The 264363-nt window shown below is 35.5% G+C and overlaps 4 protein-coding genes across 5 annotated transcripts; 1 reads left to right on the top strand and 3 right to left on the bottom strand.

The window, feature by feature from the left end:
- Nucleotides 1–3948: 3948 nt before the first annotated feature.
- On the bottom strand, nt 3949–4819 carry TSHB (thyroid stimulating hormone subunit beta). The gene is made up of 2 exons (XM_063107122.1): nt 4658–4819; nt 3949–4203 (listed from the first exon to the last, which is right to left on the bottom strand). Exons 1-2 carry the CDS (start codon nt 4817–4819, stop codon nt 3949–3951), a joined length of 417 nt encoding a protein of 138 aa, XP_062963192.1.
- A 58119-nt stretch (nt 4820–62938) lies between these two features.
- Nucleotides 62939–189613, bottom strand: SYCP1 (synaptonemal complex protein 1). Of its 2 annotated transcripts, XM_063106387.1 has the most exons (31): nt 189506–189613; nt 188461–188545; nt 188251–188294; nt 188021–188077; nt 186757–186921; nt 185707–185774; nt 184721–184794; nt 178539–178597; nt 177084–177153; nt 176412–176485; nt 174089–174197; nt 157565–157659; nt 156676–156860; nt 155382–155449; nt 149337–149398; nt 140059–140163; nt 139000–139103; nt 137278–137395; nt 136396–136466; nt 126644–126725; nt 121107–121169; nt 120881–120943; nt 104749–104865; nt 104225–104335; nt 102815–102907; nt 102217–102291; nt 90870–90929; nt 87492–87671; nt 71829–71969; nt 63177–63263; nt 62939–63076 (listed from the first exon to the last, which is right to left on the bottom strand). In XM_063106387.1, the coding sequence occupies exons 1-31, from the start codon at nt 189611–189613 to the stop codon at nt 62939–62941; spliced, it is 2931 nt and encodes a 976-aa protein (XP_062962457.1). The 2 variants fall into 2 exon arrangements, with proteins under 2 accessions (XP_062962457.1, XP_062962458.1); XM_063106388.1 differs by lacking the exon at nt 102217–102291.
- A 4090-nt stretch (nt 189614–193703) lies between these two features.
- LOC134384241 (bile acid receptor-like) lies at nt 193704–210336 on the bottom strand. The gene is made up of 9 exons (XM_063105815.1): nt 210273–210336; nt 208489–208854; nt 206715–206855; nt 198385–198530; nt 198132–198236; nt 197891–197990; nt 197110–197223; nt 196289–196402; nt 193704–193951 (listed from the first exon to the last, which is right to left on the bottom strand). The coding sequence occupies exons 1-9, from the start codon at nt 210334–210336 to the stop codon at nt 193704–193706; spliced, it is 1398 nt and encodes a 465-aa protein (XP_062961885.1).
- Nucleotides 210337–246928: 36592 nt separating this feature from the next.
- Nucleotides 246929–252221, top strand: SIKE1 (suppressor of IKBKE 1). The gene is made up of 5 exons (XM_063104727.1): nt 246929–247138; nt 247374–247479; nt 248547–248689; nt 249875–249988; nt 251733–252221. Exons 1-5 carry the CDS (start codon nt 246980–246982, stop codon nt 251832–251834), a joined length of 624 nt encoding a protein of 207 aa, XP_062960797.1. The 5' UTR covers nt 246929–246979; the 3' UTR covers nt 251835–252221.
- The last annotated feature ends 12142 nt before the right edge of the window (nt 252222–264363 follow it).

Here is a 264363-nt window from a genome sequence, read left to right as displayed (position 1 = left end):
GCCTGCTAAAGACCACAGCGTAGATTTTGATTCATCTTGGAGAAGAAGGGTAGAAAGAAAAGGCATAAAAAAAGAAGGAAATATTGATTTCATCCTCATTTGGACTGATTATAAATGCCATGAATGTATTACATTGTGAATCCAGATATGTGAACTTCAATAGGCACACTAGGGGAGCAAAGAGATGAGAGCCTGTCAGGACTGAAAGGTGTCCTGTGTATTGGATCATTAGAAAGTCATTGCTGACCTACTGACAACAGTTTCAAGGGAGAATAGGAGTGGAAGCCAAACTGTAGAGGATGAGAAAAGAATGTGAAGTGAGGAAGTAGATGGTTTAGGGTAGTGGCCTTTTTCATGAAGAACCTGGAATAAGAACTCAAGGAGAGAGGGGACAAATAATTAGATGGTTGCACAGGGTCAAGAGGGGGCTGTTTGCTTGGTTTTACTTTTGCTTTTTTTTCCCCCCAAAGGATGGGAAGAGATTGAAAGATGCTTCATACTGAGGAGGGGGAGTCAAGAAAGAGGAAGCAAGAGAAGATACAAGAGGGAACAGCAGGGTCCTGGAGGAGATGGGAGATGGAATCAGAAGCATCTTCTGAAACTAGTGAGAAAGATGCTGAATCAGTTACACTTTTCAGTTGCAAATGTCAGAAACCCAACTCTAGCTAGTTAAGCAGAAAAGAAAAGTTATGGTTTCTTTAAGGGGTGAAGCCAGCTTCAGGTTAGGCTCAAATGATATCAATAGGTCTTTCCGTCTCAGCCTCTCTTGCTCTCTCCTGGGTTGGCTTTATTCTCAGGCTGGCTGTTTCCAAGAAATGCCAGAAATGGCCAGCAGTGGCTCCAGGTTCACCTTCTATCATCTGAGGAATGCCAATAGGCCAAGCACTCTTCTTTCCAATAGTTACAATAACAGCTCTGGGACTGACTCCTACCGGAAGAGATTGGGTCACGTGCCCATCCCTTAACCAGTCAGGTTTGGTTGAGCCTGAGCACCATACCCACCCCCATCAGCCCCACGTAAACCACCTGAACTAAATGTGGGGATGAGGAGAACCCCCAAAGGAAAATCCACCTTGAAGAAGGGACATGGATGCTGATAGGTCTGCAACAAAACCAGCGCCACTTTAGACCAGCCCAAGTACAAAATGGCGCCGCCCACCTCCTCCCCTCCCCTCCCCCCTGCCCTTTACAGAAGCCTCCTGACTTAAACAGAAACCCCTTTTGCTTCCGCAAGGATGCAGCTTCTACAACTCCCGTCCACATTAGCATAATGACCCTCCTGATGGTATCACCCAGCCCTTGGCACCAACATACCAATATAAGCTCTACCACCCCCATGCCTGGTGCTGTCTGCCATTTTCAGGGTAGCCCCAGGCTGCCTGACACTGTGAGCACAGCCCGGCAAGTTTCTTTCTTTAACAAAGCTTGAACCCTTCCGGCATCTGGGCTCACTTTCTTTCAGATGCTAAGCAGGCAGAAACAGCAGGTGCAAGGAGGGAAGCAGAAGTAGAGAAAGTGAGGCAGAGTTGTCTTAAAAGATAAGTAGGAATGAACTGAGAGAGATGAGAGGGTAGGGAAGAACCCAACATTGCACAATAGGATTAGAGTGGAAGTTACCTTGATAAAGAAAATTTATTACACTGAGACTTGGACTTGCTGCTCTTTTAAAAAAATAAAAGGCAATTTTTTATATAAAGGAGAGCTTTTATTACTAGAATTTTCTTTTATATTTCACAGTTAAATGAGGAATAAGAGAGACTTCTTTTTTCCTCTGCCAAGAACTAACTCTTCAAACTTTAGGTTGAATTTAAAGATCGCTTCAGAAGATGTTCTGGTTTCCATCTTTCTCCCATTACACAGGCAATGGTTTTTTGCCTTTCCATTTCTGAGCTCTCTATCCATTCTTCCTCTCTTAAACCCAAAAAACACCAAGACCCTCCAAAACAGCATTTTCATATGCTCAAGTTTCTGGATCCAGTTGAGGCAAATTGTTGGTCATCACAATCCCTAAGCTCTTTTCTAAGGATACTCTGTCTTAGACAACTCCACTCTCAAGAATAGTTTAATATAATTCATAGGTGCATCTATTCCAGATGGATTCCTTCAGTAGGAGAAAACAAGTTGTCTCTGATGCTTCTACTCTAGAGTTCTGTGGCCCATGATGTTACAGGCCCACCACACATGTCCAGGCCTAGCCTTCTCCCTGTAAGTTGAGGAAGCCCATTTAAGTAATTTCTGTTGATCTGAATCTCTCAGCCTTTCCACAGTTCAAGTCCTCGAAAAAAAATTTTTTCAGAATCCACAAAAGTCATTTGTGACTAATGCCAGTTAGGTCTGAGCATTAGACATTTTACTCATTAATCAAAAATTTATGTTTGAGAGGCTGGCCCATGGCTCACTTGGGAGAGTGTGGTGCTGATAACACCAAGTCAAGGGTTAACATCCCCTTATTGGTCATCTTTTTAAAGAAAAAAAAAATCTATGTTTGATACAAAATTTTGTTTTTTTAATAGCTTGGTAGCTGGCCAGGATGGGGATCCGAGACACATAGCTTTAAGTGTTATGCAGCTTTAAGTGTCCATATTTCCAAGTGATCTGAGAACCCAAACTCCATATTAATATTTGGAGACCATGCAAATATCAACTTCAAATAAGATAAATATAATGTGGGTTCCTGACTCTTTTGTATGTAAATGCACAACTCTTCCCTCCCTATTGGCAAACCACAGGCTTTGTACTAATCCATCTGCATGTGCTCATCAGTCTACCTCCCACACCCCACCTTCACCCGGGTACTGTCAGCATGTGGGCATTTACAAGATGCCCAGCTGAATTTAACCAGGGGCTGTGGGATACAGAAAAGCTAACTGGCTCTGCTGAAAACTGATTTTCACCGTGATAGTGGCTGTAAGAATGGAGAGTAATAGACAAGTAAAGGATAAATAGTATTTTTGAGGTCAAGTCTGCAGGGCACTAGGTAGGTCTGTCTTACTCAAGCATCTGTTGAACCCAAACTGTCATAAAAGAGTATCTAAGAAAGGAAAAGAAAAATAGCCTCTTACCAAGTACATTTACCAGAAAACAATGTTTCAATATTGCTAAGGTTTAGATCAGAATTTAGGATGTTTTTACCTTACTAAATCCCTTAGCACTCTCCGCCTGCCTCTAAAACCTTTCATAATCCTACTAGGTTTTCAAGACACAAAGAGTCAACACAGCACAAGTCGCTTTTGATATAAATGCTGGAAATTATCTCCTGTTACTTGAAGGACTACGAAGGATTTAGACTTCTACATGTAAAATGATCACAGCCTCTTTTCTAGGCTCTGTAAATTGACCTTCTAGGCTTTGTACATTAATCTTTTGGGGTATAACTTTCATAGGTCAGTTGGCCCACCAGAGTAATTAAATTAAAAAGAATAGTTCCTATACTCTTTACTGAGTTTTGGTAGTTTTATCCAGTGCACTTGAGTGCTAAGACTAAGTATTATATTGCAGATTCTACGTATTCCTTACTCTCCACCTGCTTCTAGCCTGTGGAAGTACCCTGATGCCATGTGTTTCTTCAGCTTCTGATCACATTACCTTCTCTCCATAACTGTATAATGATCCCACATTCACTTTCTACGTCAAGACAAACCTCCCAGCCCAGCCCTCGTTAGGAGAGCCTGCTCAAGGCTGGCTTTCATTAGCATGTCATGTTCCTGTTCTCCATTTTACCTCCATTCTGTCCTTTCATGTGAACCACCCCTCATATGAGCTTGAAAGTCTCTTTCTTTCACCTTTTCTTCTAAGACCCCCTTAAGCTCTCCAGTGCCTGTGTGAGTATGAGGATGGATGAAGCAGTACTCAAATGTACACAAGGTATTGTGAAACATAATGATATCTTATTTGTTTTATTCCAGGTAAGCACATTTAACCAAATTGCAAATCATATTGCTATTAAAGTTAGACAGAAAATCCCACCAGATAGGACTTCTGAGGTTTGGTACAATAGTTTGTCTTGATGGCCTCCTGTGTACAGTCACTATAGTCAGTATTACACTTGCCACACTTACAGCTTATAGCAACAGGATAGGAGAAATAAGGAGCAACATGGTGTGGGCATCCTGGTATTTCTACAGTCCTATAGATGAAGTCTCTATATGTACAAACATCCTGAGACAAAGCATATTTGGGAAGAAACAGCTTGCCATTGATATCCTGAGGAAAGAACAGAAAAGAGAGCATTATGTGATAAGAATTTAGGAAACATATAGATAATTAAAATAGACAAAAATCAACTTAATATTCCTTTGCCACAAATATAACTGGGGGAGGATTCTTTAGTCGCATTCCCCAATACCAATTTAACAGAAACATACTGAATCCTACAGAGTCAAAAGTGACACCCTCTTCTTTTTTATCCTGGATCATGGAAACAAAATAAGGTTTAAATGAATTTGGGACATAAACCATTATAAAATTATCTGTACCCACTGTGCTGAATAGATCCACATAATATTAATATTGTAACCTGTGCACTCTACTTCTAAGGAGCCAATAATTAGATTTGGGAAATGAGGCTGTGATTTACCTCATTTCCTTTCTAGATAGGAATGGACTGCTTCAAGCTTTATATAACTTGAAGCGAAAAGAAGCAAGATGAACTACATACCCGTGTCATACAATATCCAGCACAGATGGTGGTGTTGACGGTGAGGCAATAAGCACACTCTCTCCTTTCGATGTGCATTGTATACTCAGTTGGAACACAAAAAGACATTGCCTGCCCACATGCAAGGCCAAAAAGCATGGACATCAGGAAGGTAGCAGTCATGCTAAATCAAAGATAAAATTAAAGAACCTATTACATGTATCTTTTCAGGACATTCACAAGGAACATTTGGAAAGAGCTTACAAACACACACACACACACACACACACACACACACACACACAAACAGAGCCAATAATAACAACTATCATTTATTAAATACCTCTTTATCATAGGCCCTGTATTAGGTGTTTTTACATATTTAATACTCTCAATAACCTTCCAGTATTCACTTAGATGTGGTTATGATCCATAGTGAAGGGGCCCACATAGTGGAGGTCCTGCTTACAAGCGCCACTACTATGTTCCACTGGGCAGTGACATGGCAAGCCTAAAACACCACAACAGAAAAATGGCAGAGATGTATACATCAACTATATGTAAAATAATTCATTTAGTGGAATAATAATCCAATTACATGCCTTTACTGTTACAAGAAGTGAGTTAACGGTTATGCTTCAGGAAGGGCTTTCCCAGAACTGTAGTTTTCTAAAGACTTTGGTCAATAGACTAAAAGGCCAATCAACTATTTATTCATAATCAGAAAGGGCAAAGAAACAAAACAAAAAAAAGCATACCAAACTTCAGTAACACCTAATGCTTATAGTCTTGCATATAATTCTACCCATTGGCTATCAAGGAAGACATCATGAAGCTAAAGAAAGATCAGAAAAGGTCAACTAAAATTACCACTGGTGTTAAGGGGCTGTCTCAGAAATCTACAAACCCCCTCTTCTGAACCTTTAGGATATTCCTTTAAGGTTGAAAGAAGCAGAGTTGGAACAAATAAAAGATTATTTTACACAGAAGATATGTGGAACTCATTATATCAAAAAGATTACAGAGGCAAAAAATATAGGTTGACACAATGACAATAATACAATCAAGGATGACAGATCCGTTATGGGTTAGCTGTGCACATTCATTAATTTTTAGCTGAATGTAAGACAACAAAGGGTCCACAGTGCCTCAGGCAAAAGCAGAACATGCACCTAATAGAGCCTGTCTAATGGAGAACTTGTTTTATATCAATTGGACATCGTAATGATATGGATAATGTTATGACTTATAATTATTTTAGTTATGCCACTGCAAGAGGGTAATCAAATTTCAGACTTTTGGATGTAAGTTGATCACCTAAAAGATTAAGAAGATTTTTTCATCTCACAAATCTTGTACAGATAGCTAGGTATGTTTGGATTCTTTTTCCTTCTCAAGTATCATTGTCAGTAAAGAAAGTGTTGTTATCTATGAACACAAACTTGTTTGTTTGTTCTATTAAATAAATTATAATCCTCTAAACATTTTTATCCAATCATCAAAAAGTATTAACACTTCCTCAAATCTGTCAATCATATCCCAACAGAATCTTTAAGCTGCATATTCTAAAGCTTCCCTTAAGCGAAACCCTATAGACTCAGCCTCAGTTAACCAGAATTTTGTCTTCAATCAACTTATAAGAAAAAATGAAAACCACATTACACAGGTCACCAGGGATTTATTTTAAGTGTCACCTTCCAGAGATTACTGGTCATTCCAATTCCAAACAATTTCCTATTCCTAGAATGAGAATTGCAGATAAATTGGATAAACATATATTGAGCATCTGAGCCAGACATTAATGGACACAACATGGATAAGATATGATCCTTGACCTAAAGAGCTGACAGTCTGGTGGGGGAGTTAAGTACGAACACAAAAAAATTTACAGATTATTCTAAGTGCTCTGAAAAACTCCAAATTATGACTCTGAGACCCACAATTATCAAAGATTTCCTTATGCTTACTTTACTAACTTCTGGATAGAAGAGGAAGTAAATTAACTCATTTTAGGAAGACTTTTTAGTATTAAAGGTTAAAATAAGAAGGGTTTTCTGGTGATCTCTTAAAATAAAATTTTGCATATTCAGCATTCCTTAGAGGTTTTTTGGTATTTGAATTAGGGATCAAAAACATAATTTCTTATTCATGGAGTCTGATTTTCTCAAGTGTTTCTCAAATGTGAGATACCTCTGTGGTGTTGAGTTGGTTCTGTTATTTTAGAGCCTAGAGGATCCTCTGCAGGATCTTAAAATATTAACTAGGTAAATTATGTAAAATACTTACTCACCATGACCATGTAGTTCTTGCCTAACTAACTAGACAGCCGGCTACTGTGTTTTTGCCATAGGAAATAATTAACTTCACACATTTTAACTTCTAGCTCTATGATTCTGTATAGATGTGTAGTGACCTAGTGATGAGAATATTGGTCTAGATAATAAGGGACAGAACTCTCCCGTGGATCTGTGAGAAATTGACTAAAATATTTAATCTGTCTGGGCCTTATTTCCCCACTTGCAAAACAGAAAGAGACAAATACACCTGACCCTTTTTAAAATGTAGGATAAAAAATTGCTTTGGAACTTTTTCCCATTATTTCCATATTCACTATGGACACTCCACTTTTTTTAAGTTCTTCTTATAAATATACAATTTTAAACTAACAAAAGTAAAAAATTAAAAGTACTGAATTACCAGCCACAGTAACTATTCAACTTTGTAGATGTAAAGAAAATAGGAACTATTCTTTCTCCTTTACTTCATTATTGAAAATAGTAAAACTTCACTCACAGAATCTTTCTGGACCTCAATTTCTTCATCTATAAGAGGAAGGCTTAGAACCAGAAGATGATCATGAAAGTCTTTGCAGCACAAGTAATCTATGATTCTATGTGATAATTAGTGTCAGATCCCTTATCTAAGAATTATCAATCTAGAATTCTACTTTCAGATTTAATTGCAGTTGTGTGTAACTGAAATTTTAATAACTTTATGCCTTCATTTTTCCGTATGCCTCTTCATAAAATAATAAAAAAGAATAAAACAATATATGTTAAGCATTTGGAACTCTACATAAGAAAAATTATATAACTATATAACACTATATAAATCAGTGTTAGTTAGTACCTTCCTTTATCATCTGCCACAATTCTTTCTTATTGTCACCCAGGTTCTCATCTCTGCAACTTAATTGCCTCTTCTGAAATTATCATATAATTTATTGAGCACCTAAACACAGAAGGCATGATTTCAGGCAGGCTCTAAATAATGACAGATGCCTCCTTCAGTGGCATGACTATTTATGTCCCATTTCAATGTTTTTCCTTATTGCAAGATATGTTCTTTACTTCACCCCTTTCTCCACCTTTTCTCTCTTCTTTTGCTGTCATTGCTTTCATTCTTAATAAGCACATTTTTCTCTGCTCTGCCAATTTCCTTCACCAACTTTTCTCTCCAAATCCCTTACTATACTAAGAAAAGAATCAATTGCCCATCTTATAAGCAATCTTTGAACTTCACTAAAGCAGTGCGTTTTTCTAGAGAGAAAAATGTACATAAGACAAGTGTGTGTGTTGGACACTACCCAAGGGGGTTTATCTATTAAATAACTAAAAAGACCTTGTAATACAGAGTACGTTACCCCTGTAGGTACTGAAAACTGAAATTACTCTAAGATTTCCCAGATGTATATTTTCATCAAAGATGACCATTAGTAATTGAGAAGACAATATACAGATTATTCACTTAATAAAGACATTTAATCAAAATGTAAACAGGAGAAAGCTATGTACATCGATCCTCCTTAATCAGAGGATGGATCAGTTGTTTCTCTCTAAGTCAATAGAATTTCTTCTTATCCTTATATATATAATTCACTCACCTTCACCCACTACTGAACAATTTGGAGCAATAATTTAAAATTTTATAGCCTATTAAAGCGCATTATCTCTCAGCATTGGCCATTTGTTAAAAAATGCTAAAATGGTGAAAATGAAAGAAAATTAGAATAAGAACATTTCATGTCACAAAACCTTCTCAGTATAGACACCTACCTTACTTCGCATTGGTGAGCTGATGCTGTGATGATCCAGACTAAAGCTCCTGGTTCATTTTATACTCTTCAGGGTAATCCACTGCTGATCTTCTTGTTTATATAATTGCATTTGAATTACTGCTTTGTTATCTAAAAATCATCTATTGAAAATTCATACTTAACCCCAAATAAAACGTGTTTAGATAAACAGGTTCACAATATCTTCTACTGGAAACTGTGACATTATTGAAGCATGTATTCTCCTCTCTATTTCAAAATAAAATTACTCAGTAGACACAGAATGGGAAAAAGCAAATTAAAAAAAAATAAAAAACCCTTAACATCATCTAAGTCAGTCTTGGGAATGAAAAATTTATGTGGGGTTTGAGTGCTCCAAATTTTACCTAAATGCTCATGTAGATATATGTAAAATTATCCCTTACCTGCAAAGCAAAGGCAACTTCTTCATGGAAATCCAGGACAAATGGCACATATGTTGCTCATATTCATGTGCAGAACAATGAAAATAGACCCGTACTTCTCACCATATACCAAAATCTACTCAACATGAATTAAAGACTCAAATATAAGAACTGAAACTACAACACATTTAGAAGAAAACATAGGGGAACACTTTGGGATGCAGGACTGGGCAAAGACTTTATGAACAAGACCCCAAATGCACAAGCAACAAAAGAAAAAATAAACAAATGGAATTATATCAAACTAAAAAGCTTCTGCACAGCAAAAGAAAAAATCAAGAGTGAAAAGACAACCTACATAATAGGAGAGAATATTTACAAACTACACATCTGAAAGGGGGTTGATATCCATATTACACAAGAAACTCAAACAATTTAAAAGTTAAAAAAAAAAACAAAAAACAAATAATCTGATTGAAAAATAGGAAAAGGAACTGAATAGACATTTCTCAAAAGAAGACATAGAAATGGCCAACAGGTATATAAAAAAATGATCAACATCACTAATCATCAGGAAAATGCAAATGAAAACCACGCTGAGATAGTATCTTACCCCAGTTAAATTGGCTATTATTAAAAAGACAGAATAAAAAATGCTAGAGAGGATGCACAGAAAGGGGAACCCCCCTACACTGTTGGTGGGATGGCAAATTAGTGCAGCCATTATGGAAAACAGTATGGAGGTTTCTCAAAAAACTACAGACAGAACTATCATATGATCCAGCAATCTCACTAGTGGGTATATACCCAAAGGAATAGAAATCATCATGTTGAAGGAATACCTGTACCGTCATGCTTATCACAGCCCTATTTACAATAGCCAAGATATGGAACCAACTAAAATGTCCATTGACACATGACTGAATAAGGAAAATATGGTGTATATATACAATGGAATATTACTAAGCCATAAAAAAGAGTGAAATTCTGACATTCACAGCAGCATAAATGAGCTTGGAGAAAATTATGTTAACTGAAATAAGCCAGGCAGAGAAAGAGAAATACCATATGTCCTCGCTTACAAGTGGTAGAAAATAAATAAATAAATAAGAAGGAAGGAAGAGATGAAACAAATGATAATCACAATAATATGTTGAACTTTCAGAAGGATAGAACAGATATGTGGTTACTAGAGGTGGGAAAGGGGGAGAAAAAGGGGGTTTAGTGAGAAATTGGTTATTGAATACAAAGAATAATTATATTTTGCAATGATTAATATGCTAATTATCCTGATTCCATCCTCACACATTGTACACAGGTATTGATATTCAACTCAGTACCTCACAAATACATATAATCCATTATTTTCAATTTAACAATGAAACAGATTACAAAAAAAATTAATTCAAAATATTTTGGTAGCTTAAAAAATGATATTAAGTAAAATTTACATGTGTGAAACAATTGATGCTCAAGTAACATGGCCAAATCTGGCAGGATTTCAAACTGATTTGAGATCAAATTCTGGCTCTGCCATTTACTAGCTATATGGCATTAGTATGCTCGAGCTCTCTTTAATTCAGTTTCCTCACCTATTAAAAGGTAATATTAATGTTTTTATATAGCACTTAGCACAGTACCTGGCACATAATAAGTACTCAATAAATGATATCTAATTTATAATAATTCAACATATTTATTTAACAATTATTTAATCACAGTGCCTAGTATGTAGTAGGCAGTCAATATATTTTTTAAATTCATAAATGGCTGAGGGAGTGCCAATAATTATTGAATTTTTGGAATCAATGTATACTTTTCTCCGTTTCCCTAGATATAACTCAATTTTATTCCTTTCAACTCATTTTCCTCACCATAACTAAAGTAATATGCTAAAAATACAATGAGAATTTCTCATTGCCCTCAGAAATAAAAGTATAAACTCCTTAGTATCATTTTCAAAGCCCCTCACAATGTTTTAACTCTCCAGTTTCATCTTTCCCCATCTCCTACCCCTCCCCGTATCTTCCCACACCTTTTCTTTACTTTCTGTTTTTAGCCAAACTGAACTAAGTTCCTCAAATTAGTCACATTCTTCTTGCCTCCAGGCCTTTACATATGCCATTTCCTCGGTCTGGAACACCCATTCCATGCCTCATCTCACCTCCTACTCATCTTTTATGGCTTACCTGAGAAAGCATGCATTCTGAAAAGCCTTCTCTGATTCCCCAAGGCATTCCTCATAGTTAGTGGTTTTAAATGAATTAGAGAAAATATATAGAACACCTGGTATATGGTAGCTGCTCAATAAACTGACATCCTCATTTGTCTTTACTTATCCTAGTCTTTATTGTTAACGTTAAAGAAAAAAATGAAGCCTGGTATAGGTGAGTCTTCCTGGAGGATGATGGTGAGATCAAGGCAGAGTCTGGGATATGTTAAAAAGAAAAGCTTTAAAAAAATTAAATTTAACAGAGTTCAACTGAGCAATGAATGATTCCCGAATTGGGAAGCCCTTGCAACCAGAAGAGGTTCAGAGAGCTCCCCTCTGCAACATGGGCAGGCAGTATTAATGGACATAAAGCAGAAATGAGTTACAGAAACAGCTTGATTGGTTACAGCTCAGCATTTGACTTATTTGAACAGTTGGCCACCTGTGATTGACCGAAGCTTGGCTGCTGTGATTGGCTGAGACTCAGCTATTTGTTACAAAAGTATACTCCTAAATTAGGCTTTCAGTTAGTTTACATACTAAGATAGGTTGTAGTTCCTTATGGAGGGACTCGCAGTACAGAGGTATCCTCAAGCCAAATTTAGTCTAACTTAACATCTGTATCAGGGATAGCCATTCCAGGGGCCCCTAAGTCATGGGAATGTGAGTTACTATGCAGTAATAAGGGAACCCTGAAAACAGAAAAAGTAGAAATGAGTGTGCCAAACTTAACCTGCTTCGAGTGATTCTAAGCAAGATGCTAACACAAGAGTATAGTAACGGGAATGTTAGATGTTTGTTTCTATTGGAACTAGTGCCTCTGTTCTATAAAGCACTGATTCAGGAACTCAAGTTTCTACTGGATTTATATAGATATCCCTGGGAGATATATACATAAAATAAGTAACTGATGTACACTTGGCCTGTTACCAGAAGAATTATAATACCATACATTTGGGTAGTAATTTTCTTTTTAAAGGGGCCCTCGTGTATATCATCTCATACTGTTAAAAGAATACAGGCATACTGAACTTGTCCTTCTGACCCAGATTTATTCTCCCACCTACAATAACTATAAAACAAGACAAAATATACAAAATATTGGTTCTACACACATTGGACATCAGGAAACAAAAGAAGTTATCCCAAAGAGATGGAAAACAAACAAGGGAGCTCCACCTTACTGTCTGGAAAAAATTTCTGGGCCATGGTGAAAGGACGGATACCAAGGCAGGGCAAGAAGTGTCGCCAAATTGAGGCGATGGGCCTGGGAGTCCATAGATCCCGAGGCTGCTAGAGTTCATAGGGAACAACACTGAAGAGGAGAGAGCCGAACAGAGAGAGAATTCTGAAGAGGATATTTTGGAATATTCAGCTGAAAACTGATAAACTCATGCACATGAGGAAACTAGCTGCAGCTGGGGAAAGAAACACTTTAAAGAGAACAGTCATGGACTCACACAGGCATAGGACCTATTCCAACCTGCAATTGTGAAAAATCTAATTCATGGGAAGTCAGGTAGTATACTCAAAAGGGTTTTGCTTCAATTGTGGGGACAAATTAGCCCTAGATTAAATGCTGTTCTGACCTTACCTCACAAAGCTTAAAAGCAGTACCCAAAAGGATCAACTATTTCCAAGTAACATAATTGAGTCACATAACAAAGCTAAGCCATATTCATAGGAATACAGCAATATCCAGCATCAAACAAGCAATAATCCACATTATGTAGCATTCAGTGAAAAATCTCCAGGCATGCAAAGAAGCAGGAAAATACAGTTCATAATGAGGAGAAAATTAATCAATTTAAACTGACTCAGGGTACAGATAACAGAATTAGTAGACAAGGACAATAAAACATGTATTATAACTAATCTCCATATATTCTAGTAGCTAGAGGAAAGATTAATCATGTAGAGATATGCAGATATAAAAGTCCCAAATTGATCTTCTAAAGATGAAAAGAACAATGTCTGTGAAAAAACCATATATATATAGTTATATACATATATTTATAGTTATATATATTATATATATATATTTATAGTTTTACATGTATATATATACACGTGTGTGTGTGTGTGTGTGTATACTGGAATGGGTTGTTTAGATTGAATGCATTAGCTAATGCACAGGAAAAGATTAGTGGAAATGAAGACAGCAATACAAAATACTCTAAATGAACTACACAGACAAAAATGACTGAGAAAAGATCGACAGAGCATCAGTAAGTTTTGAAACAACTTCAAAATCCCAAATATATATGTAATTGGAATCCTCAAAGTAGGAGAGTACAGAAAAATATGTTTGAATGTATACTGGCCAAAAATTTCACAAACATTACGAAAACTATAAATCAGATCCAAAAATTCCAATGAACCTCAAGAATAAGAAACATGAATAGAACAAAACAGGGAAAGATTATAATCAAATTGCTTAAAACCAGTAATAAAGAGAAAATCTTAAAAGCAGTCAGAGAAAAACACACATAATGTACAGAAAAGCAAAGATAAGTTTGAGAGCAGATTTTTAGTGGGAACAATCAAATGCAAGCCAGAAGACAGTGGACTGCCATCTTTAAAATACTTAAAGAAAAAATTGCCAACTTAGAATTTTTAACCCAGCAAAATATCTTTTAAAATGAAGGGAAAATATTGACTTTTACAGATATGCACAATTTTAAAGTATTTATCACCAGTAGACCTGTACTATAAGCAAAAGAAATCTGGATCAACATAAAGGAATAAAGAGCACTGGAAATGGTGATTATATGGGTAAATATGTCGGTATATATAAGGTTTTTAAATTATTATTTAAATTTCTTCAGAAGATAATTGAATTTTCAAAGAAAAATAACATGGAGTTCATGATATATGAAGTAAATCATACAACAAGAATAGCTCAAAGGACAAGAGAGGAGATATGGAAGTATGCTGTTATAAGGTTCTTATATTCTACATAAAATAATATAATATCACCTGAAAGTAGACTATTATTAAGTTAAAGATGTATAAACATGTCATACTTAAAGCAACTATTAAAATAACACACAAAAAGTTATAACTAGCAAGCCAACAAAGAAGATAAAATGGAATTATAAAACATGCTCATTCCAAAAAAAGTCAGAAAAAAATGAGAAAAACAAAAAAGATGGGTCAAAGAGAAAACAAATACCAAAATGGTAGATTTAAACCCGGCCATATCAGGTCTGGCTGGTTAGCTCAACTAGTTAGAGCATGGTGTTAAAACACCAAGGGCAGGCCGACCAGCGCGGCAACGCTCCCGCCGCGGGTTCGGATCCTATATAGGAATGACCCGTGCACTCACTGGCTGAGTGCCGGTCACGAAAAAAAAAAAAAAAAACACCAAGGGCAAGTATTTGGATCCCCATACTGGCCAGTTGAGGTATCTAAACCCAGCCATATCAATAGTCTCATTAAATTTAAATAGTTTGTGGTGGGTGGAATTCTAAGAGAGCCCTCAATACTCCTCTCTTCTGGTGTGCTCACCTGTATAATCGCCTCCCCTTGATCATGGGTGGGCCCTTTAAAAAGAAGTTCTAGAGTCAGAGACAGAAGAAGTCACAGAGATTCAAAGCTACAGCAGATGTTCTCCTGTTGAGCCTGAAGGAGCAAACTGCTATGTTGAGGAGAGGGCAAGGTGGCGAGGACCTGAGTGTGGTTTTTAGGAGCTGAGAGTTGTCCCTGACAATAGCAAGGAAAAAAAAAAAAAAAAACAGTTATACAGCCACAAGGAACTGAATTCTGCCAACAACCTGACGGAACTTGAAGTGGATCTTCCCATAGGCAAGCCTCCAGATGAGAGTTCAGCTTGGCGGCAACTTGATTTTAGTCTTGTGAAACTCTGAGCAGAGAATCCAGTTAAAATGCACCAGATCACTGACCTATGGAAACTGTGGGATTATAAACTTATGTTGTTTTAAAACACTAAGTTTGTGGTGTTTTGTTACTCAGCAAACTAATAGAAGTTATAAACACACCAATTAAAAGGCAAAGAAGGTCTGAGTGGAGAAAAAAAAATAGACCAATTAAATGCTGCCTATAGGAAACCCACTTTAAACATGAAAGCATAAATAGATTAAAAGTTAAAAGGATGGAAAATCATATACCATACTAACACTAATTAAAAGAAAGCTAGAATGGCTATATTAATACAAGACAAAGTAGACTTCAGAGCAAAGAATATTACCAGTCTTAAAAAGGATTATTTCAATGTGATAAAGGAGTCAATACATCAAGAAGACATAGCAATTCTAAACATTTATTACCTAATAACAAAGTTTCAAGTTATATGAAGCAATCACTGATAAAACTTCAAGGAAAAATAGAAAAATTCACTATTACATTTGGAGATTTTAATGCCCCTTTCTCAATATTCAGTAGAACAAGTAGACAGAAAATCATTAAAGATATACAATACAAGGGCACATCAAAAAGGTCATAGAAAGACTTGTATTATCTTTCAATTCTATTATTCTATGAACTTTTTGAAGTACCCTCATAAAAGATTTTAATAACACCATCAAACATTTCCTAATTGACATTTATAGAACATTCTACCCCAAAACAATACAATACACATTCTTTTCTTTTATTTTAACTTCTCAATATACATTGTAGTTGATTTTCATGTCCCTTTACCTATTCCTCTTTCCCTTCTTCCTCCCCTTTCCTTCCCCCCAACTACATTGTATCTGTTCATTTGTCTTAACAAGTTCAAGGAATGGTTGTGATTGTTGTGTCTTCTTCCCCCCTACCATTTATTTGTTTGTACATTTATTTATTTATTTATAGCTCCCACAAATAAATGAGAACATGTGGTATTTCTCTTTCTGTGCCTGACTTGTTTCACTTAGTATTTCTCTAAGTCCATCCATGTTGTTGCAAATGGTAGTATTTCATTCTTTTTTATAGCAGAGTAGTATTCCATTGTGTACATATAACACAGTGTCCTTATCCACTAATCTGATGATGGACATTTGGGCTGGTTCCAACTCTTGGCTATTATAAATAGAGCTGCAATAAACATGGGAGTACAGGTGTCCCTTCAGCATGATGATTTCCATTCCTCTGGGTATACTCCCAGCACTGGAATAGATCTATCTGTAATTGTTGGAGGAACCTCCATACCATTTTCCATAAAGGCTGCACCATTTTGCAGTCCCACCAACAGTGTATGAGAGTTGCTTTTTCTCTGCAACCTCTCAAGCACCTATCCATTCTCAGTCTTTTGGATATTAGCCATCCTGACTGGAGTGAGATGGTATCTCAAAGTGGTTTTGATTTGCATTTCTTGGATGCTGAGTGATGTTGAGCATTTTTTCATGTGTCTGTTGGCCATTTGTATATCTTCCTTTGAAAAATGCCTATTCAGCTCCTTAGCCCATTTTTTAATTGGGTTGTTTGGTTTTTTGCTGTAAAGTTGTTTGAGTTCCTTGTATATTCTGGATATTAATCCTTTGTCAGATGTATATTTTGCAAACATTTTCTCCCACTCTGTTGGTTGTCTTTTCACTCTGTTGATCATTCCTTTTGCTGTGCAGAAACTTTTTAGCTTGTTATACTCCCATTTGTTTATTTTTTCTTTGGTTGCCTGTGCTTTGGGGGTCATATTCATGAAGTCTGTACCCACTTCTACTTCCTGGAGTGTTTCCCCTATGTTTTCTTTAAGGAATTTTATTGTTTCAGGATGTATATTTAATTCTTTAATCCATTTTGGTATATGGTGAGAGGTACGGGTCTATTTTCATTCTCCTACATATGAATATCCAGTTTTCTAAGCACCATTTGCTGAAGAGGCAATCTCTTCCCCAGTGTGTAGACTTGGTGCCTTTGTCAAAGATTCTTTCTAAAAGGATTCAAGTCATATAAAATATTCTTTCTGACAAAAATGTAACTAAATTAGAAATTAATAAAAATTTACCAGGAATAGCCTCAAATATTTAGAAACTAAGTAACACCTTCTGGATGACCTATATGAGTTGAAAAATACATTACAGGGTAAAATTCGAAGGTATTTTGAACTAAGCGAAAATTAAAACACAACACATAAAAATTTGTGGTATGCAAGTAAAGGCAGTACTTAGAGGAAAATTTATAGCACTAAATGCCTATATTAGAAGCAAAAGATATAAGGTGAGAGAAAGTAATAAAGGGCATCAAAATTGGAAAGCAGAAAGATAAACTACCCCTATTTGCAGATGACATAATCATATATGTAGAAAACCCTAAAGACTCCACGAAAAAATTACTAGAATAACAGTTCAGTATAGTGATAGGATACAAAATCAACACACAAAAATCAATGACCTTTCTATATGCCAATAACAAAATATCTGAAAAAGAAATCAAGAAAGTTATCCCATTCACAATTACTACCAAAAAATGAAATACTTAGGAGTAAATTTAACCAAGCATGTGAAAGATCTCTACAATAAAAACTATAAAACATTGGTGAAAAAATTGAAGAGGATAGAAATAAATGGAAAGATATCCTATGTTCATTGGTTGGAAGAATTGATGTCATCAAAATGTCCACATTACCCAAAGAAATCTACATATTCAATGCAATCCCTATCAAAATAGCAATGATGTTCTTCATAAAAATAGAAAAAGTGATCTTAAAATTCATATGGAACCACAAAAGACCCCATATAGATAAAGCAATTTTGAACAAAAATAACAAAGTTGGAGGCATCACAATACCAGACTTCAAAATATGCTACATAAAGCTATAGTAACCAAAAGAGCATGGTACTGGCATAAAAATAGAAAAATAGACCAGTGGAACAGAATAGAGAGCCCAGAAACAAACCCACACAATTGCATCCAATTGATTTTTAACAAAGGTGCCCAAAATATACACTGGGGAAAGGATGTCACTTCAATAAATGGTGCTGGGAAAACTTGATATCCACATGCAGAAGATTGAAACTAGACTCCTATCTCTCACTGTACACAAAAACCAACTCAAAATGGAGTATCTAAACTTAAAACCCCAAACTATGAAAGTACTAGAAGAAAACATAGGAAAAATGCTACGTGAATTTGAACTGGGCAGCACTTTTTTAATAAGACTACCAAATCAGGCAACTAAAGCAAAAATACACAAATGGGACTACATCACACTATAAAGCCTCAGCACAGCAGGGGACACTATCAACAAAGTGAAGAGACAACCTACAAAATGGGAGAAAGTGTTTGCAAACTACACATCAGACAAAGGGCTAATATCCAGAACACATAAGGGACTCAAACAACTCAACAACAAAAAAAAAAAACCAATTAAAAAATGCGCAAAGGACCTGAATAGACATCTCTCGAAAGAAGACATAAAAATGGCCAACAGTACTTTTAAAAATGCTCAACATCACTAATCATCAAGGAAATGGAAATTACAACCACACTGAAATATCGCCTCAGCCCCAATGAGAATGGCTATTATCAACAATATAGAAAATAACAAATGCTGATGAGGATGCGGGGAAAAAAGTGAATCCTCCTATGTTATTGATGGGAATGTAAATTGGTACCGCCATTGTGAAAAACAGTATGGAGGGTTCTAGTGAACTGAAATAGATCTACCTTATGACCCAAGCTATCCCGCTACTGGGTATATATGCAAATGATAGGAAATCAATATATCAGAAAGATACCTACACTCCCATGTTCATCTCAATGCTGTTCACAATAGCTAAGAAATGAAATCAAGTGTCTGTCTATGGACAAATGGATAAAAACATTGCGGTATATATACAAAACTGAACGCTACCCAGCTATTTTTTAATAAATGATATTCTGTCATTTGCAGTTATGTGGTTGGAACTGGAAACCATCATATTAAGTGAAGTAAGTCAGGCACAGAAAGACAAATACCACATGGTCTCACTCATATGTGGAATCTAAAAAAAAAAAAAAAAAAAAAAAAGTGGTTCTCATAGAGTACAGAACAGAATAATGGCTACCAGAGGCTAGGAGGGGTGTGGGATGGGAGGGAGAAAGGGTGAACACAAAGTACAAAGCTATGCTATCTACTCTAAGTGAATCATTGTGCAGTATATGCATGTATTGAAACAATACAGTGTACCTTCATGCAAATAAATATAGATAAAATTGTGAAAAAAAAATAAAACACATACACAAAGACAAGCGGCCAACAGGCACATGAAAAAATGCTCAACATCACTAATCATCAGGGAAATGCAAATTAAATCCACAGTGAGATATCATCTCACTCCAGTTAGAATGGCTATTATAAAAAAGGCAAAACATAAATGCTGGCAACGATGCAGAGAAAAAGGAAACTTCACAGATTGTTAGTGGGAATGTAAATTGGTACAGCCATTATGTAAAACAGTATGGAGGTTCGTCACAAAACTAAAAATAGAACTACCTAGAGATTAATCCATGGATACAAAGTTACAGGTAGATAGGAAGAATAAACGGAGTTTCAAGATGGCGGTGGCTGCGGTGGTTGGTGTGGAGTAGCTGAGGTGGAAAAGGCGGCCACTGGGCCTCAGGCAGCCGGGAAACTTGTGGACCTTCCTCGTGCCATCTCTTAAGGGAGGACCGCTGCTGGTGGCCGGTCGTGGGGGGTGACCGCCACTTTGCCCCCGGCAGGAGAGGCTGCCTCATTTACAGGCAACAGCTTTGAAGTGTGGAGCGGGAAAAGAACTGTTTCTTAGCTGCAAAAGCGAGTCTCGAAACAGGGAACACGGCGCCAGGGCTGCTGTGGATGCAGACAGGATCCCGGAGGCCGGGGCCACGCTGAAGGCGGCCAGCGGCCCTATTCAGGATTCGAGGTTTCAGGCCGGCATTAAAGAAGATTCCTGGGAGTGACCGAGCCGCACCGCGACAGAACAGCCTGAGGCGGCAGCGGCTGAGAACAGGGAAGGCGACAAACCAGAGGCAGAGAGTGAGCGCCCGACCTGGCAAAACCCTGTGAGTGACCCCTGGCGCAGCTCTGTTCAGGGGGATTATGCCCACCAGGCTCCCGCCTGCATCACCAGGCCACTCACCACCCCGGGGATGCCTCCATTTTCCCAGGTGTGGGCAGCTCCGCCCGGCTCGGCCATCACTGAGCTTTCCCACTTGCTTGGCCCGGCGTGGGGCTTTCCGGAGCCTGTGGGCAGGCCTCCCCTCCCACTCCCTCCGCGGTTCTCTGGCAGGGCTGGTGGCGGGGGGTGTCCCTGGCCAGTGTCAGGAGGGCAAGGAAGTACAGGTGGGCTGACTCTCACTCCACCACACCCTGGACTCCGGCCCCCAGTAAACTTCCTGTTACTGGGAGGCAGATACCATCTCTGCAGCCACCAGTTCGGAAAAAAGCCTAACCAATTTCTGGTTGGGAATAGTGTGGTAGGAGAGTTCCCAGGTCCACTTGAACCTGCCGGAGAGCAGGCTGCAGGTGGGCGCTAGATTCGGTCTATGCCGGGGGGATACAAAGGTGAACAAGCCCCGAGAAAGATCTACACAGTGCTACAAAGGCACCCAGAGAGACCGGTCGTCTGTGCCTAGGAGAAACCTGGTAGACTTCCTGGGCGAGGCAGTGCCGAGCAGGGTCTTGAAGGCCCAGCTGATAGACGAGGGTTGCAGAAGACACGCCCCAGCCCAGCACAGTGCACACAGAGTGGGGAGACATGCGACCTGGGAGGTGGAGACTCGACAGAAAACACACACCTGGTGGAGTCGCCACTGCACGATCCAACAGCCTGGGCCAGAGCACACGGAACGGGGAGAAGTCCTGCACAGGAAGTGAAAGCACAACAGAGATCACACACCCTGTGGTATGTGATCCACCAGCCCAGCAGAGTACAAGCTGACCAGAAAGGTGGCTCCCCGGAGAAGCCGAAGACCCAAGGCAACCACACACACAAGGCACTAGAGGCCAATTGAGCAGTCATGGAGGGAGCCATACGAAATTGGCAACCACAGCAACATCCTAGTTAGTCATTAGTCTCAAACCGGTGGACTGTGAAACCCCCTGCCACAATGAATAAACATAAAAAAAAAGATACCAGAAATACAAAAAATCAAGAAAGTACACCACCAAAAGTTAATAAATCTCAAACTCTAGATCCTATAGAACAAGAAGCCACTGAAATAACTGACAAGGAATTTCGAGTGATAATTCTAAGGAAACTGAATGAGATACAAGAAAACTCAGCTAGACATCATGATGAAATGAGGAAAAGTATACAGGATCTGAAAGAGGAAATGTACAAGGAAATCAATGTCCTGAAAAAAAATGTAGCAGAACCTGCTGAGCTGAAGAAGTTATTCAGCGAAATAAAAAACACAACGGAGAGTTTAACCAGTAGGCTTGTTGAAGTTGAAGAGAGAACCTCTGAACTTGAATATGGGCTGTTTGAAATAACACAAGCAGACAAAAAGAAAGAAAAAAGAATCAAGGGCATCGAAGAAAATCTGAGAGAGATATCAGACAACTCAAGCACTCAAATATCCGAGTCATGGGTATTCCAGAAGGGGAGGAAAATGGAGATTCCATTGAAAACATATTCAACAAAATAGTGGCAGAAAATTTCCCAGGTATAGGAAAAATCACAGATCTTCAGATCCAGGAAGCTCAACGATCTCCAAACGTATTCAACCCAAAAAAGGCCTTCTCCAAGACATGTCACAGTCAAATTGGCAAAACTCAGAGACAAAGAGAGAATCTTAAAAGCTGCAAGAGAGAAGCATCAAATCACCTATAAGGGAGCCCCAATCAGGCTAACATCAGACTTCTCATCACAAACCCTAAAAGCTAGAAAGGAATGGGATGATATTTTCAAAATACTAAACGACAAAGATTGCCAGCCAAGAATACTCTACCCTGCAAGGCTATCCTTTTGAAATGAGGGGCAAATAGTATATTTCTCAGACAAACAAAAACTGCGGGAGTTCACTACCACATGACCACCCTTACAAGAAATCCTCAAGGGAGTACTGGGTTTGGTTCCTGAAAAATAACAACCACTGCCATAAAAAACCAAGAAAAATCAATACCCACTAGTATAATAAAAATGGCATTCATGAAGAGAAAACAAGCAAACAAAAATGCTATCTACAACCTAAGGAACCAACAAACACAGAAACCAAACAGTAAATCAGAAAGCAAGGAACAAAAGACACCTAAGACAACCAAACAACCAATAAAATGCTAGGAATAAATCAACACCTTTCAATAACAACTCTTAATGTAAAAGGCTTAAATTCCCCAATTAAAAGACACAGACTGGCTGACTGGATCAAAAAGGAGGACCCAACTATATGCTGCCGACAAGAGACCCACCTCACCCATAAAGATTCACACAGACTAAGAGTGAAAGGATGGAAAAAGATTTACCATGCAAACAGAGAAGAAAAACGAGCTGGAGTGGCTATTCTTATATCTGACAAAATAGACTTTAAACTAAAAACCATAAAAAGAGACAATGAGGGACACTACTTAATGATAAAAGGACTGATCCATCAAGAAGACATAACAATCATAAATATATACGCACCCAATGTTGGAGCAGCCAGATTTATAAAACAAACTCTATTAGACCTAAAGAAGGAAATAGACACTAATACCATAATAGTAGGGGACCTGAACACCCCACTGTCAATATTAGACAGATCATCTAGGCAAAGAATCAGTAGAGAAACACAAGATCTAAACAAGACTCTAGACCAATTGGAATTGGCAGATATCTACAGAACATTCCATCCAACAACCTCAGAATATTCATTCTTCTCATCAGCACATGGATCATTCTCCAGGATAGATCACATATTAGGTCACAAATCAAGTCTCAATAAATTCAAAAAATTTTGAATTATCCCATGTATCTTCTCAGACCACAATGGATTAAAACTAGAAATTAATAACAAACGAAACTCTGGAAACTATACAAACACATGGAAATTAAACAGCATTCTACTTAATGACATATGGGTCCAAAAAGAAATCAAGCAGGAAAGTAAAAAATTTATTGAAACTAATGAAAACAATGATACATCATACCAAAACTTGTGGGATACTGCAAAAGCATTATTGTGGGGGAAATTTATCGCATTAAATGCTCACTTCAGAAGAATGGAAAGATTGCAAGTGAACAACCTAACACTTCACCTTAAAGAACTAGAAAAACAAGAACAATCCAAACCTAAATTTAGCAGACAGTAAGAAATCACTAAGATCAGAGCAGAACTGAATGAAATTGAAACCCAAAAAACAATTCAAAAGATCAATGAATCAAAAAGTTGGTTTTTTGAAAAGATAAATAAAATTGACAAACCATTAGCATGGCTAACAAAAAAAAGAAGAGAGAAGACTCAAATAACAAAAATTAGAAATGAAAAAGGCGATATTACAACTGATTCATCTGAAATACAAGGAATCATTCGAAACTACTATAAACAACTATACACCATCAAATTTGAAAATCTGGAGGAAATGGATAAATTTCTGGACACACACAAGCTCCCAAAACTGAACCATGAAGATGTAGAAAATTTGAACAGACCAATAACAATAAAGGAGATTGAAGCTGTTATCAGAAGGCTCCCAACAAAGAAAAGCCCAGGACCAGATGGATTCACAGCAGAATTTTACCAAACATTCAAAGAGGAATTGACACCGATTCTTTACAAACTATTCCAAAAGATTGAAACGGACGCAAATCTCCCAAACTCATTCTATGAAGCAAACATCATCCTGATACCAAAACCAGGTAAAGATATAACTGAAAAAGAAAACTACAGGCCGATATCCTTGATGAATATAGATGCAAAAATCTTCACTAAAATACTAGCAAACAGAATACAGCAACACATAAGAAAAATTATTCATCACGATCAAGTGGGATTCATCCCAGGGATGCAAGGTTGGTTCAACATACGCAAATCAATAAATGTGATACACCATATTAATAAACTCAAACACAAGGACCATATGATCATCTCTATAGATGCTGAAAAAGCATTTGATAAAGTTCAGCACTCATTCATGACAAAGACCCTCTATAAGTTAGGTATAGAGGGAAAGTATCTCAACATAATTAAAGCCATATATGCCAAACCCACTGCCAATATCATCCTGAATGGGGAAAAGCTGAAAGCTTTTCCTTTAAGAACAGGAAGTAGACAAGGATGCCCACTCTCACCACTCCTATTCAACATAGTGTTGGAAGTACTAGCCAGAGCAATCAGAGAAGAGAAGGTAATAAAGGGCATCCAGATTGGAAAAGATGAAGTCAAACTGTCCCTGTTTGCAGATGGCATGATCCTTTATATCGAACAGCCTAAAACCTCTACAAAAAAACTGTTGCAATTGATAAATGATTTCAGCACAGTAGCAGGATACAAAATCAACACACAAAAATCAGTAGCATTTCTTTTCTCCAATAGTGAACATTCAGAATGAGAAATCAAGAAAGCCTGCCCATTTACAATAGCCACCAAAAAATAAAATACTTAGGAATTGAGTTAACCAAGGAGGTGAAAAATCTCTATAATGAGAACTGCAAACCACTGCTGAGAGAAATTAGAGAGGATACAAGAAGATGGAAAGATATCCCATGCTCTTGGATTGGAAGAATCAACATAGTGAAAATGTCCATACTACCCAAAGTGATATACAAATTCAATGCAATCCCCATCAAAATTCCAAAGACATTTTTCTCAGAAATGGAAAAAACTATCCAGACATTTATATGGAACAATAAAAGACCACGCATAGCCAAAGCAATGCTGAGCAAACAAAATAAAGCTGGAGGCATAACACTACCTGACTTTAAGCTATACTACAAATCTATAATAACCAAAACAGTATGGTACTGGCATAAAAATAGACACACTGACCAATGGAATAGAATAGAGAATCCAGAAATCAACCCACACACTTACTGCCATCTGATCTTTGACAAAGGCACCAAGCCTATTCACTGGGGAAGGGAGTGCCTCTTCAGCAAATGGTGCTGGGATAACTGGATATCCATATGCAGGAGAATGAAACTAGATCCATACCTCTCACCGTATACTAAAATCAACTCAAAATGGATTAAGGATTTAAATATACACCCTGAAACAATAAAACTTCTTAAAGAAAACATAGGAGAAACACTTCAGGAAATAGGACTGGGCACAGACTTCATGAATATGACCCCAAAAGCACGGGCAACCAAAGGAAAAATAAACAAATGGGATTATATCAAACTAAAAAGCTTCTGCACAGCAAAAGAAACAATTAACAGAGTGAAAAGACAACCAACAGAGTGGGAGAAAATATTTGCAAAATATACATCTGACAAAGGATTAATATCCAGAATATATAAGGAACTCAAACAACTTTAGAAGAAGAAAACAAGCAACCCAATTAAAAAATGGGCAAAAGAGCTAAGCAGACATTTCTCTAAGGAAGATATACACATGGCCAACAGACGTATGGAAAAAATGCTCAACATCACTCAGCATCCGGGAAATGCAAATCAAAACCACATTGAGATACCATCTAACCCCAGTTAGGATAGCTAAAATCCAAAAGACCCTGAACGATAAGTGCTGGCGAGGTTGCGGAGAAAAAGGAACTCTCATACATTGTTGGTGGGACTGCAAAATGGTGCAGCCTCTATGGAAAATGGTATGGAGGTTCCTCAAACAATTGCAGATAGATCTACCATACGACCCAGCTATCCCACTGTTGGGAATATACCCAGAGGAATGGAAATCATCAAGTCGAAGGTATACCTGTCCCCCAATGTTCATTGCAGCACTCTTTACAATAGCCAAGAGTTGGAACCAGCCCAAATGTCCATCATCAGATGAGTGGATACGGAAAATGTGGTACATCTACACAATGGAATACTACTCAGCTATAAAAACGAATGAAATACTGCCATTTGCAACAACGTGGATGGACCTTGAGAGAATTATATTAAGTGAAACAAGTCAGGCACAGAAAGAGAAATACCACATGTTCTCACTTATTGGTGGGAGCTAAAAATTAATATATAAATTCACACACACACACACACACACACACACAAAAAAAAAAAAAAACCGGGGGGGGGGAGAAGATATAACAACCACAACTACTTGAAGTTGATACGACAAGCAAACAGAAAGGACATTGTTGGGGGGGAGGGGAGAGGGAGAAGGGAGGGAGGTTTTGGTGATGGGGAGCAATAATCAGCCACAATGTATATCGACAAAATAAAACTTAAAAAAAATAATAATAAAATAAAATAAAATAATAAAAAGATAGGAAGAATAAGTTCTGGCATTCTAGGCTGACTAGAGCTAATGATATTATGTTGTATATTTCTAAATAGCTACAGAAGAAGATCTTGAACATAATCACCACAAAAAAAGATAAATGTTTATGTGATGGATATGATATCTACCCTAAGTGAATCATCGTGCAATATATGAATATATTGAAACAACACTCTGTATCCCACAAATATGTACAACTAAAAATAAATTTTTAAAAAACTAAAAAAAAGGTAATGAACTTGTAGACAGAACATATAAAGAACTCTCCAAACTCAATAGGAAAAAAAGACCCAATTTTTAAAATGAACAGAAGATTGGAACAGACATTTCCACTAAAGTGTACAGACAAAAAGTAAATAAATGAAAAATATTCATCTTTAGGCTTAAGGACATGCAAATTAAGAACTCAATGATATAACACTGCACACTTCTCATAATGCCTAAAATTTTTAAATTGATAATCCTGAGTGTTAGCAAGGATTTGGAGCAACTGAAATTCTCACACACTGCTGATGGTAATATAAACCAGCTTGTCAGACAGTTTCTTAAAAAGTTGAACATACGTCTACTTTATGACCCAGCCATTCCACTCCTAAGTATTTGCCCAAGAGAAATAAAAGATATAAGTCCATACATGGATTTGTACACATTCATAGCATCTCTATTTGTAACGCCCCAAACTGGAAACAACCCAAATGTTCATCCACAGATGATAAACAAATTATGGCATATACATACAGTACAATGGAATATTTGTCAGCAATAAATAGGAATAAACTATTGATACAGCAGTGACATAGATGAATCTCAAAAAATAATTATGCCAGGTGAAAAAGCCAAACCAAAAAAAAAAAAAAAGTACATGCCATATGATTCTGTTTATATAAAATTCTAGAAAATACAAATTAGTCATAAAATAGAAAGCAGATTAGTGATTGCCTGGGGATGGGAAAAGAGAGGAAAGGCAGGAAAGAGATTATAAAGGGGCAGAGAAAACTTTTAGGGTTGAAGAATATGTTCATTATCATGACTTTAATGATGATTTTACAAGACACATATTTGTGAAAGTCTATCAAATTACACATTTTAAATATATGCAGCATTAGGTATTAAATTATGTACCCTTGGAAATTCATATATTAAAGTCCTAACCCTTAGTATGTCAGAATGTGACCTTACTTGGCAATAGGGTCATTGCAGATGTAATTAAGATAAAGTCATATTGGAGTAGAGTATGCCCCAATCCAATATGATTGGTGTTATAAAAATTGGAAATTTGGACACAGGCACATGAACAGGGAGAATGCTGTATGAAGACTGGAGTTATGCTGCCACAATCAAGTACTACCAGAAGCTAGAGAGACCTGGAGTATATCCTTCACCAGCACCTTCTAAGGGAGTGGGGCCCTGCAGACACCTTGATCTTGGACTTCTGGCCTCTAGAACCGTCAGACAGTATTCATACATTGTTTTAAGCCATTTGGTTTGTGGTACTTTGTCATAGCAGCTCTAGGAAACTAATACATGCAGTTTATTTTATGTCAATCACACTTCAACAAAGTTGTTAAAAAATAATCTGGTAGGTAGAAATAATCTGTGCCTACTTCTCTGACTTCATGTCATCTCTCTTTCTCCTTTTTTTGCTCTCTATTTTCCTTGGAATATTCCAAACAGGGCTTTTGCATTTGCTGTTTGTTCCTTATGAAGAGCTCTTTCACCAAATCTTTGACTAGCTTCCTCCTTACCATCTCAGCTTAAAAATTACTCTTCCTTGGCCACCAAATCTAATGTAGCTCACTGCCCCTGTCACTTTTTATCCCATTATCTCACATTTTCTTAATAGCACGTATCTGTATCATCAGAGTCCAAATCATCCTATGCCATATATTAGGTGTTCAATAGATACTTATTAATTGCATAAATAAATAAAAAATACAGATGCTATTCCCAGAGTTTATAATTAGATCCACGGAGAAGTTAGTAAATGTTCTGATGTTCTATAGATAGTTACAGGCAAAGCATGGCTAAAATCCGAGATTCTTGACATCCTTTTTAATTAAAATTTTAACTTATTTTCAAAGGAAAAAAATGCTACCCAAACTCTTCAATTAGCTAAACAGAGGAAAGCCAATGAAATATGAGTCAGCTTTACTAACATTTTCCCCTCCCCAAAGAGTAGGTACTTTTCTAGTTTCTAATATGCTCTATTTTCATAAAATTCTAAAATCATTGGCAACAATTTTGTTTTTTTAAATTAGCTTATGCATCTGAAGTCTGAATTATCTGTGAGAGTGACATTAAAATGTTCTGCCATTTGAAACAAAATCTGTTTGTTTACTTAATTCCTTTAGATGTTTTCTCTTAAAAAATACAGATAAGGGATGGCCCTTTGGCTCACTTGGGAGAGTGTGGCGCTGGTAGTGCCAAGGCCGCAGGTTCGGATCCTATATAGAGATGGCCGGTGCGCTCACTGGCTATGCGTGGTGCGGACCACACCGTGCCGAGGGTTGCAATCCCCTTACCAGTCAAAAAAAAAAAAAAAAATACAGATAATTGATAGCAGATAGAGCTGGCTCTAATGTGCATATTGATCATTTTATTATCTTAAAACTCCCAAGTGGAGACACAAATTGACTTACTATGTAAGAACATTATGTCAATTTGCTACTGTCTTTTGGAAACAGATTAAAGCCCTTAATATGCCAGATTTACATGAATTTATGCAAGCTCTTTTCCATCTACTTCAAAATATTTCTTGAAATTAAGGTCATATATAAATGTTAACAGAAATTGCTTACATCTTCTGTAATAAAATTTGTAGCATTATAAAATCAGACCAGTATCAAATTTTCCTTTCCTGTATATCAAAATTAGTCCCGCTATCCCTTGGGAATAATATCTTTTATGCTACTTATGTTACTTTATATAACCTCTTGATAATTAGACATTATTTCTCTGGCTGAATAATATAAGAAGTATTAATTGTACTCACAATAACAGGTGTAACCCCTTAGCAATTAACCAACAATAAGCTATTAATCTCCAGAAAAATTATTGTAACTTTTCTCATCTTTGTTTAGTACACCCTTTATTTTAAAAGGCATTCACAGTATTGTTATATGCAAATATAAATAAAATATTTAGTTAGCAAATTAATCAGTAGTGAGTAAGAAATAAAAAACTCATAATGCAGTCAACTTCCTTCACCATGGTGAGTGAGTGCTGGGGATTGAATTTGTGTCCCCCAAAGTCCATGTATTAGAAACAACCCCCACTGGGACAGTGTTAAGAGGGTGGGAAATCCAATTACAGTAATTCAAAGGTGGGGCCTCAAATGGGTGATTAGATTGTGAGGACCATGCCCCAGTAAATGGAATAAGTTGATGGTTTAATGGTGGTCATGGTCATGGTTGAGGGTGTTAAAAGGAGACAGCATGAGGAGGTCTCTCTGCTCCTCCATTCTGCCATATGATACCCTGAGTCACTGTAGTCACCACCAGGACAAGGCTCTCACCAAATGTGTTTCTGGACTTTGCACTTGCCAGCCTCCAAAACTGCAAGCAACACACATTGTTTCTTTACAAACTACCCAGCTTTGGGTATTTTGTTATAATCAACAGAAACAGACTAAATCAGTGAGTTTGTCCCAGTGTTTAGAATTATCTTCCATTGAGAATGATGGTAATCTGGGAATCCATTAACTCATTTACCCAATAAATCTTTATGTGATCTCTCTACCTTATACAAGACACTGCTCTCAAGGAACTCATTTATACCAATAATCCTCCCCACCCACACTATCCTCACACATCTATAAGATAGCAGTCCAGACTTCTCCATGAGCTCCAGACCCATACATGCTACTGCCTACAAAACATCTATAACTGGATGTTCCAAAGGCACTTCAAACTCAGTGATCACCTTGAATCCCCAGGAGCAAGTTATGTGCCTCCTTCTCATGCCAGCATATCACTCTCTGGGCTTGCTCTCAAGAGAAGGCAGGAGAACAGAGATAAGCCAGTTCTTCTTGCCCAAAATATCAATTAGGTTTAGTGAACTTCCCCATGGGTGAAGTAAGTAAAAGAAGAGAGAGAGACCCAAAGTGTGTTTAGGGAAAATCCTCCTCAAGGAAACCAGGAGCACAGAAAAGGTCTTCCTTGCTTGGCACAAGAGGAAGCCTCCTAGTCTCTGCTCAAGCACTGCTTGCAATTATTCTCATTGGTCAGTTCCAGACTATTCAACCCCTCCCAAAAGCCACACGTATCATTTCTACTTTTACCCATCAAGGATTAACTGCTATAGGAATTGTCCTCCTACTGCAAGCAATTAGAAAACAGGACAAAATATATGAAACAACTGTTTGTAGACATTGGACAATAGGCAGCACAATACAGATAATGAAAGAAAGGAAAACAATAAGTTAAGCCCTAAAATTGTCCCAGCTCACTGCCTGGAGGCAGTTTCTAGGCCACAGCATATAGAGGAGGAACCAAACAGAGATGATGGTCTTGCTGAGTTGAGAAGTCAGATATAGGATACAAACTCAGGGAGGCTGAAGTGACTGTAATTTTTAGAACACAGTAATGGAAGAAGCTGCCTAGAAAGAAAATTTGGAGATCTAAAAGTTTTCAGTGAGTCTTTGCCTGAGAACTAATCTGTGTATGATGAGGTTGAAACTGTGAAGCCAAGGAAAGAATCACTGGAAGAGGAGGAGGCCAAACAACTCCTGGAGCTTACGTAGGTCTGAAAATAGTTTATGCTCCCATAAGCCAGGGTGGAGAGATATCATAATACCTGGAGCATTGGGTAGAGTTCTCAGAAAAATCATGCCTTAGTAATGAAGATAAATTATTCCTAGAGTTAAAACTGATCTGAATTTTCCTGAACAAAGATTAAAAAGGGGCTTTCAAAAGGGTCAAGCTGACTGGAATATAAATGTGCTGAAGTAATATAAATGTGTGCCACAACAAAGGTAGTACTCTTTAAGGAAATACAACAAAATCTAGCACACTTCTGAAAATGTAAAATTCACAATGTCTAGCATCTAATGAAAAATTACTAGGCATGCAAAGAAACAGAAAAAATATGGCGCATAGCAGAAGAAAATCAATAAATAGAAACAGATGGAAAAATGACAAAAATAATGGAATTCACAGACAAGAACCTGAAAATATCTTTTATAAAGATTTTAATAAGCTTACCTTGGATTGAATGTCCCCCCCAAACTTAATTACCACTGTAACTGCTGACAGTGGGAAATCCTATTACGGTAATTGAAATGTGGGGCCTTGAAGAGGTGATTAGATTGTAGGACCATACCATAGTTAATGGGTTAAAAATGGTGGTCAGGGGCATGTTTCTGAGGGCTTTAAAAGTAGAGCACACAAGAGGTTAGTCTCTCTCTGCTCTACCATTTTCTGCCAAGTGAGACCTCTAGGTCACTGTTGCCACCACCAAGACCCTCACCAGATGGACTTCTTAGCCTCTGACACTGTCAGCAATAAATTTCATTTTTATAAATTACATAGTTCCATGTATTTTGTTTTAACAACATAAATGAACAAATACAATGCTCTAGACTCTAGATGAAAATATAAACTGGAGAAGAGAAATGGCAGATATAATAATAGACCCAAATAGAACTTCTAGAGATGATAAATATCTCAAATGGAAATTTAAAAATTCATTAGAACAACAAATTAGATACTTTAGAAGAAAATATCAGTAAACTTGAAGACATAGCAATAGAAACTGTGGTAGCCAGCCTCCAACATGGCTTCCTGGTAGTTATGTCATCATATATTACCTTTCCATTGTGTAATACTGGGGTTTTATATGTCTGTGTAATCTGAAGCCTGTAGCAAGATTGAAGGTATGTGACTCCTGAGGCTAAATCATAAAAGACATTTCTGTTCATCTTGCTCACCTGGATCACTTGCTGTGAGAGAAGCCAGCCATCAGATCATAAAGCCACTCAAGAGACACTAACTATGGAGCAGTCCACATGGCAAGGAACAGAGACTTCCTGCCAACAATCAGAGCCAACTTATCAATGTGAGTGAGCCATCTTGGAATAAGTTGTTAAGGAGCAACAAATAGTTAATCCAGAAACAATCCAAAATGACGAACACAGGGAAAAAAGATTTTTTAAGAAAGAGCCTTAGTGAAACAATATTAAACAGAATAAAATATAAATATTTGGAATCCACAACTAAGAGGCAAAAATTGGAGGAAAGGGGAAAAAATTGGGAAAATGAGGAAATATGTCTGAAATATTTCAAAATTTGATGACTATAAAAACACAAATCCTAGAAGTTCAACAAAACCCAAGTAAAATGAACATTTGAAAAACTAATCCTAATGAAATAATGAAACTGCTCAAAGTTAGTGGTTAAGAAAATCTTAAAGGCAAGCACAGAAAAAGGACACATTAAGTATAGAGAAACAGAGGTAAGAGTTACAGAAGACTTATCATTAGAAACTATGCAAGCCAGAATTCAGTGGAAAAACATATTCAAAGTGCTGCTGACAGAAAAAAATCTGTCAATGTATAATTCTCTTCCCAGAAAAAGTATCTTTTTTAAATGAAAGCAAAATAAATACTTTTTCAGATAAAAATAAAGCTGAGGGAATTCATCACCAGCAGATTTGTACTACAACAAATATTAAAGGAGGTTTTTTGGGCAAAAGGAAAGTAACAACAGAAGAAAATTTGGTACTACCAAATGGAGAGAAAAGTAAATAAGATATTTATCATTTTTAATATCTGTAAAAGACAACTGAAGTGAATGAATCCAGACACAAAGATTATATATTGTATGATTTCATTTATATGAAATATATGGAACAGGTAAATGCATAGAAACAAAAATCATACTCATGGTTACTAAAGGTTGGGTAGAGCAGGGAATGGAGAATAGCAGCTTAATGGGAACACCATTTCCTTTCGGAGTGATAAAGATGTTTTGGAACTAGATAAACGTGGTGATTGCACAACATTGTGAATGTACTAAATGCCACTGAATTGTTTACTTTAAAATGGTTACTTTGGGGGCTGATTAGCTCAGCTGGTTAGAGCAAGATGTTCTAACACCAAGGTCAAGAGCTCAGATTCCTGTACTAGCAAGCCACCAAACAATTTGATTAACTAATTAATTAATTAAATGGTTACTTATATTATGTAAAATTTACCTTAGTTTTTGAAAAAAAGACAATTGACAAATTAAAGTAAAACTAATAACAATGTATTGTGGGCTTTTAATACATATACAAGTAAATTGTATATCAAGGATAGAACAAAGAATAGGAATGAGAAGTAGAAATATATTTCTGTAAGGTTCTCACACTGTCTGGTTCAAATCAATGGTGGTAAGTAATAAGAGGAGCCAGGCAAGGGGTTCGAGGTAAGCTTTAATGGAAGTGCTCTCAGGCGAGGTTCCACAGCCTGCAAGGGAGTGAGGCTGGGGAAGTCGCACCCAGGGTGGATACAAGCAGGTATTTATAGGGGATGGCTGTTGGTGGTTTTTTGCCCATATATGGTAAGGAATTGAGCAGGGTTCAGTTTCCAGTTCCCGCCTTCCAGGGATGGAGGGGGAGGGGAGGCGGTGGAGTTTAAAAAGATGGAGGGGAGGGGTGGAGTTAACAAGATAGAGGCTCCATTGCTACTTTGTTGCCACTTTCCAGTCCTCCTGATCTCCCCAGCCCAACACACACTGTATGTGAAGTGATATATTTTTTGAAGGTAAACTATGATAAGTTAAACATACATATTGTAAGTACTAGAAGAAATGCTAAAAACAAAAGTATAGCTAAAAAGCCTACAGTACCAAGAGAATGAGAAGACAAGACACAGACTGAGAAAAAAATATTTTCAAAAGACATATCTGATATAGGACTGTTATCCAAAATATACAAATAACTATTAAAACTCAACAATAAGAAAATGAATTACTTAATTAAAAAATAAGCAAAAGACTTGAACAGACACTTCACCAAAGAAGATATACAAATGGCAAATCAAAGAAAACATACACATGGCAAAGAAGCATATGAAAATATGGTGAACATATGTCATTATGGAATTGAAAATTAAAACAACAATGAGACACCACCATGTACTTATTAGGATGATCAAAATCTAAAACACTGACACTACCAAGTGCTGACATGGATATGGAGCAACAGGAATACTCATTCACTGCTGGTGGCAATGCAAAATGGTATGGCCATTTTGGAAGACAGTTTGGCAGTTTTTTACAGCATAGACATACTCTTACAATACAAACAATCATACTCCTTGGTATTTACCTAAAGGTGTTTAAAACATGTCCACACAAAAACCTGCCCACAGATGCTTAAAGAAGCTTTATTCATAATTGCCAAGACTTGAAAGCAACCAAAATATCCTTCAGCAGCTGAATAAATAAACTGTGGTACATTCAGATACTAAAATATTATCTGTTGCTAAAATAAATGAGCTGTCAAGACATGAAAGGCTTGGAGGAAACTTAAATGCACATTACCAAGCAAAAGAAGCCAATCTAAGAAGGCTACATAATGTGTGATTCTAACTGTGTGACATTCTGGAAAGGGCAAAACTATGAAAACAATAAAAGGAAGAGTGGCTGTCAGGGCTTGGAGAAGGAAGACATACATAAGCAGAGCACAGAGGATTTTAAGGGCCCTGAAACTACTCTGTATGATACTGTAGTGGTGGATACATGTCATTATACATTTCTACAACCCCATAGAATGTACAACACCTACAGTGAACTATTGAATTATATAGACTTTGGATAATAATAATATGTCAATGTAATTTCATCAATTGGTGTGGATGCTGATAGTAGAAGAGATAGGGGTTGTGGGAAAATTATATTGGGAATCTCTGTGCCTTCTGTTCAATTTTGCTATAAACCTACACTGCTCTAAAAAAGGCCAATGATGAAAATAAAATGGTATCATGACTAAATAATCCAAAAAAGGGGGGGAAAGAATGTGGTTCCAGGAAAAAGAGCCAACTAGAAGGAGACATTGTTCCTCTCTCCTACAAAGATGCGGAATGCATTCTAGGTAAAGCTGCACTTGCATGAGAAAAATGAAAGCAGGGAGCATGAACACATTGTGGGAGCAGTGGAGACACTGGTGAGTGCAGAAACCCAGAACAGTCACAAAGAAGATGGAAAAATTCTCAGACACCACCACCCCATCCACCAACCCAGATCAGAGTTTCTGACTGTAGAAAGGTGAGCAGTCCAGTGACCTTACCCACAAGGGGGTCTACACACACTTGTGACCATGCACTTGGTGTCAGGAACTGCTGAGGATGTGTGTGGCTGTGTTGGCCTGCGGAGGGACACATGCATAGCCACCCTCTCTCCATGAGTCCCAGACTGCTGTGGTGAGCTTGGAACTGGAAACAGTCCCAACACCCTCAATTTGGTTTGGCTCTGTGCCCTGGGAACAGATGGCCAGTGCAACGAGGGTGCCATCCTCAGAATGGAGGGGGTCAGTGCACACACCCTCCAGACCCAGAAAGCAGCTTAGTCAGCTCTGGTGTGCATGGGCAGTGACCCCATCTACATTGGCAGGACACCCATGCAATACTTATAACCAGGAGGAGTGGGGAAGAACCCACATGCCTCTCTCAGGGGTGGCCCCTGCAGCCATGTGCCTGGTGCTGGGAACTCCTGGCAGCACACATGACTGAATTGACCCAGAGAGGGACAAACACTAAACTGCCCCCACACCCCAAACCCCAGGCTTCTGCAGTGGTTGTAGGCTTGAGATCAGCCCCAACACCCAAGACCACCTCACTCTGGCTCCAGTAGTGGTTTCACTCCCCTGTGGCAACATCATAGCACTGGGCTGCCCACACCTGAGTCCATGTGGCATCCTGTGCCCTGGGAACAGGTGGTCTAGAGCAGTGAAGGTGCCACTCTCAGGATGGAAGGGATCACCACATAGTTTATAGATTCGGTCACCTATACAGGAGTCCCCATCAGATGAACAGCAGATTTCTCAGCAGAAACATCACAGATGAGGAGAAAATGGAATGATATATTCAAAGTACTAAAAGAAAAAGCTGTCAGCCAAGAATACTATACCCAGCAAGGCTATCCTTCAGAAAAGAAGGAGAAATAGTGTATTTCCTAGACAATCAAAAACTGTGGGAGGGGCCAGCCCTGTGGCTCACTCGGAAGAGTGTGGCACTGGGAGTGCCGAGGCAACAGGTTCGGATCCTATATAGAGGTGGCCGGTGTGCTCACTGGCTGAGCATGGTGCAGGCAGCACCAAGGCAAGGGCTGTGATCCCCTTACTGGTCAAAAAAAAAAAAAAAAAAAAAACTGTGAGCATTCATGACCACACAAACAGTTCTACAAGAAATCCCCAAGGGAATCCTGCATCTGAAATCCACAAAATTATGATCACAACCAGGAATACACAAGAAAGAAGAAAACTCACTGGTAAAGCAGATATGGAATCAAGAACGAGAAAGAAACTATACCTTACCACTTCAAAAAACCAACAAAACACCAAAGATGTAAAAGGAGAAAGAATGTAACAGAAGATATTTAAACATCCAAGTGAAAATTAATAATATGCCAGGAGTAAAACAATACCTTTCAATAAAACCCTAAATGTAAATGGATAGGACTCCCCACTCAAAAAACACAGACTGGCTGAATGGATTAAACAACTAGACCCAACTATATGCTGCCTACAAGAAATTCACTTCACCTGTAAAGACTCATACAGACTAATAGTGAAAGGATGGAAAAAGATATATCACTCAAATGGAAATCAAAAACAAGCAGGAGTAGCTATTCTTATGTCATATAAAATAGACGTTAAACCAAAAACTATGAAAAGAGATAAAGAAGATCATTATATAAATAAAGGGATCTATCCAGCAAGAGGATATAACAATCATAAATTACACACCTAACATTGGAGCATCCATATATATATATAAAGCAAACATTATTAGACCTAAACAGAGAAACCGAGCTTAATACAATAATAGTTGGGGACCTAAACACCCCGCTCACAGTATTCAACAGATATCTAGGCAACAAATCAACAGAGAAATACAGGATTTGAACTTTACTTTAGACCAATTGGACTTGGCGGACATCTACAGAACATTTCATCCAACAACTACAGAATATACATTTTTCTCATAAGCACATGGGACATTTTCCAGGATAGACCACATGTTAGGTCACAGATCAAGACCCAGCAAATTTTTAAAAATTTAAATCATTTCAAGTATCTTTTCAGACCATAATGGATTAAAACTAGAAATCAATAACAAGCAAAACTCTGGAAACTATACAAATACATGGGAATTTTTTAAATTAATGTTATTCTTTTTATATTCTATGATGTTGTTGCAGAGCCATTGGGAGGGAGGGAGAGGGGGAGAGGGGAAGAAAGTGGGATGGAAGAAGGAGGAGAGGTGGGATCGAGGCCTGTAGCATCCCCCTCATTCCCATAGGGGAGACCAGGGGGCTTCCAGTGGTGGCTTGGTCAGTGCCTGGCTGGGTGCAGATGTCAGGGGGGTGTGGCAAAAGCCCTTGTCCCCCACCTCCCCAGATCAGGAACCTGGGGCCCTTCTTGCTGTGCTCAATGGTCATCACTGGGCTGGTTGCAGGTGTTGGGAACACCTGGTCGAGGCCCAAAGCCCCCTACCACCCAGGTTTGAGAGAGCCCGGGGTTCTTCCTGAAGCAACTCAGTGGTCATTGCTGGGCTGGTTTCAGGTTTTGGGGGCATGGCCGAGGCCCGAGGCCCCCCACTGCCCCTGCTCCATAGAGCCTGGGGTGCTTCCTGCAGCCGCTCAGTGGTTATCGCTGGGCTGGTTGCAGGTGTTGGGGGAGTGTGGCAAAGGCCCAAGGCTCCCACCTTTGGGACTGGTTGCAGGTGTTAGGGGGCATTACTGAGGCCCCCTTTCTGGCTTGGTTACCCAGGGAACTTCCAGTCCTTCTAGGTGTTACAGGTGTTCTTTGGTGAAATGAGACCTTTACTACTTAATATCAAACTCTGTTTCTGGTTGTGGGTACTTTGTTTTTTCTTCCAGTTCTGTGTTGGATTATTTGCTGTTCTCACCACTTAAACTCTGCACTGGAACTAATTTATTGTCTTATGTTCACATCTAAAATGGGGGAACTTCCTGTGGGGACTAGTAATTGAGCTGTGTGGTTGAGCTAAATTGCTGCTTTGTGGCTGATTCCCTGGGGAAGGCTTTTTTTGCAGCTCAGGTTTTAATGATTGATTCTATAGATACTTCAAGGTCTAGTGAAATCTGGTGCACCTGGGTTGTGTACAAACCCTGGTCTGGGCCTGAGTCTTTTCATCAAACTGCTCCCCATGCAATTCTATATTCCTGATCAGTCTCCACTGAGTGGTTCTATGCTGATTGGGGGGCAGATCAGCTGTCCTTGCTGTGCCCCAGTGTTCCCCCGGTGGGCCCATCTCCCCCACTTCCCATGCTCCAAACACTTCCCATGGGATGGGCCATGCTCTGGTCCCTTGCAATGACTCACTGGCCTCTGAGTGGCTCCTTTTTTTCAGTTGTTGTGACTCCTCACTCCTATGTGGGCCCATGGGAACCCTATTAGTGATCTTGCTGGCCTGGGGGCCACCAAGTCCCTCTTCTCCCCTGCTGCCTCCAAGCAACTTCATCCAAAGGGCACAGCTGTGGCTTTTGCCAGCTCCTGCTCTGTGAACTCACCAGCTCCAAGCTGGAAGTGGCTGGGATTCAAAATGGTCACAGTGGTTTTTTCTTTCTCTCATTGTGGCTTCTCCCACCTTCATGCACTCTGTAGGTCTCTCCTCCTCTTCCCCTGATCTCTAGTGGCCCCAGCTTGGCTGTAGTTGCTTTTTACTAGTTGTAAATTGGTTGATTTGGAGGAGGGAGAGAGTGATGCTAGGGACTGTCTATTCTGCCATCTTCACCAGAAGTCCAAATACATGGAAATTAAAAGACATTCTACTTAATGACATATGGGTCAAAGAAGAAATTAAACAGAAAATCAAAAAATTCCTTGACACTAATGGAAATGAAGACACATCATACCAAAAGCTATGGGATACTGCAAAAGCATTATTAAGTTTATTGAAATAAACGCTTACATCAAAAGAACAAAAAGGCTTCAAAAAAATAAAAAACCTGATGTTACACCTCAAAGGTCTAGAAAAACAAGAACAATCCAACCCTAAAATTAGTAGACAGAAAGAAATAATTAAGATCACAGCAGAACTAAATGACATATAGACCCCCAAAATGATACAAAAGATCAATAAAAAATAAACATTTTTTTGAGAAGATAAAAAAATAAACAAAGCGTTAGATAAACTAACTAAAAGAAGAAAACACCCACACAACAAAAGTGTGAAATTAACCAGGAAACATTGTAGCTGAAACCACAGAAATACAAAGAATCATTAGAGACTATTGTGAACTATACGCCAACAAATTTGAAACTGTAGGAAATTGATTAATTTTTGGCACATACAAACTACCAAGACTAGACTTAGAAGAAACAGAAAACCTGAACAAATCAATAGTAAGCAATGGGATTAAAGCAGTAATTAACAGTCTCCCAACAAAGAAAAGCCCAGAACCACATGACTCCATTGCTGAATTCTACAAAACCTTTTAAAAAGAATTAAAAACAATCTTTTAGAAAACTATTCCAAAGATATGGAAACAGAGGCCATTCTCCCAAACTCATTCTATGAGGCCAGCGTCACCTTGATACCAAAATCAGGCAAAGACACAACAAAACAATAAACTACAGGTCAATATCCTTGATAAACATAGATGCAAATATCCTAAACAAAATATTAACAAACAGAATACAGCAGCATATCAAAAAGATTATACATCATGATCAAGTGGGATTCATCCCAGGGATGAAAGGATGGTCCAACATATGCAAATCAATAAATGTGACAAACAACATGAACTAAATAAAGGACAAAAAAACATATGATTATCTCAATAGATGCAGAAAATGCACTTGACAAAATTCAATATCCCTTCATCATAAAGACACTCAACAAATTAGGTACAGAAGGAAAGCATCTCAACACAATAGTAACCATGTATGAAAACCCACTGCCAATATCATCCTGAGTGGAGAAAACCTGAAAGCTTTTTCTTTAAGAAGAGTAACAAGACAAGGATTCACACTCTCACTACTTCTATTTAACATAATATTAGAAGAAATAGCAAGAGCAAACAGGCAAGAGAAATAATTAAAGGGCAACCAGATTGGAAAAGATGAAGTCAGATTTTCCCTTTTTGCTGATGACATGATCATATTATACAGAAAAGCCTGAAAACCCTACCAAAAAACTCTTAGAGCTGATAAACAAATTCAGTAAAGTTGTAGGATACAAAATCAATACTGATTTTTATACTCCAACAACAAACTAGCAGAAAAAAGAAATTAGGAAAGCAAGCCCATTTACAATAGACACCAGGAAAATAAAATATTCAGGAATAAACTTAACCAAGGAGGTGAAAGATCTCTACAATGAGAACAACAAATCACTGCTGATAGAAATTGAAGAGGACACAAAAAGATTGAAAGCCATTCTCTGTTCATGGATTGGAAGAATTAGCATTGTGAAAATGTCCACATTGCCTAATGCAATCCCCATCAAAACACCAATGACATTCTTCAGAGAAATTGAAAAAACAATCCTAACATTCATATGAAACAACAAAAGACTCTGATGGCCAAAGCAATCCTGAGCAAAAAATAACACAGCCAGAGACATTATACCACCTGACTTCAAATTATACTACAAAGCTGTAGTAACCATAACAGCATGGTGCTAGCATAAAAACAGACACACTGACCAATGCAACAGAATAGAGAACCCAGAAATCAATCTACATACTTACAGCCAGGTGATCTTTGAGAAAGGCACTAAGAACATATACTAGGGAAAAAACTACTTCTTCAGTAAATGGGGCTGGGAAAGCTGGACATCTATATGTAGAAGAATGAAACTAGACCTATACTTCTCACCAAATGCGAAAATCAACTCAAAATGGATGAAAGACTTAAATATAAAACCTGAAACTATAAAACTCCTAGAAGAAAATGTAGGGGAAACACTTCAGGAAGTAAGACTGGGCAAAGACTTTATGAACAAGATGCCAAAAGCACAAGCAACAAAAGAAAAACTAAACAAATGGAATTATATCAAACTAAAAAGCTTCTGCACAGAAAAAGAAAAAACCAACAGAGTGAAAAAACAATCTTCAGAATGAGAGAAAGTAATTGCAAATTATACATCTGACAAAAGATTAATATCCAGAATTGGAAGGAAATAAACAGCAGTAAAAAAACAAATAATATGATTTTAAAATGGGCAAAGGAGCTAAATAGACATTTCTCAAAACAAGACATACAAATGGCCAACAGGTACACTAAAAAATGCTCAACATCACTCATCATCAGGAAAATGCAAATGAAAACCACACTGAGATATCATCTCACCCTAGTTCGATTGGCTACTACCAAAAATAATTTAAAATGCTGGCAAGAAAATGGAGAAAAGGAGACCATTCTACACTGCCAGTGGGATGGTAAATTAGTACAGACATTATGGAACACAGTATAGAGGTTTCTCACACAATTACAGACAGAACTACAATATGATCCAGCAATCTCACTACTGTGTATATACCCAAAGGAATTGAAATCATCATGTCGAAGGGATATATGCACTGCCTTGCTTATCACAGCTCTATTTACAATAGCCACTATATGGAACCAACTTAAATGTCCATCAAGAGATGACTGGATAATGAAAATGTGGTATATGTACATAACGGGATACTATTTAGCTGTAAAAAAGAAGGAAATTCTGCCATTCACAACAGCACAGATGAGCTTGGTGAAAATTATGTTAAGTGAAATAAGCCAGGCAGAGAAAGAGAAATACCACATGTCCTCACTCATAAGTGGAGCTAATAAGTAAAAGGAAGGAAGGAAGGAAGGAAGGAAGGAAGGAAGGAAGGAAGGAAGGAAGGAAGGAAGGAAGGAAGGAAGGAAGGAAGGAAGGAAGGAAGGAAAAGTAGAGAAAGAGAGGGAGGGAGGAAGGAAGGAAGAAAGCAAGCAAGCATTGAACTTTCAGAAGGATAAAACAGATATGTGATTACTAGAGGTGGGAAAGGAGCGGGGAGAGGGGTTAGCAAGAAATTGGTTAATGGACACAAAGAATGATTACATCATCACATATTGTACACAGGTATTGATATTCAACACTGTAGCTCTCAAATATGTATAATCAATTATGTTTCAAGAAAAAAAGAAAGAAAATGGAAGAAAGAACAGATGGAATAAACAGAAAAGAAATAGCAACACTGTAAGTTTAAACCTAACAATATTGATAATTACATTATATGTAAATAGTCTAAACATTTTTAAGTGAAGATTATCAAATTAAATTTAAAAACTAAGACTGACCATATTCTGTCTACAAGTAACCCACTTTACATAAAAAAAATACATGTAGATTGAAATTAAAAGGATGGAAAAATACATGCTATGCAATCACTAATTAAAAGAAAGCTAGAGTGACTATATTAATATCAAAGTAAATGGAGCAAGTAATACTCTACAAATAGTGAGGGCCATTTCATAATCATAAAGAGGTGAATTCATCAAGAAAAAAAGCAATACTACATGTGTATATATGTAAAAGCAAACTTCAAAATGCAAGAAATCAAAACTGATTGAATTAAAAGGAGAAACAGATCATCTATAATTTTAATTGAAAATTTCAACATTTTTCTCTCAGTGATTGAAAGAACAAGTATGCGAAATATAAGGATGGAGAAAACTTGAACAGTCCTATAAGCTAACTTGTCCTAATTTACATTTATAGAGCTTTCCACCCACCAATAATAGAACACATATTCTTCATAAATGCACATGAGTTCACATGGAACATTCACCAAAATAAACCATATTCTGGGCCATAAAACAAGTCTCAAAAAAATTTTAAAGCATTAAAATGATACCAAGTTTTGGGATTTGGGTTCTGATGAAATGGAATTAAATAACAAAAGAAGATATTTGGAAAACCCCCCAAATATTTGAAAATTAAACACATTTTAAATATTCAATGATTCAAAAAAAATCACAAGAGAAATGTTAAACTGTATAAAATATCTTAAACTGTATAAAAATGAAAACACAACATATCAAAATTTGCAGGATGCAACAATACAGTGCTTACAGAAAAATTTATAGTTTTAAATGTACATATTAGAAAAAAAGGTCTAAAATCAATCATCTAAGCATCCACCTTAAAGGAAAAGAAAATTAAACCAAAAGTAAACAAAGGTAAGTATAGAAATCAAAGAAATAGAAAGTGGACAAAAATCAATTAAAAAATCAAAGTTGTTCTGGAAAAGATCAATAAAACTCATAAACATCTAAACAGACTGGTCAGGAGAAAAAGAAAGACTCAAATTACAAAATCAGGAATGAAAAAGAGCCATCACTACAGATCCTCCAGGCATTAAAATGATAATAATAGATTATTATGAACAACTTTATTGCCAATATATTCAACCACTTAGAAGAAATATCACATCTCATGAAAGACACAAGTTACCAAAACTGGCTCAAGAAAAAGGAGCATCTTTAAATAGCTACATATTTATTAAGTAAATTGATTTCATAATTAAATATGCTACTACCAAAAAAACCCATGATAGTTCCAAGATGGTGTCACTAGTGAGTTTAATCAAACATTTAGGAAAGAAATACCATTTTTTACATACATCTCTAAAAATTTAGAATTACTGAATACTTCTCGACTCATGTTATATGACCAGCATTAACTTAATAGCAAAACCAGACAAAAACATTACAAGAAAAGGAAAACTACAGACCAACATACATTCCTCGCAAACAAAGATGCAAATTTTTTTTTTTTTTTTTTTTTGTCGTTTTTTCGTGACCGGCACTCAGCCAGCGAGTGCACTGGTCAGTCCTATATAGGATCCGAACCCGCAGCGGGAGCGTTGCTGCGCTCCCAGCGCAGCACTCTACCAAGTGCGCCACGGGCTCGGCCCTTGATGGTAATTTTAGCAAATCAAATCCATTGATATATAAAAAATATAATACATCATAACCGAGTGGGGTTCATCCCAGGAATGCAAGGTTGGTTTAATGTTCAAAAATCAATCTATGAACCAGCACCGTGCAGGTGAGCCTGCCAGCGCCAGCCAGCCAGCGGTACCACATTGCTCCATGTGCCCCCCCAGCACCACCACCTTGGACACAGGCATGGGAGAGCTCCAGGTCCCACCCTGCTGACCCGAACTGGCACTGCACAGGTGAGCCCACCATTGCCAGCCAGCCAGCCAGCAGAACCACGTGGCTCCACATGGCCCCTCATTCTGCCTCAGACCCAAGGTGGAGCACTAGCCTATGGATCTGACCCACTAAGTTTGTTCCAACAGAACTCCACATGTTAGGGGCTCATTCTATGATCACAGAGTCTCGAACAGGAACCAAGTTGGTTTAACATAACCACCACCACACCTACTGTCAAGTAAGAAAGTTCACCCCCTCCAGCAGCAACCAAGGCCACTCCATAGCCAACCTCAGTGTAAAGAAGAAGCAAACCCCCTACCAAATGACCAAGCATCAGCAAAAATATAATAGAAGTACAAACAATAAAGAGGAAATGACACCACCGAAAGGATACAGTAATGCCCCAAAGTCAGACTCCATGGAACAGGGAATCCCTGAAATGACTGAAAAAGAATTTCAAGTGATGTTCTTAAGAAAACTTGAAGAAATAAAGGAAGACTCAATTAGAGAACACAATGAAACAAGAAAAATCATCCAGAATATGAAGGAGGAAATCTACAAAGAGATTAATACCATAAAGAAAGAGTGTAGCAGAACTTCTAGATATGAAAGACTCACTCAACAAAATAAAAAACAAGACTGAGAGCTTGAGCAGCAGGGTAGAGCAATCAGAAGAAAGAATTTCAGAACTTGAAGATGCTCTTTTTGAAATAACTCAGGCAAACAAAAAAAAGGAAAAAATAATTTAAAATAATAAGGAAAACCTAAGTGAGATAGTAGACAATCTCAAATGCTCTAATGTCTGAATTGTGGGTATTCCTGAAGGGCAGGAGAAGGCAAAAGGTATCGAAAACCTACTCAAGGAAACAGTAACAAAAAACTTCCCAGGTGTAGGGCAAGATACAGACCTTCAGATCCAGGAAGCTCAAAGTTTCCCAAACACATTCAACCCAAAAAGATCCTCCCCAAGACATATTATAGTTAAATTTGCAAGGCTCAAAGACAAAGAGAGAATTTACAAGCAGCAAGAGAAAAGCATCAGGTCACTTATAGGGGAACCCGCATCAAACTAACAGCAGACTTCTCAACCAAAACCCTACAGGCCAGAAGAAAGTGGAACAATATATTCAAAATACTAAAAGAAAAAAACTGCCAGCCAAGAATTCTTTACCCAGCAAAGCTCTCCTTCAGAAATGAGGGAGAAATAGTGTATTTCCCAGACAAACAAATGTTGTGAGAGTTCACCACCACACCACCACCACAAGGGACTCATTCATCCTGATTCTGAATAATGGTGACCATCATCATGAATACACAGGAAAGAGCAAAACCCACAGTTAAAACAAAAATGCCAGAAAGAAAGGGAAAGAAGGTCAACCATTCTACCTTAAATCCCCAACTCACATTGAAGAAGAGAAATAAAAGGGGAAATAATGATCAAAAGATATTTAAACCACCTACATAGCAATTAAATGACAGGAATTAAACACTTCTCAATAACTACTCTAAACGTGAATGGACTAAACTTCCCATTCAAAAGACACAGACTAGGGCCGAGCCCGTGGCGCACTTGGTAGAGTGCTGCGCTGGGAGCGCGGCGACGCTCCCGCCGCGGGTTCGGATCCTATATAGGACTGACCGGTGCACTCACTGGCTGAGTGCCAGTCATGAAAAAAAAAACGACCAAAAAAAAAAAAAAAAAAGACACAGACTAACTGACTCGATTAAAAAAATAGACCCAAGTCTATGCTCTCTTCAAGAGACCCACCTCACCTGTAAAGACACTCATAGACTAAAAGTGAAGGGATGGGAAAAGATATACCATGCAAATGGAAACCAAAAACGAGCAGGAGTAGCCATTCTTATATTGGACAAAATAGACTTTAAACCAAAAAAACATTGAAAAAGACAAAGAAGGCCATTATATAATGATAAAGGGAACTATCCAACTAGAAGACATAACAATTGTAAACATGTATTCACCCAATACTGGAGCACCCAGATATCTCAAGCAAACACTCTTAGACCTAAAGAAGGAGATAGGTCCTAATACACTAATAATGGGTGATCTGAACATCTCTCTCTCAGTATGGGACAGGACTTCCAGGCAACAAGTCAACAAAGAGACACAGGATTTAATCTACACCCTAGACCAACTGGACTTGGCAGATATGTACAGAACATTTCACCCAACAGCTAAAGAATACACTTTCTTCTCATCAGCTCATGGTACATTTGCCAGGATAGACTACATATTAGGTCACAAATCTAGTCTCAGCAAATTTTTAAAATTTAAAATCATTCCAACAATCTTTTCAGACCATGATGGAGTAAAACTGGAGATAAACAATAAGCAAATCACTGGAAGATACAAATACATGGAAAATAAATAATAGGCTCCTGAATGACCTATGGGTCCAGGAAGAAAATAAACAGGAAATCAAAAAATTTCTAGAAACTAATGAATATAAAGATACATCATACCAAAACTTGTGGAGTACTGCAAAAGCAGTACTAAGAGGAAAATTTATTGCAGTAAATGCTTATATCAAAAAATGGAAAGCCTCAAAATAAACGACTACACCTCAAAGAACTTGAAAAACAACAACCAATCCAAACCTAAAGGCATAGATGGAAAGAAATAATTAAGATCAGAGCAGAACTAAATGAAATAGAGACCCAAAAAGCAATAGAAAAGATTAACAAAACTAAAAGTTGATTTTTCGAGAAGATAAACAAAATAGACACACCATTAGCCAGATTAACGAAAAAAGAAGAGAGAAGACCCAAATAACAAAAATCAGATATGAAGAGGGAGACATTACAACTGACACCACAGAAATACAAAGAATCACTAGAGACTATTATAAACAACTGTATGACAACAAATTTGAAAATCTGGAAGATATGGATAAGTTTCTAGACATAAATTACCAAGACTGAACCAAGAAGACATAGAAAACCTGAACAGACCAATAACAAGCAAGGAGATTGAAGCGGTAATTAGCAATCTTCCAACAAAAAAAAGCCCGCATCTGCATGGCTTTACAGCTGAATTCTATCAAACTTTTAAAGAGGAGTTAATACCAATTCTCATGAAACTGTTCCAAACAATTGAAAGAGACTCTACTCTCCCAAACTCATTCTATGAGGCCAGCATAACTCTGATACCAAAACCAGATAAAGACACAACAAAAAAAAAAATCACTAATATCCTTGATGAACCTAGATGCTAAAATTCTCAACAAAATATTAGCAATTAGAATATGGCAACATATTTAAAAAATTATACACTATGATGAAGTGGGATTCATCCCAGGGATACAAGGATGGTTCATCATACGAAAGTCAATAAATGTGATACATCACATCAACAAGCTCAAGGACAAAGACCATATGATTATCTCAATAGATGCTGAAAAAGCATTTGACAAAATTCAACATTCCTTCATGATGAAGACTCTCAACAAATTAGGTATAGAAGGAAAATAACATAATAAAAGCCATTTATGACAAGCCCACCGCCAGTATTACTCTGAATAGGGAAAAATTGAAGGCCTTCCCCTTAAGGACAGGAACAAGACAAGGATGTCCACTCTCACCACTTTTATTCAACATAGTGCTGGAGGTACTAGCTAGAGCAATCAGGCAAGAGAAAGAAATAAAGGGAATCCAGATTGGAGAAGATAAAGTCAAACTTTGCCTATTTGCAGATGACATGATACTATATATAGAAAAACCCAAAGACTCTATCAAAAAAACTCCTAGAGCTGGTTAATAACTTCAGTAACATTTCAGGATACAAAATAAATGACCAGAAATCAGTAGCATTTATATACTCAAATAATGAATTAACAGAAAGAGAAATAAAGTAAGCCCATTTACAATTGTCACCAAAAAAAATACAATACCTTGGGATCAATTTAACCAAGGAGGTTAAAGACCTCTACAATGAGAATTACAAACCACTTCTGAAAGAAATTAAAGAAGACACAAATAGTGGAAAGATATTCCATGCTCTTGGATTGGAAGAATTAACATTGTGAAAATGTCTATACTACCCAAAGCAATCTACAGATTCAATGCAATCCCCATCAAAATACCAATGACATTCTTCACAGAAATGGAAAAAACAATCTTACCTTTCATAGGGAAAAACAAAAGACCCCAAATAGCCAAAGCAATCCTGAGCAAAAAAAAAAAACAAAGCCAGAGGCATAACTCTGCCTGACTTCAAATTATACTACAAAGCTGTTATAATCAAAACAGCATGGTACTGGTATAAAAATAGACATTCAGCCAGTGGAGTAGAATAGAGAATCCAGAAATCACTCCTCAGGCTATAGCCATCTGATATTAGACAAAGGCAACAAAAATCTACATTGGGGAAAAGATTGCCTCTTCAACAAGTGGTGCTGGGAAAACTGGATGTCCATATGCAGAAGAATGAAACTAGATATGCATCTCTTACCACACACTAAAATCAACTCAAAATGGATTAAAAACCTAGGTATAAGACCCATAACTGTAAAATTACTAAGGGAAAATAGAGGTGAAACACTTCAGCAGTTAGGTCAGGGCACAGGCTTTATGAACATGAGCCCAAAAGCACAAGCAGCAAAAGAAAAAACAAACAAATGGGACTATATCAAATTTAAAAGTTTCTGCACAGCAAAAGAAACAATCAACAGCATGAAAAGACAACCTACAGAGTGGGAGAAAATTTTTGCCAAATATGCATCCAACAAGGGACTAATATCCAGAATATACATAGGACTCAAGAAATTATACAGTAAAAAACTAAATGACCCAATTAAGGAATGGGCAAAGGAGCTGAATAGACATTTTTCAAAGGAAGACATACAAATGGCCAACAGATACATGAAAAAAATGCTCAACATCACTAGTCATCAGGAAAATGCAAATTAAAACCACGTTGAGATAACACCTCACTCCAGTTAGACTGGCTATGATAAAAAGATGGTGAATAACAAATGCTGGTGAAGGTGTGAAGAGAAGGGAACACTACTGCACTGTTGGTGGGAATGAAAATTAGTACAACCACTTTGGAAAACAATTTGGAGGTTTCTCAAATAACTACAGGTAGGTCTTCCATATGATCCAGCAATCCCTCTTCTGGGTATATTTCCAGAGGAATGGAAATCATCATGTCGAAGAGAAACCTAAACTCCCATGTTTATTTCAGCTCTGTTTACAATAGCCAAGATATGGAACCAACCTAAATGTCCATCAATAGATGATTGGATAAGGAAACTGTGGTATATATACACAATGGAATACTACTCTGCCATAAAAAAGAATGAAATACTCCCATTTGCAACAACATGGATTAACCTGGATAAACTTATGTTGAGTGAAACAAGCAAAGTACAGAGGGATAAATACCTCAAGTGCTCACTCATATGAGGGAGCTAAGAGAGAAAGGAAGGCAGGAAAGAAAGACCACAGTAGTCCCATGATCCAGAAAAGGGAGGGAACATTCCTAGGGCTACGAATTGAAGTTGAGGGGAGAGGGGGAGGGGGAGAGGGAGGGAGGTTGGGGGATCATTGGAAGGGGACAAAGGGTACAAAAGCAATTTCTGGTAATGGATATGTCCCCAATATGAATCTGCCCCCACATCATGGGCAGGAGAGGGGACAATCAACCTTGTATTCATGAATATTCATAATAAATAAATAAATAAATTTTTAAAAAAGAAAGAGAATCAGAAAGATCTATACCAACAAAATGGCTACAGCATTACTGGAGGGAAAGGTCCTCCAAGTATACCCTTCAGTAAAGGTACAAGGCACATGAATCTTAGATTCAAAATGACCTCTGGCTAAATACTGGTTCTATCACTTATCAACTCTATGATCTCATATAAAGTCACTTAACCTCTCTGATCTTCATATCCTCTTCTATAAAATAGTTTTATCATGTATAAATGAAAATTCATGTAAATTAGCACAATGCCTAGCATGTAGTAAGAGCTCAATACCAGTGGCTATTTTTATTATTAGCTATTATAGGTTGGTGACAAAGTTATTAAAGTCATTCAGTTCACACTCTTTCCTTTGTTTTCATGCTTACCAAGCAAATTTCTCATTGTAATGTTGCTTCCCGTATAGACTTGTCTATCAGGAAAGAATGCAATGATCAGTGAACAGAAGTGGCTGGTCTACGAAATAGCCCTGTTTCTCATTATAAATTAATAAATTGGAATTATTATTCTTAAAAAAAACAATCTATGTAATTCAACTTATTAACAGACTACAAAGGAAATACCATGTGTTCATTTCAAAATGTGCAGAAAAAGCATGATGAAACTCAGCATTCATTCATGATAAAAATTTCAGCAAACTAGTAATGGACAGAAACTTCCTTAACCTGATAAAAGATACCTAACATCATACCTAAAGATGAAATAACTGGGTAAAAGGCAAGCATGTCCACTCTCACCACTTGTATACAACACTGTACTTGAGTTACTAGTGTGCATGCACAGTAAGACAATAAAAAGCATATAGATTGAAGAGGAACAAGTAAAAATGTCTTTGTCTACAGATAACATGATCCTCTACATGGAAAATCCTAAGAAATCTACAAAAATGCTCCTAAACTAATGTGACTTTATCAAGGTTTCAGGATACAAATTCATTAGATGAAAATCACACCACTGATTCCCCCTGCCACAGCATTACTGAAGGTTCAGATCATGCCACACTCAACCCCTTCCTAGTTCCTGAGAGCCGTACATGGGTACTTCCAAGGGGCCATCCTTGGGCTCGTCTGCCTTCTGGCCTGCCAGCTCCCATGGACAGACACGATCTCCCAATTCCTCCAAAGCAGATGTACACCTTAGCAAGGCAGAGAGCACTCCATCAGTGGAGCTGGAACCAGTATATCAGTGTTCTATTCATATCTGGCCCTTCATATACGATGGTTACCTATGTCTGGCCAGAGTTGTGACAGCCCTAATGTGTCCATTTGTAGGAAATGCAGCTTCCAAGTTACTTCAGTTTTTACAGAACCTGAGAGAAGCAGGTGGGTAGTAATAACAGCTACTGCAGGCACCAGTCTGGTAATTTGGGTTCTGCTTACATTTCAGGTACTTCCAGAAAAGGAAGGAAGTTTCTCAGGATGGAGAGAGCCCCTAGGATCAATCCAAAACTAGAGAACTTACAGAGGACTGGTTCTCCTTTTTCATTCGCCTTGTTAAATCTTCACCTTCATATAATGAATCAAATTCATGAAAACTCAACTAAGAGCCCACCTTTCATGGGCAGTTACAACATTTATTTTATTAATAAAAATGAAATATAACACTTGTTAACACTTACTTCAAGTAAGACACCTTTCAAAATGTGTATTAACTCATTTCCTCTAGTTATCATAATCATCCCATTCTTACAGATGAGAAAGCTTAGCCACAGCAAAGTTATTCAGAATTTAAATGGAAAAGGTAGGATTACAAACTCAGGCAGACATCAAACCCCATACTGTCAACTGACACATCATATCAGCTGAGTTTGGTCTGAAGATTTAGTTTTCACTTAGTTAAATATGGTAGTCCAATAAACTATATTTGTGATTTAGATGAAAAACAGAATATATAAAAATCTCAGATACTATTATAAGGACTAGAAAACTTTTAATGTAACCATTGCTAATTTAATAAAAGCTGACAGAGGATTCAGCTCTATGAACAATATTGTTGGTGAAAAGAGAAATTCTCTACTTCTTGAGGCTATAGGTCATTTAAAGACTATCAATTTACAAAAAGGTCATTGAAAAAATGTGATGCATTTTCCTTTGACAAATCATAGCACAGACAGAGGCTTCTTTTAACTACAGATAGCCATATCAAGCAAATAACACAGCAACAATTTTTAAAAATTAAAAAATAAATTGAGAATAATTGAAACAATTAGACAAATTGCACTACAGTTTATATCACTTTGTTAGTAGTTTTATAAGAACATAATGTTTATAGAATGTATTTATATTTTTATTTACATAATGATTTATACATTTAACATGTTTTTCCATGCTAGTAATTACATATTTTTACTCGTACTCTTAGGCAACATCTATTAAAATTTTTAAAATATATAGCCATAGACCCATAAATTCCAAAATTGGGTATTTAACCTTAGAAATAAAAGAACTAACATTAGCATTGTCCATAGTGCAAAACACTGGAAACAAAAAGAATTCTATTGCATGAGTTAGGATAGAGTAGGTTGTGCCAACAATGACAACCCCAAACTCACAGGGGCTTAACACCTCAAAGTCTTAGTTTTTACTCATACTACATGACCATGATGGGTTAATAGGGGAGCTTTGTTTCATGTAATTTTTACTCAGGGACTGAGGATGACAGAGGTTTCATCATCTGCAATATCACAAATTGCTGCAGCAGAAGAGGGTGGAGAGTCTCACACTGCAGAAGTAATTAATGCACATCACTTCTACCTAAAATGTATTTGCCAGAACTTATCATATAGCATCACTGAGGGAGGAGTGATGCTCATGTGCCTGGAAGAATAGAATATTGGATATAGGTAATCAAAATTCTCACCCTTTAATAGAGAAATAACTGAATTATAGTACATCCATGAAATATTGTTCAGCCATTAAAAAGAGTGAACTGGAACCAAGCCACATGTTTTAGAGAGATTTCATGGGACAGTGAGTAAAGCAAGACTCTGAAACACGTGTATAACAGTATCCCACTTTTGTAATTTAACCATGACCAGAAAATCCTGTGTTTATACATGTATATATAAAAATATAACTACACACACAGCAGAGTGGCGCAGCGGAAGCGTGCTGGGCCCATAAAAATATAACTACACACATTATATCTATATCTATCTGTCATGGAGAAAAATAGACAAAGATAAACCCTAGTTTCTTGTCAAGGTTTACCTAGAAGAGGGGGGTTTGGCAAAGGGGGATGTTGATGTGTGCAGAAAAGGGAAGGGACAGGGTGAGGGAGAAAGCAAAAGGAAATAAAAAAGGACACCAAGATTTTATATCATCATATTTTTATGCATTGGTGTAAATTATGTATATGAATACAGATATTAAAAATCATTTTTAAAGCTTTCTTTTAATTGATTGCTTTTATAGGCCTCAAATTACTGTTAAAATTAAATGATCTTTTCAGTTCTCTCTAGATCTAAACTCTATGATCTCATAACTTAAGTAATGTTAAATCTTATCTGTCTTTTGTTTGTCATTTTCTATTTCTAACCCATGGTTGACCTGTCACTGATTAAAGCTCTTGATGTACTATTATAGCCTGTGGACTATTAATTATACTGAATTTGGGTTAGCTGAATTATGAATCATTTATTTCTAACCTTTATATCAACCAAAGCAACTTGCTCTTTGACATCATTAATTTACATTTACATGAAGTCAGAGACATTTTAATTACCGCTAGAATGATGAAGTTATGGGTATTTTTCTTAGGACAGGTATTAGATTTAATCCAAAATTCTGGAAATTAAACTTTCAATCTAAGAAATTTTCCCATCTCTTAACTGGACTCTTTCAATAGCTACAGTAGCATTATCTTCTTCCAATTACCCTTTGTGATCTTCCTAAAACAAAATTCTTTTTCTCAACTGGAGAAATAGATGACAGAGTTAGGAGACTTTATATTTTATAATCTTTCGTAAAATTTAAATTTCAAAATGCCTTATTTTAAATAATAAAGTCTGATTTTTTTTTTCTTTTTCTTCTTCTTCTTTTTTTTTTTTTTTTTTGACAGCTGGCCAGTACAAGGATCTGAATACTGTCTGATTTTCTTTGCATAAACCCTACTCCATTTTCCATACCAAAAAAGCCTACACAAAAAGACCATGGCTTGGTTCTTCTAACTACTCTTAGCCTCATCCTTTATATTGCTATTTCTTCTGTCTATTTTCTCTTGTCCTTCTTGTACACCTATAGCACTCCTACTTATGTCCAAAACCCATCCCTCCCAGAAGGCCTTCTGTGATGCCTGAACAAATGACATGGAATTATTATTCACTTCTCTGTAGTTCTTACACATGTATATTGTCAAATTACTTAATTATAAGTGATTCATTTGTTTACAGATAAAATATTTGCTACTTGGCTGTAAGTCATTGAGGGCAGAGATTATGTGTATAATACAGAAAATCCCAAATCCAATAATTTATTTTCTGCTTTCAGGTATTGCCACTCAACAAAATTTGACAGAGGAAAATACTACCATCTATTTGAGTCACTTTGTTCTCTAGGCTTCCATGATCCCTTACACTCCTGGTTTTTTTTCATCCTCCACCAGTCTCTCCTTCTTAGTCTATTTGTGGCTCCACCTTTAATGCTTCACTGTCAAATGTTCTGGTGTCTCAAGGCTCAGTAATAACTCCTTTCTCTTCTATAACTACACATTTAATATCTGTAAAGAGAGTGCATTCAATCATGTACTTTAAATGGCATCTATATGCCAATGATTACTAAATACCAACCCTTCTGTAGAACTCAACATTCACTTGTCTAATGGCCTACTCAATATCTCCACTTGGATATCTAAGATATCTCTAATATTATATTTGCCTAAAACAGTACTTCAAAACCCAACCTTGCACCTTCTCTTTCCCTCATCTCATCTTTATCTCCAGAAAATCTTTTTGGTTCCACTATCAAAATATATCCAAAATATGACCTCTGACTGAGTGTCACATTCTTGCCCAGTCTAGTGTGGCTCACATTTGTTTTTATCACAGCCTTATTTGGCTGAGTCCCCCTCAGCTCATGCCTCTTTTGAAGTCTATAGCCTGCATACATATTAAGGCACTCCTTTTTGCTTCAGAAAAAAACTTATGCACTATTCACTTATAACCCAGAACCTGCAACCTGTTTCTATAAGATAGTAATTCATGTAAAATTAAGGCTACCATAGACTTCAATGACCCACCAAGTGAAAACTCCTATATGGTTTTGTCCAGAATAGTGCCACCAAAGCTAAATCAGAGGTTCAATATTAGTATGTTATTTAGTTCCTCTGAATGCCACTATATTTCCTTCTCAAAGTATCCAGCTTATTCATCAAAATGCTGGGATTTTCTAATATTCTCCTGAATTAAATTTATCCTCGCACAATAGGACCCACCTTTCCACATGCCCTGTAAAACTTACAGCATGTAGCAGATTATATTGTCCCTGAAGAAAGCTCCATACCTAAGAGAGAGACAAAGAATAAGAATCTGGGTCCCAAATGCCCAGTTTATCCCAAACTCATCAATAAGATTAAGCCAATACTACAAAGAGTGACTAAAAGGCAGGAAAAGTTTCCTACCAACCTAAAAATGGGCTGTGATAAAAAGCTTCTTTCTATAATAATCTCTAAAATGCACTCAATTTTTTAAAAGCCATAAACTAATAATTTGTAATTAGCTTAGCATTTTTTCATAATTAAATAATCAAATTATAAATTTGCCAATTGTCCATTAATACTAGAGATTTTTTTAGGAGTAGTTGTTTAAAAGTAAAAACATTACATTATAGACTTGGTCAAAATTGAACTCCCTAGCAGCTCAAAGAAGAACAGTTAAGTAGAAGGCTACTTTTATAATATCCTTTTAGAAAATTTCATGATTTTCCAATTTCAAGTATTTGATCTTATATTATTTTTAAATCACACACTCAACGTTGCAGTTCTGAAACTTTACTTATTGTAAAAATCACCAAGATGGTGTTGCTTTGCCACTCATGGATTTGTCACACCACTTTCCCTGGGTGACAGAGATGCAAAGGATTACTCAAAGCCCATCTCTTCTGATCAGTGAGAGATTCTGAAGTGGTTAATCTCCTGCTGGAACCCTCAAATGAGAGGCATCCCTTCCTTGAGAAATTAACCCCAAATTGGGGTTCTCTTCCTGTATTTATTTTCCAGACCAGGAAGTTACAGGAAGAGAACACAGGTGGGATTATAGTTTAACAATACAGGCTGGTAACTTTCAGTGAAACAAGCCAGATGACATTCCAGTAGACAATTAAGTGATATTACAGCAATTTCTCAGTATCTTTACATAACAATCAGTAACTAGTCTGCCCTTGAGCCAGCAACCTTGCTGTGCCACAAATCTTTATCTTACACCAGAGACTTTATAGCCTGAGGAAAATTTCCAGTCCCCCACAAGGTCAATATTTGAAACTGCAAGGCTTTGGAAAACCAGACCTTGTGAAGTACATATGCTCTGAGAATCCTCTACAAGATGGTATATGTCTTTCCTGAATATGTATTAATATTGTATTTACTCAATTCAACAAATATTGAGTATCTACCATGGGCCAGGCATTATTCTATCCACTTGGAATGCCTTAATAAACAAAACAGACAAAAATCCCTGTCATTCTGCAAGTTTACATTCTAGTGGGGGAGACAATGAATAATAAACATACTAATAAAGTATAGAGTATGTTAGAAGATGACACATGCCATGGGAAGCAAAAGAGCAGTGTAAGGGAAATCAGAAGTGCTAGGAAAACAGCGGAAGTTCAGCATGATCAAGGAACAACAAGGAAAAGTAATCTTTCAAAATATAATAGGCTTAACTAACTCATCTTGTAATACAGAAAATTGGTACCAGAGAAGTGGGGTGTTGCTTATAACAAATAGTTGAAAACGTGGAATCAGCTTTGGAACTGGGTGTTGAAGAAAGGCTGGAAGAATTTGAAGAAGCAGGCTAGAGAAAGTTTAGAAGACAAGAAAACCAGGGAAAGTTTGGAATATTTTAGAGACTTGTTAAATGGTGGTGAGCAGAATGTTGATAGAAATATGGACAGTAAAGGCCATTCTGAGAAGATCTCAGTTGTAAATAAGAAAGAATTTATTGGAAACTGGGGCAAAGATCAACCTTGCTGTGAACTGGCAAGGAACTTGACTGCATTGTGTCCATGCCCTAGGACTTTGCAAAAGTTGGAATTTAAGAGTTGTGAGCCAGAGTATTTGGTGGAAGAAATTTCTAAGCAGCAAAGCATTCAGGAAGCTGTATGGCTGCCTGCAATAGCCTATGCTGAGTTATGGTGGCAAAGGCATGACATAAAGCCAGAATTTAAAAGGGAAGCAGAGTGTAAAGATTTGGAAAATTTGCAGCCTGACCATGTGGTACAGAAGCAGAGAGCACTTTTAGAAGAAAAATTCAATGGTACTAAGATTAACACAAAAGAACAGAATTATCAAGAGAAAGGGGGAAAGGCCCTGAAGCCATTGCAGAAGTCCCTGGGGCCAACCCTTCCATTTCAGGCCCAAAGGGCTAAGGAGACAGAATGGTCTTGGAGAACAGGCCTGAGGTGCCCTCCGTGGGCTCACTGACCGGGCCATCTTGGGAAGCTGCTTCCCACACCAGCACCCCAGCTGCTTTGGCTGCTCCATCCATGGCTACATTGGTCCCAGCTGTGGCTGGACCTGCAGCTTTGGAAGATACATGCAGGAAGCCTTACTGGCATCCACATGGTGTTAAGTCTTCAGGCTGGGAGAATGCCAGAGCTGTGGAGGCTTGGGAGCCTCCACCCTAATTTCAAAGGGTGTGTAGAAAAGTCTGGGGGCCCAGGAAGAGATCTTTCTCAGGGGCAGAGCCACCTAGACAATGCCAAGCAGAAATGTGGGGTTAGAGTTGCAGCAGAGAAACCCCATGAGTGTCATGCCTAGTGGAGCCTTGAGAATGGGTCTGCCATGGAGACCCCACACTTGGGGAGCTACCAGCATGCAATGCCAGCCTGGGAGAGCAAAAGCATCATGTGAGACTAGGAAAGTTATAGAAACAGAGCTGCCTAAGGACCTGAGGACCCTCACACCAGCGTTCAGAGGAGTATGAACACGGAGTCAAGGTACCTGATTTGCCAGCTTTGAAATTTAAAGCCTGCCCTGCTGGGTTTTGGACCTACACCTTCTTTTGGCCTATTTCTCCCTTTTTGAACAGGAATATGCACCCTATGCTTGTCCCACCATTGTATCTTGGAAGTAGATAACTTGTTTTTAATTCACAGGTGGAACTTTGAACTTTGGACTTTTGAGTTGAAACAAGACTTTGGGAATGAAGTGAATGTATATGTGAAAAGGACATAAGTTTTTTGGGGGGGCAGGGGTGGAATATAGTGGATTGAATTATGTCCCCCCATGGGCTGGATCATAGACCCCTCTGCCCTGTTCTGTGCAGGTCCTGAGCCAGGTAGTTGAAAGAAGAACTGAGCATCGGCAAAGTGGACGTGCTTTATTTTTAGATGCGAGCTCTGCAGACCAGCCATTCAGAGCAGCTGCCCTCCATACTGAAAAAGTACATACAATAGCAGCAATGGGCCAAGGGGTACACAGGTGCACACATACACTAACTCTACTCTTACACAATTTGTTTACAATGGATGTGCTGAGTCATACCCAGCCAGATATGAGGGGAGAGTGTCTAAGTACTAACTCCACTTTCCTGACACCCCCAAAACTCACTGAAACATGAATTGTGTCCCCCAAGTTTTATGTATTAGAAACTTAGCCCGTACTGTGATTGTTAAGAGAATGGGAAATCCTATTATGGTAATTGAAAGGTAGAGCCTTGAAGAGGTAATTAGATTGTACAACCATGCCATAGTAAAAGGTTTAAAAATGGTGGTCAGGGGCGTGGTTCTGAGGGTTTTAAAAGAAGAGGAGATTCTGTCTTTCTCTTTCTCTTGCTCTCTCTGCTCCACCATTTTCACAATGCAATATCCTGCTATCACTGAAGCCACCAACAAAGAAATCCTTCACCAGATGTGTTCCCTGGACTGTGGACTTCCTAGCTTCCAAAACTGTAAGCAATAAATTTTGTTTTTCTTTATAAATCAGTCAGTTCCAGGTATTTTGTTATAAGTGACAGAAACAGACTAATACATCTTGTTTTAATTAAAAGCAGGGAGGAACAACATTTGAAAATTTAAAGAGTGTGAACTAATAGTGAAAGGCCAACTAGTTGTTCACCTAAACTTTTTCCCTGATCTCCTGAGAGATAACTAGAATATGGTGTCGTGGTCTCTCTTGGTTAGGTGCAGTCACATGACTTGGTTCTAGAAAGTGAAATGTGGGTAGAATTGATATACATCTCTTTCATGCCTACGTCATTAAAAACTTTCCTCACAGATCCTCCATGGTGTTTCCTTTTTGCAACCTTGGAAGCCAGTTGTTGAAGATGGCAGAAGTTTGAAGGAGCCAGGGTTTCTGAATCACTGCCTGGAGGAATGGTGCTCATTAAGTAGAAACATATATATTGGACTTTAGATGAGTGAGAAGTAAATGCCAGAGTAGCTAGTGTTAACTAATACACTAGTCTTATTTTATTTTAAAATATTTTAAAATATCTAGCTTCAAATGTGAAATGTCACATTTTTAGGAATAATGATCCTCCAAAACTGCTTGCTCAGGAGACTATTTATAAAGTTTCAAAAAGAGATCAGAAGCTAGAAATCCCAAGCCCCCAGCCAGTTTTCAGAGTATAGTCATACTCACACAAATCAAAGGAGGAACATAATAATTTCTCTAATGTTATAGCATTTCTATTTTTTCTTGGCTAACCTTTCCCACAAAAACAATCCCTACCATAAAGGAATTCGAATTATACTACACGACAATTGTTATTTACAGACAACTCTAAAACTTGTTTTATCCATGTGTTAGTAGTTTTCATAGTCTGTTCACTATCCTATTTTGAACCTTTCTTATCTACTCTTCTCTCCACAACCTCCAACTCTTTCTCTCCCATCCTCATTCTCAGTAGACGATCTTAATTCCTACTTCACTGAAAAAAATGAAACAACGAAACCAAAACTTCTACAAACTCCCATCCACTTACCATCTATGTCAGAAATGTCTATTTTCCTACCTAAGGCCTAACTCTTTCACTTACCTACTAAATTCCATCCCTCTTGCCTATTACAAGACATTCTACAAAAAATGTCTCTCTTCTCTTCTGCATCATCATTTCCCCTATCCCAAATCTTTCTATAATTATTTAAAGATGCTATTAATTCTTAAATCTAAAAAAAAAAACCTTCTGTTGACCTACTTCCTCCTCTACTAACTGCCCCACTTATCTTCTTTTAAAGTATAATTTCTTGAGTTTCTTACACCTGTAGAAATAGCTGTGTCCACTTTCCCCTGATTCTCTCCCTTAATCCCTCCAATCAAGCTCGACTTCACTAAAACTGCCAAGATTACCAATGACCTCCACATTACTAACACATTAATCAATTTTACTTTACCTCTGAGTAGTATTTAACACAATTCATAACTCTCTCCTCTTTGAAATACTTTCTTGCTTGATTTTCATGTAACCATACTTCTACTTTTCCTACTACCACTCTGGCTAATCCTTTGATGACTCCTTTTCTCTCTGACCTCTCTTTTCTAGGTACACTCACACCCATTACTGTACATGTTCTCGTCCAGTCTGATAGCTTTAAACATGCGGTTGACTCCAAAATTTATGTCACTAGTCTGGACCTGACTTTTAAGCCTACTTACCATCTTTATTTGGATGTCCAATGGGCATTTCAAATCTAACATGTGCAAAACTACATCATTCAAGTCAAAAATATTTGTTATTCTTGGCCCATTCTCTTTCTCTCATATTCCATCTAGTCTTCAAAATAGATCCAAAAGTTGACCACTTTACTCCTCTATTGCTCTCACCTTTGTTCAAGCCACTACCATCTCATATATATATTACTAAAACAACCTCCTGTTTTCTCTTTTAGCCCTTTGCCTCCCTTTCAATCTCTTCTCAATATAGCAGCCAGAAAGGTCCTGAAGTTCAGATCATGGCTCTTCTTTGCTCAAAATCATCAACTCACTTCACATCTTATTCAGAGTAAAAGCCAAAGTTCTTACAGTGGCCTACAAGCTCTACATAATCTGTCCACCCAAACTCCCCATCCCATTAACTATAAGCTTTCTATTCCTTCTACTTCCCTTTTTACTCAGTATCTTCCAGCCACTATGGCCTCTTTGCTGCTTCCCACATACACTAGGCACACCACTGCCTCTGGGCTTTTATAATTCCTGTTCCTTCTACCAGGAATGTTCTTGCCCAGACAGCTCCAGGCTCACTTGCTATTTTCATCTGATCTTCAGTCAAATATCACTTCAGTAAGGGCTACCATCCCTAAAATTTCAACCCTCCCCAAACTCCCTAATACTCTTCCCTGTTTATTTTTATCCTTAGCAATTATCATTAACTAATATACCATACGTTTTGTTTATTTAGTTTGTTTATTGTCTATTTCCCTCACTATGCTCCAAGGAAAAGAGGTTTTATTTTTGTTTTGTTCACTGTTATATCCTGAGTATCTAGAGCTGTGCTTGACTCTTAGACACTCAATAAATATTTGCTTAATGAATGATGAAGAAATGAATTATTTCAGGAAGTCATACCAGTATAGCCTTTTTTCCTGCCACTAAAAGCCATCTTTCAATTTCATAACTTGAGAAATCAAGCAGTTTTATACTGCTTCAGAAGTATAAAACTCCACTAAAGTGCTCTCAATACTTTAAAAATGAATAATATTCTCAAAATTATAGTAATTAACAGTTCAGATGACCTCACAGAATCAATGACAAGCATTTATTGCATCCAAAATATTTTATTAGTAAAGAATAAAGAACAAGCCTCAATAATGCATTCCTAGCATTCAAAGGCTAATCTTATAAATTTGAAAACTTAGTAAAAACAACTTGCATAAATACAAGAAAAGATAACAAAATATTATCATCTAATTATCTAAACATAATGACAAGTTTTCAGATTATATGTAGTTATTTCACATTCAGGGCAAAAATATAAAATTATAAATAAACACAAATTATTTATGTAAATATTTTTAAAAGTCTCAATTCCCAGATAAAGTTTGGTTGTTTGGAAAATAAGAATAAAACATTAACCATAAATTTAATGCTATGAGGCTCTTTAATCACACTGATTTTCCAAAATTAAATGAATAGCTTTTCTGCTTCCTTTAGTTTTTTTTTCCTATCCATTTTAGCAATTATAGCCCAGTGGTCCTCCTGTATGTTTCTCACAGTTCCCAACTTCAGCACAGATCCAGGGGTTGTCAGAGATGAAGGAGTCTGAATACAAATAAAATAAATCATAATATGCTTAATTTTTTTAACAAAAAGAAAGTACAGCTCTTAAAATCTCCTCTCTGAAATAAAATTTAAAAGCTACCTTTTTTGGCGTTCTGACACAAAGATGAGAGGGTGGATGACTGTTCTTGCATAGTTTTTTAAATGTCTCTTCCTCTGAGACCATGCTCTTGAAGAAAAATAAAAAAATATAATGTTGGAGCTACCATCATTAATATTATACTATTAAACTTTTGTCAATATATCACATATGAGGAGAATGAAGAGGGAGGAAGAAAGGAGAAGGGATGAGGGAGGAGGAAGAAGGAAGGAGAAAGAAGAGAGAAGAAAGAAGAAAAACTGAAAAAAGAAGACAAAATAAATTAACAGCCAAAGAAGGACATAGATTTTTATTCTATTAAATATATTCCTGAAAGGTTATGTGAAATACAAGGTGTATATATAATGAGTAGCATTTTTCTACTGACTTCTATTTTAGTTTGAGAATGTTTATACTACTACTTTCTCTTCCTTCCCCCATCCTGTTTACTCAAACTCACACTTAGATCTTTTAATAAGACTTTTTAATCCTATAAAAATTATAATATTGTCTGTGATCCAGCAATTCCACTTCTGGGTATATATGCCAAAGAATTGAAAGCAGGGTTTTGAAGAGATAACTGTATACATATATTCATAGCAGCATTATTCACAATAACTAATATGTGGAAACAACATAAGTGTCCACTGACAAATGAATGGATAAACAAAATGTGATATATACACATGACATATTAGCCTTAAAAAGGAAGGAAATTCTGACATATGGTATATGCATGAACATTGAAGACATTATGCTAAGTGAAAAAGCCAGTCACAAAAGACAAATACTGTGATTCATTTATACAAGATACTTAGAATAGTCAAAATCATAAAAAAAGAAGTAAAATGGTAGTTGCCAGGGGCTGTGGGGAGAGCAGAATGGGAAGTTATTGCTTACTGGGTACAAAGTTTTGGTTTTATAAGATGGAAAGGGTTATGGAGTGGTGATGATTACATAACATTACGAATGTATTTAATAACATTGAACTGTGCAGTTAAAAACAGTTAAAATACACACACAAAACCTTTTTTAAAAAAATGGTTAAGATGGTAAATTTTATGTGCATTATACCAAAATAAAAAATTTTTTAAATTATATGTCAGTTACCAATTTATGAATACTGTAATTCTCCCAAATAATAGCAAACACTTATTTAGTACTTTCCTTATTCAGTAATTTTCATAAATACTTTCCATCCTTAAACAGTGTTTTAAACACTTTGTATATTTTAATTAGTTTTAATCCTCACGACAATTTTATAAAGTAGGTATTCTATTATCCCCATTTAACAGTTGAGGAAACTCAGGCACACAAATACTAATTAACTTGTCCGAGATTATATAGCTAGTTAGAGCTGGAGCTGGGATTCAAATCCAAATAGTGTGGCTTCAGAATTCATTCCTTAATGAATATAATACACAATTTATTCAGGTAAGCAGTCAGCTCACATTACCTTTTCATGTTCATTAAAGCCACACTTAAAAACTTCAGAGGTTTCATGGATGAGAATATTCAAGCAGACTTTTGTTAATTCTGATATTTCAACAGAGATCAGTAAATAAGTCATAGAGCTATCTTTACAGATACACTCAGAATCAGTATGCACCAACTGATGAGCTTAGAAAAATTTTGGAAATCATGTTGCAAACTTTTACTTAGTGCACAGTATTTACTTATTCATTAATGACTGCCCATGTAAAACTAATGATTAATAAATTAATCCAATTTAAGCTAACAAAACCTTATTTGTCCTTATGACTCCTTGTAGCATTCATTTTTTCATTGCTTACTGGCCATTTATATATCATCTTTGGAGAAAAATGTCTACTCAAGTCCTTTGCCCATTTTTTAATTGGGTTGTTTGTTTTGTTGTTGTTGCATTGTGGGAGTTCCTTATATATTCTAGACAATTATCCCTTGTCAGATATATGATTTGCAAATATTTCCTCCCATTCTGTAACTTGTCTTTTCATTTTTTTGATAGTGTCCTTTGACACACAACAGTTCTTTAGAAGTCCAATTTATTTTTTTCTTTTATTACCTGTGCTTTTGGTGTCATACCCACAAAGTGCCAAATCCAATGTCATGAAGATTTCTCCATTGTTTTCTTCTAGTTTTACAGTTTTAGCTCTTCAGTTTAGGTCTTTGATCCATTCTGAGTAAATTTTTTTAACTATGGTATAAGGGCCCAACTTCATTCTTTCACATGTGGATATCCAGTTTTCCCAGCACTATTTGCTGAAAAAACCGTCCTTTCCCCATTGAATGGTCTTGGCACTCTTGTCAAAAATCAATTGTCTATTCTAAATCAATGTCTCTATTCTATTCCAATGGTCTATATTTCTGTCCTTGTACCAGTACCATACTATTTTAATTACTAACTTTGTAGTAAGTTTCAAAGTTGGGAACTGTGAGTCCTCCAACTTTATTCTTATTTTTTAAGATTGTTTTAGCCATCTGGGGCTCTTTTCAATTCAATTGAATTTGAGTATTGGCTTTCCCATTTTTGCAAAAATGGCTATTGGAATTTCCGTAGAGTTTGTATTGAATCTGGAGATTGCTTTGGGTAGTACCAACATCTTAACAATGTTAAGTCTTCCTATTTATGAACACAGAATATCCTTCCATTTATTTGGGTCTTCTTTAATTCTTTCACCAATGTTTTGTAATTTCCAATGTACAAGTCTTACTTCCTTGGTTAGATTTGTTCCAAGTATTTAACTCTTTAAGATGCTGTTGTAAATAGAATTGCTTTCTTAATGTCCTTTTTGGATTGTTCATTGCTGGTGTACAGAAACATAATTGATTTTTGTGTGTGGATCTTATACCCCACAATTTTGCTGAATTCATTTATTAGTCTAGTAGCTTTCTTGTAGAGTCTTAGCAATTTTCTATGCATAGGATCATGTCATCTGCGAAGAGATTAATTTTACCTCTTCCTCTCTATCTGCATGCCTTTTATTTCTTTTTCTTTACTAATATTTTCAGTTAGAACATTCAGTACAATGTCGAATAGCAGCAGTCACAGTGGGCATCCTGTCTCATTCTTAATCTTAGGGAGAGAGCTTTCAGTCTTTGACCATTGAGTATGATGTTAGCTGGAGGTTTTCATAAATATCCTCTATCATGTTGAGATGATTTTCCCTTTATTTCTAGTTTTCTGAGAGTTTCTATCATGGATTTTGTCGAATGCCTTTTCTGCATCGAGATAATCATGTAGCTTTTTTCCTTCATTCTATTAATGTGATGTATTACATTGATTAATTTTATGTTGAACCACCCAGGCAAACCTAAAATAAATCCCACTTGATGTTGGTGAATAATCCTTTTAATATGCTATTGGATTTGACTTGCTAATATTTTCTTGAGTATTTTTACATCTAATTCAAAAGGATATGGCCTGTAATTTTCTTTTCTTGTGATGTCTTTATCTCACTTTGGTATCAGGATAATGACGGTCTCATAGAATGAGTTAGGAAATGTACCTTCTTCTATTTTTTGGAAGGGTTTAAGAAGGATTGGTGTAATTACTTAAATGTTTGGTAGAATTTATCAACAAAGCCATCTGGTCCAAGACTTTTCTTTATTGAGAGGTTTTTTATTATTAACTTTAACTCTTTACTTGCTATAGGTTTGTTGAGGTTTTCTATTTCTTCTTGAGTCAGTTTAGGGAATTTACAAGTTTCAAGGAATTCATCCATTTCTTCCAGGTCATCTAATTTGTCAACATACAATTAATTATTCATAGTATTTTCTTATAATTCATTTTATCTCTGAAAGGTCAGTAGTAATGTCTCCACTTTCATTTCTGATATTAGTTATTTGTAGTCTGTCAGCCTAGCTAAAGGTTTGCGTATTTTGTTCACCTTTTCAAAGAACCAAATTTTGGTTTCATTGATTTTCTCTATTATTTTCTATTCCCTAATTTGTTTATGTCTGGTCTAATTTTTCATACTTACTTCCTTCTGCTAGCTTTGAGTCTAGTTTGCTCTCTCTTTTAGTTCTTTATGGTATAAAGTTAGGCTACTGATTTGAGATCTTTTTTTTTTAATGTAGGATTTTATAAGTTTCTCTTTGAGCACTGTTTCTACAGTATCTAATAAGGTTTGGAATATTGCGTTTTCCTTTCATTCACCTCTACATATTTTCTAATTCCCCTTGTGATTTCTTCTTTGACCGAAGAGTCTGTAGATTTCCACAAATTTGTGAATATTCCAGTTTTTCTTCTAATATTGATTTCTAACTTCATTCTGTTGTGATATGAGAAGATACTTTGTGTGATATCTATCTTTTCAAATCTGTTGAGATTTGTTGTGTGGCCTAACATATGGTCTATCCTAAAGAAAGTCACATGTGCACCTGAGAAAAACCTGTACTCTGTTGTTGCTGGGTAGAGTGTTCTGTATATGTCTGTTAGATCTAGTAGGTTTGTGGTGTTAAAGTCCTCTATTTCCTTAGTTAGCTTCTGTCTGGTTGTCCTATCCATTATTAAAAAGGGGGTATTAAAGTATCCAATAATTATTGTAGAACTGCCTATTTCTCCCTTAAATTCCGTAAAGCTCTACTTCAATATTTTGAGGGTCTATTACTAGATGTGTCAATGTTTAAAATTGTCATACATCTTGCTATACTTACCTTCTTATTAATATATAATGTCCTTCCTGTCTCGACAGTAGTATAGCCACCTCAGCTCATTTTGGGTTACTATTTGCATGGAATACCTTTTTCCATCCTTTCAATTTCAATCAATTTATATCTTTGGATCTAAAGTGAGTGTCTCTGTCGACAACATATAGTTGGGTCATGTTTTTAAAATCTGTTCCACCAATCTGTCTTTTGGTTGTAGAGTATAATCCATTTACATTTAAATCATTATAACTATTGATATGGAGGAACTTACTTTTGCCATTTTGCTATTTGCTTTCAATATGTTTTATAAGGGTTTTTTGTTCATTTCCTCCATTACTGCCTCCTTTTTGTTTTTAGGTCATTTATTGGTACTTAAACATTCTTATTCCCTTTTCATTTCCTTTTGTGTATATAATATATAGATAATTTTGTTGCAGTTATCATGGGGAGTACATTTAACATCCTAATGTCATAAAAATCTCATTTCAATTTATACCAACTTAACTTCAAAAACTCTGCTCCTACACAGATCCATATTCCCTTCCTATTACTGATGTTATAAGTTACTTCTTTATACATTGTGTGCCCAGTAACATAGATTAACTATTTTTATGCATTTGTCTCTAAAATCATGTAGAAAATAAAAAGTGAAGTTATAAACTGAAATTATAATAACATCAGCTGTAATAAATTGTCTATGTATTTACCTTTGCCAGAAATCTTTATTTATTCATACAGCTTTGAGTTACTGTCTAATATACTGTCATTACATTTTTTTTCTTGATTTCACAATGTTTTCTTGATCATTCCATTTCAATCTGAAGGACTGCATTTAGCATTTCTTGAAGAGCAGGTCTAGTGGTAACAGATTCCTTCAGCTTCTGTTTATCTGGGAATATCTTAATTTCTACTTCATTTCTGAAGAAAGGTTTTGTTGGATATAGAATTCTCAGTTGATAGTTTTGTTCTTTCAGCACTTTGGACATATAAATCCACTGCCTTCTGGAATCCAAGGTTTACAATGAGAAATCATTGTAAGATAAATTATATGGAATAAGTTGCTTTTATCTTGCTGTTTTCAAGATTCTTTTTCTTTCAACAGTTTGATTATAAGTCTTGATGTGGATATATATGAGTTTATCCTACTTAGGATTTGCTGAGCTTTTTGGATTTGAAGATTCATGTCTTTCATCAGAATTTGGGAAGTTTCAGCCATTTATTTCTTCAAATACTTTTTCTGCCCATTTCTTTCTCTCATCTCCTTTTGGAACTCCCATAATACACATATTGGTCCACTTGACAGTGTGCTACAAGTCTCTGAAGCTCTGTTCACTTTTCTTTATTCTTTTATCTTTCCCTTCCTCAGACTCAATAATTTCAGTTGTCTATCATCAAGTTCACCAATTCTTTCTTCTGCTTCTCAAATCTGCTTTTCAATCCCTCTAGTGGACTTATTTCCATTATTGTACTTTTCAGCTCCAGATATTTTTTCTGGTTCTTTTCATAATTTCTATCTCTTTATCAATATTTTCATTTTATTCATACATAGTTTTCTGGTCATTGTCCATGTCTTCCTTTTGTTCTTTGAGCTACTTTATGATAATTGTTTTAAACTGTTTGTCTAGTTAGTATACTGTCTAGGCTTCATAAGGGACAATTTCTGTTAATTTGTTTTGTTGCTTTGAATGGGCCCTAGTTTCTTGTTTCTTTGTATGCCATATGATTTTTTGTTGTTGTTAAAAAACAGATATTTGTATCTTATAATTTGATAACTCTGGAAATCAGACTTTCTCTTTTCCCAAAGGTTTGCTGTTTCTAATTTTGTTTGTTTTGCATTAAAAATATCTCTGTGCCAGGGATCAGCTTGAAGTGAAGGTCTAAGTTCTCTTTAGGTCTTTTCTTAGCCTGTGTCTTTCCCTGGGCATACACAGTGGCTTTCTAAGTCTTTTTGCCATTGTTCTTGAATGTCCTAATTATTAAATGCCTGGCTCCCTAAGAAAAAAAAAAAAAAAGCCAAACAGTTGTGGTTTGTGTAAATCCCCTAGAAGTCACTTCAGCCAGTGAGGGTTGAAACACTGAACTCTGATATCTGGAAGACAAGGTCCTTATTGCCCACCCTGGCTCTAGCAAGCTACACCAGGAACATGAGCATAGCTGTCTGCCATGGAGTTGTGGTTTGGGGGATTGGTAGCTGCTACCAGGCTTAAGACTGAAATTGACCAAAATTAACTGCAATTTACCAGCCAAGCTTTCCCCTGGAAATTAAAAACATTCAAATAAGACTCCAGTGTTCCAAAATAGTTACTTCAGAGAGTTTCTGCCAGTACAATTGCTGTCAAGTGGAGAAATGGGTTCCTGGCACTTCCTATTCCAATATCTTGCCAAAGTCATGCTCGACAATCCTTTTTTTTTTTTTTTTTTTTAACTTTTTGGTGGCTGGTCAGTAAGGGAATCTGAATCCTGACCTTGGTGATATCAACACCACACTCTAAACAAGTGAGCTAACAGGCCAGCCAACAATCCACTTTTAAATCTTAATTTTTATAACAATTTGAATATTCACCAAAATATTATTTATTTATTTATAATTTTTTTTCAGCTGGCCAGTATAGATGATGGTCACCAAAATTGAACTACATAAGCTAGGAAAATTATAAAAACAACTAATATATTCATGTATAATTATAACCAATGAAACTCATGGCAAAATGTCTTCTTATACTGGTTTACACAATTGCATGCAATTCTACAATACTGCAAGTATGTTTATTGTGCTGCAAAGTTGTACAGCTCCTTTAAAAAATGAAATACAATTATTTTGAATCATTCTGAATCTCAGATCAGCTGAAAAATGGCCCAATTCCCGCTATAAGAAAAATAGTAAGGATTACAATTCTGGAATGTTTAATTCCAAAGCCCATGCTCTTTCTATTAATACTCATATACATCTTTATATATCCGAACTGCAGTCTGAATTGGGAGTTATGATGTGATATGACTTATATAGGCCATGAAGCAGACTGTTTGTGTTTTAATTTTGGCTCCATACTTTACTAGCCATGGGATCTTGAAAAAGGTATGTGTGATTCAGTTTCCTCATCTGTAAAATGGAAATAACAACATTGTGTATACGTCTATCACATGGAATTGGTGTAAGAAATAATTGAAGTAATCTATGTAAAGTGTTTAGTATAATATCTGCTTCACAGTTTAAATCATTAAGATGTTAATTATCATCTAGAAAACAAAAGAGTACTAGAGTAGGAACTCTAAGCTAACTTGAATAATTAAGTTTTTAAGATTTCAACTATTCATTACTCCAGAACAAATGAAAATAAAGGGTCTCAAAGCAATGAAAAGTTTTTAGAATCTTATAAGTGGGAATAATGAAATAAATGTCTCTAAATGGAATTTTGTCATTAAGAATTTTTGGTGCATTGCTCTATTTAGTGAGGTAAAGTTGACCTGTTTTCAAATAAATCTATTCTCAATAAACCATTATTATGCCTTTGCAAAAGACTGGTATGTGTGAATAGGGAGTAATTAGTGATACAAAGTGATAGCGAAAATAGTTTTCTTAAAAATGCTGTCATTAAAACATTAACTCCATAATAGTTATAGAAATGTTAGAGTTCTCAACCAATACCTTGACAGAAATATCAACCAATAAGTGATGTAAAATAAAGAAACATGTATAATAAGCTCTTAATAATACAGTTGCCTGTGGCAAGATTTAAAATATTCACTGTACCTTTCTTTCATCTCATATACCACCTATGCTATATTGAGTATTTTCAAAATGCCACGTTTTCTAAAATTTAGAGGAAAATTATTTGAATGCTAATTTCTCTAAAATGTCACAAAAGCATAGGACTCTGTGTTATAGCAGAGCTCTACTGTACTTCAGTATTGCAATGGTAGGTACAGTGTACATATATTATGCACACATATCAAAATAAATAACATACAAATAACAAATAATATAAACAAATAATAAATACTGATTATTTGTAATATTTTTACCAAAAGATCAGTAGTTTCTGAACTATCTGAATTAATGTCAAATTCAAAGACCATTTTTCTCTTTTTATTATTTTCTTCATTAGGTATATTCCTTTCTCTTTGTTGGATTTTCAGTTTGGTTGGTGTCTTCACTGTATATGCCTATCCAAAAATAAAAAACAATACATTATCACATCAAATAAAACATATTTTACATAAATGATTTAATCAACTATTTCTAGGCAATTTAAGTCCTTAGCAATAAGAAATCTCTATTATTATTGGCAAGTATATGAGGCAGAAAATTTCAGATAAGAATTTAATTTTGACATTTCTGAAACCAGAAATTTTCTTTATTCACAAAACTTACAAGAGTAGGCTTTCTTTGTCTTTGCCTTCAACTTGCTAAAGAAAATAATAGAGAGAATGATACAGATGAAGAGACAGAGACAGACACTCCATCTTCAGCAATCAACAATCTTAAGAGACTTCAATATTTCTATTAATTGAGCAATATTAAGAATTTAATTGTTAATAATATAACAGAGTGAGCTTGGCTCTCTCCACAAAATCCTTTAGTGTTTTGCGAAAAAATGTTTGTTTATTTTTTCCTGGTAAAGTAATTCACATTAATCAATATTCAGTACCCCATATTATCCAATAATTTTTACTAAACAAATGGCTTTATGAAACAAATGGCTTTAACTGTAATTTTATTTTTTTATTTAAAAAAGTATTTTTAAAAAGTAAAGCCAATGACTTCAGAAAAAATGACAGAGTACGGAGCTCAAAAAATTCATTCCTCCATAAAAGCAACAAAATACCAGTAAAAAGTCAGAATCTGTTTTTTTTCAAAACTCTGGAAAATAACAAGTGGCTTGCTGCCACCTGGAGTGCATTGATTCCTACACCCTAACCCCACCCCCCCCAAAATGGTTGACCCTCTGTAAGAACAGCCAACTTTGTGGTATCTTAACTTTCACTGTTCCTATCCCCTATTCTCCAGCCCTATGTTATCCTTTAAAAATAACAGCCCACATTCTTGGTGCATTCTGGCAGCCACCAGACAGAGCAGAAGAGAAATGGAGATTTTTCAACACCTTGTTTCTGATGAATTCTCATTATTTGATCTGTCTAGTGGTTCTCTAAAATATCCCACTTATAAGACTGGCTATATTAAACTTGAGAGCTCACTCAATACAAAAATCCTTCTCCTTAGTGTGGCAGGGGGCAAGGCAGCATTTGTCAAAAACAATTACAAGCAAATGTGCTAACTTTGCAGCAGCCTGAAGCAGTGATTGACAGTAGGCAAACAAAAGATTAACCAAAACCTTAAAAAGAAAGCTAGGAAATGAGATATTCAAAGAAGCTTTGAAAAGCTCAGACATATTCCTGGAAATATAGAAGGCCATGCACAAGTATAGGGCTGTGCACAAGCAAGAAAAGACCTGAGAAGGCCCTTAGCTCTCATCACTGGCTGATCTTGAGGTTCTGTACAAGCAGGAATTGAAAGCTAAGGCAGAATGGTCAACTGCCTGGCTGAATGTTGAAGGCATGCCCTTTCAGACACATAGAGCACCTTGGCAAAGACTGGGAGATTTATTCATTCCAGGCATTTGAGGAAATTTCTGTCCAAACATTAGCTGAACACTAAGCTAACCAAGTAGAGACTTCAGTGGCACTCACAACGAAAAAATACAAACTTTACAGAATAAGTTTATAAAAGTTACTAAACAATAACAACTACAATAAGCAGAAACAATAAACCATAGGGATAGAAGAAAATCTGATTTCCAGAGGTGTCATTATATTATTTCAAATGTCTAGTTTTCAACAAAAAATTATGAGACATGCAAAGAAACAGGAAAGTACGGCCCCTCAAAAAGAGAAAATAATAGAAACTGTCCATGAGGAAACCTAGATGTTAGACTTACTAGACAAGATTTAAAGTCATGTATTTTAAATATGTTCAAAGAGCTGAAGAAAACCATGTCTAAAAAATGAAAGGAAAGCATGAAAACAATGTATAACCAAATAAAATACCGGTAAAGAGATAGAAATTATAAAAAGAACCAAACAGAAATTCTGAAACTGAAAAGTACAATAACTGAAATAAAAAATTCAGTAGAGGGGTTCAACAGCAGATTTGAGCAAGCAGAAAAAAGAATCCATGAACCCGAATATAATTTCACTGATATTAAACAGTCTGAAGAATAGGGAAAAAATGAGAAGAATGAATAGATACTTAGAAACTCATAGGATACCATCAAGCACACCAACATTCACATAATGGAAGTTACAGAATGAGAGCAAAGAGAGAAAGAGCAGAAGAAATATTTGATAAAAATAATGGCTGAAACCACCCAAATGTGATGAAAACATCAACCAACAAATCCAAGAGGCTCAACAAACTCCAAGTAGGATAAACTCTAAGGGATCCAAACTTAGGCACATTGTTATGAACTGTCAAAGGCCAAAGATTAAGAGAAACTTTAAAGCAGCAAGAGAGAAGCAACTTATCATGTACAAGGGATCCTCAATAATATTAACAGCTGATTTCTCATCAGAAACTGTGGAGTCTAGAAGGACATGGGTTGATATATTCAAAGTGCTTAAAGAAAAGAATTCTATATTAAACAATTTTATCCTTCAAAAATGGAGAAATTGATCAGGAAGAGGCAAGATACACAAACAGAAGGAGACATTATTTGTCTCCCCCACATGGACAGAGAATACATCAAATGCCCAGCTACACATGGACAAGAAAAATGAAATAAGGAAGAAGAAAAACATTGAGGAAGTAGCAGAGACTTTGGTGAATGCAGAGACTCAGGATGGCCACAAAGAGAATGGAAAAATTCTCCTTGAACAACACCACCTTATCCCCCACTCCAGACTGGTGGAGAGTGAAGGAGTTTCTGACCACAGGAAGGAGAGCAGACCTGCAACCCAAGCCACAGGGGAATGTGTGCCACCCCTGTGGCCATCCACTCAGTGTCAGGAATTGCTGCAGGAATGAGTGGCCATTTTGGTTGGAGATGGGACGACCCCCCTGCAACGTCCTAGAATGCAGAGCTGAACTTGCACTAGAATCAGCCCTTGGTTTTGACCCTGTAAGACAGTTCTATAATTCTCAACTAACAGACCCCATAGAGCAGGAAACCCTTTAAATGACTGAAAAGGAATTCCAAGCAACAATCTTAATGAAACTAATGAGATACAAGAAGATTCAGTTAGACAACACAATAAAATGAGAAAAACTATCCAGGATATGAAGGAGGAAATTTACAAAGAGATTACTACTTTAAAAAAGAATGTAGCAGAACTCTTGGAACCGAAGGATTCACTCAACAAAATAAAAAACAGCACTGAAAGCTTACACAACAGACTAGGGCAAACAGATGAAAAAATTTCTGATCTGGAAGACAGACTTTTTGAAATAACCCAGGTGGACAAAAAAAAAAAAAGAAAAGAAAAAAAGAAGAATTTTTAAAAATAAAGAAAATCTAAGATAGCTAGCAGAAAACCTTTGATTTTATTTACTTATACAATGGTCCATATATTTATTCTTTAAAAAGTTATCAATAAAAAATTTAATATTAAAATGCTTTTACAAAGAGTTTGCTGGTCATAAAACCTTTGTGAGGTTTTTGTTTGTTTTGTTTTGTTTGTAGTGTTTACATTGAAAAAAACATACAACCATCCTCTTAGTTTGCACATTTACAAGAATCGTGCTTTCACCATGTTTAATTAGTTAGAGAGACAGGGGCAATGCCACCCACTCACACACAGAAAGGAAAACATGGAGGGAAAAGAAAAAATGGAGAGGAAAACCAAGAAGAAGATAAAAGAGAAACGTCAGCAAAGGGCAAAGAGCAGAGTCCTCTGCTGCTCATGCTCATGCTCCCAGGCATTTGGGGTTGGAACAGCCTTAATTCTGTGCTGGTGTGACCATCCTGCACTTGCCTCTGTGCCATGTGGCTGTCTTCACTGATGTCTTCTGATTCCGAAGCCACAAGAAGACCTCGGCTAGCCTGCTCCCCAGACAGCTCCCTGGGATGCACTATTGCACTCATGCTGAGACCAAGGGTGGACTCAAGGCTGAGAATGGGACAATGGGGTGCAGGGGAGTCTCCACCACAAAACAGCACCCTCCTGTCCTTGAGTTTCCTGGGGAGCCACAAGGAGTGGTCCTTCAGAGAAGTTGGGCCACAGGTGAGAGTAATAAGTTCCCAAGGCTGGGATCCTGATTGGCCAGAGCACAGAAAGGCCCAGGGATGGGATGCGGAGCACCCACCAACATCCCTGCTTCCCAGGGACCTGGGGCCATGGGTCATACACAGCTCATCCTAGGAGTAGTGGCTAACTTGGAGGATTTCCTGACAGTCCCTGGGAGCCTGGCATGGTGAGATGTGGGGGCATGTGGTCCCCAACACACTTCTGAGAATGAGGGGTGTCAGGAACAGGTCTGGCCTGCTTCTCCTGACTATGGAAGAAGGGATGCGGTGTCAAATGCTCTTTGGTGACTGGGCAAAGAGAGCTAGCAGAAAATCTTAAGTGCACAACCACCCAAATCATAGGTATTCCAGAAGGGTAGGAGATAGAAAATGGCATTGGAAACATATTCAATGAAATAATAGCAAAAAACATCCCAGGTATAGGGAGAGACACAAACCTTCATATCCAGGAGATCAAAGATCCCCAAACAGATTCAATTCAACAAGGTCCTCTCCAAGACACATTATAGTCAAATAGACAAAACTCAAAGACAGAGAATCCTAAAAACAGCAAGAGAATAGCATCAAGTCAACTGTAAAGGAGTCCCCATCAGACTAACAGCAGTCTTCTCAGCAAAAACCCTACAGGCCAGAAGAGAATGGGATGATATATTCAAAATGCTAAAAGAAAAAACTGCCATCCATGAATACTATATCCAGCAAGACTATCATTCAGAAAGGAAGGAGAAATAGTGCATTTCCCAAACTAAAAAAAAAATTGTTGGAGTTCACCACCACACAACCAGCCCTACAAGAAACACTTAAAGGAGTCCTGCATCTATAATCCAAAAACCAATAATCACTACAATAAATAGAAAAGAAAGAACAAAACCCACTGGTAGAACAAAAACACAAATGAGAAAGAGAAAGAAACAATACCTCACCACCTCAAGAAACCAAAAACACCAAAGACAAACAATAAATGGAGAAAAAATAATTAAAGACATTTAAATCATTCAAACAAAAATTGATAACATGCCAGGAGTAAGACAATCCCTTTCAATAAAGACCCTAAATGTAAATGGATTAAACTCCCCACTCAAAAGACACACACTGATTGGATTAAAAAGCTAGACCCACCTATATGCTATGAGACACTCAACAAACCTGTAAAGACACACACAGAATAACAGTGAAGGGAGGGAGAAAGATATACCGTGCAAATGGAAACCAAAAATGAGCAGGAGTAGCTATTCTTATATTAGATAAAATACGCTTTAAACCTAAAACCATAAAAAGATACAAAGAAGGCCATTATATAATGACAAAGGAATCTATTCAGCAAGAAGATATAATAATCATAAACATATTTGTAACCAACACCAGAGCACACAGATATATGAAGCAAACTTTATTTCCCTATAGACTCCAATACCATAATAGTTGGGGAACTGAACACCCCTCTTGTCAGCATTGAACAGATCATCTAGGAAACAAATCAACAGAGAAACACAAGATTTAAACTACACTTTAGACCAACTGGACATGGCAGATATCTACAGAACATTTCATCCAACTACAGACTATCATTCTTCTCATCAGCACATGGAACATTCTCCAGGACAGACCATATGTTAGGTCACAAATCAAGTCACAACAAATTTTTTTAAATTTAAATTATTTCAACTATCTTTTTAGACCACACTGGACTAAAACTAGAAATCAGTAACAAGAAAAACTGTGGAAACTATACAAATACATAGAAATTAAACAACATGCTCCTGAGCAAACAATGGGCCCAAGAAAAAATTAAACAGGAAATCAAAAAATTTCTGAAAACTAAAGAAAATAAAAACACATCATACCAAAGCCTGTGGGATACTGCAAAAGTAGTAAGAGGGAAGTTTATTGCAATAAACTCTTACACCAAAAGTGTAGAAACATTTCAAATAAACAATCTAATGCTTCACCACAGACATACACACAAAAAAAAAGTAAACAGAGAAACAAGAGCAATCCAATCCCAAAATTAGTAGACAGAAAGAAATCATTAAGATCAAAGCAGAACTAAATGAAATAGAGACCCAAAGAAGACACAAAGGATCAATGAAACAAAAAGTTGGTTTTCTGAGAAGATAATTAAAATAGACAAATCATTAGGTAGGTTAACTAAAAACAAAAGAATGGGAAGACCCAAATAACAAAAATCAGAAATGAAAAAGAAGACATTACAACCAAGGCCGCAGACATAGAAAGAATAATTAGAGACTATTACAAACAACTATATGCTAACAATTTTTAAAACTTGAAGGAAATGGATAAACTTTTGGTCATATACAAACTACCAAGATCGAACAAATAAGAAACAGAAAAACTGAACACACCAATACCAAGCAACAAGATTGAAGCAGTAATCAGCAGTCTCCCAACAAGGAAAAGCCCAGTACCAGATAGCTTTACTGCTGAATTCTATCAAACCTTTAAAGAGGACATAATACCAATTCTCTTCAAACTATTCCAAAATATTGAAACACAGGCCATTCTCCCAAACTCATTCTGTGAGGCCAGAATAACCTTGATACCAAAACCAATAAAGATGCAACAAAGAAAGAAAACTATAGGTCAATGTCTTTGATGAACATAGATGCAAAAATCTTCAAAAAAATATTAACAAACACATAAATACAGCAACAGATCAAAAAAATTTTACACCATGACAAAGTGGGATTTATCCCAGGGATGCAAGGATGGTTCACCGTATGCAAGTCAATAAATGTGATACAACATATCAACAAATTCAAGTACAAAAACCATACAATTATCCCAACTCATGCAGAAAAAGCACCTGACAAAATTCAATATCCTTCATGATAAAAACTCTCAGCGAATTAAGTATAGAAGGAAAGTATCTCAATACAATAGGCCATATATAAACTCACCACCAACATAATCCTGAATGATGTTGAAAAATGACATTGAAAAGCTTTCAGCTTTTCCCTTAGGAACAGGATTGAGACAAGGATGCCCTCTCTCACCACTCCTACTTAACACAGCATTGGAAGTACTAGCTGGAGGAATCAGGCGAGAGAAAGAAACAAAGGGCATCCAGATTGGAAAAGATGAAGCCAAACTGTCCCTGTTGCAGATGACATGATCCTATACATAGAAAAACCTAAAGAGTCTACCAAAAACTAAATTCAGTAAAGTTGCACGAAACAAAATCAACACAAAAATCAGTAGCATTTTTATACTCCAACAATGAACTAGCAGAAAAATCAAGAAAGCAAGCCCATTTACAATAGACACCAGAAAATAAAATACCTAGGAATAAATTTAACCAAGGGGAGAAAGATCTCTACAATGAGAACTACAAATCACTGCTAATAGAAATTAAAGAGAACACAAAAAGGTGGAAAGACCTTCCATGCTCTTGGATTGAAAGAATCAATGTTGTGAAAATGTCCAAACTACACAAAGTGATCTACAGATTCAGTGCAATCCCTAGCAAAATACCAATGACATTCTTCACAGAAATAGAAAAAACAATCCTAACATTCATACAGAACAACAAAAGACCCCAAATACCCAAAGCAATTCTGAGCAAAAAATTAAATAAAGCCAGAGGCACAACACTGCCTGACTTCAAATTCTACTACAAAGCTATAGTAAGCAAAATAGCATGGTACTGGCATAAAATCAGACACTCAGACCAACAGAACAGAACAGAAAACCCAGAAATCAAGCTATATACTTAAAGCCAAGTGATCTTTGAAAAAAGCACCAAGTACATACATTGGGGAAAAGACTGCCTATTTAATAAATGGAGCTGGGAAAACTGGACATCCATATGTAGAAGAATGAAACTAATCCTGTATCTCTCACCATATACCAAAAGCAACTCAAAATGGACTAAAGACTTAGATATAAGACCAGAAACTATAAAACTCCTTGAGGAAAACATAGGGGAAAAACTTGAGGCAGTAGGACTTGGCAAGGACTTTATGAATAAGATGCCAAAAGCATAGGCAACAACAACAAAAAATAAACAAATGGAATTATATCAAACTAAAAAGCTTCTACACAGCAAAAGGAACAATTAACAGAGTGAAAAGACAACCTACAGAGTGGGAGAAAATATTTGTAAACTCTGCATCCAACAAAGGATTAATATCTAGAATATACAAGAAACTCAACAGGAAAAAAACAAGTAACCTGAGTAAAAACTGGGCAAAGGAGCTGAATAGGCATTTCTCAAAGGAAGATATGTAAATGGCTGATAGTAACATCACTAAGCAACAGGAAACTGCAAATCAAAACCACATTGGTATAGAATCTCACCCCAGTTAGACTGGCTATTATCAAAAAGACAGAGAATAACGAATACTGACATGGATGTTGAGAAAGTAGAACCCTCCTACAGTGTTAGTGACTCTGTAAATTAGTGCAGCCATTATGGAAAACAGTATAGAGGTTTCTCAAACAACTACAGGTAGAGCCACCATACAATCCAGCAATCCCATTGCTGGGTATACACTCAAAGGAATGGAAATCATTATGTCAAAAGGATACGTGCACTCCCATGTTTATTGCAGCTCTGTTTCCAATAGCCAAGAGTTGGAGCCAACCTAAATGTCCATTGACAAATGGTTGGATAAGGAAAACGTGATATATATTCTCAATGGAATACCACTCTGCCATTGAAAAGAATGCAGTTCTGACATTTGCAGCAAAATGAATGAACTTAGAAAAAATTCAGTTAAATGAAATAAGCCAGACACAGAAAGAAAAATGCTGCATGTCCTTACTCATAAGTGGGATCTAAAAAAAGAAAACCAAAGAAATTTTTAAAGGGAAAGATACAACAATCACAATAATTCACTGAACTTTCAAAAGGAGAGAACAGAACTGAGGCTAGCTACTAGAGGTGGGAAAGGGGGAGGGCGAAGTAGAGCATTAGTTTGCTTAGCCACTGTAATGTTTTTTAGGATATGAATTTTCAGCTCAGTGTTTCTCATTCTTGGGAAATTCATTCATATATTTCTTGATTATATATTGACCCTGTTCTATGTTTCATACACCACACTGGGAGTCAGAGACAAAATAATGAGTGAGACAAAAAACTCACCTACATAAAGTATACATTTCTGGGTTGGTGGTGAGAGGGAAGGAGACATACAATTAAAATAAATAGGCAAATACATAAGCTAATTTTAAACTGGGATTGAGTACAGCAAATGAAATAAATAAGATATGGTATGGCAGAAAATGAAAGAGCAGAGAGAGACTAATCTCCTTTGTCACCCTCCTGTTAAAGTCACCAGAACCACTCCCATTATTCTAAGAATGGACCGATCCATTCATGGGAGTACAGTCCTCACAATCCAATCACCTCTTCAAGGCTCCACCTCTCAATTACTATAATAGTATTTCCCACCCTTAACAGTTTCAGTGGGGATTAAGCTTCAATGACTTTGGGGGGCCATTCAATCCACTGAAGGGGATTACCAAGAAATCAGTAAAGGGCCACAAAAAAACAATTATATTGTGAAATGTTGAATATACTAATTAATCTGATTTTAGCATCACTTAGTGCACACAGGTATTGATATTCAATGCTGTAACCCACAGATATGTACAATCAATTATGTTTAAATAAAATTTTGTAAATTAATATTTTTTAAATGGAGAAATTAAGAGATTCCTAGGTAAACAAAAACTAAGAGTACTTACCACTATAGACCTTCCCTACAAGAAAAACTAAAGGGAGTCCTTCAGTGTGAAATGTAAGGATGCTAGACTTGAATCCACATGGAGAAATAAAGAACACTGATAGAGATAACCACATAAGTAACTATAAAAGATAGTATAAACGTGTTGTTTGTTTGTAACTCTTTTTTCTTCCTACCTGATTTAAAACACAAACACATAAAGCAATAATTATAATATTGTGTCAGGCTTACAGTGTAAAATATGGGATTTACGTGACAATGACAGCACAAAAAGAGGGGAAGGTAATGAAGCTATATTGGAGCAAAGTTTTTATATAGTCTTAAAATTACTTTAGTGGTAATTCAAACTAGATCATTTTCATTTAAGGTGTTTATTGTAATCCTCAAGAGAATCACTAAGAATATAACTTTAAATATGTAGGAAAAAACCCAAAAGAATTAAAATGTCATACTAGAAAGTATCTACTTAAAAGAAGGAAGTAATGGAGAGATACAGGAACAAAAAGACATAAGACACATAGAAAACAAATAACAAAATGGTAGAAGTAAATTCTACCTTATCAGTAATTACATTAAATGTAAATGGATTAAGGACTCCAAACAAAAATCAGAGACTGGCAGAAGAAATGATGGAAAAAAGCATGATACTACTACATGTTGTCCACAAAAGGCACACTTTGGGTTCAACACCACAAAGAGGTTGAAAGTAAAAGGTTGTGAAAAAACATACCATACAAACAGTAAGCAAAAGAGACCTGAAGTGGCTACACTGATATCAGACAAAATAGACATTAAAACAAAAATTGAGACAAAGAAGGATTTTCAATAAGAGTAAAAGGGTCAATTCATCAAAAAATATATAACAGTTATAAACACATATGTACCTAAGAGTATAGCCCTACAATACATGTACCAAAAATTGTGAAAAACAGACAACTCAACAATAATTGTCGGGAAACTTCAATAACCCACTTTTAATGAGTAAAACAACTAAACAGAAGATAAGCAAGGAAACAGAATACTTTAACAAAACTATAAACCAACCAAATTAATACTTAGGAAACTCACAAATATATGATTACAACACACTCCTAAATAACCAATGGGTCAAAGAATATATCAAAGGAAATTAGAAAGTACTTTGAGATGTGTGGAAATGAAAACACAACATACCAAAACTTATGAGATGCAGTGAAATCAGTGCTTAGAGGGAAATTTATAGCTGTTAACGCCTCCATTAAAAATTAAGATCAAGGATAGGGAGACATGACATTGAAATGCAATTTGGAAACCTGGATTTGATCTTTGAACAGAAAAAGGACATAAATGGAAAAACTGTGAAATCTAAATAAGGTCTGAAGTTTAGTTAATAGTAATGTGCTAATGCAAGTTCCTCAGTTTTGACAAATGTATGATTATGTAAAATGTTAACAATAGGGGAAACTATTGAGGAATATACAGGAATTCTATGTACTACATTTGCAACTTTTCTATAAATACACAATTTATTGCAAAATAAAAAGCTTATTTTTAAAAGTAAGGTTACCACACCCACCAGGATGGCTAAAATAAAAAAGATGGAAAATACCACATGGTAGTAAGCATGTGGAGCAAGTAGAACTCACATTCACTGCTAACTATAATGTAAATTGGTACAATCACTAAAACACACAAAGACACACACACACATACACACACACACACACACAAATGGCAGTATCTACTAAAATGGAACATATGCATAAACTTATAATACAGCAATTTCACTCCTAGGTAAATATCCAAACAAAATGCACACATTCAGGTACTGGAATTTTTACAGTACTGTTCATAACAGCCCAATATGGAACCTACTCAAATATCCATTAACAATAAAATTGATCAATAAACTGTGGTAAGTCACTAAATAGAATATTATACAGAAATAACAACAGTCTACAACTTCAAGAAACAATAGGAGAAATCCCACAAACATAATATTAAACAAAAGAAGTCCAGATGATTTTACTTGTAGAAAGGCAAAAATAGGTACAACTAATATTAGAAGCTGAGACAGTAATTGGCTTTGGAGGAGGGATTTAGTGACTGGGAGGGGGAACAAGAAGCTCTTCTGAGATGATAGTAATATTCCGTGCTTTAATCTGGGTGCTGATTATAAAGTTACATCTGGTTTGTGAAAATTCAGGTCGAATACTTAAGATCTGTTCATTTTTCTTACAAATATTCAATAAAAAGTTTTTTTAAGTACAGTCATTATTTAGTAGAGATCATTTCATATTTTGAAGCATATGATAGTAAATACAACTGAATAATCTTACATAAAAGCCTCTCTAAGTTTATAGTTCACTAATTTTCACTGATTTTCATAATTTTTACAAGGGGTAAAATACTATGTATATATATATCAGAATGTGAGTGGGACTCTTTCTTTTGCTTTGGAATTGTCAACTGGGACACAAAGCCAGGGGGCAAGTGATAGTAAACCATATTCTAAAGAGAGCAACCTATGACTGAAGCCAGATCCCTCTCTAGGGCTTATTTTAAAAAATGGTAGAACAGGCCCTATAACCAACAGACACCTCTCTCCTTCTCAGTTTTTGTAAGGAAACTTGGAAGGGGGAAAGCATGAAATTCAGCTTAGAGGGGTGGAGACAGGTTAAGATACTTTTCTCCTGAACTCCCAAGTGAGGCAGGAGCTCCAAAAATGTCCTTATAAAGACTACGGGTACCTTCAAGAAGGGGAAACTGGTATCTCATTCTCTATTTGGATATAAACCTAGGCAGCAAATTTGTTTATCTACCTTTGTGTCTAGCTGAGCAAAGTAGAAGGAAAGTAAAGAGTAATAAATGGCAGAGAGGAAAGAGGGGTCCGAAGTAAAGCATTCTACACTGCTATTCTGCATGACAAGATTGTATGAGTTCCCCATGGATTAAATGGATATGTATGTGGAAGATAGCTAGAATTGAGCCACCTTGCTAGTGGCACCTGATCCAAGATGACTGCTAAGTAAAGAACTCCAGCAGCAAGATCATGTGGGGTAAACAGCAGAGGAAGGCAATTAGGATGGTACCGTAAAATGTCAAATCAAAACCAGATTTCCCACAACAGGGAATTATGCATTGGTAAAATGACCAGCAAGTTATGGAATCTGCCAAAGATGCCACTATTAAGTTGTGGACATTGATAGAAAAAAATTAAATCATATCATGCTGATAACTCCCCAAAATTAAAAGTTTCAAGAAACTAGTTTTATATACGTGTTTGTGAGATACCAGTTATACCTATACCTCATTTTATTGCTCTTCACTTTATTACACTTCACAGATATTGCATTTTTTACAAATTGAAGGTTTGTGGAAATCCAGCATCGAGCAAGTCTATCTGTACAATTTTCCCAACAGCATGTATCCCCTTTGTGTCTCTGTGTTACATTTTGGTAATTCTTGCAATATTTCAAACTTTTTCGATATCATTATATCTGTTATGGTGATGTCTGATCTTTGACGTTACTATTATAATTGTTTGAGGGCTCCACGAGCCGTGCCTATATAATTAGATGGTGACCTTAATTGATAAATGTGTGTATTCTGACTGCTCCACCTACTGGCCATTCCTCTATTACTCTTCCACTCCTCAGACCTCCCTATTCCCTGAGACACACAATGTTAAAATTAGGCCAATTAATAATCCTACAATGGCCTTTAAGTGTTCAAGTGAAAGGAAGAATTGCATGCCTCTCACTTTAAATCAAAAGCTAGAAATGATTAAGCTTAGTGAGGAAGGCATGTCATAAATCCAAGACAGGCCAAAAGCTAGACCTCTCGCACCAGTTAGCCAAGTTGTGAATGCAAAGAAAAAGTTCTTGAAGGAAATTAAAAGTGCCACTCCAGAGAACACACAAATGATAAGAAAGTGAAACAGCCTTATGGTTGACATAGAGAAAGTTGTACTGGTCTGCATAGATCAAGTCATCCACAACATTCCTTTATACCAAGCCTAATCCAGAGCAAAGCCCCAAATCTCCTCAATTCTATGAAGGCTGAGAGAGGTAAGGAAGCTACAGAAGAAAAGTTTGAAGCTAGCAGAGGTTGGTTCATAAGGTTTAAGGAAAGAAGCTGTCTCTATAACATAAAAGTTCAAGGTGAAGCAGCAAGTGCTGATGTAGAAGCTACAGCAAGTTATCCAAAAGATCTAGCTAAGATAATTGATGAAGGTGGTTACACTAAACAACATATTTTCAATGTAGATAAAATACCCTTATATTAGAAGATGCCATCTAGGACTTTCATAGCTAGAGAAGAGAAGTCAATGCCTGGCTTCAAAGCTTCCAAGGACAAGAGGACTCTCTTTTTAGGGGTTAATGCAGCTTGCGACTTTAAGTTGACGCCAGTGCTCATTTACTGTTCTGAAAATCTGAGGGTCCTTAAGAATGATGTTAAATCTACTCTCCCTGCTGCCTCTATAAATGGAACAACAAAGCCTGGATGTCAGCACATCTATTTACACCATGGTTTACCAAATATTTTAAGCCCACTGTTCAGAACTACTGCTCAGAAAAAAAGATTCCTTTCAAAAATGTTACTGCTTATTGACAATGCACTTAGTCACCTAAGAGCTCTGATGGACATGTACAAGGAGATTAATGTAGTTTTCATGCTGCTAACACAACATCCATTCTGAAGCCCACGGATAAGAAATAATTTTGACTTTTAAGTCTTATTATTTAAGAAATATTTTTTGTAAGGCTATAGCTGCCATAGTTAATGATTCCTCTAATGGATCTGGGCAAAGTAACTGAAAACCTTCTGGAAAGGATTAGCCATTCTAGATGGCGTTAAGATACTTTGACCTCCTCATGGGAGGAGGTCAAAGTATCAAGGTTAACAGGAGTTTAGAAGAAGTTGATTTCAACCCTCACGGATGACTTTGAGGGCTTTAAGACTTCAGTGGGGAGGAAGTAACTGCAGATTTGGTAGAAACAGCAAGAGAATTAGAATTAGAAGTGGAGCCTGAAGATGTGACTGAATTGGTATAATTTTACAATAAAACCTGAAGAGATAAGGAGTTGTTCCTATGGATGAGCAAAGAAAGTGGTTTCATGAGATAGAATCTACTGCTGGTGAAGATGTTTGAACATTACTGAAATGACAACAAAGGATTTAGAACATTACATAAACTGAGTTGATAAAGCAGCAGCAGGATTTGAGATGATTGACTACAATTTGAAAGAAGTTCTACTGTGGATAAAATGCTATCAAACAGCATCACATGCTAGAGAGAAATCTTTCATGAAAGACTCAATCAAAGTGGCAAATTTCATTGTTGTCTTATTTTAAGAAATTGCCACAGCCACCCCAACCTTCAGCAACCACCACCCTGATCAGTCAGTTGCCATCAACATCAAGGCAGGACCTTCCACCACCAAGAAGATTATGATTCATTTAAACGTTTAGATGACTGTTAGCATTTTTTGCAATAAAGTATTTTTTAAAATAAGGCATGTACCTTTTTAAGACATAATGTTATTGCACATTCAATAGACTACAGTATAGTATAAATATAACCATCATATGTACTGGGAAACCAAAAAATTTTGTGTGACTTGCTTTATTGAAATATTCATTTTACTGCAGTGTTCTGGAACTGAACCTGCAATATCTCCAAAGTGTGTGTAATACCAGAGCCTTCTTTTTTTATTTAAAACATTACTACTATCTTAGAAATTTTAGCCACCAACCTTTGGTAATGGTTTAGGTAAAGTACTTTTTGCAGATGCCCACAGATAGTCTCTTCCAGCATTGGATTTGCCATGATTAGCTGATGTGAAATTTTGCGAGATATTTAGTGAAGGAGAGGCTTTAGGTTCAAATTTCCGATAAATAGTTTCAGGTGTTTCCAATAAAGATGTCTGTGTTTTCTGCATTGAACAACAAAAGCGAATAATGCCATAATTAAATGTCATTTTAATTATTTATTTCTTTAATTCAAGTGCAGTAACTAGTAGAATTAACACTGAAACAAACTAGAATTTACCCCCAAATTTATTATTGATTAGACAAGTTTGAATAAACTGCAGTTATCCTCTTTGTCAATTTATTTGCCCATTACCGTGAAAATGATTTCTGCTCCTCCCTATCTTCACAGAGCCACTATAAAACAAATAAAATATTTCAACTCTCTATTTGACCAAAAGTTGAGGATTCTCTAAAAAAAAAAAAAATCTCTATTCCTGGTAGCAAAAGCCTTAATCTGTGGTTCATTCCAATAGCCTAAAAGCCAGAGAGCAATTTGTTTTTTTATTTATCCTCTTTCATCCATTCATACTTCCTCCCTCTAATCTATAAAAGCAGCACCCTTTTCCTAAACACCAGCCTCGCTCGCCTCCAAAAAAAGGGAGGAAAAATTATGAAAGTAAAGAATGAGAAAAATTTTCAGGGAAAAAAATCTGGAAAAATGCTTGTCTGCTTCAATTCTGAAAGTAAACAAATTGCAAATTTACTCTAAGTACATAGATAATATTTCAACTCAATTTCTTCAGTTTTCTGTCTCTCTACCTTTGTATATAGCTTCTTTTAGCACCTGACCTCACTTTGTAGTAAAAGCTATTAATAGCTGCTTTAGTGGACTCCTACATGAAATCTATGCTCATCACTTTCATTTTACCACTTCCTTTAGTCACCATGATCTCCATAAATACAATCATGGCAATCACTCACACAAAAGAATAGGGTATGTGCATGCGTGCACGCACGCACATACACACAGAGGACGACAAGGACAATACTTCAAAAGCATGGTGGTTGAACTTGCAGTGAGTTTAACTTAGGAGAGTATAGGGTGTAGGATTAAGAGGTACTATAAAAAAAAATTGAAGTAGGAACCAAGTAATATGATCTTTTCTCCTGGATCTTTTACTATCTTGCCAGGTGATTTTAAGTAAATCTCCAAGTATCTGCAGGCTTAAATTCATCCATCTATAAAATCAAGGAGCTAAATGAGACGATTTGTAGTTTTCTTTCCCAGTTCTAGTGAGCTGTCACTTCATAATCCTTTTTTGTAGCACTATGAATTTTGATAGCATTTTTCACAAAGTTGCATTTCTGTATCTTTTTTCCTACATATTTCATAAAAAGCAAAATTTTTCTACTCTTTGGATTCATCAGGGGTCACCCTTGGAGCCTCCAAAATGTAACCGCTTTCATGGACAAATTTTACCCCCAACAGACCTGAGAATGGCAGTTTAAAGTCACTGCACCACCTGGTGGCCTTGTCTGGGAATTGACATTTCCCTGGTAGCCTAAAATAAAGTGCTTCCCCATTTGAGAATACTGAACTATTCCTCTCCATAACACATAATGGAAACGTACGTACTTACTTACAAGTTACATCTTTTTCTGAATGTTAAATTTCCAGTGATACATATATACAGATTTTCTCTGTTGTATTATTTAAACAAGGACTTATGTGACATTCACTATGTGTCAAGCACTATTTTAAATGCTTTAAAATACCATCTCACTTAATTCTCATAACAACTTTAAGAGATAGATACTGGATCCCTTTAAATTAGATGAGGAAACTGAGACATGAAGAAGTAACTTGCCCAAACTCAGAAACGTTTGATAAATTTAATTATTACTAAATATAAGGCTTGTGATTTGCAATAGTATTGGTATAAATATAGCAAAAAAAGCCTAGTTAAATTTCTTCATTTCTTTTCTCATGTTTTCATTTTTGCAATGAAATCGAGACCGCAGATAAAATATATGGCATTTACTAATCTACTTGATAACAGATACAAATAATGGGCAAATATTATGCAATTATACATGAATCAAAACATCTCTATAAGGATATATGATATATACTTTCATTAATATGAACACATTCTATGTTTAGAAAAGAATAGTAGAGAGCAAACCAATTTATCTTCATCAGACACTTCTTCCCTAAGGAAGGTTTAATATCTAAACCTGCTGGCTAATATTTTATGAGGGTAATTTCTCCAAATATAATGTTTTCAAGTGTCTAGCACAGCAATGGAATATATGAAGCACTCAATATTAAGTCACAGGTTCAATATTTCTTTCCCTCTTCTTTTTCTTTGTCTATACCAAACAACTGAAATGTTCCCAGACTATTGTAATTGGTACTTTCAGTTTAACTACAATCACAGCAACTTCTAGGAGACTACATCACTGTGTATAAAGAATATACTTAATGAATCTAACCAAAAATTGATTAAATCAAACTCCTTCTGCAACAATCCCATATTATCAAATAGGCTAGAAGCTGAGGGTACTCTTTTTCCCCATACCTGGTTCTTCCTTTCATGTGTAGGGAGCACCATCATGGTAAACTTCCTAACCTCTCTCTGTCTCCTTATGAGAGGAATAATGACTTAATGTGATTGATGAATTTGGGAGGAGAAACTGAGCACATATAGTACAGCCCCTTCCTTACTCCTCATCTGGAGAACCAAAGAAAGCACATATTCATTCTACTCTGCTCCTTTAGGCCACAAGTTTTACAAGGGCTGGCCATCAAATGGGTAGACCAGTCCCAGTCAAGCTCTACCTGTGGCAAAGTAGAATCTGTCTACTTTTGGATTTCAACATTAAGAAATCCTTTTACCTTCAAATGTAAGTCACATTCTCCAACATTATCTATCAATAATAAAGATATTATTTTGGTTCTCCACTGTCTTTCACAATTGGTTCAGAACTTATGTGAGGAAAACAGGATGTCATTTATATAGCCCCTTTGAAACCCCAAGTTAGACACAATCTAAATATAAACTTTAGAATTATCAATGAGAATATTTTGTCTCTAACGTTGGAAACTTTTCAAAAGAGAAACACAGAAGTACCTAACTAATTCAAAAAAATACTATAATAAGAATTACAGAGAAAGATTGAAATCTTCTCTAAATCTCCAAATGACAAATGTTTTAAAATTTTTCACCTAATGCTTTTGAATTAAGAAATAGCAAGAAACAATTTAGGAAGTGAAATTGTGTGATATACTTAAAATGTTATTTTCCTACTTTAAAAAATCATCTCTAAGTAGATGTTAGAAAACTAATTGGTTATAAAGAATTACATAAAATCCTTACCTTGTCTTTTTTTTCTTTGATAGGAGTTGTGTTTTCTTTCACCTCTCTTTTGAGTTTTTCCTATTAAAAATGAATATTTAGTACATAGGACACAATCATTACTACTACCACAAATGAATGTTCTTACCATCAAAATCTTTCCTAATAAGTATTAACAAAGAAAGAAGATTAATCTCTCAATCTTATAAAATAAAAACGGAAAAGAAAAACAAAGTAGTTCCTTCTTACAGAGGTGTTATTTGGTTTTTACTACCTTTTCTTTTTAATCTGATCTATCGCTAGTATGCATCTATGAAATCTTGAATAACTCTCTTAAAATTCTGAATCTCAACTGTCTTATTTGTAAAATAAAGTGGATGGACCAGAATTTAGACTAAGGGATGCACACAAGTAACTAAACTGTGAAGAGTTATGAAGAGATTCAAAATATGATTGGCCTTTAGAGGCAGAATGTTTTTTTCTCTGTGTGTTGAGAAAAGGTACATTTCTGTTGGACACTGAATAATGAACAAACTTTCACTATAAATAGAAATGAGGAAGAAAAAGAAAAAAAAAGCTAGGAAGCAAAAAGAATAAATACAGCAAAGTATGTAATTCTTAGGAAGTAATACATAATTTTTGCTGAAGAATAGGGTGTATATATAGAAGCAGTCCAGATAAAAATAGAAAGGAGAGTTGTGGTCAGAATGAGAAGTGTGCTATACTAAGCTATAGAATTCATTCAGTGGGAAAAAAGAAAACTTAAGCCTCGCCTACAGGTAATATGCCTGTAATGTGACAGTCATCTCTAGAACAAAATTATTACAGCCCCAGGTAGTCATAAAGGTCTCAGAGAAGGGAAAAGTCTCCCAGTCTGCAGAACTTTTGGCAAACTTGCCTTGCCTGCCCTGATGCCTATGTAATATATGTCCTCACTGAATACCTTGTGTACACCATGGTATCTCTCTCAGTATTGCTCCTAACCAGAGAACTCACCTTACCATGGAAGAAGCTGGCAATAAGCTAATGTAACAGTATTTACTGTTATTATTGTGTATCCTATCACACACCAATGGATGACCTTCAGGTATAGTGACAACTGGTGTCTACACTAAGGGACTGTAATGTTATCTTCTAGTATAAAGCATATTCTCTAAACTAGCAATACTGCACTGACTCTCAGAATTACATATCTTGGCTTCTAGAGGACAGAAGGGAGAAAGCACCTCCCACGATTGTACTGTCTCTACAACTCTTGACTTTTGTTGGTCTGGAGATCTTAGTACAGCCTGTTCTGATACAACATGTGTTTCCAAAGTGTGAATTAGCTCATACACAAACATATGTCTTTGATGGTGCCTAATTGATCATAGGTTCCCTAAGACCAAAGAGATGGGCAGCCCACTAAGGTCCCTATTTAATTTGAATAAGTAAAATATGCCTACAATATGGTCTAGCAAACAGAATATTAACTTAAGCTACCACAGTAGGGAATGACAGCCCTGTGACCAAATTTCAGACCTAAATAAATTTACAAGCCTAGAACCCTTTGAAAAAAAAGGAAGTCTGTTACTCTTATGGAAATATTTCACAATAATATCACAAATACATACTGCATCCTTCCTACTATCTTGTGCACTGAGGATAAAAATATGAAGATTTATGGGTAATTGGACATTGACTCTTAGCTAATAGCAATTCTTGGGGATCTATAATGTTACCATTTTCTCACTAGTAAGAGTGCAAGTGTTATCCAGGTCAGGAGATAAACAGAATTTAATCTGAGTCCACTTTAATGGTGAGTCCATGGAACCATAAACCTTTCTTGTGGTCATTTCTTTAGATCCTGGGTTTCCAGTTTGAATAGATATGGCATAACCACCATATTGATTCTGACCACAGAGTGAGAGATTTTAAGGACCAACTGGAAGACTTTGAAACTCTCCCTTTATATCAAGATAAGAAACAAACACATTTCACATCACCAGGCAGAGATTAAGCTCCATTAAACTATGAAAGATTCGGTTTCAAGATGGCGGCGGCTGCGGCGGCTGGCGCGGAGTAGCTGAGGTGGAAAAGGTGGCCACTGGGCCTCAGGCAGCCGGGAAACTTGTGGACCTTCCCCTGGCCATCTCTTAAGGGAGGACTGCTGCTGCTGGCCGGTCGTGGGGGCTCAACGCCACTTTGCCCCCGGCAGGAGAGGCTGCCTCATTTACAGGCAACAGCTTTGAAGTGTGGAGCAGGAAAAGAACTGATTCTTAGCTGCAAAAGTGAGTCTTGAAACAGGGAACACGGCGCCAGGGCTGCTGTGGATGCAGCCAGGATCCCGGAGACCGGGGCCGCGCTGAAGAAGGCGGCCAGCTGCCCTATTCAGGATTCGAGGTTTCAGGCCGGCATTAAAGAAGATTCCTGGGAGCGCCCGAGCGGCGCCGCGACTGAACAGCCCGAGGCGGCAGCGCCGAGAACACGGAAGGCAACAAACCAGAGACAGAGCGAGCGCCCGACCTGGCACAGCACTGTGAGTGATCCCTGGCACAGCTCTGTTCGGGGGGGTGGATGCCCACGCGGCTTCCGCCTGCACCACCAGGCCACTCATTGCCCCGGTGCTGCCTCCATTTTCCCAGGTGCGGGCAGCTCCACCCTGCTCGGCCATCACTGAGCCCATTTGCTTGGCCTGGCGCGGGGCTTTCCGGACCCTGCGGGCCGACCTCCTCTCCCACTCCCTCCGCGGTTCTCTGGCAGGGCTGTGGGTGTGGGGTGTCCCAACCAGTTTTGGGAGGGCTAGGAAGTACGGGCGGGCCGACTGTCACTCCACCACACCCTGGACTCCGCCCCGGTAAACTTCCTGTTACTGGGAGGCAGATACCATCTCTGCGACCACCAGTTTGGAAAAAAGCCTAACGAATTTCTGGTTGGGAATAGTGTGGTAGGAGAGTTCCCAGGTCCGCTTGAACCTGCCGGAGAGCAGGCTGCAGGCGGGCACTAGACTCGGTTTATACCGGGGGGATACAAAGGTGAACAAGACCCGAAAAAGATCTACACAGTGCTACAAAGGCACCCAGAGAGACCGGTCGTCTGTGCCTAGCAGAAACCTGGTAGACTTCCTGGGCGAGGCGGTGCTGAGCAGGGTCTTGAAGGCCCAGCTGATAGACGAGGGGTGCAGAACACACGCCCCAGCCCAGCACAGTGTGCACAGAGGGGGGAGACGTGCGGCCAGGGAGGCGGAGACTCGACAGGAACCACACACCCGGTGGGGTCGCCACTGCACGATCTAACAGCCTGGGCCAGAGCACACGGAACGGGGAGAAGTCCTGTACAGAAAGTGAAAGCTCAACAGAGATCACACACCCTGTGGTACGTGATCCACCAGCCCAGCAGAGTACAAGCTGACCAGAAAGGTGGCTCCCCGGAGAAGCCCAAGACCCGAGGCAACCACACACACAAGACACTAGAGGCCAACTGAGCAGTCACGGCGGGAGCCATACCAAATTGGCAACCACAGCAACACCCTAGTTAGTCATTAGTCTTAAACCGGTGGACTGTGAAACCCCCTGCCACAATGAATAAACACCAAAAAAAAGACACCAGAAATACAAAAAATCAAGAAAGTACACCACCAAAAGTTAATAAATCTCATACTCTAGATCCTATAGAACAAGAAGCCCTTGAAATAACTGACAAGGAATTTCGAGTGATAATTCTAAGGAAACTGAATGAGATACAAGAAAACTCAGCTAGACATCATGATGAAATGAGGAAAAGTATACAGGATCTGAAAGAGGAAATATACAAGGAAATCAATTTCCTGAAAAAAAATGTAGCAGAACTTGCTGAACTGAAGAAATTATTCAGCGAAATAAAAAACACAACGGAGAGTTTAACCAGCAGGCTTGTCGAAGTTGAAGAGAGAACCTCTGAACTTGAAGATGGGCTGTTTGAAATAACACAAGCAGACAAAAAGAAAGAGAAAAGAATCAAGGACATGGAAGAAAATCTGAGAGAGATATCAGACAACCTCAAGCGCTCAAATATCCGAGTCATGGGTATTCCAGAAGGGGAGGAAAATGGAGATTCCATTGAAAACATATTCAACAAAATAGTGGCAGAAAACTTCCCAGGTATAGGAAAAATCACTGATCTTCAGATCCAGGAAGCTCAACGATCTCCAAACGTATTCAACCCAAAAAGGCCTTCTCCAAGACATGTCATAGTCAAATTGGCAAAACTCAGAGACAAAGAGAGAATCTTAAAAGCTGCAAGAGAGAAGCGTCAAATCACCTATAAGGGAGCCCCAATCAGGTTAACATCAGACTTTTCATCACAAACCCTTAAAGCTAGAAAGGAATGGGATGATATTTTCAAAATACTAAAAGACAAAGATTGCCAGCCAAGAATACTCTACCCTGCAAGGCTATCCTTCCGAAATGAGGGGCAAATAGTATATTTCTCAGACAAACAAAAACTGCGGGAGTTCACTACCACACGACCACCCTTACAAGAAATCCTCAAGGGAGTACTGGGTTTGGTTCCTGAAAAATAACTACCACTGCCATAAAAACCCAAGAAAAATCAAAACCCGCTAGTACAATAAAAATGGCATTCATGAAGAGAAAACAAGCTAACAAAAACACTAGCTACAACCTAAGGAACCAACAAACAAAGAAACCAAACAGTAAATCAGAAAGCAAGGAACAAAAGACACCTAAGACAACCAAACAACCAATAAAATGCTAGGAATAAATCAACACCTTTCAATAACAACTCTTAATGTTAAAGGCTTAAATTCCCCAATTAAAAGACACAGACTGGCTGACTGGATCAAAAAGCAGGACCCAACTATATGCTGCCTACAAGAGACCCACCTCACCCATAAAGATTCACACAGACTAAGAGTGAAAGGATGGAAAAAGATTTACCATGCAAACAGAAAAGAAAAACGAGCTGGAGTGGCTATTCTTATATCTGACAAAATAGACTTTAAACTAAAAACCATAAAAAGAGACAATGAGGGACACTACTTAATGATAAAAGGACTGATCCATCAAGAAGACATAACAATCATAAATATGTACGCACCCAATGTTGGAGCAGCCAGATTTATAAAACAAACTCTATTAGACCTAAAGAAGGAAATAGACACTAATACCATAATAGCAGGGGACCTGAACACTCCACTGTCAATATTAGACAGATCATCTAGGCAAAGAATCAGTAGAGAAACACAAGATCTAAACAAGACTCTAGACCAATTGGAATTGGCAGATATCTACAGAACATTCCACCCAACAACCTCAGAATATTCATTCTTCTCATCAGCACATGGATCATTCTCCAGGATAGATCACATATTAGGTCACAAATCAAGTCTCAATAAATTCAAAAAAATTGCAATTATCCCATGTATCTTCTCAGACCACAATGGATTAAAACTAGAAATTAATAACAAACAAAACTCTGGAAACTATACAAACACATGGAAATTAAACAGCATTCTACTTAATGACATATGGGTCCAAGAAGAAATCAAGCAGGAAATCAAAAAGTTTATTGAAACTAATGAAAACAATGATACATCATACCAAAACCTGTGGGATACTGCAAAAGCAGTATTGAGGGGAAAATTTATTGCATTAAATGCTCACTTCAGAAGAATGGAAAGATGGCAAGTGAACAACCTAACACTTCACCTTAAAGAACTAGAAAAACAAGAACAATCCAATCCTAAAGTTAGCAGACGGAAAGAAATCATTAAGATCAGAGCAGAACTGAATGAAATTGAAAACCAAAAAACAATTCAAAAGATCAACGAATCAAAAAGTTGGTTTTTTGAAAAGATAAATAAAATTGACAAACCATTAGCTTGGCTAACAAAAAAAAGAAGAGAGAAGACTCAAATAACAAAAATTAGAAATGAAAAAGGCGATATTACAACTGATTCATCTGAAATACAAGGAATCATTCGAGACTACTATAAACAACTATACGCCAACAAATTTGAAAATCTGGAGGAAATGGATAAATTTCTGGACACACACAAGCTCCCAAAACTGAACCGTGAAGACGTAGAAAATTTGAACAGACCAATAACAATAAAGGAGATTGAAGCTGTTATCAGAAGGCTCCCAACAAAGAAAAGCCCAGGACCAGATGGATTCACAGCAGAATTTTACCAAACATTCAAAGAGGAATTGACACCGATTCTTTACAAACTATTCCAAAAGATTGAAACGGACGCAAATCTCCCAAACTCATTCTATGAAGCAAACATCATCCTGATACCAAAACCAGGTAAAGATATAACCAAAAAAGAAAACTACAGGCCGATATCCTTGATGAATATAGATGCAAAAATCCTCACTAAAATACTAGCAAACAGAATACAGCAACACATACGAAAAATTATTCATCACGATCAAGTGGGATTCATCCCAGGGATGCAAGGTTGGTTCAACATACGCAAATCAATAAATGTGATACACCATATTAATAAACTCAAACACAAGGACCATATGATCATCTCTATAGGTGCTGAAAAAGCATTTGATAAAGTTCAGCACTCATTCATGACAAAGACCCTCTATAAGTTAGGTATAGAGGGAAAGTATCTCAACATAATTAAAGCCATATATGCCAAACCCACTGCCAATATCATCCTGAATGGGGAAAAGCTGAAAGCTTTTCCTTTAAGAACAGGCACTAGACAAGGATGCCCACTCTCACCACTCCTATTCAACATAGTGTTGGAAGTACTAGCCAGAGCAATCAGAGAAGAGAAGGAAATAAAGGGCATCCAGATTGGAAAAGATGAAGTCAAACTGTCCCTGTTTGCAGATGACATGATCCTATATATCGAACAGCCTAAAACCTCTACAAAAAAACTGTTGGAATTGATAAATGATTTCAGCACAGTAGCAGGATACAAAATCAACACACAAAAATCAGTAGCATTTCTTTTCTCCAATAGTGAACATGCAGAAGGAGAAATCAAGAAAGCCTGCCCATTTACAATAGCCACCAAAAAAATAAAATACTTAGGAATTGAGTTAACCAAGGAGGTGAAAAATCTCTATAATGAGAACTACAAACCACTGCTGAGAGAAATTAGAGAGGATACAAGAAGATGGAAAGATATTCCATGCTCTTGGATTGGAAGAATCAACATAGTGAAAATGTCCATACTACCCAAAGTGATATACAAATTCAATGCAATCCCCATCAAAATTCCAAAGACATTTTTCTCAGAAATGGAAAAAACTATTCAGACATTTATATGGAACAATATAAGACCACGAATAGCCAAAGCAATGCTCAGCAAAAAAAATAAAGCTGGAGGCATAACACTACCTGACTTTAAGCTATACTACAAAGCTATAATAACCAAAACAGTATGGTACTGGCATAAAAACAGACACACTGACCAATGGAATAGAATAGAGAATCCAGAAATCAACCCACACACTTACTGCCATCTGATCTTTGACAAAGGCACCAAGCCTATTCACTGGGGAAGGGACTGCCTCTTCAGCAAGTGGTGCTGGGATAACTGGATATCGATATGCAGGAGAATGAAACTAGATCCATACCTCTCACCGTATACTAAAATCAACTCAAAATGGATTAAGGATTTAAATATACACCCTGAGACAATAAAACTTCTTAAAGAAAACATAGGGGAAACACTTCAGGAAATAGGACTGGGCACAGACTTCATGAATACGACCCCAAAAGCACGGGCAACCAAAGGAAAAATAAACAAATGGGATTATATCAAACTAAAAAGCTTCTGCACAGCAAAAGAAACAATTAAAAGAGTTAAAAGACAACCAACAGAGTGGGAGAAAATATTTGCAAAATATACATCTGACAAAGGATTAATATCCAGAATATATAAGGAACTCAAACAACTTTACAAGAAGAAAACAAGCAACCCAATTAAAAAATGGGCAAAAGAGCTAAGTAGGCATTTCTCTAAGGAAGATATCCAAATGGCCAACAGACATATGAAAAGATGCTCAACATCACTCAGCATCCGGGAAATGCAAATAAAAACCACATTGAGATACCATCTAACCCCAGTTAGGATGGCTAAAATCCAAAAGACTATGAACGATAAATGCTGGCGAGGCTGCGGAGAAAAAGGAACTCTCATACATTGTTGGTGGGACTGTAAAATGGTGCAGCCTCTATGGAAAATGGTATGGAGGTTCCTTAAACAATTGCAAATAGATCTACCATACGACCCAGCCATCCCACTGCTGGGAATATACCCAGAGGAATGGAAATCATCAAGTCGAAGGTATACCTGTTCCCCAATGTTCATCGCAGCACTCTTTACAATAGCCAAGAGTTGGAACCAGCCCAAATGCCCATCATCAGATGAGTGGATACGGAAAATGTGGTACATCTACACAATGGAATACTACTCAGCTATAAAAACGAATGAAATACTGCCATTTGCAACAACATGGATGGACCTTGAGAGAATTATATTAAGTGAAACAAGTCAGGCACAGAAAGAGAAATACCACATGTTCTCACTTATTGGAGGGAGCTAAAAATTAATATATAAATTCACACACACACACATACACACACACACACACAAACCGGGGGGGGGGGGAAGAAGATATAACAACAACAATTATTTGAAGTTGATACAACAAGCAAACAGAAAGGACATTGTTGGGGGGGAGGGGGGAGGGAGAAGGGAGGGAGGTTTTGGTGATGGGGAGCATTAATCAGCTACAATGTATATCGACAAAATAAAATTAAAAAAAAAAAAAAAAAAAAAAAAAAAGAAAAAAAAAAAAAAAAAAACTATGAAAGATTTAGGGAAGGTGATTGACCATAATCCTGTAAAGCCATCCTACTTTTCATTTGTTTGTTTTTTGGGGGTTTTTTTGGCAGATGGCTGGTATGGGGATCCAAACCCTTGACCTCGGTGTTACAAGGCTGCACTCTAACGAACTGAGCCAACCAACCAGCCTCAACCTATTTTAATTGAAAGTTAAGATTGTCATCTGGTAACAGTTTCCTCATACCAATGGGCTTATAGGTAAAAATGAGGATTTTTATATTGACTGGGATCAAAACTGAGAAGTAAGAAAAAGTTGCACATGAAAGATGAGCTGAATCTATATAAATACAAAGCTCAAGTTAAACAGATGCAAGAATCATGGTTAAAGAATAGAATATACATTTTTATAAATCTTGACAATGTAAAATAAAATATTAAAATTGTATATGCAGGGAAAGATGTGGTGGAAGAAAGTGTTGGTTATATTATTTAAAAATATAACAGTAACAAATCAAATAATTAAAAAGACTACATACACTTTCCAAATCAAAGTGAGACACATACACACACTTCAGAGAAAAAGAAAATAAGTATTAACATGTGATAAAAAATAAGATGACAAAAACATTAAGATATATATCATTTTGACAAAATGTTAATATCTAGAAACTATAAGCAACTCCTATAACTCAATGACAAAATACACACAAATAAAATTGTTATAAACCTGATTCCAAAATAGGCAAAGGTCTTGAATAATTAATTCTCCAAAGAAGATATATAAATGGCCAATACCATATTAAAAGATGCTCAATATCACTAATCATAACAGAAATGCAACTCATAGCCACAATGAGATATCACTTCACACATAGTAGGGTGGTCACTGTCAGAAGAACAGAAAATAACAAGTGTTGAAGAAGATGTGGAGAAATTGGAATCCTTGTGCACTGTCAGTGGGAATGTCAAATATCAAATGAAGAGTATGGAGGCTCTTCAAAAAATTAATAATACAGTTACCATACGATCCAACAATTCCACTTCAGGGTATATATCCAAGAATCTACACTGAAGGAGCAACTTCTGTCTGGAATATTGTCAGCCCCAAGACCAAAGGAAAAAAGAGGCTTGGAGAAACATATGGTGGTTCTTAAAGCTTCTTCTCAGAAGTGTCACTTTTGCTCACATTCCATAGTGTAAAACAAATCATTTAGCTAAACCTGAAGTCAGTGAGGTGGAAATATATAATTCTCCCTTTGAGAGGAACCTCATGGAAAAAGAGCAGCATCTATTTTGAATAATACAATCTACCACAAGCCCAAATTTTGAATATATCTACATACAGGCATATTTGTGTGTGTGCATGTGTGCACATGTGTGTGTATTCATAGATAAATGATCAGAAACACAATACTATGAAACAGTGGCCTTGAATTCTTCATGATATGCAAATAAAAAAGAAGCCATTATATTTATCAGTAAGGAGTTCAATGTGACCCAAGCCAAGAAAGTGATTATGCCAATAGCTAAATTCTAATAGGTGAGTAGATGAGAGTTGAAAAATTATATAGTATTATAGGCTACTCTTTCTAAAAGTTTGATGCTTAAGAAGAGAACAGAGATAGTATAGTAGCTTAAGGAGTGGTCAGTTTCAAGGCTTTTTTTAAAGATGATGAAAGTCTTTTCATGTTTATTGGCTAACAAGTAAAAACTGAAAATTGCTAAGGGTTTTAATCAAGAACATCAAAAGTAAAGACAAAGAAAAATTCCTCTTCTACTGAAACAGTAAGGATAAAGGTAAGTATGAATGCTACTACTGCAGGTGAAGGGAAAGGTATTTAGTCATTCCTTTAACATTTATTGAAAATATAAAAATTTCTAATCCCTGTGCTCAGATAAAGGAAAAACAATGATAAATCCTAGCCCTGGAAGAGTCTGCAATATAATTGGGAGAGAGGGGACCCACAGAGTGAAATAACAAATTTATGTAAGAACAAAGTGCTATAAGAATACTTATATACAGTAAGCTTACATTTGCAGATAAAAGATGTGTGAGATTTTCCACAGATGGAGAAGGATGAAAGGAATTAAATGCAGAAAACAAAATGAACAAATCACGGAGGCTTGAAACTGAAAGTATATGTTATCTAGGCTGATGCAGTGTCATTACACGAACAGGTTTTGAAGTAACACAAATAAATAGTATTTGTCATTTTAAAGCATGAGTTAATTTACTTTGTAAACTGCAAAACACTATATAGATATAAGCCATTTTTTTCTGAAGCATGATAGCTAAAAAACACATCTAAATAAATAAGCATTTTAATATATGAAATATTTCTCAAATACAGTATATTTAAAGGCATGACTATTTTTAAAATTCCACTTATATGTGTTTAGTATTTAAATGAGGGCATATACCAGATACTTCTGGAAAAAAGCTAACAGGGAAAAACTATATTTTTTCATCCTAGTTACCCAAATCTATCAAATTATTTTCTAATATAACATATTTATAATAACTGCACCTAAACCTTACAATCACTTTATCTATAATGTCACAAAACCTACTTTTTCTTCTCTTTCTATTTCAAGTAGCTTCTTAATGGTTGAAAGTTCATTTTTGACATTGGATAGTTCAATCTCCTAAAGAAACAAGAAACATATTGTTTATAAGTGCTTCCAAATTTTTCACAAGACAATTAAAGTTGAGTGCTTTGAGTAAATTTAGTTCTATAGAGAAATAAATTCATTCATAAAACATATATATTTTTAAATCGGCTGACATGAAGGCTGCTAGTTAAACATAACTAAAGATTTCTTTTAAACAAGTTTTTTTTTTAATTTTTCTGTAAAGAATGATTTAACACTATGTATATCTCTCCTCATGTTCTTGCAATCTATCTCACCCCTCCTCTCCCAGTCTCAGAGCTCCAAACTTATTTGTTAACTAGATTTTTATAACATTTCATGTGAAAAATTAGTTTGTTCCACCACTTCAAAAAATAAATTAGAAAACCGCTTAACTAGAAGATCTATAACACCCCTTTCAGATCTAAGATTCTGATTCTATAGATCAAAAATCAGTTTTATTTAATAATATTCTTTACTATCAGCCATGCTGACATTATGAAAACTGGCTTTTACTGCTATTTGTACTGTATCTCACCAAAGATGCTTTCACTGATGATTGTTCTTGTTCTTTGCTCTTATAAAGTCCTAATTCTGAGTCTCTTTCTTCAACGATCTTATCATATTGGTGCTATATTAAATTAAAAAAAAACATTTTAAGTATATTAAAACTGAATAGACATTTTAATAAGATTGGTATCCTAACATATTTAATATTTGAAGAAACTGATGTTTATAAATTCAGTAATATATATCTTTGAGTAGATATATATATTTTTAATTTTTAAATTATATTTTCATTCAAACAACTTAAAGAGTGAAACAGATAACAGCCTTGAAAATAATCTTACACAAGAGCAAAAAATAAATCATTTTAATTGGAAACACTGAATTTCATCATTTAAAAATATGCTAGAAAACACCAGGACTTCTTAGAAAAAGTAGCTGATTCCAAATCTGGGACAGGAAATACAAAATAAGACTTAAGAATTTTGTCATAACAAAAATAAAGCTACAAGAGACTATTAGAAGAGCCAAGTCAAAAGGACTTGCCTGAGGATCCCACTGGCCAAAGGTGGGACAAAAATGAGTATCAATAAGGATAAAAACTGCACTAGATTTTAAATCTATGAGTTCACAATGTCGTTTAAATTATTTTTTTTAATCCTCATCAGTTACCTCATAATAATGTTCTATTCTAGCAACAATTTTTTTTTTTTTTTTTTTTTTATAGATGACCGGTAAGGGGATCTTAACCCTTGACTTGGTGTTGTGAGCACCACGCTCAGCCAGTGAGCAAACCGGCCATCCGTATATGGGATCCGAACCCGGGGCCTTGGTGTTATCAGCACCGTACTCTCCTGAGTGAGCCACGGGCCAGCCCCTAGCAACAATTTTTAAAAGGATCAGGCAGGTATAGCTTATATCCACTCCAAATCTTGAAGGGAGTAAGGCTTAATTCCCTAACAGAAGGATTAGTCTAAAACAACAATTAAAAAAATAGAGGACACTCACAAGCACAGCAAACATTAAGCCTTTCGTTTATTTATTCCTTTGATAAAAATGTGTTTAGCCTAGTATGTGTTAAATACACATATAGGATACAAATATTGAGATACATACTCTGGGTAGGTATTTAAATAAATATAAGATGGAAAGTGCTATAAGAGATTACTAGGAAAATTCAGAAAAAGAGTGATTACTTCCATCCCTCATAGATGATAAGGTGAGATGCCCTTAAGGAAATGACACACAAGCTCAGCTTTGAATGGTTAAGATCTAAAGTTGGAGAAACAGGGGATAAAGGATATTCCAGCTACAATTAGTCACTATTGCATAGAGAATAATTTTCTCTGACAAATCAGAATACTATCTTGATTTTGCCAGTTTTTGAACAGAAATATGGTACCAATTAATAATTTTCACTATATAAAAAGAAAAAAATTACCTTATGTTTTTCCATAAGTGCTACCATTTCAGCTATTTTATGTTGACATCGTATATCAATTTCTTTCTGTAACTTTACTGCTTCATCAGCTATTACTTTTGCTTTCTCAACCTATCAAATAAATAGTGCTTCTTAAAATTAGTGCACAAGAAAATAATTTAACTTAACTGTAAATAGCATATGCTCTCCTTATATAAAATGCAAAACTCAAACACCAGAAAATTGGAAAAACCAGGTAGAAAATAAATTATTGTTTTGGTTTTTCTAGGGTGTTCTATCAAGTGAGATGACAGTATAACACTACTAATCATTTAATCATTTCAAAATAATTATATGCTACTCAAATACTTAGAATAACAAAAATATTGTTAGGTTCTATAGAAACTAACTGTCCCTATATAAATTTACTGAATTTTTAAAAATAATTTTAAAATTAAGAATATTTGTTAATTTTCTCTTAAATGCTAATAAACGAATACAAAATTTTAGTATAATAAATTCTAAACACATTCAGTTCTTCCCACCTCTCCCAAAAGATTTTCTTCTGATTTCTTTTTGTCCTCAATTTCCTTTTGATAGCTGCCAGTCATTTCTTCAAATTTTTGCTTGGCACTTTCTAGCTCTAACTCTAATTTATTGACCTTTAAGTAAAGAAAATAACATGAATAACAGTAAGTGCTGTAGATTACTTGAAAATATTCCATATTCATTTTGTGATTTTTGTGAATATTAAAAGATTACATTTTCTGTTTCATTTGTGGATCATTTTCTTTACATTTTTCATATGGTGAGATATGTTATATTTTTCACAAAATCTGTTTTTCCCCTAAAATATGTATTTAGCCTTGACAAGTAACAAGATATAAGAAGCCAAATATTTATTTTAATCCTCACAATATTTATATTGTTAGTCTCAGTTCAATACATCTTATTACAGTATGAACACTATTCCAGTTGGACAGAAAACCCATATGATTCAAAGAAAAAGCATATTCTTTTTTTAACTTTTTCTATAATTTATTTTAATTGATGCATTGTAATTGTACATACGTAATGGGTACAATCTGACGTTTTGATACATATGTATGTTGTACAATGATCAGGTCAGACTAGTTAATGTATTCATCACCTCATGCAGTTACCTTTTCTTTGTGGTGAAAATATTCAAAAGCCTCTCCTCTAGCTATTATGTAACATATAAAATTTAAAATGGTAACCATAGTCACCCTACTGTGCATAGAACTCCAGAACTTATTCTTCATATCTAATTGTAATTTTGTACCCATCAGCCAACTTCTCCCTGTTTTCCTTTCCTCTCTCCCCAGTCTCTGGTAACCACTGTTCTACTTTCTGTCTCAATAATATCAACTTCTTTTGTAAACATTTTCTAATCCAGAATCAACCCATGCACCTACAGCCATCCGATAGTCGACAAAGGCACCAAAACTACACATTGGGGAAGAGACTGCCTCTTCAGTTAATGGTGCTGGGAAAATTGGACATTCATATGTAGGAGAATGAAACTTGACCCATACCTCTCACCATATACCAAAATCAACTCAAAACTGATTAAAGACTTAAATATACACCCTGAAACAATAAAACTCCTTAAAGAAGACATAGGGAAAACACTCCAGGAAATAGGACTGGGCACAGACTTTATGAATATGACCCTAAAAGCATAGGCAACCAAAGGGAAAATAAACAAATGGGATTATATCAAACTAAAAAGCTTCTGCACAGCAAAAGAAACAATCAACAGAGTGAAAAGACAACCAAAAGAGTGGGAGGAAATATCTGCAAAATATACATCTGACAAAAGATTAATATCCAGAATATATAAGGAACTCGAACAACTTTACAGCAAAAAAACAAATAGCCCAATTAAAAAATGGGCAAAGGAGCTGAATAGGCATTTCTCAAAGGAAGATATATACAAATGGCCAACAGACACATGAAAAAATGCTCAAAAATTACGCAGCATCCGGGAAATGCAAATCAAAACTACTGTGAGATACCATCTCACTCCAGTTAGGATGGCTTATATCCAAAAGACTGAGAATGATAAGTGCTGGAGAGGTTGTGGAGAAAAAGTAACTCTCATACACTGTTGGTGGGACTGCAAAATGGTGCAGCCTTTATGGAAAATGGTATGGAGGTTACTCAAACAATTACAGATAGATCTACCATATGATTCCACTGCTGGGAATATACCCAGAGGAATGGAAATCATCATGCCAAAGGGAGATCTGTACTCCGATGTTTATTGCGGCATTATTTACAATAGCCAAGAGTTGGAACTAGCCCATATGTCCATCATCAGATGAATGGATAAGGAAACTGTTTCTATATCTACACAATGGAATTCTACTCTGCTATAAAACAGAATGAAATACTACTATTTGCAGCAACATGGATGGAGTTAGAGAAAATTATATTAAGTGAAACAAGTCAGGCACAGAAAGAGAAATACCACATGTTCTCACTTATTTGTGGGAGCTAAAAATAAATAAATAAATACACAAATAAAGGGTGTGGTGGGGAAGAAGACACAACAATCACAACAATTCCTTAAACTTAAGACAAGTGAACAGATATGATGTGGGGGAGAGGGGGAAAAGAGAGGGGGAAAAGAGGAATGGGTAAAGGGTCATGAAAATCAACTACAACGTATATCGAGAAGTTAAAATTTTAAAAAATAAAAATTTTTTAAAAAGCTGCACAGCTATAATTACATTTTCTAATAGTATACTGCAGGTGTTTAAGACTAGTAATGATTCTGTGTAATGAACAACTTTATTCAACACACTTAATAACTATTAATTCATCTATAAATTCTCATAGACTCTCTACATATACAACTCCTGTCTAAAACTATCTGACTCTGAAGTTTGCTTTGTTGAAAGATTTTAAATCACTGATTCAATTTCTTTACCAGGACTAACCAGCTAATTATTTCTTCTTGAGATTGTTCTGGTTAATCTATTTCACTTTAACTTTTCTGAAATATATTGGCATAATGATGAACATAATAATGGTATTAATTTTAGGATTTGATACAAATGTATGTTCTAACTTTTAGAATAACAGAACTATTGGTTAGAGAACATACTGTATGACTTTAGTCCTTTGAATTTTATGGCCATATATAGGATCGTTTTTGTTTAATCACCTGAGTGTTCTGGAAAAATATATTTCTCTCACTTTTTGATCAAAAACTATCCTTATTTCTCCAACATTCTCACAAGATAGGTATGATGTGAATGTAATTCAAGGTTGGCAGTTATCTTCTCATTACTTGTGAATATTTTCTTGCTATTTTCTGACTTCCATTGTTGTTCGTTGAGATGTCCATGGGTCAATCTCTTGTCATTTCTTCACTGGTGATCTTTCATTTCTCTCTAGCTACTTTAATATTTCTATGTGTCTGGTATTCTGTAATTTTGCTACTCTAAGTACCTAGTTGGATTTCTTTTAATTTTTCCTACTTGGTATAAATTTCTCCTCCTATATCTGTGAATTCATGGCTTTCATCAATTCTAAATATTCTGAGTAATTATTTTCTTTCCCCAGTTCACTCTATTATTTCCTTCCTCCTGGGTAATATAAAATCCTTAGAAGAAAATTCATTAAAATACATGACAACAATAACAGTGTGATAGTATATAAATTAGATATGAAAGATAAAGGAGATTTTTAAAAAGAGATAAATGACATAATGTAGTCTAAGGTCAAATGTAACAGTAAAAAAGACAAAGACTGTCAGAGTATATAATAATATGAACGCCAGCTATACGCTATTTATGAGACATTTAAAACATAAAAATACAAAAATAAATAAATAAAACAAAAAGATACAGAAAGAAGAAAAGTAAATGTGTTAAAAGATATACCATGCAAACACTACACAGAAAAAAGAAAAAAATAAATGGTATAGGGCCAGCCCGTGGCTCACTCGGGAGAGTGTGGTGCTGATAACACCAAGGCCGCGGGTTCGGATCCTATATAGGGATGGCCGGTTCGCTCACTGGCTGAGCGTGGTGCTGACAACACCAAGTCAAGGGTTAAGATCCCCTTACCCGTCATCTTTTAAAAAGAAAAAAAAATGGTATAGTTATAACAGAAAAACTGCTCTAAGACAAGGAGCACTACTAGAGAAAAAGGGGTTATATTTGTTTTAATAAAAATTTCTATTACATATAAATATATAAAATACATATTAAGTATACATATGAAGTTCCATCTTCTATAATAAAAAGTGGCATATATTATAAATAATGTACACCTAATAGTATGGCATTGAAATAAAGAAGACAGAACTGCAAATAAGAACAGAAATCCACAATCGTGACATTTTAATCACATCTATCTTAGCAAAGTAATTAATAAGACACAAAAAAATCAATAAGGATACAAAATCAACAAAGATACACAAATTTTCAAAATGTGACTAGTAATCTGGGCTTAATGGAACACTTCACCCCACAACTGTAGAATATGCATTATTTTCAGGTACATAAAGCATGTTTACAAAAAGTGACTCTATTGGATGAAAAAATGAATATCAATAAATTTCAAAGTACAAAAGTCATACCAAAGTGTGCTCTCTAATCACAATGCAATTATTCTAGAAATCAATAACAAAAACATAATGTGCCCCTTTAAGTTTGGAAATTAAGAAATACGGGAGAGTATTAAATCAAAGAATGCTAATTTGCTATATTTTGAAACTTACAGGATACAAGCTACAGCAATGCTTAAGGGAAATTAATAAAACTCAAGTGTGTACACGAGAAAGACTGAAAATTAATGACCTAACATTCCATCTCAAGTTAAACAAGTAACATAAATAAAAATAGTAATAAAAAGTAGAAGGAAATAATAATGAAACAAAAACAAGCACCCAGCGGAGAGGTCAACAAAGCCAAAGTACAAATCGTGGAATCAGGCAGCTTAAATCTTGCAGTTTTATTTGCTTTTTCAAAACTCTTAGGTCCTTTAACTGTCATATACATTTTTTAAGCAGTATGTCAAAGTCTATCAAAAAAGAGACTGCTGGAATTGTGATGGGGATTGACTGAATCTCGAGATCAATTTGGAAAAATTTGATGTGTTAATACTTTTAAAACATCCAGTCAGTGAACATGGTATATATTTGTTTAATTAGGTCTTCATTAATTGGTCTTAGTATTTTTTCATGTATGCATCTTGTACATACTTTAAGTTTACCTCTATTTTAAGGATTTTGAAGCTACTATAAATGGTATTGTGTTTAAAAATTCACTTTTCAATTAGTAGCTGTTAGTATATAGAAATACAATGGATTTTTGATCTTTGACGTTGTATCTTGCAACTCTGCCAAATTCACTTTCTAGTACAGTAGTGACTATGTAGAAACCTTACAATTTTCAATGTAGACAATCATGTCATTTATAAAGAGACAGTTTTAAATATTTCTTTCTGATTTGTACACCTTTATTTCTTTTTCTTCCCTTATTGTACTAGCTAGAACCTTCAATACAATGTTAAATAGGAGTGGTAAGAGCAGACATTGTTCTTGATATTTAAAACACTCAGCATTTCATCATTAAGTGTGATGGTAGCTGTAGGTACTTTGTAGATGTTCTTCACCAGATTGAGGAAATCCTCTTCCATTTCTAGTTTACTGAAAGTTTTTATCACAGATGAGTGTTGAATTTTATCAAATGCTTTTCTGCAACTAAAGATGATTATATGATTTCTCTCCTTTATCACTTGATATAGTCAATTACACCGATAGTTTCAAATTTAAAATCAACCTTACATTCCTAAGATAAATCCTACTTTTTTGATGTCATATGGTTTTTATATATTACTATATTAGATTTACTAATATTTTACTAAGAATTTTATTTCAAAATTAATAGGGATATTGATCTGTAATTTTCTTTTCTTGTAAAGTCTTTGTTAGTATTTCGTATTAAAAAATTACTTGGGAATTGTTTTCATTTGTCTATTCTTTGGAAGAGTTCGTGAAAGACTAGTAATATTTCTTTCAGAAAGATTTGACAGGAATATATCAGTGAAACCTTCCAGATCTGGATTTTTCTCTAGGGGATTTTTGATGACAAATTCAATTTTCCTGATATATATATAAGAAATATTACCCATTTCACCTAAGTTTCAATTTTATTGGCATGAAGTTGTCCATGACATTCCCCTGTTATCCTTTTAATGTCTGTAATATCTATACTAATAACGTCTCCTCCTTTCCTGCCTTTAGTGGATTTTATTTTCTCTCTATTTTGTGTGTGGTCAGTCCTGCTAAGGGCTTACCAATTTTATTAATATTTTCAAAGAGTCAACTTTGACTCCATTTGTTTTTTTCTCTTTGTCTCCTATTTCTTTGATCTCTATTATCTTTATTATTTCCTTCTGTCTACTTTCTATGGATTTAATTTGCTCACCTTTTTTTTTGAGTTTCTAGATGAAAACAGAGATCATTTCTTCTTTTCCAAAATAAACATTTAAATCTATAAATTTAAAACTCTAAAAACTGTTTTAGCCACATCCCACAAATTTTGATGTTTTATTTCTATCATTACTCAGCTTGAAATAATTTCTGATCTTCCTTGTGATTTCTTCTTTGGCCCATGAATTATAATTAAAGGCGATGCTTAATTTCCAAATATTTGAGCTTTTCTAAATATCTTATGGTTACTTATTTATAATTTAAGTCTGTTGAAGTGACAGAAAATACTCTCTGTAAGACTTCAATCTTTTGAAGTGTATAGAGACTTGTTTTATGACACAGCATATGGTCTATCTTTGTAAATATTCTATGTGCCCTTCAACAAAATTTACAGTTGCAGGTATAGTGATCTACGTCATTTAAGTTAAATGTAGTTAATAGTGTTGATCAGATTACAGGTTTTTTATTAGTTCTATCACTGTTGAAAGAGGATTATTACAACCTCCACTCATGATCATGGAATTGTCTGTTTCTCATTTTAGTTTATTATGTTTTTGTCTCATATATTTTGAAGTTCAGTTAATTAGGTGAAAATATATTCTTGAATGCTATATCTTTCTGATGAATTGACACTTATCATTATGAAATGCCCATTTTGATCTCTGATAAGATTCCCTATCTTTAAATCCATTTTGTGTGTTATAAAAATTGTCTCTCCATCTTCCCTATGCCTACTATTGGCATGACATACGGTATACCATTATTTCATCTTTTTATTTTCAACTTCTTGTGTCTTTATATTAAATAAAGTGTGTCTCTCACAGGCATCAAATACTTTGCTCTTGAATTCTTTAATCCAGACTGACAATCTCTGTCTGTTTATTAAAATATTAGTTCATTAACATTTAATGTAATTGTTGATATGACTGGGTTCAAATCTATCATTTTACTATATGTTTTATATTCATCTCTGCTTTTTGTTCCTCTTCTCCTCCTTTAAAGTTTATCAAGCTCTTTTAGTATTTCATTTCATTACCCTATTGGCTTTTTTTTGCTATTGTTAAAAACTAAATGTTCATGTCCTCCCACAAATTTATATGTTGAAATCCTAACACCCAAAGTGGTGGTATTAAGAGGCAGGGGGCTTTGGGGAGGTGATTCAGTCATGAGAGTGGACTCTTCATTAATTGGACTAGTGCTCTGTAAAAGATATCACAGAGAGCTCTCTTCCCCCTCCCCCCCACCATATGAGGACACAGTGAGAAGATGTCTTTGAACCAGAAGCAGGATACCACCAGACATTAAATCTGCCAGTGCCTTGATCCTGGGCTTTCCAGCCTACAGAACTATAAGAAATAAATGTTTTTCATAAGCCACCCAGTCTATGGTACTTTGCTGTAGCAACACACACAAACTAAGATGGCTATACTTCCTTGCATTATTTTACAGTGGTTGCTCTAGGGAGAAAATATGTATCACTAACTTATCACTATCTACTTTTTTTTGCTTTTAAATAATGGACTTTTTAATAATCAATGTAGCACAACCAAAATTTTTTAAAGGATAGTTTTACATTTACAGAAAATTAAAAAGATAAAACAGAGTGTTCCCATTTGCTCCATACCTAGTTTCCCTGATTGTTAACATCTTACATTACCACAGTAAATTTGTCACAACTAAGGAACAAGTATTGGTTCATTACTATCAACTAAACTCCAGACATTATGGGTAATTCACTAGTTTTTCTAAAAATTTCCTTTTTCTGCTTCAGGGTTCCACCCATGGTATCATATTATATGTAGTCATCATATCTCCTTATTTTTCTCTGGTTTATGACAGTTTCCCAGGCCTCCCTTGTTTCTGATAACCTCAACAGTTTTGAGGAGTACCAGTCAGGTATTTTGTAGAATGTCCCTCACAGTTTGGGTCTGCCTCATGTTTTTTATTATGAGACTAAGATTATTTATCACACTCTATTTAAGAGTAAACACTGAACTGCTTGAGTCAGAGTCAAGCTACAAACTGGCCTGCTGAGCCTGGGCTGCCAGGGGGTGCCTCAGAGTCACAGATCCTGATCCTGTGGGCAATCTAAATCCAATCCTGTCACAGACAGTGAACCTGCATCCTAAGATCTAGGTGTCACAAGAGGTCCATGAGACCCTAAGCCTAGGACCCAGGCTCCACAGCCACTCCAAGCATCTGCGTGTTGAACCCAGTGCTGCTGCAGCTGCTTGTACGTAATGTCATACCTGACATTAACAGGGATCCCCTTGGTGACATTTCCCCATAGTGTGGACAACAAGAATAGAACAACCCCAAAAGAACTTCTTGCCACTGAAGATCTTAACAATCTACACCACTGCAGCCACTGCCACAAATTCCTATAGCCTAGATAACTGGGACACACAGGGTTATCATTGACATTGATTGCAGCTAAATAAGCTGCTTATAAACTATAGCAGTGCATCTACACAAAACCAGAATCACCACACCCTTCCCAGTTGGCACACTAAAACCCATCTATAGGTGAATGACTCTATGAAATCCACTCTGTAAAGTTTGGAAGAACCAATTGTCCCACCAAATGCACAGACATCAATTCAAAGACAAGAGAAACATTAAAAAGCAAGGAAATATGACACCACCAGAGAAACACAATAACACTCCAATGACAGACACCAAAAAAAAGGAAATCTATGAACTGCCAAAAAAAAAAAAAAAAAGAGAATTCACAATAATAAAATTTTTAAAAACTCAATGAAATACAAGAGAATACAATAGACAATTCAATGAAATCAGGAAAACAATCCATGATATGAATGAGAAATTTAATGGCAACAGATATCATATGAAAGAACCAACAGAAGCCTGCAGCTGAAGAATTCAATGAACAAAATTTAAAAATACAATAGAGTTTCAATAGCAGACTAGATCAAGCAGAAGAAAGAATCTCTGAACTTGAAGGTAAGTTGTTTGAAATTACCCAGCCAGAGGAAAAAAAAGATATAAGAACAAAAAAGAAGGTCTATAGGAATTGTGGGACTCAACTAAGGAACAAATATTTGCATTATGGGAAATCCAGAAAAGGAGACAAAAGACAAGGCACAGAAAGCCTAAAAGTGAAATAATATCTAAAGACATCCTAAGTCTTGGGAGCAATACAGACAATGAAATCCAGGAAGTTCAAAGGTGCCCAAATAGATTCAACCCAAAAAAGGTCCTCTTTGAGGCACATTATACTCAAATTATCAAAAGGCAAAGACAGAGAAAATTCTAAACACAGCAAGAGAAAAGCATCAGGTCACATATAAGGAAATTCCTATTAGACTAACAGCAGGTTTCTCAGCAGAAATCATACAGGCCAGGAGAGAACAGAATGATATATTCAAAGTGTTGAAAGAAAAATAAGCTAGCCAATAATTGCCAAACTATACACAGGCAAAGCTATCCTTCAGAAATGAAGAAAAAATAAATTCTTTCCCAGATGAGCAAAAACTGAGGGAATTCATCACCACTAGGCCAGCCTTAAAGAAATGCTCAAAAAAATCCCAAATCTGGAAGTAAAAGGATAACTACCATCATAAATACATGTGAATATATAAAACGCACTGGTAAAGCAGATACACAAATGGGAAAGAAAAAGAAATCAAACCTTATTACTACAGAAAACTACCAAACCACAATAATAAATAAGAAGAAAGAAACTAAGGATATATATCAGAAAACAATCAAGAAAGTGAGAGGAGTAAGTTTTCATCTATCGATAACCTTAAATGTAAATGAACTAAATTCCTCAATTTAAAAAATGCAGAATGACTCAATGGGTGAAAATAAATAAGTTCCAACTATACACTGTCTATAAGAAACTAATTTCACCTGTAAAGACACACACAGACTGAAAGTGAAGAGATGGAAAAAGACATCCCATGCAAACGAAAACCAAGAACAGGCAGGAGTAGCTACATGTAGATAAAACAGACTTTAAATCAAAAACTGTAAAAAGAGAACAAAAGGTCATTATATAATGATAAAGGGGTTCAGTTAAGCAGGAGGATATAACAATTGTAAATGTACATGCACCCAATGTTAAGCACCCAGATAGATAAAGCAAAAATTACTAGACCTAAAGAAAGAGATAAACTCCAATATGATAATAGTTTGAGACTTCAATACCACACTCTCATCATTAGACAAATCATCTGGACAGAACATCAACAAAGAAACATTGACTTTAAACTGCAATACAGACCGAATTGACCTTATGAACATTCATGAACATTTCATCCAACAGTTGCAGAATACACACTCTTTTCATCAGCAAAGGGAACATTCTCCAGGATTGACCATACTTTAGGCCACAAATCAAGTCTTAACAAATCTTATAAGTCTGAACTCACATCAAGTATCTTCTCTGACCACAGTAGAACTACAAATCAATAGCAAAAGGAATTTTTGAAACTGTAAAAATACATAAAGATTAAACAAGATTCTCCTGAACAACCAGTAAGTCTATGAAGAAATTAAAAAGAAAATTTAAAAATTTCTTGTAATTAGCAAAACCAGAAACACAACATATCAACCAAAGGAATACAGACAAATCATTGTTAGGAGGAAAGTTTACAGCAATAAAAGCCTACATCAAAAAACTAGAAAAATATCAAATAAACAACTTACTCAAGGAACTACAAATGCAAAAACAAATCAATTCCAAAATTAATAGAATAAAAAAATAAAGATCAGAGCATAAGTAAACCAAATTTGAGACTAGGAAAACAATATTAAAGATCAATGAAATGAAAAGTTGCTTTTTGAAAATATAAACAAAATCAACAAACCATTACCCAGATTAACCAAGACAAAAAAAGAAAATACCCAAATACATAAAATCGGGAATGCAAAAGGAGACATTATAACTGATACCACAGAAATACAAATGATCATTAGAGATTACTACAAACAACTATACACCAACAAATTGGAGAACCCAGAGGAAATGGATAAATTCCTGGACACATATAAACTCCCAAGACTGAACCAAGAAGAAACAGAAAAACTTCAGACCAATTATGAGTAGTAAGATTAAATCAATAATAAAATGTCTCCCCATCAAAGAAAGGCTTAGGACCTATGGCTCTATTGCTGAATTCTACCAAACATTTAAAGAATTAATACCAATTCTTCTCAAACCCTTTCAGAAAATTGAAGAGGAGGGAATTCTTCCAAACTCATTCTATAAAGCCAGCATTACCCCGATATCAAAACCAGACAAGGACACAACAACCACAAATTATAGACCAATATTCCTGATGAACACAGATGTATAAAGAGTCAACAAAATGCTAGCAAACCAAATCCAGCAGCATATTAAAAAGATCATTCACTATGATCATGTAGGATTCACATCAGGGATGCAAGGATGATTCAACATATACAAATCAATAAACATGATATATGACATCAACAGAGTGAAGGACAAAAACCATATAACCATCAATACTGATGTAGAAAAAGCGTTTAACAAAATTTAACATCACTTCATGATAAAAACCCTCAACAAACTGGGCATGGAAGAAAGATACCTCAAAACAATAAAGGCCATATATGACAAATCAACAGCTAATATCGTACTGAAAAGCTCTAAGAACTAGAACTGGACAAGAATGCCCACTCTCAAAATTCTTGTTCAATATAGTAGTCTTAGGAGAGCAATTAGGCAAGAGAAAGCAATAAAGGGCATCCAAATTGGAAAGGACGAAGTCAAATTGTCTTTGTTTGCACACATGATCTTATATTAGAAAACCCTAAAAGCTCCACTAAAAAAACTCTTAGAACTGATCAATGAATTCAGTAAATCTGCAGGATACAAAATCACCATACAAAAAAATCAGTAGCATTTCTATATATCAATAATGAGCAAGGTGAAAGAGAAATAAAGCAACCCCTTTAGAAAAGCTACAAAAAAACAGAATATATAGACATAAATTTAACCAAGGAGGTGAAAGATTTCTACAAAAACTATAAAAACACTGATGAAAGAAATTAAAGAGGATGCAAAGATATGAAAAATTAATATTGTCAAAATGACCATACTACCAAAAGAAATCTACAAATTCAATACAATTCTTATCAAACATCAACGATATCTTTCACAGAGAGAGAAGAAAACAATTCTAAAATTTATATGAATATACAAAAGACCCCAAACACACAATGCAATCCTGTGCAAAAGAAACAAAGCTGGACACATCACACTACCTGACTGTATTAGTCCATTTTTGTGTTGCAACAACAGAATACCTAAGACTAGGTGATTTATGAAGAAAAGAGGTGGCTCACAATTTGGGGACAGCTGCAAATAGCATGGGTCTCAGGCTGCATCTACTCATGGCGAATAATGGCAGGGCAGCCAGTAGGTGCAAGCAGATCACAAGGCAAGAGGAAGGAAGGCAGGCGGGTGATGCCAGTTTCTTTTTAACAACTAGCTCTTGCAGGAACTAACTGAACAAGAACTCATTTACTATCCCCCTCCTCCAGGGAAGACGTTAATCTATTCATGAGGGATCTGCCCGCCATGACCCAAACAGTTCCCAACACTGGCACACTGGGGATCAGATTTCAACATGGGCTTTTGGGGGACACATATCCAAACTATATCAATGACTTCAAAATATACTACAAAGCTATACTAGCCAAAACAGCATGGTACTGGCATTAAAACAGACATGTAGACAAAGGAACAGAATAGAAAACTCAGAAATGAGTTCAAGTATTTACAGCAAAAAGATTTTCCACAAAGCCACCAAGAATATTCACTGGGGAAACAACAGTCTCTTCTATAAATGGTGCTGAGAAAACTGAAGGTCCATATACAGAAGAATGAAACTAGACCCTTACCTTTCACCATATACAAAAATCAACTCAAAATGGATTAAAGACTTAAATGGAAGACCTGAAACTGTGAAACTACTAGAAGAAAACATAGGGGAAATGTATCAGGACATTGGTCTGGGCAAAGAGTTTATGGAGAAGACCTCAAAAGCACAGGCAACAAAAGCAAAAATAAACATGGGATTTATATCAAACAAAAAGCTTCTACACAGCAGAAGAAACAATCAGGAGAGTGGAGAGATAACCTGCATAATGGGAGAACATTTGCAAACTATGCATCTGACAAGGAATTAATATCCAGAATGTACAAGTAAGTCAAATAACAGAAAAAAAAAAATCCAATTTAAAAGTGAACAAATGACCTGAATAGACATTCCTTAAAAGACATACAAATGGCCAAAAGTTTGTGAAAAAATGCCCAACATCACACTAATCATCAGGGAAATGCAATCAAAATCACAATGTGATATCATCTTATTCCAGTTAGAACGGCTATTATCAAAAAGACAGAAAATAAATGCTGGTGCGGATGCAGAGAAAGGGGATCCTGTTCATGGGATCCAGCAATCCCAATACTGGGTATATATCCAAAGGAAAATAAATCAGTATTTGCATGCCTATGTTTATTACAGCACTATTTACAATAGCCAAGATATGGAATCAACCTAAATGTCCATCAGCACAATAATGGATTTTAAAAAGTGGTATATACACAAATAAATACTATTCAGCCATAAAAAGAAAAATAAAATAAAATTCTATCATTCACAGAAAAATGGATGAGCTGAAGGACATTATGTTAAGTGAAATAAGCCAGCACAGAAAGAGAATAACCACATGTTCTCACTTATATGCAGAAACTAAGAGAGTTGGTCACATAGAAGTAGAAAGTAGAATGGTCATTGCCAGAGGATGGGGGGTTGGGAGGGGGAGTAGTGAGAGGTTCGTTAATGAATATAAAATTACAGCTATATAGAAGTATTAAGATCTAGTATTCTATAGCAGTGTAGGGTGACTATAATGAACAATTTATTGTATAATTTCAATTAGCTAGCAGAGAGGATTTCAAATATACCCAACACAAACAAATGATAAATGTGTGAGGTGATTAAAAAAAAAAGATATCACTGCCATATGATGATGGTATACTCTAATTGTAAGAAAAGTACCTTTTGAAGCAAAATGCTATGTTTTAAATCTATAGAGACAGAAAGCACATTACTGTTTACCTATGAAAGGGAGGTGAGAAGGGGCAGAATAGGGAGTGACTGCTATTGAACAGGGGTTTCTTTGGGGGAATAATAAAATGTTTTAAAATATATCATGATGATGGTTACAAAACTGTGGATATACTAAAAACCATTGAAATGTGCACTTTAAATCAGTGAATTTTATGTTATGTGAAGTACATCTCAATAAAGCTGTTTAAAAATGCAAAAAAAAATGTACTACTTTACATATAATGTAAAAAATTTGCAACATAATAGTTTTAGTTACTCTCCTGTCCTTTGTGCTATGGTTGTCATATGTTTTATGAATTCTATTAATAGCAAAATGTTTGCTTTAAGCAGCCATATACATTCTTAAAAGTTAAAATATACAACCTTTTATCTTTCATCTACATATTTACCATTTCCAGCACTTTTCATTCCTTCTATTGATACAAGTTTGCATCTGATGTCATTTTCCTTCAGCCTAAAGAAATTCCTTTAGCATTTCTTGTAGTGCAGCTCTTGATGTTCTTTCATCTTCATTTTAGAAATATATTTTTGCTGCACACAGAATGCTGGGTTGATGGTATATTTCTACCAGGATTTTACAAATGTCATTCCTTTGTCATCTGGCCTTCATTGTCCTGACACAAGGTCAGCCATCATCTATGGCATTGTTGTGCAGTGTAAAATTTTTCTCTCTGCTTTTAAAAGCTTCTCTTTATCTTTGGCTTTAGCACTTTTGACAAAGATATGCCAACCTAGGTATGGTTTTCTTTCCATTTATCCTGTTTTGGATTTGCTGGGCCCCATGGATCCGCAAGTTTATGCTTTTTATTAAATGTGAGATATTTTTGAGAAATTCCTCAAATAATTTTCTTTTGCCTTATTCACTCTCTCTTCTTCTTCAGGGACTTCAATTACACATTTAAAACCACTTAATTTTGTTCTAAAGGCCATTAAGGCAGTATTCCTTTTTTAAAAAATCTTTTTCTGTATTCCTTTGATTAGATACTTTCTATTTATACAGCTTCAAGTTCACTGACAATTTGTCTTCAATCTATTATTAGAACCATCTGAATCTGGTTTTTTAGTTTTGTTTTGTTTTGTTTTTGTTTTTGAAGATATTTTACTTTTCCAGTTCTAGAACTTCCATTTGATTGTTTTTATAGTTTCCATTTCTTCATTGAGGTTTCCAATCTGGTCTTTCATTATGACAATATTTTCCTTTTTGTCTTTGTGTCTTTGAACATATTTATATATAATAGCTGCATAAGAGACCTTATCAACTAATTCCAACATCTGGATCATCTTGGGGTCTTTTTTATTGATTGGTTTTCATACTATTGATGGACATCTGCGTTGTCTTCAGTTTAGGGCTACTACAAATAACGCTATTATGAATATATTTGTGCATTTCTCCTTACTATACGTAGGAGCAGAAGTGCTGAATATATGTACCTGCTACTTTTCATTAAAATATCAGCAGTTTATGGGAATTCTTATTTGTCTTAATTTTTAATCATAACATTTACATATTTTTAATTTCAAATAGTATTGAAAGTATAAGTTTTTATGTTCCCCCTGAAATGCACATATTTATTACACTGAGAATAACTCCTTTCCATTCAGGATTCAAACTATTGAGTACTTACTAAGTGTCAGTCATTGTTCAAAGACTTAGGAATAAGATGACAAAATATGGCCCTGATATCATGAGCTTACATTCTAGGGCTTTAATCTGTTTTCTAAAAAAGTCATTGGTTCTCAAACCCCTTGGTCAGCAGGATAATCATATCGAGCTTTTTTAAAATGTAGATTCCAAGGCTCTGTCACAGACTTACTCAATCTCACTTCTCAGTGTGTGGGTAAGGAATATGAATACACACAGCACAAACATGCAAATATATTTTTAAGCTACTCAGATGATTCTAACCCAGCTAAATCAGAGGTGAGCATTCTATTACAACTAAAAGTGTTGATGTCCTCAATCCGAAAAGATAATAATCTCTGAAAGGACCTGTTATAGTATTAAAAAATTGTATAAAATTTCTAAATTCTCATCAACTTAGTAGTATTTAAAAACAAAAATAAAGATGCCAATACCTTTATTTCATAAGCATTCAATTGCTTGCTTTCTGCTGTACCTTTTTTTTTCAAGGCCTTATTCTGTTAGAAGTTAAAAACAAAGAATAGTATTTAGTACTAAAGTGATTCAAACATACTGCAACTGACTTAGACATAAACTTCTAAATGAAAGAAAAGCACTATTCTCTAAAACTATAGTAAAAATATCAGTTTGATTTTGAGAATATTTATAAACAGTACATACCTCCTGCTGTAGTTCTTCAATACACTTGCTTTTATTTTCAACTTGTTTCTTTAAATTGTTGCACTAAAAAGTTATGAGAAATTATAGATTTTTTATTCAATATTCCAGTCAAAATAAACAATTCAGACTGATAAAATATTACATAAAATAACATAAAGGTCACTTCAAAAATCATGTTGTTAAATAATTCCATTAATATAAAAATTATGTAAAAAATTAAAAATTTTAATAAAAGTTATCTCAATACTAATCTGAAATTCTAAAATTTCTTATCTACTAAAAAAAGATAGAATTCAACTACTTTAAGTAAAATATGCCTCCTGGTCAACCCAAAACAGAAGGTTGAATTATTAATTAGATTGTGAAAATTAGCAACCAAGGTAAGGATAACTATAATTTGTCTTCTTCCTTACTCACTATTCCCATTTCTTATTTCAGCTCTCTTTTACTCACTATATTTGGGGAAGAAGAATAATATGTCACTCTATCTCTTCCTAACTATATTCCAATTCTCCCTATCAAAATACCAACTAAACCACTTTTTTATATCTCACTTTTGGGACTATTTCATCTGAATACACATGCAGAACTGGATTAAGAGATATTAGCCCAATAAATATTTGGAGTACCATAAAAGCAGCGCAGACTTTTGAGAGGCCCTAAAACATAACAGATATATAAATTGTTCTAATTTCCATCTGAATAGAAAAAGACCTTAATGCAAAAATGTTTAGATATTCATCATCACAAAATTCTGTTAAATATTTTTCTTGCAACTCATGCACAGTCATAGTCAGCTAATATTCTGAAACTAAATAATATATGGCATTGCTGTTTATGAGTGATTTATTTTATCTAAATTTTTATATCCCCCAAGACAACAAAAGGTCTCTTTCAGAAAATTCAGAGGAAAATTAAGAAAGAAAAGCTATAGAAAAGTAAGAAATATCTCATTGATTTTCACACCACCTTGACTAGTGTAAACATATTAGTAGGTGAAAGTATTTATGTATAAAATTTTTATGTATTAAAAAAATGTTTCCATTTTTGGCAAAAAGCCACCTAAATCTTCAGAATGACCTTCCTGATAAAAATAATTTTAAAATAAATGTCTAGAAAGTAAGGAATCTGCTTATTTTAAATTATCACTTTGAAGTGATAATAGTAGGCTAGCACCAAAGCCAGCATTTGCCCTAATGGTATCTGTTGAACCCAGCCAGGGAAAGAGGGACAGGAGGCAAAAGTTGGGGCCCACTAAAGGTAGGAAATCCAATAAGATAAATCTTCTTTAAATGCCTCTTGCAATAAGCCAGAAACTCAAAAACTACATATTCTGCCACAAAGAAGGGCACAGTAAGGAAATTCATCTGTCTTTACCTTGGTATTGAACAAAAGGGATAAAAATCTTCCCTGAAAGTCTATATATAACCATGAGATGGCCTCATATGGGTTTATAGGCTGAATTCGTGCTATCTCTGTGGTCCAGAAAAACTTCAAATGGAGAATTAAATTTAAAATGGCCCTTGGTTGGTAGTGCTAGCAATAAAATCTTTTGAAGAGGATACTAACTTCAACCCAAGTCTCAAAGAATTCCCATAGACAAAATTCTGAGGAATAATAAAAACCTCAAAAATAAGGCTCAATGAGTAAAAGCCAACAGGAAGAACAGATAACAGAATCAGACCTGAAAAGACTTCAGATATTGGAATTATCAGACACAGAATATAAAACATTTAATATATTTAAATAAAGACGAAAAATTTAATTGAACTTTAAAACTCAGTAGACAAGAAAATCAGTTATTACTTGGCCTCACCAAATAAATGTTGGACAAATTTAAAGAATATCAGTTTGAAGCATCATCAAATTATTACTGTGCCAGTCAGAGCAAATATTTCTAAGTTCTCCATTCTTCAGGCCATCAAAACCCATTCCCTGAGATTTAAGGTAGATGACCATACTTTTCTCATGCTCAGTTTTTCCTAAAAAACCATTTTATAACTGGCATTACCACACAGTCCCCAAAAATATGCATATTTATAGTAAAATGATACCAATATCAGAGACATCAACTTTGGATGTTGTTTTGACTGCCCATCTCAACCCAACCATCCCACCCTCTCTCCTTTCTGTAGAAACTAATGAAAATTAAAGGAACTTAAGTTTTCACCCCTTTAGATTTAAATAATCATCCAACTTGGGCTAATTAATTAAGATTATATGGGTTTTTTATTGAAACAGTTCTTTCCTTTTAAATGTTTAAAGATATTTAATATATATTTGGTGGAATGCCCAGAAATTCTTGAAAAGATTTTAAACTATCACAATTCATGTTTAAGTAAAATCCATGTGCACAGAAATAAGGAAATTTATTTAACAGAATTCTCAGGTAGAAGAAAATGGTGTATAAAATTATTAGAGGTCAGAAATTCAGAAAGTGAACTATTCCTTCCAGAGGACTAATCACTATATGGAAAGTCAAGTTTAGGCAAGTGTGTGGTGAATTGGGAGGGGCAGTCAGGAGTAAAAACACTTCACATAAAGAGCAGAAATTTTTATGCAGCTCTCTTGATTATAAGAATGGAAGAGATATCTAAGAATGATTTCTAAAAGAATCTCTCCACTTTAAGTATTTCCACAATAAATGTAGCTGCTTGCAGTATAAAATTGTGGGGAAGGTAAGAGATAGCGAAAGATGAGTTTAATGAAACATTGTTCTTTGAAGCTCTATGAAAAATTCATGAACTTAGAGCCTCTTTAAGAAAACCTACAATATAGGGCCGAGCCCGTGGCGCACTCAGGAGAGTGCGGCGCTGGGAGCGCAGTGACACTTCCGCCACCGGTTCGGATCCTATATGGGAATGGCCGGTGCACTCACTGGCTGAGTGCCGGTCACGAAAAAAAAAAAAAAGACAAAAAAAAAAAAAAAAAAAGAAAACCTACAATATAAATCCTATATTATTCCTCAAAGCCCCTAAAGGGGAATTGAGATTTCTCTGCACAGGACGGTATGAAGGCTGGCACAACAGAATCCAATCATATACATACATTGTTACAAAGTTTCTATTCACAAACATATTTCACAATTTGATAATACCTTATTTTCTAATATCTTCATTTGTTTATCTTTCTTTAAAACTTCACATTCAATGCTTCGAGCCTAAAAAATATCATTTGATATCATATTAAAAATGTTAACAGAATTTCTATCTTCTTTTGTATCTTTTAGAAGTGGAATTATAAAACTTAGTCATATTTGTACAAAAATAGCTATCAGTTCTTCCAGGTTATTTCAGCATGAGGGTACTTCAAATCTTTCCATGTACATTTTGAAGTTCCCACATATCCCATCATTTTAAAGAAATTGTCTTTGTAAGGTGATGGATATGTTAACTAGCTTGATTTAATCATATCGCGATGTATACATATGTCAAAATATAACTTTGTATACCATAAATATATACAATTATAATAATAATTAAATATTACAATTATAATTATTTTAATTATATATTATATATTATAATTATGTAGTTATAATATATAACTATATAATTTTGTATACCATAAATATATACATTTTTATATAAATTAAAAATATCATCTTTGTATTAATGTTTATATGTCAATGTTCCCCATTCTTATCTGAGCCCAGAGTCACTGTGCAATATTTTATTAGCTTTCCCAGTGTATCTTGAATTTTTTGCCTTATATATAAATACTTATAATATCTCAAATACTCTTTCACACACGTTTGTTAATCTCAACTTCATAACAACCCAATAGGATAGAAAGCATGGGTATTATTGTTTTAAAGAAGAGGAAACTGAGGCTCAGATAGATAAAGGATGTATGGAATAATAACTGTCTAAACTAAGATAGTGAATTGGGGCAAAAAAAAAGAGTTTAATGAAATTCAATGTCAGGCAAAATATGTGAGAAATATTTGCAACTCAGATTCTTTCTGAGAAACTGTTTCAGTAGGTAAGTTGAAATCCAACCACGGAAAGCTGGAATATACTAATAATTTGTCATGCATTTTGTTTTTTTCCTTAATTCATTACTAATACTTTCTACATTGGCAAAATAAATTATGCTTTAAATTCTTAATGGAGAATTTCTATCTTACATTAAACTTCAAATCCATGATTTTTCCCTATCACTAACAACAGGCTTAGTGCTTTGAAGTAGTCTCTGATACAAATTTAAAAGTATTTAGCAGATTAAATTCATTTTTTCAGGTTGAATTTAACAAATATGAACTGAAAAGAAAAAATAGCTTTTCAGGGTAAAAAATGTGGTACAGTCTAAAGAAACTAGTAGAAGACAAGCTCTATTAACCTCTTACACACGTAATCGTTTGAAGTTTTTAACCCTTTTAGGCCTGATTTCCCAATTCACAAAATGAAGAAAATAATGATTTCCAATTAAATAAGATAACCCTTAGAAAAAACATAGAATGTGCCTGGTGCATTGTAAGCCCTTAAGAATGTTAGCTCATCCTTATCCTTGCACTATTCCGATAGTCTTACAGTTTTTTAAAGTGTAAGAATAATTATAACAATCCTCCGATCAAAACTCTTAAATGACCTTAAACTCCTAAATACAGCACATGTGACCTTAAATGCTCCACCCCCATCTTTCTCCACCTTATCTCTCCACTTTTATCTCTCCCCAACCTTATCCTTCCCCACTCTCTCCACTACTACCACTACCTTCAACTCCATCTTTCAGCCACGATGGATTTTTTATAGTTGCTTAAATATGCCATGTTCTCTCATGCTTCCAGGCCTTCCCATTTAATATATGCATGTGTTCTTAAATTGTAATATTCTTCTCTCTGCTATACTTGTGTCCACCTCTCTGCCTTCCACCAATTCCTATTAATCTAAGGTTTCAGACTGAATGTCACATCATCTTCCAGGAAGCTTGCCCTGACTTAACTTTGGATTAGATGTCCTTTCTATGGACTCCAACAGCATCAAGAAAGAGGACCCTTTCCTGCAAGGACTCCTTTAATATAAATTCCTCAGTAATATTCCTCAATTCATGTAATTTTATGGAGCTTACTCTCTCCAGTAAAGGGCATGCAGCTCAGGTTTGGCCAGGTTACTCTATGATCTAGCCACAATGATTGGCTCAGGAACAAGTGAACTGAACTAGGTCAGAGTTCTTCTTCCTACCTCAACTTAATGAAATCATATTCACCAAAGCGCAACACAAACTTATTAATTTATCAGTATATTCCATATTCCCAAAGCGTGAGCCTTTTATTTAGCCTAAAGATGTAATCAGCATTAAATAGTGAGCATTTATTAAAAGAACTTCAGAATTATGCTACTAATTCTTCCAGATGTAGATCATATAAGCAAAATAATCCAACTTTGCCCTTATTTTTAAGGTTAAGGGCCTACAACAGTCCCTAGATCACTAAATATCTATACAATAGCATATATCACTTTATTTTTTTTAGACATATAGTGTTGCTTTTATGATTTGAAATTTTGTGATACAATCTATTATTAAATATAACGTACATTTTCTTCACTCTTGTCTAATTTACATTTAACTTCATCTCCTTTCTGCTTTAGCTCTTCTACCACAGATATGAGTTCATTCCTAAGAGAAAACAGAAGAGTGATATTATAATAAAAGTTGTATTTTCATTTTATTTCCTTTCTAGGATTTCTAAAATGTTGACCATTATCTTTTCTTGGTTTATTTTTTTATTTTGTCTGGTAGTTTTTTATGCACTAATTACAACAGTCACACTTCCACTCCTACATTTAAATTAATTATACTTTTATTTTGAAATTAATTATCTGGATCCGTATAGTCATTTTCTATTTTTAAAAAACCCTAGAAAGTAACACTAATTCTTAAGTCAATATTTTAATGTTTTCTTACTCATAAATGAGTCATTATTTGAAGAAATATTTATAATTGTATACAAATAAATTAGGAACATAATTACAAGTGATTTTAATGAAGAACTACATGAATGAGATATTTCATACATATATTATTGCAAACACAGAGTATCCTAGAAACATAGAAAAGAAACAATGATACCTCTGGGGAGAGAAACTGGATAGCAGGAATAACAAAGGATAAGAAAGATACTTTCCTTTCCTAATGTGCTCCTTTGTCCCTTTAAATTTTGCATCATATGTATGTATTATCCTTTCAAATATATTTTAATTAAAAATTTATCTGTTGCATATAAAAGCAATGGTGCTTTTTCTCAGATAAATACTTGAAGCTTTTTTTTTTAAATTGTAGTCTCCCATATTACCACTAATATATTGCTAAATGTGACCTGGGTGTAAATGGCCATGCAAAAACTGCATACAGATACAATCAAAAGATAACAGCTACTTCTGAAGAAGAAAATAGAGGAAAAGGGACAAAAGCAATCATTAGAGGTATAATGAAAGACTACTATTTTCCAGATTTGGAAAGTAACAGCTAACAATTATTAAGCACTGACTAGGCATCAGGAAGTACACTCAGCACTTTATTCATAGTACTTCATATAATTCACAAACAATCATATCAAGGAGGTACTGTAGTAGGTCTAAAGAACATCTCAAATAACTTCAAATAAGAGGAAGTTTTAAAAATCACATTCTTTAACCAAACACAAGAAAGCAAAACTGAATATTTCAGAAATAAATACAAACAAGAGCCCCCAAATATGTGGAAATCATCTAAGTTACGAAGAGATTAAAAGGAAACAAACTACAAAAACAGATTATTTAGAAAATAATGAACAAGGAAACACTGCATATCAAACACCATGTCATAAATTTTTAGTGTGTTCAGAAGTAAATTGATGGCTTGGAATGTTTAAAAAAGAAAAAGCTAAACTAAACATCAATCTACAAACTTTAAAAACAATTAAAGGTTACTATTTGACTCCAAACAGGCAAGAAAATAATTCTAAGTACAAAAGCAATAGTAAAATCATAAAAGGAAAGGCAATCAAATTTAATACAAAATAAAAAAAACTTCCATATAAAAAAAATTCTCCAAAGTGAAAGAGAAACAACAGGTTAGGGAAAATATGCACTGTGAATAAAACAGATAAAGGATTAATATATTTTTAAAGCTTGAACAAATCAATAAGGAAACAATAAAGACTTCAAAAGATTAGTGTAAATTGGGCAAATTTTTTTTTTTTTTTTTTTTTTTTTTTGTCGTTTTTTCGTGACCGGCTCTCAGCCAGTGAGTGCACTGGTCATCCTCATATAGGATCCGAACCCGCGGCGGGAGCGTCGCCGCGCTCCCAGCGCAGCACTCTACCGGGTGCGCCACGGGCTCGGCCCTGGGCAAATTTTTTAAGAACAGAAATTCTAATAAGAAAACATAAATTCCAAAGCTTATCCACAAAACAGAAATTAGAAATCATAAGAATAATGTTAATTTTATTTTTAAATTATCAATAAATTAATGATAGCACCCAATAACAATTAAAACATTTTGGAGCCAGCATTTTCATACAACATTGATTGTATTATATGATTTACAACCAATGCAACCCTCTGGAAACCATTTGACTATCAAGTCATTGAAATAATTATTCCTATGACCTAATAAATTCTATCACTTGAAATTTATCCTATCAAATTCAAAATGAGGAAAAGTCTACATGTGCCAAGATATTTACTACAATATTATTTACTGTAGTGAAACAATAATAGTGAAAAACTGGAAAATGTAAATATCCAAAAATAAAAATGAAAATGGTTAAAATGAATAATGTTCTTACATCCACTTAATTGACTGGTATACAAGTCTTAAAACAGATGATTATGAAAACACCTAGAAACATGGACAATGCTTAAAATAATATTAAATGGAAAAGCGACATATAAAAATTATATTTCACTGATTACAAAGAAGCACCAAATATATTCTTTAAAATAAACAGTGAGTATAAATACTCCAACGTAATAACTGATGTGCTTAGAAGCACTTTTTAAATTTCTCTTCTAAATTTTCTAGAATATGACTAGTGTACTTTCTAAATAATTAGAAGGTGTATGATGCTTTAAAATTACTTTCTGTCTAATCTCACTGTTTCAACACTAAGTATAAAACAGACATTAGGGGCAGGGCAAGATGGTAGACTAGAGGTGTCCGATATACAATCCTCCCACAGAAAGGGACAAGAGCAAGAAATGGACAGCTAAGTACAGGGGAGAGCATTGGTGGGAGAGCATGAGATGGCAGCAGGAGCCTGGTGAGGATCCTGTGGAGCATGAAAACCAAGCAGGGTGGTGTAGAGAGGAGAAAGAGGCACACAACTTCAGCTGCCCACAAGTCTCCAAAACCAGGATCGGCTAGGAGGAATTCTCCCTTGTGAATCTACCTGGCTGTGAGCACTTTCCAGAGGTAACCATTCTCTTACACCTACCTAAGCCCACACCACCACTGCCATAGTCTCCTCTGCCACTGTCTAGTCCCAGAGCTTTGGCCCTTCTCCCCACACAGGAGATCATTCTGTGCAGCACACCCCACTGCATGGCCCATGGGGCACCACCCAGTGGCCCACCTGGTCCCAACCACCAGCACAGCTCCAGCACTGCAGCTGCCTGCATGACCCTGGCCACATACGAGATCCCAACCACTCAGGTGCCCACATGGCCCCAACTGACCACATGCGCCTAGCCATCTAGCCACCTATGCAGCCACAGCCACCTACATAGGCACAGCAACCTGGATGTCCATATGGCACCTCCCATCCACATGGGCCCTGCTGTCAGGCACTACATGTGCCCCAGTGGCCACAGCCACCCACACAGCCCTAACCATCCAGCTGACCACACAGCCCTAGCCACCCATGTGACCCCAATTGCCCAGCCACCCATATGGCCCCACCCACCTGCATGAGCCCAGCCATCCAGCTGCCCATGGGGCCCCATACACCCAGACACCTATGCAGTCTCAGCTGCCCTGGCTGCTCACACGGCCCCACCCACCCATGTATGACCAGACACAGACGAAGCTGCTGGCACCCCCTAGAACTACTGAGTCTACTGAGAACTACCAAGCCTACCCAGAACAACAGAGTCTATCTAGATCTGCTAAGACAACTGAGTCTACCCAGAACCAAAACTAAAATGTCCCACCCATCAAGTGGTACATTACAAATCTACAAGAGGGAGTCTCTCTCTTCAAAATACAACCCAGAGTAGTAGAAGGAGCAACCACTCCTCTAGATGACCAGGCATCACTATAGGAATACTAGAAATACAAAAAACAAAGAAAATATTGACACCACCAAAGCAATACTACAATTCTCAAATACCAGATCCCAAACAACTGGAAACCCTTGAAATGTCTGAAAAGGAATTCTGAATGACAATCTTAAAGAAACTCTGTAAGATACAAAAACACTTAGACAGATGACACAACAAAATGAGACAAACAATCCAGGACATGGAGGAAGAAATTTACAAAGAGATAAATACCATAAAAAAGAATGTAACAGAACTCCTGGAACTGCAAGTCTCATTCAATGAAATATAAACTATGACGGAGAGCAAAAGCAGCAGGCTAGAGCAAGCAGAAGAAGAATTTCTGATCTCCAAAGACAGTCTTTACAAAATAACTCAAGCAGCCAAAAAAAAAAAAGAAAGAAAGAAAAGAAAAAGAAAATCTATAAGAGCTATCAGACAACCTTAAACACACAAACACCTGAATCTTGGATGGTCCAGAAGTGGGGCAGAAAGGAAAGGCATTGAAAACATATTCAATGAAATAATAGGAAAGAAATTCCCAGGTATTGGTGGAGATACTATGGACTTCCAAATCAAACAGGCTTACAGATCTCCAAACAAATTCAATCCAAAAACATCCTCTGAGACACATTGTAATCAAATGGTCAAAAGTCAAAGACAAAGGAAGAATCCTAAAACTGCATGAGAAAAGCATCAAGTAAAGTATGAGGAATTCCCTATCAGACTAACAGCAGACTTCTCAGCAGAATCTCCACAGGCCAGAAGAGAATGGGATGATATATTCAAAGCACTAAAAGAAAAAAACTGCCAGCCATGAATGCCATACCCAGCAAGGCTATCCTTCAGAAACAAGGGGAAAAAAGTTTATTTACCATACAAATAAAAGCTGCAGGAGTTTAATACCACATGACAAGCTCTACAAGAAATCCTTAACAGAGTCCTGTACCTGGAGGCCAAAAAATTATAATCACCACCATGAATACAAGAGAAAGAACAAACGCCATTGGTAGAGCAGATATGCAAACAAGAAAGAGAAAGAAACTACACCATGCCATCTCAAAAAAGCAACACACACCAAAGACAAACAATAAAAGGGAAAGAAAGGAACAAAAGATATTTAAATCAACCACACAAAAAGCTATTAAGTGCCAAGAGTAAGAAAATACCTTTCAATAACAACCTTAAATTAAATGGATTAAATTCCCCACTCAAAGGACACAAAGTGATTGATTGGGTTAACAAGGTATATCCCAACTATAAACTGTCTACAAGAGACTGACCTCACCTGTAAAGAATACACAGACAAATAGTGATGAGAAAGAAAAAGATATACTACACAAATGGAAACCAAAAATGAGAGCAGGAATAGCTATACGTCTATAGAATAAAATAGATCTAAAATAGAATAAAATAGACTTTAAACCAAAGAAAACATGAAAAGAACAAAGAAGGTCATTATAAAATGATAAAGGTATCTATCCAGCAAGAAGACATAATAATCATAAATACATATGCACGAAACACTGGAGCATCCAGATATATAAAGCAAACACTATTGGACCTGAGGAAAGAGACAGACCTCAATATTAGAATACTTGGGGATTTGAACACCATTCTCTCAACATTGGACAGATCCTCTCGGCAACAAATCAACAGGGAAACTCAGGATTAAAACCAAACTTTAGACCAAGTAGACCTGGCAGACATCTACAGAACAATTCATCCAACAATTACAGAATATACATTCTTATCATCAGCACATGGAACATTCTCCAGGATAGATGACATTAGGTCACAAATAAGGACTCAACAAATTTTTGAAAACTGATATCATTTCAAGAATCTCTACAGACTGCAATGGATTAAAACTAGAAATCAATAACAAGTAAAATTCTGAAATTATACAAACACATGGAAATTAAATAACATGCTCATGAACAGACCTATGGGTCCAAGAAGAAATTAAATGGAAATCAAAAAATTTCTTTAAACTAATGAAAATAAAGACACATCATACCAAAACCTGTGTGATACTACAAAAGCAGTACTAAAAGGGAAGTTTATTGCAATAAACACATCAAAAGAATAGAAAGATTTCAAATAAACAACCTAATGCTATACATCAAAGAACTAGAAGAACAAGAACAATCCAATCCCAAAATTAGTAGGTGGAAAGAAATAAAGATCAGAGCAGAACTAAATGAAATAGAGACCCAAAAATGACACAAAAATCAATAAAACAAAAGGAGGGTTTTTTTGAGAAGAAAAACAAAATAGACAAACCACTAGTTATGCTAACTAGAAAAAGAAGAGAAAACACCCAAATACCAAAAATTAGAAATGAAAATGGATACATTACAACTGATACTACAGAAATACAAAGAATCATTACAGAATGTTATAAAAAACTATACACCGGGCCGAGCCCATGGCGCACTTGGTAGAGTGCTGCGCTGGGAGCGCGGCGACGCTCCCGCCGCGGGTCCGGATCCTATATAGGACTGACCGGTGCACTCACTGGCTGAGTGCCGGTCACAAAAAAACGACAAAAAAAAAAAAAAAAAAAAAACTATACACCAACAAATTTGAAAACCTAGAAGAAATGGATAAATTGCTGGTCACATACATACCACCAGCACTGAACCAAGAAGTAGAAAGCTCAAACAGACCAATAACAAGCAACAAGATTGAAGCAATACTCAGCAGTCTCCCATCAAAGAAAAGCCCAGGATCATATGGCTTTATTGCTGAATTCTACCAAACCTATAAAGAGGAATTAATACAAGTTCTCTCCAAACTATTCTAAAATCTAGTAACAGAGGCCATTCTTCCAAACTCATTCTATGAGACCAGCATCACCCTAATACCAAAACCACACAAAGATACCCCCCAAAAAAAATTATAGGGCAATATCTTTGATGAAAATCAAAACAAAAATCCTCAATGAAATATTAGCCAACAGGATACAGCAACACATCAAAAAAATCATATAAGATGATCAAGTGGGATTCGTCCCAGGGATGCAAGGATGGTTCAACACATGCAAGTCAATAAATGTGATACAACATATCAACAAAATCAAGGACAAAACCATACAATGATCTCAATAGATGCAGAAAAAGCATTTAAAAAAATCTAACCTTCTTTCAAGATAAAGATTCTTGCAAATTAGGTACAGAAGGAAAATATCTCAACATAAAAAAGCCATATACAACAAACTCACCACCAATATCATCCTGAATCCTTAAGAATGAGAACAAGACAAGGATCCCATTCTCACCACTCTTATTTAACATAGTATTGAAAGTACTAGCCAGAGCAATCAGGTAAGAGAAAGAAAGAAAGGGCATCCAGATTGGAAAAGATGAAGTCTAATAGCCCCTGTTTGCAGATGAAAGGATCCTATAAACAGAAAAGCCTAAAGTCTCTACCAAAAGACTCTGAATTGATAAACTTATTTCAGTAAAGTTGCAGGATGCAAAATCAACACACAAAAATCATTAGCATTGTTATACTCCAATGAAAAACTAGCAAAAAAAGAAATCAAGAAAGCTATGCCATTTACAATAGTCACCAAACAAATAAAATGTCTAGCAGTAAATTTAACCAAAGAGGTGAAAGATCTCTATAATGAGAGCTACAAATCACTGTTGAAAGAAATTAAAGAGGACACAAAAAAATGGAAAGACATTCCATGTTCTTGGATTGGAAGAATTAACATTGTGAAAACGTCCATTCTACCCAAAGCAATCTACAGATTCAACACAATCCCCATTAAAATGCCAATGACATTCTTCACAGAAATAGAAAAAACAATTCTGACATTTATATGGAACAACAAAAGACCCCAGATAGCCAAAACAATCCCGAGTATAAAAAAATAAAGCTAGAGGCATTATACTACCTGACTTCAAAGTATACTACAAAATTACAGTAACCAAAACAGCATGGTACTGGCATAAAAACAAACATTCAGACCAATGGAAGAGAATAGAGAACCCAGAAATCAACCCACATACTTACAGCCAACTGCTCTTTGACAAAGGAACCAAGAACATACATTGGGAAAAAGACTGCCTCTTCAATAAACAGAGCTGGGAAAACTGGATATCCATATGTAGAAGAATGAAGCTAGACCTGTACCTCTTGCCATATACCAAAATCAACTAAAAATGGAATAAAGACTTATATATAAGACCTAAAACTATAAAACTACTAAAATAAAACATAGGATAAATACTTCGGGAAATAGGACTGGGCAAAACTTTATGAAATAGGACCCCAAAAGCACAGACAACATAAGGCAAAATTAACAAATGGGATTATATCAAACTAAAAAGCTTCTACACGACAGAGCAATTAACAGAGCAAAAAGACAACCTTCAGAATGGGAGGAAATATTTGCAAACTCTGCTACAACAAAGGCTTAATATCCAGAATATACAAGGAACTCAAACAACTTAGGAAAAAAACAAGTAACCTGATTAAAAAATGGAAAATGGAGCTGAATAGGCATTTCTCAAAGCAAGATATACAAATGTCCAACAGACATTAAAAAATGCTCAACATCACTCAGCATCAGGGAAATGCAAATCAAAACCAAGTTGAGATATCTCACCCCGGTTAGACTGGCTATGATCAAAAAGACAGAGAATAACAAATGCTGGAAAGGATGAGGAGAAAGGGGAACCTTCCTATACTTTGATGGGACTGTAAATTAGTGCAGTCATTATGGAAAACAGTATGGAAGTTCCTCAGACAACTACAGACAGAATTGCCATACAATCCAGCAATTCCACTGCTGGGTATACACCCAAAGAAATGGAAATCATCATGTAAAAGGGATTCCTACACTGCATGCTTATCACAGCTCTATTTACAATAGCCAAGAGTTTGAACCAACCCAAATGTACATCCAACTGGATAACTGGATAAGGAAACTGTGTATTTACACAGTGAAATACTACTCTGCTATAAAAAAGAATGAAATACTGCCATTCACAGCAACATGGATGAACTTACAGAAACTTATGTTAAGTGAATTAAGCCAGGCACAGAAAGAAATTCTGCATGTCCTCACTCCTAAGTAGGAGGTAAAAAGATATATATAATTTTTTTTTTAAGTAAGAAAGATAAAACGATCACAATAATACACTGAACTTTCAAAAGAAGAAAACAGAACTGAAGCTACTAGAGGTGGGAAAGGGGGAGGGGGAGGAGGACTAAGGGAGGAATTGGTAAAGGGCCACAAAAAACGATTACATTGTATAATGTTGAATACGCTAATTATACTGATTTGAGCATCACACACTGCACACAGGTATTGATACTTAACTCTGTACCCCCCAGATATGTACAATCAACTACGTTTCAATAAAAAATAAATAAATAAATATGCCTTTGGAAAAAATAAATTTTATAGCCAAAACTAAAAAAAGAAAAATGTGTTATATATACTCAATGGAATACTATTTTGCCCTAAAAAAGAATGAAATTCTTCCATTTGCAGCAACATGGATGAAGTTAGAGAAAATTATGCTAAGTGAAATAAGCCAGACACATAAATAGAAATACCATATGCCCCTACTCATAAGTGAGAGCTAAAAAAATAAACAAATAAATTTTTAAAATAAAAAAGAAAGATGCAACAATCCCAATAATACATGGAACTTTCAAAAGCAGAGACAGAACTGAAGTCACCAGAGATGGGAAAGGGGGAGTGGGAGGAGAGGTTAGCAAGAAATTGGTAAAGAGCCACAAAAAATGATAATATTGTGTAATGTTTAATATTACTAATTATTCTGATTTGACCATCACGCATTGCACACAGGCATTTATATTCAATGCAGATATGTACAATCTCTTATGTTTCAAAAAAAAAGACATTACAATTTTATTTTTCAGACAAATTCCAAAACAGTAATTTGAGCATAAATTTTTTACTTTATGCAATATTCAATATAAGTTTAATCTAACTTAACTGTACCAATATAGAAGTACTAAAATCTTTTGCCAGACAAAAAAGGCCAACTCATTAGTCTTACTTTAGTCGTGTTTCTGTTTCTTCCAGATTTTCTATTTGTTTCAACATCCTTTCTTCTTGCTTTTTGCTATTCTAAAGACATAATCAATGTTGTTTATATTATTTCAACAAAAATAAAATTGCAACCAATATTTCAGCCCTTTACCTATCAACATAAAATTTATTTAGTCATACATAAAGCAAAAGAATGGACTACTTAACTTGCATAGATTTACACTATTTTCTAGCCTAACTTTAATTATTTTCCTAACAATTTCTATATAGCAGCAGACAAAACAAGTCTTATTTACTGTTTCACAGTGATATTTTGACCTTTGTATCCTTTGCTCTTATTGTTGAGGCTTCAAGGAATGCTTTCTATTCATTGTTACCTAGTGGACTCATAATTCATCTTTTAAGGCCAAAATCAGTGATATATTCTGTCTGAAGCCTTCTCTTCCACCAAGGCAGAAGTGATCCTGTGACCCTGATAACACTTTATCCCACTTTTAAAAACACATATGATATCCTATTTTATTTGTTATTTGAGCATTTTCTATTTTTTCTATTAAGTCATAAACTCTTAAAGAGAAGGGGTAATATTTGATTCATAATTCTACCCTGCACAGTCTTACATGACTTAATAAATACTTTTTAACTGAATACTTTATAAATCTTGATGCTTAATATTAGATTAACTCTATCTATGGGTAGCCTCAATATTCTGTTGTCCGTTATCACCACCTAAAATCAATAGGCCTATTTTTCTTCTAAAACAAAGTTTCAGCAATAAGACAATCAGATTTTTAAAGCTGAAGCAATCCTTGGAGGTCACTTATTTTAACTCCCTAATTTGACAGGCAAGAAAACTGTCACTGGTACAGTACTTTCTTTTTCAACTCACATTAATATCTTCTTGCTGTTTCTTGAGTTCTAGGGCCATATCACTTGTTTCTTGTGCTAGTTCTTTGTTCTCCAGTGAAAGCTTGTTGCAGCTTGCAGTTAACTCAGTATTCTTAAGCCTAGTTTTTAAAAATATGTCATACCAAAATACTTACATATGAAATGATATGATATTTATTCAAAACAATCTTAGGGGGAAGGGAGGAAAGGCAGGGGATATAAATGAAATAAGACTGGCTACTAGTTAATAATTCCTGAAGCTAGACGATAGGTTCATACTGGTTCATTACATTATTCCCTCTATTTTGTACATGTTTGAAATTTTTCTATAACAAATTTTTGAAATGTCATACAATATATTTCCTTGCATATTCCCCATACTCTCATCTCCCCATACTTTTCCACAAATTTTGAAGAGTACATTACTTTCCTCACATTTTTCTCCCTAGTAGACTGTAAGAAATAGTTCCAAACTTCTGATAATTTGATTAAAGTAGTACATGAGGCATGAATTATTTTAATTAAAATATTTTCATTGAAATAAATAAAACTACATGGGTTTGTGCTCAACACCTAAACCGCTTTTAAAATGTCTCAAGTGTTCTACATTGGAAGAAAGATTATTGCTGTTATTGGTTACAACAAGGACCATTTTTAAATGAAGGCACAGGAATGTGTGGTTCAATGGAGTGATTTCAGGAACACCTATTATGTCCTCCTACTTAATGACACTGGAAATTCATCAAAGATGAGATAAAGTTTTTCACTACGCAATGAAAGGTTGAAAAAGTAAATATCTCAAGGACAACATAATTTTTTACTAAAGTATAAATAACCAGTCAACCCATTAAAAGGGATTTTGATTAATAGATGAATTTTACACACAGCCCCTAGGAAAAGTGGTATTGAAAGGGTACCAGAAGCAGAGAATGGTAGCAAAAAGGGAAGGGAGAAGATGTTGCATAAACTGTTTATTTCTCCATTATCAAAAAGACAGAGAATAACAAATGCTGACAAGGATGCAGAGAAAGGGGAATCCTCCTACACTGTTGGTCGGACTGTAAATTAGTGCAGCCATTATGGAAAACAGGATGGAGGTTCCTCAAATAACTTCAAAAAGAACTTCCATACAATTCAACAATCCCACTGCTGAGTATATACTCAAAGGAATGGAAATCATTTTCATCTAAAGATGAGAAGCAACCAAAGGGAAAAAAATCATGCTTATCACTAGACTGGCTACTTGAATTTACTTCTCTCTGAGTAATAACACAATAATTCTCTCCCCCCTTTCTCTCCAATTTAAACTTACCAAGTAGGTGAAATCATTCAATTAAATATTTTATTTGGAGAATGTAAGAAATGAATTTGGATTTTGACATTTTTTTTAATACAAACCTATGAAATAATTTAGCAAAACAACCAAATACCTTGTTAGAACTGCAAATGATTACTTTTATGGGAAACTAAATAGCTCCAAGAAAAGTAGTATACTGATCTTCTAAAGCGTTTCTCAACTTTGTGATGTACTCTTTTAATGTCAGCGATATACACTTCCCTTAGCAAGGAATTTGGTAAATTATTTTGATCTCTAGCTAGGAATAAAATACAATTTTAAATTCATTCAAATAAATACTGAACATAACTTACTAATTTATTATTTATTACTAGAAAGCTTTGGAATTAAATGCATAATCTGTTTATAAATAGATTGAAAACATACTTCTCATTTTCAAGCTCAGTTTTCAGATCTTTAACCTGTTTTGAATAATGCTGTTCACTTGTCACAACAGCAGTTAATTGTATTTCCAAATCATGTATTTCTTTCTGCAAAATAAATGTGTACAACTATGGCAAGTGTTTTTTTAATTTTCTCATTTAAAAGGTATAACAGCTATATATAATCCAGTCACACACTCAGCAAAAATTTGGCAGGATATGTCAAATATTTTAAGTGTAAGTAGATTTAATGCAATTATTATAATTTTTAATCAATGAGCAATAAAAAATGCAATATAAGTAATTCTATCTTGATATTCTGAAGCTCAATCAGTAAAATTATACTTACATATTATAAAATGTTTTTATCAACTTTAACAAGTAACTAATGTCAATTAAAATGTTATATTAATAAGGAAAAATATATTAATGAAATCAGGTAGTATCTTAAAAACTAAGATGTTCTTTCTATTATAAAAAAGACAGTGTGCTGGCCAGTTAGCTCAGCTGGTTAAAGTGCAATCTTATAACACCAAAGTCAAGGTTTTAGGTCCTCGGCAAGGTCAAGGGATTGGATCCATGTACTGGCCAGCACTCAAAAATAATATATTAAAAAAATAAAAAGACAGCTATAATGTAATACTATTATGGACTGGAAATATACTTTAAAACTAAATATAAAAGCTAAAATTATAACATGAGCAATACAAAAAATATTATAAACTAAGAACCTAACTTAATGAAGGCTAAATTTTAAATGTACCTATTAAGAAATACTCAAGACATCAAAAAATACAGTCATTATAAACAACAGTATTATGCATAGCATTGACATCTTCTTAAATGTTGACCTTTTTCTCCCACATTATAATATGACAGTTCTCTAGATCTGTTTTCAATAAATCATTAGCATATTAAATTAACAGGCACCATACCTTTGAAAGGAATTTTGTGAAGAAATCTTTCACAAATCAAATGGCTACACCATAATCTATTTTGTAAGTCTATTTGTATACTCTGCACTCTATTAATATTTGAAACAAAAGTTTATCCTTAAACAAACCTCTCTGGCTTGGAGAAGACAAGTTAGTTTTTGTTCTGTTCCTTTTAATTCTTCAGCAATCTTCTCAAATTGTTTCTTCTCTTCTAAAAGCTTTTGGTTTTCTGCCTATTTAAAAAAATTAAGAAATCAAGAGACTAACCACACACATAGTCAGAATAATCAAAATGCCCAAATAGAGTTATTGAAAGAACTATGAGCTTCTCCTTGGCAAAAATTCTCTTACAAAAGAAAATAAGTCATTATTAAGTAAATTCGAAAACTAAATATGATGACAGAATTTAACAAGTAGAGAGCCCTAGAACAAAAGCCATAGAATTTTAATTTAAAAAATTATGCAGGTCATTGAATTCAAATCTTATCTTATTCATAAATCACTCCAACTTATTAGCAAGTAAACAGTCACTCAGTATTCTATCAATCCTCTCTGTCCTTATATTACACTAAAATATGCTTCCCTGTAATTTTTATGCAATCGTCACTGTTCTCACTTCCATAATCACATAGAAGTCTAATTCCTCTTTCATATGATAACTGACAAATATTTGGAGAGAGTTATCATCACTCCCTAAGTTTTATCTTAACTATTCTAAAGTCTCTAGTTCTTATTATCATTCTTCCTATAAAATTATTTTGAACTACCTTATTACCTCAGATTGGCTCTCTTTGCCAATGTACTGTTTTAAATAAGGCATCAAGAATTTAATCCAATGTTTTAGACCAAGGATCATCAAACTACAGTCTACAGGCCAAATCCAGTCCACTGCCTGTTTTTATAAACAAAGTTTTACTGTAATACAGCCACATCTATTTGTGTACTGACTATGCTTGTTTTGCACTATAACAGCAGAAGTGAATAGCTACAACAGAGACCATATGGCCCACAAAGCCTAAAATATTCAATATTGACCTTTTACTTAAAAAGTTTGTCAACACCTACTCTAGACAAGTCCTATACAATAGAACTTTTTGTACTAAGGAAAACATTTTTGCACATCCAATATAATAGCTATTGAGCACTTCAAATGTGGCTATTGAAACCGAAGAAGTGTCTTTCAAATTTGATTTCTGGCTAATTAAATTTTAATAGCCACAATTTGCTTATGACTGTCATAGTGGACAGCACAGCTGAGAAACTGAGCAAGACAAAGTATAACACAACCATTAATTCTTTACTTATAGGTGCTCAATTTCTAATCTTTCCTTCTGCTATCCAACACAGCATACATTTATAAACTCACTTTTTACTTTGTTTACTCAAGCATGAGATCACAATAGTTTCATTAAAAATCTGACAATAAAAAGTCCTATATTATTAACTATAAAAACTATTAATTGTAGTTAAAGAGTTTGAATTTTATCTATAGGCAATGTGGAACCATTAAATGGTTTGATACAGCAATATAACATGACCATATTTCTCATTCAAAAAAATAACACAAGCAATATTGCAGAAGAAAGCTTAAATAGGGTGAATAATAATAAGAAAATCAGTTATAAGTCTATTATGCCAAAACAAACAAGAGATGACAAGGGTTTGAATTATGTCAAGGAATGTGAAAATAGACTGATAATCAATAACCATCCTTCTGACTGACTTCTGTATGCCTAGTCCTAACTGTTTAAAATATATGTTTATTCCTTATACACTACTCTAAGAAAGTTAGATGTTTATATCTCCATTTTACAAATCAAAAGATAGAAGCAGTCTTCGAGCTTTCAGTCTGTCAAACCTACAGACCAACTCTTCTATTGATAACCATTATAAACTCTGGACAAAATTTATTTATTTGTTTGTTTATAATTCCTAAGGATTCTAAAGAGTTTAAAAAAAAATTAGCACAAGTGACTGGGAGAAAAGTGAGTTTCTCAGTTTCTGGCAGCTCTGTCCGAATTGTGGAATGTCACTGCTCAGCAGCATTGTATAGGCAGCAAAAACTACAATAGAAACTCCACCATCTTTCTTGCTGGAGTAACCAGGGAGAGGAAGCCTGTGAATCATGACCAGATGCCAGATATGAAGGAAAAATCATACCAAACAGAGAAGCAGCAAAAGTGTTCTCCAAATTCTACATATTAACACTAAACAAATCTAAAAACAACCCATGAAGCATACATTCAAAAACAGAGTCAAAAGCATTGCAACAAAGGCCCAGAAAATTAAACTGAGATTTGAAGCACTATTCATACAAGGTGAGACAAACTTATTTTTGAGTTTAGCTCACTAATTGTTGGATAAAACAAAAACATTTACATTATTCAGAAGAATAAAATAGAACCCAGAGTCTCCATAACATAACCTTCACAATGTCCGGAATACAATCCAAAACTATTCAATATACAAAGAACTGGTAAAATTTCAACCATTCTCAAGGTAAAAGGCAACCAACCTATGCTAATCCCAGTATAACCAAGATGTGAGAACCTTATCAGATGAAGAGTTTGATGCAGCTATTATAACTGTACTCAAACAAGTACAAAAACTACTCTTGAAATAAATTTAAAAGACAAGAAATCTAAGGAAAGAAATAGAAAATAGAATCAAATGGAAATTTTAGAACTGGTAAAAAAAATTCACTGTATGGGCTTAAAATCCCAATAGAGATTACAAGGAAAGTGACAGAGAAGTTGAATATCAGAACCATATAAATGATCTAATATGAAAACAGATAGGAAAAAAATATTGAAAGAAAATGAATAGCACCTCAGGGACCTGTGGAAAATATAAAAAGATCAAATAGATATATAATTGTAATTCCAGAAGGAGAGGATAGTGAAAACAGATCAGGAAAAATATATATATTTGAAGGAATAATGGCCAAAACTACTGACATTCAAAGAAAGTTTAAAATTTACATAGTTATGAAATACAGTGAATCAAAACAGAATAATTCAACCTTATCTACATAATGCTGTAAAACCAAAGTTAAGGAGAAAATCTTGACAGTACATTTGTGGATTTCTCATTATAAAACATGAGGGTAGAAGACAATAAAACACCATCTTTAAGGTGCTGAATGAAAAAAATTGTCAACCCACAATTCAGTATCCAGCAAAAATATCATTCAGGAATGAAGATTACATAAACGATGTATTCAAAAAAGGAAAACAGAAAGTTTGTTGTTAGCAGAACTGCACTACAAGAAATACTAAAGGAAGTTCCTCGGGCTGAAGGAAAACAATGTTAGACGTAAACTTGGATCTTTGGAAAAAAATAAATAATATCAAAAATGGTAAATATCAGGGTAATGTAAAAGATCATTTTTTACTCTTCAGTTCTTTAAAAAACATAGGACTGCTTAAAGCAAAAATTATAACACTGTCTTGTAAAATAAAATAAAATAAAACACTGTCTTGTGAGGATATAAATTTATGTAGATGTAATATATATGATAACTCTAGCATAAAAGACAAGGTGGGTAAATGAACATATATAGTCAAAGGTTTCAACATTTGACATGAAGTGGTGCAATATCAACTCAAAGTAGACAAAGTAATGAATATAGGTTATAATCCCTAGAGCAAGCACAGAAATAAATGCAGAGAGATATAGATAAAATGTCAATAAATATATTTTAGGTATTAAAATACCAAAAATATTCAAATAATCTAAAAGAAGGCAGAAAGTATGAAACACAGAAACAAAACAAAAGGAATAGAAAACAAGCTTTAAAGTGGTAAATCTAATTGAACCATGTCAACATTTAAACAATTTTTGAAGATATTAATTGTCTAAACTCTCCAATTACCAGCCTGTCAGAGTGGATAAAAAATGACCCAATTATATACAGGCTACATATAGAAAGATATATACAAATATAAAGACTAAGACAGGTTGAAAGATATACTATATAAACAATAAGCATAAGAAACATGGAGTGGCTACAATAATATCAGTTAAAATAGACTTTAAGACAAAAGGGTATTATCAGAGATAAAGAGGGCATTTAATAATGATGAAAGGGTCAATTCATCTGGAAGATACAATAGTTATATAAGATGTGAGGCTTACAGCAGAAATTCAAAATACATGAAGCAATCATTGAAAGAATTAAAGAGAGAAACAAACAATTCAAAATCATAGTAGGAAATTTTAACACTCCTCTCTCTATAAATAATAGAACTCGATTTGAAAATTCAATAGAAAACAGATATGCACAACACCATCAACCAACTGCACCTAACTGACATTTATAATTTACTCTACCTAAAAATAGCAGAGCACACATTCTTTTCAAGAGCATATGGAACACTCACGAAGATATACCATATCCTGATTTATAAAACAAACCTTAACAAATAGAAAAATAAATAAATAAAAGTATATTCTCTATCATAATAAAGTTAAACTAAAAATGCCTAACAAAAATAAAACAGGAAAATCTCCAAATTCATGAAAATTAAACAATACACTTCTAAATAACCCTAAGGTCAAAGAAGAAATAAAAAGAGAAATTAGAAAATATTTTAACCTAAAAGAAAACAAAAATGCACATACCAAAATTGGTGAAATACAGCTAAAGACATGATTAGAGAAATTTTACAGTATTAATGCTTATAGAAAAGAAAGGTCTCAAAACAAGAATCCAAGCTTCTACGTTAAGAATATAGAAGAAGAGCAAAATAAACCCAAAGTAAGAAGGAAGGAAGGAAATAATAAAGATAAGAACACAAATCAATGAAATTGAAAATTAAAAAAAATTGAGAAAAATCAATGAAACAAAAAGCCAATTTGAAAAAAGAAAAAAAATCAATGAAATGAATAAACCTCCATCAAGACTGACAAAGAGAAAACAGAAAAGACACAAATAACCAATATCAGTAATTAAAGGAAGGATAACATTACAGACTCCATAAACATTAAAAGGATAACAGGGAATGCTATAAACAACTCAATGCACAGAAATTTGACAACTAGATGAAATGGATTAAATCCTTGAAAACCAAAAACTACCAAAATCACTCAAGATAAAACAGGCAAAATTCTATAACAATAAAAGAAATTAAATTCATAGCTAAATACCTTGCCAAAAAGAAATCTCTAGGCCCCAAATTCAACATGATTCATAAGAAACTCTCAGTGAGCTAGGAAAAGAAAAAGAACACCCTACAAGAAAACCTGCAACTAACATCATACTTGATGGTGAAATGCTGAATTTTTTCCCTTAAGATCAGGATATCAAAATGTACATGCCCACCCCTCTTATTCACCATACTGAAAATCTGAGGCAGTGCAATAAGGCAAGAAAAAGAAATAAAATGCATAAATTGGGTAGGAAGAAATAAAACTGTCCCTATTTGCAGACAACACAATTGTCTACATAAAAAATTCCAAGGAATTTACTAAAAAATTCCTAGAATACATGAATTTAGCAAGAACACAGGGTACAAGTGCCTAAATCAATCATATTCTCATCTACCAGCAATATGAGCCTGGAAAATCATTTTTAAATACTACTTAAAATACCTGCAAAAAAAAAGAAAGAAAGAATTAGGTATAAATCTCACATAACAAGTACAGGATCTGTACGCTGAAAATTACAAAATGCTAATGAAAGATATCAAAGAAAGCTCTCGTACATTGTTGGTGGGACTGCAAAATGGTGCAGCCTCTATGGAAAATGGTATGGAGGTTCCTCAAACAATTGCAGATAGATCTACCATACGACCCAGCTATCCCACTGTTGGGAATATACCCAGAGGAATGGAAATCATCAAGTCGAAGGTATACCTGTTCCCCAATGGTCATCGCAGCACTCTTTACAATAGCCAAGAGTTGGAACCAGCCCAAATGTCCATCATCAGATGAGTGGATACGGAAAATGTGGTACATCTACACAATGGAATACTACTCAGCTATAAAAACGAATGAAATACTGCCATTTGCAACAACATGGATGGACCCTGAGAGAATTATATTAAGTGAAACAAGTCAGGCACAGAAAGAGAAACACCACATGTTCTCACTTATTGGTGGGAGCTAAAAATTAATATATAAATTCACACACACACACACACACACACACACACACACACACACAAAACCGGGGGGGAGGGGAAGAAGATATAACAACCACAATTACTTGAAGTTGATACGACAAGCAAACAGAAAGGACATTGTTGGGGGGAGGGGGGAAGGGAGAAGGGAGGGAGGTTTTGGTGATGGGGAGCAATAATCAGCCACAATGTATATCGACAAAATAAAATTTAAAAAAAATAATAATTAAATAAATAAATAAATAAATTTTAAAAAAATAAATAAAATTAAAAATTAAAAAAATAATAAAAAAAAGAAAAAAAGCAATCAAATTTTTAGGTCAATGTTTTCAAAAGGGTATATTTCTAAAAAAAAAAAAAAAGAAAGAAAGATATCAAAGAAAATCTATATAAATGGAGACAGAAACTGTGTTCACATATTAGAAGACTCAACATAGTAATGATGTCAATTCAACCCAAATTAATGTATATATTTCACACTACTCTAATCAAAATCCTAGGAAGCATATTTAGATATAAATAAACTAATTTCTGCTAAAATTTATATGGAAATATAAAGGGACTAGAATAGCTAAAACAATTTTGAAAATGAATAATAAAGTTGGAGGAATCGCACTACACAATTCTAAGACTTAGTACAGAGCTAGTAAGACACTGCAATACTGCAAATGGATAGACAAATACATCAAGAGAATAGAAGAGAGTCCAAAAACAGACCCACACAAATATGGGCAATTAATTTTTTATAAATGTGAAAAAGCAATTCAATGGAGAAAGGAGGAGTCTTCAACAAGTAATAACATCACCCTACATTGATCCCAAGTACTTAAATCTTAAATAGCTCTCAAAACCATCCACTTTTCTCACTACTACTATTACCACCACTCTCCAGCCTAAGCTACCATCATCTTTCTTCTGGCTACTATGACTGTGTACTTCTAACTGTTCTACCTTAAAATACTATTATCCATACTGCAAGCCAAATGAAACTTTCAAAATGCAAACCTGATCAACTCACTCCCTGCTAGAATTCTTTATAGCTTCCCATTTCTCTTAGGATAAACACAAAATTCCCTTGATATTATTTACAAGGCCATGAATTGCTAGGTTCCTACTATGTAGCTTTCTAGCCTCATTTTGCACCACACTCTTCCTTGTACTACATCTTGAACTCACCAACCTCCCTTCTCATAAAAGAATCTTTGCACACAGTATTTCCTCTACCTGATATGCTATTTCCTTCTTTCTCCAGATTTCAGTTCAGTTTTTACTTCTTCAAAAACACCTCTCCTGACCTATCTAACTAGTTCAAATCCCTTTATTATAGGCCTCATGGTACTGTGAACTGATCATTTATTGCCCTTGTCGCTGCTGTAGTATTACATTTGAATGAGTGACTGTAATTTTTTAATTTATTTTTTTATCATTACACAGCGTAAACATTTTTTGTGGTCCTTTACCAATTTCTCCCATGATTGTACTTTTAAGTGTGATTATTTGAAGGCAGGATATGCATCCATTGGCTCCCCAAGGTATCCCCAAAGTATAGCATAATTGGAACTCATCAAATATGTTTGTTAAATGAGTAAATGTACTATCTTATTTATTCCTCACAAATGCTCTATGAAATATATGCAATTATTTTACCCATTTTCATAGATGGAAAAATTGAGACATCAAGAGTTTAGATAAATTACTCTAGGTCATACAGCTAGCAAGTAAAGAGCTGGATATTAATCGAGGCATTCTGATCCTGAGGACCAAGATATTAATTATGCTCTATTGCTGTTCGTATATAACAAAACTCCAAACCTGTCTTGTCCTGTAGGAGTGAATCTTCATATTAAAGACAATGCTTCAGTATTCATTCAATAAATATTTATAAAGTACTTAAAAAGTGTCATTGTGCTAAGTACTAGGGTTACAGGACAAACAGGACATGGACTCTTAGCCCTTACTGGAGCATATTTTCATTCCACTATTTATTATTGAGCACCTACTATGTGCCATCCACTATCCTAGGTAAGGGGAAGTCTAAAGGGTGAATAAAGTCTTAAACAATTATACCAAAGATAAGTTAATTTCATTGTGTTAAGTGTTATAAAGGAAAAATTCAAGGTGCTATGCAAAGAAGCCAGATACCTATACCTCACCTGGAGTGTCAAGAGAGGTTTCCTAAAGCACTGACATTTAAGCTGAGACTTGAAGTATAAGTATGCATTAGCAAATGTGAAAGTAATGTAAAACATTAGTATTAGTTACAAGAGTTTTTACAAAAGCAATTCAATGGATAAAGAATAAGCATTTGGAAATAATGCTTCCCAAGAGATGCAAAGGACAAGGAGTTGCAAAATCAGGTAGAGATGTGATAGATAAATACAAAATCAAATATCTGTAGTCATAAATAATATTGTCTTCTATGTAAGGCACCCGCAAACTACAGCTTGCAAGACAGATTCAGCCTGCAGTCTCTTTCTGTAGACCCTTGACCTAAGAATAGTTCTTAAATTTTTACAAGGTTGTTAAAAATAGAAGAGAGAAGACAGGGGAAGGAAAGGGATATAAGAAGGAAAGAATTAAAAGAAATCATGTATGGCCCATGAAGTCTAAAATATTTACTATCTAGTCCTCTACAAAGAAAGCTTGCCAATCCATGCTCTACACACTTTAATCCATTAAAATATAATGAAGTCTTATCCTACAAACTCATTAGACATGATTCTGGGCTGCTTACTTAGCTCAGCTGGTCTAATGACAAAGTCAAGGGTTCAGATCCCCATACCAGCCAGCAACCAAAAAAATAAATAAATAAAACCATGATTCTAGCAGAACACTAAACATACGTACTTAAACATACAAGGGTACTTCAAAAAGTTCAAGGGAAAAATCATGTTTATCTTTTATTTTTCCATGAACTTTTTGAAGTGCCCTTGTATATCATATGTATCTTTCTCAAAATTGCATCCCTGCGGCTCAAAGGTATCAAAGCTAAAGCATCCAAAAGTACCAAATTTACAATCAGCTACATAACATGTATATTTGATCTTTTTTAAAAGTGCCATCAACACATATTCAAATAATGTAAACACCTTGACCAAAACAAGACGTGTAAAATTGGTACAGAGAAGATTCAGTTTTCTTAAAACCAAATGTAATTCTCTTATACTTTAGCTGGAAAAATTAGCATAAAACATCTATAGTGTGAGAATCTAAGTCACTGGAATCAATATTATTTTGAAAAGTAATTGCTATATATTTATTAATAGGAAAGACTATCTACTTACCAAGATTTTTTTCAATTCTTCAAGTTCTACTTCTTTGTTATTTTTAAACTTAGTCATTTCTTCTAAAATAAGCAAAAAAATGTAAATGTGTTAAAGGCTGTATTAAAAGAATAGGAAATCATCTGAAAAGGTAAAATCAAAGAACATAGAATAATGCAACTAGAGCACTGTAAAGCATAGAGAAAATCCAAATCTATGCAAAAATAATAATGGATAAATTTTAATAGTAATGTTTCTACAACCAAATGAGCCCAAAGTTCATAAAACAAAATAAATAGTGTATCTATATAAAATGTATTTGGAATGAGGTCAGCACATGCCTTTACCTTCCACTCATCACTATCTAAACATCTGGACTCTTATTAATCTTCACTCTAAACTTAAAAGAAGTGATCCTCTTTTCTCAAGCTCTGACAATTGTACTTCGGAACTCAACATTCCAACCTCCTCTGAGACTTTAGCTTCCAAGTTATTAATATACACAGGCTCTATGTAGAGGAATCTTTAATTTCCCCTATCCCATCTGAACACCCTATATGAATATAAAACAAAATATATGACAGACCTTTCTGTCTTTTCAAGCTACTGTCAAATTTCTCACTTTGATTTGCAGACAAATTACTGTTTGTTATCTACACATTTCTTTCTTTCTTAATTTCATACAAAATGAATGCCTATCTCCATGACATTAATAAAATTATTATATGAAAGATCAGCAATAACCATTTAGTGATGCAATTCTCAGTCTTCATCACTGTGGAGCGTTAAAATGTTTAATACTATTAACCACTCCCTACTTTCACCTTTTGATTTTGAAGACCTTGCATTATTCATATTTCCTGTTTCCTCTCTACATCCTGGCTCCATCCTGTTTTCTTTTGCTGACGCCCTTCCTTCTTGCCACCCTAAATAATAATGCTTTACAATCATTTCTATACTTTCATAAATGCAACATTATGATAATGAATTGAAAAATCTTTCCGGCCTAAACCTCCTTGCTTTTTTCTCCTTTCTTAAATTTTTAAACTGCCTATGGAGTTCCTTAATGATGGCCGACTGTCACTTGAAAACTTATTGTGCCTGAAATATTTTATTTCCTCACTGTTAAGGGTTATTAATTATTAGAGATATAACAGATTTGCTGGAAACTTCTCAGACTCTGTACATTTAAAAAAACACTTGTAATAATTGCTCACAGTATTTAAGGAAAAATCAACAAAATACAAAATGTCAATATAGAATCTAAAAGAAAACTTGTCACATGCAAAGTTTATTGAACCAGAAAGTTTCATTTTAGGTAAAAAATACTTAATTTTTAAAAACTTGAGGACTGATTGAAGACAGTTGACTAAGCATGTCTCCACACTCTTTCTCACCCCAATCCCATATAATTAGAAAAAAGGATACAAGAAAAAATATATTTATACACATATATACAAAAGAACAATGTTAACAAAACAAGACTGTCGACTACCATAAACAAACCAGAAAATTGAGGAATCCTTGGGGGGGAAAAACTCATACTAATTCAGTGACAGTTATGTGGAACAACTAGACTAGATAACCACACTTCCCTCCACAAAGCCCACCTCAAGTTAAAGCAAGGATTCTGGAAATTGGGGTCAAAAGGGCACGGTAGTGTCCCAAACGGCTCATGATCCCTAAGCAAGATAAACATCCCCTAAACTGAAAGACAAACTACCAAGCCCACCCCTCCTTACAGCTCCTTTCACTTGCCCCCATAATCAGAAGAATCAGATTATAATACACATGTGGGTGAAGATGGATTCTCAAATACACAGAAGAGCAAACAATCAGAAGGTACCAAAAATTTGTGAAGAAATGTAAAATAGTAAAAGAGAAGCTTCAAATTCAACTAAGAGAAAAACTAAAACTCAAGGAGGAAGAATTAATAGAGTAAACAGAAGCAGACATTTTGCTAAGTATAATATGTTCCAACAGGATACTATATTGCTGAAATAGATTACCTGAAGCTCTTGGAAATTTAAATTTTGACAACTGAGGTTTTTAAAATAGCAAAATAGACAAACAGTTAAAGATTGAATTACCAGGGGAGAAACCAAAAAATATTTTCTCCAAATTCACAAAAAAGAACAAAGAGGAAGAAGGTATAACACAAAAGTTTAAAAACATTAAGGACAAATCCAGAATTGCCAATGTCTATATATCTGGACTTCCGAGAGAGAGATCTGACACTAGAAAAGAGGAAATAATAGAAAAATATTTTTCAGAGCTAAAGATGACAAAATATCTTCAAATTTAATGAGCCTACCAAAAGAGGTAGCAGAAGAGGTGTGATAAAATTCCATTTAAAATTTTTTTAATTTGTTTTTAATTGTATATATTTGTAGGGTACAGTGTGTTGTCTCCAATTCCATTTTTAAATGATATTCTTTCATGCCTGGAGTATTCAAATAAACTCTAATCTCATTTCTCCATTTCTACTCTTTTCCTCACTTCTAGCACTCTCCACCCATCACCAGATTTATCTGCCACACAGAGGTAGGGATCCTTTAATAACGTAAAGCAGATCATGTTTTTCCTCTACTTAAAATCTTTCAATGGTCTTTCTTCACTGTTGGAAAAAAATCAAAATTTATTTCCTTGGCCCTACTTGATTTATCTCCCTGTACTCGTTTCATTCCTCTCTCCATATCACTTACACTCAGTCACAGAGGCTTTCACTCAGTCACTTGAAGGACCCAAGCTCCTTACACATCTCAGAAAATTTCTACATATTTTCCCTCTGGCTGAAAAGCTCTCTTCAACTTCTTATGCTTCACCTAACATAAAATATCTCACTTAATTTTTAGGTCTCAGCTGAAGGCCGCCCTGACCACCAAATCTAAATTAGGCTCTATTATTTTCTTACATTGCATCATTTTTGTTTCCTTCATAGCACTTATCTCAACTTGTAATTAAACATTTATTTGTGATTATTTGTTTAATATGTCTCCCCAAGTAGAATGCAAACCTCATGAAAACAAAGATCATGTCTGTTATGTTCCCTATTATATAAATGAGGAATAAAGATTCCATGTCTTAGTTCAATAGTCAGTGTTATGGATCTAGTAACCAGAGCAGAAGTAATAAAACACACTAGAGGGAGAATCTGTTACATAACCAGATTGAAAGCAAAAATGGGTACATATGTGGGAAAATGACCGCAAGAATAAGACTTATTAGAGCAAAATTAGACTGAATTGAAGATGGGAGACACATGAAGCAACAAAGCAAACTGTACCAAGTAAAGATACTGGAAAAAATTATTTGGCATAGATTTCACGGTTGGCTTTAATTTACTTGCTATGCACTACCCTCATTCTTCAAATGAGCAGCAAAAAGACAGCTGATATCTACACAGTTTAAACTTAGGCAATGAGAAAGTTCTTAAATCTGCAACACAGAATAATCAGATTTGTATTTTTAAAAGAACACTCTAGCAGCAACATAGAAAATGTGTAAAAGGTGAATAAAAATGGAAACAAAAAGATTGATTAGCAAGCTATTGCAGTTAGTACTGGTCAGAGGTGCCCGGTCCAGACCTAATGCCAACATATAAGGGGTAGATTAGGTGTATCTGAGCAGTACATAGATAAAAAGCAGTTTTAGGACTGAGACTGCTGAGAAGATGGAGAAACACTCCAACCAAGATGTAAGCCTAAGGAAATATCAGAAGAATATGAAGTGTAGCCAGGAAACAAAGCAATAAACAATGAGGGTTGTTGGGGTAATTTAAAATGTTAGGAAAGAAAGGCTAAGCAAATAGAAGGTTGATGAATACAGCAAGGGATGGGTAAAGATGAGGAGAAATGAGGGTAATCTACAGCATGGTTTGATGATCAATCTGACAAACATAATGTGTTCCAGTATGTTTTTCCACATACATCTTCTGCTAAGCCAAGAGAATATACTTGAAACTCTAAAACCAAGGAAGAGAAAATGAGGACTTGAACTGTTCTAGTTCTGTAGGGATGAAAGAAAAGGGAAAGATTCGAAAGATATTCAACAGTTAGGAACTCTTACATTAGTTTGACTTTATGAGTTAGATATTGAGAGTTAGAAACACCAGCACTGGATAGCCCATTAGAAGTAAAGCATAAGGGAGAAGGAAAGGTACAGAATACCATCCAAGATTTCTGGCTTGGAGAACTACGCTATTAGTGAAAGAAGGAAATACATTAATGTTGAGTAACTATGTCATTGTTAATGCTCTTCTACACATAATCATCCTAGACTCCATCATCCTCCAGTATCCTCTGAAACTATCCAAAGCCTCCCTATACCTTAAAGTTTACTTTTAAAATCTATCTCTTCCATAAAGTCTTCCCCAACTCTGCATTACACATTGATATCTTTGGCTTCCTTTTGGTATCAGCATTAACATACCTCCATCAATAAGAAATCTATGAGTATTCGCCTCAAAAATATACATACGTATAAGATAAAAATACACATTTTATGTTCATATGTTTATATGAATACGTATGATGATATTACTCATTATATAACATATGTAAAACATAAAAATAAATAGAAATAGAAGTTCTAATAATTTCTTCTCTTACCCTAATAGAATTCTTGCTCATCCCTCATTTTGGACACCACTGCTCTAACAGTTTTATCTGTTCAACCTTTCTCCCACAATAATTAGAAATTTCTCAAGAGCATGGTATTTTACTTCTTATAATGTTTACAAGATGTCAACAATATCTATGACAATGCTTAAAAGCACACAAAGTACTGTTTCACAATTCTAGAATTCCTTATTCAAACTTCTCACGAGAAAATATCACATTGCAGAACTGAAAGTTTTTAATATGGCAAAAAACATCCACTTAATTTCAATATTAGACTGAATTATTATAAAGAAATATCCATTAGAGATATTTTAAAGACCAAAATTATTCTTTAGTCTATAACATTCAATTTAATAATTCTAGAGAAAGTAGATATATGAAATGATTTAAAACAGTACTTTATACATACTCTGAAGATTAAAAAATTGAATAAGGAATGTATTTACAACCATTCTAATATAAAGTAACACTAAAAAAATTAAATTATTTGCGTTAGTACAATTTCGGATCATCAAGAGTTAACCTATAGTGGAAAGTTAAGTGTTGCAAAAGAAAAAGCATAAACTGTGTTCAAAAGTTCAACCAAACAGCCTAACTACTTGTGAAATGTTAAGCAAGCATTTAAGATACTAGGCAATATTAGTTGCAATTATTTTAATTACACAGTATTCAAAGCTAATAATAAAACTTATAAAAAATTATGGAGATATCTTAGAAAAATATCTGACAATTCAAGAATTTTTTTTAATTATAAAAATAATTTTCACTGAAATTTAAAAATATATATTTTGTATCTGTAATTCTCCACATTTGTAGATATGAAGATTTCTATATATAAAGCATGGGTTATTAGATTTAGCTAACTAAATGGTCATAAATTCACAAAATAACTACAAAACTTCTCTCTCTTTTGGCCATGAAAGTTGTTTAATATTAACACCACCATTTGATAAAATAGGGGGCAGGCCAGTTAGTTCAGTTGGTTAGGGCATCATGTTAATGACACCAAGGTTGAAGGTTCAATCTCTGTTACCAGTCAGCTGCCCCTCCAAAAAAAAGCTAGTTGATAAAACAGGATCATACTTTCTTATAAATAGTTCAGAATTCATCATGACTAACCAATGAAATTTCAAAATTCAATTAAAATATAACAAGCTTTTCTCACGAAAAATTATTAAGGCCTCTAAGTCCTAAAATAACGAAAATGGAATATAAGCATCTCTTAGGCTCCTTATACTTCTCAATATCTATAAACTACATAATGAAACTGAACAGTCTTTCTTAAGGTTTAAATTTTCTATCTTAAAACAATCAAATAAAAAAATTATCAAATACTCACTACTGGCAAATGACAGAAGAGAAATCATATTTCATTCTGAAATTGTGTTTATGCTTTTATAATTAGCTAAGATTATCAAAGCACACATATTATTCTAAATCTTACCCAGTTCAGTTGACTTCTTCTGAAGCTCCATGGTAAATATTTTCAGTTGATCTTCGTTTTTTTCCGATCTTGTAAATATATTATTTTACAATGTAAAATATTCTATTAGTTAGAATTCATCTAAGAACTATAACAGGTACAATTTAGCAACTGATATATCTTAGCATAGGTTAACCTACTCAATAATTAAACATTTATTGAGTACCTACTCTGTGCCATATACTGCAACATTTTAAAATAAGATACTACTATAACTACATAATTGTATATTAACTACATCTACATAAAACCTCAACATTTATGATTATAATTTATCTCTTAGCTATTGATGAAAATCAAATTAATCCATCCCAGAACTTTGAAAGAGATTGAATCCTGCCTTAGGAAAAATATAAATATGAGACAATGTATAATTTGCTTAATTTCTATGGCTTTCCTTTTCATCAATCTATTAAACTGAGGTAACTGGCCAGATGAATCTAAGGTAACTTACAATTTTAAAATTAGAAAATTTCCAGGATAGGCCAATCAAGAATATAAAAGATTAGAGGAGTTAATAAAGAAGTTAGCTTTCTTTCCCTTACCATGCATAAGCTAATGGAGTAGAAATACCTTAAGGCCAGGCCATGACTTCAGAGAGAAACTTGGTCCTGTCCCTTATTCTACCAAATATTCATACCAAATATATGAATATTTCCTTCATATAAAGTAGAGAAAATTAGATCAAGTCTTTAACACTCAAGTTTTAGACAAACTACAAATATTAAGATGAAATGAAAACATAAATGTATTTTATATACAGTTAATCATATTTATTAATCCATTAATATAAAAATATAGATTACTACCTACTCTATACAAGGCTAGTTGATAAATTTTATAAGTCAGAAAGAAGGTTGCAGACCCACCCCCTACTCCTCACCCCCCCTCCAGTAACACAAGCCACACAGCCTGGAAGTTATCTCTACAAAGCTAATAACAATCCACAGTTCCATTAAATATGACATTTCATTGCATCAGTCCTTATGAGGTTGTCTTTACAGCTTGACTCTATGGCAAAGCGCACATGGGAACAATCCTAGAAAATGCCTGCTTTTAAATCTTTCCCTAGGACACCTGCCTACCCAATACAAACTTGTAAAATGTATTCCCACTTCATACATAAAAAAAAATAGGCATGGTTACAGTTGTTATAGAAACTACACATCAGTTGGCAATAAACAGAAAATGACACTAAACATTAAAGTTAGTTATTTTTATTGACTGATTTTATTAAAAATAAGAAATATTTTACCTTTGCTGTTCTGTTCTCACTAATTCTTTCAAGTTGCAGATTGTAGTTTTTAGTTCAGTAACCATAAATGAATGAGCAGCTTTAGCTTTATTAAATTCCTCCATTTGAGCTTCTTTTTCTCCAGTGAGCTGATATATCATTTTTGTTGCTACCTGTAAATCTTCCTCTAAAGACTTTTGAGAATTCTAAATGAAATTTAGTACAAGACAAAAGCAATGATCCAGAGGCTTTAAAAAAAAAAAAAAGCTTAACTCATCTGCTTCTGTCAATTTGCTGTCCCCTTTCCCCTCCACATCATCCTACCCATCATCCTTCTTCCTCACCCTGGAATGCCCACCCACTGATCTTATTCCAATTCACCATTCTCCTAATCCCACCTATAGTTCCACTTCCTCCATGGAGTCTTCCTAGCCAAAACAGACCACTGTGTTATTTCAATTCTTAGAACTATTATAGCAATTTTTTGCCTGAATCACTCTGTTGATACCCAGCATGATCTTGTATTTTAGTTATACTTTTGATGTGTTTTTATTCAATGTCCCTAACTATAAGCATTTTTTTTTTTTTTTTTTTTTTTGTCTTTTTGTGACCGGTAAGGGGATCGCAACCCTTGGCTTGGTGTCGCCCACACCGCGCTCAGCCAGTGAGCGCACCGGCCATTCCTATGTAGGATCCGAACCCGCGGCGGGAGCGCTGCTGCGCTCCCAAGCACTGCACTCTCCCGAGTGCGCCACATGGTCGGCCCTAACTATAAGCATTTTGTAGACTGGTATTGTCTTCTTCATTTTAAGCTCTGGATACTTATACATAGTATTAACATTCGATGAATATCTGTTGACTGACTGATAGTGTGAGACTTATTACACATTAATTAATTTTTAAATCATACCACACTTGCTTGCAAAGATGTTTTAATATCTTCTAGTTCTGATGTCAAATGATCCTGCTTCTCATTTGATTCTTTTAAATTTTCACTCTGTAATTCTGAAAGAGAAAGTTATAGATAGGTAGTACTTAATAGAAAATATACATCAAGAAAACTAGTTATTTGTAACGATTACTCTTTTTCCTCCATTAGATAACAGTTCAAAATGAGGGAGAATTATGCAAATATAGAAACACTAATATTGGTCATCATCAATCTTTATAGTCTTTTCAAGATTATTATCTCCCAAGAACTCAAAGATGAATATTTAAAGATTTTCAGTGCTACATTTTTAATAATAGCAAAACATTGAAAACAATGTAAATATCCAAAAGTGGACAAGGTAAGTACATGGGATAGTATAACCATGTAGCCACTGAAAATTATGGTGGAGACCTTATTTATTGATTACTAATTTGGAAGGATATTCCTAAAATATCACAGAATAAAAAGGGTGGTTAAAAACAGTATTGAACTGTGGGAAGATGGTGGACTAGAGAAACCTATGACATGTTTCTCCCACAGAAGAAGACCAGAACAGGCCCTTCACTACTAGCACTGCACTCTCCAGTGACATCGTCAGGAACTGAGACCATCACCTGCCTTCCCACCGTGAGTTTTGCCCCAACACATGCTGCTGTTGCATGTGGGTTGTCAGCCCAGCCATGTGCGGGTTCCCTGCCACAGCCACCTACAGTGCAGCAGATATTGCTAGCGGCTGTCTACGCCCCCATACCAGCCAGACCAACCACGTGCAAGACCCCTGGCCAAGCAGCCTCTACAGCCAGCTCAGCTTCTTGCAGGTCCCCCAGCCATAGTTGCGTACAGTGCAGCTGCTGCCACCATAGCCATCACACCAGCAGGACCAGCTGGGGCTGAGGTAGTGAGATCCTGCTGTGAATTAAACCCCAAAGCTCCAGACAGAGTGAGCGAGGCAGATGCAATATCCAGAGCCACTGTTCCTACAGCAAATTAACCCACAGCTGCCAGGGCCACTTAGGGAATGATTAAAGAAGTGGCAGACCCCAGCACCACTGCCCCTGCAGCAAATTGACCCTGCAGCCACCAGGGCCACTGTAGATGAGAGTGGGGCAGTTATAGCCATTTCTGCTGCTATTGTTACCACAAGGTAGCTCCACTGCAACCTATGACAGCACCAAGGACACCACAGACGAGAGTGAGGCAGTTCCAAAAGCCAGTGGCACCACTGCCTCCAAAGAGTAACCCCCCTACTGCTGCAGACACCGCAGAAGCATCAGAGGCTATTGCAACTAATAGTACCACTTGCCACCCCATAAGGTAACCCTGCTATCACTGCAGACACAGCAAACTCAAGGAAAGCAGTTGCAGCTGCCAGTATAGTTCCCACCCCCACAAGGTAAACCTACTGCTGTGGACACTGTGGATGCAAGTGAGGCAATTACAGCCCATGGTGCAACTGCCACCTCTGAAAGTTAACCCAGCTGCTACTGCAGCCACTGTAGCTGCACAGGCAGCTGTGGAGGTCATAACAGCCAAAGCTACCCAGGTATAGCCAAGTGGGCAGCTAGTGCACATCACTAAAGCAGTCACTGCAACCACCCACACTGCCAGATAGCCACCATCATTGTACAAGCAGCCTGCCACCACTGGAGCCACTGCTGCCACACAGGCAACCCGCCAAAGTCAACACCACAACCACTGCCACCCTGAGGGTGGCCTGCTACTATAGCAGCAGCCATAGCAGCCACTGCAGCTAACCACTCATCTGAATTGAAACAAAAAGGGCCACCAGCAGAGTCCAGGGAAAGAGAGTAACAGAAGAAGGAACTGCTCTTCCAAATGAATAAACATCAACATAAAGTTACTAAAGATATGAAAAAGAAAAAAATAAGAAAATACGGGTCCACCAAAAGAATATAATGACTCTCAAGTGCCAGACCACATAGAACAGGAAACACTTGAAATGACCAAAAGGAAATTCCATATAAAAATCTTTATGAAACTCAATGAGCTACAAGAAGATGCAGTTTAGATGACACAATGACAAAACTATCCAGGATATGAAGGATGAAATCTACAAAGAGATTAATACTTTAAAAAAGAATGTAGCAGAACTCATGGAACTGAAGAAGTCATTAAATGAAATAAAAAACATAACTGAAAGCTTAAGCAACAGGATAGAGCAAGCAGAAGAATCTCTGATCTTGAAGACAATCTCTTCAAAATAACTAAGGCAGACAAAAAAAAAAGAACAAAGAATTTTTTTAAATGAAGATAATCTAAGAGAGATAGCAGATAATCTTAAGTGGACAAACATCCAAATCATGGGGATTCCTGAAGGGGAGGAGAAAGGAAAGGCATTGAGAACATATTCAGTGAAAGAATGGCAGAAAACTACCCAGTTATAGGGATAGACATGGACCTTCAGACTCCAGAGGCTTAAAGATTCCCAAGCAGTTTCAATCCAAAAAGGTCCTCTTCAAGACACATTATATAGTCAAACTGTTCAAAGTCAATAACAAAGAGAGAATCCTAAAAACAGCAAGAGAATAGCATCAAGTCACATATAAAGGAGTCCCCATCAAACTAAGAGCAGACTTCTCAACAGAAACCCTACAAGCCAGAAGAGAATGAGAGGATATATTTAAAATACTAAAAGGAAAAAATTGCCAGTGAAGAATACTATATCCAGCAAAGCTATCATTCAGAAATGAAGGAGAAATAGCGCATTTCCCAGACAAACAAAAACCAAGTGAGTTCACCACCATGACCAGCCCTACAAGAAATCCTCTAAGGAGTCCTGCAACTGAAATCCAAAAAAATGATACTTACTTCCATGAATGCACAAGAAAAAACAAAACCCACAAACAGAACAAAAATGCAAATGAGAAGCAGAAAGAAATTTTATCTTACCACCTCAAAAAACCAAAAACACCAAAGAAAATAAAAGAGGAAGAAAGAAACATGAGAAATTCAAAATATACAAATGAAAATCAATAAAATGCCAGAAGCATCACAATACTTTACAGTAACAACCCTAAATGTAAATGGATTAAATTCCCCACTCAAAAGATACAGACTGGCTAATTGGATTAAAGAGACAGACTCCAGTATATGCTGTTTACAAGAGACACACCTCACTTGTAAAGACACGCACAAACTAAGAGTGAAGGGATGGAAAATATATACCATGCAAATAGAAATCAAAAACAAGCAGGAGTAGCTATTCTTATATTGGATATAATAGACTTTAAACCAAAAAATATAAAAAGAGACAGAGAAGGCTACTATATAATGATAAAGAGATCTATCTAGTAAGAAGAAATAGCAATCATAAACATACACACACCCAACACTGTAGCACCCATATACATAAAGTAAACATTGTTAGACTTAAGAAAAGAGATAGACTTTAATACTTTAAAAAAGAACCATACTAGAATAGTAGGGGACCTAAACACCACTCTGTCAACATTGGACAGATCATCTAGGCAACAAGTCAACAGAAAAACACAGGATTTAAACCACACTTTAGACTAATTGGACTTGCCAGATATCTACAGAACATTTTATCCAGCAACTACAGAATATACATACTTCTCACCAGTTCATGGAACATTCTCCAGGATAGACCACATGCTAGGTCACAAATCAAGCCTCAACAAATTTAAAAATATTGAAATCATTTCAAGTATCTTTTCAGACCACCATGGATTAAAACTAGAAATCAACAACAAGTGAAACTCTGGAAATTATAAACACACAGAAATTAAACAGCATGCTCCTGAATGACATTTGGGTCCAAGAAGAAATTAAACAGGAAATCAAAAAATTTCTCAAAACTAATGAAAGTAATGAAACATCATACAAAAACATGTGGATGCTGCAAAAGGAGTTCTAAGAGGGAAGTTTATTGCATTAAATGCTTATGTCAAAAGTATAGAAAGTTTTCAAATTAGCAACCTAACACTATACCTCAAAGAATTAGAAAAACAAGATCAATCCAATCCTAAATGTAGTAGATGGAAAGAAATAAAGATCAGAGTAGAACTAAATGAAATAGAAACCCAAAACACAATACAAAAGATCAATCAAACAAAAAGTTGGTTTTTTGAGAAGATAAATAAAATAGACAAACCATTAACCAGACTTACTAAAAAAAGAAGAGAGAAGACCAAATAACAAAAATTAGGAATGAAAACGGAGACATAACAACCAATATCACAGAAATACAGAGAATCATTAGAGACTATTATGACCAACTTTATGCCAAAAAATTTGAAAACCTGGAGGAAATGGTTAAATTTCCAGGCACATACAAAATACCAAGACTAAAACAAGAAGAAATAGAAAACCTGAACAGGCCAATAACAAGGAAAGAGACTGAAGCAGTAATCAGAAGTCTTCCAACAAAGAAAAGCTCGGGACCAGATGGCTTTACTGCTGAATTCTACCAAATATTTAAAGAGAATTAATACCAATTCTCTTCAAACTTCCAAAAAATTGAAGCAGAGGTCATTCTCCCCAACACACTCTATAAGGCCAGTATCACCCTTATACCACAGCCAGACAAAGATTCAACAAAAAAAGAAAACTACAGGCCAATATCCTTGATGAACACAGATGTAAAAATCCTCAACAAAATATCAGCAAACTTAATACAGCAACACGTGAAAAAAATTATACATCATGATCAAGTGGGATTCATCTCAGGGATTCAAGGATGGTTCAACCTAAGCAAATCAATAAATGTGGTACACCACATCAACAAAATCAAGGACAAAAACCATATGATTATCTCGATTGATGCAGAAAAAGCATTTAACAAAATTCAACATCACTTTGTGGTAAAGACTCTCAGCAAATTAGGTATAGAAGAAAAGTATCTCAACATAATAAAAGCCATATATGACAAACCTTCCATCAATATAATCCTGAATGGGGAAAACTTGAAAGCTTTTCCCTTGAGAATGGGAACAAGACAAGCATGCCCACTCTCACCACTCCTACTCAACATAGTACTGGAAGTAATAGCCAGAGCAATCAGGCAAGACAAAGAAATGAAGGGCATCCAGATTGGAAAAGATGAAGTCAAATTCTCCCTTTTTGCAGATGACATGATCCTATATATAGAAGAGCCCAAAATCTCTACCAAAAACTCTTAGAGTTGATTAGCAACTTTAGTAAAGTTGCAGGATACAAAATCAACACACAAAAATCAGTAACATTTTTATACTCCAATGACGAACTAGCAGAAAAAAATCAAGGAAGCAGGCCCATTTACAACAGTCACAAAAAAAAAATACTTAGGAATCAACTTAACCAAGGAGGTGAAAGATTTCTACAATAAAGACTAAAAATCACCGTTGAAAGAAATTAAAGAGGGCACAAAATGATGGAAAGAAGTTCCTTGCTCCTAGAATGGAAGAATTAGCATTATGAAAATGTCAATACTTCCCAAAGTGATCTACAGAGTCAATGCAATCCCCATCAAATACCAATGATGTTATTCACAGAAATAGAAAAAACAATCCTAACATTCATATGAAACAACAAAAGACTCCAAATAGCCAAACCAACCTTGAGCGAAAATAATAAAGCTGGAAGGCCAGCCCATGGCTCACTTGGGAGAGTGTGGTGTTGATAACACCAAGGCCAAGGATTAGGATCCCTACATAGGGATGGCCGGTTAGCTCACTTGGGAGAGCATGGTGCTGACAACACCAAGTCAAGGGTGAAGATCCCCTTATCGGTCATCTTTAAAAAAAAGAAAAAATTTCGTTTGACAAAAACAAACAGCCAATTAGTCTTTGACAAAGGAACCAAGAACATTCATTCGGGAAAAGACTGCCTCTTCAATAAATGGTGCTTGGAAAACTGGACATCCATATGTAGAAGAATGAACTAGACCTGTGCCTTTCACCATATGCCAAAATCAACTCAAAATGGATTAAAGACTTATATAAAAGACCTGAAACTATAAAGCTCTAAAAAGAAAATGCAGGGAAATACTTCAGGAAGTAGGACTGGCAAAGAATTTATGAAGATGACTCCCAAAGCACAGGCAACAAAAGGAAAAGTAAACAAATGGGATTATATCAAATTAAAAAGCTTCAGCACTGCAAAAGAAACAACAGAGCAAAAAGATAACCTACAGACTGGGAGAAAATATTTGCAAACCACCCATCTGACAAAAGATTAATATCCAGAATATATAAGGAACTCAAACAACTTAACAATAAAAACACAAACAACCTGATTGAGAAATAGGCAAAGGAACCAAATAGGCATCTCTCAAAGGAAAATATACAAATGGCCAAGAGATACATGAAAAAGTGCTCAACGTCACTTAGCATCAGGGAAATGCAAATCAAAACCACATTAAGATGCCATCTCACCCCAGTTAGACTGGCTATCATCCAAAAGACGGAGAACAACAAATGCTGGGGAGGACGTGGTGAAAAGAGAACCCTCCTACACTGTTGGTGGGACTGTAAATTGGTGCAGCCTTTATGAGAAACGGTATGGAAGTTTCTCAAACTAATACAGATAGATCTACCACATGACCTAGCTATTCCACTGCTGGGTATATACCCAAAGGAAGGGAAAGCATCATGTCGAAGAGATACCTGCACCCCCATGTTTATCACAGCTCTATTTACAATAGCCAAGAGCTGGAACCAACCTAAATGCCCATCATATGACAAATGGATAAGGAAAATGTGGTATATATACACAATAGAATATTACTCAGCTATAAAAAAGAATGAAATATTGCCATTTGCAGCAACATGGATGAACTTAGAGAAAAATCACATTAAGTGAAATAAGCCAAGCACAGTAAGAGAAATACCATATGTTCTCACTTATAAGTGGAAGCTAAAATAAAAAACATATAAATAAAACATAGAAAGATACAACATTCACAATAATACATTGAACTTTCAAAAGCACAGCTGAGGTTACTAGAAGTGGGAAGGGAGGGCAGAGGAAGAAATAGGTAAAGGGTCATGAATAGCAATGATAGTGTATATTATTGAATATAATAATTATTCTTTTTTTTTTTTTTTTTTTTTTTGTGACCGGTAAGGGGATCGTAACTTTTGGCATGGTGTCGCTCGCACCGCGCTCAGCCAGTGAGCACACCGGCCATCCCTAAATAGGATCTGAACCCACGGCCTTGGCGCTCCCAGCGCCGCACTCTCCCAAGTGAGCCACGGGGTCAGCCCTGAATATAATAATTATTCTGATGTGAGCATCACATATTGCACATGAGTTTTTGATGTTCAACTCTGTACTCCACAGGTACATACAATCAACTTTTTACAATAAAAATAAGTAATTTAAAAAATAATAATAATAAATAAATAATAAAAACAGTATCTTTGTAAACAATGCATGTAAAACGAAAGGCTATAACTAAAATATTAAAAGCAGTTTATCTCCTAATGGTGAAACTATTCATGATTTTATTTTCATTATTGCCTGTCTTGATTTTTAATTTTTTTAAATGTTACATTTCTTCATTTAAATATTAAATTATGAAAAAAAAAGCTCTTGACCGCACTTAATAGCTAAGGTTGACTAAATACTAAGACTTGGGTATTAGACTCTGTGCTTTATATGTGTGCATTCACTTTAACCTCAAAAACACTTGGGAAAAAAAGAACTTCAGGATCTTCTCTGATTCAAATTATACTATTTCCTCTTACAAGCCACCTGGCTTTGGGCATGATACTTAACAAGTCTGACTATACTTTTTCCACCTAGAAAATGAGAATATTGACAACTATTCCTATCTTGAAGAGTTGCTGTTAGGATTAAACAAGATAGCACAACTTAAAATGTTTAATCACAGTGTGTAGTATATAATCAATTAATGTTAACTATTATTATAATAATGACAATGGTGATGTATGCTTGACACCAGACCTTAATATTCATGGTATTTATGACACAAATGGCCAGGCAGACAAATGAACAATGACTAGTGCTGATGAGTACTCACTAGAATTTCTGGGAGTATACAATACAGGGGGCATCAAATAGGATAAGTAAGGATTAGAGGTAAGGGGAGGCAATGATAGACAGGGAAAGTACAAGGAAGGCGAGTAAAGCAGATCACAGACATGTAAAAGAACACGTACAAAGGCAAAAATAGAAGACACAGGATGACATGTTCTCGAGTATATAGGAATTATATTTTATTAGCATAATGCTTAAAGTATAAGGGAGGAGGCATAACAGATATGATTGGAAAGCTAATAAGAACAGTACCATAATGGGATTTATATAACTTGCTCAGAGTCTTATGGTTCATAAGTCATGAAGGCCATGCAAAACAATGAAGGATGTTAAGCAACAGAATGATGTTTCGGGCTTAATTTTTTAAAAAACATTCCAATCTGAAAAAACTGTATACAATAAAACGGTCAGTGGTCTAACTCTGAGAAAAAAATAGGAAAAGTAGATCTGAAGAGTGGGAAATGATGATTAATGACTGTGGTGTTCACAATAATACTATTTCTTACAGTCTGATGATAAATTTCTCTTCTGAGAAATTATAATTACAAACTAGCCCTTAGGCATGTATAGAAACTGAATGTACACTGCCTGAATGTTCAAAAGAGTTCCCAGCTAAAACTTAATTTTAAGTGCTCCTAAGTACCCCCCAGAATCCCAGAAACTGCAAATACGAATTTTCTCTGTAAAAATATACTTCTAATACAAGCCTTAAAGAATTTCCACAGATGAAATGACATAACCTCACAATCAAAAAACACAATAGGAAACAAAGTACCATAAGCAGAGACAGCAAGATGAACAAAAGGCCAACTTGAACCCACAAAGATTGCAGATATTAGAATTATTGCCTATAGAATTAAAAAATAAGTATTATGACATTCTTTAAAAACTAAAAGAAGGAAGATATCAACAAAACAAATCAAGCTCCTAGAAATGACATATAAAGTTGAAACCGAAAATTGCACTGTGATAATGTTAAGCTATGTCATTCAACAAATACTCCTCTAAAAGGAACAAAAATTCAGGATCAAATATTAAGAATAGTAAAAGCATTAAATTCCTGAAAAAACAATAAGAATTTACCAGGCCACAGTGAAGAGAAAATAGAAACCTAGAGAAACAAGCAATCCATAGAACCTACTTTTGTCCTGAGGGGATCTGTAGATCCTGGCAAAGTTGGACTTTTGATTTGAAATTATGATAGGATAAGGAAAAGAAATATCAAAACACAAAGACTACACAAGGTAGAAGGAGTACAAGAAGAAATTTTTGTACAATAAGTTGGGACATTCCTGATGAAAGGAGAAAGCAAAAGTAAACCAACCTGCAGGCAGACCTGAAGCCCAAATACACATGACCTAAGTGGTTCAGGGAACCCAAGCCTTGAAACTGACTTAAGATTGCCCCAGTTGAATAGAGCCACCATGCACATGGCAAAAGTAAATGCAAATGCTCCCAGGGGAGAGTTAAGTTATCTACATATTAGCCAGGCCTTAAATTATTCCTACAAATAATAAAAACTATCAGAAACAAAAAACAAACAGGATCACAACCATTTAAGATAAAGAATTACCAAGTTGGTAGGTTAGGGCTGAGCCCGTGGCTCACTCGGGAGAGTGTGGCGCTGGGAGCGCCAAGGCCGCGGGTTCGGATCCCATATAGGGATGGCCGGTTTGCTCGCTGGGTGAGCGTGGTGCTGACCAAGTTGGTAGGTTAGAGTGCAGTGTTATAACACCAAGGTCAAGGGTTTGGATCCCCACACCAGTCAGCCACAAAAAAAAAAAAAAAAAAAAAATTATGTGAAAGTAACTATAAAACAGCTATGCTTATTTCATTTAAAGAAACAGAAGACAACCTTGAAAATAAGAAATAGAAAACTACACAGAGTAGAACAGCAGATTTGAAAAAGAAAAATAACATCTCAAAATAAATATCTTAGTAACAAAATAAAATGGAGGAGTTTTATAATGGGTATGAAACAAATGAAAAGAGAATCCATGAATTACAAAATAGGTCAAAAGCAATTATCAGGAATAAGGCATAGAAAGTCAAAACTATTAAAATATGGAAAACAGATTAAGAGTCACAGAAGACAGAATCAGAAAATTAACATAGTTTTTTTTTTAACTCATTTCTTTTACTCAGAAGGTGAGGAAACAGAGCATAAAGTAAATATATCTAAAATAATTATTGCTGAGAATTTTCAAGAAGCAATAAAAAAGGACACTAATTTACAGATTCAAGAAACTATAAAACTAAATCCATATCTTAACATATCATAGTGTAAATACAAAAAAATCAAAGACAAAGAAAATCTGAAAAGCTACAAGAAAGGGAAAAGATACCTTATCTTCAAAGGTTCAATAGTTAGACTGACAACTGACTTCTTAATATTAACAAAGGAAACCAAAAGAAAGTAGAATAATACCTTCAAGGTGCAAAAGAAATTTCTATAAATTGCAAGTAGTGTGTCAAACTTGAAATACATACATGCAAAAATATCCTTTACAGATGAGAACAAATAAATTTTCAGAAAAGCATAATCTGTGAGAGCTCATCAGAAACATATACTCACAGGCCGAACCCATAGCTCACTCGGGAGAGTGTGGCACTGGGAGCGCAGCGGCGCTCCCGCCGCGGGTTCGGTTCCTATATAGGGCTGGCCGGTGCGCTCACTGGCTCAGCACGGTGCGGATGACACCAAGCCAAGGGTTACGATCCCCTTACCGGTCACAAAAAAAAAGGAAACATATACTCACTAAAAGAAATTCTAAATATTCCTCTTTAAGGCAGAAAGAAAAAGATCTAAATGAAAGGTTTAAGATACAAAAAGAAGATATTGATAAAAACAATAAACATTTTCTGTATAAAATAGTAATAATAATGTCCTGTCTATAGAATTAAAAAACACAACAAAAATAGAAGAGGAGGGGACTCAATGGAATAATGTTCTGAAGTCCTTCAATAGCCCAGGAAGCAGGTAAATGCATTCATTACACTTTGATAAGTAATTGATCCATGCTGTAATCTCTCCAGTAACAAAATAGAAACAGATTAATGTTCAAAATAGTCAGGGAAAAAATTGGAATAATAAAAAATAATGCAACTGGAACTTCCTACTTCTAGGAAGATGGAGTTGATATACTACTTTACCCTATTCCTCCCAAGCACAACCAAAAACTCTTGACATTATATAAAAAAGAAATATAAGAAAACTATGAAAGGTGGAGAGAAGGAAACAGCTAGAGTACTCCAGACCTGAGAAACAACACAGCAAGAAGACCCCTGTTGAGGGGGAGGTGGTTGTTGGGGTTATTTTATTTTAGGGGTTTGTTTCATCTGGGGTTTTTGTTTTGCTTTGGGGGGGGTCAGGATTTTTTGCATGGGGGTGTGTTGTTGTTGGGGTTTGGTTTTTTTTCTTTTTGGTTTTTTTTTTTTTTGCCTCACATATCCCACAGACTGAGAGCTGAAGAAGCTAGCAACCTGGAAACACAAATGAGCACAAACGAAAAACAGCTCCAACAAAAATCTTCTCTCTCTAGCCAAAGGACCAGGAAAGGGGCAACCTAGAAAGACTACTCCAGTCAAATACCACATAAAAAAAACTGTGTGTCCCATGCCACCTATGTCAACAGATGCCAAATGGGAATCCTTGACTTCCAAACTTACCAGGCTATGATGAGGCAGTATAACACCCCCACTGAGGTGACGTCAGAGAAAGTTAAATAGGGAGCCATGTCCTTCATCCCCACCAGCCAGAAAGAGCCCCCCATCCCCAGCAGAAGCAGTAGAGATCCCACGGGAGGCCTGGATGTCCATTCCCATCCAGTAATAACAAGGCTTCTCTCCCACACACCCCAAGGTAGTGGGAAGAGGCCTAGAACAGAGCCACAACTTTCACCAAACCCAATAATAACAAGGTCACCTCCACTGTGGTGTTACTGAAGACCACATGGGGAACCATAAGTACCAACCCACCCAGCAATAACAAGAAACACCCCTCTAAGGTGTCAACCAAGGCCAAGTGGGAAGCCTGAACTTCTACCTCCACCTGGAAGTAACAAAGCATCATCCTCCTCTTTCCCTGACAGAACAGTGCCAAAGAAAGCCTGCTAAAACAAATCATACAAAAACATCTAAGATTCATCAATAATCTCTCATCATAACAAGATTCAGAACAATCTCAAACTAAATAAAAAAAGACAATCAATAAATGCCAACAACAAGATAAAAGACTGAATAGAAATGCTTCAACCAGCCATTACAAACACATTTGAAACAAATGAAAATTTAGAAAGCTTTCAGGAAAGAAATGGAAAATCTCACCCAGAAACAGAAGATGTTTAAAAAAAAAGAAGAAACTGGAAATTTTAGAACTGAAAAATACAATAATCAAAATAAAAAGCTCCATGGATGGGCTCAACAGCAAAATGGAGGGGCCAGAGGAAAGAATCAGTGAACTAGAAGATAGGACAATAAAAATTAGCCAACCTGAACAACAGAGAGAAAATAGACTGAAAAAAAAATTAGAATAGCCTCAGGGACCTGTGGGACCATAACAAAAAATCTAAGTTTCATGTCATCAGAGTCCCTGAAGGAGAACAGATAGAGAGCAGAACTGAAAAGTTATTCAAATAAATAATGGTGAATATTTCCTAAACTTGGCAAAACACATAAACCTACAGACGCAAGAAGCTTATTAGCAAACCTCAAAGAGAACAAATCCAAAGAAATACATGCCAGTACACATTATATTTAAACATCTGAAAACGAAAAACAAAGAGAAAAATCTTGAAAGTAGCCAGAGAAAAAAAATACCTTATATACAGGGGAACAATAGATTTCTTTTCAGAAATCATGGAAGCCAGAAGGCTACAGCACAAAATTTTTTAAGTAATGAAAGAAAACAACTGTCAACCAGGATAACCACTAGAAATGTCTCTCAGAAAGGAAGGGGAAATAGACATTCTTACATGAAGGAAAACCAAGAGAATACTTTGCAGTATTATCCTAAAAGAATGGCTAAAGAAACTCCTCTAAACAAAAGAAGACAATTAGAGAAGGCTTGACAACATCAGAAAAGAAGGAAGAACATAATATGTAAAAATATGAATAAATACAATAGGATTTCCTTCTCCTCTTCAGTTTTCCAACTTATGTTTGATGTTTTACTTTGTTTTCATTGAAATATGATTGATTGTACATATCTGTAGTGCACAGTATTGAATATCAATACCTTTATGCAATATGTGAAAAAAGAAAATATGAGAAAGAAAAACTACTAACCAATCTAACTCATGAACATAAATACAAAAACTCCAAATCAAAAATTTAATCAAGAAATATATAAAACTGAAACAATACATAAAAATAATAATAAAACTAAATTTATAAGCAAGAATAAAAAATTGTTTAACATTAGAAAATTAGGCTTAACATTAGAAAATAATCACTAATAAATTAAAAGAGAAAATCATATGAAAATCTCTATATATACTCCAAAAACATCTGACAAAAGTCAATATCCATTCATTATAAAACATCTTGAGATAATCAAAATAGACAGTAACTACCTTTTGGAAAACAGGGATTCAATGATAAATAAGCATATTGTCAGCAACTAGCTTTGTGCCTGGCATAGAATAGAAAAGGGGTCAAGAGAACTTGAAAGAATGAGTGAATAATGGTTTGAAAGTATAAAAGAGAACCAAAAAGAAGTTTGCAACTGCCTTCCAACTCCATTTTATGTAGAAAACTGTGCAGCCTCCATTCAAAAGGACAGCTGAGGAAGTAGAGACCTCAAGTTTAATTAAAGTCAGAAGAGAAAGGAAACTTGTATTAATAGGCTGAGGAAAAAAGAAATTTTATATACTATATAAAACGAGCAAGGGTTTCAAAGACAAAGTTTGGAAAGGAGAGAAACAATGGGAAGTTAAGACAGGGAGAAAACCAAAATTAACATAAGAATGAGAATAATGGGTTTTAATCAAGATGGCTGACATTTGGCCTCATGGGAAAATCCAAACTCCCTCCAAGCAGAATCCTATTTAAAAGAATTCTTAACACAGGAGAGAGAAAATAAATATTCAGAATTTTCTCTCCTTAAATTTTTTAAGTTTTTAATAACTGATACTCTTTAGCAACCAACAAGTATTGGCAAGTGACAAAATAAATTAGATAATAACAAGCAAATATTATCACGATTAATTTAAATGGGTAGTTCCAGGCAGGGTGTAGTAGTCAGTAGCAAAGCAACTCTCCTGCTGAAAATAAGCAGAAAAGACAGAAAGGGGAAAAAAGAACTAAACGGGTTAGATTTCTAAGAGAAAACTGCTGAGAAGTGAACTGACAAAGCACAGCTGACATTTGCGTATCAGGGCATGAGCAAGAGACAAAGATGCTGGCTTGGCCCAGGCAAACGGACAGAAAAACCAGCATACCTTTTAGAGGTCTCAAAGAGCTGGAAAACAAAATTGGAGACTTGAAAAACCTCACATACTTGGCTAATTTCCTTCCATTCAGCTCAGTCTATAACTGGATTAGATAATCAGCCCACCACACCCACAATTTCTCCCTAGCAGAGAAAAGTCAACATCATAGGGAACCTCTAACTTTTCTTATTAAAATGTATAGAATTCAATAAGAAATTAGGCACACCAAAAGATAAGAACAAATGACCAAAGAGCAAGATAAAAAAAAAAAAAAAAAAAAAGAAAGAAAGAAAGAAAGAAAGAAAAAAGACTAGTGGTTTCCATGGTGCTGGGGAAAGGAGGGAATGAAGAGTTTTTGTTTATTAGGTACAGAGTTTCCATTTTGCAAGAGGAAAAGAGTTCTGGAAATAGTTGGTGGTGATGGTTGCACAAAAATGTGAACATACTTAGGATCACTGATCGCCACCTAATACAACTTAAAAATGGCTAAGACGGTAAATTTTACATTACGTGTATCCTACTACAGCTTTTAAAAGAAATAATAGAAACAGACCAAGGAAAAACAGACATTGAAGTAAACAGAAAATAACTATAAAGTATCATTCAAAAAAATTTTTTTTAATTTTGATTTTTAAAAGAGGAGAAGGTAACCAGAAAGTTGGAAACATAAAAAAAAAAATGGAAATTATAGAAGGAAAAATATATGATTAATCTTATAGTTGAGAAATCAGCAAGTTGGGTTTAAAGCAAATTAGACATAGTAGAGGCAGGATTAGATGACAGGCCAATAGGAAATATACAAACCAAAACAAAGAGAAAAAATGGAAGATACATGCATATGGGAAACAATGAAAAATAATTTAAATGAACACATTATGAGCCTACAGAATCACACAGAATTACAGTTATTTATTACCAATAAGATGTTTCCAGTTTATATAAGATTAAGCATTCGTTCATCCAAACGACTACTGAACTCCTACTATATGCAAAGCAATATGCTAGGTACTAAAGTTACAGAGATATTTAAGACACAGTCCCTGCCCTCAAGACACAGCCACAAGAGACAGAGGGTAACACGTAAGCCATTATTAAGAATGAGAAAGAGTTCACTAGAATTTAGTCAACAGATTTGGAGTGGAGATAAAAGGCCCACTTTGGGTACAGGAAGTAGCCAAAAGCATGGGCTAAGATAGGAAGAACACAAAATGTAAGGGAAGTTAAACAATATCAATATATCCAGAGTATAGCATATAATAACGACAGTAAGGCAGAATTAGTAGGCATAGGTTAGCAGGAACATGTGAAGAAGAGAGAATGTTTTGAAGAACAGAAAAACAACAAATGCTATAAGACCCCTATTATGTTCTAGAAGGTACATGGTGTTTCACAAATTATACTGTGCCTTCCAAGTGTCCTGCCACTTAAACAACTTTGAAAAATATTCAATAAGAAGATAATCTAAACATGACATGACATTCGAGGTCCTTCATAAATGAATCCAAAAATTATTTTACAATCTCATCTGCCTGAGTTGCTAAGATATAGCCACACAAGTCAGTTTATCAAATATACCTTAACTTTCACACTTCCATGACTTACACAGCCATTTCTTCTACCTACACTGTTTCCTCAAATTCATTACCTAGTGAACTTTTAATCATCCAAGTTACAGTTCAACAAACAGTTTTTCCCTAATGCCTTTCCAAATGTCTCACTCTAGGAAGAATTAGTAACTCCCTCCAAAGTTCTCCCACAAGATTCATTCACTTTTAAAATATTTATCGAGTACCTCATATGTGCCAGGCACTGTTCTAGGCACTTGGAACACATCAGTAAACATATTTGTCTTTGTGGAGCAAGTTGCTGAAACTTTGAACAAGGTAAGAGTATGGAAAAGGGAAGAAAAAAGCTCCCCAAAAGATTCTATTATGCTCCCCCCCAACTGATCCAAAGCATTAGGACAAACTTGCAATGAAAGCCAAAATTTAGAACATAACAAGAGAAATACTTAAGATACATAGTTATATTTTCTAATATAAATTCTTACTTGTCTTTTCCTCTAATTGATCGATTTTATCTCTGGATTCCTCTAGCAGAAATGTTAAATCTTTCATTCTATTTTCTTTCTCAGTGTTTTGAATCAATAGCAGTGACACCTAAAATAAAATATTTAAATAATACATTATAGATATAAAGAGTTAAATATGGCACCTTAGCATTTATCATCACCCTACAATTATTTCATGTACTTGTTTACATGCTTTTCAGCAGGCTGTGCCTGGCATTTAATACATGCCTACATAGTAAATATTTATTAAATGTATGCATCATTGAATGAATGGACAAGCTAGTATGATATATGCAATACTATACTATATAATTCAAAGTATTACTGAGAAGATTTCTGGAAGATTAATGGAGTCTACTAATTCATTCATTGAATAAATATTATTGAGTACTTACCCTGTGCCAGAAACCATAATAAGCAATGAGTACATCGAGATGAGGGGATTCACCTTCAAGAAATTCACAGACTAGACTGGAAGACAAGCAACTACACCTGAATATTATTAGTAATGGGACGAAAATGTTGTAGGAATCAGGAAAGGAACAACTAAATTAGTCCTGGGGGAAGTAATCAAAAATTAATTCCCAGAGGGCTGAATTGAGTCTTGCTAGACAAGTAGAAATTAATCAGGCAAACATGAGGAAATGAGCATTGTAGGCTGATTAAGAACACAAGGGATCAAGAGATCATGCTTCATTCAGAAAACTAAAAATATTCAGAGGGCTAGAGTATTGAGTTCATGTAAAGAAAGGGTAAAAGTTAAACTTGTAAATATAAATTGAAGACCTCCAGATTCAAGATGATAAAAATAACTCTGTGCCCTACTGTCATGTCCAAATCACCCCAAAAATAACCAGGAAAACAACAAAAACAGACTTCATTGTCCATGAAAACTTAAGACTCCTAGAATCCAAACCACAATATGTAAAGACGAAAGCAGTTGAAAGGAATGGAAAATGATCTAGCTTAGAAAGTCAAGGTCAAACCTAAGAGCCTACACAAGGAGATACTAATGAGAAGCAAGATAACTCAAAGAACCCCAAAGAACCCCAGAATGTTTAAAGAATTAGCAGCAGCAGACTGTGTGTAAAGTGCGTATGAAACAAAAGACTAAGTACAAGGAAACTTTCTGGAAGTCTGTAAAGAGTAGTAAGACCTCCGTGGGAATACCCAGCCTCCCACCCTAGACTCTACTCCCTGACAATGTAGTCTGGAGAACTAACCTTATTCCATCTTTGCAAGGGACTCAAGCGTATCAAATCGAAAAAAGTAATCTCTAAACATGGGTATTCCAGGCACAGGGAGGGATGGGGATAAAGGATATAACAGAAAAGTCAGAATACAAAATGGTAAGACTCAACGATAGGTTCCTACCCTGCCCAACCCAGTTCCATAATGCCATCAGCCAAATTTATATCTCCAGACAGGAATTTAGAGGAACTCAGAAAAAAAATCTTACAACTAATGACATTTAGGAGTCCCCAGCAAAACGCATCACCATTTCACAAGGAAGCCCAACCATCTGTAAGCTCTGCCCATGCATACCCACAACTCCAACAAGCTTTTTTTTAGCACTTCACTCTTAGTATTTTTTATAATAAGCACAATTTTAACTTAAGTAGATAATCTTGTTAACTGTGATTACAAGATATCTTGTGGCAAATCAGAGAAGAAAAACTTCAAAAATAGTGGGAAAGTGACAGAAGAGGATTCTTTTCTCTATATCACTTTCCATATGCGAAGCAGAAGGCTCTAAACTGATAGAGTCGGCATAATAATAATCTGAAATTGACAAACTTGCAAATGTCAAAGTAGACAGTCTTACCATTTTCAAGTCTTCCACTATGTGACATTAGTAGGAAAAAGCAAAAAAATGCTTTGGTTTCCCTTAATTGGTGTTACAGATAGTATATCTCAAATTAAACTGCAAAATGGAGTTGAGTGGTCAATGATCTTTACATTTTATGACGCTTTTGTCTGAAAAAATTTCTCATAAAATAGTATTTTTTGCAGCAATGTCATGATATAAATATTGTAGAAGATTCATCAATTAAAAGCCAAAAGAAGGCTAGAATTCAGTTAGTGCATATTTGAATCAATGAAAATCAATTTGGCTAGGCAAAAGGCTAAATATTTCAACATGTATAATACTAAAATTCTCTCATAGATATTTATCATGCATTCGGCAAATACAAATGTCTTTTGAAATTTTAATGCACACCATAGTGTGCAGGGAAAAAAATTAAGTAACTCATGAATTAGCAAATACAAAGAATACAGAGAGTTAGTTTAAAAATAAAACCTGCTTGTCCTTGTCATTTACTTCCTTCTTGTATACATCTTCAAGGTGTTGGATTTTTTCATAATCTTCCTTTACTTTAAAAATAGAACAAATATACAGTAAAGTCTTAACATAATTGTATAACCTTTCTACAAAATTTAAAGTTTATTTCACCTCCTTATTTACCTAGAGATTATATCCAATCTCAAAAGTTTCTAATGAACAAAAACTGCTATTTTCTTGATGCTAACTTTCTGCTTAGTAAAAGAGTGAATTTAAATAATATCAATGTTACAATAACTTAAAATTCTAATTCTTATAACAGCACAAACATAAAAGTTTATTCTTCACAACACACTAATACGAAACAACAGATTGTAAGTATATACAGTTATTGTAATATGCATACTTTACCAAGAAATGTAAAAATAAGACCAAACCACACTTCTAAAAAATTAAATACAAACCATAACTTTGATTTTATAGAAAATACAGTTTTGAAGCCAAAAAGTATTTTTAACATATATTAATTCCTTGCCACATTCCACAAGATTTTTAGGGGCTTACAAAAACAAACACAATACAAAATATAAAATAGTTGGAGGGCATCAGGTTGAGGGATGAAAACATAAACAAAATCTGATAAAAATATAAAGAGCAGAACAGTAATACAAAATTAAATAGGATCCCTACACTTAAAGTGCATTTCCAATCTGGAATTCTCAGCTTGTACACGAAGTTCCTCAAAAGCTATTATCATTTTCTGGAATATAAAGATTAACTTTTAAGATTCTCACTTAAACTTTTTAAATGGCTTTCTTCAAATGATGAAAATACTAACAAATTTGTAACATGTGATTATTAGATTTAAAACAGTACAATTATGAATAATGAAAACTCTATAACTTTGAATAATTAATTTACTAAAAATGTATACAATTATGAATAATGAAAACTCTATAACTTTGAATAATTAATTTACTAAAAATGTATTGAGTGCCTAGCCTATTATGTTAGTTTCCCAGATGCTTAAAGGCACTGGAGACATGTTATGTAATACAAACAGCAGCAAAATAATTGTTAGTACTCTAGTCATTTACTTAAAAGCACATATCAAAATCTGTAATTTTATATTTATTTGTGCTTGCTTATTTAATTTCTGTCTTCCCCACTATAAAGTGTGGCCTCTCCCCATAAGAGTCCAAAATTACACTTCTGTAACCTGGCAGCATGTGTTCAACAAATCTTGCTTTGCAAAATCAAATGAATTCTACCCTACAGGAACTAACTTATATTCCATTGTAAGAAAGAATAAACATATACACAACAAACATATATCAAATAAATGTCATGTGCTCTTCTAAGTGCTCTTTCAAAAAGTTAAATGCGGTGGAGAGATATAGAATAGCAGAACAGAAAAATATATTGCTCACTTTAGCAGCACGTATACTAAAATTGAAACAATACAGAAAAAAAGACAAATAAAAATATATTAGATAAAGTAGTAAAGAGGGATAACAAAGAAGCAGAATGAAGTTTGTAAGTGTGCATAACATCTTGGATACAAAAGTACTAGACAAAGGAAACAAATTCAAAGAACCAAGATCAGAAAGAGCTTGACAAATGTGAAAAACATTAAAAAGAAAAAAAGTGACTGTAGCGCAAAAGCAAAGTGAAAAATGATAGGAGATGAGACAACAAAGGTAAGCAGGAGCCAGATACAGATTAATAATACTTTATATGTTTTCAAATTAATGGTTATGTGTCACAATGTGCTGGTATCTGACACAGAGTCAACACATATCTGATAAATTAAGTTCATTGTCACTAACATGTAAATGAAAAAGCTACTAAATAACAAAGCATTAATACTCATAGTACAGAATCTTGGGAATATTACTGGTAATACAATCATATATCAACAAATAAATAATGACCCTTTCAGCAAGAACAGTTGCCTATATCTTTGTAACTATCACTCTACTTTGCTTAGAAATTCCTCTATATAAAATATTTAAATTTTCGGGCTGGCCAGTTACTCAGTTGGTTAGAGCATGGTGCTGATAACACCAAGATCAAGGGTTCGAATCACAATACCGGACAGCTGCCCCCCCACAAAAAAATAATCAAATTTTCACTAACACTTACCTCAATGTTATTATTTAGATCCATATAAACTTGCCTGGTTTCTTCCCGCTCACACTCATCTATTATTAATATTAAAAAATTCAAAATTAAATTTTTAAATACTTATATTGCCAGCAAGACAATACACAAAATGCCTCAGGAAAACATTAAAATACATATAATTATGTATTAATAAAGGGCACTGGGATATATAATTCAGTACTGAGCCTTTTAAAATGGTATTAAAAGCAGTTTGGGTCCAGTCTGGTGTGTAAAAAGCTTGGAAGTCACTATACCATACTAATAACAAGTAAAAAGCTGAACAAACTGGAAAATCAACAACTTTTCTCAGAAGTGAGGACACAGGGCAAACTACCATCCACAGACAGACAGGTGAAAACGGAGAGAATCACAACATACCAGGGCAAAAATCTATGAGCAAAAAACTATGGGAACCAGAGCCAGGGTAAGAAAACGTGAACTATAATTGACAGATTGCTGGCAACTCAGTGTGGACAAATCTGAGAGATAAAAACTCTAGGGGGATCAAATCATTGGGAGGGGCCCACATTCTTTTGATTTTTACCTCCTGGTACTGTACCAGGTTCTCACAGTGAACACTAGAGAAACATCCCCTCATGTTTCCAGGAGGAAGAGAGGAATAGGTACCACTTGGAAATATGCTGATGCACCCTATTATTCTTAAAAAGATCAGCCCTCAGAAGAAATTATTTAACCACGGCATAATCTGCTGGAGTTTTATCAGAGCCTAACCAACCTGGAGGAAGGGAAATACCCAATTCTAGCCAGCTCTACCCTTCCATGTGGAGGAATGAAAACATCTAACTCCATCCCCCTCTAACCTTCCAGGTAGAAAAAGGGAAATACCCAAATCCAGCCTACTTTAGCCATCCTGTCCCACCTAAGGGTGTGGAGGTTGGGGATTGAGAAGTACTTGTGATGTTCAAAGTCAGTCCAGAGTTAAAGGTTGGCTAAAAGACTGAGACCTAATCAGAGGTCTGTGGAAGATTTCCTCTTGCCTTACCACCACACTACTAGAGGCCTATTTACTGAACTTCCTTTACCCAGTATAACATATCCAGCTATCAAGAAGAAATTACCAGCATACCAAAAGGCAAAAAATATAGTTTGGCAAGACAGAACAAAACTCAGACAGGGCAGGGAAGTTGGAACTATAAGGGCTCTTAGTGGATAAAGTAGACGTGATATCATCATGCATAGATAGGCAATGTAAGTGGAGAGATGGAAATTTGAAGAAAGAACCAAAACAAAATGCTACAGATCAAAAAACACTATTAAAAAATGAAGGGCTAATTAGTAGACTAGACGCAGCTGAGGAAAGAATCTCTCAGCTTGAAGGTATCTCAATAGTAACCTACAAAATTGAAAAGCAAAGTGGAAAAATAGAAAAGAATATCCAAGAACTGTGGAACAGCTACAAAACGTGTAATGTATGCATTATGAAAATAGCAAAAGGAGAAGAAAGAGAAAAAGGAACAGAAGAAATATTTAAAGCAATATTGACTTAGAATTTCCCCAAATTAATGTCAGACACCAAACTACAGATTTGGGAAGCACAGAGAACACAAAGCAGGACAAATGCCAAAAATAAACTACACCTGGGCATATCATACTCAAACTACAGAAAATCAAAGATAAAGAAGCTAAAGGGGAAAACATCTTACCTATAGTGGAGCAAAAATAAGAAAATCACATCTAACTTCTCTTCAGAAACCATGCAAGCAAGAAAGAAGTGGAGTAAAATAAATGGTTGAGAGGGGGAAAAAAAAATACCGCCACAGAAATCTTTACCTTGATAAATTATCCTTCAAATGTGAAAGAGAAATAAAAAATTTTTCAATGAGTAAGAATAAAGGGAACTTGTTGCCATAAGACCTGCCTTCCAAGAAATATTAAATAGAAGTTCTTTAGAAAGAAAGAAAATGACATACGTAAGAATTAGGATCCACGTAAAGAAAAAAAAAGAACGTGAGAGAAGGAATAAGTGAAAGTAAAATAAAAAGTTTGGTTTTTCTTATTAATCTAATATAGAGGTCTGTTAAGAATAATAATAGCAACAATGTATTAGTTTAAGTATGCTTCTGTGTATATATATGCTTATATATACTTATATATAAGAGAAATGAATGAAAGCAATGATACAGAAGATGGAAGGGAAGAATAAAGATTATTTTGTTATTATAAGGAACTCACACTAACCATGAAACAGTACAGTGTTATTTGAAAGTGAATTTGAATTAGTTGTAAATGTATTCTGCAAACTCTAGAAAACCCACTTTAAAAGAAAATTTTTTTAAAAAGCATAGTTGATATGCTGGGGAAGGAGAGAAAATGAAATCACATAAAATGTTCAATTAAAACCACAAATGGCAGGGGCCGAGCCCGTGGCGCACTCGGTAGAGTGCTGCGCTGGGAGCGCGGCGACGCTCCCGCCGCGGGTTCGGATCCTATATAGGAATGACCAGTGCACTCACTGGCTGAGTGCCGGTCACGAAAAAACGACAAAAAAAAAAAAAAAAAACCACAAATGGCAGAAAACGAGTGAAAGACAAAAATAGCAACAAATAATAGAGCAACAAACAAACAACAGTAATAAATATGGTAGATAATAACCTGATGATATCAATATTGTTTTGAAAGACGATGATCTAAAACACCATTTGAAAGACAGAGATTGTCAGAGCCGATCAAAAAAACAAGAAATACCCAACTATAACTTGTCTACAAGAAACTCATTTAAAACGTAAATACACATCTATATTAAGAATAAACTTATAGAGAAAGATATACCATGCTAACAGTAATCAAAAGAAAGCAGGGGTAGTGATGTTAATTTCACAATGAGCAGATTTCAGAGCAAAGAAAGTATTCAGGGATAAAGAGGGACATTACACAGTGACAAAGGGGTCAATTCTTCCAGAAGAAGTAATAACTTTTGATATATATATGTGCCTAACAACACTGTCAAAATACATGAAGGAAAAATTGATAGAACTGCAAGGAGAAGTAAATAAATCTACTATTACAGTTGGAGACTTCAACACTACTCTATCAGAAATGGACAGATCCAGCAGACAGAAAATCAGTAAGGACACAGCTGAACTCAACAATACCATCTACAACCTGAACATCTATAGACTACTTCATCAACAATAGCAGAGTAGCTTCCAGTCAAGATGGCAGAATAGATGGTCACTCTCTCCCACAAATCAACCAATTTATAACTACTAAAAAGCAATGACAGCCGAACTGGGGCCACTAGAGCTCAGGGGAAGAGGAGGAGAGACCTACAGAGTGCATGAAGGCAGGAGAAGCCACGATGAGAGAAAGAAAGGACTGCTCCAACTGTTTGAGCCCCAGCCCCTTCAAGGCTTCACAGAGCAAGAGCTGGCAAAAGCAACAGCTGTGCCCTTCATATGAAGTTGCTCAGAAGCAGCAGTGGAAAAGAGGGCCTTGGTGACCCCCAGGCCAGCAAGACCACTAACAGGGTTCCTGTGGATCCACATAGGAGCAAGGAGCCACAGACAACTGAAAAAAGGAGCCACTCAGAGGACAATGAGTCACCACAAGGGACTGGCACATGGCCCACCCCATGGGAAGTGTTTGGAGTGCAGGCTGTGAGGGAAACAGGCTCGCTGGAAGAACACTGGGGCACAACACAGACAACTGATCTGCCCCCAATCAATGCAGGACCACTCAGTGGAGACCAGTAGGACAACAGAACAGCAGGGGGTGCAGTTTGCTGAAAAGACTCAGGCCCAGACCAGAGTTTCCACATAACCCAGATGTACTGGACCTCACAAGATCCGGAAGTACATACAAGGTCAACTTTTAACACCTGAGCTGCACAAAAAGCCTTCCCCAGGGAATTAGCAGCAAAACAGCAATTTAGCTCAACTACAGGACTCAAGTACAGGTAGTTCCCTCATTTTAGAAGTAACCAAAAGACAGCAAGTTAGTTCCAGTGCAGAGTTTAAGTGGAGGGAACAGAGAATAATCCAACACAGAACTGAAAGAAAAAACAAAATACCCATAGATCAGACACAAAGTCTGATATTAACTAGAAAAGGTCTAACACCACCAAAGAACACCTATAAAACCTAGAAGGAATGGAAGCCCCCTGGGCTCCCAAGCCAGGGAGGGGGGAAGGCCATGATTGGATAAGGAAACTGTGGTATATATACACCATAGAATACTACTCTGACATAAAAAAGAATGAAATACTCCCATTTGCAACAACATGGATGAGCCTGGAGAAACTTATGTTGAGTGAAATAAGCAAAGCACAGAGGGATAAACACCACATGCACTCACTCATATGTGGGAGCCAAGAGAGAAAGAAGGAAAGAAAGAAAGACCACAGTAGTACATTGGACTTGCAGAGGGAGAGAACATTCCTCGGGCTACAGAGTGGAGTGGCAGGGAAAGGGAGAGGGAGAGGAAGGTTGGGGATAATTGGGTGGGGGACACAGGGTACAAATGCAATTTGTGGTAATGGTTATGCTGCCACTATGAATCTGGCCCTCAAATCATGGGCACGAGGGATGACAATCAGCTTTGTATCTCATGAATATTCATAACCAATAAAAATTAATTAATTAAATTAATGTTACTGTACGTTATCAAATGGCTTAAAAAGAGATCAAATGTGCTCATACAAAGAAATGATTCGGTTTTGCCTACTGTCTTCATAGACACTGTGCAAAGCATTGAATACACTAAATCAAATAAGACATGATCTCTTGCCCTCAAGCTTACAGTGAGATGTCTGGAATGTAGTAGGCAGTCAATAAATACTTATGGAAGGAGTTAATAAATACAGTCATGCATCGCTTAGTGACAGGGATATGTTGAGAAATGCATCATTAGGTGACTTCATCATTGTTTAAACATCATAGAGTGTACTTACCCAAACCTAGATGGTGCTTACTACACACCGAGGCTACATGGTATATAGCCTATTGCTCCTAGGCAACAAACTTGTACAGGATGTTACTGTACTGAGTACTGCAGGCAATTACAATACAATGGTAAGTATTTGTGTATCAAAACATATCTAAGCATAGAAAAGCTACAGTAAAAATACTGTATTATAATCTTTCAGGACCACCATCGTACATGAGGTCCATCATAGACCAAAGGGTCTTTATGCAGTACATGACTGTAAATGACAGAGGTATTATACTCAAAGTACTAAGTGAAAAAAAGAGGAGCATCTAAAACAGTCTGAAGATTAGGGAATACTTCCCAAGGATGGTAATATTTATTGTGAGTTTTGAAGGGCAAATGGAAGCTAACATGATAAAGAAGAAAGGAAGACAGCCCATAAAATGAAGAATATATGCAAAGGCACAGAAGCATAATCTGTTTAGGAGATAACAAGTAGTTTTCCATGTGAGCTCTGTGTATGTGGGGCATGTGGGGAACATTTGGCAAGATAGACGGAAGTGGCAAGTAGCATGTTATCGTGAAAATTATTGAAAGCCACTGAAGGAATTAGACAGTGACATGATTTTATCTATATTTCAGAAAAGCATCAAGGACTCTGTTTTCTGGTCATAACTAAGTGATTCAGACCAATCATCCTGCTGAAAACAATTAAAAACCTGGAGAAAACTTTTTTAATTATTAAATGAATCAAATACCTAAAAATATTAAGATGAATCACCAGGCCAAGAATAGGTTGAGAATTAGAACACAAAAAACTAAATTAACTTTCAGTGTCAGCTAAAATGGATTAAGCACAATACAGCTTATTTCTCCCGTTGATTACAATTAAAACCTCTGAACAAAACACAAAAGCTAACTCCTTGAGGACTCAAAAAAGTAAGCAAAAGCAGGTAGATCAGAGAGAGGAGTAAAAACTTGGAGTGATTCACGCGAAGGTCAGTTTCCTGTTTGTTTAGCTTCTTTCCTAACTAATGTCCTGGCATTAAGCCAGTATAAACACCCAGCAGAACTTCAACAGGAAGCATAAACCGCAAAACCGAAACCCTGATTTTTTTCTCTTTTTTCCTCTCCCAGCCCTCCCCGAAAGGTGGCCCAAGTAGTAGAACCGCAGCAGCCACAGCAGCGTGGACAATTTCTTCCCTTCTCTACCTCCACCACTAAATAAATTATAGTAAATTGATAAAGTCACATAAAACAAGAAAGATATTTACATTTCTTTGTCTTTTCTGCAGATCTAGCACAGGTTTCTTTGAGTAGATTACATAAATGCCTTGTAGCATTATTCCTGAAACAAAGGAAAGACTGCCTAATTGTATGTTTATCTCAAAGCAAAATCACATACAAAAGTTATGAAACTATTATTTTAAAATTTTTAGAGAATTTTTTAAAATATTATGATATTTGGTGTATATTACATATCATTCAGAAATGACTACATGAAGAAAAAGTAGGTTGATGGTACTATTAGCAAATGATTTAGTAACTGCCTCCCTTTAAAAGTAAATGTAATGGCTGCTTAACAACTTTCTACCCAAGTTGCTATCAGTAAACCTTTCAGTAAACAGTTCCAGATTTGTCTAAGAAAAAATGAGAGGGTTGGCTTTTCATTCACTAATTACCCCCAAAATTTCTAGGTGTCAAACTTTCAAAACACAAATTAAGGCAACTTTCTGACTAGGCATTCATTATGTGAATAATAAGACCTCTGGCTCTCTTGTTGAAGTTACTAACACATAGAGCAGTTAGATTTAATTTTCCAACTTACAATTTTTCTGTAGAAATGAATTGTTACACTGGCAAAAACAGGGATTTGAGAGTGAGAATTAGCTTGAAACTAAGTTGACTCCTATTTTACAAGTATTGCACCAAGGCAATAGTCAAACAGAAAGGTAAACATTATACATAGGCAGTTGTAGATACAGGATTATAAGGCATCTTTTTTGACACTAAGCAATAGTTCTTCTGGATGCCTGACATTTTAAAAAGTGTGAAGTTACCAGTCCATGAAGACAGCTTGCCAAATTCAAGAATGTAGAATGTTTCTCTTCCTTTTTCCACAGCACTTGGATAGAGTTCTACTTATAAATTAATATTACATAATACATAGAAAGTGCTCAATAAATTTTTGAAAATTATTTTAATAATAAATTTGGAATATAAAAATTGGAAAGAATAAATTCATTAAATTATTACTTACTCTTTTATTAAATCTTTATTTTCCTGAATTCCTTCTTCTAATTTCAAACTTACTTTTTCATTTCCAAACTAATTTACAAAACAGAAGAACAATTCATCACATTTTGCTAGCAAAATAAACATAAATATAATCACTAAGTAGCCATTTCTTAGTAACATACCACAAGTGGTCTATATGAATTCTTTTCTTTCCACAAAAAAAACTTTTTTTGTCACAGCTTACAGATTTCCCTTAAAAATATGGGTCTCACCTTCATCAATCTAAAATAAAGTTTGCTGAATCATCTCCAAAAAGCATTCAATTATATTTTAATGCAATATTATCTTCTCTAAATATTTTAAAGTAATGTTTTATATGTTTGTCCTAATCCCATGTTGCATTTTCTCAACATTTTTTCTCACTTTATGCCATAAAATCAAAGCTAAACAGTTTCAAATTTAATATTTTATCTACAAATACCATATTCTAACGTAATAGATATTTATATCAAACAAAACATCATCAATAATAGGAATTAATTCCATACTGGCCAGCTGCCAAAATAAATAGATAAATAATAAGAATTAATAAAAATTAAAACCCTTTATAATAAATTTGAATCATTAAATCAATCTTTATCTAAAGTAATTATTATTTCCCTAATCATTTGCCTTAAGTTTTTTTGTTTGTTTGTTTGTTTTTTAAAAGATGACCGGTAAGGGGATCTTAACCCTTGACTTGGTGTTGTCAGCACCATGCTCAGCCAGTGAGCTAACCAGCCATCCCTATATAGGATCCGAACCCGTGGCCTTGGTGTTATCAGCCCCACACTCTCCTGAGTGAGCCACGGGCTGGCCCTATTTGCCTTAAGTTTTATGCAACTTGTCCTCTGTGCTCATTCCTAAAGGTGAAATGCAACTAGTATCAATGGAACTTCTAAGAAGCACTGTCTTTAAAATTCCCATCACAGAAACAAGATTAATCCAATTTACCCTGAAATAATACTCTATTTTCAACAGTATTATGGTAAGATTTACTATACTATATTTACAATTCAAAATTTCATTATACCTGTAGTTCCTGAATGGCTTTTCGTTGTGCTTCAATTATCTTTCTATTTTCTTGCAACTTATTTTCTTTCTGCTTCAGTTCAGATTCTACATTCACTTTCCACCTTTTGATCTTTTCAGCTTCCTTGTACAGTTTTGAACATAGTCCGCTTGTTGGCTCTGAATTCTATTAAAATAGGTTTTTCAAAATTGTTCAAAATTTTAACATAACCAAACTATAGCTACCAATAGAAAGCATCCATATACTAATAGTTGAAATCAAATGTCTCCTCAATTTTTGCCCTAATAGTATACTGACAGCTACATTAACTCTTTTAAACTACTAAGGCAGTATTATTAGCTACTTCACTAAAGTTACTATACTAGTCACATGACTAAGTTATATCTTGCTGAATAAAATCAAATGGTTCCAAAATGTGCTTAAGTAAGAAGTTAGAAATCTTTTAGTCAATGAGAGAACCTGGCTAGTTAAAAGCTAAAATAAATCACTCTACAAGAAATCTACAAATCTTAACAATGGTCTTGAGACATTTTGATTATACCAACAGTACAAGGGTTAACTAAAGGACATGAAGTTTAAAATATAACAAGAAAAATAATAGTGAACGCAAGATATAACTTTCATAGAGCCTGAGATTGTATTTGAATTTCTTGCCATTTCTATCCACATTATATTGTAAATGTCAGAGTTTTTTTCACACTGATCTCTGCTTGCTGACAGCTTTTTGTTATCAAAATATATGAATAGTTTCCATATTTTTAAATTCTGTGATACTATAATTACAGCAAGAAAAATATAGCACTTTATTATGCCATGGAAACTCTCTTCCTTTTAAAGACATCTATTTGACATAAGAATGATTTTTATAACTAAAATCAAAAGTATAGCATATCCTACATATTCCTTACCCAATATACAGCCAAACAATCAATTTCATCTATTAACTAAAGAATTATTTTATAAAATACTGGCTTGGTTCTCAGCCTTTTCACATACTATATCACATCTCTCCTCTTATATGCTTGATTTCTATAGTTTAAAATTAAATTGCCCTATAGAAGTGTATGCTTTTACAACCCAGGAAAATACAAAAGACTTGTTTCAGCAACTTTAAAAGGAAAACAAAGAAAAAAAGGTTTTAAATTATATATTTTAAAATGTTAATTAAATATTATCCTTTTGAAGCTTCAAAAGAAAGATATATGCAAGTAATAAATTACACTTCAATTACAAGAAACTTAATATGAATGGGAAATCTTCTGACCTCAAAATCAGAGTCTTTTAGTCCTTCCTGATAGTGACAAAGGTCAGAATTGTCAACCTAAAAAAATGAATATATGTTCCCTATAAGAAACTATTTCTGACAAGAGTTTCCAAATAACAACAATTAAATACAGAAGACTAGTAATCCAACAACTAAAGAGTTATTTCTTCTTCAAATAAGCAATTCAATACCTAAACGGATTACATCTATATACACTACGCTTAACTGACCTGCTCAGGCATGGGCAAAAAATTAACCTTTTGTGAAGCAGGATCTGCAAGATAAAAGAAAACTGGTATTAAATATGCCAGCACCTTATTTTTTATATTAACTCTTTTATTTAGCTTTAATGTCAAGGATATCAATATAATACTTATATTTTCAATAACTTGCAATGTATATAATAAAATGCTTTTATGTAAGCTTTTCCAGGCACCTACCTGAATTAATGTTTTCCCCACTTTTGGAGAGATTAGTCATCACAAACGGAAAACCAAAATCATCTTCAACACATTTGTTGAAACTCTAGAAACACAAAGAAGTTCCTAAATAAACTATTCCATACCACTCTGATACCTAGCAGTGTAATACATACATATGTAATATATATCTGCTTTTCAAAAAGTGACTATAACTGTAAATCCTTCAATGTACATATAGTGCTTAAAATATCAAATGCTTTTGCTATAAAAACAAAGCAAAACATTTTAATTAAGTATTTTCACTTGTAAGATGAAGCTAAACTATAGATTACTCAATACATGCTTTGCAGGTATAATTTTCTTTAATTTCATTATAATCGTTCCCTCCATAGAACTGAGAATTGTCTTTACTGAATAACATTTTAATGATATACTCTTGGCTACAGCATACAAAAGAAATTTCCTACAGCACATAAAATTAAATATTCATTGCATCATTCCATCTCCAATATAAAGTACCTCATGAGAAATTTTTCAAATAATTCAGTAGAAGAAAAAGCTCTGTTTCACCTGAGAAACTTGGTATAATTCCTCCTTTCCAATGAGAACTCTACTATATAAATAAGTTTCCCTCTTTGTCCTGCCCACTAGGAAGCTCAGAGCCAAATCTGAAGCTCAGTCACAACATTATTACCCATATGTAGATATTTGTTGAAATATTCCTAATTTTCCTTGGGAAATTTCCTAATTTTCTCCTAATTTATATTTTATTATTTCATTGCAATTGTCTTACATGTTGCCTCAAATCACTTAAGAGGGAGAATTAAAATAAGTGGGCCCTACTACAGTAGGCAGAGTTCTATAGCAGCAGTGATTATTTCTTTAAATGAATAATTCCTACACACAATAATGCTCATTATTCACTCGAAACGATGCTATTCAAAATTCTTGGGTAAATTAGGCGACATTTACTAAAACGAAACAATTATAAAATATCAACAGTAAGAAAGCACACTTTGTCTTATTTACCTAAAGAATAACCAAGATTCATATGCAAATTTACCTTGAAGAAATTAGAATCTCTTCCCAAGGTCTGAGGTTTCACTGCAGACACCTGACTGCTGCTTAATCTTGGTGGTACAAACAATTTAAAAGGCTTTTGCTTTTCCATTTTCTCTCTTCCAATTGTAAATATCTATTGCCCTGGGAGGGTGGGGAATGAAGAAGTTTACATTGTTTCATTAATACACTATTCTTTAAAAAAGGTGATGTTTGTAAATGGCAACAGGAATCAATGTGACCCTTGCTACAACGTAATTCTACAGCGTCGCTTATCGCGGGGTTGGTCAAAAGGGAAACACCCCTATTTCTTCCCATTCCCCACAGCCAGTCGCCACGCTGGCGACGGAGATCAGCGACAAACTCGAACGAGAGACATCACATAACAGCCTGAAAGGAAAGCCCATTCCCTTCTCCAGCCCTGTTAAATTGTATCACATCGCCAGGAGGAATTGTCTTATGCCCTTGGACGACTACCCGAAAGGCTGGCTGCGACGGTGAGGTGCAGTATCACAACATCGTCCCGGCACCGCGTTCCGTCCTCGAGAAAAGAACTCGGCACACTTGCTTTTACCTGTGCAGAACTAGCAGGAAACTGCGGGCTCGGTGCCCACGCGAACTGCTACCCACTGTTGTCTATGAGGGCAGCAGAAAGAACCAAAAGCTTCTGCCTCCGAACCTCCGAAAAGGCGGAGGATTGCTCAGCCTTCGCGGCCTACAGGGAGGGGCCGGACGGCCGGCTGTTTAGCCGCTAAATAACTGTTAGCACCACACTCACCTTTTTTTTTTTTTTTTTTTTTAATGATGACTGGTAAGGGGACCTTAACCCCTTACTTGGTGTTGTCAGCACCACGCTCTCCCATCCCTATAAAGGGATCCGAACCCCTTGGCCTTGGTGTTATCAGCACCAGGCTCTCCCGAGTGAGCCACGAGCCGGACCAACGGAAAAATAACTGCCAACAGCGAGGCTTGCCAGGCTCCCGAGGACTGCATCTCGCGAGATTTCCTTTCTCGCTAGGGACAATTCTTGCCGGATTCTGTTTCTTCTTAGAGTGGGCGTTCTGGAAGCTTCTGTTATTGTCAAAGAATGTCGGGAAAACTGTCAGGTGCTGTGATAAATGCAAGCTAAGAGCGAAAGATCCATTTCTGCACTCCAAGAGCTCACAATCTTAGGAAGACAACAAATGTGCAAACGAACAATTGCCGTGTCGTGTGATCATTTAAAAGTGATACACTCGGCCCTATGTATGCGCATGGCTGATTCAACCAACCGCTGATGGAAAATATTCAGGGAGGGAAAAAACCAGCAAAAAAGTAACAATACAACAATAAAAAATAACATGAATAAAAAGCAATACAGTGTAAGATCTATTTACATAGAATTTACATTGTATAAGTAATATAACTAATCTACTAGATGATTTAAAGTATATGGGAGAATGTGCGTAGGTTATATGCAAATATTGCCCCATCTTATGTAAGGTGTTTGAGCATCTGTGAGTTTTGGTAAGCCAGGGGGCCTTGGAACCATCCCCGTGATAGTGAGGGACGACTGTATTTACAAAGAGTTATGAGGACACAGGCGCTTAGGAGAGGCCTCACAGATGTGGTAGGCTTCTGTTACTGTTTCAATGGAAAACAGAAGGGTGAGTAGAGGTGGCTAGATAGTGAATAGGGAAAGAGTACTCCCGGCTGAGGGAAGGTGGGCAAATGCGCTAGAGTTATGAGAGCAATTAGCACAACTGAGTCCAAGGTGTCTGAGGACCAAGTGGGGAAAATAGCAAGAGATGAGAGTGAAGACTCCAAGAGCAGATATGAAGGCATTGCAAAGGTATTTGGATTTTAGACTTTAGGGATGGGATCTTGAAGAATTTTGAGCAAAAAGGGTGGCATGATGAGAGTCAGAAGAAAATGTGTAGTATGAGAATGGTTCAGGCTTAGGAGAGTGGAGTTACGGAAACAGTTTTAATAACCTGGGTAAGATAGGAGGACCTGAGCTGTGACAAGGGCAGTGGAGAAGAGGAGTTGTCAAATGTAATAAATATTTTGCAAATAAAATTAACAGTATTTGATGACTTTTTGATAGTGAGAAGTGAGAGGAATTAGTGTAAGATGACTGTCTGGTTTCAGACTTAGGTAACTAGATATATAACTATCATGATGCTCAGTACCTAGGTTTCAGCAGTAAGATAATGAGTTCGTTTTTGGATATACTGACTTCATTTTCTAACTTTCGTCAGGTATCCTAATATAATTAATGCTTTTCCTAAGGACTTTAGCAATATTTTTAAATAGCTCTTTATGTTTTTGTAAACTTAATCTATCAGACACAATAGTTTCTGCCAAAATGATAAAATTTGGTGGAGTCATGAGGTATGGAGCCGGGGTAAGCTGAACCCAGCAGCAACCAGGTAAAGAGCACACACACCAAAAACACCATTTCCACATGGGTAGCCGACTGTAGCCAAAGCAACTTCCACTGCTGCTGCAAAAGTAGCTAGTTTCTATAGCAGCAGTCACAGCCACTGTGCAGATGGCATGCCAGACTCTCAACTGCATTGACACAAGGAGAGACACCAGCAGAGACCAAAAAAAAGAAAAAAGACTCTCCACAGCTCCACAGAGCACATTCCAGGGTAATAGATGAAGCATCTGCCTTAGGATAATAGGGGAGGACTTGATTACATGGGTCTCAGTACCAGACAGATAATCTAGGCAACAAGTCAACAGATGAACAGTTAATTTTTAAGATGGAGAGAACAAATCTATGGTTATTAGAGGGGGGAGGCGAGGGGAGGACAGGGAGAGATTGGATAAGAGGCATAAAGAATAAGTATGATTTGTAATAATGAACATGCTAATAAAGAAAGAAAAAATAATAAAATGATAAAATTATTGAGCTGAAAAGTATAATCCAGTTTAACTCCTTTATTTTACATTTTAAGAAAACTGAGTGTAGATACCTTAATAAAGACAAGACCCTCTCTCCAAGAGATGATGCCAAGCATATTCACAAGGTACCCTCAAGGGGCAATAATTGATCTAATTAAGACTTTTAAATTGAGTGTATAAATTTAATACTCCAAATTTTTAGAAAGTTTTACAATAGTGAAAAATTCAACTATAGTCTTTTTTTTCTTTATTGAAAACCAAAATGCTACTCCTATTATTATATCAACTTATTTTATTCACTTATATGCAGTCTTTCAAAACAATAGTGCCACTATAAAATTTCTCACTTTTGAGTATTTTATATGAAATCAACATATTACCATCCTATTCCTACAAAGTCTAAAATATTTGTGGAAAGTTTTCAGGTCTTAAGAACTTTATTTTTTCTGCAAAAGATGTTGACAAAAATGTCAAAATATTGTGTACCAGAAATAGAAAAAATTATGCTAAATTTCCCAATATATGTTAAAATATTTAAATGATTTTTTTTTCAATATTTTATCATCACACATTTTCTGATTTGGGCTTATAACATGTCTTCTTTTAAGACATTAAGAAAAGATAAGAGTTGAACAAAGCTTTGTTCTCCTTTAATAATTCATAAATGCTGTAACAGGAATAGGTTTAAAAAGGTTAGTTCCATATCCCATCAATTTGTCCTTAACTAATGAGGGTCACAAATAGCCTTTATTCCAATAACAACTGTTTCTGATAGGTAGCCTTTTTTATGCCTATAAGTAATCTATATATTTTCATTCAATTTTCTAACTAAATGAAAAAAGTGGTGTTTCTTCAGGTGATAACTCTATGGTTCCTTTTGAAAGAACCATGCAAAAACAATAACCATTGCTGCTTTTGAGTCTAATCTTTTGTGTGTGTGTGTGTGTGTGTGACCGGTAAGGGGATCACAACCCTTGGCCTGGTGTCATCCGCACCGCCCGCACCACACTCAGCCAGTGAGTGCACCGGCCATCCCTATATAGGATCCGAACCCTCAGCGGGAGCACTGCTGCACTCCCAGCACTGCACTCTCCCTAGTGAGCCACCGGGTCGGCACTTGAGTCTAATCTTGAAAAGAATCCTAGATGTCTCTCTAGTGATAGTCCTATATTCCACAAAATTTGATGAGCACTGATGATGTCTATTATATGGTGATATATTGGTAACACAGCAATCCTGTTCATGTTTTTCAAATCAATCATCCAATGATATACAGTTAACAGAAAGACAAACAGCAACACTCTAAAATTTTAGCAACGTGAATACAAATTCCATTTCTCAGAGAGTAAAGTAGTCAATTTGGGGTCCTTTGTTTTCCAGGTGCTAAGTATTTCTGAATGGTTGTGATTCAGAGTTCTCAGTTCAGTAATCCTCCCTATGAGGTGAGCAAAATGCTGTAGGTCTTCTGGATGATAAATTTTTGAATATTTATACAAAATTTGTAAAACTGGTTCCTGTAAATTTTCCACATGTTGCTTATTTTTAAGGCATGGACGATCTGAAAAATATCATCATCTTTCTTTTAATGTATATTGAAAAGTGGCAGAAGACAATAAATTCATTTAAAACAATGCAGTTCTTAAATAATAAAAATAATAAATATTTACTGAGCCCTTAACATACACCAGACATTATGTTAAGTAACTTGCCTCTATGCATTATTTAATCTTCACAATACTCTATGAGGTAAGTTCTATTATTACCACCATTTTTCAGACGAGCTTCTTGAAAACTTAGAGAATTAAGTAATTTCCATAAAGTAATTTAGAAAGGTAGGGTCAGTAAGAAGTTGTAAGAATAGAAGATCAAGCAAGGGATTACTTGAAACTTAAAAAGATTAAGTAATTTCCCATAGGTCAAGAGTAAGGCAAAGGTTCTTAAGTACCTAGCTGTAAAATGTAAGAGCCAACCAAGAATATTTTGGTTTTTTCCACTAAGGAATATTCATTTATTTATAATTATTGCTAAGTAAACTTCTCTTTCAAACCAGAACATAAAAACACAGTAGGGCTTTACAAAAGTGGAGTCTCTAAACACTTGGTTTGTATACACTCAAAATAAGTGAGAATGGAATTCATCCAGGAGTATCCACGTCATGCGAGAGGCTGCACACCTCTTTTGAGAAGCCAACCAACAATTTCTTAATGGTTAGGTGATAGTCATTAATCCAGTCATTGTGCTAGAGGTATATCACTGAGTATAATGGACAAAACTTCCTTTCCTTCTTGAGCTTTTAGCACCCTGGGTCTGAGATGAGTGGGGAAGAAAAGAGACACATATACATTTTAAGAAATAAAAATATAATATGACAGACAGTGATGTGTTATAGGGAAAAGGGGATAAGAATTTGGGGCGGAGAGGTGGTATTTATTTTTAAAAGGCTAATCAGAGATAAAATGACATTTAGTAGAGATCCAAGGTGGCGAAGGAGGGAGTCATGTAGCTATCTGGAGAAAGAGCTTTCCAGGCAGAAGACTTATCAAGAATAGTAGAACCTGTAGCAAGAGCCTGCTTGAAATCTTCAAGGAACATCTGTGCCAAAAGCAGTGTGGCTAGGGTGGAGTAAGCAAAAGGGATGGTAGTAGGCAATGATGGAAATAACTTTGCCTTTAATCTGTGAAAAACAGGAAGTCATTGAAGGGTTATGAGCAGAGGAATGACAAGTCTGATTGACATTTTCCAAGAATTGCTCTGGCAACTGTATAGAAAGTAGACTCTAGGGAGGCAAGGACAGAAACAAGAAAGCCAGTTAGGACAGTAGTTTGGATTAAGGTGCCAGGGATAGAGACAGTAAGACGTGGTTAAGTTCTGGCTATATTTTGAGGGTAGAGCCAACAGGATTTGTTGCATATTTGATATGAATTCAAAAGAAAGAAGTTAAGATGACAAAGAATTTTGATTTAGACAACTTGAAGGATAGAGATACCACTTAGTAGAGATGGAGGAAAAGTGTAGGAGGATGAGGTGGGGAAAGATCAAGAGTTCGCATTTGAGCATGTAAAATTTGATATGTCTATTAGACATCCAAGCTGAAATCTTTAGTAGTCTATTTAATGGTGTTTGGGGGAGCACTCCAGGTTGATATGTAAATTTGGGAGTGGTCAGCATAGACATTGCCTTAAAAAGCCATGAGATAGGATGAAATTGCAAAGGAAGTGAGCATAGAAGAAAGAGAACTGAGAGCTGAGACACTTCATCTTTTATCATTGTGGGAGATGAGGAAAAATTAACAAAGGAGACAAAAAGAGCAGCTCATAAAGAGGAAAATCAAGATGTGTGGTGTCCAGGAAATCAAGTGGAAAAAAAAAAAAAAAACTCATGTCAAGAAGAATGAAGTGATCAGATGAAGCCAACTGATGAAAGTGGTCTCAGAAAGAGGATCTGATCTGCTCTGTCAAATGTAGCTGATGGGTCAAGTAAGAAGAGGACTAAGAATTGACCACTGCAATCAGCAATACCAAGATTCTGAATATGATGACATATTATGGTGGAGTAAAGATGAGGGGGTGAAATCTAACTGTAGAGGCTTCAGGAGCGAATGAAAGAAGAGAAGTGGAGACAGGAGTATAGATAACTCTTTAAAGAATTTTTTTTTTCTGTAAGTGGACCAGAAAAATGGGAGAGTAGATGAAAGGAGATAGGAGGTCAAGTGGCATTTTTAAAGATGGAAGAAATTACAGTATGTTCATAAGCTTAAAGGGATGCTCTCACAGAGAAAGAAGTTGTAATGAAACAAAATTGATACATTTGGTTTCAATGAATAATTGAGTAACCACAAACTTCATGATTTCATAATCAAATGTAATCCAGATTTATACTGCTGAACGGTTTTTACCTGAAAAAAGCACGGTTGTTGCAGCAAGCAGAGCATATTCAGTATTAGTAATATTAAGTTCACTCATTCTTTTGTAGAAGTAAAAGAGTGCAGTAATAAATTCTTCAGTAATACCTAAAAAGATTAATATAAAAGTGTATTTTCATCAGGACATAGTGCAGAATCAAGCATATAGAAATTATCATTTTTTCTCAAAGCAGTATAAGAAAATAAAACATTATATCTGACCAAATTTTTTCATCCAATATAATATTTTGTACTGTGTGTAATATTACCAGTTAGAGTGGTAGAAGGACAGTCTTCACTGCAAAATTGTTCCACAGAATAAATAACACTTGTATCACCACTCTGATTGTAACAATTCAGTGTACGAGCAGAATGATTTGATATTGTCATAGTACCTAGTAAAAAGGAAAAATAGAAAGCCTGATTTTTTTCTAATCTTTTTACAAATAGTAAGTTAAATCTCTTTCAGAATTCAGCATAGCTGTTAGATGGGAAACATTCCCCCAAAATAGTAGCTTTATAATTTTTATTACTTAAACATGAAGCTAGATTAATAGTTCACATTTTATAGAGAGTTTGTATAGAAGATACTCCAAAAATGTGATTCCCATGATTCTATATAATAAAGGATAGCTTTCTTTAAAAGAGAAACAAAAGCTAGAGCAGTGTACTGGAAAACTGTTTATAAACAGCTATTGCTACACTAACTGGTAAAACAAAAATATAATAGGAAAAACAACTCAATTTTATATAATTTGTTACTAAATTTAATAGTAACTATTAACATCAAAGTTAAAAAGAAAGTGTTTTTTTACTTTCAGAGGCTGATTCCTTCTGACTGTAAAGTTGAGCCCCATGAAGGAACATCACTTCAGTTTTTGATTCCTTCTGTAATGCAGCCTGATCCTCACTGGTCAAACTTTCAAATCCTATAAAAAGAGACATAATTGTTTGAAATAGATAATGAACAATGTAATTTCAGATATAGTATTTAATATTTTTAATTATTTATTTACTTATGACATGATTTCTAAATGGTCTCTTAGAATAATCATGATACGTAATTTCAAATGTGAATAAAATTACTGATTCCACGTGGTAATATCTTGGGGCACTTTCATCAGAACTAGATAATACTCTTCCTATGGCAACAGCAAATCAAATATGATTGATTCGACCTTGAGAAATTTATTTTTAGAATGAGTTATCTATGTAAATAGGTAGCTACGTTTTAGCCAACAGCGGCTTGATTTTTTAGAACCGTACAGGGAATTTTTTTTTTTTCAGGTTTTATCTAAGAAACAAAACAAGAAATCTTAAAAAAATAAAATTCAATAAAACGTGCAACTAACCATATTGTTCGTCTTCACTCTAAGTCTAAGTCACTTGAATAATATTTTTATATATGTAGATTTTCACCTACCTGATTGATTAAAGCAGACAAAGTAAACATATTTTTCCATTTAGAAGCAGCTTTGGTGAAAAAAATAGAGGTTTTTATTTTCCTGAAATGTCCCCTTCCTTTAAAACAGGGAACTTTTTTAAAAAATTAGTTTAAGTGTTAAATTACTTTAATTTTTTCCCAAAGGTAATTACCTGGGAGGCCCTTGGAAAACTCCATTAGCCCGTGTACATGTAAGACTGCTGTCTCTGAGAGTCTCAAAAAGCTCAGTTCAGGATTTGCATATTCCTGCAACTAACCCATAAAATAAGTAAGATTGATAATTTTTTTTTTTTTTTGGCGAATAACTGTTGAAATTTTAAACTGTTATATGTATGCTCTTATTTCCTAACATAATTAATTGTAAATTATTTCTTGCCAGTAATGAACACATACAAAATTCTTTGTTTCCTCTAAAGGAATGGTATATTTTTGATGAGCAGCCACAATGTTATTAATGAACTGATGTTCCTCTTGAGTTAGTTCCATATTGTCCTGAATCTGTAAGAAAATACAGGGGGAAAACTATAACGTATACTTACTTATTAAGCAAACCATAATCATTAAAGAAACAAGAAATTGGGGGGAGAGGACAGAGCTGACTGGTACAAGGATAGAAATAAGAAATTTTATAAGAGGAAAGTCTTGCCACTTTTCCAGATCTAGTGGTGGATGATGATACAAGTTTGTTGTCTATTCCTTCCTCTCCCACTTTGATGTTAGAGTAAAAACTATTCTTCTGCTTAAAGTTCTTTCGAAGTCTCTTTGATTTACATTGGATTTCTGTGAGCAAACCTGTGATATTAAAAAATTTGTGATATAAAAATGTTTTGGGTACACAAATAACATTAAAGTATTTGATGAAACTTGTCATATTGTACACGTATATGATCACAGACTAGTCTTTTTACAAAGAACCCTTCTTTGGGGGCAAGTATGTACACAGCAATGAAATTTACTTAATACTTTCTCCTTTTCCTTCTACAACTATCTTGTCTTCTTAAAAGTACATAGTCCCCCTAGACATAAATTAAAAATTAATTTTGCATCTCCAAATTATAAATTTAGACATTTTTATATTAGAGGAATTTCTAAATTAATTATATCTTGGAAGCAACATAGGCTATCAATGGATGGAGCAGTTGAAATAACTTACATACAGGCTTTTATCCTTGATTTTTATATCATAAGGTCAAAAGAATATCTTATGATTTTTGAAATGAGCTGTCAATTTTTTCTTTATAAACAAGATAATACAGTTATACTCCTTTTATAAAGTGAACAGTTTTTATTTTTGGTCTGTCATCTTTACAGATCTTTTAATCTTCAACTAGCACCTCTACCTGAACAGCAGCAGTTATCATAAATCACTAAAATTAACCAAATATTAATATTTACCTTTCGTTATATATTTAATAAGTATTTAAAACATACCTATTACATAAAAGTATTATATCAGGGGCTGAAGTAAAGAAAAGAACAAAACAAAAGCCTTAGCCTCTTTCTAAATGATTTCATTATTTTGTCAGGGAACAAGAATACATCAAAATGTGAAGCCATTTAAAACATATTAAGTAAATATTAAATTAATTTGAACTGAATACACAAATGCAAACATAATATAAAGAAAATGAGGCATTGTAATCAGAGTGGATTAAATGTGGAAAGGTTTATTAAAGAGAAGTATTTGAAAGAGATTTTAGTTGAGTTCTAAGAAAGAAGAGCACCCTGAGGGAAAGGAAATGGCAGAGAGCTGAGGATAAACAAGGCATGGAGGGGGAAAAAATAAATTGAAAAAATCTCACACAGAGGAAGAGGAAATGGTGGTAAAAAACATCAATGGCAGAACTACTTCTAATTAACTAGAATAAATTTGGGGGAAGATAAATTATGGACTCCTTTAAAGAAAGGAGACATCGTCATGGAGTCCACGATACATGGGAAAAGGACACATTTTTAGTTACATTCAGAGCAAAAAATAATAACACTCACAGCTAGGTGCATATATATGATATTGATGAGGACTTGAAGTCAAAAGTCATCTTCCTTTCTGGGCAGCAAAAAATAAAATGGTATCTAAATGGGTGAAGAAATTTTTGAGGAGCAAGTGTTCTTAATGATGTTAAATTGAAAGAAAAGAATTCATTAGGAATAAAATAGCTGCAGATAATTGGAGTATTATCATGTGGCAAAGGAATTAAGATTCCCAAGGAAATGAAGTAGTGTTGTAGAAGCCTGTTTGTACAGGATATTAAGTTTGGCAAGTAGGAGAAAAGGGAGAGAGAGAGAGAGACCCCAGCCCGGCGCTATTTCAGCCAAGAAGCTTTATTCCACCAGTGTGGAGGGGAGACAGGCTGCTATGACCCATTACGGAACTGGAAAAAGATTAGTGAAAACTACTAAATACACTGGATATTCTCAGGTCACTTTAAGGGTAAGTGTAATATGAATATCTATGGTGATGGCAGGAACATGAAACCATTGAAAGTCATGCATTACTTTAGGATAAACTTGGGACAACCCTTAATTCCCTAGATCCCGAGAATTTTGAATTTTACCTGAGCCCTGTGCTCCTCTAAAATAGCAAAAGTTAAAGGAATCGCCCCACCCTTTTTCTTTCTGGAAAATGGTTTACTGCCAAGACCAATCTTTCTCATATGACTTAGATAAGACTCATGGTTGCTTCCCTTGTTTACCTATGACAAGGATAGACAACAGACCCTCTAAATTCACATTTTTTGCCTCATGAATGATTGGCTCAACTGTTTTATTCACACTGACCAATTGGAACAAAATACCTGTTAATCAAACTTTCTTGCTCCGGGCCCCAGAATTTTGGCCACCCTCAGCCTGAGCCAGCATATATCCTCTTCTGAGACAAGGAGATATTACATGATCATACCACCCTTTTATCCTACTTCACACCCAGTTCTATCTTGCCTGTTTACTCCTCTTTGTAAAAGAAAACCCTTTTTTTCCCAACTCTTGAGTCACTTACAAATCTTATGATCACAGCATTCTTCCTACTGCAATAGTCCTCCCCCTATTGCAAAAGTCCTTTTCCTCTCTTGCAATAATCTTTTTTAATAAAGTCTGTCCTTACTAGTCCAGTCTGTGTTTTATTTGATGGACACAGACTTAAGCAGACCTAAATCTAGAAAGATATGCTCATTAGACTGTGAACACCTCTCTCAAACAAGAGACACCAACTGCTTTAGAGGCAAGTGGACTAGCTGCCGTACCTCAATAGGAATCACAAAGCTTTAATGATGTGCAGATCACCTAATTTGGACTCTCGTATTCTATGAATTTAGAAATGTACTATGTATTTAATATTTTTGGTTCATCTTTCCAGTTCCGTCATTTCAGTTGCATTGTTATAGAATGAAACAAGGTCACATAAAAAAAAAAAAAAAACCATTGCTTTTCTTATGAAAGCTCCTTTTACCTAGTATATGGGATTTAGATACCCAGGCATTCAAATACGGAGTGATAAAGTGGAGAGAGAGAGAGAGAATCTGAATGAATGTGAATAACGTTTAAATAATGTTTATATCCACAATTCATGATAGCTGCTCTCATATCAATTCTCTGTTTTTCAACCTTGGAATAATTCTTCAAAGTTTAAAGGGAAGAAGGGTAGGTTTCTTTTTTCTTTTTCTTTTTTTTTCTCTTTCTCTTTCAGATTTCATTTATGAATTGCTTTGGGATAATGTGAGTTCCCTTTCACAGAGGTTTTCAGGAATAGGTTAAAAACAATTTATCAGGGATTGCTATGGACCAAATTATGTCCCCCAAAATTCCATAGGTTAAAGCCCTAACCCCCAATGTGATGGTATAAGGAGATGTGGCCTTTGGAAAGATGAGGTTATGAGGGTAGGCCCCTGATGATGGGATTAGTGCCTTTATAAGAACAGACACCAGAGAGCTTGCTCTCTCTTCTCTCTGCCACGTGAGGACAAAGTGAGAAGGCAGCCATCTGTAAGTAGGATGGGAGCCCTCATTAGAATGTGACCATGCTGGCCCCCTGATATTGGGCTTCCAGGCCCCAGAACTGTGAGAAAATAAGTTTCTGTTGTTTAATCCCCCTAGTTTGTGATGTTTTCTTAAGGCAGCCCAAACTAAATAAAACAGGGTTAAAGTAAAGTGTTCAGCTGGTTGGACAGGACAAGATTCTTAAAAAACTTTAGATCTATTCCATCTTTGAAATTTTAAATAATAGAAATCCTTTTGGTGAAGAACTTTGACTAAAGGGTTTTGGTTTTATGACAATAAGCAGTATAATATAAACAGAATATTGTGCTGGTGTTTACTGAAGAAGAGCATAACAATAAGAATCAAAGATTATTATAGCAGTTGAAGATAGACTGAACTAAAAAGAGAGAATGGAGAAGACTAGGAAGGCAGTGGAAGATGGCTGATTAGAGGCGCTCAGCTCTCGCCTCTAACACAAAGAAAGTTCAAAACAACAAATAGATAATCACATGTTGAATAGAGTGTTGACGGGGAAAACACTGGAACTCAGCAAAATAGTGAAGAAGACACCCCGAGATTCAGAAATTTGGGATGGCAACATAGAAAGACAAGTGAAGCATGTGACCAAGATCGGCTCAGAGCCAGGAGAGACTCCTTACTATGGGGAAGAGGTAAGCATCCTCAACTCCACCAACAATGCCTGCAATCCAAGTAACAAGAAAGCCACACAGCCCTTGCATGCTGTGAGCCCAGTATAGGGATCTGCTTGGAGCCCATATAACTGCATTATTTCAGAGGGGAAATTCACGCTGAGCCCTCCATTCCTCAGGTCCCACGCTGCCGAAGTACATCACCCTTTGGGGGGATGGAGCCAACACCAGAGTGCATTTTGCCCTGGGGCCCAATGGCCCTGGCATCTCCACATCCCTAAGGCCCTCTTATCACACCATGACTCCAGCACTTGAACCCATACAGTGCCCTGCATACCTGGGAACAAGTGGTCTTGCACAATGCAGAGCCACCCAAGACAAAGGGAGCTTATGCTTGCACTTTCCAGAGTCTGAGAGCTGACCAATCATGACCTTCTACCACTGCCAGCAGCCCTGCTCTATTTAGTGGAGCACCCACGTGCCTCTTTCAATGGCACAGAGTACCATCTGTAGCTGCAGTGAACCCGCCCAGAGCCACCCACCCAGCTGAGGAGCTGCAGAGCATCCCAGCGTCTCTCTTGCAGGTGTAGGTTCCCACCCATAACCCCAGAGACCCCACCCAGCAACCTTGCCCAGAGTGGCCTACTCCACCTGAGGAGCTGCAGAGTGACCCAGTGTTTTTTTTGGGGGGTGTAGGGTCCCAGCCATGAACCCAACAACCTCACCCAGAGTGGCCCACTCCAGCTAAGGAATTGCAGAGCAGGCTAGTGTCCCTCTTAAGGGCACAGGATCTTATACACAAGCCCAGAAACCTTGACCAGAGTAGCCCACTCCAGCTGAGATCCTAAAGATCAACCCAGTGTCTCTCTTGGGGGCACAAGATCCCACCTACAATCCCAGTGACCTCACCCAGAGTCACCCACTCCAACTGAGAACCAACAGAGTACCCCAATGTCCCTCTTAAGGGTGCAGGGTCCCACTTATAGCCTCAGCATACTTGCCCAGAGTTGCCCACTCTAGATGAGGAGCTTCAGAGTAACCCAGTGTCTCTCATGGGGGGAAGAGTATCCCTCCCACAGCCTCAGCAACCTCTCCCAGTAGCACCCATTCCACTGAGGAGCTGCAGAGCACCTCAGCATCTCTCTTGGGAGTCCAAGATCCTGGCTGTGACCCCAGTGACCACCCCAGTGTTGCCAACCCCAGCTAAGTAGCTTCAGAGCACCCCAGCACATCTTCTGGGGGTGCAGGATACTGCTTAAAGCCCAATTAACCCCAATGTGAGTTGCACACTTCATCTGAGGAGCTGCTGAGTGCCTCAGCATCTCTTTCAAAGTCCAAGGTAACTGGCTGTGGCCCTAGTAGCCCCGGCCACACTCACCCATTTAATCTGAGGAGCTGCAGAAGACCCTGGCACCTCTCCTGGGGAACACAGAATCCTGGCCACAGCACCAGTGAGCCTGCCCAGGGTCACCCACTCCAGGTTAAGAGCTGCAGAGCACCCCAACACTTCTCCCAGCAGCCCAAGATCTTGCCCATAACCCCGGATCCTCACCCAGTGTCACCTATTCCAGCTGAGGAGCCTCAGAACACCGCAGCGACTCTCTTGGGAGTCTGAGGCCCTGGACTCAGACTGAAACTACAGAAAAACTAGAAGAAAACAGAGGGGAAACACTAGTAGAAAACATAGGGGAAACACTACAAGACATTGGTCTGGGCAAATATTTTATGGAGAAGACTTTTAAAGCACAGGCAACAAAAGCAAAAATAGACATATGGGATTACATCAAACCAAAAAAGCTTCTGCACAACAAAAGAAAGAGAGCAAAGACACAACCAGCAGAATGGAAGAAAATATTTGCAAACTGTGGACCCAACAAGGAATTAATATCCAGAATATACAAGGAACTTAACAGCAATAAAAACAAATAATCTGATTTTAAAAATGGGCAAATGAACTGAATAGGTACTTCTCAAAAGAAGACATACAAATGGCCAACAGGTATATGAAAAAATGCTCAACATCACTAATCATCAGGGAAATGCAAATCAAAACCACAGTGAGGTAGCATCTCACCCCAGTTATAATGGCTATTACGAAAAAGACAAAAAAGAATAAAGACTGGTAAGGATTCTGAGAAAAGGGAACTCTCATACACTGTTGGTGGGGGTGTATATTAGTACAGCCATTATGGAAAACAGTATGGAGATTCTTCAAAAAACTAAAAATAGAACTACCTTATGATCTAGCAATCCCACTGCTGGGTATTTATCCAAGGAAAAGATAATTAGCATATCAAAGAGATATCCACACCCTCATGTTTATTACAGCACTATTCAGCCTTGCCAAGATACAGAATCAATCTAGGTGTCCATTGGCAGATGAATGAATAAAGAAAATGTGGGATATATAATGAAATTATTATATTATATATATATATATATATATATAAAACGGAATACTATTCAGGCATGAAAAAGAATGAAATTCTGTCATTTGCAGCAACATAGGTGAAACTGGAAGACATTATGTCAAGTGAAATAAGTCAGGCACAGAAAGATAAATACCACATGTTCTCACTTATATGTAGGAGTTTGAAAAAATTGAGCTTTTAGAAGTAGGGAGTAGAACTGTAGCTACTATAGGCCAGAAAGGGAAAGGAGAGGATGGGGAGAGGTTGGTTAGTGGATATCAAATCACAGCTAAATAGGAAAAATAAGTTCTAGTGGTGTATAGTAGTGTTAGGCATCTGTAGATAACAACAATTTATTGTATGTTCTTAAATGGCTAGAAGAGAGGAGCTCAAATGTTCTCATTACAAAAAAATGATAAATTTTTGCAATGATGAATATGCTAATCAACCTGATTTTACCATCACACGCTATATACATGTATTGAAATATAACTTTGTATCCCATAAATATGTATAACCAATGTGTCATTTAAAAAATAAATAAATGTTTAAAAAATTTTCAAGAACTATTAAGCTATGAACAGATATAGAGAAACCTTAAATACATATTGTTAAGTGAAAGAAGCCAATCTGAAAAGGTTACATACTGTATGATTCCAACTACATGATGTTCTGAAAAAAGCAAAACAATGGATATAGTAAAAAAAATCAGGCTGAGCCCGTAGCGCACTCAGGAGAGTGCGGCGCTGGGAGCGCGGCCACACTCCCGCCGCGGGTTCGGATCTTATATGGGAATGGCCGTTGCTCTCACTGGCTGAGTGCCGGTCACGAAAAAGACAAAAAAAAAAAAAAAAAAATCAGTTGTATTAGGTATTTGGAAGAGGGAGGAAGGAAGGAGCACAGGGGATTTTTAGGGCTGTGATACTATTCTGTATGATATAGTAGTGATGGACACAAGTCATTATATATTTGTCAAAATTCGTAGAATATACAACACAGAGTGTACCCTATGTAAACTATGGTCTTTAGCAAATAATGTATGAATATTGGTTCATCAACTGTAACAAATGTACCACACTAAAACAATACGCAAATCATAGTGGAAACTGCTGCAGAGGGCAGGGCGAGGGGCAGTCAGTATGTGGGAACTTTTTGTACTTTCCTATCAGTACTTCGGTAAACCTAAAACTGCTATGAAAAAATTAAGTTTATTAATTTAAAAAAGAGAGAGAGAGAGAAAATGAAGAAATGGCCAGGAAACTAATATGATAGCATAAGAACAAGGTAATGAGAGTTTGCACAAGGTCAGATTAGACATGTAAAGAAACCATTAATGGTACTTTATAAAGAAAAATGAATTTAAAAATCACCCTGAGATTTTGAGCCATAGAGAATAAGAGGAATTGAGGAAATGATGCCAAAATCTTAGTACTACTGTGAGTATTAAATGACATCATGTAATTTAAGCAAAAATACAGTGAATATAGAAGAGACTCAAAAAGATTACATACTCTTCTGCCTGTGGAGTTGAGTTTTAATGTATAGATATCTTAATTGTTAGTAGGCTCTATATACCTAGATCTCATGTAGGCAACTACCAATTAACATTTGGGAACTACTAATTTAAAATTATGCTCTTTCTACATGTTTTATATAACTTCAGGTTAAGTCACATGAAAATGCAAGGATTTCCAATTAAGAAGAAAATATGATTATTTCCAAAATTAGGGCAATACAGTGTAGAGCAGGTTTTCATGTGACTCAACCTAAAGTTATATAATTATCTAGGTTAGTAATTGGCCATCCTAATTGAGCAGTTGCTGGAGAAATAGCTTAAAACCAAACAAATATGTATAGGCTCAAAATGACAACTCAAAGAATATATTAAGTTCTCAGTAAAATCCACTTTAAAACAAAACAAAGCAAAATACGATGGCACTTACATTCTGCCAACATTCCTACTGCTTTACACTTTTTTAGTCTGCACTCTTGACATTTTCTACGCATGTACATGTCCATTTCACAGCCGCCACCATTCTTGCAACTATATACTGCATTTTTGGTGATGCTACGTCGAAAAAAACCTAATAATAACCAAAATTTTTTTAAATTTTAGCATAGGTATTTTTAGTTACTTGCCATTTTTGTTAATATATACCTTCATAGTAGAATTAAGTAATCAAGTTAACTAAATTATTTCAATAAAATGGTTTTTTCCCTCAGTAAGAAGCTTTGGTTTAATGCATATTTGTCTGGATAATTGTCCTAATCCTTTCCTGATTGATATATTTTATTCTGAGGTTGTTCCTTTCAATAATTCACATCTGGAAATTAAACTAAATAATCCTATCACATTAAGACAACTCTCTGTTTTACTATGGTTATAATATATTATCTAAAAGCATTTTTAAACCTATGTTTTACAGAAAATCAAAGTTCCATGAAACATCTCTCAAGGTTCTCTTAAAAGAATATGTGGTCATATAAAAATTAAGCTACAAGAAAAACCTCTCTTCTCTCTTCACATGTCCACCTCAACCTGCAAAAGTCAAGAATATCCTTCCAAACTTACTCGTCTCTCCATTTCCCGTTTTTAGCACTTCCCCAGATGTGAAAGTATTGCTAGTTTCTTTGGTCTGAGACATTAAAGGGGCCATGTTTGGCAGGGAAAGGGGAGGATCGTCATTTTCTCCTTCATTTCCTAAATCCATGCATAACGGTTCCTCTTCCCATTCCCTCCTTCATTTCCTGTTTCTGTGCAATAATCTCTGCTATCTTTTCTTTCCTCCTTTCCAAGCAATGAAGTTGATAGGCTTAGCTGATGCCCCTCTTAAAGCCCTGCTATCCTTTTTCTGTAGACACTTGAGAGTGGAAGTTTCATGACGTAGAATCAACAAAGAGAGTAAAAAGCTAGTTCAGGTTTCCAGAACTGCCCCTCATTCTTCAACCTAGTGTAAACAGCAATGCCCCGCATCTCAAGAGTAAGCAAACACTTGCCCAGCTATTCTATTCACAAAGCTATTACTTCGTCTACCACTGTCTTCATTTGACTGTTCTTTGCAAGGGGTGAGTTGTGAGATTCTGACAGTGAAACCTCACCCTTAACCTTAACAGATATGTTTACCTAATGGTATATTGCAATCATTCCCATGCTGTGTCCCAAAACTGCTTTTGTGAATAAAAGCAATGCAGGAGTGTTTCAAAACCTCAAAATCTCATCAAGGACTGTTTCACTCTTTGAAAATGCCATTGTCAATGGTGGTCTTCACTTTCAGATCTTCAATTTGTTTTTTAAAAAGCATTTCAAAAAAATAGATTTAGAATCTTAGAAGTCATTTAATTCAAATTCCCTTCAAATGCACAAGTATATCAACTGCATAAAAAGATGTAATAATTAACATTCAGATCTTTTTAAAATGTCATTTTCTATTTCAATATCAGATTCATCCACAAATATGAAAACCTTCTTCTATAAAAATATTGAATTTTATATTTAAATGTAAAAGTCCTCATCAAAAATAAAAAGAAAGGTAAATATAAATTTTATGCTCTATTTTCATGTCTTTGACCCCACAAATTGATCCCTTTAAACATATCATGGCTCTCTCTGGTTTTATTTTTCACACTTTAAAAAATAAGAGTATTCTCATGTGCCTAAAATTTCATGCCTCTTCAGTGAACACTGAGATTTCAGTTTTGTTTTAACTTTATCCTTACCTTTGCAACCTTCACAAGTAAGTGCATTATAATGATATCCTGACGCTTTATCACCGCAAACTACACAGAGTTCTTCCTGTTCCTTAATTCGCAAGGAAGAATAAGTTGGTCTGGACCTTTTTATTCCAGGGTATCCATCTTCAGCATCTTGAGCAACCACATAAGTAGGTCTATTTAATTCACAGGAACCAAGTCCACACTGTCCACTACCACTGTACTGTGGATCCAAGCTATATGTGTTGAAATGACTTTGTATAGATTGGGACTGTAAAGCTGGAGGAAACTGAGCAGTAGAATACTGGCAATAAGGTGATTCTTGAAAATCAGTGTCGTGTAGCTGATAATTGATTTGTTCTGGCAAAATATCTAGTTTTTTTAACATAAAAAAGAACACATGGTAAAGCATCAAAATTTCATAATTGTTTTTAAATTTCAAAGTGTTTTATGCTCAACAGAGTTGTTCAACATGTCCACTACATCCCATAGGCTTGCTGTCCAGCAAGATGGGCAGACAGTAAGTGAATTACAATACATGATAAATGCTGCCATCTCAGAGATATACAGAGGTTGCTCATGAGCTAGGAGAAAGGACAATAGTTGCTAATGACTTACATACAAATTCAGTCTCCCTCCTTTAGTAGAAATGAATATTTCCATGCTTCAGTAGAAGTGAATATTTGGAATGTAAGGTTTTCCCCATCTTCCGCATTTCCCTTGTTGTGGTTACAATATTTTCAGTTCAATTAGGTCAGAAATTACAGGAATTAATAAACTATCCAACTCCTCAAACAAATCAAACTAAAACACACTTTTACCAGTTATCTAGTTATTTCAAACAAAAAAACTTTTTATTTGAACTCCCCACTTAGAATACTCTAACAACCTTCTTTATCATTTGTAGCCTAATTTAAATTGCTAGTTTCTTTTTCTTTTGTTGTATATCTGGGGATAAATTTACCTACTTCAGAGGGTCATTTTAAGAATGAAATAAGACATGATATTTAAAAGTATGTGTATACTATAAAATGATATATAATGTATATCATTGTTATTATTATTGTAGAAACTCCCAAACACCAACTTACTTCCTGCTTTCAGGAGAATTACTGAATTTAAATCCAAAATATTGTCTTCAAAAGGATCCAGGAATACTTCATTGCTCTATGTCTGTAACTAGTAGTATTTGTACTTTTCCTGGTGCTGAATCACCAGGTGATTAGACTTATTCTTACCTTCAAAATTCTGCCACCAAGATGGGTAACATAATTTTTATTAAGTCACGTAAATCATTTACAATTTTACAGCATCCAATGCAAGGCTAAATGTTGCATGAATACCAAATGACACCCTAATCTAAGAAGAAAGTCTATTAGTAAACAATGTAGCTTTTTTTAAAAAAAGAAGGGAGCCCTTCTTGAATGATTATCGAAAAAGACTGCCTCTTTTTCAATCTGGTAGAATACTGGTTGATGTTACACTGGCATGGAAATCAGAGTTCAAACTGTAAAAGAAAACCACATTTAAGATTAAATTTATATTATAGCTTTAGTCTTTTTATACAAAGTTCCTTTTCTCTCCTGCATTCTGTTTTCTACTTATTTCCCTTTTACAAGAATCTTACACTATCACAGATTTTTAAAATTCATTGTTTTCTCTCATGGGGAATAATTTACAGTCTTTTGTTCATTTGTTAATTTCTATTTTTAAAAAAATCTCTGTAATTAACCATAATTTCCACAAAAAAAGTTTTATTAACTATTTTAGTGTAGTTTTTTGTTACATACCATAGCACTGCACTGGTTCAGACAGATAGAACCCATCGGATGTAGTGACATAATTATTTGCCATTCTGTGGTCCCTGGTCCAATTCTCAATACTTCATTCACTTCAGTCAATGCTGGATTTTTCAGGATAAAACCTGAAGGAAACAAGATTTTTGCAGACTATTTGAAATTATGATTATCAAATCAGTATGATTTGATAAAAGTACAATACTGTTTTTCATAAAATAAAAAATTAAGCAGAATTTATGAGACATATTTATACTTGGGGAAATGTTAATTTTTCATATCTTTAAACACCAAATTACTTAATTCTCTCAATTTCTTATTTCTCAGCTCTTTACAAATAACTTAATAAATCTTGGTAATAATCAGGTGGCTCTTGAAAATATACCAAGCTTTGGAGTTAGGCTTCATACACTGCTTTCATCACTTCCTTCTCGGTCATTTATTAAATCTCCCTGAACTTTAGATTCCTCCTTTGTAAAAGAAAAACAGCAAAACCTTCCTAGCAAAGTTGTTGGGAGAGTTTAATTAGTGTATCTAAAACCCAGCACAGTTCTTGACTTAATAATTGATTCCCATAATTGTTAGTCTAATGTTTTCAGAATCTCAGTGTTATAAATTAAGATGAATTAGGAAGAAAAATTAGACTTTTTCACCAAGATAGAGGAAATGAAAGAGTAGGAAAATAATGACTTTCATAGCATCTTTTTAGTCTTCTAAATCCTTTGTAAATATTTATTTTTCATAGCACTGTGATATGCTAAACATTAAAATATTAATTTTGGTTCTGCTTGACTAATGACAAAGTTAATTAGTTACTAAAAAAAGTGTTTACTTTTAATAAAGCCTTAAAATCATAAGCTAGTATGAGGAAAAATTATGAAAATCTAAGACTATCCCTTATGGGAAAAACTGCTTATTTTTGTTATTTCCTATGAAAGAACTCTGGAAAGAATGCATCTTTGAATAGAATTAAACAGCAAATCACAGTGTAAGAAATTGGAAATTACTGGGAGAAAATAAAGATCACCCTGGAGCCCATTATATTTTATAGCTTTATTCTCTCCATTAGAAGATAAAGACTATTTTTCACCTTTAAAAAGAATCAAAAAAGAAGAAAATGGATTTTAAATCATGCCAGAAGATATATATACATGACAAACTTCGGAGATAGCTTCTGAGATTACACTGAAAAACTTTTTACTTTGATTTATTACTCATGTGATAGGTTCATGGCTAAGATATCTATGTACATGAAGATGATTCAAATAGAAATATCTCTGAAATTTAAAGGATGTCTCTTTATCATCTGATAGGATCTATGTTCCTTTAAAAAATACTTGAATCTCTTACTCCTCTGATAACATAGCAGCAGTCATATATATAGATTGTGTGTTGGGTGGAATAGATGAAGCAAGAGCAATGCCCCCAAATAAGTGCACTTTCAGCATGAAGTTTCCCTTGAAAAGTAAGGGCTAACATTAATAGGATCAGTCAGTACCTACTTCTGTTTTTCCTATATCACAACAGGTCAAATGGCTCTTCGTATAAAAAGAATTCTGAATGCTATTGGTTTAATTTGTGTGGTACTTTTTAGCACTATTTCTCTTTAGTTCTTTCCAAGCTTCTCTTTTGAGTCTCAATTAAATATTAGGAAATTACAAATTAATGTGAAAACCGGAAGTTGTTAGTCATACTTCTTTTAAAACCATTGCATTTACCATTAAGCTTCACATAATATTTTACATCTGAAAAAGACTGAAAATTTAAAAGTATTTGGTACTGTTTAGATATAAACTTTGTTGAGTGAGCATTCATTTGAGAAATAATATAGAACAAACAAAAGGTAATTAAATTAAAACAAAACTGATAATATACTGAAAAACACACACATAAATACCATGTAATGGCACCGACAGGGTTCTCATCGTTCTAAAACCATTTCCTTACAATACTGGTAAATAAATGCTCTAAAATATTGTCAAAAGCATACGTTTTTATCAGCTTATAGATTAATTATACTGCAGGGTATATATGCAATATATGCTTAAATAAGCCTCTGACAAACATATGCCTTTTAAAATACGACACATTAATCACTTTATATGCTCATGGTAGTACTTGCACTATTTTCTACATAAGATTTTTCACTAATTGAATTTTTCTTCAGACTTTTACATGTTTAATAGAAGTATTATAATATGTGTGCACAGTAAAACAAACTTTCAAAAGAAAAGTGTTCATAAGATTAGTTTTAAAACATTTAAGTAAATTATTAATGACAGAGAGGGAGGAATGTAATCAAAAACTTCCTATCCTGTTAAAGTAATGAGAAAAGTTACAATGAGTCTGGAATGATTCTATTTTGTTATCTCTGCTAGTAAATATTTATTTAAAACGAAATAGTTAAAAGAGAAGCTTTTACAGGAGGATCAATTTGGCTTGGATAAAGTCTGAATTTTTTCTTTAATAAATGTAACTTTTATAAAAACTATTTTTCACAGATTGTAATGGCTATTCTACTGAAAAGATGCTAAATTCTATAAATAAATTTGCATATCCTTTGTCTTAATCATAAATTGTTATTATTTCACTTTCATATATCTTCAGCTTTAACAGGTAAAACATACTGATTCTTGGGAACTAAATCTACATATTAAAGAATTTTACATTTTTACCCATGCAACATATGTCACTTGAATTATGAATAATGCATTGCACGAAATTGATATAACTGAAAAGTAGATTGCTTCACAAGAAAAATATTTTAGTTTGCATAGTAACCTCTACTAAAAGGATGAATGATAGTGCTGTATGATAATGTTTTTCATGGTAAGGCTTCCTTTGGGGGCTGGCCGGTTAGCTCACTTAGTAGAGCATGGTGCTAGTAAGGCTCCTTTGAGCCAAAATTCTCTAGTCAGAACTTATTGAAACCAAGGAAAATGAACATAATACAAGACAAATTAAGCCTCCTTGATTCCACTATGAGTCTATTCTTTAACTTTAGAATATAGGAAGTCAGATCCCCACACCAGCCGACTGCCAAAAAATAAAAAATAAATATAGGAAGGATTTTATACTATGTAGTCTTCACAAGTGGTTTTTTCATAGCTGTTTTATTGAGATATAATTTACATATCATAAAATTCACTCTATTAAAGTGTACAATCCGGTGGGTTTTAGGAAATTCACAGTGTGCAACTATCACCACCATCTAATTCCAGAGCATTTTCATCACCTCCAAAAAAATCTCATACCCGTTAGCAGTCACTCCCCACTTCCATCTCCACCCAGTTCCTGGCAATCACTAATCCACTTTCTGTCTTTACAGATTTGCCTATTCAAGATATTTCATATAAATGGAATCATACAATTTCATATACAGTTTTAAATGAAAAAAGTATTCAATTAATATTAAGTCAAGTAATTTTCACAGCTTAAGAAAGATAGCAGAAAGAGAAAATTAATATTTAGAAAATTTGGCTATAAAATTAATATTTATATATTTCAGAGATGTAGAAAGATATTTAGTATCTGTTTCCATAATTAATTTTCATAATTATATCATCGTAGCATTTTCAACAGAAATGTAATTCCCTGAATACACCTTTATCAGAACAGATTTTGTGTTGCTTTGAATTTACAAATAAATTTTTAAAATAAAATATATTTTATTGATAAGTTCTTGATTTAAAAACAAGTTCCATTTGAAAAATACAGCAGTAAACATCATCACGAAGTAACTTACATTATTACATCAAATGTCAGCTAAAGTCCAACTACAGTCCATAATTATCTTGACATTCTTTAGGAGAGGGTCAAATTACTGTATAATTTACTTTACTTAATTAAGTTTCTTGTTTTCAAGGGGAAACTGCTTTTTATAGTTTGACTCTCATAGTAATAACAATTGGCTTACTCACTTCACAAAAATTAATTTAAAATAATGGAAATTAAAGATCTCAAAAATACCTTTTTTATTAACATCTTAAAGTTTAATGATAGTTTAAAATAAATTGCCAACAACATTAACACTCATATTTAATTTAGACAGCATAAAATCATAAAATGTTCTTATTTTAGTAGAGACAAAATACTCACAATTAGATGATATTACTATAGACTGTCCTTTTCCTCACAGGATGAGTATATACATGGATTTAGCAATTACTTCGACTTTCCAGCTGGAGGAAACTGGGCCTTTTCCCTATTTATCAGAGGGTGGAGAAAAGGGCACTCTCCATAAACTTAGGCTCCAGACACTCTGCAGAGCAATGCTTCAGCTCTATCTCAAAGACAAATTTCTCACACAATCCTCTCTTGGGTCAAAACAAGGGCAATTACAAGCTACCATAAATCAACTAACAGCCAGAGCATCAGGGATAGAAGCCTTCGGGACCTTCATGTCAGAGTTCTTTATTGTTTATTTAATAAATATTTTGTTTTCTTTATTGAATTTGATAAACTTCTACTTTGGCTGCAAAACCTTAAACTAATGAGTAATATATACAGGAAGGGAAATAAATATCATTAATTCAAACTCCACTAATACAGGTGCTGTAACAATTAAACTTGAAGTATGCCTTTGCATTACCTACAAAAAAAAAGTTATGGGCCGGCCCTGTGGCTCACTCGGTGTCGGGCCTTAAAAACTAACGCCACCTTAAGTGACATTACAAGTGGCGCCATTATGGGCCCACAAGGGCATATTAATGTGGCAGCCTAAGACGGCGCCGGGAGGAAGTAGGATGGGGGTGTCTGCGGGAACCTTGCCTTAGACCTTATTGGACAAATACGTGCTTCTGCGCTCATGAACACTGTGTGGTTGCAATAGCTAGGCATTGAGACAGGATGCATGCCCTTGACCTTTAAGCTGATAGGATTATGTAAAAAACCTCCCTTCCCCATTTGCCTTTAAAAGCAAGTGCTTGTGTGATAATAAATGGAACTGCTCGACAGAACCCGCACCGCATCTGAGTGTCCTCTAACCAGGCTGGTTGGGGCCAGCGGCTGTGCTCACCTCTCTTCATGTCTCTCTTCTCCTGTCTCCTCCTAAAGGGGACCAGAGGGAAAGAGGAATCCAGGCCATTCGCTCGCCCACGAGGCTAGGGCTGTTCAGGTCGGCCGGCGGCGGCGGACCCGACAACTCGGGAGAGTGCGGTGCTGGTAGCGCCAAGGCCTTGGGTTCGGATCCTATATAAGGATGACGAGTTAGCTCACTGGCTGAGCGTGGTACAGACCACACCGTGCTGAGGGTTGCGATCCCCTTACCTGTCAAAAAAAAAAAAAAGTTATTAAACCAATTAGTAGTATGAATAACAACTCATAGACTGATACAATGTTAGATGTTCACAAAGTCGTCTAATCCAATCCTCTGATTTATTGATTTATTGATTTATTGATTTATTGATTTTGGCTACGAAAAATTACAGCACAAGTAGATATTACTACTTATTCCAGTTCTCATAGCTAAATTAGTAGCAGAGATGAGACAATGAAAATCCAAGCAGTTAATCAGGTTATACAAATTACTTCATTATGATTTTTTTTAATGTAGCTTATATAAACAGCATCTGTTGGCTACTAGGCTCACAGTCTTATTCCTCTCAGGCATTCCTATGGAAGCAAGGTTACAAAGGGGTTTCACCACTAAACTCTGATTCTCCTGGTCACTCCTCCTCTGACCTGTTTTATCTGACTCCAGGCTTTGGTCTCAGTCCTGTTCACTTCTGTGCCCACATTAACAACACACAGTTTCAGTACACATGTCTAGTTTTCTGGCATTTGATCTTAGTCCACATCCAGTTTCTGACTTCACAACTGCAGTGCTATATTCATGTTGAATTCTTCAAGGGTCCTCATCTACTAGAGGGCAGAATTTATGATAAAATCTGCAAGTCATGGCACATAGAATTTTGTTTACTTTTTAAAATAATAGTCCTTGTAATCAGTGAACCAAAGAATAATAATCACAACATTATAATTAATTTGTATTGATTCTAAAATATTCCAAAAATAGGCTCCAAATTATGCCTTAAAAGAAGTGATACTCTACTAGCAACCTTACATTAAAAAATAGCAAAAGATACTGGCCAGACACCAAAAACATAAATAAATTAAATTAAATAACAAAAAATAGCAAAAGAAATACATATTTGATTTTTTAAAAGTAATGCTTAACTTCTAAAATATTTATCCGTAACATTGGGGTTTTTTTAAAAATTTGTGATTATTAGCATATTCATTCTTACAAATCTTGATATTTCTTATGCCCTTTGCCCGACCTATCACTTCCCAAACCCCCTCCCTCTCTCCCCGCCATCTCTAGTATCCTTAGGTTTGTTCGCTCTTTCTGAAAGTTCAATGTATTGTTGTGGTCCTTTCTTCCTTTCCTTCCTTCCTTCTTCTCTTCTTCCCTCCCTCCCTCATTCCCTTCCTTCCTTCCTAGCAACCAGTTATGAGTGAGAACACGCGGTATTTGTGTAGAAACAACTGTTTCTTAAGAGAACTTTTTTTTTTTTTGTCTTTTTGTGACCGGCCGCACCGCACTCAGCCAGTGAGCGCACCGGCCATCCTTATATAGGATCCGAACCCACGGCAGGATCTGAACCCATGGCAGGAGCACTACTGCGCTCGTAGCGCCGCACTCTCCCGAGTGCGCCACAGGGCCGGCCCTTAAGAGAACATTTTTAAAAGAACTTCAGCCTTTTAATTATCAGTATACAAATATCAGGACTAATTTATAAATTACTTTTATGATTTAGATAATTCTCAATTTTAACCTCTGCTTATAAGCAGAATTATTAGTTTCTGCATTCAATTGATATATCTTCAAATACTCAATGATTCAAACTTTTCATTAATTCATATCATCTTGACCTTCCATACCCTCAGTTCCACCCACCCACCACCCCAAATTAGTTTGAAATCATTATCACATAAATAAAATGAGTGAATAAAGCCTGTTACAATAAACTTTGGAAATAAATCTAAGGTATTATTATGTCCATTACCTTTAAGCGAGAATTATGCACATTTTAAATATTGTCAGGAATAATACAATTCATCAGGATCCAGATTATATCTGAGATATTCTAATTCATTGGCAATCAGCTCTCTCATTAAGTTTTACAAACGTTAGTTCTACAGTTTTTTACATGTAACTCACTTGTTTTGTTTGTTTACGTTTAATATTTATTATTATTTTATTGATTAATTGATTGTCACTAAGGAAGGGTGTTTGAGGAGGTAACATCTGAGCCAAGATCTGAAAGATGAGAAATAGCCAGCCACAGTAAGAGCTGAGGGACAAGTGCTTTAGTGGGAACAACACACACAAAGTCCCCAAGGTGGAAAAAGCTTGGCCTGTGTGAACACTGAAAGAAGGCCAGTGAGGTAAAAGGCGAGGGGAGAAAGAATTAGAACAAAATGAGACTGGAGAGAAAATATAAACCAGATTGTACAGGAATTTACAGAGAGGTCTGAATTTTATGCTGGGTGTAATAGGAAGTCACTGAAGGATTTTAAGTTAAAAAGGCACATGATCTGAAGTATATATTAATTTTGTTGTGTCTTGTTTTTTAATTGATATTTTCATTGAGATCATTGTAGATTCACTTGCAGTTGTAAGAAATAATATAGAACAATCTCTTTTACGCTTTATCCAGTTTCCCCCAATGGTAACATTTTGTAAAACTATAGTACAATATCACAACCAAGATATTGACATTGATACAAACCACCTATCTTATTCAGATTTCCCCAGTTTTACTCATATTCATTTATGTGTGTTTATTAAGTTCTACACAGTTTTATCACCTGTAGGTACATATATCAACCACCACAGTCAAGATACTGAACGGTTACAACACCGCAAGGATCATGTTGTCCTCTTTTAAACTACTACTTTTTCTCTTCTCCCTTCCCCAGTTCCCACCCTCTGGTAACCACTAAACAGTCCACTATCCCAAAAATTTTATTTCAAAATGTTATTTAAATGGCTCATACATTATGCAACCTTTTATGACTGGATTTTTTAACTAAGCATAAATTTCCTGGAGATTCATTCAGGTTGTATACAACAATAGCTCACTCTTTTTCATTGTTGAATATTAATTCTACGGTATGGGTAGTTTGTTTAACCACTAACCCATTGAAGGACATATGGGTTCATTCCAGTTTCTGACTATTGCAAATAAAATTGCTATGAACATTCATGCACAGGTTTTTGTGTTAACATAAGTTTTCATTTCTCTAGGATTAAAGCCCAAGAGTGCAATTGCTGGATTTTATGGTAATTGGATATCTTGTTGTGTAAGAAACTGCCAAACTTTTCCAGAACAGCTGTACCTTTTTACATTTCTACCAACAATGTTTGAGTGATCCAGTTTCTCTGCATCTTTGCCAGAATTCATTGTTGTCACTATTTTTTATTTTAGCCATTCTGATCGATGTATAGAGATAGCTCCTTGTGGTTTTAATTTGTATTTCTCTCATGGCTAATCATACTGAACATCTTTTCGTGTGGTTATTTGCCACTGTATATCCTCGTTAGGGAAATGTCTGTTCAAGTATTTACTCCATTTTCTAATTGAATCGTTTACCATTTTACTGTTGACTTTTGAGGATTTTTTATATATTTTAGATACTAGCCTTTTGTTGCATATGTAATTTGCAAATATTTTTTCCTAGTCTGTAGCTTATCTTTTCATCCTCTTCACAGGGTCTTTTGCAGAGTAAAAGTTTTTAATTTTGTTGAAGTCTTATTTACCAATGTATTCTTGTATGGATCCTTCTTTTAGTGTTAAAGCTAAGAACTCTTTGCCTAGCTGTAAATTCTAAATATTTTCTCCTATGTTTTTAAAAAAGTTTTATATTTGTTTTACATTTAAGTTTGTGATTCATTTTTAGTTAACATTTTTATAAGCTGTAAATTTTAAGTTAAGGTTCTTTTTTTTTTTTTTTTTTTTTTGCCTATTTCAATTGCTCCAGCACCATTTGTTGAAAAGGCAATACTTCCTCCACTGAATTGTTTTGTCCCTTTGTCAAAATTCGGTTGGGAATATTTGTGTGGGTCTATTTCTAGATTCTCTATTCTGTTTGGTTGATCTATGTGTCTGTTTCTTCACCAATATTACACTGCACTGTTTTAATTACTGTGGTTATATAGTAAGCCTTAATATTGGGTAGAGGGATTCTTCTCACTTAGTCCTTTTTTGGTCAAGATTATTTTAGTTATTCTAGGACTCGTTTTGGTTTGGTTTTGTTTTTTTGGTTTTTTTTCTATAACTTTCAAAATAAGCTTGTCTATTGTTATAAGAAAACACTGGAATTTTTATGGGAATTGCATTAAATCTATTCATCAGTTTGGGGAGAATTGACATCTTTACTATGTTGAGTTTTCCAGTCCATGAACATGGCATATCTCTCTATTTATTTAGGTCTTCTTTGATTTCTTTCTTCATAATTTTCAGAATGAAAATCCTGTACATGTTTTGTTAAGTAAATACCTAAGTATATCATTTGTTGTTGTTGTTGTACTTACAAATGGTACTATTTTTCATTTCAGTTACTGCAACACCGAGGTTAAGAGTTCTGATCTCTGTATCAGCCAGCCACCAAAATAGTAATACTAATAATAGTAATAATAATAATTTCACTTACTTCATGGTCACTGTTAGTATATACAAATGTGATTGCATTTTTTTGTGTTGTAACCTGCAATCTTACTAAACTCACTTATTATATGTAGAGTGATTTTTTTATTTCTTGGAATTTTCTATGTAGACAAGCATGTCATCTGAAAATAGAAATAGTTTTACTCAGGGCCGAGCCCGTGGCGCACTTTGGAGAGTGCAGCGCAGCGCGGTGACGCTCCCGCCGCGGGTTAGGATCCTATATAGGAATGGCCGGTGTACTCACTGGCTGAGTACCGGTCACGAAAAAGACAAAAAAAAAAAAAAGTTTTATTCAATCATTTCCAAACTGTATGCCTTTTATTTCTTTTTATTGATGTATTGTGATGTCTAGAATTTCCAGTACTATGTTGAATAAGAATGGTAAAAGAAGATGTCCTTGCTAGATCATTCCTAATCTTAGGGAGAAAGCATTCTGGTTTTTTACCATTAAATATAACGTTAGGTGTAAGATTTTTATAGATGCTCTTTATCAAATTGAGATAATTCTCCTCTACTCCTAACTTGCTGAGTAAGTTTTATTTTTAAATAACTCTGAATGTTATATGGAGAATGGGTTGCAGGGGAGCAAGATAGGAAGTGAGGTGACCAATTAGGTGACTATCACAGTATACCAGGTCTGAGATGATGGTGGTACAGACTAGGATGATGGCAATGATTCGGACTAGGAGATGTAGATAAATTTATAGATTCAAGATATATGTTGCATAGAATCTGTAGGATTTGCTGACGATTGGGTGTTTAGAGTCAGAAATTACATTTGGCTGCAAATAATAGAAAATTTCACCATAATGGCTTAAGTAAAGGGTGTTTCCCCATATGACAATGTCTGAACATGAGCAGTCCAGAGCTGGTACAGTAGATCTCCAATGTCATCAATGTCTTGAGATCCTCTTATCTTTTACTGTATTATCATTAGCATGTGGCTCTAAACCAGGGGGGTCACAAGATGGATGCCTAACACCATCCAGGCACCACAGATGAGTTCCAATAAGAAAGACAGAGGAAGAGTTGCAAAGATTTTCTTTTATTGATATTGTATTCAGAAACTTAAGTACTTTCAGAAACATCCATCTTAATCTCCTTAATCAAAACTATGTCACTAGCCACTCAGCTGCAAGGGAGGCTAGGAAAAGAGTATTACATTTTTCAGCCTCTAAAGCAGAAAAAAGTAGAGACAAGTTTATTACAATTGGTGTTAAGTGAGCCAACTCATAGTATATTCCACATTAGGGATGATGAAAAGTAAGGAATCATGGATGACTTCCAGGTTTCTGATTGATGGATTATATTACAATTTACTATTATAAATAAACAGTGAAAGATAAATAAGTTTTTAAATAGAAAATCAGTAGTTAAGTTTTGGACATCTTGAGATTGAAGTGTTTATGAAGCATCTAGAATGTCAATCAAAGAATTAGATATGTGAGGCTGGAATTTAGAAAAGAGGCCAGTGCTGGAAGTAATAATCTGGAAGTTTTCAGAATATTGATGGGATTTAAAGCCATGAAATATATTAGATCATCTATGAAGAAAAAAGTAATAGAACATGTCCTTGAGGAGCTCCAATATTTAAATATCAGTTTAAGAGCGAATTTGTAAAATAGATTGAGTAGCTAAAAAGGTGAAAGAAAAGACCGAGAGAGTGATATCAAAGAAACCAAAGAGGACGTATGTTTCATGGAGAAGGTACTCAACATGTTACTGGTCACACTTAGCTCCTGGCTGAGGCCCCCCCGCCGAAATTTGATACCAGGCATACAAGTCTGGCTGCTTGCCCTCTTTCAAAAACAAACCATTCAAAAGTCAAATGTTGGCGAAAATCTAAATTAGCTTTTATTCAGGAATACTGGTGACCTGGATAGAGATGTTAGGTTAACCCATCTTTTATTCAGGAGTGCCAGTGACTGAGGAGAGATGTTAAGCTAAACCTGAAAGAGAATGGCCATACTAAAGCCATCGCAAAGACTCAGATTTACTGAGGGATTTTTAAAGAGAGGGCTCACGAAATGGAATGTGGGAAAATGAAAAGCAGGAGGGAGGGGCACGTAAGCAGTGAGGGCTTCACGCAAGATCTCAAAAGTCTTGTCAAGACTCCATCTGGTTTCTGCTCCAATCTTTACTGTTATCTCAAGGTCTGGGTAGTACATGCAAGTTTGCAGCTTCAGGCTGGCTGTAAAACAACTTTACATTCATGTAAATAATGTCATCTTGCCCCATAACCAAGATTCAAAATATCAAATAACCATAGGAAAAAAAGGGGACTCAGAAAATGTATACCAAAAAAAGAAAACCTGTATCTTTTTAAAATTTGCCTGCAGCCCAGGCGATTTGAGGTTCCAACACGGCTTCAGTCCTGCTTACTCCAACAAACAGTGAGGAATGCTACTTAGAAGCTAAATACGATTGAGACAGAAAATTCTGTACTGGATTTAGTAGCATGAAAATTGTTGATGATTGTATTTATTAGGACTAATTTTACAAGCAAGAAACAAAAATCCAATTAAACTCAGATAGGGCTCTGTTTTTTCCCCCACACAACAAAAAGTCTGGATGTAAGCAGATAAAGGTACTGGTTGTCAACTAAATGTCAAGGCCTGCTTCTCTGTGATTCCCATGGACGCTCTCTCATGGTTGTAAGGAGGTTATTGCTCTGGTCTCACATCCAGGTGCAAGGCAAGTCCAGGTGGAAGCAAACCTCGTTAGTATGAAAAGGAAACTCCAGAGCTCTTCTCTTCCTTTGCCTCAGGCCTGTGTGGGAGTGTCTGCCCTGTAGAGTCAGTGCTGTGACTCCAAGAGTGATCCATGCTTGAATGGGTATGAGCTCCTGAAGGTGGGATTCTGGGGCCGTTTTGGCCCCTGAGGTAGCACCAGCCCATTTGGTAATATATGGAAATAATAACTTTTAATACCTAGCCTAGTTTGTTCTATAAAGTGTTAAGTAAATTGACTAACATCATATACAAGTGAAGTTACATTACATTCTTCAATACATTATCTTATGTTCTTCATCCTTGGACACATTAAAGATGGACTGAACAATTAAGATTGGTAAAAAAACTGAAGAAAGATCTTCTAAATATTTTTATTATCTTGGTCTAGGAATAGGTTTTCTTTTGTATGTGTGTGTGTGACCGGTAAGGGGATCGTTAACCCTTGGCTTGGTGTTGCCCGCACCGCGCTCAGCCAGTGATCGCACCAGCCAGCCCTATATAGTTAACTACAGGGTCGGCCCTAGGAATAGGTTTTCTAAACATAACCAAGGGAAGAAATTTTTTTTAAATTTAGAACCTTGATATAGTAATTATTTATAAATCTTGGTATTATCTATAAGTATCCAAAATATCTGAATGGTAAAGAAAAAAAAAACTAAAAAATATAAACATATAAATTTCTAAAAAGCCACTACCCCCAGAATTCTTTCACATCTCATTCATATGAATATGTCACAGGGGCTGACCAGTTAGGTCAGTTGGTTAGAGTATAGTGTTATAACATCAAGGTCAAGGGTTCAAATTCCTGTAAAAAAAAAAAAAAAAGAAAAGAAAAGAAAAATAGAACTATGTCACACAGCTACCCTGACTGCAAGGAAAGCTCTGGGAAAGTGAGAGTTTAATTTTTCTAGCCTGTACAGTGAAAAATGGACAAGGAGGAAATGGGTCGGGATTGGATGGTTTGGGCGATCAAAAGTCCCTGCCAGGATGACCTTGAAAACAATAGTTTTAATGGTGTGACAAGAATGAAACCAGATTACGGAGAACTGAAGAGTAATTGGGAGGGGAGGTAGTGAAATAATGGGTAGAAATGTCTTCTATCCCTTTGACTAGAAGTTTGGCTGTGAAGAGGAGCAGAGAAGTGGAATGGTATCTAGATTGGACTGGGGAGTCCAGAGAAGTTTTTATTTTGTTTTTTAATATGAAGAAGAGCTATGTTTGTAAGATGATGAAAATTATCTCATAGTGAATAGAGGGAGATAGTAGGGAGACAAGAGAATGAAAAAAGAAGAATCTAAACAGCTCATGCCCATGGGTTACAGCCTGCATGTGATCTTCTCTTCCTGACCACCTGCTTATGGATTTTGGACTTGCTTAAATAGCCTCCACAATCACATAAACCAGTGCCTTGTAATAAATCTCTTAAAATCCCTGGTTCTCCTTCTCTGGTTGAACCCTGACTGGTAATAGAATTTGGTCCTTGAAAAGTTCTTGGAAAGGCAATAAAGTTATGCACTGGTTTCTATGAAAGCAGAAAGGAGGAACACTTGACCTGGGGGGCGGGGGGGTGAATGAAGGCTTCTGAAGTATGGTTTCATTTAAAATGTCTTAGAGAATTGTTAAAAATTAATAATACAAGGAGGGAGGAGAAGCAGTAGTGTGCTGGCAAACCAGCTCACTGGAAAAATCAGGCAAATATGATTTGTAGCATTTGATCATATCCCTGGTGTGTATACTCCCACCATGGCCAATTTCAAGCTACCAGTATGATATCACAGGACATAGAGTTGGAAAGAGATGCACAGAATCAGCTTTCAAAACTGGTATGAGTTTGCACCACTAATTAGAAGGGCATAGGGAGAACACTGGGCATTATGCAGAATGAAAAAGTAAACACCAATCTTCTTTCTTCTAAAATCCACTCTATCATGGAGGAAAAAAATCCAGTGGATGCCCTTTGCCACCTACTTGTTATTGCAACAAAAGCACAAATCTCAGAAGCATGCCTTAAGTTTTGGAAACATACAATAATGAGCACCATAATGATTAATTCAAATAAGAAACTTTTAGACATTGTCTTGCAGTGGCAGATATTATTATTTGCCTGAAGTCAACAACTACCAAATTCACAGATGTGATTCAAACACAAGATAGCCTAGAGAGAATGCTGTTTCCACTATAGAATGCTTCCTATATACTGTATCCTATTATAAAAATGAAACCAAGAGACCAAAACACGTAATGTCTGGAAAATCCTTACACACCCAGTTAGTCTAGAATCAAAATTTTTAGAGTCTCTGTAATAATACGATTCTTCAGTAACTGAAAAGCCAGGCTCTAACCCATATGTCTATGCCTAATTGATTTTTGACAAGGGTGCCAAGACCATTCAATGAGTAAGAATAGTCTCTTTAACAAATGGTGTTAGGACAACTAGATATCCACATGCAAAAGAATGAAGTTGGACACCTACCTCACAATATATTTTTTAAAAACTCAAAATGTGTTAGTGACATAAATATAAGAACTAAAACCATAAAACTCTTAGAAGAAAACATAGAAATATATCTTCATGATCTTAAATTGGAGAATGGTTTCTCAGATATGACACTATAAGCACAAGTAAAAAAGAAAATATAGATAAATTGGACTTCATCAAAATTAAAACTTCTGTGCATCAAAGACTATTACCAAGAAAGTAAAAAAAACAACCTACAGAACGAGAGAAAACATTTCCAAATAATATATTTTATAAAGGTCTAGTATCCAGAATATATAAAGCACTCTCACAACTCAACAACAAAAAGACAAACAATTCAATTTTAATATGGGCAAAGGACGTGTATAAACATTTCTTCAGAGAAGATATACAAATGGCCAAAAAACACATGAAGAGATGCTCAACATCATTAGCCACTAGAGAAATGCAAATCAAAACCATAAATAAAGTACCACTTCATACCCACTAGCACAGCTACTAAAAAACAACAGAAAATAAGTGTTAGTGTTGATGAGCAAGTGAAGAAATTGGAAGCCTCATACAATGCTGATGAGAATGTAAAATAGTTCAGTGCAGTGGGAAACAGTGTGGTGGTTTCTCAAAAAGTGAAACATAGAATTACCATATGACTAAGCAATTCTACTCCTAGGTACATACCAAAAGAAGTAAAAACAGGTACTCAAACAAATACATGTTTATAGTAGCACTATTCACTATAGCCAAAAGATGGAAACAATACAAATGTCTATCAAGACATCAATGATAAACAAATTGTGGTGCATACATAAAATGGAATATTATTCAGCCATAAAAATAAATGAAGTACTAGAATATGCCTCAAAAACATTACATTGAGTGAAAGAAGACAGATACAAAAGTTCTATTGTATGATTCCATTTATATAAAATATGCAGAAGAGGTAAATCCATAGACACAGAATACACATCAGTGAAAAGCCCTGGGCAGCCCTTCCCACCCAAAAGGCAAGAGAGCATTCTACAAGAGTGCCACAAATGCTTCTTCTGTGTAGGTAGTCCACCACAGCAACCACCACAGCTACTGCCACCACAAGGATGGTTCATCACCACAGTAGCAGCCAGGACCACCCTGCAGGCAGCCCGCTGCACATTCAACTGTATTAATACAAGGAGAGTCATCAGCAGAGCCTGCAAATACAAGAGGAAAATTTTCTCCTCTAAGCCCACTCCAGAATAATAGAAAAACAGCTGCTCTACCAGATGACCAGACAGCTATGTAGAGATAATAGAAATATTAATAAACAAGAAAATATGACACCACCAAAGGAATACAGCAATTCTCAAGTACCAGACCCTATACAGCAGGAAATACTTGAAATGACTGAAACAGAATTCTGAGCAATGAACTTAAGAAACCTCAAAAAGATAAGAGAAGACTCAATTAGAGAACACATGAAATGAGAAAAAATACCAAGGATATGAAGGAGGAATTTTACAAAAAGATTAATACCTTAAAAAAGAATGTAGCAGAACTCTTGGAACTGAAGGATTTATTCAGTGAAATAAAAAACACAACTGAGAGCTTGGATAGTGATTACAGCAAGCAAAAGACAGAATTCCAGATCTCAAAAACATACTTTTCAAAATAACCCATGCAAACTAAAAAAAGGAAACAGAATTTTTTAAATGAAGAAAATTTAAGAGAGCTAGCAGACAACCTTAAGCACATAAATATCCAAATCATGAGTACTCCAGAAGGGGAGGAGAACAGAAAAGGCATTGAAAACCTATTCAATAAAATAATAATGGAAAACCTGCCAAGTATAGGGAGAGACACAGACCTTCATATTCAGGAAGCTCAAAGATCCCCAAACAGATTCAATTGAAAAAGATTCTCTCTCAAACACATTATAGTAAAACTAGCAAAGCTCAAAGACAAAGAGAGAATTCTAAAAGTAGCAAGAGAAAAGCATCAAGTCACCCATAAGGGATCCCCCATTAGATTAACAACAGGCTTCTCAACTGAAACTCTACATGCCAGAGAAAATGGGATGATATATTTAAAATACTAATAGATAAAAAAAAAAAAAAATGCCAGCCAAGAATACTATACCCAGCAAGACTATGCTTCAGAAATGAGGGCGAAATAGTGTATTCCCAGACAAACAAAAACTGTGGGAGTTCAATACCACATAACCAGCCCTGCAAGAAATTCTCAAAGGAAGCCTGCCTCTGGAACCCAAAAAATGATAATCACTACCACTAACACACAAGAAAGAACAAAATCCACTGGTAAAGCAAAAACACAAATGACAAAGAAACTAAATCTTACCATCTCAAAAAAAACAACAAATATAGAAGACGAATAATAAAAGAGGAAGAGAAGAACAAAAGATATTTAAAACATCTACACAAAAACCAATACAATGCCAGGAGTAAGACAATACCTGTCAATAGCAACCCTAAATGCAAATGGACTAAACTCCCTATTCATAAGACATGGATGGACTGATCGGATGATCAGATGATAAAACTAGATCCAACTATATGCTGTCTTCAAGAGATTCACCTCATGTGCAAAGACACACATAGTCTAAAAGTGAAATGATAGAAATAGATATATCACACAAATGGAACTCAAAAATAAGCAGGAGTAGCTATTTGTATATCATATAAAATAGACTTTAAACCAAAAACCATAAAAAGAGACAAAGATATATACACACATATATATACATACACACATATATGTATAATGATAAAAGGATCTATCCATCAAGAAAACAGAAAAATCATAAATATGTATGCACCCAACACTGGAGCACCCAGATATATAAAACAAACACTATTAGACCTAAAGAAAGAGATAGATCCTAACATGATAATAGTCACAGACCTAAAAACCCCTCCATCAGCATTGGACAGATCATCTAGGCAACAAATCAACAGAGAAGCACGGGATTTAAACTATACCTTAGACCAATTTGAACTGGCAGATATCTAAAGAACATTTCATCCAATGATGACAGAATATACATTCTTCTCATCAGCACATGGAACATTTTCCAGGATAGACCACATTTAGGTCACAAATCAAGACTCAGCAAATTTTAAAAAATTGAAATCATTTCAAGTATCTTTTCATACAACAATGGATTAAAACTGGAAATTGATAACAAGCAAATCTCTGGAAACTATACAAATACATGGAAATTAAACAACAGTCTCCTGAACGACCTATGGGTCCAAGAAGAAATTAAACAGGAAATCAAAAAATGTCTTGAAACTAACAAAAATAAAGATGCATTATACCAGAGCCTGTGAGATACTGCAAAAGCAGTGCTAAGAGGTAAGTTATTGCAATAAACACTTACATCAAAAGAATAGAAAGACTTCAAATAAACAACCTAATGCTACACCTCAAAGAACTAGAAAAACAAGAACAATCCAATCCCAAAATTAGTAGATGGAAATAAATAATTAAGATCTGAGGAAAACTAAATGAAATAGAGACCTAAAAACTGATATAAAAGATAAATGAAACAAAAAGTTGGTTTTTTGGAGAAGATAAATAAAATAAATAACCATTAGCTTGGTTAAAAAAAGAAGAGTGAAGACCCAAATCACAAAAATTGGAAATAAAAAAGGAGACATTAAAACTTATACCACAGAAATACAAAGAATCATTAGAGACTATTATAAACAACTATATGACAACAAATATGAAAACCTGGAGGAAATAGATAAGTTTCTAAATATGTACAAACTACCAAGACTGAACCAGGAAGAAATAGAAAACCTGCAGAGACCAATAACAAGCAATAACATTGAAGCAGTATTCAGTAGTCTCCCAACAAAGAAAAGCCCAGGACTGGATGGCTTGACTCCTGAATTCTATCAAACCTTTATAGAAGAACCAATACCAATTCTCTTCAAACTATTCCAAAAAATTGAAACAGAGGACACTCTCCCAGACTCATTCTATGAGGCCAACATCACCCTGATACCAAAATCAGACAAAGATATAACAACAAAAAGAAAACTAAAGACAAATATCTCTGATGAACACAGGTGCAAAAATCCTCAACAAAATATTATCAATCAGAATACAGCAACACACCAAAAAATTATATACCATTATCAAGTAGTATTCACCCCAGGGATGCAAAGATGGTTCAACGTATGTAAGTCAATAAATGTGATACACCACATCAACAAAATCAAGGACAAAAACCATATGATTATCTCAATAGATGCAGATAAAGCATTTAACAAAATTAAATATCCTTTCATGATAAAGGCTCTCAGCAAATTAGTTATAGAAGGAAAATATCTCAACACAATAAGAGCCATATATGACAAAACAATCACCAATATCATCCTGAATGAGGAAAAGCTGAAAACTTTTCTCTTAAGAACAGGAACAAGACAAGGATGCCGACTATCAACTGCTCTTATTTAATATAGTATTGGAAGTGCTAGCCAGAGAAATCAGGCAAGAGAAAGAAATAAAGGGCATTCAGACTGGAAAAGACAAAGTCAAACTGTCCCTCTCTGCAGATGACATGATCCCATATAGAGAAACACCTAAAGACTATGCAAAAAAACTCTTAGAGCTGATAAACAATTTCAGTGATGTTGCAGTATAGAAAATCAACACTCAAAAATCAGTAGCATTTTTATACTCCAACAATGAACTAGCAGAAAAAGAAATCAAGAAAGCAAGCCCATTTAAAATAGTCACCAAAAAATTAAAATACCTAGGAATCAATTTAATCAAGGAGGTGAAAGATCGCTACAACAAGAACTACAAAACACTACTGAGCAAAATTAAAGAGGACATAAAAAAGTGGAAAGACATGCTCTTGGGTTGGAAGAATTAACATTGTGAAAATGTCCATACTACCCAAAGTAATCTATAGATTCAGTGTAACCCCATCAAAATACCAATAACATTCTTCACAGAAACAGAAAAAACAATCCTAACATTCATATGGAGCAGCAAATGACCACTAATACCCACAGATCCTAAGCAAAAAAATAAGGCCAGAGGCATAACACTACATGACTTCAAATTATACTACAAAGCTATAGTAACCAAAACAGCATGGTACTGGCATAAAAACAGACACATAGACTAATGGAACAGAATACAGAACCTGGAAATGAACTCACATACTTACAGCCAACTGATTTTTGACAAAGCCAACAAAAATCATACACTGGGGAAAAGACTGCCTCTTCAGTAAATAGTGCTGGGAAAATTGGACATCCATATGCAGAAGAATAAAACTAGACTTGCACCTCTCACCATATACCAAAATCAACTCAAAATGGATTAAAGATTTAAGTATAAGACCCAAAACCATAAAACTACTAAAAGAAAACATAGAGAAACATTCTAAGAAGTAGGACTGGGCAAAGACTTTATGAATAAAGACCCCAAAAGTACAAGCAACAAAAGAAAAATAATGGGATTATATCAAACTAAAAATCTTCTGCACAGCAAAGGAAACAAACAACAGAGCAGATAGACAACATACAGAATGAGAGAAAATGTTTGCAGACTACACATCTGACAAGGGATTAATATTCAGAATATACAAGGAGCACAAAAAACTTCACAGTAGAAAATCAAATAATCCAGTTTAAAAATAGGCAAAGCAGCTGAATAGACATTTCTCAAAAGAAGACAGACAAATGGCCAACAGGTACATGAAAAAAATGCTCAACATCACTAATCATCAGGGAAATGCAAATCAAAACCACATTGAGATATCATCTTACCCCAGTTACAATGGCCATTATTGAAAAGTCTGAGAATAACAAATGCTGTTGAGGATGTGGAGAAAGGGGAATCCTCCTACACTGTTGACGGGACTGTAAAATAGTATAGCCACTATGGAAAACAGTATGGAGGTTTCTCAAGCAACTACAGATAGAACTACCATATGATCCAGCAATCCCACTACTGGGTATATACCCAGAGGAATGGAAATCATCATGTCAAAGGGATACCTGTACTCCTTGTTCTTAGCAGCTCTATTTACAATAGCCAAGATATGGAACCAACTTAAATGTCCATTTATTGTATAAGGAAAATGTGGTATATACATGATGGAATAATACTCAGCCATAAAAAAGAATGAAATTCTACCATTCATAGCAACATAGATGAGCTTGGAGAAATCTTTAAGTGAAATAAGTCAGACACAGGAAGAGAAATATCACATGTCCTTACTCGTAAGTGGGTGCTAAGAAAGAAAGAATCAGGGTGGGGGAGGAGAGAGAGAAAGAGAGGAAGAGAGGAGAAGAAAAGAGAGGAGAGTGAGAAGGGAGGGGGAAAGGGGAGGGGAAGGGAGGGGGAGGGGAGGGGAAGGAAGGGAGGGGAGGAGAGGATAAGAGAGGGCAGGGGAGGGGAGGGGAGGGGAGGGGAGGGGAGGGGAGGGGAGGGGAGGAGACCGCAATAACACATTAAACTTTCTGAAGGAGAGAACAAATCTATGGTTACTACAGGTGGGAAAGTCAGAGGGAGGGAGAGGTTAGGGAGAAATTGGGTAAGGGGTTCAAAAAAAATTGCAATTTGTAATAATGAATATGCTACTGATAATGATTTGATTATAAAAATAATAATAACAATATAAAGAATACACACTGTGGTTGCTGGAACCTGGGGGTGGAGGCAATGGAGATTAACAGCTTCATGGGTATGATGGGCTTTCCTTTTGGGGTGATGAAAATGTTTGGAACTATATAGAGATGGTAATTGCATATTATAAATGTACTAAATGCTACCGAATTTTTCACTTTAAAATGGTTAATTTTATGCTATGTGACTCTCACCTGAATTTTTTTTGAAAAACCAGGCTCTAAAAATGGAGTTTATTTTAAGCGAACAAAAAGAATATTTCTTAACGTACTGATTTTCACTTTGTCAAGTGAATTCCATTTTGTATTTTGGAGCTGTTTCACTGAATTAGAAAACTAAACCAGAAGTAGCTTTCAATCCTAAACAAAACAGTAAGAAATACAGTTACGAAATAGGTGGTTTAGTTGTTTTTTTCCTCAAGTGTTTTAAAACATATTTGAGGTTTTTAATAGTAAAGGGAAATCATATTTACTACAGCTGGATCATTTCTACATAATTGGCTTTTCACTCTTGATATGGTTTTGAACTGTTTATTCCATGTTAGTAATTAACCATTATCAGACTCATTAATGAAACAGAGACCACCCCTTCTAATCATTTATAAAATGCTTGTCACACATAATTTAAACAAAGAATAGGATCTGGGCAAAGTAACAGCCCTTTAAAAGCTATTGCCACTAATTGTAGGCGTATTCTAGTTATTTTGTTGTTGTTTTCCATTTATTATGAAGGAATCCTAGAGACTCACAGCATTTCTCTTGGCATAGTTGTTCTGGAGTCTATCTGAATTCTTTTATACAAGGATAATTATTTTAAAAGTACTTTTTATCCACTAATGTGAAAAGCTGAGTTTTCAGCTGCTTATTTATGTATATAAATTATAAAAATAAGATTCCTACTTAAAGTTCTGTTGTTGGGGGAAAAAAGATTCCTATTTAATCAAGCAACTCTTAGAGATATTATTTTTTATTCTACCTAATTTTTAGTTGACTGAGTTAAAAAGCATGGGAGAGAGTTTAAGTTATATTTCTTATGAGATGGCACAAGCAAAATTATCAGTTTGTGTATCCAAAAGCGAAATTAGATTTAAATATCCAGTTTTGAAAGATTGTTTACTGGGATTTAATAAAAATGACATAAAATTTTAAGTGATTTATAGGAAAATATGCTTCACTGTTGTAATCCTTTCTCCCCATGGTTTTATATTTTATAGAGTGTCAAATATTATCAATTTCGCAAGGTAAGGCAAAAAACTGGAGTGCTAATTCAGAATATAAGGGATAATCATGAGATGCAATCTTTATATACATATGACACTAGTGACTGATCATCAACTGAGTATGTTCTCTGAACGCTTTCCTAACACTTTTCACAATTCACAATTGCACTTTGCTGGCTAAAGGGGTCCAGCACTTTGCTGGGTAAAGGGGTCAATCTGCAGCTATGAAGAAAGAAAAGGCTCCAGTGTGTGATTCGTGTGCTAATCCATGATCTTTTTTCATTATTCCATTCAATTCTCGGTCTGTGACTACCTACTTTACTATCATGCTCCCAGTGACCATCACAGGTCCTGGCTCATAATAGGCTCTCAATAAGTATTTTTTGTATAAATGAATAAAAGAATGAATGACGAAGAATAAATGGTTTCTATGTTGAGCAACTGAGCTGCTTCTAGCATTCAAGGAAGTCAGCATATTCAACTAAGAAATTCATTATCTTACACCTTCTATTCTGAATTCAAGATTCACTTATTCTCATTTTGTAATAGGAAAACCAAGCACTAGTAGTTGACAATTTGTTTATGCATTTATCAGTGCTTTATCTCACTGGCCTGTAATTGTTTTCATTCATATTTATCTATTCAACTGATAGTGTAAACCTTACAAGCAGAGACCATTTTCATTTTTATTTCCCCAGTACTTAATACAGTGGCTTGCATATGAGATACTCAATAAATGCTTGTTGAGCCCAAAGTGGATACTTTTTCTAAAATATTTTCCTCTTCTTTTTTATGTTTTTCTAGTAAGTTAGTGTCGTACAGACTTTTCAGAATACAAAAATCTGTACAAAATGTCAGGGACTTTATAACTCAATTTTCTAAATTTTACTGATCAGCACTGTTTTTTTTTTTTTTTTTTAAGCCTCCAAAAATTTATGGCTTCTAATTAACATTAAATAACATTTTATGAAGTTTCTTCAGTCATCTTTTGCAGAACATTACACAATTAAAAAATCATATTAATAAAATCACCAATGAATAAATTAAAATCTCATGAGAATCTTAATTTCAGGGGCAGTAAAATTTCCTAAAGTATTCTAGTCACAATTTTCCTATCTAGAGAATTTAGAAAATAAAACTGGATATGTTTCCATATACTAGTCAAAATCTTCTGGGAAAAATATTAGTTTTTCTCCAAAGCTTCAAGATGTATAAGCACTTGCTAAGGATCCTTATTCTAAAAAATGAAAACAAAGTACACTTGTTTTAAATGGCCAAGTAAATTTTCCTTGTATGAATTAAAGAATCGAACAATATCAAGGAGAATTTGGGGTCTCACTCTTTACCTAGAAATTTCACCATTGATCTTAGACTGTCAGATATTTTGTCTAAAAGCACATTAAAGTGTAAATTTAAATACTCTAAGATTTTTTTTTCATTATACTTCCCTTTTCTTTAATCAGTCATGTGTTTGGCATAATATAGAAATACACATCATTTGTGCAGACTGATTTTTTGACATCGTCAGTCTGTTTTGTGTAACGGGGCACTGATAGATCAGCTCAGGCTCTAATTGTAAGGATAAAAAGATATTCACATTTTTAACATAGTGTTTATGACTATTTGGCACTTTTCTTTATATTAATGCCAGAATTAGAATGAATATTTTTAAAATTATCTATGGAGGAGGATGGTTGCTCTTTCTTGTTTTTTAACTAAATTGAGTAATTCTTTGTTAGCAACTCTTCTGGGTCTTGCCAGAATGAACTTGTATCATTTTGACAAGATGCAGAAGTGGTGCTAATAGTTATTAAAAGCATTAAAGCATTAACCTTTAGCAACCTCATTTTTCACTTGGTACACATATTTAAGTATTTTATCAAGCTGAAGTTAAACACTAAAAATTAGAGTGAAAAATTGATCCATTCTTTTAAGCCTAAAAAGAATAAATGTGATTAAAAGTGAGGGCATTAGAAGAGACTACGTAAATAGCTGTTTTAGTGTTAATTAACATAATTCTATTCACTTTTGACTGGTGAAACTAAAGTCCCAGAGAGGGAATTGCTTTAAAAAACATTTACTGTAATAATCACTTAATCTTCAACATTTCAAGATTATAGAATTGATAATATCAGAAATTTATTTATTATACACTACACAAGAACTTTAGAATCAAGAATTTTCAGATCACATTTTAGGTAGCAACTCCCCAATGACAAATTAATTCAGTTCAAATTACAGCCATTCACAGTACACATCAGTTGTAGGTTTTCAACAAATACTAATGACTTGCTACCTGACTATAACCGAGCCATTTCACTGGCTACTAAAGGAATGCAGGGATAAATAGAACAAGGGGAGCCCTATGACTACCCAATTTACTACCTACAGAGAGATTCCAGGAACACCTCAAGGAGTGGCTACTCAGGCAGAGCCCAGTGGTCTCCCTGAGTTGAGGAGGAGTTAGAGAGTCGTGCTGAGAACACCAAGTCTAGGGTTTTAATCCCTGTATGAACCAGCCAGACACCAAATAAATAAAGAAAATTGGAAAATAGGCAGGAGGATACATATGGTCCCCATTACTCCATCTTGGCTGAAAGCAGAAGTCTTACATACTGCTTTGATCGCTTGGTGTTTTAGTGTCCATTTTTTGACACAAGATGTTTAGCAGATTTTGGTACTTGGGCTGTCCAAAGTATCAGGCTCTAGTAATCTCAGACAGATGAGCTGCTTTTAAGAGATACAGCTGCTACATGGCACTTTGGGGCAAGGGCTTTACCAGGAACCTGGATGGATAACGATGCAGAGTAACCTGCTTTCTGCAATAATGGTGTAAGCAGGACTCATGCTTCCAGTGCTGTTCTCAGTTTTTCTATTTCTGCCTCACCGTGGGACTGTTTTCATTATGAGTTACTTCCCAATAAACTGACAAGTTCTACAGTTCAAATTTCTGTGCCATTTGACTCTTTAATCATCCCAAACTGGCACAATCTATTTGTGGACCAGTCACTATACTTGGTACTTTGTGTAAGTTGCCTCTAACTTTCACAATCACTAATGCCATCCTCATTTACAGATGAGGAAGCTGAGGCTCAGAAAATTTAAATGACTTGCCCACGATCACATAGCTGGTATGTTTATATCCAAATGGGAATTCATCCATTGCTGATGGTAATATAAAATGGTGGCAGCTGCTTTGGAAAATAGTTTGGCAATTCCTCAAAAATTTAAACTTAGAGTTACCACATGACCAAGCAATTTGTTTTTGGTTGTTGTTTTTTTGTATGTGTGGGTGTGGGTGTGTGGGTGTGCACAGTTGTGTGTGGTTGGCTAGTTCAGGGATCTGAACCTGTGACCTTGTTGTTATAAGGTTGTGCTCTAACCAGCTTAGCTAACTAGCCAGCCCCGATTTATGTTTTTAATTTGACAAAGTATCATCAGATTCTTTGAACCACTTTTATAATGCAGAATTGTGTTACTCCCTCTGCAGCTGCAAGGGCTATCTTCATATTTTTCTGATACTCCTTTTTGCTAATTTGTTAATTCAGAAAACTTGAATTTAGAAGGCTAGGTTTTGGAACTTTAGTTGGCATTATATGAGAGAGCAGATCCAAGGAGTTCAATTTTACCAGAAGAAATAAAAAGGGAGGATGGAATATTTTACATCTATACAGAATCTCAAGCAGGAGCAGAGCAAATATTCTTCTATTCTGGACTTTAGTTCAGAGAAGAGAGGTCAGGACCTATATGTCTGTGACTTCCCACAATCCTCTAACTTCTTCTTCCCATAATCCACCCTGACAGAAAGGGGAAACTCTTCTCTTCTATTTCCTTCTGGACTGGACACTTTCAAAGTATTCTCTTCCTCCATTTCTGGAGCTGTAAAGTAAAAAGAAGAGGGACCAGCTGATAGATAAGAAAACATAAATCAGAGATACTTTTAAATGTGATATTTGTTGTGAAGTTATGCAGTTACTTGTCAGCAGAAACATTGGACTAACTGGTCTATGTATCCCTGTATGTACAAAATACAACTTGAGTTAACAGGCAAAGTGAAATGCCAAGCTGGCTTCAAAGTCTCCTGAATATTCAGTAAAACATGAATAAGTCTATTAATGGTTTGTTTGGTAACATGGGTGCACCTAAATGGGTGGGCACTGAGTTCTAGGAACCCAAAAGGTCTGTTACCTTTACCTGATCCTTGCTGATTCAGTGTGTTCCCACATTATTAAAACATACACATTCAATACTGTGACAGGGTCCCTTCCATCATATTACAATATCACATTAGATTCATTATCACATTATGGTAGATTCTTGAAATTTGAAGATTTAGCATTTATGATCTTTGAGTAGTCTCAAATGATTCAGGTTCATGATGTGAGGTAATTTGTAATTTTACTGAGACACAAACCTTTGATCTTTGAGTAATCTCAAATGATTCGGGTTCATGATGTGAGGTAATTTGTAATTTTACTGAGACACAAACCTTTGACTCAACTGCTACAAACTAGCATGTAGAAACTCTGCTTAGCTAGTGAGTTGGCTTAAGCAATAACCTAGCATCTGCACAGGTACTGTTTTACCGCTGGCTATGTGATTATGCTGTAGTCATCTTTTCAAATTTGAAATTTCATAAAGTCTCAGGATTTACCTTGCAGGAGTGTTAAGGATGTACTCTACAAGTCACCCTCATGTCCTCACAAGGAAACAAATGTTGGTAGAAGCAAACTGTGAGATTGGGAATGACAGGCAGTCAAGCCGTCCTCAAGACTACTTTGAGTCTGGCATTCTGAGGTGATGAGGTTAAACCACCTTGATATTGAACAACTCAGAAAAAAATTAGAATACTTAGCCTGCAGCATATGAGATGGACGTTTTTATCAAAATTTTTACTAGTGTGTCAATGAATGTAATGAAGGGAATTTCTGATAGGGCAGTTTGAGAGCTGAGAATAAAGGTAGGGAGACCCAAAACTGCTTCCTGACCTAAACAGCAAGAGTTAAATAATAAAAAGGAAATGGAGCCACAAAATGGGAACCAGATGGAAATTAGACCAAAACGGACATAAGTGAGAACACGCAAAAGAGGTCTTGGGTAATTTGTGTAATTTCCGCAAACAACACTAAAGATGCCTGCGCTTATCTTAACAGTTTATTGATGGGTGAAATGTGGAAGTGTTGGGATAGCTTGAAGTTTAAAACTCCCATCAACTTCATGCATCCCCCTATAAAATCCATATTTGTACCTAATCTTCTCATTTTTCTTCTACTTAAGAAGAATGAAATGCCACTTATTCTATTCAAGTCTGTGCCCATCATGTGAATCAACATTCAGCAAAGATTAATTGAGTAGCTACTGTGTCCCTTCTCCTCCTGGTTCTTCCTTCTTCAAATGTCCCCCCACTCTTTTGTATCTCTTTCTCTATTGGTTCCTTCTCCTATACAGCCTATAAACATGCCAAGATCTCTTTATAAAAACAAAAGCAAAAACATGGTGTCCCGTCTGAGGACATTCACCACGGATCAGAGACTGACCTGCCAAGCATTGGAGAGGAATAGGATGTCCAATGCATCCTGGCAAGGGAGTCCCTAATAAGGGAGACGCATCCCGGTAAGGGAATCACAGGTGGCTTATGATAAGCGATTAGCGATTGCACGCCTGCAGCAGGTCAAAGTTAGGTCTTTTCAACCCTGGAGATATTTTTTCCTTCCTTTACTTTTAAAATATGGATAATTTGTTAACGAAAGGGGAAACTGAACATACATTACAACTCCAACGTCTCCTTAAAGCAGCAGGCTGTAAGTAACTGAATGGCAGCTTGTAAACTGTTAGCGGATATTAAACAAACATGTCCTTGATACCTCAAGGGAGCCTTAACATAAAAATTTGGGAACAAATTGGTCACTGGTTAATTATGCAATGGGTCTCATTAAGTCTTCCCACCTAACAACTAGGAATCTATGTCAAGTCGCTCTGAGACCTGTCCAAGGCCTTAACAAAATCTAAAACATGTTTATGTCACCAAAAAAGAATAAAACTTAATCTTTGCCAGTGACTGAGAAAACTTTAAATTGGACAATCTAAGGTAAAAGAAGTTAATATTTCTTTACAGTGTTGGTGTTGTTTGAGCATGTTTTTATCTGCATGATGCTTCTCTCCTCTCTTAAAACCAGTGGTTATTTTCTTAACTGCATGTGCTACTCTTTTTCACTGAAGACTCAGGTTTTGTGAACAAAAGCAGCCATGGTGCCAACTAGACCCCTTTTGGGTCTACTGCTCTTCTCCTAAAACCCTCAAGAGTCAGATGGTTTCATCTCTGATTGGTGGCTCAGCTCTTGACCTTAGTAACCCATTTGAGAAACAAAAACTAGACTAAAATCTACCTGTTTAACTAGATGGTCTCAAATTTTCTGGCATCCACTTGGTTATCTTAAACAGACTTCTAAATTCTCTTCTAGTCTCATCTGTGTATTTCTTCACAAAATCCTATGGTAAAATTCTATGCTATTTTCTTAAACGGAAAAAAAAATCTTCTTTGCCTTTCTTGAAAAGGCTTGCATACTTTGCTTTACAATGTAAATTTGTTATCTTGCTTTCTTTAAAGCAAGGTGAGGCCTCACCAATAAGTCTTTTTGAAATAACACAATCTAAACCTGACTGTCCTTTTCACTACTGAGCTTTTTTTTACATATTAAACAAAACCTATAAGATCCTTGTTTGTTCTTGTTGCTTATGTCTGCATATATGTGTGTGTAAGCTGTATGTTATATCTATATGTTCATGTCTGTTTGTGTAATTGTGTTATGTGCAAGGTACCAAATTGGCTTATAGTTAATGCAAGCTCATTAAATAAATAAGTATACTTTTCAAGTTCACATGACTTAAATCTTCTAAAGTTTTGATAAATATACATTTTCAAAATTTGATTCAAACCTTTTACCTAAATTTGTCTCTAGGTCAATATGTCTCCTTGTTATCTCAGGTCTGCCACCTGGCCATGCTGGGAGAAACAATATCTTTTATGTATATACTGCCCTCTGTCTCAAGCTCCACATGGCTCCAAATGCCACGTGGAAACCCGGGACCTGCAATGGCTAGTGAAAAAAAAAAAAAAAACCTATGCCAAATATCTCATAGGCCCTACCTAGCATTAACTGATAAGAGTATAGATCTAATACACCAAGTTTTTGGCTGGGAAACCATAAATATGTATTTGGTAAAAATAGCTAAAACTCAAACTGGGCTTTGTGTAAGCTGCTCTGACAAATGGATGCCTATTTACTAACCTGTATGTGTAAAAATGTTCTTATCAGCACACATTGCTGACTGGGTTTACTAATCAAACAGGATTACTAAAGGTCTTTTCACCTAACTGCTCTTAATACAAAGTTGTAAAAGATTTTCTTTGTCCTTTAGATAACTGGTTTAAAAAACTTATTTCATGGTAAGTTCTTGTGTTCTCTGCCTCCAAAACCCTTTGTCACTTTGGTTTTATTTTTTGTAGTAATTTGTGATCTTATTCAACTAAATATTTTAAGCCTTTTGTTATTTAACAAAGCTTTCCAACATGAAATTCTGAAAGTTTAAAATAACTTTGAGCAATTCCAAGGGCCCTGGAGTTTCTCAAAGGATATATAATAGATGTATCAAAACTAATTGGCTTATTTAATAAATTAGACTATATGGGAAAGTATTGTCAGTACTGAAGGTGTTATGGATATGTGTTCCAAAATCTTGTAAGGTTCTTAAATATCTATCTTGATATAAATTCTACTGGTCATAATCTTGGTTTAATTATAATTTTAAAATGTTATGTCTTCAAATATTTCATGAAAAAACTCTGATACATACAGTTTCCAACAAACTTTGAGTTCATAGCTCTAAACTGAAGTTCCAAAATTCTAATGAAGAAACTGATGGGTTTGTGAAATTGTTCACAAAGGTCAAAACAATGAAAGTTAATTAGTGAACTAATTAAAAAGGATTATGGGTTTTTACAATTTCCTTATTTTAAAATAGTGCTGGTTCTCCTAATGTTCTCCAGATGTAAGAAAACTCTCTCTCTCTTAAACTATGTATAACTAACAACAGTTTGGTAAAATGTCATTTAAAACAGAAGTAAAAGCATTTGTTTTCTCCCTATTTGATCGCCCCAAAATTTAGTGACTTTAAGTATTCTTATGATTATTATGACAATGTGGCTATTTTTATAAGATCAATGAAAATTAATTCTCTCTCCTTATAACAGAATATAATTTAAAACCTTCGATATAAGATAGCGTGTCTCACTTCCAAGTTGCTGATCTCTCATGTTTGCTGTAATTTCGTCTAACTGCTGCTTCATCCTGCTTTTCATCCCCCCCCCCCGCCCGACATGGGACAGATCACCGAAAGAAAGTGAGCTGAGATGCTTCTTTCAATCACCACCTGGGAAAGAGCCTTCCCAACACCGAGAGATTTATGCAAAGAAAAGTAAGACCTGTTCAATCTAGATATTGATCATCAATACTTTTATAAGGAATGCCTTGATCTTAAAGGGGGAAATAACATCTTCTCTACAAAAGCAGTTCTCTAAATTTTCCTGGCCTTAAAGAGTGTGTTTGTAACTTGGATGAGACATCCTGTTGTTAAACAAAGACTTGTGATTGATCAAAAATTTTACATAAGACTAGCTGCTTTGGAAACAGTAATGTCCTGGATATTTTAATATTAACAAACTTTCTGGACTCAGAATCAACTATTTTATGGAGCCCAATCCCTTTCTGGAGTTTCAACAATGGGTGATTGCACCCAATTCACAGCACCTGGAATGATGCCGCTGCAGCCACCCTGAGAGACGATGACATCATCAGTCCCCACCTGAAGTAAATTAAAAGGACTTGCCATGCTAATGATACCAACTTTGCTTAAAATGCTTTTGTCTTACCTGTGCCAACCTGGTCTATAGCTTTTGCTTTTTCTTTTAAATAAATAAAATGGGGGGAGATGTGGAATATTCATAAAGCAAACGTACTTCACAAGAAATTTTCCTCAGGCTATAAAGTCTCTGATGTAAGCTAAAGATTTGTGGCACAACAAGGTTGCTGGCTCAAAGACAGACTAGTTACTGATCAATATGTAAAGATACTGGAAAATTGCTGGAGGGAGAAGGAATGTTTGCTAAGATCAAGTTTTGTTGGTGGATCACTTAATTGTCTAATGGAATGTCATCTGACTTGTTTCACTGAAAATTACCAGTCTATATTGTTAAACTATAACCCCACCTATGCTCTCTTCCTGTAACTTCCTGGTCTGGAAAATAAATGCAGGAAGAGAACCCCAATTCAGGGTTGATTTCCCAAGGAAGGGATGCCTCTCGTTTGAAGATTCCAGAGGAGATTAACCACTTCAGGGTCTCTCACTGCTCAGAAGAGATGGGTTTTGAGCAATACTTTGCAGCTCCGTCACCCAGGGGAAGTGGAGTGACAAATCCATGGGGGGTAAAGCAACAAAAACAGACACAAATAACCTCCCTTATTTCTGTGTCACATTTCAACCACTATTAGAATCATATGATTGGGCAAGGGTTGGGGTTTTCTGGTTGCATCTGGCCTAAGAAGAGGGGTGCAAAGGAATTGGGTTACTGAAGAGACAATGGTTCAGATTGCCAATTAGGCCCCAAGAAAAGAGTCTGATAGGTAGAGAGAATACGGATATATTCAGAAATTGAAGACCTCAGTGAGGTTGAAGAGACAGTAGTGAGAGAAGGGGTTGCAATAATGGAACAAATTAAAACAAAGGCTGTAGTCAAAGACTGAGATATTAAAGCTTAAAATTCTGAAGAGGAACAATTATTGGTGAGTGATTCAGGGTATGGCCATGGATGGCCAAAATAAATTGAATGTCTCTTGAACTGAGGAGGCCAGGGAAGGATAGAACATTAGATGAATTGTCCACATGGACATGGATCTCACCCAAGATGAGAGAAAAATACAGAGTAATCAAAAAGACTGTAAGACAACTCCTTAAATCTTCTATGAATAAAGGAGAATACCCAAGGTAGAAGGTTGGCAATTGACAGCAATGAGGAGGAATAGAAGATTTGTCAACTGGGTGATATAAACTTCAAGTAAAGTGGAGGTTTTATACAAGTATGTAATAGTAATTGCTTGCAAGTGTCATTGGAAAATTAGAATGACCAGTCTAGTTGTCAACTCTAATTATGGGTGGGCCAAAAAAGAATAGTTACCTTTCACTGAAAGGGCAGCAGGGGGTACGGTCTCCTTAAGGAAGAGCTATTAGAGGAGGAGACGACCGACCAGAGGTAAGATGAAGACCAGTTGGGGGCTGGCCAGTTAGCTTACTTGGTTAGAGCACGGTGCTGATAACACCAAGGTCGAGACTTCAGATCCTCCTAGTGGCCAGCCACTAAAACGAACAAAGAAGAAGAAGACCAGTTGGAAGACCAATCTCTTTATCTGGGTGAGAAAAGATAATGGCCTGACCTACCCAGTAACAGTAAGAATACAAAAGCAAATATATATCCTAAAGATATTTAGAAGATAGACTGATCTGGTAACTGCTTAAGTGTGAAGAATAAGTAGGAAGAATGAAAGCTGACTTCCAGGATTCTGCTTTGGGTGTATGAATGTGAAACAGGAGGAGGAGCAGGTTTAGAAGCAAAGATGATGATATCAGTTTTAGATCACGTTGAATTTGTGGTTCCTTTTGGTTCTCCCTGCAGAAACACCCTATAAGGAACCCAATATAAAGATCCTAGGTTTATAAAAAAGATTTGGGCTACAGAGATGGATTTGAGAATTATCGTCCCTGGATGGAAGTCAAAGCCAAATGAGTAACAGATCACTTAAGGAGGATGTTTTTCTTTTCTTTTGTTTTAATCAATGAATGAAACCTCTTTACCTCTGTAGTCCTGATTTATTATTTTTGTTTAACTTGTTCCACACCTTTCTCTTGAAAAAAATTATTGAGTGCCTCCATTGTGCCAGCATCTGGTAATATAATGGTGAAAAGCCCAGTTCCCTCCCACTGCTTCTTTGACCTCTCACTACCTACCTTCAATTATTTATTAGAGTACAAACTCTTTTTCCTATTAGAATATAAGATCCTGTTAAAAGAAAAAACTTCAGACAAATTAAATTTGAGAGTTTAATTTGAGCAAAGAACAATTCACAAAATCAAGCAGCCCCCAGAATCACAACAAATTCAGAGCAACTCCACAGCTGCCACATGGTCATTTCAAATTTATAGACAGAAAAAGGAAAATGACATACAGAAAATAGAAGTAAGGTACAGAATAGCTGGCTGCCTATAATTGGCTACGAATCAGCTACTTTTTACAAGAGTAGGGTACAATCTGCTTGCATGCCAAGTTAGGTTACAAGAGTAGGCTAGTGTGTTTACACATCAAGTTAGGTTACAGTTCACTACATCTGAAGAAACCTTTAGGCCAAACTTAAGTTATCACTCCGTAAGGGCAGACACCTTGTGTCTTATTCTCTGCTGTATTCACAGAGACTGAACATGCATGAAACAAAGAAGGCCTTCCAAAAATATTTATCAAATTAGTGAATAAAAAAGAACAAAGTTTGACCTGCAAGGTTGACAAGGTAAACTCTCATAAACCAATATAACAAATAGTAAAAAAGTCACTGCTGTTCTGGTTAGATTTATTTTCAGTTTATTAACTTAATTAAACCACAAGAAAATAGGCAAGCAGAAAATAATGATGACTCCGCCTAACACCACTTAAAAAATAAGTGGTGTTTATTTTATTATCATCAAAATAATAATCCTCTTCCGGTCAAGATGGCAGTCCCCAGTGTCACTCTCGCCCAGAGATCAACCAATTACAACTATTAAAAAGCAACGACAGCCAAGCTGGGGCCGCTAGAGCTCAGAGGAAGAGGAGGAGAGACCTACCGAGTGTATGAAGGCAGAAGAAGGCACAATGAGAGAAAGAAAGGATCACTCCCACCATTTCAAGCCCCAGCCACTTTAAAGCTGGAGCTGGTGAGCACATGGAGCAAGAGCTGGCAAAAGCCACAGCTGTACCTTTGTGTGAAGTTGCTTGGAGGTAGCAGGGAAAAAGAGAGCCTTGATGGCCCCCAGGCCAGCAAGACCACTAACAGTGTTCCCAGGGACCCACATAGGAGCAAGGAACCACAGACAACTGAATAAAGCAGCCACTCATAGGCCGTTGAGTCATTGCAAGGCACCAGCGCACAGCCCGTCCTACAGGAAGGGTTTGCATTGCTGGCGGAAATGTAAAGTGGCACAGCCACTGTGCAATATGTGGTTTCTTAAAAATTTAAAAATAGAATTTATCCAGCAATTCTACTTCTGCATATATACCCTAAAGAACTGAAAGCAGGGTCTAAAAAATATATTTGTACACCTATATTCATACCAGCATTATTCCCAATAGCCAAAAGGTAGAAGCAAACCAAGTGTGCATTAACAGATGAATGGATAAAATGTACATAAAACGGGATTGCATGGCTACGGCTATTGCTAATGTCTGGAATCCTGTCGACATCGCCAATTGTAGCACTCTTAATCCTGTTTGTGACACCAATTGTCTAGCTACATGACCACGCTAGTTGTCAGGCTCTTTTACCTGCTGGTAATCCTGCAGACTGGGCCGATTGTTGAGCTAGGGCTGGGTCTGGATCTCCCAGACCCCTCAAGCCCATTCACAGACTGGGTCACAAACCCTTCATACACCAGGGTGGGTCACCAGGCTCCACATACACAAGGCTGGGTCACCAGACCCCTTCATGCAGGTCTATGAGCTAGGTAACCAGACAAAAGGTCCTTGGAAGCCATAGGTTGGGAAGCATGGCTGCGATAGATGGTCGCCCAAGGCACACACCCACCCACCTGCTTCACTAAAACTCTCTCTCTCTTTAAAGAACACAAGAACAGCAACAAAACTAAAAACTTAGTGCGGGCATGTGCACTAACCCCCCCTCCATTTGCTTACAAAGGATGTGCTAAAACCACACCCAACTGGACCCGAGGAGAAGGGCCCTGACCAAACTATTCTATCTTCCCAACAGGAATATTAAAAAGGAACGAATTCTGACGACATGCCACAATATGGATGAACCTTGAGGACATTATGCTAAGTGAAATAAGCCAGTCATATAAATACCACACTGTATGATTCCACTTACACGAAGTTTCTAGAATAGTAAAATTCATAGAGACTGAAAGTAGAATGGAGGGGTCGGCCCCGTGGCTCACTCGGGAGAGTGCGGCACTGGTAGCGCCGAGGCCACAGGTTCGGATCCTATATAGGGATGGCCAGTGTGGTCACTGGCTGAGCGTGGTGCAGACAACACCGTGTGAAAGTAGAATGGAGGTTGCCAGGGGCTGGGGATAAAGAGAAATGGTAGGTTATTGTTTAATGGGTACGGAGTTTCACTTTTGCAAGATGAAGAGCGATCTGGTGATGGTTGCTGGTGATGGTTGCGCTACTGAATTTCACACTTAAAAAGGCTGAGGTGGTAAATTTTATAGATATTTTACCACGTTTTTAAAAATTATATTAAAAAAAGAACTATGAACAATTCACATCAATAAAAACCAGTGTGTGTGGGAGGAAACTAGAAAAAGAAAGAAAAAAACCCAAAAAACAGTGGGTAAAACAGAACTTCCGACCCACCAGCCACAACCCAGCCTGGCGACCAGGATTCGGGAACAGAAAGCCAAGGGAGTGGCAAGGGCAGGCCTTGGGCACCGCGCAGGGCGGGGCTGCAGGGAAGCCGCAGGTTAAAGCGGTCGACCCAAGGACTAGGCTGCCACTGCGCAGGCGCATGTCGTGGTTACCGAGGCGCCTTTTAAACGTACCCGGAAGTGACGCCTGTAACGCTGAGACAGGTTCAGGGAAGATTGAAGCGAATCGCGTAGGTGAGCCGAGCAGAGGCTGGTGTGCCGCTGCTATGAGCTGCACCATCGAGAAGATACTGACAGACGCCAAGACGCTGCTGGAGAGACTGCGGGAGCACGATGCGGCCGCCGAGTCGCTGGTGGACCAGTCGGCGGCGCTGCACCGGAGGGTGGCCGCTATGCGGGAGGCGGGGACAGCGCTTCCGGACCAGGTAAGGCAGAGGTTAGGGGTCCGGCGCCTTCGGGCTCAGGGCGCCTGAAGGATGGAGAGCGAGGTAGAGTGGGAATTCGGCCTGGAATTTATTCTCGGTCTCAGAGAGCGGCGGTGAGACCTTTCGGTGGGGTCGGGGCTGAAAATTCTGCCCTTGATCCCTGACTCCTGCCTCTTGAGTTGCACTGCCACTGTTCTGCTTTACGGCGCTCTTAAGTCTGTCTCTCTTTATCCAGTATCAAGAGGATGCATCCGATATGAAGGACATGTCCAAATACAAACCTCACATTCTCCTGTCCCAAGAGAACACACAGATTAGAGACTTGCAACAGGAAAACAGAGGTTAGTCAGGCCTTTTTGTGTAGTTGTTATAATTTTTTCATATCCGGTAATAGTTTGAAAGTTCTTGCAAAATTGCTTTCACAGTTCATAGAAGTATACATGCTGTATGTATTTACAGGTTAGTACTTTTAATAGGAGTTGTCCTGTGCTGACACAGTAACAGTAAAGTTTGTTTAGATTACCCTTTTCAAGGTTATCTGACTCATTTGTATTTATAAGCAGCTTACTAAAGAGGTGCTTAGTTGAGTTGAATTTTTGCATGGCTTTTTTTAGGCATCCCCAAATGGAGGCTTGCATAACAGAAGAGTTCATATTCTCAAGGGCTTAAAATTTAATGTTTAGGGCCGGCCTGTGGCTCACTCGGGAGAGTGCGGTGCTGATAACACCAAGGCCACGGGTTCGGATCCCATAATAGGGATGGCCGGTTTGCTCACTGGGTGAGCGTGGTGCTGACACCACCAAGTCGAGGGTTAAGATCCCCTTACCGGTCATCTTTTAAAAAAAAAAAAAAAATTTGATGTTTAAATGTTAACTAAGACAAACACTAAAGTTAAGTTTGAAGGTTTTGCTTATGTTCTTGTGCAAGGTAAAAGAACAGAATTTTATCCTCACGATATATATTCTTAGGTTTGATGAGTACATCATTAATAATAGTATTAATAGTTGTATGTTAGTTTACAGAGGACTTCTACGTCTTTCATTCCACTGTATTCTCATTTCTTCATTTTGAGGTAGACAAGCCAGATATTTATTACAATGCAGATAAGAAATAGGCTCAGAGAGGTTAAATGTTTTGTTCTTGACTGTTAAGTAAGTTACAGAACTGAACTCAAGCCCATGTGTTCTGATTGTACATCTCATGTTGTTTCTACCAGACTATGCTGCCTCTACCTAGAAAGTTATTTTTCAGGTAGATCTTAACTATTCAATTTTGTGGACTTAAATACTGATTTACAGCTTTGGATTCATCCTATCTCATGGAGTGTTATAAAATTCCAACTATTAAGAGTTTGGCTTTGAGTGCTATCTCTCAAACATCACTGCCAAATTATTTTATTTTTTCATAGAACTGTGGGTTTCCTTGGAGGAACACCAGGATGCTTTGGAACTCATCATGAGCAAGTATCGGAAACAGATGTTGCAGTTAATGGTTGCTAAAAAAGCAGTGGATGCTGAACCAGTCCTAAAAGCTCACCAGTCCCACTCAGCAGTAAGAAACTTTGGTGATAAATTCAAAAATCTTAAGATTGTTTTAGATTGTGTGCTTGTTTTTGAATAACCTTATTTTCCTTACATGCTCTTCACTTTCATTATTTATTTTGCTATGGATTTGTAAAGATATGAATAGAAAGAATGGGTGAAGGGCTGCTCAGGTCCTTTTATTTGAATGAGCATAAGTTTCGTCTTTCTCTCACCGAGATGTCTTTTCAAGATGTTAATGAATGCTTAGCTCTTCCACCAAACATAATGCCAATTAGTGTTGAAGATGCTCAGTAAACACTTGGTTGGTTATTACTTGTACATTTTACTGAACTGTAAGCTCCTTGGTTTAAGGAGCATGAGTTCATATTTTATTCCTAACACAGTATCTGCCACATTGCAGGCAGTCAGTAAACCTTTCTAAACTGAACTATATAGCATCATATTATGTTATTAGGGTAGAGAAATATGGTTTTAAAAAAAACATGGCATAGTTGCTACACTTTGGTGACTTATGATTTAATTTGGGAGACTCAGTAATTGTTCTTATGGTTGAAGAGTGCTTCATAGTTGTCATTGTAGATTCACATGTTCTATATCATTTAATCCTGCATTAATAGATTGGAGCCTCATTATTTGCTACAGTGAAGTGTAGCAAAAGATTAGTATCATTTTAGATTCCATTGGAAGCATTTTACTAACCTAACAAAAGTTCTTGGGAACAGGGATATTTTAAATATTTGAATTGCTTTCCACTGGAAGAGAAAAATAAACTTTATTTTCTATGGTCCAGGGGAGAAAACTTGACCCTGGAAGGAGACAGAGTTTAGGTTACATAGAAATACTTTCTAAAAAATATGTCCAAAGATGGAATAAGGCACCTTGGAATGTGGTAAGCTTCCTGCCAATAAAATTATTCAAATTTAAGTTAAACAGCCACTTAGAGATATTGTCCAACATCCAATAATCGGTTAGACTACAGTTGATCTTTTGAAAATGAAAATTATTTGTGAATACCACAAGGTCACTTTCTTATGGCTTTACCTTTGAGGATTCAGATTAGAGTGAAACTGCATTGTAACTTCTGTAGCGTAGATTAAACGAACTTTTAAAAATTTTAATGCACATGTTCTCATGTGCTTCATATTTATAGAAAAGATGACTTTTTCACCTTTTTTTCTTAATATCTTCACAGGAAATTGAGAGTCAGATTGACAGAATCTGTGAAATGGGAGAAGTTATGAGGAAAGCAGTTCAGGTGGATGATGACCAGTTTTGTAAGATTCAGGAAAAACTAGCCCAGTTAGAGGTAAGAGTGTTGCTATCTTAGGTTCACAATATTTCAGAGTTTTCATAGAGTCTAGAAAGTATGCCATCACTATCCTATCACAGCAGTGTATCGATGTTTTTCTGTGTGCTCATGATTTAAAATTAAAACTCCTCCTTCATACCCTTTCCAAGAGAGGAAATGTTTTAAACAGCAATCAGTGAAAATACTAGCTATGTACTGGCTAGAAGTTGAAATATCGTATTGGGAGGGTAGAGAGAGTAGAGAAAACCCATTATATGTGAGCTGAAATCTGCCATAGTAGGAAATCAAATAGATAATGTCTAAAATCGATGATCAGGAAATAGCAGTATAGGCATATTATTTAGAATTATGGAAGCAAATACCAAAAGAAACAGATAAAAGTAGTAAAAATAGTTGCCTTTGGGGAACAAAGCCAAGGAACTGCTGTTTGTTTGTTTGGGTGGCTGGCTGGCTGGTATAGGTATCTAAGCTCTTGACGGTATAGGTATCTAAGCCCTTGACGTTGGGGTTATCAGTACCACACCCTCCCAGGTGGGCTAACCAGCCAGCCCTACTGTTTGTTTTATAAGACTTATACTATTCATTTTTTTAAAGCTATTTTCCTGTAATATTTTGATTAAGATAGGAATATATTACAAAGTAAGGCCTGGGATAATAGTGTGCCCATAGTATTGTTAAGGAAAAACATTTCAATTCAACGTCTGAATGCTGCTTATTTATGAGGTGCCATCATGAGCCCTTGAGAAATACCAGAGAGAAAAAGATATGGTCCCTGACCCAAGTCTAGTGGAAAGAATAAGATGAGTACTTATATGAAATGGTATGTCTAAGTACTAAGAGAGAGATACAGAATACTGAGGGAAGCACTTCATATGGTAGATTTATTGACCCTGGGCTCTGATCTCTTGGTGACACTGAAAATGATATGGTTTACCAGAATTTCCTGCAGAGAGAATAAGAATGAAGAGTGCAAGCTACCCTATCTGGAGATCAAAGGAGTGACAGGCCCCATGTAGGAATTAGGAGTTAGTTAAATGGTAGAACGACCTTGTCTCACTGTCCCTGATTTACCTTAGTTGTGGAAACAGCCCTCAGGAAAAGTGGGACAAATTTTACTTAATACTTCAAGTATAAAAAAACTGTACTCAGTCTCCAGCAATACCACGTCCAAGTTGTCTGAATTTCGACAAGTTTTTGCACTTTTATGAGCCACAGTATCCTCATCTTAAGTAGAACATGGATATAAGCAATGATACCTATGCTACAGGTTGTTGTGAGATAACGTATATAATGTACCCACATGGTACCTAGCTAAGTGTTCAGTAAGTAGTTTCATCTCCCCCTTTGCTTCCATTGTCTAAAACTATAAGACATCTAAGAAAGGAGATTAATCAGAGTGAAAAGATGATTAGAAATTTGCAAAATAGAAGAAACAATAGTAAAACTTGTGGGAACCATGAAGAGTATGACAACAGTGAATTCCTCAAGTGGAGAGGAACCTTGTTTTTTTCTTCTTTGTAGTCCTAACAGTTGGTATATAGAAATTACTCAGTAAATGTTTGTTAAATGAATATTTAAACTATTACAGTATTTTAAGAAATTCTCAGCTAGTGGTTTTTCTGTTTCCTTAAAACTTAAAATATGTTTTCTGTTCCTGGCCCCAAGCAATGTGTTCTGATGCAGTTTGACAGTAAAAATACCAGAAATAAACATATACCCGTTTTGGTTTTTTTTTTTCCAGCTTGAAAATAAGGAACTTCGAGAATTATTGTCCATCAGCAGTGAGTCTCTTCAGGTCAGAAAGGAAAACTCAGTGGCTACTGCTTCCCAAGCCATCAAATAACTGAACTTCTACATGATGGCTGGATTGTCTATCAAGGAAAGAAGTTCTTATCTTTCCATTTGAGTATTGTCTATTCATAGTCTTGCCTCAGACTTAATTTAGTGTTGATTAAAGGTATCAAGTGGCAGTTTAGAATTCCCAGTCAGGATTGGCTGTCCACAAAACAGTTTTCGGGTGTGTTAGTGAGTATATGTGCTGAGTTTCACCATTCCTTTCTCCAAGAGACTACTTTTAATTTTCATTTCTGGGACCTCTATTTATATAAACTGTGCTTTTAGTTCATTTTTGTTTTTCACATCTCTGAAACTTTGAGAATTTTATTATAAACCAGCAATTTTATTTTACGTAGGATTGTAAAATACACTTCTAAGAATTTTAAAAAGAGATTCAATTTTTTAAGTCTATTTGGCATAAGCCTGGATTCTTTTTTCCATTGACAAAAGTAATACAATTCCACAGAACTGGATCAGTAGATTGTCTGATTTGTAATGTCATTCACCTGTGAAGTTTTAAGTCTCTCTGGTGCTAAGAGTTGGCACTTAGTGGCCAAGTGTCTTTACTCTTAATTTGAGAGAAGCTACCATTAGTCCCCAGGAAATGTACTTGAAAATAAGTCAACTATTTTTTTCTCAGTGATAGGATAGTCATATTTTTCAAAGAACACTGAAGAACTTGTCCTTTGTGTATGTACGCACACATGTGTGCTTAGTTCAGATACTAAAAGTAGCTTTTATTTATTAAATATAAGTAGTCAACTTTTCAGTTTTGTCCTATTAGGAAATCTTTAACTTAGATAGTTTACCCTGTGTGAAGAGCATATCATAAATTTATTCACATCATAGTTCTTAGGTACTACATTATACTATTTAATTTATATAAAATTTCCACTTTATAGTTAAGAACCATCACTTACTTGGATGTCTTTTATTACTAGTACTAGTAGTTGGCTTTGTTTTAGATCCATTTTTCACACGGAAGCAGTTTTATTAGCTAATGAGAGTTATTACATTCATAATGCTGTGTAGGCAACAAGAAAGCAAAACTAATATTCAAATGCTGGGTGGTCAGATAGGTTCACTCATCAACTCAGTCCTCTGTATCCGTTTACTCATATTTCAAGTTTATAAATTACTTCATGTTATATTATCTATTTAGGTTTGCCCAAAAATAGTTGAAATAATGAATGCTAAACCTGCCAATATTTTCCAATAACATTAAGCACCATACTGTATGGGGGAGAGACAGTGTTAAAAAGAGTTTTTTGTTAGTGCTTTGTGTGATGTAAAATTTCTTTTGTACTGCTATATAGAATTGGCTGTCCGGTTAGGTCAATTGGTTAGAGCACAGCCTTGTAACACCAGGGTCAAAGATTTGGTTCCCCATACCCACCAGCTGCCAAAAAAAAAAAAACACTACAGTTAAAATAACAATCTCTTCAAGATGTCCTAAAAGCATCTGATCCAAATGATACCAATGGACTTCACCTAGAGCAGTGGGCGTTAACAGTATATGTCATTTTAGAATTTGTCAAATTTCTTTTCAGTGTTCTACATAGATTTGTTGAAAAAAAGCATTTCCACCCCCAAGTGTGAACATTTTTATTTTGTTTCCCAAGAGTAAGTAAACTTTTAGTCCAGCCATTTGTCTTGAAGTATGCCCTAAGTGTGTCCCACAGGTCTTTTCAAGAGGCAGGTACCCTATTACCAGTTGTCAGCTGCCATGGAAAGGTTTCATTGAAAATGATGAAGTAATCAAATGGCCCATTAAGGTATAATATGGTATCCCTTTATCTGCCCTTTGCTCCTTTAGTGCTGTTTATAAAGTTCTTTACATCTCAGATATCAGGATATATCTATATGTTACCTTTTCCCCCTGGGAAATCAAAAGCTTGCATCTAAAGAGCTTTCAGTGCCTTGTGCAATATAAGTTCTGGCTGGTGTTAATTATATAAAGATGGTGTATAGTTTTATAGTGGATGAAGGAACTTGACTGGTTTGCAAAATCTTAATACAAAGTTATCTTTTCTAATAAAAACCTCATTTTGAGAAAATTAGCTAATTTTACTTAGTCAAGTCTAATTATTAGGAAGTGCAGAGGGTTTTTTTTCACATATACATAGCAACCTTGTCAAGTAATCACAAAAAAGAGTTCATAAATAATTTGTAATTCGCACATTATATTCAGCAGTGTCCTCTACAAATAGCACCCTGTACTAATAAGGTATTAATTACATCAGTACCTAATGCATAATTCAGTTCAAACATTGAAGGTCTACTTCAGTATTCTTCAAAATGTGGCTCACTGACCTACCATAATAGAAATTTGGGGATGGGATCTAGGAATTTGTGTTTTAATAATCATCCCAGATAACTTTTAAGGACACTAGTTTACAAATGTCTAGTCTATATGCCAAGCACTTCATTAGGAGTTATGAATAGAAAAATGAAAAGAAAAAAGGCGTTGACACTTTTCGAAGAAAAGTCTGGTAGGAGAGATAAGCAAGTATACATATAAGTATAACACAGTGTGATAAATCCAATATAAGTTATGTATAGGATACAGAGAAGGCAACAACTGGGTAGGAGAGATAGAAAACCTTCATGACGCAAAAGCAAAGTAAGTAAGTGCCAATAGTGGCCTCCATTTGAGTGCTTTAGTATCTATCAGGTACTGTATTATATCATCTCCATTTCAATTGTACCTCATTTTATAGATACTCAGGCACAAGTAGGTTGTTACTTTGTCTAAACTGGAAGCAAGAGTTAAACCCAGACACTTAGATACATTCTTAACTGCTAAGATGCTTTTAAATGCCTAATACTGCTCAGAGTTCAAGTGGTTCTTGATTAGCAAAATCTGTTTTTATTAATAGTGCAAAAGAAATACTACAGCTCATATATTAGAAAATATCCCAAATGCAATAAATGGAGTTTTTTTAACTGAAATATAATTATCATTTTCTAGAATGGTGTAGTAGAGAGTGTGTGCACTGGTCCTTACTACATACAGGAAAGCATGAAGTTTTGTCTTTCAAATCTGCCTCCTTACTGTATTGGCTTTCATCCTTCATGCAATTTTTACAGTTACTAGAAGGTTGCTGCTGTGCCAGATGTCATGCCCATGCTGAAGGCAGGGCATGAAAAAATAGGCCTGTGCCATTTATAAACTCGTATATCTCCTTTGATGAGGAAAAGTGAAGCTTTCCTAGAAACTCCAAATGGATTTCCACTTGCCTTATTTGCCTGACCAGTTAAATGGTCACTTCTAGCTGCAATGGAGGCTGTGTACATAACTGACCCAAATAAAATTAGTACCCTATTAGCAAAGAGGAAGAATATTGAGAAAGCAACTAAATGTTACGCTGTCAAATCCTTTTACTTTGAATAAATATATTGTTTAATAAGTGTATTAGCTAAAGGACCGTGTTGATGTTGAATAGCCAAGAAAATGGGCTGTGGCAGACATCTGTTATTTCTTTTTTGGACCGTCCCAAACCCTAACTCCTCTGTTTAGGGAATTCTTCACCTAATGATGCAGAGCCTTCCTCCCTCTTGAGTTATTTGAGAGTGCCAGATATATGTTTTCTCAGCTTCCTTTGCAGTTGGAGAAGATACATCTGCCTTAAACTTTACAGTTTACAGATACAAAGAAGCAGGAAACCATGCAGAATCCTTTGAAGATGGTGAGAAACAACACTGGCTACTATATTCAGCTCCACAGAGCAAAAGCAGGGTTTTTTTAGTGATAACATTTAGTCCCCAGTGTTGGCAAAGTCAGTGATGTAAGCTGCAGTGTCTGCCCAACAGTGGAGACAGTGGGGTCTTCACTGAAGCAATTCTCTCGTGTCACTAGAGACCTTGTAGCCTCCAATTCTGGTTTCCTGACTGTCCTAGAGATCCTGAGAATAACTTTTAATAAAATCTTGTTTTGTTAAAAATTAACCTGAATTGACTATAACTAAAAGCCCTGACTGATAAATAAGCAGTTTTAAAAACAACCATACACATAAAAATTTTGTCAACACTTTATACATAATTTTGCACTTATATTTTAATGTAATGTTTCACCCTTATAAAGGGTAAATGTGGAAAGCAAATAAATTATTAAACATAACTCATCACCTAACAAAAATTAGAACTTCACCAGTGTTTTACATTTATATGAGCTCTCTTATCTTTCTCTGTGCCCCTGCTCCCTCTTTTTAATAGGTTTATCACATGTAAAAAGACCTAAAATATGTATGTATCCCTAAAGTGATTTATCTTTCAGTTTTGTTCCTTTTTAAAATTAAAAAATGGAATCATATTGTATGTAGTCTAGGGATTTGATTTTTTTCACTTAACATGTTTCTAAGATTCATACATTTTGATGTATATAGCTGTCACTTATTCATTTTCATTGATGTATATTTTTTTGTGTGATTATGCAATATCTGTTAAGGAATACATATATATATAATAAAATTGTATATTTTTTTAAAATCTTTGCTAATATCTGACTTACTAATTTTTAATTCTCCCTCCATCTACCTCTTTTATGTTAAACACGTTTAAAAATAACCAGTCATACTTTTTTTCTTTTTTGTTTTTTCTATGTCTTTAAAAAAAAATTTTTTTTTTTTTTTTTTTTTGGCAGCTGGCTGGTACAGAGATCTGAACCCTTGATGTGTGGTATTATCAACACCACACTCTAACCAACTGAGCTAACTGGCCAGCCATATTTTATATTTTGCAGTTATTTCACTGGTGTCTTATGGCAACTTTCAGAGTGAATTAAGGAGTATTACCCACAAATACTCATAGTGGGAAACAGATGGTGCTATTTCTTTTGTCACTCTCCAAGAATGCTAAAGAGGAGGCAGAACCTTCAGGTCTTTAATTAGCTACAACTTCATTCAACAGTTCATCTAGCCTCCTAGAAATATGTGTGAAATTACTGGGTGAATTTCTGTATGTTGTTGATCCCAAGATTTACTTTTATTTCATATTTTAACATCTCTGAAATTGGGATGTATCTTACATAGACAGGGGTTGTAATGTGGTTGATTGTAAGCATATGAAAAACTGGTTTGCATTCCTGGTGGGTGAGTGGACAAAGATAACCTCGATATTTCAATCAATAAACAAAGGACCATTTGAGGAAAGAATTGGGTTTTGGTTGTTTTCTGTGAACTTTCCATTGATACCCTCTTACAAGATCAAAAGAGTGCCAGCATAAAAATTTGGAGTATGGCTATATTAGTTTTACATTGCTGTATAACAGATTACCACAAATTTAGCAGCTTAGAACAACACCCATTTGTTATCTCACAGTTCTGTGGGCCAGAAGTCCATGCAGGGCTCAAATGTATTCTCCTTTTAGGGTCTCCAAAAGCTGAAATCAAGGTGTCAGCTGAGGCCAGCATCTCATCTGAGGCTCTGGATCCTCTCCCAAGCTCACATGGTTATTGGCAAAATTCATTTCCTTGCAGCCATAGAGCTCATAGAGTCTGTCTTCAAGGCCAACAGATGCTCTCTCTTTGACTTCTGGTCTCCAGTCTCTAGACTTCCTTTTAAGAACACATCTGATTAGGCCAGACTGAACCAGAATAATCTCCCTCTTGTTTAACCCAATTGATTAGAGATCTTAATTGCATCTGTAGTAATCCCTTTGCCATAAAAGAGGTATGAGTGATACCCTCTCATATGCACAGGCCCCACCTATGCTCAAGAGGAGGGGATGATACAAGGCATGTACACCAGGCAATGGGGATCTTGGTGGCCATCTTGGAATTCTGCCTACCACAATGGCTTTTAGCAGGTTGGAATAAAATCTTGGAAACAAAGAAGCACTTGGAGTGAGCAGGACTGAAGCCATGTTGGGACCTAAAACCACACAGGTTCTAAAAGATTTTTTTTTTTTTTGGCGTGAATTTCTCTGAGTTCCCTCTTTTCCCATCTTTATTTGATATTTTGAACCTTGGTTATGGAGCAAGATGACATTATTTCCATGAACATAAAGTTGTTTTCAAAAGCCTGAAGCTGCAGACTTGCATGTACTACCCAGACCCTGAGATAAGGATGGGAACATAAACCAGATAGTCTTGGCGAAACCTTGCACCCAAGACCTTGCATGAAGCCCTGACTACTCACATGCCCCTCCCTCCTACTTTTCATTTCCCACATTCCATTCCCTCAACCCCTCTTTAAAAACCTGAATCTTTGAGATGGCTTTAGTCTGGCCACTCTCCTTCAGGTTTACCAGAGACATGGGTTAGCCTAACATCTCCCCTCAGGTCTCTGGTATTACTGAGTAAAAGCTGACTTCCATTTTCACCAACATATTTGACTTTTGAGTGTTTTTTTTTTTTTTTTTTTTTTTGGTCTGGGGACAGGCAGCCGGACTATGAGTATGGCAACAATTTGGGGGAGTGGGTCAGCCAGGAGCTGAGTGGCCCCTGTAACACACTCTTTGAGGAAAGGCTGCATCACCAGTTTTCTTGGTGGCCCCAAAATAATTCTGTGTGGAAAAAACTGGACATCTGTAAGCCAAAAGGCAGATTCCACAAAATCCATCAATGGGTGCTAACATTAGTGAACTAAAGATTAAGCAGAAACAGGATATTTGCATAGTCTCTGTTTTAGATTCCTAGGGTTGCCATAACAAGTTACCACAAACTGAGTGGCCTAAAACAACAGAAATTTACTCTCTAATAGTCCTGGAAGCTAGAAACCTGAAATCGAGGTGTCAGTTCCTTCCAGAGACTCTAAAGGAGAATGTGTTCCATGCTTCTCTCCTAGCATCTGGGGTTGCTGGCAAGTCTTGGTGTTCCTTTACTTCTAGATGTATCACTCCAATCTCTTGTCTTCAACATGGAGTTCTCCCTGTCTGTCTTTTGTCTATTCAAAATTCCCTCTTCTAAGGACTCTACTTATTGGATTCCTGCCCACTGTAATCCAATGTGACTCCATCTTAATTTGATTACATCTACAAAGATTCTATTTCCAAATAAGGTCACATTCTAAGGCTCTGGGTAGATGTCTATTGAGGTGGGGAGGGAGTCACTAGTCAATCCAGTACAGTCCTAAAGTATCTCCCCCCATAAATATTTAGTAATTACAAAGAGAAAAATAGTAATTTTACAGTGAAGAATCTTGGCAGACACCAACTGATTAAGGTGATAAAGGGAAGAATCACCAATAATACATTTCAACATCTTATACCCCATGATATGATACAATGACAAGGGTACCTCACCTCTGTTGTATTCTTCCAAATACAGTAATACATAACTTCAATCTAGTCAAGAGAAGACATCAGACAAAACCAAATTGCGGGATGTTTATGAAATAACTGACTGATACTATTCCAAAATATTAAAGTCATGAAAGAAAGATAGAGACAGAGGAACTGTTATTGAATGGAGACTAAGGAAACATAACAACTAAATTCAGTATGGCATCTTAGATTTGATCCTGGAAGAGAATATGCACATTAGAGGAAAAGCCAGTGAAATCCAAATTAATTTTGTAGTTTTAATTAATATTGTGTCTAAGCTAATTTCGTAGTTTTGAAAATTGTTCTATGGTTATGTAGGATTAACAGAGGAAGCTGGATGAAGTGTTTATGAAAACTTTCTGTACTATTTTTCTAACTCTTCTTTTGTTACCGAACCCAAGTCTGGCTGCCTGTCCCATAAAAAACACTGGCTTGGATCGCCAAAATCTGTTACAGAACCCAGGACATTCAGCTCCTGGCTGAGGCTTGCCAAAATCTTGTTACCTCAGGGCATTCAGTTCCTGGCTTGGGCTCACCAAAATCTTGTTACTGAACCCAAGTCTGGCTGAGTTTTGCCCCCAAACAAAAACAATAACAATTTGAAAGTCAAATGTTGGTGGACTAGGAAGTCAGCTTTTATTCAGCAGTTCAGTGACCTGAGGAGAGATAATAGGCTAACACATCTCTCTGGTAAATCTGAAGGAGAGAGAATGGCCAGGCTAAAGCCATCTCAAAGACTCAGATTTATTGAGGGATTTTTAAAGAGGCGGCCAAGGGAATGGAACGTCTGAAGCGAAAAGCAGGAGGGAGGTGGATGTGAGCTGAGGGGGCTCCATGCAAGTAGCCAGCTGGAAGGTCTATCCAAGGCTCCGTCTGGTTTCTGTTTCCGTCCTTGATGTTATATTAGGGTCCTGCTTTGGAGTGAAATCAGCATAGTTTTATTGATGTTTTCTTTGGTTTCTCAGGGTCTGGATAATATGTGTCTCGTGGCAAGTCTGCAGCTCCAGGCTGACTGGAAGACAACTTTACGTTTATGTAAATAATGTCATCTTGCCCCATACCTAGGTTCAAAATATCAAATAACCATGGGAAAAGAGGGAACTCAGAGAAATGCATGCTAAGAAAAAAAAAAGTGTCCTGGTTTTTTTCTATGTTTTTTTTTTCTCCCCTAAAGCCCATGCCAAAAACAAAAGAGGGAAAGGAAGAAATTTTTTAAAAAATACAAAAAATACAAAGAAGAAAAAGAAAGAAAGAAAAAAACAAAAACCCATGCAGTTTAAGGTCTCAACAAAGCTTCAGTTCTGCTCACTCCAACACTTTAAGTCTAAAATTATCTCAAAACAAATATACATTTCCCCGATTACTAATGAATCTGAGCATAATTTTAAGATTTTATTTGCCTTAACTGTTTTTTTTTAATGTACATTCAAGTATTTTTCCTTTTGTTTGGTTTTTTCTTATTAATATGTATTAATTTATCATATATCTGTGATACTAATATATTGTTTCATATATTCTCCTAGTCTGTTGATCTTTTTACTTTTTTTTTTTTTACTTTTGAATGGAATTTTTAAAATATGACCCAATTATTACTACAAAGAAAGAAATTCAGAAGAGTTAGACTTTGTGAAGAAATTTTAAGAATACTTTAACCAACTTATTTTGCTTATTTTTTTACTTTATATACAAACACAAATGACACATGATAAAAATACATTTCTAAATCAGATTAAAATAGCCCTTTTAATAAACATAAAATAAAAATTCCAAGTAATGTCACAGTGAAAATGGCAGCATATTTTCTTATTGGTAGGGCATAAATAATGATGTATCACACAATCAATACTGCCTTAAATTCAATAAGTGTAACTCATTCATTCAATGACTATTTATTAAGTATTTATTGCATATGTAAGTCACTGTCCTAGGTTTCAGGGATACAATGATGAATCAAACAGAAATGAAGCTTATACAGAGAGATGGGCGATAAACAACTAAATTCACAAATGTGTTAATTTTGGATAGCAAAACATGTAATAAAGACAATAAAACAAGCTAATGTTATGGAGAGTGATCTTGGGTACTTTTACTTCAGAAAAGGCCTTTGTGAGTCAGTAACATTTGAGCTGAAACCTGAATAATGAGAAAGTAGTAGGCATGTGATGATATGAGAAATGCTTTTTGCATTCCAAGCAGAGGCAACAGTAAGTTCAAGGGTCTTGAAGTAGCACAAACTCATAACATTGGAGGAACCAAAATGGCACTGGTACTGAATCTCAGTGAACCAGGGGTTAGAGAATTAGTTGGGGACTAGATCATTCAGGGCCTTGTAGACAACAGTAAAAGAGTTTGGATTTTATTCTAAGTACAATTAGTTTTTATCAGGATCTAATTTAAGTTAAATTAAAAATAATCTTTTGCTGTACCCTTCCCTCTGCTTAACTGACTCCCAAAGCTACAATGTTATCGTGATTACTTTTGGTGCAGCAGCTTAGCATGTCCACATAATATTTCCATTAATTGCAATATCAACATTTTATTTTTCTTCTTTTACAAACCCTTGTGTTGAGGGCTGACTCTCAACAGATCGCAGTGAGGGAGCTGCTCTGTTATGTATGAAACCCCAGTCCAGAAGCAGGCAATGCCAACATTTTAAAGAAAAGCATTGTGCAGTCTTTGTATTATTTCTTATATTATCTAAATTCTAATATTTTATTACATTAATGTTATTCTTATTATATTATTCTTATTTATATAATACATTTTAATTGTTTAGGGTTAAGAAATAAAAAGTTTTCTATTATAGGGCTCTAGGACCAAATCTTAATTATTTACATTAGTTCTTATGGTAATAATTCTTCTTTATGAAAGTTTTTGCTCTAGATGTAGTTTCCTGTTCTGAAACTTTGAATGTGGACTCCTTTACCATCCATTATCAATTTTATAAAATAAAGTCCTCTTTGACTTTCCTGAATAGGAAGGACATAATGTCAGAATAAAAATAGTTCTAAAATTTTGAATAAATTTACTCATTTAAAATTTTAAAAAAGCTCTCCATTGACCTAGTTTTTCTCATTTGACAGAGAACTGACAAATATTGTGTGCACCATTGCTCAAGAAAAACATATAAATGTGTAAGGAATGTTTACTTTTAATTCTCAGATAGACTCCAGATATAATGTGCTTATTGATCATTGTAGAGAAAAAAACACAAAGTCATACTCAATTTCATTTTCTATTTAAGTTTCTCAGAGTAGAAAAATAAGCATAACGAATAACCAGAAATAATTTATCCCTTTTTTTCTCTGATGGTGTTCCTTAATAGACTAAATGTCTTCCCCCAAATCCATGAACCTTTTATACAGGAGATGGTTTTCCAAGTGATTTCACAATATTTGCTTTAATTAACTTTGGTTTTTTTTAAAAAAATGAAAATAAACAGATAACTATAGTTTTTTGGTTTTTGATTTGACTACAGAATTCATCAGAAAAAAAAAATCATTGCCTTTAAGCATAATGATCTTCTGAAAATAAAACCTACTTCTGTTTATGGGTTATACTTGTAGAAAGAATAAATCATTTTAACTAGTGTTTTAAATTAAATTATTCCACCTGTTAACTTTCTTTAATGCATTAGAAGTTAAAATGCATATTTCTGGGTTATATATATATCTGCATTTTGTGTTAAATGTAAGTTGATACTAATTTTGGATCAAGAAGGAATTTAAAGGCAATTGGGACCTCCAGAATGAGGATGATGAAATGGTCATATGGTTTAAGAAGAAGGTCCTTAGAAGCTATGAGTAATGGTTGAAATCAAGACTTTATCTTTTCTTATTAATAGGAATTATACTGATGGAATTTAGTGAGACTATTAGTTTTTATATTTCCCATTGCTGTGATATTTGAGAATGTGTGCTCTTAGACCTAATTCTACTTTTAGCACAGCTTCACATGACCTTGTATCTAGTACATGAGCCCAGGGCAGTTTCTCTGTAACATTATATCAGAATATGCAGACTAGATCTATTGCCAGGAAGGGGAGATCTCAATTTAAGAATTGGACAAAGGAAACAAAACAGCTGGTTTGAAATGTTTACATTCTGTTCTTCCCCAGGAACATTCCGATTTATAACAACTTCTCATACTTTTGTCAGTGCTATCCATTCAACAAGATTTTGGAGTTGTCTAGGCTGGGCACTGTCAGGAACCAGGAATGCAAAGATGAATGTCAGAGGCCCTGTTCTGAAATACCACTAGCTAGTAAAAACTAATAACTGCAATAGAGCGAGCTATGAAAGCACTGAAAGTGAAGCAAATATCTGTGCTTAGGAAAGCGTGGGAAGGCATCAAAGAGAGCAAAGAGGTAGTTTTGAGGTGGTAGACATGGGACTGAGCCAGCAGCAGCAGTGGTGGAGAGGAAATCTTTGAACAGAAATAGGACACTGCCTTCTCTTAGAATTCAAGGTGATTTGCTCATAATTGGAGGTTATATACTGTCTTAATACAGCCAATGTTTTCTTCATTGCACTTAATCCTATATATATGTTTAGACTTGTTTTTGTGATTTAAAGATGCAAGACTGAAAATTCCTTGAGGACTGCACCATATCTGTTTGTTTTTTTTTTTAATGTTTTCTTATTTACTTATTTTTATTTTCTGTTTTTCTTTACTACTGTAAACTTCCCATTGATTATACCTACCAGGTGCCGAATACATGTGTTGAAAACGAAAGGTGGGTGAGAGAGTTCGCAGAAGAGTGACTGATTAGTCATTGTTTATCTAATACTGCCAAGTGAGAAAACTACTGAATTTGTGAAAAAGCATTCATCTCACCAGAGAAGCATGCTCTATTATTTGACGGGATAATCCACTGAACGTTTCCACGGCCAGAATTAACCCTCTCTCTCATTCCCTCTTTCCTCATTGGATGAATCATCTCTTTGCCCTGATTTCAACGTTTTAATTACTGATGCAGCCTCTGATTACTTGATACACTATGAATATCTTCAGATGACTAGAAAGGTCAGTTGAAGGAGTTTGGGGTTTGTATTTATTTTTAGTGATTATGCAGCTTTACTCTTGTCAATCTGTTGCAAGGAATATAGCTTCTGGAAGACAAAGATCTCCCTTAGACTTCCAAAATACCTTTCTAAAAACCTGACTTTATACTAATGAAATTCCAGTCTTATGCAGTAGACAAGAGAAAGCAAGCCTGCACTGAGAGGAGAAACTGGGGTTGGAGGAGTTCGGGATTATCGCTGGGAAAAGA

Source organism: Cynocephalus volans, chromosome 8 (genome assembly GCF_027409185.1).
Source record: "Cynocephalus volans isolate mCynVol1 chromosome 8, mCynVol1.pri, whole genome shotgun sequence".
NCBI classification, from domain to species: Eukaryota; Metazoa; Chordata; class Mammalia; order Dermoptera; family Cynocephalidae; genus Cynocephalus; species Cynocephalus volans.
This window is presented reverse-complemented; position numbering and strand designations above follow the sequence as displayed.

Bases quoted from the DNA above. Each gene is read 5' to 3' on its own strand.
- TSHB (XM_063107122.1), bottom strand. From the start codon at position 4,819: ATGACTGCTACCTTCCTGATGTCCATGCTTTTTGGCCTTGCATGTGGG. The intron at 4,204-4,657 runs GTATGTAGTTCA...TTCTTTCCTCAG, and splicing joins CTGGATATTGTATGACACGG to GATATCAATGGCAAGCTGTT.
- SYCP1 (XM_063106387.1), bottom strand. From the start codon at position 189,613: ATGGAAAAGCAAAAGCCTTTTAAATTGTTTGTACCACCAAGATTAAGC. The intron at 188,078-188,250 runs GTCAGTTAAGCG...TCATTTTTTTAG, and splicing joins TTTTGCCCATGCCTGAGCAG to GTTGACAATTCTGACCTTTG. The intron at 157,660-174,088 runs GTAAGAATTTAT...TTTCTCTTTCAG, and splicing joins TCAATTAGAGGAAAAGACAA to AATTACAGAGTGAAAATTTA.
- LOC134384241 (XM_063105815.1), bottom strand. From the start codon at position 210,336: ATGGCAAATAATTATGTCACTACATCCGATGGGTTCTATCTGTCTGAA. The intron at 198,237-198,384 runs GCAAGACTTTCC...ATTTTCTTACAG, and splicing joins CCACTAGATCTGGAAAAGTG to ATTCAGGACAATATGGAACT. The intron at 197,991-198,131 runs GTATGTGTTCAT...TTTATGGGTTAG, and splicing joins TAGAGGAAACAAAGAATTTT to TTGCAGGAATATGCAAATCC.
- SIKE1 (XM_063104727.1), top strand. From the start codon at position 246,980: ATGAGCTGCACCATCGAGAAGATACTGACAGACGCCAAGACGCTGCTG. The intron at 247,139-247,373 runs GTAAGGCAGAGG...CTCTTTATCCAG, and splicing joins GGACAGCGCTTCCGGACCAG to TATCAAGAGGATGCATCCGA. The intron at 249,989-251,732 runs GTAAGAGTGTTG...TTTTTTTTCCAG, and splicing joins AAAAACTAGCCCAGTTAGAG to CTTGAAAATAAGGAACTTCG.